Below are 250,587 nucleotides of genomic sequence, written 5' to 3'. Positions count from 1 at the left end.
AGGGCGTGTCTGATCCAGCACTCCGTGAATATCATGTGCAGAGCTTTTTTTTTTTTTTTTTTTTTTTTTTTTTAATTTAGTCATGCTGTCCTCCGAAGCGTGTGCCGTCAGCTGACCGCTTCCTTACACACTGCGGATTCACCATACAGCTGCCCAGGAGCTACATTGTAGGAGGACAATGCAGCTCCCGGGGCAGCTAACAGGCAAGCCCACAGGCGCCTGGCCAGACTACAGAGGTCGCTGGTGCGCAGTGAGCCAAGGACACTCTGGCCGACCTAGACCCCTCCCCCCCGGTGACGCTCAGCCAATTGAGCACCGCCTCCTGGGAACTCCCATCCACGGTCGGCTGTGAACTAGTCCAGACTTAAACCGGTGACATCTAGGCTATAGGGCGCATCCTGCACTCATGCAGAGCGCCTTTACTGGATGTGCCACTTGGGAGCCCCTACAGAGCTTTTTGAGATGTTATGGTAATCAAATAATAAATTGGAGTTTGGTGATAAAACGAGTGATCAGGAGAGGATACCTATAAAGAGGTATGTGACAAATACAGCTTGGCTGGAGATACAGTATTGAGTGTCCTTTTGCGATTCAGTGCCTTTTAAACCTGTTTTACTCTGGGGAAAAAAAAACTAATTAAACAGTGTGTGTAAAATAAACAGCGCGTGTGAAAATAAATTGGACCTGACACGCCCGACAATCACTGAATAAATGGACCGGAAAGAGTTAATCTCAATCTGTTCGTGAACACTGAAGAGAATTGTAAGAAAAGGATGGAGGCCCTCTCTTTAACAGCCCATAGCAACTATACATTCCTACCCAGAAGAAGCCCCTCAGGCCTACGTTCCTATCTAATTCCTCTTGTATTTGCAAAAGACAATATATTTCTTACAGTCTATAAAATCCTTCAGAATCAGTTATCATACTTTATGTCGTTGGGTATATTCCACAGCTAAATTATGTGTGAATAAACATAATTGTGATTGTTACAATATATAACTGCAGTACACACAACATTAGGCTTTAAATCATAACCCTGGTTCCCTGAAATACAAATATTATCAGTAATGGAATAACATTGCATACTTGAAAGGGAACACAAGGTTCATTAAATGCAAAGCAAGTTTGCTGCAAACACTGCAATGTTTTCTATAACCTTGCAATAAAACATGATGACTGTGGTTTTCAAAATATGAAATTACAATCAACCTTTTCCATTCCAAACCGTATATTTTTTTTTAAATTTATTTCTCAGTTATCTGCTTCTTCTATGATACTGTGAGAACATCACTTTAAAGATGTGTCCTACTCTTGAAACCTGCGACTGCTGTTCTTAAAAATGTTAGGTTATTATCAAAACCCTGGTTGCCTGAAATAGAAATGGCACGATGCCCAAAACAGACAGACAATCAAACCACAGCGAACACTAAACAAACAAGTATCATGCTGAGCTCTTTCAGACACATAGCAATTGTTGATAGCTTTTGAGTTCCTCTCCTCTCGCTCTCTTACTTCCTCACTGTACACCCAACCTTGAGTGTGTGATTTGTGCATATATATATATAGTGATGGAGTGTACATTCCAGAGCAATATTGGTCAGCTGTGAGGCCGTGGCTGTAAGGAATGCACACTCCATCACGGTAAAGGTTGTACTGAAGGTTTCAAAGGAAACAAATAATAAAATGTGAAGACAACATAAACTAACAAAGAAATTAAATAATATAATGTTCTTGTGGTTAAAACTAAAGATGGGATAATTGATTAACTACTGAATGATAATGGTGTGATAAATAAATGAGTTAAAATAATTAAATCTGTATCAGTAAGTAGGTCTTATTTAGTAGAGCCTATACATGGGGGGGTATTAGGACCCAGTAAAGGTTACTAGAGGTGGAACAAACTCCAGGTTGATTCAATAAACCAATTAATTATGTTTAAAGGGTGTGAGTGTGTGTGTTTCAGGGTGGGTGATAGTAGGAGTTGATTGGGAGAGTTGGAGAGCAAGAGAATGGATTATTATTACGGTGAAACTGGGCTGAACTATTGGAAAAGGTATTTGGATTACGATTTGGTTTTGGTGACGAGGCAACAGGCTTAGCCTGCCTTGTTATTAGTTAGGAAAATAATAAGTGTTTAGTTTAGGACCCGAGAACGGGGTAGGTTTTGTTCGTTTTGGTTTCAAATAAAACCACGCTCCGGCGTGTTTCATTTCAAGTACGGCTTTTGTTTGGATTTGTTCAACTATTTTACACAACACAATGTCTTTAACCTGGACACACACACACACACAGCTGTGCAGGGACTCAATTGCTAATTAATAATTCACTTGAATCCCGGAACAGTCTGCAAGTGAACTAATTTGTGCAATCCCCGTGCCTAAATACAAATATAAATTTTAAATCACCCGTGCTACATAACCCACACTCTGTGCACCAATACATACATATAAACAATAACACACCACATAAAAACACAAAATATGCAGAGGGGCAGGGGTACCCTGCCACAGTTCTCTTTCAAGTATTAAATGTAACCATTACCGAATGGTTCAGTATACCCAAGCCATCGCAAGAACAAGATTGCTGCACGACTGGAATTATACAAGGCTAAGCCAAGAGGCTGCCTTGTGAGTTACCATTCGGAACCCTAGTAATTAGCTAAGGTGAAAAAAATGAGGGAGAAACTTGCCTCTATGCCTGTGTTGTAAGGGTCGACTGGGAAGCCGCACTTAACACTAGTTCCAAAACCAGGGTTTTGAGGATTCACAATATTAAGCCTGTAAAACCTAGTGAAGGTATAAGGAATAGTCCACACCGCTGCATTGCATATGTCCTTGACAGTTACACCCTGGAATAAAGCCCACGAAGCTGCCACGACCCTGGTGGAATGGATAGTGAGCTTTTCTGGAGGAGCAAGTTGGCCAGCTCATAGGCAGTCATGACCCGAGTCCGCTAACCACTTGGACAGCCGTTACTTAGACAGAGATTGACCATGGGACTTCACTCCATCGCAGAAAAAAAAATTGTTCGGACTGCCTCTAACTTTTTGTCCTGTCACCACAGTACGCCAGGGTCCGAACTGGGCAGAGTGTATGGAGTTGTTGCTCTCTCAGACTGGAAAGGAGGTGGATGTAAAGCCGCCAATTCCACCGATTGGTTGACATAGAATGCCGAGATAGTCTTCGGCAAAAAGATATGATTGGTACGGCATGTGACCTTTGTCCTGGCCCTTGTAAAAAATTAAGCAGGCTTTCACGCTAGAAAATGCTTGCATCTCCCTCACCCACTTTGCGGAGGTGATAGCAAGCAAGAAAGCCACTTAGAGAGACAATATTTCAGCTCCGCTGAATGCAAGGGCTCAAATGGAGACTTTATGAGTGCATTAAGCACCACGTTTAGCCTCCAGCGAAGAACAATGTTCTTCATAGGTGGCCAAAGCAGCAGAGCCCCTTTCAAAAATTGCTGTGAACTTAACATGGCAAGATGAAATAGCTGCCAGGTTGACCTTTAATGTGGAGGGGGATTTCCCCTTCCTCAAATAGCTATTGCACAAATTGCACAATTACTGTAATGGGACAAGTTGTGGGGTCGAACCCTTGAGGCAGACACCATGTTTGAGACGCCCCACTTGTAGCCAAACTTGGAATGCGTGGTTGCTGCCCTGGCATTTTGTAGGGTGTCAATAACCCTGTTGGACAGACCCAGATGGCTCATATGCAGCCGTTCAGGGTCCAGGCTCAGCGCTGCAGGCTCGATGGGTTGGGCTGCCATAAAGTCCATGCCTGACTGAGCAGGTCACAGCACTTGGACAGTCTCAATACTCAGGTCTTTAGGAGGTAAATACCCATTCTGTAATTGTTACATTTTGTACTTGAACGGGAATTGTCTTTTTTTTTTTTTTTTTGGATGGTTTGGAGTTCTGTTCTAGCTCTGTTGAAGTGATCTTTCCTATTTTCCTTCTCATATCTAGTCTTTGATCTGAAGCATCAAAAGATATTTAAAAGCAATTTTTTTTTTTTTTTTTTAAACAAAACAAAGACTTTACTGAGGCCATAAATACAATGATAGTATTACCTACAGAAAAAGATTATTCTGTGTACACCAGGAAAAAAAAAAAAAAAAGTATTAATTTTTCCCTTGTTATGTACTTCCTCACTCATATATTCTGAGAGTGGGTGGATATCTCTGCAGGGACAACAACATTGTGGGCTGAAGATGAGACTGGGGGCAGGCCACAAGAAGGTACAATTAGGCATACTAATTTGGGCAGGGGGTGGTCTCTTTGAAACTACTGAACCATGGTGCCTATCTAGTCAATGTGGCAAGCTGTTTTCTGGTGTGAAGCAGCAGGTAATAACAGACGGGTGCAAGGCTAATGATGGACAGCAACGTCAGATGATTGCGAAGCAGAAACAGGCAATACAATAAAGCCAAAGAGCACTTCAGGGTGAAAAGCATGGCAATTAAAATCCAAGGGCTTAACCACTGCAGATCCATGCACATGCTCAGCTCTACCGTTCAGGTGCAATAGCAGCATTCTAGGAAGAGATTTGCTTATTCAACAGTGCCGGTAATTAGAAGTAATACGGTATTAGTAATACGGTCCTGATTTTCTCTTTTTTTTACCATACATTTATCATTTACATTCCAGAAACAGGCTTAGTAACAGTAATGAACTCTAAACAATGCAAGCACACAATATTTGTAAAAATTATGTTTAAAAAAAAAAACAAAAACAAAAAAAAAAAACTGGTGCAGGCTACAAACTGGAACAACTTGTGTGAAAAAAAAAAAAATCAAGGCATTAGTACAGGCAGGTTATACAGGCAACAATGGTTGAATAAATTTGATATTCTACCTGACTAACAAATTACTGCTCTGTCAATGTCTGTCAGGATGCTTCCCTGAGCAACAACTGAACTATAGAATTGGCAGCAAATTTTTTCACTGGGTCTTCTTCCCTTGCCCACTGGAAAATATTCTGTAAAGAACCCACCTGTGACCAATTATTAAAAAATTAAAAATGTTGTCTTAAGTTTAACAATGCCCCGATTCCACTTTATGTTAGTTACACAGTAGTGAACAATCTCTTGGTTAGAATGGAGGTGGACAGCATTATAAGTGCGTTGGAAATCAAGTATTATCAGCAGTGTTTCATGGTGGAATTCTCCTTCCTATCCCTTTAGCTTGAAAAGATTGACTTTAATGAGTCGAACAGAAAAAATACCATAACCTCTGCTACTGAGGAAGCTATCCATTCAAAGATGGTTAGTATTTTCTAAGCAAATAAACCCTAAATAAGCAAATTATGTTTTGTCATTGCAAAGACTTTACAAAGTAAAAAAAAAAAAGGACACAAAGAGTATATTGGAATGTTTATATGTATGGTTGTAATTAAAGTTGCTAGTGGAGATAGAACTATATAAATATTGAACACATTTTTGGATAGTATATGTTTTTAGAATAGTGTGTTTCTTAAAAGGTTCATTTAACAACAAAATGTATTTTTTTAGAACAATTTGCAGATTTTATTTTTCACTTTGACATTATGGACTTTTTTTGTGTTGATCAGTGGCAAAAACTCTTAATTAAATCAATTTTGATTCCACGTTGTAACACAATAAAATGTGGAAAAGTCCAAGGGGGGTGAATACATTTGAGAGCCACTGTATATTTTTTTTTTGCCTTGCTGGTGACTTCCTTTAATGCCCTCCCTATCTCCAGGATGTGCTTTGAAACAACTACAATTGTACCTAGTTTCAAAGTCTAGGGAATATTAGAACAATATTGATTTTACTGTTGGTTATTCATCAATCAGACATACCAGTTTCCTGTTCTTCTCTGTTAAATATTTAAACAGAACTGATAGACATTATTCAGACATTAAGAAAGGTAGCCTCCAAATTTACATGATCTAAGCCAACTAATACTCTGCTGACATTTCAAAAGAAAATGTTACAGTAAATTTGGCAATCAAGTGTATTTTCAGGTGTAACCTACTTACATTTGCTAGGCGTGATAACCCCATTACTGCAACATTTTGTCAGTCACACTCTTTTAACCTTTCTGTTTGCAATGGTGTAAACTGTTATAATATTGAGACATACTATATATAAAAGGTAGGTTTTCAAGGCACATTTGAAAATTATTGCACACTTACTCTACAGACAGCATTTTTTTCATTAAATTTAAGATTATTGGTCAGGACACTACTATTCATTCTCACCAAGTCTATTTAACTTAACTGTAAATACATGTAAACTAACACATGATGTCCTACTGCACTGATATTGAGTTAATTGACTCTTCATAAAGCTTCACATAAAAGTTAAACTAATGTTTAAAGATATATTTTTTAAGTTGGTCTGTGTGGATCTAAAAAGTTTAATATTCATAAAACTGTTTCATGCATAGAAAAAGACACAATTGAAGTTACATAACACTGTTTTATATAACTTATGTAACTCTTTATTAGAATAAGTGCAAAAAGACAACTGCTGCAAACAAACTAGTTTTCTTTACCACAGAATACAAAACATCTGCAGTTCATTTATAAGACCATGATATTCATGCTCACAATATGAAACATCTTACATCCTTTGTTTCATCTAAACTAATTGCAAAGCATAAATTTTAGACAACACATTATAATAAAGTAAATTAGTTAATTGTAACCTAAACATTTAAAAGAAACTTACAGTGCAAGTTGCAACTACATTACTATACCTGTCATATTTTATATATCAATTCAAGTTAATAGTCTTATTTGTAAATCAGCAGATAGCGAGGATTTAATGCTATCAGAAATCTAGTATAATATTTGTCAACAACAAAAGTATCTGTATTCTTGATTAAACAATACTGTAATTTACATAGTGAAGAAAAGCATAGTAAAAAGGAAAAACAAACCAAAAAACATCTAAACAAATATCACATTTTTAAATCTGTAATACACACCACACACAAGGACATATTTTCAGCAATTTGATTAATTTGATACCCCCCCCCCCCCCCCCCAAAAAAAATTTTCAATGTGGAAATGAAACTTGTAAGTACCATAAGTTTTCTATCATAAGGTTCTACACCTGCAAGAATTCATCATCACTCATGTCAGAGTCATCTTCTTCCACTTCTCCTTCAATTACAGATTTCTTTCCTTTGCAGCAAGACACAACTAATCCAATAAGGAAAAACTGTAACACACAAGAGAAATTATATACATATTGGTTTGCAAAACTGTCTCATTCAAAAAGACTTTAACAAAAAAATATTCTTAAGCTTAAAACAAGTATATCTGGGACATACTCCCCACTGCTGTTAATGCAAATTTAGAGACGATAAACTCAATATACAGCACCTCCAGATTATGATACTAATAATTCTGATTCAACCAGTTAGTGGTTCTTTAGGTTTATGTAAAACTTTAAAAAGGTGTGACATGCATACAGTATAGTTGGTTGTCTCCAATTTGTTTACGTAACTACTTAAACGGTTTACAGCATTAATTAACACTAAGAAATCAATTCAATCAATCATTAAATCTCAGGTCTTCCTGCATGTACACCTATTTCAAGTTCTACAATCTATGTATATATTTTTGGTTTGTTTTTCTTAATCTGTGTGCGTAGGTTCTCACATCGTCAGCCCCCATATGATGCTGTTGGCATCTGCTGTAGTAAAAAACAATTTTCTAGACAGAAAATGTCCAGAACATGCTTAGAACATTTCTTAACATGCTGTAAGTAAACAGACAAATGCACTTACCGCAATGAAAGCCCAGTTACCAAAGTAATAGATGCTGCTGAAGAACCAAAACTTATGAAGAAAGAGATATGTCCTTGTGATTGTGCACTGATCTGTAACATATGTCAGAGAAAATGGTATTAGTTGATTAAACATACATGTACAGATCAGTGCTTAGTTCAATAATAAAAAAAGAGAATTAAAAAAAGAAAGTGGATGATCTTTTAGTGTAAAAGCCAAGCAACATGAGTGGAAACTGGCTAATAGCTACTTGCATTTACAGTAATACAGGTAGGTGAAATTGAATTCCATTTTTGTTCATCAAGCTTAAATATTAAAAAAAAAATAATAATAATATGGATAACCAAATGTCTTAAGAATTGTAACCAAGTGTTCTCGCATGTCAATACATGCAAGGAGCTATCCGAAGAAGCGAAGAGGGTGGATTTTAGTAGTGCCTTTGTGAAATGCTCTCAGGTACTTATATAAAAGGACATTATATAAATGTAATTGGTATGGTATTGCTATTACTACAAAAGACTGTTTATTGTCTTGCAGCTCTGCTGCTTCCCACAAGATGAACATGGGTACTGTAGGAAATCAGCACATTCGGAAAGATGCTTTGAGCATAAATTAACATTTCTGAATCTGTGAGAGGCAGCGCCTGCATTGGAAAGAGTCTCAGACCTTTAAAATGAGGTCCTACTTGTGTATTTCTGGTAGACCACATTAGGAGATAGCCTTGAATGGCAGGGTTTTGGAATGCTGCTACTGCGCTGAAGACATACCTACCTTGGTGCAACAAACAAACCTTTTGACACAAAATCTTTACAAAATACAAGAAACGGCGACATCGAAGGCACAAGAACCTATTTTCCAACACACACACACACACACACACACACACATATATATATATATATATATATATATATATATATATATATATATATATATATATATATATATATATAATGTATGTGTGTGTGTGTGTGGATCAGATGCATGAGACCAGAGCTGTTTAGGGTTATGTTGCCCTGGTCGCCACTTTGCTGGCCATTCAAGCCTCAGTGAATAGCCCCATCTTGTGCCACATGATCAGGGTGCCTGGGACAAATAATTTGAATGTTTTTTTTTTTGCATATTCAATTATATAATTTATTTATTTATTGGTTGCTTTTGGTCCCTTGATATATATGGTCTTATAAATGAACTGCAGATGTTTTGTATTCTGTGGTAAAGAAAACTAGTTTGTTTGCAGTTGTCTTTTTGCACTTATTCTAATAAAGAGTTACATAAGTTATATAAAACAGTGTTATGTAACTTCAATTGTGTCTTTTTCTATGCATGAAACAGTTTTATGAATATTAAACTTTTTAGATCCACACAGACCAACTTAAAAAATATATCTTTAAACATTAGTTTAACTTTTATTTATTAAACATTTATATATTAGTTTAAACGTTGTTTTCTGTTGCAACTGACAGATTGAGGGTGGCCAACATGACTAAAAAAAAAAAAAAAAAAAAAAAAAAAAAAAAAAAAAAAAAAAAAACAATTACTAAATGTGAAAATAGCTTGGACCCTAAAAGAGCTTGCACACGAAGCTTGTGAGACATGCCACTCTCTACAGAATATTATACAGAAAGTAAACTACTTCTACAACCTGATCCTTTGTGATGAAGCTGTAAAAATATGCTGATTTTCAAACAAAATGAAATAAAACTAGCAACACAGAACAGAAGGCTAGTATGGCACAACACTAACATTGCTTTAAAAAAATAAATAAATAAAAAATGTTGAAAAGAAAAAAGTTAATTTGATTATATGAAGATGTTTTATGCTACATATCAATCATGTGTGCATGGACTAAATGATTATCTGGTAAAGCAATAAAAAAAACAAAACCAAAAAAAAAAAAAACACATACAACAGGATTAAAAACTAGGGCTATCAGAGGGGCTCACCGAGAGTCAATCTAGTTAAAGACGCTGAGAAGGAAGCGCAGTCGACTGAGTCATGAACACAGTCTGTGGTTTCGTGTAGCAGGCATCGACCTATTTTTCCGGTAAATGAAACAAACCCTGAGAGACTTCCTCCTTGAAGAGGGACTCGGCATTAACTCCGTATTCTCAGTTGGTGGGAAACCAGCAGGGATTCCTTCTCCTCTTTGCACAACAGCAAACCCTACTGGCCAGACACCAAGCACATTCAGAGTGGATAAAAAGCGAGGCTGATCTGTTCTGTGGGATCGGTAGCCTGTCCGTCTCTGTGCCGGATTGCACTGCATAAGAGAGATTCTGGCTTTAGGTCACTAAAAATAAACAATAAAATAAAAACTAGGACAGTCAAGCGATAAAAAAGAAAATAATCCTGATTAATCCTGTTTTTAAATCGCATATTTAATTGATACAATTACTGCAGCCATCTCATTTAAGTTTGTTTTATTCCTGATGCTATCATCATCCAAAAAACAACCCAGCATAAAAATCTATTCTTTACTATTTCTGGATTCTCTTTATAGTTTTATATTTATTTACAATTCAGTATTGTTGTTACATAGTATAAACCAACTGCTAAATCACAATGGAATCAGTTTATTACTCCCCTTACTAGGAATGTCACGGTATCAAATTGACGATATGGTAACCGTCAAAAAATATACGGTTATAGCTGTACCGCGTATAATGTCATTTTTTTTGTAATCCATTTTTTAAATGGCTATTTAAAGAAATACACCCAAGTCAAGTCATTTTTTTTAGCTCCAGCTCACACAGGCTCAACAAAATAATGCTGCTTTTTTATTTCAAATTACTGTGGAGAAACTCCAAAATATTAACATTTTTTGGGCTCAGTCTGGAACGATAGGGGGTAAGGATGTGACCACTGCAACTGAATACCCTCTTTATCTTTATCAGCTTGGACAGCATACTATTAGTTAAGAGAAGTAAAGTTTTACCTAGCAATAGCCAATCAAGTGTGTTTTAAGACATGCAGTGCCTGCCCACTGATCTCTCTGCAGAGTACAAAACTTAATGATAAGACGGCGCCTGCAAATAGTATTTTTTTTTGGACTGCATGTTAACAGCAACAAACACAAAGGAAAAAGAAAAGTTAAGGTGGGTATGACACCGTTGCAAAGTTAAGCGGCATCTAGGGGGCTTTTTTTTTTTAAATGGGAATAAAACTGTATTCATTTTTTAATACATAAAACCAAAATCCCTACGACACTATCAACATGAGGAGACAGCAACATCTTGACAATACCATTTAAAATAAAAATATAATAAGCTGGATTCATGGGTTTGCAGCGATCCTGAATTTCTAAACGAGTACTCTGTCGAAATTGACAGGTTTCATTTGCTGTTGTATTGTAAACTACTAGAGTGTATTCTGAGAATTGAAAGCATGTTTAGCACACAGGTGGTACAGCAGACTAGATGTACGTCTGTGATACTGGAACTCACTTTGACAGTAGATGCAAGTAACCCTCTTTCTATCCAATGAACTGTCAGAATGTTTTTAAAAAAATGTCCCATTCACGTCCTTCAGTTTGAGTGCTCTGCTACACAATGCAGTTCCGTGACCAGATTTATATTCACTCGATGACTACAAGCATTCAATCCCGGCATGCACTAAAATGGTGCCGCCGAAAATGAATTACAGTTTGCTAAGAGGGTCTGTTCAATTGCAATTAAAGACTTGCATCTAAGCAAAAGTGTAATCATTGCATAAAATACAGATTTCAAATGGAAGAATGCATACTTTTATAATAAAATGGTCAATGTCAGAGCACTTAATCATTTTAAAAACAGGATCACGCAAATCCGATAGATAATGTCATCTGATATACATTTGATAATTACTGTGAGAGTTAGGCATTTGAAACTTAAAGCAGAGGATTTAGGTCAGTATGTGGCTGAAGCTCCATCCATTAAAACAGAATTTATGTTCAATGTGCACATTTTTACATTTAGTATAATATTTAATAAGTAGCAAGAAAATAACATTAGAATTAAAGACCATGTTTTAGAGGAGAACAATATATTGTGTGTGCAAGCACACTATTGCACAGACTTGGTATGCAATCTTTGCTTGATGCCAGGCTTGCGTGCGAAGGGAATAGAGCAGAAGGGAATACTATGGTGGCAGGAAATTGTAAGTGATCAGGACGTAAAAATAAATAAATAAATAAACAAAGGAAAATAGTGATGAAGTAGTCAGAGAGGACAGGGAATGCAATCACTTTTTAGACCCAACAAATGAAATATGAATGAAATATTTTTTTTACCTAAGCATGTGTTAAAAGTAATTTATTAAAAAAAAAAAAAAAAAAAAAAAAAAAAAAACCACCAAAAACCAACAACAAACAAACAAACAAACAAAAAAAACACACACATGAATAGAGCGAGAAATTCAGGAAGCTGAATACTGGATGCGACTTGGAGTTGTCATCCATAAAACAAACAGATCTTGGCTTCCTGAAATTGGCAATAAAGTCGAAAGGGTTGCTCTGATTGGTATGGTGGCATAGTCTGAGTTAGGGTCCTAACATATAGAGTATATATTATAATGCTTTTGGCAGCCAGCAATAAGGAAGCCACATTTAGGTAGGAGATCAACGTAAAGGTCACTGGGGCATTTATCCTGAGGAATTAAAAGTATAGTACAGTACTGTAGCTTTGGTGCTTTTACTAAAACATCATAATGGTACAGGAATGCTCAAATAAATACATACAACATACAGATTTGTTTTAATGTTTAAAAATCGCCGGTCCAATCAAAAGTGAGTGCAGGCAGGACATAAATATGCTAGGGTAAGCAGTGAAGAAATAGCTGAATTTTGAATTTTGATATTGCTTATTATAGACCGTAGAGTTATATTTAGAACTTCGAAGTAATGCAGTAATCAGTAATGTATCTGCCCGTCACAAATCTGCCCTAACCGTTTATGCATCACAAGTAATCTCTTTAGCAATGTTAGTTTATAATTGAACAGAGAAGATTAGTTCAGAGAGATTGTAGATCCTACCAAAATTTTCATACACTGTTTTGTTACGTGCTCAACCATTGTTGGTAGTGTCACGTGAGCTGTTCAGTGTGTTGGTAGTGTCACGTGAGCTATATATATATATATATATATATATATATATATATATATATATATATATATATATATATATATATACACACACACACACACACACACACACAAAAATATACACAAGTCAAATACGTATTAAATTGTACTACAAGCAAAGTGTTTCATTTCAATGAATACTAAATCAATTTGCCAAGCAGTTTGTAAAAAAATAAACAAAAAAAAGAAAAAGTATATGAAGGGTTAACCTGCTGTAGAGCCAACCTTTAGCCACCAGACTGATACAGAACAAATGGGGATGATGCGCAGACTCCCCCACCATCTGCAGCTCTCCAGCTGCTCATCTGAATTACAGAGAATCTAAATGAGATTCACAGATGGTTCTCAACAGTGGTCTGCCTAAACTAATTATTGCATACACTACTGACCTGTTTCACCTTCAAACAACAACTCTTAATCAAACAACTTATGTAGTTTCCAGTTACAATTAGCCATAGCATTAGCAGTTACTTCCAAATGTAAGGCGTTATCTATGATGGATTGACTTTCTTCATATACTATTAAAGAAAAAAAAAAAACAGTGCAGATGAGTAGAATTGATGTTTAGAGTAGAATTGATGTTTTCCCCCCCTCTAAAAGAAGAGGTAATTTTAGAATCCTAAACTTCTCAGTCTTTTGGTATACAGAGGAGAGAAAAGGTACGTATGGATGGGTTAGTATATTACTGAATGTATGTTTTAGGATATTGGTAGAAAAATAGAAACAAAACAATCAAAGCATGTAATGTTAGGTTATTACCATAACCCTGGTTCCCTGAAATAGAAATGTCTTATGTCTGAATCATAACCATCTGAACCATCTAGGTGATGTAAAAGTTTTGGCCATAGCTGAACTTTCACACTGAATGTGCAGCATCATTTGTGAAAGTAAGCAAAAGTTGTGAAATTAGGCAGGCTGTATCAATTGGTACCATACCAATGATAGAATCTGATCTAAAAAAAAATCAGGTCATTTTAGGTCACAAGCAAAATCTAACAGGAACCTTCACTTTGATCCAAGTAAACTGTTTAGGAGAGATTACCAGTTGAAATAGTGGTGGCTGGTTTCTGGCAAAATAAAGAAGAAATACATTGATACTGTAGGAATGTTACTTTTGATTATGAAATACATTTGAACAACTTGCATAGCAAGACCATACACCTCTGTATAATATAAAAGTAGTTTGGCATGTTAAGTGTCTTATTAATGTCATACTTCTACTTTTGCATGAAGTGGGTTTATACTTAGTTGATGTTGACATCTACGCTAAAGCATCCTTTCCTAAGGAACATAATCAGCTACCTGCCTATTTTATAATATGGCACCTCTGATGAAAACTGAATTTCACTGCTTCAATGCATTTCTAAAAATAAAAGCTACATAATCCTGCAAAGTCAGTAGTCCATTGATGTTGTTCTGGTATCATTTCAGTACAGTTTTTTGTTTTTTATTTGTTAAAACTGCATTGCTATTTGGGACAAACAAGGCTGTGGGTAATACATGGGTGACATTACTGTAAAAAATTATCTGGCGGTATAATAATTCCAACAACATAATTTAATGATTTGTTTAACTCTGCTAAAAGAGCATTCAGAATTGCAGTTTTTTTCTTCTACCTTACAAAATAAATAAATACATAAATAATAATAATAATAATAATAAATAATAATAACACCAAATCCATACTTAAAAGTTTATACATTTATTTTAACCTGTAAAGTCTTATCTGCTACAACTGAGGGCACGGGAAAGCAGACTTGATATTCTTTACTTTAATAGATCGATATGGTAACAAACATTATCCTGAGCAAATGCATCATTCAAGTCAAACTAATCAGTTTGCATCAAGCATAGTTAGAAGTCAACAAAGTAACATCCAAGCAAATAGGCAGAAGCCAACAATGATTAGTGACTTGATCAGTGACATATTCAATTCAATAAAATCACAGATAACCCAAGTTACATAGAGCACTTGAAAGTCCAATAGTAAAAGTACCAGTAATCTGTATTTTAACATGGCCAGGACAGGCATTCTCTCTTCATTTCAATAGCCAATCTGATGTTACTAACATGATGAAAAGATCATGAAGGCCTCTAGCCTGCTTGTTGTCCCCAAGCATAATTGCACCACACTTGGAGAACGCTCATTTAGCTTCATGCTCCGACTCTTTGGAACTCTCACCAAGCTTTCATGCGTGATGCCCCCACCATCACTCACTTTAAATCAACTCAAGACCCACTTGTTCTCTCTTGCTTTTGCATTTTAAGCCCGATATCTGCTACTAGCTGCCATGTTGCTGCTACTATCTCATGTATTATGTTACTATCATATATTATGCACTTTTCACTGTAATTAATGTACCATTTCATGTATTATGCTACAATCATGTATTATGCACTTTCCACTATATTTAATGTATTACACTTTTTTAGTTTTTTTTTTTTTTTTTTTTTTTTTTTTTTTTTTTTTTTAATGTATATCATGAATTCTGTATTTAAAGTATTACGGATTTTCTTCTTGTTACTGCATCTTGTAAAGTGCTTTGTGATGGTTGTCCACTATGAAAAGCATACATAAAAATAAAAACTGATTGATTTAAAAAACGCTGCTAGGTGAAGTAAGAACCACTGATTATGTTTTTAATCCTAAATGTATCCCGTCATTGGCTTCTAAGTGGCTTATCTAGAAAAAGCACTACTGTGTGGAGTGCAGGTTAAGTCGTGTGATTGGGAGCTTGCTGGTTTGAATCCTGGTTGTGGCAAGCTTTAATTTCTCACTGGGGGCCCCAGAGAAAAAGTTCAAATTAGCCTTGGTGCTCCTTGGGGTTAGGGAATCTAAGTAGAAACTAGCTAGACTGGGCCTCATCTGCAGGGTTCAGTAGTTTGGCAACATCTGCTGCATACATTTGGCTGGACGAAAGAAGCAACAGAGGTTGTGCTTTGATCTTCTTAATTGGCAAGTGTGTTGCAGTTGTGAGGTGACAAGCAAACTGGGTGAAAATATTGGACAATCTAAATGTATTCTTACATTCACCACTTTTATTGTCTTCTCAAGAGTTTTAGTGCAGTGATTGCGTTCATCAATTAGCTATTAAATCACTGAAGGCAATTAATTATAGTAAAAAAAAAAAAATCATATTGTGCACGTCTCAAGTTCTCAAACAAACAAATAAATAATAATAAAAAAATTAAAACTGATCCACATACCTGAATTACTAATTAAACTAAGTAACTCAACTGAAGATGCTTATTCAGATCATATTTAGATACTTCTAATCTGACCATGTTTTTTACTGCAAGGTTTGGGGTCATGCATACAGTAAACTGAGTACAAGGAACTTCCTAAGTTCCTAATGTTTAAGATTCATATAGAACTAGGGTCATTGAGCAGAAGTACAGAAGTTTCCACTTCAATGGTTTCTAAATTAGAAGGCTAAGAAGATTAGGGTATTTGGATCATGGTCTGAAATTAGAAGCTTGCCTCCTGTGCAAGCCATTATGGGGTTGATGTTGCATACAGTAACACAGGTACATAAAAAGTTGGTGTGTGTAATGAATCACACAGCCTATTAAAATTGTTCATTATATGATAGTAATTATCCTTCAAATACACCATCAGCCAATACATTTTAAAAAGCAATGGACTACAGAATTAGGTGTGTTGAATGCAGCAAAAGCTTTCGATTCTAACATTCCTGTACTGTATACCATCTTTACTATACAGACTAGGGCAACTGCATAGGTGTTATAGTATGATGTATGATGTCCAAATTCTAATCTGGCATTTGTATCATAATACATTTATGATTTTTAGGTAATGGATTACTTATTTTATTTAGACATTTACACACACACACATAAAATATACACACACACATAGATAGTAAATTGAACATGGTACAATTATGCAAGGGGATATAGACTGTAGCAACCATCACTAAAACTATACCACCACCCTCTATAAAAAAAGGGTAAAATAAAAACATAAAATAAACTTCACACCACCTTATTTAATGTACAAAGATTCAGACTAACACAGTACCACATTTGTCTTGCTATCCTTTTAAGATCCTAAAGGATAAACTTTTGTCCCCAGTCGTACACGAAATTTCTTCGTCTAAAAAAAAACCCAAAAAACAAAACCACACACACTCGTGGGGATGTTGTGTTTTTTTTGAGTGAGAGCGCGGGGGAGGGGTTGGTTTTTCTTTGATTCTCTCTTCTTTTTTTTCTTTGATTTTTGAGCGGGGGGCGGGGGCTGACGTTGGGGGGGTGTGTTTTTGGCGTGTGTGAATAAAAAAAACAACCCCCCCCCCCCCCCATTGTGCTTGGTGGGCGCTTGGGGGTTTTTTTGTTTTTTGGGTTGTTTTTAGGTCCTGGTGGGTTTTGGTTTTGCGGCGGTCGTTTTGGTGGGTGGGGGTGGGGGTTGTGGTTTGCGCAGTTTGTACGGTTGGGAATTTGGATTTTGGGGGGTGGTGGGTCTGAGGGACTTTGCGTGAGTGGTTTTGTGGCGATTGTGGGGGGCTGGTTGGTGTTGGTGTTGGAGGTGGGGTTTTTTGGTGTGGGGGGCTTTGGGCTTTTTTGGGGTGTTGTGTCTTTTGTATTGGATTTTTTTGAGAATCATTATTTGTGGGGGGGGGGTGGTTCGATTTTTATTTTGATTTGGGTTTTGGGGGTCTGGCCTGGGTTGTTGTCGGGGGTGCGGGTGTGGGGGTGGGGGGGCGGTGATGGGGGTGTTGTGGGACGGGTGGTGTGGTTGCATGTGGTGTGCTTTTTGCTTGGGTTTTTGTTTTTTGTGGTTTGGTTTGATATCGGCGGTTTTTTTTTTGTTTGTGCGCGGGTGGGCCAGCTTTAAAGACTAAACTCTTCAATTCTTCTTCCACTCTGACAAGAAAGGATTTTATCTCTTTAATTTGAGAAGCCCTGTCAGGTGTTATTTTTCTTCTAATAACCTCCCTTTCACATTATCTGTCCTGAGCGTACCAATAACGATAATGTTTGACATCAGACGAGTTATTCTAAAGACATGAAAGTTTAATGTTAAGAGGAGTTTAACCCATTTGAGGTCTTGACAAGAGCAGATGGCATTAATGTACATACCATAGAAATCAAATAGCTGGTACATTCTTTCGACTTCTATTTTGTCTAGTTTTGAATGAAATCATTTGTCAAGAGTCACTTTTTTGTAAGATGATTAGCGTTATAAAACATCAGCCAATACATACTACAAAAGTAAAAGAACTACAGAATTAGATTAACAAAATGCAGAAAAACTATTCAGAAAGTTGTCTAAAAACCGCATAAAAAGGGCAACATATAATCCAGTGAGATTGTTAATATACAACAGGTATACCAGGATTTGGGTTTTAAATCACAAAAATAGTGATCAGAGTCACTATTATAAAAATAATGAGGGGCATAAAATACGCAGAAACATGACCTCAACATAGAATCCATATTGGGTCAGAGGTCAAGGTCACCGACATATTTAGCATGCATGGTTTATAACACTGCAAATATGAAGTCAGGACTAGTTAAAACAGTTTTGGAGATATGAGTAAAAGGCATCTTGATGTAACAGATTACAGATTGTGAGGTGAACTGTAATGATTTTTACAAATCTGCAATTAACTGTTATGTAGTACAATTGATACACACAACACAGTGTACTTCCCCCTAAAGGATTTAGGCCAGGGAAGTTTGCCAGGGTGTTTCTAGCTCTTAATACATAATTAAATGAGATAACTGATGTTATTTTCGCAACCTGTAAGTTAAACAGGTACATGCACAATTTTTTTATTTTATTTCTCTCAACAGTAAAAAAAATACCTGATCACCCAGTAAAGAGTATTTCAATATTAAGCTGCAACTAATATGAAACCTTTACTTTGTAATCCAACAAAAGGCATTTCTGTCTTCCAAATATACTTATGAAATCAATCAATGCATAGATTTTCATGACTCCCAGCACAATGAATAAATTCCTAGGACACAAAAACATGATAAACACTTATTCACAAGATCATTACCTTAAACACACAAGCCTGCTTTGTAGATGCAAGCTGTGTAAACACCAACCAGCAGTCCTTGTTGGCCAATGTCCAAAACGTCAGATCCATAACAGATAACATTGAAAACCCTTCATCAGGTAAAAGTAGGTTTAAGAAGAAATAGATAAGGTTTCTATTCCAGGTTTCAGATTTAAAAAAAAATTAAAAAAAGGATTGTGTATATCCCCACGTACGTCTTTATAACAATGTATAACTGTCAGGTTTTCGTAACAAAATAGCAAAAACTATATTATTTCCATGTTGCCACCCCCTACATTTATCATCCATAACACTCAATTATACAAACCTTCGGTGAAACAAAGGGCTAGATTCTCAAAATAATATAGTCAGTGCAGACAAATCAGGCTATTGCTGGATGTAATATATACTGTTTAAAAAAAAGTTTCGAGAAATTAAATGTAGCACATGCTGTCAAGTTAGACATTAAATTGTTCTAGGAATAGAATATAATTTTGTGTTTTGCAGTATGCAAGAAATTAATTTTGTTTGTTGAAATGTGCAATTCAAAAGGAGTTGATCATTGCCCCATTCCTGAGTAGAATCAATTGAGGTTGATAAAATATTGTCAATTTTGTAGATCACGTCTAAACTAAATGAATATGGTAAAACTAATCCGATAAATTAGTTGTTGGAATGTTGGATTCCGTTATGAATGGGAACTTGAATGAATTCTCTTGCATTTTGATACGAAATGTGAATGCTTGCAATGAGAAACGACTATTGAAAACACTAATGCAAAATATAACTAAGAACATAAGAACATAAGAAAGTTTACAAACGAGAGGAGGCCATTCAGACCATCTTGCTCGTTTGGTTGTTAGTAGCTTATTGATCCCAAAATCTCATCAAGCAGCTTCTTGAAGGATCCCAGGGTGTCAGCTTCAACAACATTACTGGGGAGTTGATTCCAGACCCTCACAATTCTCTGTGTAAAAAAGTGTCTCCTATTTTCTGTTCTGAATGCCCCTTTTTCTAAACTCCATTTGTGACCCCTGGTCCTTGTTTCTTTTTTCAGGCTGAAAAAAGTCCCTTGGGTCGACACTGTCAATACCTTTTAGAATTTTGAATGCTTGAATTAGATCGCCACGTAGTCTTCTTTGTTCAAGACTGAACAGATTCAATTCTTTTAGCCTGTCTGCATATGACATGCCTTTTAAGCCCGGAATAATTCTGGTCGCTCTTCTTTGCACTCTTTCTAGAGCAGCAATATCTTTTTTATAGCGAGGTGACCAGAACTGAACACAATATTCAAGATGAGATCTTACTAGTGCATTGTACAGTTTTAACATTACTTCCCTTGATTTAAATTCAACACTTTTCACAATGTATCCGAGCATCTTGTTAGCCTTTTTTATAGCTTTCCCACATTGTCTAGATGAAGACATTTCTGAGTCAACAAAAACTCCTAGGTCTTTTTCATAGATTCCTTCTCCAATTTCAATATCTCCCATATGATATTTATAATGTACATTTTTATTTCCTGCGTGCAGTACCTTACACTTTTCTCTATTAAATGTCATTTGCCATGTGTCTGCCCAGTTCTGAATCTTGTCTAGATCATTTTGAATGACCTTTGCTGCTGCAACAGTGTTTGCCACTCCTCCTACTTTTGTGTCGTCTGCAAATTTAACAAGTTTGCTTACTATACCAGAATCTAAATCATTAATGTAGATTAGGAATAGCAGAGGACCTAATACTGATCCCTGTGGTACACCGCTGGTTACCACACTCCATTCTGAGGTTTTTCCTCTAATCAGTACTTTCTGTTTTCTACATGTTAACCACTCCCTAATCCATGTACATGTGTTTCCTTGAATCCCTACTGCGTTCAGTTTGAGAATTAATCTTTTGTGCGGGACTTTGTCAAAAGCTTTCTGGAAATCTAAATAAACCATGTCATATGCTTTGCAATTATCCATTATCGATGTTGCATCCTCAAAAAAAATCAAGCAAGTTAGTTAGGCACGATCTCCCTTTCCTAAAACCATGTTGACTGTCTCCCAGGACCCTGTTACCATATAGGTAATTTTCCATTTTGGATCTTATTATAGTTTCCATAAGTTTGCATATAATAGAAGTCAGGCTTACTGGTCTGTAGTTACCTGGTTCAGTTTTGTTTCCCTTTTTGTGGATCGGTATTACGTTTGCAATTTTCCAGTCTGTCGGTACCACCCCTGTGTCAAGAGACTGCTGCATGATCTTGGTTAGCGGTTTGTAAATTACTTCTTTCATTTCTTTGAGTACTACTGGGAGGATCTCATCAGGCCCAGGGGATTTGTTTATTTAACACTTCTGCCTCAGTTATGCTAAAGTTATTTAAAACTGGATAGGAACTGGATGACATGTGGGGCATGTTGTCAGTATCTTCCTTTGTAAAAACTTGTGAAAAGTAATCATTTAACATATTTGCTATTTTTTTTTCTTCATCTACGATTTTGCCATTTGTATCTCTTAAACATTTAATCTCCTCTTTGAATGTTCTCTTGCTGTTGTAATATTGGAAAAACATTTTGGAATTGGTTTTAGCTCCCTTAGCAATGTTTATTTCTATTTCTCTCTTGGCCTTTCTAACTTCCTTTTTGACTTGCGTTTGCAGTTCTGTGTACTCTTTCTGCGTACTTTCTTTTTGGTCCTTTTTTAATGCTCTGTAAAGTGCCTTTTTTCGCTGAATATTTTTTTTAATTGATTTAATTTTTAACTGTGTGATCAACCAGAATTAACATTAGGATATTAGCCATTTACACTAATAATGTTGTGGTCGTTGTAATCGTTTGACTAAGAAATCAATGCACTATATACTATTCATGCACATCTAACCAATCGCCTTTCCTTTCTGTAATATTAGGTTAGTTGTGCACCGTTTTTATTCTTAAATAAAATCTTGTTTAAAATTTTTGATACATCGTGTGACTCGATTATTGTCAAGGGAATTCGGGTTCTACATGTCACAGAACTTATTTATTTTTAAATAAATTCTATACCTAATTCACTACACTCCAGATCATTACTAGCAAAATGTTGTCAGAAAGACCCAAATAAAGTTACTAAGCAAGAAATAAACAACACAAACATTTAATTAATGGTCCTCATTAGTTATTTATTAAATGTTAGAATTGTAATAGGTGTTTTTTAAATAAGTAGCTTTAACAAGCAGCTGGAGGGAAAGCTTGGAAAATCTAGCCCAAAGTCTGTTATACCCGATGCAGAGCTACGAATAATGTCCCCTACACCCTGGTAAGAGTTAATGAGGATGAACCGCAGAGCTTCAGACACCTGCTCACCAAGACATTTCTTTCCTTAAAAATGGCCAAATCAGTCATCTCCTATTAACTATCATAACCTGCATGTGAGAATATATTCTGGGGCAGAGACAAGGGAAAATGTGTTGGAAGAAATATGTTGTTCTTGGGGAAATACACTACATACTGTACATGGGTGGAGTTCAGTAAAAACTGGTCTTGCCACAAAATACTATTTAAATTGTAGGCCTATATTACTTACTGCGGATATATGAAAATGCTTTTGAGTAATATATATATATATATATATTTATATATAACAAAAAACAAACATTAAAGTGGACAGACAATTAGTTGTCATCAGGCTAAATCAAATATTCATTTTAATTTGTTTCCTTAACAGTGTACTATTCAAAATACACAAAGCATAGGGCAAATAAGAGATATCTTGATGTCTTGTAGTCATGGAAACAAAACAGATTCTGCAGAAACACAAAAAGCAAACACAGTGAATGTATTGCTAATGAACAGGGACGCATCTGTATTCCTCTGTATACTGCAAATATATTCCTTTGAAAGCAAAACAGGACTTTTCTGTTTTACTTATTTTAAACCTTTATTTAATTGTGATGCATCCGACACATCTGAAAATCTAACTGCAAACATGGCTAACTTCTCATGAGCAAAAGACCGCTGTAATTTTAATTAAGTAACTATATAACATCTTGAGTACCTTTGCATTAGTCCCTTCATCTCTGGCTGACATGCATTGAAACTGCTTTTTCCTCCTAATTTATAAGCCAGGTCCTGGCCACAAGTGGTTGGAGGTTATTCTGTCAAATCTATTCAACTTTACATGACAATTACCGGTGAAGCCTCCTTCTTTCAAAATATCTTTCTGTAAACATGAAGTATTCAGTGAGCTTGACCTTTTTTTCAGGATGATACAAATTATTCCGAGAAACAAACAGTACGATGTTCTCCTGACCAAAAAGGAAAAGTGAAGTGCAAAAAAACCTAAGAAATCATGCAGTGAGATTCAGAAATACAAAAGGCAACAAGGAATCAAAGTAGCTACAGATGACTGGAAGATCAATTTTCTTTAAAAAGAAGGATGGAACACCCATCAAGAAAGAATACAAAAAACATGAACCACAGGAGAAAAAGTTCTCAAAATGTTTGTCAAAAACATCCTGCAAGTTTCTATAATTGTACTACATATACTACTACCACTGTGTATTTCACGGGTCATCAGTTCCAGGCCTTAACTGCACCTTTCTCCTTTATTCATTTTAAAACAATTCAAAATTCTCTGAACAGGACTTCTAGGAATACAAAATGACACACAAGGGAACAAGCTGCATTTCAAACAGCCTTTTTAAAACAACGACCCACCGCCACATTGACTACCATTTCAGCAAAAAGACAAATGCACTCCAAACCTTTATAAAATGTATTTGTCACCTGGAAGTAATTGTTTGAACCAAATAAAGTCACTGAAGCTTTGAAGATCCAAGACAAAGGAAACCGTAAATATTCAAACCTTGAAGCAACTCTACAACAATGACTTGGAGACAGTGAAATAATCAAGACAAGGAGCTGAATGGTGGGACACAGTCTAAAGTCAACTCTTCAGCTAAGGTTAACAGTGAGGAAAATGATATTGCAATTGCATCAACACAGTAGTGTACAGGTGGAGCATTATTTCTGGGATTTAAAAACTTCAAGAATGATATATTCATTGAAATATTGATTTTAAATAAAACTTGGAGGAACTTCCATCTACATTTTACGAATATTTCCAATTATCTGGATCTGTATGATTCTCTACTGTTGTTTCGACTTCGATCACTAGTGGCCATTCATACTAACTCAGAAACAGAGAATCACACAGAACACGCATATTAAGAGAAGTTTAGCATGTAAGAAATACAATATTATGACATATATGTTAACCGAGAAGAATGACAGAAGCATTTAACCAAAAACTATTCGTATTTTGAATTCAGGTGCTTCAGAGCATTTAGGACCAAGTGGTCAGTACAATAAGGATCCGATATGCAGACCGGGAAACAAATTTCACTGTCTGTCTATAAACACATGTCATTTCATTTATTTATATCCAAATCATTTTGTCAGGTGGGTATTTTTCTAAAGGTATGAAATATATTTACAACCCCAATCTCTGTGTCATTTATATATTTACTGCAGGAGGATTTATTACAAAATATTTAGTAAACAAGTTAATTGGAAGGTTTTAATTTGATAACACAGATGAACTGATGTGCAGACACATTTATAAATTGTACCACAGGTTAGTCAAGAAATGCAAATTAATTTTGGATGTGTGCATTTTACACTTTGGTTATTTTAATTTAATCTCAACTGACCTATAGCTAAAAAATAATTCATTTTTGAATATTCCTGTCACGTTATTTTTTTTTCTTCTTAACACAAGCCTACTATGAATTAATTTATAGAAAATATACATGACTATAATCTTATTAAATTTCCACTTTCCCTGCATTTATTTAGGTCTGCAGTGAACGTCGTCTTGAACTGTGCAACATATGCTGGGACGTCATCCAAGTGCTGACTCGGGAGCAGAGAAAACAAACACACACTGTCCTCACAAGCATGTGTTGTCAGCCAACCACTTCTTTTCACACTGCAGACTCACCGTGCAGCCACCTCAGAGCTACTGCGTTATCTTCTGACACTGCTCTGCGCAGATTACAGGCAAGCCCACAGGCGCCCAGCCAGATCAGGCTGTTTCGCTAGTGTGCGGTGAGCAGAGGACACCCTGGCCAACCTAAGCAACCTCTCGCCGGGCAGTGCTCGGACAATTCTGCACCGCCCCCTGGGAGCTCCCGACCATGGTCAGCAAAGCAACAGAACACTACTTAGTCAGCTGACTTCTCCCTAATCACCTCCTGCTTTAGTGCAGGAATATCAGTTTACCTTTTAACGCGTTATTTGGAAAAGGGTTACAGAAAAGTACGCTATAACGGACAGAAAACCCCAAAATTAAATTTTTTTGACCCTCACACAAACCGCAAAAAAGATCACATTCCAAACTGCTCTCGCGTGTACTCAAGCAGATGCAGGACTCTACCCCCAGGTGAGTTACGGAGTGAGAAAGATGGACAGAAAGCATCATTTTAGTATTCTTTGCCCTGCTTTACGGACTGCAGATAATGAAACTTGTTCACTAGCTCAAAAGGTGCAATTGTTAAAACAAAACAAAAAAAAAAAAAAAAAAAAACTGTTTAAATATGTAATAATAATAATAATAATAATAATAATAATAATAATAATAATATTTACTACTGGTGCAAAATTATAGTAATTATGTTGAAGTAAGAGATTTTTGTTTTTTATTTTTACAGTAGATAAACCAATGAGAAAATCAGTTCTAAAATATTGTTTTACTCCACCCTCATGTAACTAATCTAACTGTGACCGCCGCAAACCAAATATGTCAGATTTTGCATTCATGTAAAACTCAAGATTCCAAGCTGCCAGCAGATGGAAGGGTGTGGGGCACGATGAAGTCAATAGGGGGGCACGGAGAACCAGACTGGAGTCTTGAGTTACAGAGCCAATCCTGTGGTGTAATGACAGCCATTCAGTGGGCACAGGACAAGGGACAGCATAATTGTATAAAATAAAGCTCTTCTCTTTCTTAATAAACAAATAAAATTACATTAGAGTATTGTAGAATTTCCTATTTATACCTGCCCCTCAAACAGACTTACTGATAAAAAGAATTAGTAGTTTTAAAGGATAATCAACTTATTTTTCTCAATACAGATTTAACAAACTAAATCTAATATAATCTGTCATCTGAATTCTCTCCTATTTTAAAGTGCATCAAAAGGGTAGAGAACAATGGATTCCATTACTAGTCAACAGAGTGAAAGACTATAAAATCAATTTTCCTAAACTTAAGGGATTCCTCTATTATCAGGCAGATGATTTACGTTTGTAGGTTATTCCCTTTTCACTTTAGTGGCAAGATTTAATGGAGATTGATAAGCCTTCAAAAATACTGGAACCAGTTACAACATATTTTTCTTATATAGCAGTAGAATAGTTAAGGGAACACTTGGTGTTTAGCACAGAAGACATGCAACTGTAAATTTACATTATTGATTAACCATCTTGAAAAATACGCCATATAGTACTTTTCTGGTGTACTGTATATTGTGTTTTAATATAACTTTGATACATGCCAAAACATGTAATTGGAAAGATAAAATATGGAGAGTAGTGCTGAGGGGGGAGAGTGTGGGCACTAAAATGGTGGATTCTGGCACATTTTTGCCTGGTTTAAGCATGTGCTAGAATAGTAGTGTGCTTGAAGTGTCTGACAAAGTACTCCATTAGTGCAATGAAGGAGCTTTACTTCAGCACTGCTCACAACAAGGCAAGATCAAGAAGAAAAATAATTTTGGAGCATCAAGGCCTCTGTAATACAAGACCAGCTAAAAATGTTTGTGGAATTGGTGACCACACCTTTAACTGTGTAGTAATATGGGAAACAGCATGCTGCAGCTCCCATGCTCAGCATTAGTCAAGTTCTGATCTGACAGCATGTAAACACATTATTTGTCAGTAAAAACTACAGTAATTTTCATTTTGAATTCCCTAAATATTTCCTTTTTTTTCTCTGCAGTACACTTCCTAATTTCAGGTCGCAAGTATGTACATGCATTCTGTTTTCACCTTTCTGGTCAGTTTGAGAAATATACTTTGTTACATATTATTTAACAGTTGGCTAGGGAAGAAAATCATATGGACACAGGGCAAACAGAGTTATAGAGGGAAGGAGAGTGTTGATAGTTTTAAATGTCATTATCTTGGCACAACAGGGTCACACGTCTACAAGCAGAGACATGCTAGATATACAGCTATCATATAAAATGAGAGAGAAACCAATACAAATGACTTGCTTTTACAGATAACAGTAACAAGAGACTGGCTGGTAAGTGGCTTTTGTATGACACAGTGAATATGTGACCACAGACTGGGGGGGAGACAGGACAGAACAGACTGTAACACAGTGAGGTTGGCAAGCCCACCTCAAAACACTATGACAAGGTTTAAACTTGAAATCCCCAGGAGGGAGAGGACCCACAGAGCACATTCTGTATAGCAGATTCGTTTTGGCAAATAATGTTTGTTAAGAATTTGGGCTTATAAAATACAGTAATGAATATGCAAAAAATACATATATGGCAACACATATATACATACACACATATACACACACAGTAGTGTGCAAAAGTTTTAGGCAGGTGTGAAAAAATTTCAAAAATGCTTTCAAAAATAGACATGTTAATAGTTTATATTTATCAATTAACAAAATGCAAAGTGAGTGAACAGAAGAAAAATCTACATCAAATCAATATTTAATGTGACCACCCTTTGCCTTCAAAACTGCATCAATTCTTCTAGGTACACTTGCACACAGTTTTTGAAGGAACTCTGCAGGTAGGTTGGCCCAAACATCTTGGAGAACTAACCACAGTTTTCTGTGGATTTAGGCAGCCTCAGTTGCTTTTCTCTCCATGTAATCCCAGACAGACTCGATGATGTTGAGATCAGGGCTCTGTGGGGGCCATACCATCACTTCCAGGACTCCTTGTTCTTCTTTACGCTGAAGATAGTTCTTAATGACTTTTGCTGTATGTTTGGGGTCATTGTCAGGCTGCAGAATAAATTTGGGGCCAATCAGATGCCTCCCTGATGGTACTGCATGATGGATAAGTATCTGCCTGTACTTCTCAGCACTGAGGAGACCATTAATTCTGACCAAATCCCCAACTCCATTTGCAGAAATGCAGCGCAAAACTTGCAAGGAACCTCCACCACGCTTCACTGTTGCCTGCAGACACTCATTTGTGTACCACTCTCCAGCCCTTCGGCAAACAAACTGCCTTCCGCTACAGCCAAACATTTCAAATTTTGACATCAGTCCAGACCACCTGCTGCCATTTTTCTGCACCCCAGTTCCTGTGTTTTCGTGCATAGTTGAGTTTTTGGCCGCAAGTCTTTCGTGAAGGCCACTTCTGACCAGACAGTACATGGGTGTACCAGGGTGCCACTGTTTTCTGCCAATTCTGAGCTGATGGCATTGCTGGACATCTTCCGATTGTGAAGGGAAGTAAGCATGATGTGTCTTTCATCTGCTGCAGTAAGTTTCCTTGGCCGACCACTGTGTCTACGGTCCTCAACGTTGCCCGTTTCTTTGTGCTTCTTCAAAAGAGCTTGGACAGCACATCTGGAAACCCCTGTCTGCCTTGAAATTTCTGCCTGGGAGAGACCTTGCTGATGCAGTATAACTACCTTGTGTCTTGTTGCTGTGGTCAGTCTTGCCATGGTGTATGACTTTTGACAGTAAACTGTCTTCAGCAACCTCTCCTTGTTAGCTGAGTTTGGCTGTTCCTCACCCAGTTTTAATCCTCCTACACAGCTGTTTCTGTTTCAGTTAATGATTGTGTTTCAACCTACATATTGAATTGTTTGGTATAATTGTTTAACCATACACATGACTATATGCCTACAAAATCCCAGACTCTGTGCAAGTGTACCTAGAAGAACTCAGACTCGAGTCACAATTTTTGATTCTCATCAAACAACTCGACTTGACGCGATGCTCAAAAGACGTGACTCGACTCTTGCACAAAAGTTTCCATCTGATTCGAGTCATTGTCTTTCTTTTAAAATACATTTTAAAAATAAAAACACGCAGAGTGGCATTCCCTCTCGACAAGCAGTCATCTCGTAGCATAAACAGAACAGGCTTGTGCAGTGAACGTCAAGACCGTTGCTAAGGAAACACTTATGATCAAAATGTCATAAGCTACAAGCTGGAATCAAGTATAACATGAGGCGGGAAGATGACATCGGTTTAAGTTAACTGTATATTTGACAATATGGAAAGCGGCACACTGAAAGTACCTGCGGTGGTAGAGATCTCTTTTAAAGATTGCACTATTGACCGGGAGAACAACAAGCAGGCTGTATCTTGTCTACACTTTAAAGCAAAAAATATGCGAAAAACTTGGAAAATCGTCTAACTTCACCCAACATTTGAAGACTAAGCACACTGACCAGTAAGTAATTTTTACTGAAGTTAATATTAACATAACAGTATAAAAAATGTGTCTGTATAATGCATACCTGCGCCAAGTCTCCCGTTTTGACCAGTTTTTTGGACCAGTCAGGGACAGAACATTTAGGACCGAGGTACAGTAATTATTAATACTAGTACATAGATTCAGAGTACAATGGAACCCCCCGCATTTTAATAAATGAATTACGCTTCCCATCGTCTGGGTGACGTGCGTTTCATTTCCCCCACTCACGTGACACTGGCAAGTCAACAATGCAGCTCATCCAGGATGGGCTGTGTTCATTCCGAAATGAGAGCACCTGAACCCACTGTGCACATGCGCAGTAGCAACCAGCTGTCAGCCAGGACTGGTTACTATTATTTAAAAAAGGTCTGGATGGTGCGCAGCCTGGTAGCGAACACAGCTATCAGTGTGTGTGTGTCAAGATAACCAAGGTTAAGTATGAACTACTCAAAATTTTGTCTCTGTCTTGCAGTGTTGCTTTGCAAAACGACAGAACATTTAAGCCGTTTCCATATTGCTATTCTAATTATTTTAAAAGTATCTAAAGTTGATTGATCTATCTTCATCTATCTTTATTTTTACATTTGATTTCACATTCCACATATATTGTTGTTTTCATATTTTTATGCAGAACTGCTTCAACTCAGTGACATGTGTGGGTTTTCGAGCATAGACTACTCGTTTCAGGTCCTGCCTCAAAGGGGTTTAGGTCTGGACTTTGACTAGGCAATTCCAAAACTTCAAATTTTTGTTCAACCATTCTGATGTAGACTTGCTTGTTTGTTTCGGATCATTGTCTTGCTGCATGACCCAGCTGCGCTTCAGCTTCAGCTCACGGACGGATGGCTCAACATTCTCCTGTAGAATTCTCTGATACAGAGCAGAATTCATGGTTCCTTCAGTGATGGCAAGTTGAAGTCCTGATGCAGAAAAGCATCCCCAAATCATGACATGATCTAACCAATTTACTGAACCCTGGAAACAAAGGCCCACCCTGGGAAGTCTAGGTCAATCATCTGACCAGTTGGAATTGCTGAAGCATGATGAAGTGAACCATACCAAGCCAACATAACCTACAGGAGAACAAAAGCACAGCAACGCTCAGCATGAATAGCCTCTCTGCACTCCAAACTTTGGTGTTTACAAGGTGAGCCACAGAGGACCCCAGTTGTGTAGACTTCTGTAAATATACTCTGTTGTTATGTATCAGATACTACAAAGAGTAGCCTCTTTAAAATGATTTATTCCTATAAAATGTTTTTATTCTTTACAAATTTAATACCTGAAAATGTATTCTGTCTAACTTTATTTTAACCTCTTGCATGAGGATAAGCACACCGTATAATTTGATCTTTTTTTTTTTTAAAATTTTCCTAGGGATAAAATAATCCTAATGAGGCATGTTAGCCTCTTGTTCCTTTTTTTTCTGTCCACGTGTGTGTCAATCAAAAAGTGGCAAACTTATATACAGTCGGTAGAAACTCTCCGGTTCCAGGAGGAGCTTTAATTGCCAAGCTACATTTAACTCATAGCTCTTGGAGATGTACTGTTTTAAGATGTAGAACTAGAAATTACAAATAAAGTGCACATTTTCAAAGCATTTATGTAGTCTTTAATGAGCATATTCAAAAAGGCTTAAGATTAGAATCCTGCAATATTTAGATGGGCGTCTTTAAATATTATCAGAATCCTGACTGTGGACGCTCAAAATTCTGAAGAATGCAGTTCTAAATGGATGTAAGACTGAAGTTTATGCTGACAGAAGCAAAGGAATGTGTAAATAAAACTTTAAGATTGAAGTTCCATTGTTAGCGACAGGTTTTGTTTCATATACTGTATTTGCCCTTATTTCACAATAAAAAATAATAATAAAAAAAAAGATATTAAATGCGTTACACTGAAATGTGTGGTATGGTGAGGTCATTTATGGTGGACTTTATTTTTTCCCCCAGATACTTTATATACATATACAAAAAGCATTTTTTTGCAAGTTATTGTAAGTAGAATACCAAGAAGTTTTTGTTAAGGCATGTGAGATTTACTTGAGATTCTATATATATCGGTTATTATAAACATTTTCCCAGGAACCAGTCCTGTCCAATAGGCTAATACTAATGGAATTCTGATATTAGCAACTCCACGCTGCTGATTGACAACTTTATTATTAGTTGCTAGTGCTACAGAGCGCACTTGCATGATTTATGTTCATACTTCATGCAGCTTTTATAAACACACTAACTTCGCAATTGCGTATTTCTGCCGGACTGAATCGTGGCTTTGAAACTAGCTTTGAAGCGGCACGCAAAATTGAGATGGATTTACAGCGGGATGTGGTACATTATAAAAAGCAGACAATGTTGGACAATTTCTTATTTTACAAATGGTGTTCTTTAGAACTGATTGTAAGTACAACACATTTTTTTATATTTGCTTTACTCATTGTAAGGACAATTGTAGCACATCATTGTGTAGTTCTATCTAAGCCTACTCCTTTTTTTTGTTTGTTTTACACATGCGTGAAGTAAACAGTTCTATGTTTGGGCATTTCGTGTTTCTCATGTACATTTAACACTAAACATTTAAAGCACATGTATTTCAGTGTCATTTGAACAATACAGTATATCCTTCCATATAATTACATTTTAAAAACAGGGGCTTTTCGCTTATTGGCAACTTTTTGCTAGGAAGCGAGAGTTTGTTAATAAACAGCATCTACTGTGTAATACACACACACATACACACAAAAGTCTTGGGTGTGTTGCATTTATCTACTCTGATGCATTATGAGCATCAACAATTTACTGAAAGCCTTCACTAGTGTTTTCTACTATTAGAACAACCTTGACTTGCATAAAGAAGGAAAAACAGAGTGAAATATAGCTTGCATCACTTGATTTTCAAGGTGTGGTATCAGAAGCATAATCAACAAGTACAGAGAAACATCATCTGTAAATGACAAACTCAGGACTGGAAGACCCAAAAAGCTGTCTAACAAGAATAAGCAATACCTGAACATAACATCCTTAAGGAATAGAAAGACGATAAACTTTAAATTGACAACAGAACTGGAAGGCGGCACAGGTGTCGTTGTCCATCTATTAACAGTCCAAAGCACTTTTGACCATTGTTCCATAGTCCAATTTCTGTGTTCTTGTGCATATTTTAGCCTTTTAGTCTTGTTCCCCTTTCTTAACAGAGGTATTCTTAACGCAACACATCCTTTAAGTCCTGATTTTAAGAGTGACCTTCGTACCAGTAATGTTGATCTGATGGACAACGACACCCATGCCTTCTGCCATTTCTGCTGTCTATATATTTTAAAAGGCTAATAAAAATAAACACGCATACATATGTGAAATTCGTGGATACTATCCTAACAATGAGAACACATGTATCTTTGACATGTATATGAATTAAGCTTTTACTCACCTTCAGGGGCATCTGCATCACAATTCTTGATCACTCTGGCTGTTGAATTTCCTTGCATTGCTTCAATAGATGGAACTTTGCTCTGGTCAAAAAGATCATTCACTTAACTTAATGCATTATTACAATTAATATATGCTTAATTTTTATCTATCTATCTATCTAGATAGATAGACTGGAGAGGAAGGCTATAGTAGAAAATGACTGACCAGACAAGATTATTGTTACCGACAGGGAGCTATAATGCCCGTGGCCGCAGACCTCGAGCACTATAGCCCCTATTCGGTAACAATACCGTCTGTGTCTGGTTTGCCGACTGCTGCATAATCCAGTTTATATCCCACCCATATAATCCAGTTTATATCCCACCCATATTTGTTTTCGTCAAGTTGAAAGAAAACAATGATATTTTAATCATTTTCTGTTAAAATCACAGAATTGGTGTTCGGACATTTTCTCTTGCAGAGTACAGGGGACAGCAAGGCGTTCCTTTAAAAAGGGGTGGGACTGACCGTGACGTGAACCAATCATGACAGGTCGACACTATTGACCGATAGTGCAAGGATGTCATGGCAATAGTTCAATCTATTTTTCCTCCTATGATGAGGTTTTAACCAATCACATACATATATATATATATATATATATATATATATATATATATATATATATATATATATATATATATATATATATATATATATATATATATACACACACACACACACATACAGTACTCCCCCTTTATAACACTGTAGTTGGGAGCCAAAGTTAAGAGGCCATGTTATTTATGTTCTGCTTTATAACGAGAATATTGGTGTTAGTGTAATGGCATTATGGGCCACATGGGAGCCATGACCGTACCGCCTTATAACATGTTCCACAGTATAAAGGGGGCGCACTAAGTATAATAAATAAATAAATACACTTGATAATAGGCTGGGATAAATCCAAACACACTTTATCTAGCTGATGTAGAATGTTAATATTTTGTTTTAAGAGGAGTATAACATTCCTTTAACTTTATGTTATACCCTTCTTAAATTCCATCTAGAAAACGGAATACACAATCTAGCACTACCCGTCTTTACTGCATGAAACATATTGAAACAAAGAAAAAAAAAATTGCAACAGCTGTGTCAGTGTGATCTGTACCTCTTTTAAGTACTTCTGACTTCCATACATGACGTATTGAGGTGCAAGGCTGTACATCATGTAGCTGGTGTGAAGAACAATGAGCAGGAGGATCATGCACAGGAAGAGGAGAGCCTGGGGTCGGGTTCTTCCTGGTCTAATCTTGTACAACTGTCATAAAAACAAAAAGAAAATATAACAGAGTTAATAGAGCCACATAACATTAACTTTAAAATTCCCCAATCCATCAACATGCCATCATTTCAATTAGAATACACCTCCACCTTAATATAGAGAGATTCATATATATAAAGAGATTTTTTAATCTTAGAATATTAAAATATAATATTATACGTTTGCAAAAAAAAAAAAAATACCTGGTGTTCAAAACTAGGTAACAAACAACAAATAATAATAAATATGGTACCCTTATCCAGAAGAACCATATGCCCATATTCCGTATCCCTGCCACAGATGTGAAGACAAAATACATCGTAATGACTGTAATCATGATGTAATCCAAAGGAAAAACCTGAAAGCAAATCAAAGAAACACAAATCACTTCTACAGCATGCTATATAAAAACAAAAGAAAATGAGGAATAGATTATAGGGATCTACTAATAATAGTTGTACAGAAATACACTAGGTTTGGAAGGCTGGTTAGGAGTTCAATACATAGTTAAGCAAATCTACAATCTGCATAGAGCAGAATTCTGTTTAATCCCACAGTATCCTATTTGTCAGTTTGATGGTAATCATAAGTATTATCGCAATATATAAAAATGTCCAACGGTCAATAAATGGGCTCCACAAGCCTTGTAGATTTAGCCTTGTAACCACACAGCACTAAGAGTATCTTGTTTAAGTTCACAGTGCTTTGTCGTCTGTTAGAAAATTAGGACAGAGCAACTAAGGTTGTTCACAGGGTAAGTCACCCTACTAGAGAGAATAATAATAATAATAATAATAATAATAATAATAATAATAATAATAATAATAATAATAATAATATGGAGAGCAACAATCTAATAGTCGCCACCACTTACACCGTATGGGGTTATTTCAGGCAGCCGTTTATTATAGGATGAACAGCATTTGCCATTCCCACCAATTTCAATAACGGTTTATATCGTTTCGAGCTATATTTCAGGCAAACTCAGCTGTTCAGATCTCGTTACGTGCCATTGACAGATATAAATAGCAAACACACTACTCTACAGCAGCTGGCTGGCTGTGTGGGTAGAGTGTGGGGCTCTGATTCCTAGGGGTGTGGGTTCAAACCCCATATTAGGATCCTGGGCTTTCCTTTCCTTTATGTTGTTGAAGCTGACAATGTTGTTGAAGCTGACACCCTGGGATCCTTCAAGAAGCTGCTTGATGAGATTTTGGGATCAATAAGCTACTAACAACCAAACGAGCAAGATGGGCCGAATGGCCTCCTCTCGTTTGTAAACTTTCTTATGTTCTTATGTTCTTATGTACTATATATTGTAGTAATCGCTCTTACTAATCCAGAAATCAGCTGTTTTTACCTCGTTAATTTACCATTCACATTGATTTCAATAAAAAGGTAACATTTTACTGTAGTAGAAAAAGCCTGGCAGATCAATCAATCAGCTGTTTGCACCTCGTTACCAAGCGATTACCCCTGTACTGTACCTTGGCTATTTAATCCATGTATACAATGTCAGGTTTATTTATAGTTTGAAAAAATAAATAAATAACACACTGACTGCAACAGTAAGGAAGCATAGCTGGAAAGAGAAAAGTGATTAGCTCAGCAAGAAAATTCTGTGTAAATAAAATGTCTCTGTTAGATGCTGTGTGCTTGGTAAAGCATGCTTGGAACTCTGTCAGTTAGCAAACAATGCAATGTTGCTTCAAAAAAGCTAGGCAGTGTGGGAATGGACCCGATTATGGACTGGGGAAGGGGATGAGAGTACTAATAATGTGTGTTTGTAAACTGCGCTATTCTTGTTCAGATCTGTTAGCATTCTCTGTGTGTTTTAATGCTTGTGTGACTAGAGCTGAAAGACAGCCTGGGTGCGAGTGCATCACTGAGGGGGGGTGGGAGCAGGTCTGACATGAACAGTCAGAGATAGGGAGTGTTGGACCAATGAGTGAGGAAGGGGGAGGGACTGTGTGTGTGTGTGTGTGTGTGTGTGGAGATGACAGTTTGAAAGAGAGAAGCTGGATCTGGCGGCAGGAGAGCCATCGTTCACTACAAGCTAAAAAAAATTATAAAAAGGATAGTGGTTTCCTACTGCTTTGAACCACAACTGTTATCTGTCTCATTATATATGTATATATATATATATATATATATATATATATATATATATAGTTTAATTTTTATAAAATTACTTTTGTTTAAATGGTATATTTAAAGTTAACGTCCGTCATACTAATCAAAAAATAAATAATCTACTAAATTATTAATATTATTATTATTATTATTATTATTATTATGGTTTGGTTCTGTCCATGTCATTTACAAATCACTGCAATTTCAATTATATTATTACCATAACAATTATGGAACATACAGAATAAAAAATTATTTGCAATATCACTGTCAAACTAATAAGAGTTGATTTGGCTCTCTTCCTTGTTTCTGGAATGTTTATCCTCATTTGTCGTATGCTACTGCTTAGAGGTGCCATAATTTGGTTTTCCTCTTTGAAATCAGTATAATAAACGTTGCCCTTTAGAACCACATGACATGCAAGCTGATTTAAGCAATGTTAAGAAAACTGTAATGCAAAGTAAGTTAGAAATGAACTAATTTTCCCAAGTTCTGCAAGCATAAAGTAAAATTGCATTTAAAACTTCATCACTACCAAAGCAATAAAAATTAAGATTATTTTATGTGAAAAATATAGAAAGTACTTGCATACTTACAGGCTGTAATGCTAACAACAACTCATTTAGTGGGTTGGTAAAATTAGTCCCAAAGATTATGAATCCAGTGTTGATTCCAGCAGAATGCATGGCTTTATCCAAGCTGTAAACAACATGTAATATTAATGAACTCTTCATCATCAGTAGAAATGCAGACTTATCAAACAGCTGAGTAAAAATTACATTAGTGACAGTGACACAAACCCCACCCCCCCACAATTCAAATTAACAAGTTTGGATTTTGTTGTTAACTTTAAAGTTAAAATATGTACCTAATCCACAAGGTCAACTGAAGATTAATTGATCAAGTGAACTGTACAGTATATAGACATTGCAATCAAACTAGGGAAGTTCCTTTCATTTAGATATGGGTACTACATGCATTTTAAGTGGACGAGAGAAATGGGTTCTCCAAAAAAAATAAAACCACACACAAAAAATCAAATTTTTGTTTTTTATTTATACAGCATAACCTCGGCATACTCACTTTGATATGAAAAGTGCAATGACAAACAACACAGCCACCAGGATTAAAAACACTCCAATAGCAATCTGAAAAAGAAAAAAAAAAAAAAATAGGGTTTTACGACAATTTAGAATTTGCTGGGCTTTGATAATAATGCTGGTACTTTACCCACAAATTGAGAAGCATTCTCTAAAAAAGTAAAGCATGTCATATGCATGTATGGTAGGCACCGCTTCTGTATATATTTGATGCCAGAGATATCCACAGACCTGCTGGGGGTTACTAAGCTGCTTAACTAGACATTAGTGCAAATAATTCTGGACCCATGTACTGCAGTAAAGCTGTGCATAAGAACAGCCAAGTATACTTGTAAAGCCTTTGCTTGGCTATGAATCCAAAAGATCCATTTTAGGTGCGCATAATCTACATCTCCCCAATAACCTGACAGACCATGTTTAGCATTAACTTGCTGCAACAAATTCCACACAAAGTTTCATCAGAATAAGGAAAGTAGTTCCCAAGGTATAGTCTCTAATAATTTCGCCAATTACCTGTCAGTAGCATAAAAGGTCCTTGATCTTCAAATATTGTTTGCTTAAACTGGTCTGCTTGAAGGTGTGATGCCAACAATTACCATAACACGTATAAAATAAATATATTTGCAAGCACATCCCTGGACTAGATAATAACTTATTTTAATTAATTAAGTAAATGCTTTTTAAGGTGTCCATATGTTTTTTGTTTATGCTCTTGTAAAATAATAACAAATGGTCTCACTGTAAATACATATTTAAATTTTTAAACCCTAGGGATATTTTCCTCAGGCCATAGATTTACTTCATACTACAAACCAAGCACAGCCGATCTGCCGAAGACATTCTTAATTTACAGGATAATGTAGCACTCATCATAGTAGAGCAATTTCAAGTTAATTGTCTTGGAGTCCCGAATGTGATGCTAGTCAACAGAACACCGTCAGGGTACTAATCGCTGAAGTATAATGTTATGAAAAAACACAAAAAAGTCCCTTTCCTTCTGTCAAAAGTGATTATATCAGAAGAGAATAGCTTTCCCTCTGTGTGTAACCAATAATAAAAAATAAAAAAACACAATATTAACACACTAGTGTTTTGTAACACATTAGCTATGGATTTGCATATGGATTTTTTTTTTTTTTTTTTTTTTTTTTTTTTTTTTTTTTTTAAAACAGATCAAACAGTATTAACACTATCCAGTGTTAAATCACATTGACCAGTGTAGGTTAGTGCCAGTGCTATTTGTTGTAGTAGAAATGCCTGCTGTGTTAGACATTAATGCTTTTCGCTGCCATAACATATGTACAGTACCTACATAACATGGAGGAATTCATTAGCGAGACAGAATTAACTAAATCACCTTCAGGATATCATAAGAGAAAACAACATTGCACTCTTGGTACAAATGAGAACAACCATATGGGCGAATACGACCAGAATATGCTGCTGCAGCATAGATTTATATTTAACATATACATATTTTTTTTCTTCTTGTACCATGCAGTAAAATAAAATAGCTACAGTACAGTACGTACAAGTAACAGAACACATTTTCATGCCAAGCAAGCACAACCACATTTACCACTGGATAGCTTTGATAAAACCTTATTTGACCAAGCCAAAGAATGTACATTTACAACAGTAAGAATAGAATGTAAACTATTATTATTATTATTATTATTATTATTATTATTATTATTATATAAAAAACACCCCAAATTGCACTAGTGTGTGTATATATTAAAATATATTAACACAATTTGAGTCTGCACTGACTTAGAAACTATTTAGTGGCAATATTAAACTAACAGGAAAACAAAATGGTAAAAATTGTACTTGGAGTCTGAATTTGTACTGTCAATATAGTGTATTGGTTGCCAAACATAAAATGAATTATATATTCTAAACTCCTCTGAATGATCATAGTTCCCTACTTTAGAAAAAATATTTGTTCTCTTAATGGAGTTCACCTTTAAAGGTTGAAGGGCACTGCAGAATTTTGTGCAGTAGTTCTTTTCAGCAGTTTCCAGGTGCCTGTGTCTTCTTCGAAGCATCTGCAATTTTTCTTCCAGCTGCTGCAGGGACCGTCTGTCCCTTGTGGATAAGGGACGGCCATCACTGCACTATTAGAAAATTAAGAATCAACATGTCATTAAAAATAAATTTAAAAAAATAACCAATTGTAAAAAAAACAAAAAAACAACCACACAACACTTGCTACATGTCATAGTATTTGATCATTCCTGATATCAGGTGACCTCATCAGGTAGCAAAAACATTAACCATTACATTTAATTAAAACATAGATGTTCAAGCTAACAGTAAAGGATATGATATCAGATACACTAGTACAAAATATTTGATAGAAGACACAACAAAATAAAAATAAATACTAAAATTACAGCAAACCTTAGATTTGATGTTATCTATCTGTTGCTCTACTTCTTCAATGTCTTCCATGTTCTCCAAGCGCTCGTAGACAACACTTCTGGTGCCTTTTATCAGATTTAGTGGTAGGACGGACATACCATAAGCCTAGGAACATTTAAAAGTAGTAGTGAAAAATGTACAGTTCAATCAAAAATGTAACAGTACTGTGATGGAAAAAAAAGTGTTGTATCTGAAGTAAAAGCAGCCAATTCATGTGTATAAAGTGTCTTTTCATGCAGTCTTTTGCTATTTTGTACAAATATTTTCTAAACTGCAAACATTTTCCTAGTGTAATCTGTATTCTATTTGTATGTTCCAAACAAATAGAATCCTGGTCTGAAACAAAAAGTGTATATATATATATATATATATATATATATATATATATATATATATATATATATATATATACACACACACACACACACACACACACACACACATATACACACACACACACACACACTGGATTTTAGTTTCCTTATTGCAATTAGTTGCCAAATAGTGCCCCCTTGTGACAGTTGGATATATTTATTTCTGCTTGCTAGAAAATTATTTTATCACAAATATTACCACATACATAGCACAATATTGCGAAAAACTATTATGGAATTTAACAGGTTTACACCAAACTTTATGTTGGTTATAATTTAGTATGAAGCCCTGGGTGTTTTATCCACAGATAATGTAAAAGGTTTAAATAGATTGGGATGAAGATGTGAAAAGTGATGCAATTGCTTTAGACAAGGAAGTCATAAGACAACAATTTGCTGCGAAGAGCAAGTGATTGGTAAGAGCTTCCTTGCTGACCACAAGGTGGAACAGACTTGGCACTCTGGAGGCAATCTGAGCTCCATAACTATCAGAATAGCTGCCTGTCTCAAATAAAATGTGAAAATGCCAAAGAGCATGCTAGTTGGAGTAGAAGCTAATAACAACCTTAAATCATCTCAGAAGGATTACCAAGCTCTTGAAAAAATAATACATTTCAGATGCTGAAGGGTATGAGAACGCTAGGGTGTGCTTCGAGTCAATTCACTAGATTCTCATTTCCAGGGGCTTGTATTTGTATTATAATTATTCCACAAATCAAATTAGTTTGGTAGTTTTCTTTCTCATGTGGAGATTGGCCCAAACGATACAACCAAAACCACATTTAATCACAATTGAAAGGCTGCTCGGATTTCATTGTACAACAGCTTCTGCTGTCTTGACTTAGGGCTGATTACACAGGTCAACAACATCCCAAAATACTGACTAACATAATGATGGTCATCTCAAATGAGTTTACTTGTAGCAGTCAGTGTACAATACAATAGATCCATGGGTTTGTCAATCATGGTGCGTATAATATTATGGTGTCTTCCAACTTAATACCAAAGCAGAAAAATGGCCAATTGCATTTGGGTGCTTGAGGTTGGATAGTATTTCCACTGGAATTGAAGGATCTCTCTCTGGCAAATAGCAAAACCTTGCACATGATGTGATACAGTACAGGCAATAACAAGACAATTACAGAGGTCCACCCCAATAACAGGAAGTCAATATGACAGCTACCTCATGTTATCTATCTATAAAAGTCAGTTAAGTAAAATGCAATACTTATTAAAATGCTACTAATTATTCATAACATTCATATTATGTAATACTCAACAACAAATTAAAAAGAAAAAAATGAATGCAAAAAACCAATTCACACACTAGGGGAAAAAAAGCATATTACAAAAATGCTTTGAAATCTGTTACAGGAAAAGAGCCAAGATTACTTTAAAATCAACAATATCGTAAGCATGGAATGTAGAAGTCATTACCCTACTTGCTGCATTTAAAAAATTTCAAATCCCAGGTTGTACAGTTAAATTAAGTCATACGGATTGGTACATCTGTAATAATGCAAATTTTTAAATATAAATTAAGTTAAAGAATAGCCAATGGCTACAGCTAATTGAGCATGGCGGTTTCTAAGCAGACACAACATTCATGGATAATGAGATGCACCCTGCTCATGTAAAGGAATTAATCAATAAATAAGCAGATTCTGTAAGAAATACCAAATCTGGTGAAGAATGCATTGAAATTCCCACTGTTAGCAGCCTTAAAGCTGTCATATTATTTCAATCTCAGTAATGTCAGTGGAACCAATGAGGCATGCTCTAATTACACCTCAGACATCAAAGGTCCCTCAACAGAAGCAGCTGAGCATTTTACAAGGAATATCTCCTTCTTTCCATTAAATGGCAAGATATGAGCTTAATTTGTGTGTGTGTGTATATATATATATATATATATATATATATATATATATATATATATATACACACACACACACACACACACACACACTGTGAGAGCACATTAAATATGTCTTATATCAGGAAGTCTGCTGATGCTTTTATAAATTTCCAACACTGAGTAAACAGATACCAGCTTAGACTTTATATTCCAAAACTGTCTTGTTTTTGTTAATTGTTGTGCTGCAGAAATGCATAAATACATACTCCTAATGCATCAATGGGGTACCAGAAGATTAACAATATCAAGAATAACTCATGCAATCATTTCCATATCTCAGATTTCATGAAAGCCCTGTGTTTGTTTTTAACTTGGTCCCCATATGAAGAGGCTGTTTTAAAATATCCTGAAAAAATAAATGTAAAAAAAAAAAAAAATAGTATCTTAATCGAAATAATAGCTACTTCTGTCACCAATATGTTCTTCCTTACACCTTGAGCCGTTTATTTTACAGCCACACACACACATCAAAAGATGGGCTTCTAAAAATAAAACACATGCTGAAAAAACAGGTATCGAGACGGACAAAGCCCCAACCCCCCCATGTCCACAGGTCTCATTTTTTCAGTTTTTATGATGTTATTAACTTAAGGGTTGGTTTATACTTCCCACTGCGACCCAATTTTTGGTCTCAGTCAGTGGTCTCTGACTGTCGCACTGCATCAAGCTGTATCCTTTTTTTAAAAAGTTGTACGCCCTTTTCTTGTGTGTCTGCGACAGCAAAACGTACAGGATCAGATAATGTAGAAAAAAAATCCAACATTTGTTGCATGGTCACAAGCAAGTGAAGCGTGATAGAGCAAGTTTTTGAGGATCTCTTAATAGAAGAGGTTCATAAACATGAATAGGATTTTAAACTTGCCCCTAAACTGAATGAAACTGAAGCATAAATGAACCTTTGCTAAAATGAATAGTGCTATATTGTGTGTGTGTGTGTGTGTGTGTGTGTGTGTGTGTGTGTGTGTGTGTGTGTGTGTGTGTGTGTGTGTGTGTGTGTGTGTGTGTGTGTGTGTGTGTGTGTGTGTGTGTGTGTGTGTGTGTGTGTGTGTGTGTGTGTGTACACACACACACAGTGGCTTGCGAAAGTACTGACCCCCCTTGGCATTTTTCCTATTTTGTTGCCTTACAACCTGGAATTAAAATGGATTTTTATTTGGATTTCATGTAATGGACATACACAAAATAGTCCAAATTGGTGAAGTGAAATGAAAAAAATAACTTGTTTAAAAAAATTCTAAAAAATAAATAACGGAAAAGTGGTGCGTGCATATGTATTCACCCCCTTTGCTATTAAGCCTCTAAATAAGATCTGGTGCAACCAATTACCTTCAGAAGTCACATAATTAGTTAAATAAAGTCCACCTGTGTGCAATCTAAGTGTCACATGATCTCAGTATATATACACACCTGTTCTGAAAGGCCCCAGAGTCTGCAACACCACTAAGCAAGGGGCACCACCAAGCAAGCAGCACCATGAAGACCAAGGAGCTCTCCAAACAGGTCAGGGACAAAGTTGTGGAGAAGTACAGATCAGGGTTGGGTTATAAAAAAATATCCGAAACTTTGAACATCCCACGGAGCACCATTAAAGCCATTATTAAAAAATGGAAAGAATATGGCACCACAACAAACCTGGCAAGAGAGGGCCGCCCACCAAAACTCACAGACCAGGCAAGGAGGGCATTAATCAGAGAGGCAACAAAGAGACCAAAGATAACCCTGAAGGAGCTGCAAAGTTCCACAGCGGAGATTGGAGTATCTGTCCATAGGACCACTTTAAGCCGTACACTCCACAGAGCTGGGCTTTACGGAAGAGTGGCCAGAAAAAAGCCATTGCTTAAAGAAAAAAATAAGCAAACACGTTTGGTGTTTGCCAAAAGGCATGTGGGAGACTCCCCAAACATATGGAAGAAGGTACTCTGGTCAGATGAGACTAAAATTGAGCTTTTTGGCCATCAAGGAAAACGCTATGTCTGGCGCAAACCCAACACCTCTCATCACCCCGAGAACACCATCCCCACAGTGAAGCATGGTGGTGGCAGCATCATGCTGTGGGGATGTTTTTCATCGGCAGGGACTGGGAAACTGGTCAGAATTGAAGGAATGATGGATGGCGCTAAATACAGGGAAATTCTTGAGGGAAACCTGTTTCAGTCTTCCAGAGATTTGAGACTGGGACGGAGGTTCACCTTCCAGCAGGACAATGACCCTAAGCATACTGCTAAAGCAACACTCGAGTGGTTTAAGGGGAAACATTTAAATGTCTTGGAATGGCCTAGTCAAAGCCCAGACCTCAATCCAATTGAGAATCTGTGGTATGACTTAAAGATTGCTGTACACCAGCAGAAACCATCCAACTTGAAGGAGCTGGAGCAGTTTTGCCTTGAAGAATGGACAAAAATCCCAGTGGCTAGATGTGCCAAGCTTATAGATACATACCCCAAGAGACTTGCAGCTGTAATTGCTGCAAAAGGTGGCTCTACAAAGTATTGACTTTGGGGGGGTGAATACTTATGCACGCTCAAGTTTTCTGTTTTTTTGTCTTATTTCTTGTTTGTTTCACAATAAAAAATATTTTGCATCTTCAAAGTGGTAGGCATGTTGTGTAAATCAAATGATACAAACCCCCAGAAAATCCATTTTAATTCCAGGTTGTAAGGCAACAAAATAGGAAAAATGCCAAGGGGGGTCAATACTTTCGCAAGCCACTGTATGTATATGTGTGTGTGTGTGTGTGTGTGTGTGTGTGTGTGTGTATATATATATATATATATATATATATATATATATATATATATATATATATATATATATATATATATATATATTCAATATATATATATAAAATTGAGTCACTAATAAGTTAACATCAATACTAATAAGTTAACATCAATATTTATTTTCTGTTCATTACTATTAAACCTCCCATAACATGCAATTACTCTCCCAATCAAATCAGTATTGTTGCTCAGCTGTTCAGTATGTCTGATGGGGGGCAGTATGAAGAACAGCTGATCAGTTTTAATTGTTTGCTGCTCATAGTAATTCAGCAACAGTATTCATTTTAGCAAATATATAGGAGCCAATTTACACATCCACTTAATTCAGTGTAAAGGCAATTTTAAAATCCTGTTCTGTCTCAGAGTGTCCCAGGATTGTGGAGCCTGTTGGCAACCCTGGTCAAAAGTTGACACTCTGCAGTAAAGCAGACTGGCTGAAAGTATGACCAAAAGCTACGATAACTTTGCACAGTCAAAAAGTCTGCGAACTCAGAGGTGTTTCAATCCACCTGGTGCACCCGTAGACGTGTCTGCAGCTAACGTACAGCTCTGGTCTGCAAGAGAAGTATAAACCAACCTTAACAGAGCTGTATAAAACAAAACACATTTAGGAAAACTTCAACATTATTACAATAATGATGCCAGAACTTGCCACTTACCTGCACTTCTTACTTCCTTGTTAAAATGTAGATAAGCCTACATTTTGTTTGAAATAGAAATGCAAGTAGCAGCAGGTGGCATCTGCCATCCAAGACATTTCATTTAATGTATAATTATAGATTAAATACTGGCAACTGCAGAAAAACATGAAGAAAACAAAATTTAAAAAAGAGAAATCCAATAAAACATGTTCAGCTTTGGGAACAAGTACAGTGTGACTGTATAGCAGAATTGAAAAAAAAGCTTCAACTCATAATGGATCTGGAGCTTGCAGATTGAACACACAAAAAAAGTAACTACTGTTTATATGTTAAATACGCATTTCGTTTAAGTATTCAAAAAGAAAGTGTCAAATTATTAAAGTAATGCTGACATGCATATTTATTCAGTACAGATCATAAACCAATGGGTGCAATAGGGCATGTGTGACTTACAGCCTTTCTCGTTACTAGGATTAATGGTGAACCACTTCAATAATTTCAAACTATTTTTAGACGACAATTATTACATCATTCTTTTTTCAGATGCTTGCTGCTTTTTTTGTAGCTGAATTTCTGGAATTATATCTCAAAAGAACTTCTGCTAGCTTTCAGATCCTAAACACCTGTTTCGATTAAGGACATATATTAAGGACAATATGTAGTTTGCTACACAATTTAGAATACATACTGTATTGGAGATCTGGTAAAACCAATATGGTTAAAGTCCAGTGGTTAAAGTAGTGGGCTTGTAACCAGGAAGTATCCGGTTCAAATCCCAGCTCAGCCACTGATCCCAGCAAGTCACTTAACCTCCTTGTGCTCTGTCTTTTGGGTGAGACGTTCTTGTAAGTGACTCTGCAGCTGTTGCACAGTTCACACACCCTAGTCTTGTAGCTTGTAAAGCGCTTTGTGATATAAAAATAAAGATTATTATTATTATTATCATTGAATAAACATCCGAACAAATATTTGACATTTATTTGGATACAAAAATCTGATGTTTGTATTCGCTAGGAATAACAAAAACACCTTGCACTTATTTTCTGCCTCACCAGAAGTTGCGTGATAGTTTAAAAAAAACAAAACTTTGTGTAACACATACACTATATATATATATATATATATATATATATATATATATATATATATATATATATATATATATATACATAGTCGAAGGCCATCTAGGTCAAAAAAGCGTTGTGCTGCTTTACAGCAAGTCATAATCTCATGGGACAGAAAAAGGCAATCTTGTCTTTCTGAAATGCTTCACTTAAATAGTGCCCAACTTGCTGGAAATGTTGTGAAGTGATTTTTTATTTCCTTCGTTTCACAACATCATTTCCATGTTTGTTTTATTTGAAGTGTTTAAAGTAAAATTTCAGGCACAAGGCACAAGTAAACCTCATGTTATTACTTTATGAAAATGTGTCGATGGCCACTGTTTACTGGGAAGAAACGGCAATGGCAAGGAATGAAAAAAAATAGTATCAAATAAATAAAATGCACTATTTATTTCGGGAATAAACAAAACAATGTTTAATGTGAACTGCTATTTAACATCCTTTGTTTTGTAGTTAATTCAATGGGGTAAAGTAAGGCCTACACAACATATTTTTTACTCCTGGGATATTTTTCTGCTTTAACGTGTTACATATTGTAATGTCTTGCAGTAAAATAAAGGCACTCGCATAGGGTCCACACCCCCCTGCTGCTGCTAAGCAGTCTCTGACTGCTTTCAGAGCAATACAATGGCTTTTACAGTACACCCTCGCTATAACAAAACTGTTGGGGTCTAAGCCTTTTGTTCATTATAAAATTGAGGGGTTCATTATAGTGAAAGGACAATCAAAATGAACAATAGGCTGTTGGGAGTAAGTTAATGAGATGATATTGTGAATAAAAGTAGAATTACATGTACCTGTTCATTTCATGAACGCAGTATTCTGCCTTCGTTAAAGAATTAAAACACAGTACAAAAAGCAAAAATCCTGAATCTAAGCTAAACTTATTTTTTAAATAAATAAATAAATAAATAAATAAATCTGACATGAATCATTTCAAAGTGTACCAAATGCAAATCCAACATGCAAGAATCCCAAACCAAGCTTTTATTCCCAATCAACCCAACATGAAAAAATGTACATGAAAAGTTAATCAGATCCTGAAGTTTTTTTCTTTAATCAATTTCACTTTTTTGACAACCCATATTCATGACAAAGATAAGTCTGCCTCACTCCTTTTTTCAAAACGATCAATATAGTTTCCAGCTTTGTTGCAACTTAAAATTATTTTTTGTTTCGAAGGCAGTTACACAGCACACACTTTTTATTAAGACAAAAGAGTTTACTTAACTACGAGGTGGCATCCTGTGCCTACAGACTGGGATGTTGACAGCGTGTGTTTATTTTATCTTTTTTTATTTGGGGTCCAGGGACCAGGTTCGTTATATTGAAGGGAGTTATAGCGAGGGTGTACTGTGTTACTTTTTGAAAACAAGCGGATACCCAAACGAATATTTAAAATTATGAGCAAATATCAGAACATGAAAATTCAGTGTTCATCCTGGCACCAATTAAAATTTTACACATTTTTCTTATTCCACTAAACCTTAAGGTGTTAGTAGAACATTGGGGAAGTAATGAGAATCGCTATGATTTATAGTGAGAGGTTCACATAACTGCTGCAACAGTATGCACTACAAGCACACCGATTAAAAGGAGATGTGTGCTGCTTTTTGAACAAATGTGTACTTCTGTTCTGGGTTCAAAGAAGCAAAAAAGCACATTTATTAATAAGCAAGACTAAAAGGAAAGATCAAGTGTTTATGTGGCTGCCTAAAAATCAATTAATCTTATTTATCATAAGTTGAGTCATTGGGCTAGATTTATCAAAGTCTTTATACCATTTTACTGTACGTAAAAGAAAAATAAAACTGTAAATGTCTGTGAAGCAGGTGTAATTCACATGAATCCTTAAAATTAACATTACAGGTCCAATTCTGATCACAGGTAAGGCACTAAATGCCAAGACAAAAGTAATTTGTGCCAAATTATGGGGCACTGTTTGGGTGCCAACTAGCACAAATCAAACTTTGCCCTGTGAAGCGATTTTGGCAAACATTTTACCAAAGCGATTTTGAAGATGGGGCTAACGTTGACCTTTACGATCCGGACAAACATCCTGGGAATTTTGGAATATTTAGTTAATTCAATTTGTACATACATTAGTGCAGTTAGCCCTGCAACTTAACAGGCTTTTTTAGTTTTTGGTACTTCATGTGCTTTATTTGGCTTTTCAAACTTACCACTGTTACAGTGCGACATTACACTTCAACGTTTTACACCTGATAAAAAACAGTTCTATTTACCTCTAGACAGCACGTGAGGTTTATTTTAATTCAGTTCATCAATAACTTACCTTTTCTCGAGCTTTGTAATAGCCCATAGACTACTTGTTACCACTTTCATATTCTAAAAAGGACACGTCACTCAAACAAATATGAATACAAAATAAGTTTGCATAGAATAAAAATTACAAGCATGCAAAACGTTTTAAAAACATTTACAGGTTTCTTTTCATATGAATGACCAAATGTTTATGTCTCCTCATTCCTTACTCTTGTGTTACTCACTAGAACCATCATATATCCTATATTCTTTATTTTTTTTGCGTTATGGCCACTGTTTTCTAAAAAACACTGCAAGAGATAATAGCAACAAATATCAGTATTTGTTTGTTGACAAGGGTGGGCCTGCAAGGTTAGTGGACAAGGTGGGATATGTGCGTGAGTGAGAGAGTGGGTGAATGTTTGGGTTTGAAAGTGAGGCTTCAGTTCCGTGTTAGGTGTGGGTTCTGAGGCTATAAAGAGAGCGAAAGAAAGTGCAAATGCAGTTACTCGTAAAAGTTGATATGTTACAGGGCAATAGGGCGATTGTTCAGCCTGTTTTGTTATTTTGCTCCCAGGTTTCCCTTCCCTTGCTTTTATTTCTTTGTAAAATAAAATTGGCTTGAGCCTTAAAGAATTACACCTGCTTCACCTCCATCCATGGAAACCCTAAAAACGCTACAATATTTATAAAAATAATAAAACTGGAGTTGAGAAAAGTCTAACAAATTAACTCCCAACTGTAGTTTTAATTTCCTAAGAATTTAATAAATTCTTCAAACTACTACTTTACACAATGGTCCATGATTAAAATATGACACAGACACAGAACTTGAATGTACAGCATTTACTGCCATCCTAATTTCTTAAGACAGGAGGGTGACACTAGATAAGTGACTTTTTTTCTTAATTTTGAAATTGCCAATATATATATAATTTTTTTACCCCATTTTCTCCCCAATTTTAAATGCACAATTTTAAGCCTGGCTTACCACTGCAACCCCCATGCTGACTCAGGTGCCCTCCCAAACCCAGGAGGCGCTCAGACAATTGTGTGCTACCCCCTGCGAACTCCCATCCACCGCCGGCAGTGAAATAGCCAGGACCTGAACCAGCAACCTCCAGGCTCCATGCGGAGCACCTTTACTGGATACACCATTCAGGATCCCCACAAATAGCGATTCTTGAACGTGGAAAGTTGTTCTTTAAAATGCATGCAGGCTTGTAGAGCACATACTGTTTTATGCATTTTTTGTATGTTTGTTTGTGTCTATGAAAGCTAACTAAACTAAACAGACACAGATTTCTCCAAGAACTGATGTGTGGATATCAACTGCTAAATAATAACAGGTTTGTCAGTAGCACACATGCCAAAAAGTTGATGATCATGATCTATATCAACAGAATATTGTGGAAGAAGAAATGGCAATAGTTGGATACGTGGTACCAAGGCAAGGTATAGGCCATTATAATGAACTATTTATAATACAAATGTAAGTGTGAATTATACATTTAAGAATGTCTTTCCATACTGGTTTCCAGACTCCCCAAATCTTCACTACTGTAAACAACTGCATCTATTTATAACCTTTATTCCACCTAACTGGATTAGTTACAGAATCACACAAGATTAGTTACAAATGAAATGAAACAGGCAGTGTTACTGTCATGTTCTTCCATTTTATTACACATTCTGCTGCAGTCTTTTTTTTTTTTTTTTTTGTGTCACACCACTGGCACATCGGAAGACACTGAACAGGTTAAACATGTATTAGAATACTTAAGATTATCTTTCATTCCAACATACAGGTCACATTGTACTGATAAAGTCCTTTTCACCAGTACATGGAAATCAACATTAATGAAGTGGCAGCAACCACTGGCCCTTTTTCCTACTTACTGTGTAAGTGATCGCTGCCAGCATTCCAATCAAGGTCATGGAGCTAATGGAGAATGACAGGGCAGCCAAGCAATCTGCAAAGCAACAGAGAAATGCAACCGAGACTTATCTTTAAACTGCAAAACAGAGAACCTCCAAAAAACTGCTACAGTGCTTTTTGTTGCTATTCATATAATAAGAGTATTCAAATAATATTAATAACAATAAAAGTGATCAGTAACTAAAAACTTTCCAAGAAGGTTACTTTAAGGACTCAAAAGTTCTTTGTTAATGGCTTTGGATTATTACCAGTTCACAAAAATGTAGGAGATCTAGAAGCTAGAAGCTAGTACAACAAAACAAAAGTAAAGTAAATTCACTTTGAGCACCTATCAGACTGGAGTTTGCAATATTTTCTGGAAGCATGACATAAAAAAAGGACCCAAATTATAAATGATTTTGTCCACTCAATGTTAAAAATGTGAAATGTAATATGCAGCACAGTCTCCACAGAGGAGTTATCTCCACCTGGTGATGTGGAGATAAAATTGACTGTGAGTCACAAAGTTAATTGGTGAAGTTTAGCCTCAAGTGAGCAGCTTCCAATAAACTGAAATAAAAATATGACCGGTCTTAACTGTCTTTGAAAGATGATTACTGCACATTGAGGATTTGTATGAGAGGGCATGGCTTCAGTTAAAGGCATCTAGAAGCATGTCCATCTGGGAAGAACAAGTCAATAAAAATATCCACTTCCACATCAGGGACCAGTCCATTCCCACAGTGACTGACAAGGCAGTGAAGAGCCCAGGGAAGTGGCATCAGCTGAGCCCAAGAGGATTGCGGCAGATGGACTCGCATGGATCAACTGTGACATGCCTGAGCAGTTGAGGGTCTGGCGATTAATTTTGGCCTCCTGCCCAGATTGCTATGGCCACTGGGTATGACAGACTGGAATAAAATGCACAGCAGCATCATCAGAGACTTAAACACACCACTAGGTGTTCAGTCAGGTCTGAATGACATTCACCTCCATGGAAGGGCAAATCAAAACTTTTAACAGCTCTGGAGTTCAGTTTCCAGAAGATGCTGTGTTATCTGAACCAATTAGTAGCAAAATAACCTGTAGGACATAAGGATAAAACAAGGTTGTAGGGCTGTGCAGAAAACTTGAATTCTTTGCCTCTCTTTAAGGGTCAAAGCATGTCACCGGCTGCAAAGTATGGCAATGGGGGAAGCAGTCGGCTGGATAACAGGAAAGAAGGCATTGAAGGGAGGGTAAAATTTCACTCCAGGGTGAACTGACCAAGAACGTACAAGACAGAGATTGCAAGCTGTGATTTCTTGAACCTAGTGTATCACTAGGTATCATGGATTTTAGAAATGCAAATACAACTGTTTGTTTCTTTCAAAACTGCAAAATGTAGATATGTAGGAAATACAAGTGAATGACAGATAAGAATTCAGGAATTAGTTTCTTAGCTACAACTACCAAATAAAAGATTTGTTTGGAACATAAACATATTTTTTTGCTCCAGAAAACACTGCATGTAAATCTGAAAGGAGATAAGTCTTGTGTTTTGATATACTGGTGCAATATGCATATAAAACATTTCAACTTTCAGACGGGGGCTTCATAAAATATAAACACACATACTGCAGGCAAAACATGGACTTATTCTATTTATTATTTATGTTACTTACGGCTACTCCCAAGTTCCTCAAACAAATACTGAACTTTTTCCCACTGAGTGGAGTTTTGATTGGTTGGTGCTTCCAGTGGCACAAATGCTCTGCAAAAAAAATAAATATATAGATTAGTGTAATTGTTCTACACAAGTAGAATACAGTATTTAAGGGTAGCTTTTTCAAATTTTGTTTATTTCCACACTCAGTCACCTTAACTATAACATATAAACCGTTCCCAAAAGGGTCAAACTGACCTAAAATAAACACTTTTTTTAGCCTTCTTTTCAATGCCACTTTTAAACACACCAAATCAATAACACCTGCCACCATTATTTTTCAGTCTAACAAATAATTTAATAAAGGAATAAGGCCTGAAAAACAACACATTGTAAATTGTAGATGGGAAGTCAGATTTGAAAAACTAGGTACAAATATAAATGTCATTTTTAGCAGTAATTATAGTAAATAATAATAATAATAATAATAATAATAATAATGTAGATACATCTTAATCCCAGAATGTATGCTCTATTCAAACATTGGGCATATTGTGCTGGAAATTTTATTTTGTAAGCATATTCATTTACACTTGACGTTCTTTGCAACAGTGTTTTAGAATTCCAATCATATGCAATATGTTTGTTTATTCCAAAACAACAATACCACAAAAAAAGACCTATATACTGACCACATTTACATGTATATTTAACTATTGATCTACAGACAGAAAAGTTAATTAAGATCTCAGCTCCAGTATTATAACTAGTACCGGTACTACAACCTGTAACTGATTTAAGGCTGTGGACATTAGTGTCGTGCATAACAATTATAAACTCTTAAGGCTGCAATGCAAATTGATAGGATTTTAACTTCTATGCAAGGTCAAATATGAAGGCTGAGAGACTTTTCATTTATGTATACAAGTACGTGCTGCTGTATGACTCATGTACAGTACATACAAATAAAGCCCTCAGCAAGGCTTCTGGCCCGTGGTAAGGCTCCCTTCTTTTGTTTTTTTACCAGGAGGTGTTGTTATATAACCAAGCAAGGCCAGTAAGTGTATTCTGCTGTTCTGAAAATTCAAACTGGCCTTGAATGAACACCATATTTTGTATATAAACATCTGTCTTCCCCCCACTGAGTTTTGCCAAGATGTTAATTCTGATCACATTACAAGTCAAAGGGCTACTGCATCATCGCTGAGCACCTGCTGTGCTCCATCCAGGGATGCGAAATGGAGCACTACTAAGGCTGCGACCATCCTTTCACCTTACAAATAATAGATGATCTGACAAAATTGCATGGTTAAATTAACTTCTATTCAGGGCCTATCCTTCCCATAATATAATTGATTTATTGTACATTTGAGGCTTTGGGCAGCAATGATTTTCATAATGCACGCAAGTAGTATGTTTGCAAAATTCAGACTTAACTCAGAGAAGATGCAGGAGTCCAAGGACAGAACAAAATACTAATTATTTTATACTAGAACTCTGGCAACAAAAAAGTATATAATTGACAGTTCTTCATAAATGACTTTAATTAAGGCTGTACTGACACATAGCAAAGGACAGCACTTTATTCAGCTAAAACGGTTATTACAGCACCTACTTTTGCTACAGTGTGATGGGGACACCCTGAATAAAAAATCAAGGGCACCTATGAAAATAGGATGTTAAACACTATTATTGTGAATAAAAAAAAAAAAAAAAAAAACACAAGCACAAAACAGGTTTCCCAAAAATCACCAATTAGAAAGTAACTGCAGTTGTAAAATGATCTGTTATAAGACATCATAATGTGCAGTTATAACATTCATAATACCCTCTTCTCTTTAATAAAAGAATGCATCTCCAACTGATTGATGATTCTCAAAGCATAGAACCCAGGTAAGATCAATAAATAACAAGGGCAGTAGAGTAATATATTCAACACTGTTTCTAGGTTGAAATAGGGGATACAATGTAAGCACAAGTCCTTAACTTTAAATTCAAACCAAGTCATACAACAGGAGAAGAAAGCAAAATAAAAAAATCCTAGCTTATAAGTGATCAAACCATGCTACAGAAGAGATACCGTATGCATCCAAGAACAGAACACTGCAATATCAAATAAGTACTGTAGCATACCAGGTAAAGTCTACTTCATTCATGATGCAACAGTACCAAGGGTTTACTGGAATCCTGCAGTTACCACTGTAAACCAAATACAACCATTTCATTGTCTCCACAAAATTGTTATTTATTTAATTGCAATCATTTAATAAGCCCAGAACAATGAGAGGCAACAAATCACATAATCTTAATTTATGGTTAGGCCATACAGGATGAATCGAGACACTGAGAATGAAGCTGACTTAATGTACACTAGGTGATAAGGGACCCTGTTTTAAATCTGTAGTATTATTCAAAATCACAAATGAAACTTAAAAAAAAAAATTCATAACATAATCGATTTCATAACATAAAATATTGGCAGAATTCCTCTGGCCTAAAATGTATAAATTTGATTTTTTGCAGACCTCGTTTCACTGTAGATAGTAATTGTAATTAAAAAAAAAATCGCCTCTAAGCCAGTCAAGAGTATTTAGATCCACTGCTCTTTAGATCCCAATGATTTTAAGCTTTGTGAATATGGGGCAATATTGGGTAAACACAATTAAATTAAATTAAAGAAGAAATCCTAACAACCCTTTAGGCCAGTGGTAGGCAGCCTTGGCTCTTCGAATCAATTCCACTGCAGGACTTTGTTCCAAAGAGATCTTTAATTATTCAATTAACCCCCAATTAAATAAATTAAAAGGTCTGGTTGGAACAAAATAGATTGAAAGAACCAGGGTGGCCTACCCTGCTTTAGGCCACCCTGGAGCTCAAGTGGAAGGGCTTGCTCGGAGAGCTGGATAAAAATTCCCCACAGGGCTCAATTTGTCTCCAAGGCTTGTGTTTGTCATCCCTGGTCTAAAGTATAGCCTGTTCAAAAGGTAAATAAAAAAAGAGTAAATTATTTCTGGCACAGTAAGGAAGCCCTTTTTCAAAATTAGTCCACACAATCAGACGACTTATTTTTCTGATTAAACACAATGCTTCAACTTGTGTTTTATTTAATGGTCCAGTGCACATTAAAATTATATGACTTCAAATTGTAAGCATGCTACTATTGCTTAGCTACAAACAGGGCTAGACACAAACTGTTTGCTTTAGGAGCCAATGGTTCCTGGGCCAAAACAATGGTCGCCAAATCCAACTGTTGGGTGCCGCTTTAGGAGCAAGTTGGTTGCTACCATATTCAACTGCTTAAAATACAACAGCAGCTTGTTATGATATTAAAACAGTAACTTACTATTGTACTCGTTTGTTGGCTCACTGTGCCGAAGGGCTGCAAAGATTAACTAATGACTGCAATCAACTCAGCACATGTTTATATTTGAGATAAGTTTTAAGTTTCCAAACTATTTTCTTTACTGTTTTTTATTATGGTGACCTCTTCAATTGTCACGCCTACTTTTTTGGCGAAAGAGAAATCATCTTACCATTTCAACTAGGGAAGTGCAATTATATCGTCAAACTCCCGACGGTAATACAGCCCCTCTGGACTTCCAGCCATCTGCATTCGATCAGATCGTTACTCTACTTCTCACACTTTAGTTTGATATATGTGCTATGGCATCTCCTAGGGCATTTATAAATACCAACTTATATTTTTATGGGGAGAGGCAGCATTTCTTGTGTTGGAGGCGCTAATGGTACCTAACCCCAAAAAAACATTTTTTTAGGAGCATTAGCAACCAATATAGTCGCAGTCCACTGCCCTGTAAGATCATTATGCATATACCATACAGCCCTGCTGAACACAAACACTGTAAATCAGAGGTTATATAGAACACTATAGCAAAAGTTCAAAACATATAACTCCATGGACCTTGACATGCACCACTATGGATTTTATCAAGTTGTCTTTGTAGCACTTAATTAAACAGACCTGTGACACAGCAAAAAAAAAAAAAGCTTGCTCCAAGCAGTTACAAAATGCCTGCAGCTTATATGTAGCCTATTTAACACAAACGCAACTCAAACCCATGATGGTGAGTGAGCAATGAAAGATTATGGTGGGGGTGTGGGCAGAGATTTCATGTAGCATGTCTAAAATAGGCTTTTATTAAAATTAAAGATTCAGTGAAGCGCCACGAGAGTCCACTTTGACTGATGCCAATTTGAAGCCGTGTCATAATGAGACGCATCATCTAAACCTTTATCATGAACCTGAATAGACAGCAAAAAATAAAACAATCAATCTTGACACTACTGTTGCACAGAAATAAAAAATAAAAAAAAACATGTTTTGACCTTGCAAAACAAAATGTAATCTATCCAAATTGCACCTCAATGCCGCTTGAATATTTAACATAGCATTTATTTACCATACATAGTCACATTAACAATAGGGCAGTATACAAAGGGTTGAATGTTCTAGCTGAACACTGTCAATGCTATAAAAACAACAAACTGAACATCAGTTGCATGAAAATGGAATCTCTATTACTACAACAACTTAAAAGTTGTTACACTTAAATCCATTTTGAAATTGCTATACAAAACTGAAAATGAAAATAAAATCTATGTTACAGAACAGGCTACTACTGGTCAACAGTGTTAAGGGGGGGGGGGGGGGGGGGGGCACTGGTTAATTAGGAACTTCTCTCAACTGCTGGGCAGAGAAGCTTACCTCTTTAGTACTGTGTCCTTCGTGAATGCAAAGTATGTGTTACTACATATACAGAAAATGTGTGCAAAATCCTTCCAAAAACACTTACCCGATTAGGAGAAGAGCAGTGCAAACTATCATAAATCCAAGGGTATACTTCAGGGCATTTTTAACTTGCTGTGAAGAAAACATATCAATTTGTATTTACCAAGTGAAGAGGGTGTACTAATTAGTGTTTTACATATCATCCATAAATTCAAAACAACCAATCACAAACACTGAAGCCTAAAGGTTAGTCCGTTTTATATTGCTACACATGTTTACAATAGTTAAACAAGTTGCACAAGCCACATTTATAGTTGCTGTTATAGTTGCACAAACTACAGAAAAAATAGACAATGCATATTTATACATTTATACTTATGCTATTTTCTATACGTTTTACAGAAGTTTAAACTAGGAGCACAGCCAAGCCAGTTCAGTAAATTATGCATATAGTTCATTGTCCGTAGCTATGAAGAGAGACATACTGTGCTGGACTGTACTAGTCATTTATCAAAAGTAGATTATTCTGCTCTTGTATGAAGGTTGTTCCACCTTGTATACACAAATGAACATATTTCCATGGCAGGATACTACACCTCTCGTTATTATTAACAGATTTAGCTGCCAACACATTCTGCAGGTTAGAGAATCTGAATTTTCACCGCTGTAGGTCAATGTGTGTGTACTTAGACAAAGACACAGAAACCTTCACACAGGTGCCATGTCAGAAGCATTTACAAAATTACTGTATGCACAGGTTAAAATCACTGTGGGGATTGACTTGATCAATATTGGGTTGCAATGCTGATTAAAAGCGATTAACCCCCCCCCCCCCCCCCACACACACACACACTTACCGAGCACCTGTTGATGTTATCATCGTCCTTTTCTTCATAATAGAAGTAAACAAAGGGGATCCACAGGAAAATGCAGAACAGAATAATGGAGTACAATGCTAGAAAGAAAAGGAACAATAAAGTTATAGTCTTACATTCAACTGACCTTCTAAAAAGACCACTGACAAGTTCCTTGGTTCCAAGAATTCAACCCAAAGAACCTGTTGGAGTTTTTTTTTTTTTTTTTTTTTTTTATGACCAGGTCCATTTTCCTTCCCTTGGTGTTGATGGGTCTTTAGGTTTTTGATACATCAGGTATCTTGTGTATCTAAAACGTATCTTTTAAACGCACAAAACACAGCAGTAATATTCGGACAGAGGTCAAGGTTAAGGGGGCAATAACAAAGGCTTAGTAAACAAATTTTAGAAGCTGACATACAACTCAAACGCTTTATGATTGTTCTTCAAATGTGAATTTTTGCATTTCATTCTAGTGATGTTCGAATACATCCAGACATTTTTTAGACTACTGCAGTTCCTTTTCACAAACTACAGAAATCAAAAACTGTAGTATATGGTGACAATCTACTACAACACAGCAATCTGACTGTTAAAGGATGCAAGGTGTATAATATACAAGGCTTGGTACCAATTGTTCACCATCTCTATTGACACTGTATCTACTTACATTTACAAACTAACACTGCAGGACCGAGTTAAGAAAATGTGACTATTCACCAATTTCAATTTTACAGATTTCTTGCCATATCTTCAGCTCTTTACATAAATTATCGGGGGTTTTTTTGTTTTTTTTTCTTCAATTAAAAACTTTGGGCTACAAAGAAACAAAAATAGACCTAATCTTCCATGACTTAAATATGGCAAAGGAAACCACATTATTGCAGAGAAAATATGTTGAGAAGTTTCTAAAGGACTCATCTATTTGTGTACACATTCACACAGTAATATTCTTTTAGACACAAGTTAACAAAATTACAACCATATGGATCTAAAAATGACTACCCCCTGTACATCTCACCAATAATACTCTGCCAGTAAAGAAACCTGCTATGGTACAATTAATGCAAGCCAAACTGTCTGGCTTGCCTGGTACAGTTGTTATTCCTTGCAGAAGACAGAGTCTTACAGTCCTTTTCATCTGTCTTATCAGAAAGCCATCAAGGCAACACACAGGATTAAATAAACCAGCGTTCATCGTTCTTCTAAGAAGTACGTCAAGTGCTGCTTACAACCTTTTCAATCCCAGCTGACCCATGAGAGGAAACAAACACGATATAGAAACTATACAACACACCACAAGCATATGGCGAGGGTTATTTCAATGGACAATATTAATCATAAATGTATGAATATTTACAAACCAAGGGAATAGTCCAAAAGGCATTACAGCACCATCCTTCAAGCTATTACCAGAGCTATAGTAATGCTTAGAAAAGCACCTCTGACCACAGACACATTGTATCTAATGAATCCCCTTGGCAACATTTTTAAAACATAAAAAAAATAGTTAAATAAAATGCTAAACTGTGAAGTTGTATTAAATTCATCATTTAAAAGCACCAGGTGTGGCCACCTTTGATCACAGTACTGCATTCTGTTCATTGGAAAACATAACCTTTGTCTTCTTAAATAAACTGTTTGTAAGAGAACGGGGGAGGAGGCACACAAAACTGAATATTGATCTCGCTCTTTTTTTTTTCTTGAAAAGAAACAAAAGCATAATGTAAGGCAGAGGTTTGCAAACTTTTTTGTTGGTGGACCACCTGATTTTTTTTTTTGGATCTTGGCAAACCACACAATAACAGTATTGGTGACTGAAAAATAAGCACTTTTTTTTAAATCACTACAATACTAAAAAGTAACCGTAGACTTACATTTCTTTGTTTCAATTCAATGGATGGGTTTGTTTCTGTGAGCAAATGTAGTTTTAAAATTGGAGTTTTAAAGAATGGTTCTACTTTACTTTTCATGAACATAAATTTACCAAAAGGGGAACACATTTAAAAAAAAAAATACAGCAGAAATTGATTTATGTGAATAAAATATCTGTGAAGTTACAACACACCCATGAGGTAGCACCACAGTCTGAGCTACGAATGTCCAGCTATAATCTTCATTTATAAAACGGAATGATTGGATGGTGCACACCGATTGGCTGTTGAGGATTTGTTATCATGCAAAATAGTATAATGCATGGCAGAATTAATTTTTGCCCTACCACAGTTCAATTAATAAATTATCAATACACAATATATAAAACTCGCAATAAATATAGGTTTACACTGATATTAAAAATGAGTGCCATTCACTCAATAAGAGGAATGACAATGCACAAATGCATAGAATTACAAGCAGCAAAATCTCAATTTGGGTGAAAAAAAAACTTAAAAAAAATAGAGACAGATTGGCATGATCAAATGCTTGGTCACTAACAAGGCTAACATTGCAGGTTATATCAGCTCTGTTTATTGAGCGAACATGTTATACACAAAAATTCCCTAACAAATACATTTTAGACACTGCAAAACTACATACGACAGAGAATTTAGACTTCCATAATTATGTAACCTTCCACGGACCACTTAAAAGGAGCTGGCGGACCACAGATTGAGAACCACCAACGTAAGGGAACTTGCAACTGCATTCACACAGTTTGTAAACATGAAGTAAAATGGATATGTGAAACTGTGTGATCTCTATTATTGATGTGGTAAAAACAATGTGGCAGTGTAACGGCTGAAAATGTGCACTGTAATACAACATTCACATTAGGTTAGTGTTTAGAAAACCCTGACAATGGATGTATGCAAGCTTCAATTGGTAATTTTTTTTTTTTTTTTTACACTCATTGCTGACTTGAAACTGCACTACAGTAATCCATCACATAGCCGACTGTGGTGGAACCAGAGTAAGGGCGGGTATGTAAAAAGTTGGATGAATTAATCCTATTTTAAATACCATTATACGCAGCTGTAACAATTAAAATATTCACACAATTATTTTTTTGTGATTCAGCTTTTAGTAGGGAACTCCACTAAATTCCTGGTTTAGAAAGATACAGGGTATTAATGCTTGTGCTAGAGTAGCCGTCTACCGTGTGCACTTGCTGCTGAATGACAGGCAGGAGATCGAGATGGAGTTTGAAGTTGATACACCCAACAGTCGAACAGGATTTATTTACATATCAACACACTTAACATCTCACGTGACACTACCAAAAACAGCTACGCACGGAGCACATACAACGCAGCGCACAAAAACCTTGGTAGGATCTACAATATCTGAACTAATCTTCTCTGTTCAATAATAAAATAAGTGGCTTAAGAGGTTGACCATGGTGGATAAACGGTTTAGAGCAGCTATGTGACGGGTGGATACGCGACGGATTACTATATTTGGTTAATAACATGTGTTAAATAAAATAAAACTGCTAATGTTGCAAAAACTAGTAGCCTTTTCTCTTTGATGTAAAGACCTTGATCCCTCTGGCAGATAGACTTTTTTTTTTCTTTATGCGAGATATAACATGCCCAACTGACAATCAACTGTGACCTGTCCTCTGCAAATTGAAATGAATAGACGCAGTCTGGCACAGTCCCCTACAATATTACTAACAACTGAACTACTGTTACCCACTCTCTCCCTCCCCATTTTTACATACAACCACAAATTTACCAGCAACATTTTAATAATGTACCAAATTGCTTAGAATTCATACTCACTCTACATTACAATTTAGCAAGATTCCAAGAGCAAACCATGCAAGGAAATATTAAAAGAGCTCTGCAGATATGTGCAAGCAATATCACATGTTGTTGTTTTAAGCTTCAGGGATTTCGTTTTACAGCACCCACTTTGCCGCCCACTTAAACAAATTACTAAGCACTACTTGCTTGAAAATATAGGACTATTAGTCTCATGCAACACAATGTCAAAAGGAATATAAAATGGAAGTTCCAGGTAGTCCTGAATATTTTAAATGAGCCGCCTACAGTCGTGCACCACACTGATAAGAAACACACATTCAACGCATGAGCTCTATCAGTTTTTATTTTATGTAAATTATTTTTCAATAGCAATACTACACTGCGTGCGGACTCTATGAGGTCTTTGGAACTGTGAATCTGACAGTAGCATGAAACTTTTGATTTTGAGTCACTGAAAACCAAATTGCATAAAACCTTGGCCTCACCTTAGTGTGGAAGTCGTGGATCTGTTAAAATGAAATGCTATTTATAGGATTGATCGCACAGCTGCTTTTTAAAAAATGTTATATGTAGTTTTGTTTAAGCAACAAGTTAAATATTAGGTTGCAAGAAGAATTAGAGCTCAATACGCTCTTTTATACACATGTTCAGCTTATTTAGATGCCTGTGAGGGGCTATTCACGAGTCAAACAACACGGGTCTGTTTCTCATTTTGCTCCAGTGTTTTAACATTGCCAAGTACTTTACATATAGTGAAATGGGGTTGCATGGTAACCATATACTGGACATAAATTTTTTATCATCTGGGAGGTGGTTTTAAATATAAATAGATAACGTACTGTACTGTTTTTAAATGGCGGAAAGCAAAAGATCTTGTTGATCACTGAACTTTTTTTTTTTATCTATAGGATAGATTTATATTCAATTCTTCAATTTTACAAAAGACAAGCCTATATTTCACTTTAATAGGAGGTTCTGGCCAATTTATCATTTTCCTTAGAAGAACCAAGCACAGTGAATAGTACTGTAATTGACTGCCAGAAATTTGTAAATCTGTGCAGTCTACCAGTCTATTAGTTGTTTGCCCTGTGCAAGGTGTGCTAGAGTAGAAATCAAAAGATGATTCTAGTTTACAACTTGCAGCTGTAACAAATTCTCACACACAAACCACAGGTCACACAGTGGTTAAGAAAGCATTTGGTAAAAATCGAAGACAGGGTTGTACTACTTCTAGTAACCATTTAATTACAGGCGCTAGAGAATCAAGGTATCTCTACAAACAAATTGCCATGAAGGCATCTTTTTTTTTTTTTTTTTTTTTTTTTTTTAATTGTTAGTGTTATTGGAGCCTTCAGGAGTACAACAAGATCAATATTAGCTTTGCAGAAACTGATTCAACCAATTCAAATTCTAAACAGTATTGTATTTAAGAAAAAAAAGGTTCTCTCTGCTTTGCTTATTTGTTCTCTTGGAATAGCTTTTGATACTGCATGGTTAAGACAATTTAGACTTTTTTTTTCAAACAAGAAAACTATTCTGCTGAAACACCAGCGACTGGTATTGGTTAGAGAGACTGATTAATTCACTAGCCTTTACATAATTCATAAACCACTATGTTATGTATTGTAAAAACTAATTCAGATAAGTAATTTGTTATTAGTATCAATATCGTCTATTTTGGTTATATGGTTCTTATTTAAGAAATCTGCTTCCCAGGCTATTTTAAAAAGTATATCAGAGTAATCTGAGGAGTGATAAACTACAAACAATGCAGTAAACTTAACTGATAACATAAATAAGTTATAACATACTAATAGGGAGAAACGGTTTAAAAAAAATAAAATCATTTTACATAATACATTCGGTTGTCAACATCAAATCAATCTTTATTTTATATAGTACCTTTCATTGTGGACCACCATCACAAAGCTCTTTACAAGAAGCAGTAACAACAAGAAAATAATATATTACTCTCTCATTTTCTCTGTCCAGACTTAAGGAGATTATGCTTGTAATAATCCTAAACAGCACATTTCTTCAAAAGGAGACACCAGTCTGTAATGTACAAATACACACAAAAAATACAATGCTGCAATAAAAAAAAAAAAAAAAAAAAAAATGCAAATGTCACCTTCAACTGTCAATTTTCATGGTTGGAACACAAAGCTAATTATTAAAGTTAGAAAGTACTTGGCCGCCACCTACTGGTGAGTTGATGCAAAACTAGCTGTAGAAAGCATTTAAAAAAAAACACATAGATAAATAAAACTGTGAATGTTAATAAAATGCTTTAAAAGAGAAATATGAATTGATGTAAAACCAACCAATGTAAAATAAATGCTTTATACAACAACATTTTCATCTTGTTGCCAAGATTCTCTCTCAGCAGCTCTGCAACCTTTCCTGTTCATCTGAAGCAATCACATTTAACTGGACATCCTCCCCCCACCCAGAAGCATCCATGCACAACTAACATCTGCATAAGCTTTGTGTCTTGGGCATGGCTTACTATTATTTGTACTTGTGCAAATCAATTCATTAAGTGCTTGGACTCAAAGAAAAGCGCACGATTGCCCTTTGGTGTTTCCACTACATAATGTGCATATTATGTTAGTTTTGTGTGCATTTTATATATTAACTTTTATCATGTGTTTTGCTGTGCTACCAAGTACTGTGCTGACTGACTGCGACAGTGTTAAAGATCCCGCAGGGACATGCAGTACATTTTTGCTCAACTTTTGCATTATATACTTTATTGCTCTTTTCAAACTGTGATCAATACCTAATTGTGTATTCCCACTGCAAAAAAAAAAATGGTTCTCAGTGAAATGCACACACCATGTTTCACACATCAATTAAAATAGATTCAATTTTCTTTCTTAGCACTATTCCCCTTTTTAATCTGTTGAAGATTACTTGACTTGTATGCTATATTTCAAGTTGGAATGTGCAGATATCAAACAACATGCTAAATTTTTACCTAAATAAGACTATTACGTTTTGTTTGTACTCCTTTAAAATAGTGTGTTATATAGGGGTGAAACAATTAATCAATACTTTGATTACTGATCATCTATACTTAAATTTCCAGAGCTTCGATTACATATTGGTGAATCAATGCATCAAATTAGAACCCAGTTTGAAGTCTCCTGTTACCGGTTTGCATTAAAACCTTGAGTGTGTGAGAGTGCACTTCTTTTAGTGCTAGTACAGTAGATTAGCACGTTGCTAGGATACACACTTTAGGCCTCTACATTCGCCTTGGACAAGCCAAATCATAAGTAGGGCTATTCACGTTTTCTTGATTTAAAAATTAAGGCAATACACGTTTATTTATTTCAAATTTATTAAAATCTACTGATTACCTTCTTTTGTTTCAAAGCATGTTGCGTATGGATTACATGGCAATATTATAGAACAACAAGCTGAATTTAGTACGACAGTTAAATTAGTAAGGATTTGTGAGATTAATTAAAATGTTTTGCTTTGCTTTTGGACATAAAATGTTAACAGTAATGAACAACCATAATTCAGATAGAAATTAGTTCTGTTAATATAGTATCTATTATTACAATGTTAAAAGGGACATATCTGATGCGAAGTATGCATATTCTTTTCAGTTGTTAAACAAGTCTTGTGTGTGTATATGTATATATATATATATATATATATATATATATATATATATATATATATATATATATATATATATATATAAAAAAAAAAAGGAAAAAAAAAAATAATTAGAATATAAGTTGTGCCTTATTGTTTAACTGTTTTTAGTTACTGGCTCTTCTGTTAAAAAATGATTATCATTGATAAATGTCTATACGATAATAGAATATGAAATAAGGGTGTCAATAGTATAACACTGGTACTTTATTACTATGACTGCTATTATAATACTAACCTTAACAATTTATATAAATAAAAAGCTCCTGTAGGCCTTGAGGGGAACAATACTTCAGCTTTTCAGTATGTAGGCACCTGCTAGGTACATTCAGAAAAAAGTGTAGGTCGAGGTATTTCTATTGAACATTAAAATAAAACACCTTACTACAGTTTCTTGCACCTTTTTCTGTGCCTCGACTCCTAGCTTCATTAAATCTTGAGCACATACACAATATAATTTTGAAAACAAGTCATCTGAATGCTTGCCAGCCACTGCAGAGCTCACAGTATAGTTTATGACTTCAGATTGATCCATGTCCAATTTTGTTAAGGACAGTGGAGGTTAAATGGAAAAGGGAAAGCTAAGGTAGTACATCAACATTTTAAAACATGGTTGGAGATGACATTCAGTGCTGTAGTAGTTCCAAACTCTTTGGTTTCTGTTGGCCCCAAGCAGTATGTTATTTATCAATGTCTAATTCATCTGTAAGCATTTATTTATTTATTTACAAAAAGTTTTACTGCAGGAAAAGCACCCACTTTCACCATTTACCTTAATCACAATTGATTTAAAATTTAAAGGTAAAACAATATAATAGATCAGCCCTCATCTCCATGTAATTCAGCAAATATTAAGAGTTTCCAACAGGGAAAGCTGGTTGGCACAACATCTGCTAAATAAGCAATAACATGAGTAGTAATATAATCCACGCCTCAGTTATGCTAAGATGCAGGGTTACATCACTGGAGAAGTGGGTAGAACAGCTCTGCGGACATTCAAAGCAGAATTAAATTTCAGGATTTTCCAGTCTTGGTAAAGCAAGGAAGTATTTTCTTAAGTGTGTTAATATCTGGACCACTAATGGGGACATTGTAAATTCAAGTACAAAACCACTGTTATCTGTCAGGAAAACAAGAACAGACGTGGCAGTAAAGCCACTTATACAGTATGTCTGGTGCATCTTATAAAATGGGTATTTTAAATATTCGATCCTGATTGGTCAAAACGGGTCACATGTGGGTATGAATATTACAGCATTTTCCCATGGGTTGAAAATTTTTCAAAAAGGGGTGAATCACTTGTAGATAGCCATACACCACTAGAAAAAACAAAACGGTAGCCATATTCAAATTTATAATGAACATGATTAACCACATTTAATATATAATTTTGAAAAAACATCTAGCCATATTTAAATTTGCAATAAAGATGACTGACTCAAATTTTGAACTTTTAGGAAACCAAACTCTACATGAGATTTTGAATGAGTCTGACTAAATATAGCCAGATGTGGCAAAGAAGGTCTGTGTGATTGTCCTGCTACACTTCCTCAGACAACGACAAGGACAACAATCAAGCAAACACCATGTTGCTTGAAATCGCTTGCTACAGCTCCACCTACTGTTCAGAATGAACATCTAAGAAAAGGGCCTGTAAATCTTCAAAGCTGCAATCGATAAATAGTGCTTCTTGTTTTTAATCAGTTCAATGTTTATTAAAATAATAATAATAAATTTAATGCTTTTTTTTTTTTTTTTTAAACAATTAGACATACAAAATATATTTTGATAGTTTTAAAATGGTCCCATTTTCAAATGGCCATTGAAACAAAATTGCAGAAATCTTGCCTGTTGTGCACTCCCATTTGACATATTCTTACTGAAAATATGCAGTTTTGAAAGAAACATGTCCTTAATATGCACGCTTTGACCTCATTCATTGTAATACATTTCCTGTGAGTAAGATGTGTATTAAATTGAAATGCATGTTTGCTATAACACGTTTCTTTCAAAACTGCACATTTGAGACCCAAGTAGCAAAACATGCAAGATTTATGAAATTATTTATGAAATTGTTGTTACTTTTGTTAGCAATAATCTCTATAAGGGTATTGCAGGTCCACCAATCTAAATTCTATGCTGCATGGCAACAGACAACCATTTCTGCCTTACAATACAGTTATTTCAGCCAGTTAGAATCTCTTTCATGATCTCACTAGCTAATGCATGACCAGTTGTGTCGACTTTGTTTTTGTTTTCTAAACGATAAATTCTGCACAACTGGCAATAGGCACCTTGCAGTCAGCCTTAAAATAGATGACAAGGAATGAATGGGTATAAAGACTGAACTGCTCCATCAAAAACATTGCTTGTCCTATGCCTGTTCCGTAGACTTCAGTTTGAAGTGCCAGTCCAGCACATTACAGAAGTACAAATGTTTAAAAGCTGCAAATAAATAAATAAATAAATACTTACTATAATATCCATATAATACTGTGTCCTCAACTTGCTCTCTTGTGAGATTGCTTGCAGCCCACTCCTTTATGGGAGAAAAGATGATGTTTAAAATTATACATTAAAAGTTTGAACATAGCAGATCAGGGAATGTACAGTTGTTTGAGCATTAAACAAAACCAAACTGGTGTTTACAGAAGCCATAACATTGAAGGGGACACTAGTTTGCAAGTTGGTTGTTATGTGGTCACTACATGTTGTTTATTTAAACTAGCATCCCTGGACACGAGTCTGTCTGAAGCGGGCAGCCCCATCGCTGATTTATTTATTTTTTTCAATTTGTTGAAATCATGCAAGGAATACAGCTGCTTTGTTCGAGGTGCATGCTTCGGAATGTTCGTAAGCTCATGCTCTGCGTTGTACTTCCTGCTGTTGAGTACTGGAAAACATGGACACAGGAAAGTCTTGGATCTGACTGGGGATTGATAAAAGGGGTCATCAGGAAAATGGCAATACTAAAAATGTTAAAAAAAAAAAAAAAAAAAAAATAATAATACTTTTTGTAGATTTCCAGTTCATCGCATAAGTAACATTGATGTATAAATAACCTTTTTTTATTATTTATTTACAGTGGTTTGCAGACGTACTCACCCCCCTGCAAAGTTTTCAAATTTTGTTGGCACCCAAGCGTACTCCACAACGCTTTTAAAATTAGACTTTTCATATAGAATCTACACAAACTACTCCACACTAAAAGTAAAAAAATGCTTATAGAATATAAGTAAGATCTACAGAGAAAAACAGACTAATTTCAGATGCATAAGTATTCACCCCCTTTGCTACTGCAGCCCTAAATCAGCTCTGGTGCAAACGATTTGTTTGAAAGGTCACAAAATTAGTGGAATTGTTTCAGCCTGTGTGTACTCAAAGTGGTTTAACTTGGCGATAATTTCCCTTGGGTATATAAAGGCTTTCAAGCTCCAGCTCACATAGTGATCCAGCAAAGCAACCATGAAGACCAAGGAGCTTTTGATACAAGTCAGGGATAAAGTGGTAGAGAGGCACAGAGCAGAAGGGTACAATAAAATTTCTATGCCGCTGTGAAAGGGTGAGGAATTCATTGACACGAGACACAAAGTTGTATTACTAAACACAACTCGGGTGCACGAGGTGGCATTAAAGGTCCTCCAATCCCAGATACCAGCAATAGTAAACCCCCCCCCCCCCCCCCCCCCCCCCCCCCCCGACCTGGCTCTCAGCCACTCAAGAGGGGGGAAAAGCCCACTCACCCTCCCTCACACCTCTCTGTGTCACTGCCATAACTGACAGGCAGATATTGTAAGGTTGCTGCCTTCTTCCTGCAGCACTATGAATACACCAAAAAAGAGTCAGCACAGATCTCGCCACTGCTACAGGCGCCGGTTATCCCTGTCAGCACAGTGAAGTCCATCATTAAGAAGTGGAAGATGCATCATACCACCCAGACACTACCAAGATCAGGTCACCCTCCCAAACTGAGCAGCCAGGGAAGCAGAAAACTGGTTTGGGATGTCACTCTGAAGCCAACAACTACCTTGAGAGATCTGCAAAGTTCTGTGTCTGAGATGGGAGTCAGCGTTCACACATCAACAATAAGCCGGCCCCTACACAAAGCTGGCCTGTATGGACGTGTGGCAAGAAAGAAGCCATTACTCAAAAAGCCTAATCCTAAAGCATGTATGTAGTTTGTGAAAAAGCATGTAGATGATACTGCAGACATGTGAAAAAGGTTTTGTGCTCAGACGAGACAAAAATTTTAAGCATTATGTAAGACGCAAGCCCAACACTGCACATCACCCAGTCAACACCCAACTGTCAAGCATGGTGATAGCAGCATCATGTTATGGGGATGCTATTCTTCAGCAGGGACTGGGAAAAGGGGAGAATGGATGATGCAAAGTACAGGCGAATCCTTGAGGAAAACCTGTTTCAAGTTAGTCAAGACTCTGAAACTGGGGAGGAAATTCACATTTCAGCAGGACAATCACCCAAAGCACAAAGCCAAAGCCACACTGGAGTGATTGAACAAGAAGAGAATTAATGTTCTTGAGTGGCCCAGTCAAAGCCTTGACTTGAAGACAATCGAAAATTTATGGCGAGACTTGAAGATTGCAGTCCATCGACAATCTTATCAGAGCTGGAGCAATTTTCCAATAAAGAATGGGCAAACATTTCACCATCCTACTGTGCAAAGCTAGTACAGACCTATCCAAAAAGACTCATAGCAGTAATTGCTGCAAAAAGTGTTTCTACCAAGTACTGACTTAAGGGGCTGAATACTTATGCAACCACTAAATTTCATTTTGTACATTTTCTTTCCAAGTTTCGCTGACATTTAACCTCCTCCTCATATAACAGTGTTCAGTTTAACCACGACAACTTTTAATAAAAAAGAAAGTTTGTTTGAAGAACTGTGCATAAAGTATTTGTAATTCAACAAAATGTGACATTGGTAGGGGGTGAATACTTCTGCATGCAACTATTTATTTATTTTTACAGGGTATGATCATATAGCTTTTGAAAAGTGTCTTTCAGTAAACAAAAAAATAAATAAATAGTATGATATGGCTAGGAGAACACTGTTTGTAGGGCAAATCTCAGATGAATTAGTGTTATTCATTTTCAAATAAACAGACAAAGTATCAAAAGACAATGACATGATTTTAAAAAGGGCTTCATATATTTAGTAAGTATCAGTTAACCTTCATTAATCTCCATTTGTTCTCTTTGTCTTTCTTTGTAAAGTAGTCAGTATGTTGATTAAGAAAGACACTACGTCCAAACAGTATTATGAACAAGTCCAGTTTGTTTAACATATTCATCATTTAATAGATATTTAACTTTCATATCAGGATTTTCATACTATTTAAACAATCACAATCCAGTTGCAGAAACCACAGTTTCTCTCTCTTTCTCGCTAGCCAGGAATTCAAAGACAGTTTTAAAACCTTCAAAGGTTCGTCAGACACCATTCACGCACTGTGTGAATGGCATTTTCGAACCTGGCATCGTTAAGCGGTACTGTGATCGATCGCTGTATACTGTGAGCTATACATGGCACGTGTCAAATGGCAAAAGATAGGTTGTGGCTATCATATTGTGTGCATTGTCGGTACCAATTGTAGTTAACTTGCCTTATATATCCCACACTTTTGCAACATCCAAGAAAAATGTGGGAATGCATTCTCAGCAGAATAGTCATCAATTTGCACCCGACATGGGATCGTAGAAATTTCAAAATGCACATCTACATCTGTCGAAGGTCAGATTGGCTAAACTCTACCCAGATATGGACCCCCACCTGGGACAGGTGCAAACAAGAACCTGCCTCACATCTGTACTCGACTCAAGTACTTAAAGTACCAATCAATCCTTCCCCACTTACAGCTCTCTGGCGTTATACCCCGTGATTCCTTAACAAAGTTACAATATGACACCCCAGTCTTTGCCAGCTTGTTGGTAAGGAGCCTGATTTTAATGGTCTGAAAAACAAGCTGCCCCATCCCCTCACGTACATTTGGATAGGGATCATCTATATTTTCTGAAATTGGAAAAAAATCAAAATACACTGAGGGGGATCCGGGGAAGTACTGTTCCAGGCATGGCAACTTTTTCCGCTGTATCTTGACCAACTCAGGCTGACTCCAATCCCATCACTGAAAGCTTGATTTTTCTCCCTTCTCCCTTCTTTCTCTGTTGTTTTGGGGTTTGTTTCTTGAGCAGCTTGTCTTTCATCTGTTCGACTCATTGTTATATTAATGAAAATACAATCAATATTTTAATAAAATGCACTTGAAGGTTCAGTAAATCTGGCCTTGAAAAACCATCTTTTAATAAATCAATTATTTGTTCCCATTTTTTGTATGATGCATTGATGATTTTGTAAATGTATATACAGATGTTTTAAAGATTTTGTGATTGTTTTTTTCTGAAAACTGGAAAAACAGTAAACAGTCAGAAAAAAGTGTCTATTTTCACTTTCACTCTGCTGAGTAATTACATTTTGCAAAATCTTGAATCTGTTCAGATGTACACAATATATATATATATATAATCTCGTGTTATTTTGTTGTTTTTGACATTACTTCCCTTTTTTGCATTATTTTAAGCATGCATCTCAGGGGAACTGAAAGGTGCTACAATAGCAGCTGAAGGAGTTTAAAATGACATACTACATGTAAAAAAAAAAATCAACAGAGGGGCTCTCATGTAATTGTGTCTAATTTAATTTATGTTGGAAAAGTACAGTATAAGGATCAGTTTAATGAAAATAAATTGACAGGGAAGACAATAACATATTTGACAGAGGCTAGGTCAAGAGATTCAGTTAGAGGAATGACTCCCAGCAATGTAAATGAGACACCGTAGGAGAAGGCAACACTGTACATCAGGTCTATAACTACACATCTGAACCAACATGATACAGTTATGTGCTTTGTGTAATTTTGTCCAGTCAATCTCCATGCCACAGCTACACAAGTCTCAAATCTGCAGATTTTAAATAAACACATTACTCAATAATAAATCTGTATTTTCATTTTAAAAACATGATATCTGATACCGTATTAGGTAAAAGTTCTCAGCTTCCATGTCTTGTCCTCAGAAAATCTATTCCATCTTCTGGGTCAAAACATGTTACTGTCTGAAAGCATGCCAGTTAACAGGGGAAGCAGCTGGACAGTTAATAACAGGAAAGAAGCCACTGAAGGGAAGCCGTCTAGGTGAAACAACCATGTGCAAGACTATTTGAATACAAGGCTTGCAAACAGAGATTTCTTTAACTAAAAGCTTCTTTTAAAACTGCAAAATTAAATTATACAACAAATAGAAGTGAACAGGTAAGATTTATGGAATTATGTTAGCTACAACCATTTACAATATTTTATTTTGAAAGAAGAAAGTATGACTTACAATTTAAAATTAATTCTTTACCTGTTTAATAGCCATTAAAGTGTGTTCTATATAATTTTTGGCTTCTGTTTATATAACTATTTACTATGCTGAATTTCCGTGGCGAGGCGTTTAAAAATGACCACTAGAGGTTTGCAACTTTGAAACAATTTTATATTGCTGTATTTCTCCCCAAATTCCCGTGGTTCCCAACCTTTTTCATTGTAGGGACCACCCTGGTGTTTGGATTTTTCCCACTTGACCACTTGCAGATGCATTTTTCACAGTAACATTTTGAAACACATTTTTGTGTGTAAATGTACATGTAGAAAGTAAAGCATTTATATAACGTACCTAATTTAAGGGCTTGAATCTCGGCTACCAGGTCAGCAAGGAACGATGTTGTTTTGCGCATTGAAAGTTACTGATAGTTAAATTCCTGTTTCTTTTGTTTACATTTTTTTTTTCATTGTGAATGCTTTGTAGATAAATGGCGTCTCAATTTTGCAAGTTTAAGAGTTATGTTTGACAAAACCTTCTGTCAAATAATTAGAGTTCCACGTTTCCGGTTAAATCCGAATCTTACCAAAAGATTACAGGATTGATTTATTTTTATCTGGATGTTGGTTTTTACTGATTTATAAATTGATTTTTGTCTATTCAATATTTTCCAGGTACTATTTTCTGGGAAATGCACAATATTTTGATTAAAATGCTGTTGTATTTTGACTCTGACATTGTAATAAGCAGCCCTACACTGTATTCTAGGACACAGCAGACATTTAGACGTCAGAGGACCAAATAACATTCAAATGTGATTCTCTGTCACTTCAAACACATTATCACCTGATTATGTTGGCCAATCAAACTCTGATTATTGTAGCAATTGCTGGGCTTAGTAACTAGTAGCTTGATCCAAAACTAACTTGAAATACTTACACGAAAATATAATGGGTTTAGTGGATGAGGAATGGCGAGAAAACATAAATCAGTTTATGAACATTCAAAAGAATAATGTTTCAAAACATACAAAAAGCAAAAATAGCAGAAGTGGGTCAGGTGAGGCAGAGGGTGCATAGCACTGCAAATACTGCTGCATTGAGGACAAGTTCATGCTGACAATAAAAGAACATACCGATAAACAACACCTTAAACTAAAACAATAAAGTGAACTGTGAGACGAGCAATCCGTTCATGCTGCTTTTACACATGCTTTAACAAAGAGAAATGTTACGTGTTAATGAGTTTGTCACAGCGCTGTGCTTTGCTGGACAGCCACTGTTTATTACAGAGTATGTATTGGTGACTTAGTGCGACAGTAAATACTGTCTAACACCGACACTCTTAATCGTAAATATCTGACAGAAAATGGTGATGATTTAGTTGGTAAACTTATGGAAGGCAACGATTGAAACGTCCAGTGTGATTTTTAACGCATCTCCCGATGGCTTGCAGCATCCAGTTCTGTCAATTTTCTTTTCTTTTTATGATTTCAAGGCGAATAAACCTGGCTTGTTTTGTGCTGATGTCATGTTCGTACCTTCTGTAGATCCTATTTCCATCAGCACATCGAATGGCTAAGACACTTGGGCTTTGGTCATCCTTGGATCCAGTAAATGTAAATGTGCTGGCTCCTGCAACCGTTACCTTGTAACACCGGAATACGGAGACGAGGTGGGTGGGAAGCAATTCGAAAAATTTAAAAATGAGTGTGCAACATGTTTCTTTCCACTTCGTGGTGTCATTTGTAAAAAAAATATTTCTACAGCCCGTAAATCATTAGCCCACAGAAATCCACTGGGAAGACAATGAGCAGGTTTTAAATAAATAAATAAATAAATAAACAAACTGCGACTACTCGCAGTCAACCATTTTGTTTTTTCGTACCATGAGCAATTAAAAAGGCAATTTGGTTTTGGTCCTCCCTGCTGAAGATCCAATTTAGGCTTTGGATGACCTTTATTCTTATTTTTTTCCGCAATTGAAAGCGAGGAAAATGGCATGTGAATTAAAAATTGACAATGTACTGTATGGAAATCGAAACTTTAAGTGTAGCCACACGTGACCCATAACCTGCCTGGGAACAGATACGTCAATATTAAATCTAATTATGAGTGGTAGAGGCTAGCCGCAATCTTGCGTCATGTAGCCAATACAAATACATTAAAACTTGACAGAAAGAGGGTGATTGTATGTTGAAGACTCACAGAATCCCACCTATTTCGAGGCTACATTAGCCAATACAGCAGACATTTATTCTGTTAACCCCTTTTCAAGTAAGATTTTTCATATTGGAATTTTCCCTCCATATATACGTATGTCTGCAGAAATCACTCAGATGTCTCATAAGTAACTGTCTCAAAAGTGACAGTCTGAAGAACAGACTCTCCAACAAATTTCCACAATTTAAATCGTTAATCATGTCAAAAATAAGCATGATCCAGGTTGCATATTATTTGCATTACAGTGAGTGGTCAAATGGTGAGAAGAAAATTAATTTTTTTTTTTTAAAAAGTGTTTAAAATAACATACCTTGTAAGTGCCATTTGACTCTTTCATATAGGATACCAAGAATATGTCCACTGGAAGAAGTGCTGAAGTTATCAATGCAATGGCAAGCGCACATATTGCTGTTATAGTAGAGATCACTTCACTTTCCTGTCGACTTTGGTACTTTCGTATGTAAATCCAACAAAATGCCAAAATTGCCTGCAAAATAATAAAAATAACATTAGCAGCATAAATAAATCTATGGATTACATGGTTGATCATTGTTGCCCATGACCCCTTAAGTGTGATAACAAACGAATTAGCACCAGCTGCCCCCTCTGTTTTTTGTTTTGTTTTTTTGATATTCATATTTAAATTCAGGACATACAGATAAAATGATGTATACTGTTGCCAAAAAAAATAAATAAATACATGAAAATGTATCTTTCTGGTGCTGTATCAAATCATTTTTTGTGTAGTAGGTAACGTGGACTGAATGGGAGTCGCATTAACTTCTACGCTATAGGATTTTCTTTAAAATATCTGCATATTCAAAATTCCAAAAGTATAACACCAAAAATATTTCAATAGAAGAAAATGGGGGCCTGTGAAAATATTGGAAATGCTAATAAAAGTTGATTCGGTTTGTACCCACACCTTGAACAAAATATGCAATGTAAAGTAAGAGTTCTGCTCTCTAAACAGTACACCGATTTGATTATGAAGCTTTTCCAAATTTTCTGAAAGAAAAAACAGCATCAATTTATATTTTACATTATAAAATTTGTATGGAAAACACAGCTCAGTTATTTCTTGACTTTTGTATAAAAACTGGAACACTCAGAAAAAGGGCCCAAAAGTGGTCCATGATATTATTTTTTATCACTACTTATTATTGTTGTTGTTTTGTTATACATAGCGATATATATATATATATATATATATATATATATATATATATATATATATATATATATATATATATATATATGTGAATTTTGCAAAACAAGTGTAATCCTAGAAATGTAGTGTTAGAATATCATTTAGGCAATATAAAATTGTTAGACATACTGTGCGGAACAGAGAGTCTCTTACTTTGCATAAATATTAATGTATCTATAATTGGGTACAACATGTACTAGAACAATTAGAATATGCATTATATGGTGGTATCAAATATTGTTTCAGAACAGATAATAAACTAAATGCAGCATGTTGCTGGTCATCTAAAGTTCACCATGGGCAATTTTGGTGATTGAATCACATTTTTATTCTGGGCCAAACTGTATGAACACAAGTAGGTACACATTTAAATGCAACACTTACAATAGCAGCTACAGTGCCCTGACCAATGGTGGTGGTCCTAGAATATTTTTGCCCAGCACTTGATGCCATCACCCAAAAAACTTTACACTACAGAATTGCAGTGGCTTTAAAACAACCCATACTAGTTCATTAATTGGCTGTTAGTAACCCTGATTACAGTTTGTATTTATGTATTTTTCATATGCATATATGTTGTCTTTTTTTCTTGCTTCTTCTAAACTCAGCATGAATAATACAGACATGTTTTACTTAGGTTTATTGTAGCATGGTATATTGTAGCTAATTCTGTAACTGAAGAATGCTCTGCACTACAGTATAGTCTACAACCAACAACAATATAGTGAAGGCACAGAACACGTGTGAACTCAGTCTATACTGTGCAGTTTAGCCTTTATTTCCTTTTTTGGTGGCTTTTTCACTAGTAAAAAACACAGCTTAAAAGGTCATTATTGTTATATAAGTTGATATATCGGGCTTCTGTATAGTTTGTTTACCGATTAATACTAAGGGAAGTTGTGTTTGAAAACAGTGGCGGTACTTGGAGGCTTTTGATGCCATGGTAACTCCACACGTATTTCTATTTAAATTTACTTTTGTGATATAATTTCATACATAAAGATGTAACTATATACTATTGCTTTATATTTAAAACTTCAGGCATCAGGGTATTGAGTCTATTTGTCAATTTATTTCACTGTATCTTGCTGTATTTCTTCTAAAACCATAAACCGTAGGTCATTCATTCCTTTATATTATAATGTACCTTTAGCTGATCGTATGCGACTTACTTAATTTTGTTACGATTTTGGCAAAATATAGCATAAACAATAAAATATAGCATACAGCTAGTTTTGCATGACGGGTTTCTAAAGACTGAAGATTTGTTTCTTTATTTCCGATTCAACGTTTATCTTTATCAAATACATTGGCATCATATATAGTAGATTGTTGTCAAACTTTTTTTTCTGATAACACAAAATAATGCCGAGAATGGAACTGCAATTTAGGACACACATTATTCCATAGTGTACGTTTTAGTTTATCTTCTGTAAAAGTACAAAAGCAGCATTCTTCAGTTTTGTTTTGTTTTGTTTTTTTTCGATTTCTGCCAAGTTGTACGTTTATGCGTCGGCCTCTGAGCTCTAATGGCCCTGCTTATTTAAGAACGAAAAGTCTACCTGGGAAGAACATTTCAAAGCATATTCAAATTTAAGACGGGTGGTTAATCTATTATCAAACTCGTTTTACAAAGAATTTCACTACTGTATTGTCTGCAGGTGTGTGGGCTTACCAGAAGCACAAGTCCAAAAATGGACCAGCCGAGCACAGACTCTGACAGCAACGCAACGTCCGCCATCTTCACTTCCTGCAACAAACACGCAGCCCACGTGTGTTGCCTGACGTCATTGCAGCAAAGCGGAGGCAGGGCAAGTTTTCAAACTGTGTGACTGACCTTTGACCGTCATATTAATTCCCGAAGTCAACACTGACTGCAGAGCACCTTTCCCCGGTGACCCGAACGTGATTCGCCTAATCTATTTGTACAAGTACGTCTGCTATACAAAGCCTGTTTCAATGCGTTTAGTGAAAAAAACACACATTCAGATTTGTATCTTTCTGTCCAAAAGCGTTAGGGAGCATTGGAGTGAAAAATATTGTGTGTATGTGTTTATTCGCCGACTTGACTGAAGCCCAATGATTCCACTAAATTGCAAAAAAAATAAAATAAAATAAAAAATCCTACCCTAACCTATATATATATATATATATATATATATATATATATATATATATATATATATATATATATATATATATATACTGTTTGGCACTGTATCCTTGTTATGTCTATTATGTACTTTAATGACTACCGTTCCCGTGTATTGGACGTGTAGTTGTCGTCGTCAAGTAAATTCATTTAACTGTACCTTGAATTGGATGTCTTATAGTACAGACACCGAGGGGCCAAACCTTAGTGTTTGGAAATCACCGTCAGATGGCGATTGCAGTTTACCAGTGTTAGTCCACTTGATGCGTCTAACTAGTGGATTAAGCAGGTTTAGTTCACTTGATTGGATTAAAGTTAGTCCACATATTAACCCCCATTGCAGCGTACCAGACGATAATCACCACAGGTGGATCATCCACTAAATTGGACTAAACAATAGCATGGATACAGTTTGCCAGTAAGTGGTAGATTTACAGATAGAATGACACTTTAAAAGCAATTGATTCTCTTCCAGATTAATATTTTTTTCTTCTGCTTAATATTTCAAGATCAATGGCCCTAGATGAGAGATGTTTTATTAAATGATTTTCACATTCATATTCAATTATCTTAAGCTTTGGGAGAATCATTGTGTTCCAGCACTTCATTAATCTAAGTTTGGTAATGAGGGGAATTAGGGCACTGCTTTAAGATGATAAAATAACTTTAAAAAAATATTTTGCTCCCCAGTTATTTAATTACAAGATATTTACACTCCCCATTGTTGCATTGTTATTAAAACAGAATGACTTGAGTTCTTTTTTATATTAAATATGCATTCCTACAGTTGTATATGAATCTAATCTGGGCTTGGCCTTTCACCCAATCTACTTTATATAACCCCAGTCATTTTCATTTTTTTATTGTTACTCCCCATATAATTTTATACCACATGCAGACAGAAAACATTGCTATTTTATATATATATATAAAATGCAACAACGATAACAATTTTAAAAATGCACACAGCACTTGCTAAGGATCAAATGAGCATTTGTATTGATTAAGTCTGTACATTTAGATGTGGGTCTCTTTCCATCAGGATTGAGGATCATTTGTGAAGAAAGCTGAGAAATCCTGTTTTCTATAACAATAATGTGTTCTTTTTTAAAGGTTGACACTCAAGAATATTTGCAAATATAGATTGAAGTCATTTTAAACCATAAAAAATCATATTTTACTCTAGATAGTAGTGACTGCTAGGTGGTCAGTTTTTAGACCTTCAGAAAATGCTTTTCTCAGCCCTTGTACAACCCTATTGCAAAGGTAAAAGGGATTGAAGCCTATTCCATCTGATATAGGTACACATCAGTAGCCTTTAAACACGCATTTCAACCTGTGGTACATGTACCAGTTCTGGTGCATGACAGACTTGCAACTGGTATGCAGCAGCAGTTGTCTTTATGATGATATGATTTCTCAACCAAAATATTCCCTTACTTAATCATAATGTATCACCCTGTCTGTATCACTGAATCATAGAGAAATGAGACATTATGATGAGAGGTATTTGCTGTGGGCTTTCAAAGTTACTGATGAGAGACAAAAGCAGCCACTCTGTGTTGTTGATTGTGGTGAATGCTTGTAAAATGACTAGATGATGCCGTCACATTTTCAGTGATACCTTGCATACCAAAACAAAAAGAAAACTGGTTGTAATGGGGTAGGTCTCTGTTTTACAACAGTTTAAGATTGCACAGTTACTGGTACACCTGGTGGGCCCTGCTGGAAACATTGGTACTTGAGATGAAAAGGTTGAAATCCACTGATCTAGTGTGTACATCACTGACAGGATGTGAACCTACCTTTTGGAGACTGCTGTAGCTCTTTTGAGACCACATCTTCTGCAGCAACCCTGTAATCTTCAGGTCAGTTGTATTAGTGATGTTAATAGCACAGTAGGGATCTAATCCTGCTTGCCCTTTTCAAAGTAGCTGAGGAGTGTGTCCAAATTGAAAAATGTTCAGTGCAATTTCTTTTTTCATCAGTGCACATGCAGCTGCAGCATTCTTTGCTCAAAAGAACAAGAACAAACCTACTTACTATGTACAGTGAGTATTGCTCATTTCAAAATTAAAAACAGATTTTTATATTTCTTGACTGCCTTTCTAAGGAACTTTAAATTAAACTTTTACTCATGTGTGGCCTTAATTTGGTTTTTATCTTGGTTCCTTAGAGACGATAGCTGCTATAAATTCCTTATAGGTAGCATGCTACTGAATTATTCTCAGAAGGGAATTCTACAGAATTCAGGAATTCCTTATGTTTTTGCGTGGAGGTTGCAGTCCAAATAACCAACGGATTACAACAGATTAAAGTGTCATGACAGAGAGTGGAAGTGGTTAATTCCAAACCCACAAAAATAACATTAATCCCAAAAGGGCATTACGACAGGTGATGGGATTATTTTCCCATTCCATTGTAACATTTATGCCACCTGACAAGGATCTGTTCTCTTGTATCTAGCACCTGTCAATTTTCTATTTTGTAATGTCCTATTTGCTCTATATGAATGCCACCTGACTACCACAAACCGCAGACTGATTTAGAATTTATAATGGAGCTGGAGATCCTACTGTAAAACCAAAGCCTTATCAAACCTAAGAAATTGATTTTACCAAGCTATTGATCCCTGGAAGTGTGGTGCAGCCTGGCTAGCTACCTGGGCCCGACCCTTTTTTGGCCTTCCTGTTTTCCCAAATATCCAGTTACAACTACTTAGAATACAGACCACAACCGACTGGCATTGGGGTTTGCTGTTGTCACTTATCTGTCTTTTTTGCAAATAAAGGTTCCCATTTAATTAGCATAAGGATCTTATTTTAGTGTCATTTTTGTTTTTATTGTAAGGGGAACACTTTCAATTGAGTATTATTTATAATTACAATCAGACTTTCAGTAACCTTATTCCAGCCTAAGTGGTAGGAGATGTTCTTTACAGATGCAGGTAGCTTTAAATGTAAACTTTACTAATGTCTGGTAACCTTGTGTTTGACAACATTTTGTTGCACATAAAACATTACCCTTGTAATTTACCCATTAAGGGGTCTAAAATCTTGTAGTGTCAATGTTCATTTGGACAGGGTGCCATGTTAAAAAAAAATGGAACCTCCAACCTGGACTTATCAGCATAATTAATTATGTGAAACATGAGCTACATGCTACTAAACTCTTACCTTTTTTTTTAATCTTTTTCAAAATGTGTACAAAATTTAAAAGTCATATTTTATAAGGGAAACAAATGTATACTGCACCTTGTAGGTCCTATAAATATTTATAATTCTAGATCCCACACTATCTATGTTAAACATTAACTTTCTATTGGCACTTTTTTTTTTTTTGCAGTTCTATTCTCAAGACAATAAAGACTGATGTTATAAAGGATCAATCACAATATTATTATAAAATAATAAATTTAGGTGTTCCTCAAATACCATTACTATTTTTGCAAGGATATTCAGAATAAGAAAGTTCTTTAAACTTTTACAATCCAGTAATGACCCAAGGGGTACAATGGTTATATAGGCAGGATGGGAGACTGCTATTTTTTTATTTATTTTTTATTTAGATTGTCTGGGTAGTTGGTCATTTGAATCTTTTTAAAGATACAGGTTGTGTTGTATTATTTTAGTCACTTTCATGCATGTTTATAGGATTCCACCTGCATTAAGTGTTGCATGGAAATACAAAACTAATGCTTTATGTAAATGGATAGATTCAAATAACGGAAATGCCACTGAAACCTTGCGCTTGGTCTTGTTCAATCTATAATTAGCATTAACTTACCTCGCTGCCAGCAATGGTGATCACTTCACAAGCAGTGGTTAAGCAGTTGCTATAGCAATGAAACAACCCAATGACAGGCAATGGAAAATATCAGTATATTATGTTTTGTGGTTATTATCTTCTATACCAGAGTAATTAATAAGACAGACTCCACATAAAGGGATCACTGCTCAAATGGGAAGTAACCCACAGTTTTAGAATTCCACCCACAGGAACATTGTTTTACTGATACCAAACTATTCGTTTTGGCCTGCACTGCTATTGAATTTACATTTCTTAAACAGCTTGTCATCACAAAGGTGAATTATACTGGCTTATACTGCCAATATTTTATTGTAGTAATACTATCTGCCTACTAGGTGGAGCTGTTCTGTTGTATCGGCAGGCTTTTTCTAAGCTAATAGCAAGTGTAACCACCCTCGGGGCCAGCTTTAATATTTCCGTGCAAGATGAATATACAGTAATACCTAGGCAAGTTGTGGAAAGGCTATTTGTTTTCATGTCTTGACTATGTTAATACTAGTTTAACTATTGGTTTTATTTTTCTTCTTATTCTAACAAAATTGATCAGCAAGCTATTGGTTGTGTAATTGGAATATCCTGTAGCTGGCAATGGGAAGTCCTAAATTGATTTTATTAAAAACGACACTAAATTGCAATGTTGTTGGTTACTCAATAGGGGTTTCATTTTGTAGATGAGGTATTAAAACAAAAATAATTTTAGAGTAAACGTTTGCTATTAAAAAACAAAAAACAAAAACCTTTAAGTATTTGAAAATCTGGCACCATTGAATGTTCATTGTTATGGATAGGATACCTTTATACATTCTGTAACCAAACTCTTGATAGATAAAGGCAAGTTTTTGGCAGACAAAGTCCCTGTCTGCTTGTGTCTCAGTTTTTACCTAGAGTACTGCCAGAAACTTTGCCACTGAAAGCATGCTTCATAACCCTTCTGTATAATTTGGTATTAATAAGTTATTGTTAGTTGTTTTTTCTGTTTTCGCTGCATTATGTCTACAGCTATGGTCAAACGTTTTGCATCGCCTAGTATTTCAGGATTGAGACATAACTGAAAAAAGCTATATGAACATAAATGAGATCTTTTATTTAGCATCATGTACTTAAAGAAACTACAAAATGAGATCGCAAAAGTCTACCAGAAGCCATAATAGTAGTACAGTATTTCATGTTAGATTTTGAAATGTCCCAATTTAAATTTTTGTCAGTGTTTCGCTAAAGATATGGAAAAGATGTTAACATGACATTATTCAGCAGGTTTCATTCGACTTTATAAAGCTAATTCTATAGCGTGACTCAAAACATTTGGCCATAGCTGTGTATTCATTGACCTGTAACAACTGAAATTGTTGAATGGCATTTTGTGCAGTTACTGTTGGTAATTCATTATTTTGACATAATAGTGATGCAAGAACAACAATGTTTAACAATGTTATTTTTTTAATGACTGTGAAGTGAGACGATAACAAAATATAATTAATAATTGAAAACTCTATGATTTATATTTACTTTCCTTTCATTATTTTGCATTCCTCTGGGCCATGACTCAAAATCTAAATGGAATATTAAATAGACCATCAGCCATCTGCAATGCAGACTAATAGATAATAATGTCACCCTGCTGTAACAATAGTCCAAACCAAGTTTGTTTTTCTATTAGTTGACGAACAATTCTTGTACATAAAATTTTGTAATAAACATCTAACCGGTCCAGCACTAAAACTAGCACACACATTACAGAATGACAGGATGTGCAACAATAAAATGTAATAACCCTCACTTTGAATAATGAAAATAGAGAAGATTCTGGACTGGGAAGGGATAAAGAAGCCACAACTATACTCTTTCACCTTTCCCGATGAACGGCCTTGACTGCTGTATTTATCTTCTAGTAAAACGGTAACAATAAAGGGAAAATTACAGTTATGAGGGGCTGAAATGGTAATAACTGACACCCAGACAGAATTATATACTGTAGGACCCTTGACTATGTTCTAAGAACATAACATGTCGACAAATGAGCTATAGAAGCCTTGTGTGCCAAGCTTCAGGATGCTCAAGTTGCCTTGCAAAAATAATTGCATGAAGCATTGTACAATCACATCACCTTTGTGGGCCATTTAAATAGACCTTGACTGTTGTTGAAATGACATAATGTTTTCTACCATTGTCAGGAATTCTGCAGTTTGGTCTGGTGCAAATCAGCCTTAAAAATGAATCACTGATCATTGCATTCTTTCTCTAGAACAGTGGTCATTCCAGACCAGTTCAGGACTGTGTTCCAGCAAGATTCTATATTACTTAAATGATCCTTAGCAGGTTCAGAGAAAACTAAATAGGATGGATAGGCCATTGGGGACCAAAAGTGAGAATCACTGCTCTACAAAAAAATGTCAAGGTTCCAGGACAAAGAGACTTGATTGCCGTGTTCTACAAGAGTTGCGGCTGTCCACCCTTTTCTAGAAATGCTCATACGCACACACTATGACAAAAGAAACACGTGCACAACAAAAAAACAAAAAACACTTATAACATACACCGTTAAGTTGTGGTTATACTCTGCGTACTATTACTTGGCGAGATGTTCAAAATAAAGGTCTACACCCTCACACTTACCCTCAGCCCACACAGCAGACCCTTACCCCTGGACCTTGGTCCCCCCACTTTTAGAAAGGCTCTGGCACCATTGATCAGGTTAATCTACTGAACATGCACAATGCATTAACATCATGCGTCCCTGAAAAAATCCTCCCTGTAGAGGTGTCATTTAGGAAGAGAGTCCAGATTGCTTTGAATTGCAGCCTACAGTCATTTTTCAGCAACTTCATTAAAAAATTGAACAGTTGTTCGTATCTTGGGCTAGTGCTTAATAGTATTAACGAATTACCTTATTTAACTGTATTTCAATTTAAGAAGCACCAAACCAATGGTTGAGGAACAGGAACTGGCACACAGTACAGCTCCGAAAGCAGGCAGCACTTCAATTGAAACATTGTATAAATCTATACCTTGTTTCCATGGACAGCCAACTCAAGTTGACGCGAATATGCTCAAATTGGTCTGAATTCTCCCAAAAGTCAAGTTGACCGACAACTCGAATTGGTGAAAAAATGTGGTGTTTCCAAGCTTTTCTGAGTTACCCAAGTTATCGCGTGAGTTGGGCAGGAAATACTAACGATTTTCCCCAGAATACTTACGATTTAAATGTCAAGATGTGAATTTGCTGCAGACGGTATTGTAGTCAAATTGTCCTCCTGGTTATAAGCCTTTTTCTTTCTTTCTTTCTCTTTCTCTCATTGCATGTGACAAAGAAAAGCCATACTTGTATTCACGAACGCCGGTGTGTAATTAGGAGAATTTATTTTGGCTTTATTGGTGATCAGACGCTTGCATACCGTGCTCGTAGCGATCAGGCCTTTTGGCAGACTGGTATGCAGAACGGATTAAAGGAGCACTGCACAAGGGAAATAATGTGTCAGATGTCAAAGTGGATATGAGAAAGGCAGAGATGAAGCCAATTTTATTGAAAGCATTAAAAATAAACTGGACATTTCCATCAAAGGATTTAAAAACTCGAATCGATCTGATGAGATCAGAAACCCAGATTCACTATAAACTGTGCCTGTTTATAGAAGGACTGTTCTTTTTTATGTTAAGCATTTTTTGTGTTCTTTTTTTTACAAGGGTTTAATTAAGTAACAGCCACAATTGTTTATGTTAGAAAGTCTGTAACAAAATGGTTGATTGTTATTGTCGATATGTTACAGATACTACTTTAGGCTGTACACACACAGCCTAAATATGGTTGCGAGTTCACCTTTTGCTCTTAATAAGGTTTAAGTACACACATAGTTCGGTGGCAAAAGGCAGTGAAAACTGCACTAATCCTGTTCGGAACAAGTAGCAACATCGATTATTAATTCAGTTTGGTTAGTTAATGTGCAGCAACTGTGTGTGTATGAAAACTGAACTAAAACAACCAAATGCATGTTGTGTAATGGTGGGCCGAGTTCAGCTGTTAGTTTAAACAGGGAGTGCACTCACTTCAGTAATGAAAGGTGTGCGTGTACAACAAACAACCACAGCGACTGTCGTTTGTTAATACGGTTGTCACGCTAACCGAAGTGTGTGCATGAGGCCTTTCTGAAGACACCCAGTTTGCAGGTATTACAAAGTCCATAAACAAAACAAAACGTTAAATAAATTAGTTCTGCACCGTATAAAACTGAGCTGATTTTACCAGTGCTTGCTAGTCTATTAACCAGTCTGAAATGATTTTGAAGCAAACTGAAGCATTTTCGTTTCAGCTTTATAATGTAAAGTTTTCGCACGTGGCAATGCTGTCACATGCTAAGTTTTAAAATTGAGAGATAGGAAATGGTAAAAGTTTACCAGAACCTTAAAATGAAGTGCCATATAACTTAAGAACTATAAATAATGTAACTGATTAGAAGACCATCTTTGTTGTGCAAGCTGCTGCAGTGACATTGTAGATATTATAACGATCTGTAAACGTGATATGTTTTAGCAGGCAGATTTCATTAAGTAAACTTTTTTTTTTAATGTTTTTGGAATTAATAGTATAAAAGCAAAACTGCGTTGCATTTTTCTTTGTGAAAGTTTTAAGTTAAAAACGCCAATTCAAAAACAGTCAATCCTCCAAGATAACAAATCCACCGAATTTAACAACAGCCAAAATGTCCCCTTGTTTTAACACGGTATGTTCCCGCCCCTTAGATTGACATTTGGAATTCAAACTACAATTCAGGCCAGCCCAAGCAGTGAAATAAGACCAGAGAATTCGGGCTCCCATAATAATTGGGAGCCAACTCGAAATTTACAGTTTGATATTTAAAGTGTTACACATTTCATTAGGTTGTTACATTGTGGAAATCATGTTGGTTTCTATCGAATCTGTTAAATAATGGTTAAAATAACAATTAAAAAACGATTGAGTGCGAACAGCCAATCAGCTGCCAGATCTAGCAGGCTGCTATTTTGGATAGATGCCCGCTCGAACGTTGACGTGAATAGCTGTTAATTATATTTTAAAATCAATCCGTAGCAATACCAGCTTTTTTCCCTTGACATTCTAATCTACAACTAATCTGATAACATTAAAAGCCCGTATTAATTCAATTTGGCGTTGCCCTCGTATTGACGCCGCTGTCATATATCAGCTTTGTAATAGAGGCCGCCCTCGAATAAACGCCGCTATCAATAAAGCAACATTTAAGGTTTTTTTTTTTTCTCCCCCTACTAAAAAAACACACACAGTAAACAAACAAATGCGCAACACTGACTATGTACATGTATCTCCCCCGAAGAGACGGGAGCCTAAATCTAGCACGTAAATTACAAACTAATGTACACACACATAGTAAGCTCATTTTATTTTATGGTAGTGCAGTTATGAAAGAAAATCCAAGATAAACTGCAAACGGAACAGCAGTTCTGAAGTTCTTATAGGTGCTTTTGTTTTCAGTTCAATTGAAATTCTCGTACTCAATCCTCTTCAAATAAAAACAACTGGTTTACTATCTATGAGAAGATTTAGTTTCGGTTTCTCTTGCAGAGAAATTACAAACAAGCAAGTTACAGTGAGAAAAAAATAACCGAGTAGGATTTATGAGTTTTTACAGAAATCAGGTTGATATTCTGAGATAATCTTTGGTGCAGAAAAACATTACGTCACACTCTTGGATTTAACTGCCACACCAACATTGCCCCGCCCCTTAACAACCAATACACACTCCTGATTCGCTAGTACAGTACTCCCCTGACCTTCCAACTCCCACCTAATAGGCTCTCGTTAACTGTCAGTAAATGTACTGTATTCAAGCCCCCAAAACACACAGGAGTGTAGCGCTGCAGATCGGAGCCGCTCACGGCGTCGCTTCTAAAATGCCTTACAGCATGTAATAAAACATTGCAGCGTTTGTAAAGCATAGTATTAGTAAAGGGCCGCAGTCATTTTGATCAATTTAAAATAAACGCCGCGGCACCAAACTGAAGTAATACGGTGCTTAAACATACTTTCTGACGCTGCTCTAGAGACAAGGGAACTCATGCCTGTAACAGGACACTATAATGAAGGCTCAATTCGCAGCTACTGGGCAGCAAACCAACAGAGGAGACACGACTGGTCCACAATTCTGTCATCGGCAAGATCCAAACAACACCCTCCATAGCCAGTCAAACTCCCAACCCTGTTTCAGTTCTTTCAGCACCACTTGCTGCCTGCTTGAGTGACGTCCGCCTCCAACAACAAGTTTCGAGTCACACTCAATACTACACGGCCTATTCAACAATTGTACATGTCCAGATAAATTATAATAAAAAAATGGGTAGGCCCCAATAAATAAATATGTTAGCAATAATAATAATAATAATAACGTTTTCTCTACGTGTATGTCGTTTTTCTATTCTCATTATGTTAGGGACTATTTTCCTCAGCGGAATGTTAACTGGCAAAATATCAGTAAATATAGGTTTTAACGGGTTTTTGTTTTTGTTTTTTTAAAGAGAAAATAAATCGTTTTCTAATAGCGACAAAATACTAATACGAATTATGCGATAGAGGCTCTGGATGCGGGCTCTACCGTGTGGTAGATGACATAGACTTCCGTTAGCGCCTCGCCTTCGGCTCGGGACGCATAACTCCAGTCGCGGTCATCTACCACAAGGTAGAGCCTGCACCGATAGGCGCTATCGCATAATTCCTATTAGTATTTTGTTCCAGCCTTTTTATCTGATAACAATCAATAACATTGTAAAATATGCATATTTATTTATACAGTTCCTCCAATGAGACTAACGTGTCTCGTTGTGCCACTGCGCATGTTTCCAATGTTGTTTAATTTAAGAAATACACATTTAAACAAAACATTAAGTCGCCATTGGCTGGTTCTACTAGTCGGAAGAGAGGAGTTGACCGTTATTTTTGTGACGTAGGTCACGCATCAGATGGATTCCTCCTGAGACCGAAGCAAAAAATTGGTTGTTTCTGGTATAAGCGCATACTGTATCTTATTTTCCAATATTTTATCCACTTCTATCTAACACAGTAAACTTTGAGGTCGTGAGTCGCATTAATAGCGTCCAACAGTTGAAAAGACTGGAATGGTAATTTGTAGCATCTGAAATTGTATTTCGTTCCACAATTGTGAATGAAGACATTATAAACTTTTTTTTTTTTTTTTTTTTAATCAATCAAGAAGCGTTCACAAATGCTGCAAGCTTTCATAGAAACAAATATGCATTTACACATAGCTTTCAAAAAAGCGTAGCAAATGCTCTCTACATGCTCGTGTACACCAAATGTATCTGAGGAGTAAACGCCACACGCCCTGTTAAAAATGAAGAAATTGTTTGTTTGCAGAATTATTAGTTAGTCCTATTTTTAGAATTGATACACTGAAGCACGCATAACTTTACAATGATAACTAACGTAAGACACACACACACACACACACACACACACACACACACACACACACATATATATATATATATATATATATATATATATATATATATATATATATATATATATTATTATAAAATTGTTCTTATAAATTGTGTTTATGAAATAAACATGCCCCTTTTTATTGAACTGTATTTCACACAAACATGTATATTATAAATAACTTGTTAGTACCATATTTCCTTATTGCCCTGTGTTTCACATAAACATGTATGTTATAAATAACTTGTTTGTACCAAATATCCGCTATATTTATTTTTCAGATTGCAAGAAGATACTTGCAAACGATAGTGTTCACGTGCATATTGAATAGGCGTGTGTGTATAAATGTTATGTGCATGCTGTTGTATTTAATTGTTTTGTTTTTCTCTGAAACAAAGGTTAAAAGTACATCTTTAATTCCACAGTGCCAATGCTGGTGGCGGTCCTAACTAAGGTATTTTAGTAATGAGTGAGTGGGAGGGTCAGGCTGTGTGTGACTATAAGGACTTGGATCCAAGAAGGAGATCCCATTCTTACTTTTTAGTTGCAGTCTACTTCAGAATCACAGCTGACTGCTAAACACGTGTGTATGCTTCTTACAGGATTTTTGCTGTGGGGAAACTTGGTACATGTAAGTGTGTAGCTATCTATCTCTCTCTCTCTCTCTCTCTCTCTCTCTCTCTCTCTCTCTCTCTCTCTCTCTCTCTCTATCTATCTATCTATCTATCTATCTCTATATATATATATATATATATATATATATATATATATATATATATATATATATATGTGTGTGTGTGTGTGTGTGTGTGTGTGTGTGTGTGTTTGTTTGTATTATTGTAGCAGTTTTTGTTATATAGTGTATTAGCTTGCCTTCTGTAATAGTGGTTGATATGTACAGTAGGCTGTTGTGCTATTGTGATGTTATTGGCAATTTACAGGTAAATAAGTCATCTATGAAAAGGCTGTACTTAGTATATTGTTTGCAATACAGCTGTACATTTTGTTTTTAAATCTATGATCTACTTTATGTTGTGAAGTTATTTTAAAATGCCCTCTACAGTCCAGCAGTGTTATAGGCGGTTAATGTCTTCATATGAGACCAGGGTTGTTGATGCTCTTGATTTATGAGCGTTTTGTTTAAAAGCTAACATTATCTCTGAGGTTATTATTATTACAGCCAAGTAGTATAGGGTTTTTTTGTTTTTTTGTTTTGTTTTGTTTTTTGTAATTTACTGTGCTTTTAAGGTAGTATAGGCAAATTCCTTACTATAGTGAAAAAAAAAAACATTTACTGTGAGTGTTTTATGTGATGGGCAGATTATGGCATTCATAATTGTATTGCAAGTAGGTTTTGCATGCAGCTATGAAACAGTATAAATTGTAAAAAAAAAAGTTTTAAAGTTGTATCAGACTTGGGATATAATGGGATAACTTGTCAAAATATAATCTAATCACTTTATATATTGTAACTGTGGAACTGTTTAGTGCGGTAGAAAAATAAAAGAAGTACGGTACCAAAGAGCAGGAGCTGCGGTTTTATCAGTATATCGATGCAGTTGTTAAGCTATATGGAAAATGTAAACAATATATCTGTTATGTGCACAGTTTAAGCCTCAATAAAATGTTTTAGTATGTGAAGGATTAGTGTCAAAATATGGTGCATCTTTCGGATGTATTGCAGCACGGAATAATTAGCTGAAAGGAAAAGTTATCCTTGGCTTTGACAGGGTGAGAGACACGTTTTTGGGATTGTTGGCTGTTTTCCATGTGCAATGCCTTTTTAGTTACGTGACATCCCAAATCACTTACTAATGGATCGAGTTTACACTGCGGACCCGAGACAGAGTAGATCATAAGGTTTAAGTTCAGCGAGCAGGTCAACAATTTTCCTTAACAAGGTGAACAGATACAGTCACCAGGGAATATGACATTAAATTAGACAGCTCACCTGTTTTGAACCATGCAGCAATAAAGTGCCCATACAAACAAACAAACAAACAAACAAACAAACAAAAAACTCTTGATCATCATTTAAATCTTTTGGAACTTTACAAAACGTACTCAGAACCCCCAAAACACTGTCAAAAAAACGTCGTTTTCGTATTTTTAACACCCGTACTTTAATATAAAAGCAGGGATACGGATTCACCTTTCTGCATGTGATTAAATTGAAAATATAAGCCATTTCGAAAGCTTACATTTGTGATTTCTTATAACGCAGAGATAATAACAGCGTTTGTGGTTTTCTTACAAGTGGCAATTAAATGGTTAGAAACTCATTTAAATTCTGTTTTGTTTTTCTTAGAGTTAATTTAAAGTGTTTTTAGGAATGAAAATGTTCTGTGTAACAAGTTATACAGTTATTTACTTGTTATACAGTTGCTTAGTAAACAAAACGTACAAGAATGACAAAAACTGAATACGGCTTGGTTAGCCTACTTTTCATATATTCTATTGTAAACTTCGAATGCAATAACCTTTAAAAATGGTCATTACACTACACGTTTTGTTTTACTACGATGATTCAAGCACACGAGAAATGCCAAGACAACTACTTAAACGTGTCAGATTTTGGCTCACATGACACAACTGCCATTCGTCCTTCAAAAAGAAGATCGTTGTGTACTGCAAGTCAGTTTCTTTTTTATCTGTGTATCTAAATCACAGTGGACCATTGTCCACAAAACATTACTCATCCTTCAGTGAAGCAAACCGTTAAATAGCTGTAGTCACTGGCGTTACTGGATATTCAAGAAGCAAAGTCTTTTAAAAAATATTATTATTATTATTCTCTGTGGAAATAAATTACCATTTCCATTCCGTTGAGATCCAGTTTTATAATAATAATAATAATAATTCACGACATTTCCTCCCACAGATTTATGAGAAGACTATTCACATGACCCAAAGAAGAAATGAAGCACGTTGTAACCTGGACTGTTTTGCTTTGGCTAGCAAGTGTCAGTCCTTTCACCATTGGAATGGTTGTTACTGACAGGACAGGTATGTCATCGCTCTTGTCAGAACTCAGATCATTTAAAGAGACATCCTCACTTTTCTCATTCAGTTTACAGTAGGCCTGTTAGAGTACATGGCCACACTTGTTTTGTTAATGTCATGTTTTTGGAGAATGTGCCAAAGTATTAAGTATCTTTAAAAATAGCTTTAATGAAATGTTTACTTCCTTTACCACTTAAAGTTAAAAATGATGAGTTGGCCTTTTCCGTTATATAATTTCACTGAATCTGTCAGTTCCCTTTTTCCTGTAACTTGATTGCCAAGCGATCAAAGCTACAACACCTATTTGGTCTCCCAAGTATTTCAGCAATCTGCTCTTGCCAAGTTTAGACTAGACATTCCATGTGGAGGGTCAGAGTTTTGCATGGTACCTCTTCAAAGTTTTGTAACATATGCTTTAACGCTTCCAGTTAGCTCTGTATTGCCATTCTTGTTGAGAATCCCAGCAGAATCAGTTAATTAGAGATAATGATTGACAATTAGCATTCCGCTGATGGGTGCAGCTGTATGCTCTTCAAGTAACATAAAAAAGCACATGTCATACAATAATTCCTACAGGACACACACGACACATTCATGGATATCACAGAACACTCATAAGCAGTACACTGAAAGACAAGCAGCTAAATAGGGTCAGAAATATGTACACATGTTACTGCAATGGAAATAAACCTTTGGTAATCACACTATTGAAATAATTTGCCAACACATTATCCAAAGGATTAGGTTTTAATTATGATACTGCTCTCCTACAGTGAACTGTAAGTGTCTCTTGTCAGTGAATGGTTGTGGTGACCTTTTTGTCACCTTGAGTGTTAGGTCTGAATCAGAACTAATTATATTATTGTTAAAGAACATCATCGATTGGTTATCGATCCAAAGATGTTGATCAGGGATGCATGCCTTTGACCTGAGAAGTCAGTGGTGTTACAGACTAGGGCCAGAATTAAATCAAAGTTCATGGTGCTGCCATAGCTATTCTTTATAATTAATATGGCAGTGCCATCATTTTGATTAAATATAGGCCTAGGTAACAGCTAGTCTAGTTTAAGTAAACTTCAGCACATTGTTTTCTTAACTATGGTGGAATTAGGCTCAGTTACATTTAATAATTTTTTTTTTGGATTTGCAATTCAATGCACTCTATTCTTTAAAAACAAGCAGAAGTAGCTTTCCTTTAGTTTAAGAAGGGTATATACTGTATCACCCTTTTTAACTATCAATAGATATTCTCTCGTGGGTTTTTTTTTTGCTTCAACGTAACTATCAGTGCATTATTTTTTCTTTAGAATTAGACTGCACAGAAACAGAATTTGCTGTGTTAGATTTTATTAAGATTGATTAAAACACGATTCATTTGCCTTTCTAGAATACAGTAAGTTGCAAAATCTATACAAATTAATTCCTATATCTAAGTTAAATTAAGTTTAAACGGAGAGCTTTTTACTTGATAGACAGTGTAACAAATACAAATATTTTCAGAAAAGCAACATTGTTGTAGCCACATAGAAACTAGTAAGCAATGTTTCAAAAGTTACATTTACTGCTTGTTTTTTGTTGTTGTTTGTGGTTTCCTTTTCTATCTGATAAATACATGATCTGTATTTACCTTGTTGTTTTGTTTCCTACTTAAATAGATAAGTCATGCCCTATATTAAGGATTAAAGAAAATAATCTTAAACCAAACCAATGGCACAATATTGACGTGACAGGTAAGCCTAAGGTATATTTCAAGGTTCATTGTAAGATGCTGGTACTGTACTGTACATTGGATTTCTTATTGTTATTTGTCACATGTTCCTTGTATGCTTAGAGTTCATTTTGATTTAAATGAAACAATATCCTAGTTGGGATTATTTGCTTAATTGTCCAAAAGCATCAAAATAAGCAGTTAAAATTTTATGCCTTGAGTAATGAGTTTGCAGTTTGTAAAACATACATTGATCTTTAGGGACCACTATAGTATAAGTTTGTATTGGCAATACAATGTGCCTTCCAGCTCCTCATAAAAAATGTCTGGTATTTTTGAAGACTCTGAATAATTAAGTCTTAAAATATATGCATTTTTTTTTGTTTTGTTAATCAACAACAGAATGCCTTTTCCAGATTTTTCAGGTGGTGATGTAAAAATGCATAGTCACTTGTCTTGCCATAAGTTGTAATGTTTACTAATAGTAGGGTCTTGGAAAACATTAAAGAGTAAGTAGAGGGCTTCTGAAAAATATTGCATTACACGTCCCCACGTGTTGCTAAAAATGTTTAAATAACATACCTGTAATTTTTCTTTTCATTGTTACAGCCTGACAACTTTTTACACTAACTTTAAAGTGTGTTTCAAAGCTAATTTTAAAATTTTAAATGCCTTGTCAAACAGGTAACAACAATAATGATCCAAGATGTGGAATGGAACAGAAAAGTCAGAGCACTTGTTATGTTTATATATATATATATATATATATATATATATATATATATATATATATATATATATATATATATATCGCTCTCCTTGCAGTGATTTAGAGCCTTGGTGTGCGAAGTGGGAGGCGTGCCGCGGAGAGTCAGTAAGGCAGCTCTGCACCAATGCCAAATTAACACGTGAATGGGTGTGGGCTTGCATGTTAGCTTCAGATATACTGGTAGCTGGCAAAATAAATATAGTTTTTTGTGAAAACCCAGATTTATTTTTTCTGATTTATTTTCTTAGATTTAATTGCTGAACAGTAATGTTTTTCATATGTATCTGTTATGTAGATGTTGAATCACCAAGTTAAAAAAAAAAAAAAAAAAAAAAATGAAGTTACATGTGTTTTTTCACAGATTTATTTGTTACAAATGTTAGCTAAATGTTGACTTGCCAGGTGTAAAAAAAATATAGAAATTCACAGATTTATTTGTTAGAAACCCAGATTTAACATGTCAGCTAAACGTTCACTCGCTAAGTTAAAAAAAAAAAAATTATAGACTGATTTTAAATGTTGAATTTGTGATACGCTTATGTATTTAGTTAAATCTTGACTTTTTATTGATTAATCTAGAAAAAATATGCGATTTACATTAAATCTGGAAAAAAAAAAAAAAAAAAAAAACACACCTAGTAAAATATAAAGTTACGTTCTAACGTTTTAATATCTATGTATTTGGGGGGTTTTGTGCACCAGTGATTTAGAGGACAGATCTCAAACCCCAGTGCACTAGAGCGGACATTTTGAAAAGAGCTTTGAAACAGACTTTAAAGTTATAAGTGTAAAAAGTCAGGATGTTAACAATGAAAAGAAAAATTACAGGTATGTTATTTAAAGAGTTGTAACAACACTTGGGGACCCATAAGGCTGTTGTACTGTAAAATCATTGCAGCATTTAAGATGAAAGGCCATTAGTTAAGAGATATATATATATATATATATATAATATATATATATATATATATATATATATATATAGATAGAGAGAGAGAGAGAGAGAGAGAGAGAGAGAGAGAGAGAGAGATAGATTTTTTTTTTTTTTTGCAGGATTTGATCTAACAGAAAGGTTTTTACTAAGGAAGGGGATTGAAGGAGAAGAAAGGCCATCTTTTAGACTGGGAAACACACACCTTATAAAACAAACTGAGTAAGTACATGGATTGTTAAAGATTGTAAGTGCCTTGAGTGCTGGTCCATGGAAGCAGCTTACATATGGTGTCTGATTTCTTCAAAACATTATTCATATTAATGCTAAATAATAATTAACTATTGCTTTTGCTGCAATTAAATACTTGCATAAAGTTATAAGCTGGGCCATATTATTGGTGCAAAGTTGTGCATTGAGAAAATTGTAATAACTCAGCAGCCCATAGAGAATTCAATGGATAAAGCATGATGTTTGCAATATAGTATTGTTAGGTTAAATACAACTTTACAGTTATCACTTTAAAAGAAAAACGCAAAGTAAACGTTGACAATTTGCCAGCATAATATCAGTTTTCCATGGTGCAAAGCAATATTTTCTCAGGGTATAAGTTTTCACACAGTGATATCCGGAAGAAAACGAGAGACCCTAATTTAGGTTCCAAGCACATTGGAATGCAATGACCCAGATATTGTAAGCATCTAAAGCTAATCTCGTTTGCATAGCCTATACTGTATATGAAGCATCTTAAAAAATAATGTGCCATCAAATTCCTGTTTTAAAGGGTTATTATAATTTTTGGAAGTTTCCATGTTGTTGTCTCCTAGTTTGGATCCCAGTTCACTAATAACACATTTCCACCAGTTAAATAACGCTCAATAAACCCTGTGTAGTGTGAACAGGGTCAAATACGTGTTTAAATGTTGATTTTAATCCAGAGTAAATCGGACTACATAGTTTCTATTCAACCAATTTTGTGGATGTCAAAAAGGGCATTGGTGATTATTAGCAGACAGCGGAAATTGTGTGGCATTTACTGTAGTTAACTTTCAATGAAATCCTGTTTAATTCATCCTAGACCAGATGCTTGTTAATAACTATTATATGTTGTTAGAATTTTAATGAAATGTAAGTCCATTACGTGTCAGATATTTTAATTAGAATATTTACTGTAGGGCCCAGAACAATGAATGATGCAACATTTTATTTACAGTGACTCCGAGCTTATAGCCTGCCATGGGTGTGTTTGCAGAATTCCAAGTTTTAGTTTTTTAGTTTTATTTTTCAAGTAGATTGCTGTGTGCTGTCCTATTTTAGCTTTTCTCAAGCAAATTACTGTACTTACAGAGTAGGTGGAGAATGATATGACTTATGTTTTTATTAAGTTTAAAAAGTATTTATATTTTGTATGAAAGAAAAACATCTACTCATTTTCTCCTCCCATTTTATATATGTGACTGTGCATTAAATTTAGAATTCATTTGTAAACACAGAGCTCTGTCAGACATCAGGTAATTTGGGATATATTTTCTACAAGTCCCAATCGTGTATCATCTTCACTGATTTCAAATTGGCTTACATAGCGGTACTTACTAGCTCTAGTGTTACATGCAAAATCACCTGCCAAGGGGTTGGTGTCTGAAGACAAACCAACTTCTCATCTCCAACCGAGGAATTATTTGTGAGCCTTTGACAGATGATGGTGCATGTCAGCTGGAAAAAGAGCTCTGCCACAAACTCTAAACATCTCTCACTTTACTCGCAGGAAATGCAGCTAATATCATCTTTCTTTGCCTGGATAATGTTCAGCAATCCAGGGGCCCATTGATACTTACACTTAGATATGGATCTCTACGCTAACTTTGAGCACACTTTTTTATGAGATGAAGCATTAGCTCAGTTCCTGGGATTTAAAATAGATCTTCAATTTATTTTCCACCCATAAATTTTGTTTCATTTTGTCATCTGTTGACATAAAAGGGGTTGTGCTCAGAGCAGTTTTTTTATGTTTCATGGCTGCATTCATGACTTTCAGGACATGAAACTGGGTGTTTAGTGAAACTCAAGCAGTCCCAATTCAGATTTTTTTTTTTTTTTTTTTTTTTGTCAAGTGCTGCGATAAAATTGTGTGACATTATAATCCAAACTAGTGTCTATCAGTACTGTACTACACTTGATTTTACACAGTTCTTAGAATTTCTTAGAATTGTTTTGTTTTGATTAAGTTTAAAAACATAATCAAAGTACAGTGGAACATCGCACATCCAGCCATCACATAACAGCCCTGATTAATTAATTACCTTGCTAAATACTGTACTGTATACTTGGTTAATTGCCCTTTTCCTGCATCTAAGCAACTCTTTAAAACATAATCCAGCAAACAGTTCAACTAATAAAATTAGCCTGGTGGTTAAACAGAATCCATAATAAGTCTCGGTGATCAACCACACTCCTGAGACCTGTACATCTAATTGCGGCTCTGTTGCTCAAACTTAAAAAGTTTGGAAACAACCAAATATTTACAGCAAAACTAGGGCTGCGGATTGTTTGGCCCATTTTTACTCATTCATACCCTATACTTATTAAATATCCTGGTATCCCTGAATTGATAATCAGCTCGTCATTAAAAATATGCTAAATATTTTAATGAACAAGTCATCTAACAAGTAGAATGGTTCCCTGAAATGCTGTCCTTTTTCTAGGGTTAGTATAAATCTAACATGCAGTACTATTATGGCTTCTGGTAGACTTTTGCGATACAATTCTGTAGTTTCTTTGATTACATGATTTTAAATGAAAAATCTAAATTATCACTTATTTTGAGAACAATTTTTATGAGATGAAAGATTAGTTCAGTTTCTGGGATTTAAAATAGATCTTCAATTTATTTTTCATCCATATATTTAAAGGGGTTGCGCTCAGAGCAGTTTTGAAGTTTAAAAACTTTGGCAATATCATTTTGTAGTTTCTTTGATTATATGATTTTAAATAAACGATCTAAATTATGTTCCTATAGTTTTGTTTTTTTATCTCAAGCCTAAAATTCTACGTGATGCAAAACATCTGGCCATAGCTGTATGTATAGAAGTTAATTTAATGCAATAGTCTAATGAGCCAGTTACTTTATTATTCATCAGATGATGGATTTGTATTACAATTCTTGCTATTTTTCTGACAGAAAGAATGAGAAAAAGTATTTAAAACTGTTAGCCATGAATGTGCTACAATAATACATTTCAGTTGCTGAACATATGAACCCAGTGCTATAGTAAAACCACAAACAAAAGGGACCAAGTCATACAAAAGGCACAATTAAAGTCTCCATTGGAATTGTTTTTTTTAATGACATGTTGTAATGTGAAACTCACATTTGCACTATGGCGGAAAGATAATGATTAATACTGCAGGCAAGCCTTCAAAATGTTGACACTAAAGCAGGGCTAAAGTGAGGTAAAATTGCATGGAGTTCCAGGCTGAAGGCCCACAGTGTGGTATATGATAAATGAGATATATAATGAGGTATGTTTTTTTTTACTAAACTGCAGGTCCTGACCTGTTTAACCCCGACCTCAAACAGTAATTTCAGATGCCCTCAATGGACTTATACGCCATAAACAAACTAAAGCAATGGCCATAGGTCTCTGAATTAGTATGTAGCCTTGTCTGACCGGCAGTACTTTCTCTTGCATTTTACTGTATGGGTTTTTACCCCTTGTCTGTTTCTATCATAATTGTGCAAAGCTACCATAAAATGCTTACTGGCTGCCGAAGGGATTTTGTCTTGAACATTTTACTTTCTGTAGAACTCACAAATTGCTATGTACAGAATCAAATATTTATATTGAACCATAAGTTAGCACAACTAAATAATTTATGATTTATTTTTTGTAATGTAATTACATTTCAGGCATGTCTGAGCAACTGCAGTTGTTAAAAAAGCAGAATGATAATAATATATCAAATTTGTAAGTATTTATGCTGCTTTTTAGTAATGCACTGGCTTCCTGGGTGTAATGGGTTAAAGGGTCACACAGAATGGGGAATAAAGCTTTGAGGTGATGATGGGAAGTACTAATTTCTAGCCTGTCTGAAGTAAACCTGCCACCATGCAGCTTGTGTTGAAACTGGCATTGGGTAGATGCGAGGAGGGGTGTTTGGTACATGTGTTTTACTGTTTGTTCTCAGTGGGGAGGTTGTTATAGTGAATTAATTTTGTTTGGCTGAATATGCTAAGCCTAGAAACCTGGCAGAATTTCTGTCAAATACACATCAGTAGTGATTTCAATGTACACACTGATTTTATCTTGTTTTTTTTTTCTGTATTTATGTAATTTTAATTGAGACCCAAGTGGGATACTTTTACAGTGAAAACCAAAGGCAATTACTTTCTTTAAAAAAATAAAGTAAAATGTTCAAGGTCAATGGCATGCAATCAATATTGCCATAATTTCAGGGTTGTAATAACTGAAAAACTTACGCATGTAGAAAACACAAAGCATTCAGCCACCAATACATCTGCCTACTCTACTGTTTTGTAAGAATTCCTTGGTTCTGTTTCCCAATCAATTTAGAAAATAAATATCCTTTATCAAGGCTTATTGCGACATTCCATGGTAACAGAATAGCAAAAGTATAGTAAGTTAATCTGAAGTATTTAGATCTGCCATGGTTAAAAATAATGAAATAGAACTTAAGGTCTAGTGCATTAACAGACAGTTAATGCACTTATCATATAAATGCCAGTTTGTTGTTGTTGTGAGATACAAAATAAACTATTTTTATTTTTTTAGGTTGGTTTTTCCTAATGGACTTCCAAATGAATATTCTTTCGTAGCAACATTCCGACTGAGAAGAACCACTAAAAAAGAACGTTGGTACCTCTGGCAAATTGCTGATAAGAATGGCAGCCCACAGGTGGGAAGTACACTTTTTTTTTCTATTTTAAGAAACCATATTAAATTATGGGAATACCACACGGTAATTTTTTTAAAGTTATAATATAGACTAGACTGTGAATGTTGAGGTGGTCAAAAATCATCCGTCAGCCGTAAAAAAAAAAATATATATATATATATATATATATATATATATAGTTCAATCAATTTTCTGAGATGTCAACGACTGTTACCAAAAGAATGTTATTAACTAGTTTGCTCCAGGATACTGTCGCTTCATACTCAGTTGCTTCTTGCTCATGTGACTACTATTCTTTAATTTCAGTACTTTTCCCATAGGTCTCTATTATTGTAGATGGAAGTAAAAAGATGTTAGAATTTACAGCAATGGGTCTCCTGAAGAACACTCTCCGTTACACCTTCAAGAGTCGAGATCTTCACTCTCTGTTCGACCGGCAGTGGCACAAGCTGGGACTCCGCGTCCAGTCCAAAATAGTTTCCCTTTACATGGACTGTAATCTTATTGAAAGCAGGCTGACTGATGAGAAGGACTCAATTGATGCTGGAGGCAGAACTCTAATTACGACTCGGATTGAAGATGGTAGGCCAGTTGATGTGAGTATTGACCAAACTTTTTTTTTTTAACAGTTAGTATGTGTAAAAGCAAGACTGAATCTAATAGAAAAACATGTGGAAATGTGTTCTTAAATACAATATTTTCATTAGCTTTCATACTTAATAAAGTGTCATTTGAATATTTGAATTTGGGCTTTGTCTTCCAGATTGAACTTCAGCAAATAACAATTTACTGTGATTCGGAAATGGCTGAACTGGAAAACTGCTGTGAAATGCAAGGTGCTGCGGTAAGAGTTTTTAGTGATGAGTGTGTCATGCCGATACTGGGAATTTGTGTTTAAAAGGCATGACTGATGACAAGGACATTGATTTCAGTCAAGGAAAAGACATTCCTGGTGTCAAAGGTCAATCACAAAGATGCAGTTGAAAACAGGTGTGAATGTCGTGCGTGTGTTCAGAGATGACTTTGACAACTAACCATGAAAACACCCTTGAAGGAATTCCGTACAGGAGAAACGCTTGTAATGGTGTTATTGCTACATACGTAATTATTTACATTTGTTGGCACCATAGTTGGTACAACAGATTTAAAATAAAAAGATCAGTACATTTGGTAGCTGTCACTGGTTATTTTTTTACCACGATATTGTGGATGTTTTAACAGTGGCTTGGTTTTGAACATTACACAAGTTTGTCTAGTTATCATATATTATTACACTGTACAATATTTGACAGTCTAGTTGGATTCTAAGTTAGGTCTAAGGTGGTATAAATTAATTAACAAAGAGGAAAATGTGTGCTCATTGAGTAATCCACATTAATTAAGTTAAAAAAGCAGGACTGGTGCAACCCAACTGTTTGAGAAAATGTGTTATTGTACAGCTGGACCTGGGCAATGTGCCCCTCTCCCCCCTCATTTTATTAACATTTTTACAGTTTGGCATCAAATCTCATCTGCTACAGATTTCAACACGTCGGTGATGATATGGCCGGACAGATGTCATTTTTCTTTTTCAAAAAATAGATTTTTAGGGAATGAAATGTTGTCTTTTAGTCATAGCTGTAAGTTTTCAGCAGTATAGTAGTGTGTTATTGTATTCGGCTTTACAGCTATTGTAATAGTTGGATTGAAACATGTTTTTCAGTGCCCATCAAAGAAAGTGCTCACTGCCACAATTCCTTCCCTGGTTTCCAGTCACCTCCCTAGAATGCTTTCACAGCCTGCCCAGCAAACAACTGACAGATGCCAATGTTCTGCAGACAAGGTACAAGGGACTGAGGGTTCTACTGCAACATTGTGTGCATGCATGTCCTCACTTGTTCTAGTTAGATAATGTAATAAAAATAAAGTACAGTTTGTTCTGAGTGTATCGTGTGCTCTGTATTCAAATTCAAGATTTTAAATCCCTGAAGTAATACTGCATGCAAAAGAATGCATCCATTATATTTCTGCATTTTTTAATACAAATGACATTTTAATACACGTGTAACAGTGAACAGAAATGCATATTTGTATTTTTTCACTAATTAAAATCAAAATGAAAGGAGTCTTATTTGTGTAATGAAATAAAAGTTTAAATTCTTTAGAAATACTACTAAATATTATTACTACCAGTAACAAGACACCAAAAAGCAACTTGTTTTATTGTTCATGGCTGATGAACAAAACTAAATGTTGCCAATTCTCTTTGTTTTCACCAGTCTGCTAAAAAAAGTCAGAGATTCATAACCTCCCTCAGACCTGTAATATTGCATTTGGGTTTAATCCCATAAACTGTTTATTTCAGATCAAGTTTATGGGGTTGTAGCAGAGCTGGCACCATGCATAAAAGGAGGGGGCTTCTACAATTGGTTATTTTAAATACAAGTGTTGTGATTGTGTAAATAAGAACAGGGCTGGGTTTAATGGGTAACCTGATCTGTGTGTAGCAGCCTGCCTGCTATGTTTAGTTGTGAGAACAACCAGAGTGTGTATGCATACCAGCTGCGCGCTCCTAATCAGCAGGTGGGCATGGTGCAGCAGAGCGCCAGGAATAAAAGGGTCCCGATTATACAGATCAAGGCTGCTGTTGCTGAAGCATCGGTCTGCATACTGCTGAACGACTGGGTTCAGGAAATGAAGCGATCACCTCTAACGGCGATCGTATGTATATTCTGAGGTTGGGAGGTGGTCTGGGTTTGTTTCCGGAAGAAGAAAGCTGCAACGCACCAATGATCATGTGTATATCCAAGGTTGGAGTTGGGTGAACTCCCTGAGGGACAGGGAGTTAATTTTGGGATAGTAGATCCTACCCAGTATAGCAGACAGGTGTTGAAGCGGAACCTCCGTTTGTTAGTGGAGTAGCGCAAGCCGTGTTTATGGCACTTTTTATGTGATAGTTTTTTGTATAGTGTTTATTTTGCCTTTTGTATGCTCGGACATATGTTAGAGTCCTCCGTAGGTCTGATTTTTACAACCCGCTTTCAACTCGGACCCGCTACTACAGAACCCAACCTGAACCCTTAACCTGCTGCAACTCCGTCTTCTTACCCCCGACCCGACCCGCTTTAGATCTGCAACCCGACCCAAACCCACGAGTGTTTGTCATTTACCTACTGCCTGCGTCAGCTGACTCTCTCACGCTCTCACATTCACAGAGATAACTACCATTCTCCACAGATTTTGTTTATACAATAGGCTATAAAGCGTGGTAGCTTTCTCTAGCGGTCTGGATATAGTTTAACATTTGTAACATTAACTATTTCTACTAAATTTACTATTAAAAAAAACTTTCCTTTTCCTTTTTTTCCTTTCATGCCACCAGTTGAAAGGGAGCTACACCTGTGCTTTCACAGAGATGTACCAGTTTTGTGGCTGTCGTTCACAAAAACATAATGACAGGTTTTACAAGAAACAAATCCAGTCACATGTTAATTATTTTCATTCGCTATGATTCCAAAAGAATTCCACACTTCTGATTTACCTTTCACACTATTATCCACTACATGATATAAACCCTGCGCTATGTTTTGTTTCACCTCGTTTACAAACAAGGTTTTAATATCACCAAGCAGATGTGATAAATGGATCTTGCCACATATCAAACAAGCGAGAACATGAGAGGGGTATTTCTGCATAACTCAGACTCGCAATAGCTCTCACAGGCAGCTCATACAGGGTAGTGCTGCATGCACAACTCGTAATAGACGTCATCATTATATGCTATAGCCCGATCACTTGATAAGGGTGATGAATTTAGGTACTAAAACTAAGTTTATTTCAAGAGAATAACCTAACCCTAAACCTAAGGTTTGTGGGGTATTGGCTGTGGATCTCCAAATAATTCTCACACGGTAATCACTATGTTCACTGTTCTCCCTGTTTTTGGTCAAGTGGTGGGGGTGTTCAGGGTGAATGAAGCACAATGTAAATTCCGAGTTGCGCATGCAGAACTACCCTATGTGAGCTCCCTGCGAGAGCTACGCTGTGCGAGCCTTCGTTCTGCAGCTAGATACTTTTGGAGAACACTGCTTAGTCAGCTGACTCCTCCCTAATCTCCTCATGCTTTAGTGCAGGAAATTCCAGTACATTTACCTTCTAATACGTTATTTGGGAAAGGGTTACAGACGAGTACGCTGAAATGAAAATTCAGACCCAAATATTTCTTTTTTTTTTTTTTTTTTACCCTAACCGCAAACCGCGAAAAAGTTCACATTCCAACCCGAACCCAACCCGCGGGTAACCGACCCGATGCAGGACCCTACCATATGTCCCCCGTGAGCTATCATTGCTGGTAGCGTCACGTGGGGTTCATGTCTATACTATGTATATAAACCTGCGCTCCTGCAGGTAGTCAATCCCAACCTTCTAGTCTCTGTCTCCTGTCAATCAAGCCGCAAACACGCCTCCACATCATCCAGATCATTCAATCATCATCTAATCATTCAAATCAAGTACTTCCATCACGTGCAGCGAGTCCCCTGTTACAGGGATCAATAAAACTTGTTGCTGGATTGTTACTACCTGACTTGTTAAAACAACAATACTAATTTGATTCCCTTTTAGTCACACACTTTTACTGAAAAATATGTGTTTAAATACTAAAACTGAATTCGAAATAGGTTTGCTATATGTGTTGATAATTGCAAGCTTCTAAAAATAACCCCCTTTTTTTTTTCTTTTTCTTCTAGGGTGAGCAAGGCTTACCAGGGGTATCAGGACTGCCTGGTCAGAAAGGGGACAAGGGGGACACGGTAGGGAAAACAACTGAAGCGGATGACATTTGAATTTTGAAAGCGATTGAATCACAGTAAAAAGCCATTGCAGTTCAGCCTCAGCTCAATGCTCTGACATAAGAGTTCGTGCATTGTTCAGGAATGATGGCGTACTCTATCACTACACGAACACAATTGTAAAAAAAAACCCAAAAAACATAGTTGATCTAAATACCGCTACCATTGAAGTACTACATTAAATTAGGACCAAACTAAGTTGTCTAATTTACTTTTAAACTCAAATATACCCACATTACATAATGTTTGAATATCATGCGTGTGAGCCTGGAGACAGGAATACCAGGACTGGAATGACTGGAACCCATTAGGGTGAACAGGTGTTGGCACATGCGATTACCACCAGATGGTCAATTAGGTCAGTTTTGTGTTTAGTTATGTGTGGTCCTGCAATAAAGACATTTGTCAAAAGTACTGTAACTGCAGGCCTTTTTCACTTTCAGTGTTTGGGAATTACGCCAGATTAAATGTTATTCTATCATTAAGTGTTTTCTATCATTCAAGTCCTACAGTTTTACAATAAAGAAAACAATATGTCAAGTAAAATGGAATTACAGTTTAAAATGAGTTTTGATATGTGGTCTACCTATGAAATAAAATAATTACAAAGAATGACCCAGTAAAGAAAAAATAAAACATTTTGTGCTGACAGCACTCCACATCTGCTCTATGCCATAACTGTAATATATGGATGAGCAATTTATAAATAACCACGTTACCTGTCTGATAATCAGCCTAATTTCCTGGTAGCTAACTTCTAAATGGTACATTGTTCAGTTTCTAAGCAATGTACCCTATAATTAGGGCTCTGTTGTTCAAACAGTAACATTAAGGCAGGTTGCCCAGCCTTCTGAATAGTGTCTATATAAGGAAGACTCTTGCGGGAGATAAATTCTAAATTAAATATGATCTGCAAAGTCATCAATCTCTAGAGCTACAGTAATACATTTCAGTAGCCCTACAACTGCCTCTATCCATGTATTGAAACCCGATTTTGGAGGTCTAGATCTTAGTTTTTGAACAGACATAAAAATAACCCATGGCATTCCTTTCATTTCTTTGATTAGCACTGCATACATTTTATGAAGACCAAAATAAGCTTAACTGAAAAGTAGAGAGGGTATAAAATCCATGCTGCTTGTAATACCAGAACCAATTAATTGGCCAATATTGTCAGACTAGGGTTGTGGTTATTCAATTACCTTCCCTCTCTTTACTTAATAAACCAAAGCAGTATGACAATTTATTGTGAGGGCAAGTTACCCTATTGCATGTATGTTTTAATTAAATGCTTGTGGAATTTGGCTTCCAGCTGTAATTAGACACATTTCAAGTAAAGCATGAATACATCTGAGAGCAGGAGTCTTACTGTATTCTGCCTGAGAGGTGACAGAAGCGTTTCATCTCCATTTTAATCAACTTAGATTCAATTCTACCAATTTATTACTTGAAAACAGTGATGCTGTCCGACTTGTGTTGGGACATATTTAACATTTCCTAGCAGACTTTATTGATTAAGTGTTCCATACAATAATTGGATTGGCCCATATAAATTCTGAACACTGGTGTGTTACCAACAGTGTACAGTATTGATTTGCAGTCAAGCTAAAATTAGATTTATACTTTCAAACAATCTGAAAGTGGAGGAAAACAATACCAGGGTGTTATAAAATGATATATCTGAAATACGTGTTTTGACATTTACTGACACAAAGCCTTTTAATTAAATTGAGTGTACCACTTACACTTATAGAGAGCCTTTGTAGGAGTCAGTTTAACACAGCCTTGCTTCTGAATGCAGCATCTTCATGAAAGTTAACATATCAAAATGAGCGGTCATGGCAGTTATTTGTCTAGAGTACAGGCCAAAAGTGGCCAAAAGCTTTGCATCATCCATTAGAATTAACTTATTTTGCTTCATAAAGTTGAGTGAAACCAGCTGAATAATGCTACGTTAACATATTGAATTACATACTGCTTTGTCGTTTTCCCTATACCGAACTAAATAATTGGAAAATGAAACATTTACAAGTCTAACATGAAAGTCTACTGTAACGTTTGAGGGTATCAGACAGGACAGAAAATGACAATCAGGTCGGCCAGGGTGTCCTCGGCTCACCCCTCGCCAGCGACCCCTGTGGTCTGGCCGGGAGCCCGCGGGCTTGCCTGTAAGCTGCCCAGTGCTGCATTGTCCTCCGATGCTGTACTCTGAGGTGGCTGCATGGTGAGTCTGCAGTGTGAAAAAAAAGGGGTCGTTGGATATGTCAAATTGGGAGAACATCATAAAATAATTGGCAATTACTAAATAAAAAAAAAAAAAAATATGTGGCATCAAAGAATTAACATTGCAGCCTCCTCTGTGCATTGTGTTTGAGGCAAAATGTCTGTATTGAATTAATGGCAAACACAGCTACTGTATATTGGGGAAAACACTGCATAGCACTTGAGCAATAGCGATTAACACAGGTGTGAAATCTCATGGACTGACTGTAAAAAAAAAAAGTTTTTTAAAAAAGAGTCGGCTCACAGACGTTTAATACAAAGAAATATTAACAATAAATTGGAAAATAAAATCGAGGTTTGAAAATATAAACATATAGCATGTTACCATTAGCATAATCAATGTGATTAGAAATGCATCTTGGGACAATACTATATTATTCAGCACTGAGCTATATTAATTAAACAGGCCAGTGTTTTAAAGTACAGTATTGCCAATTACAAGTGAATACACTTCAAACATACAGGAGAGACCTTGGCTAACCAAACATGTTTTACAGGCTGATATGTATTAATAAAACAACAACTTGCATGCAAGTAGTGTCTTCTGCAGTGAGCTAACGATTCATCACACATTCTAGAAATGATGTATAGGAATACAATATTTAAAATACATCCAGTCTAATAAAAGAATGAGAGTACATTCAATTATTAGTTAAACAGACAGACTTAAACTAGAGAGCGTTACATTTTAAATTTATTAAAAAGAAATGTAAAATGTGATGAAACTTGGTGCTAACATTGTTGGGCATAATATTAACTGCGTAAGCAATACAGCAAATCAGTCATTTAATGTTTATTACTTCAATACTAACACCATATTTGCTACCTAATGACATCTAGGCCTTAAATACCACTGATCCAACCTTCATTAAACTATTTGTTACCAGCTTTCAAAGTGTGGAATACAATATAGTATAGTACTGAATTATACTAGTACTATAAAAGAGGACTAACTCAGGTAATGACTGATTCTATTCAAATCAATATTATACTGTGCTTTGTTTTTAATCTCCAAAGGGAATCATATCTTTCCATACTGTACTGTGGACCTCAGACAGCGTGCTGCTTTGTGGTGTATTAGTATTTCCGTTTACTGTATTTCAGTTTATATGACCAATACAGTGGTTTCTGACTCTGCTGGTAATGTACAGCTGTGGAGGGGTCAAAAAATGTTTAGAGCATATTACTGTATAATATATAAATTATTGAAAAATTGTATATTGCCTGAAAAGAGATTTTGTCAATACAGGATTAGAGCTACTGAACCTCTTATGATTTAATATTTTGATGAACAATTCAATAAAACATAAGTGTAAACTGTCTGTCTAAAAAAAATAATGGCAAATTGGTGTTTAATAGCCAGGAAGATACAATGTAACATTATTATTATTATAAATCCTAGCAGCATCATATTTCTTCACTCCTGCAAAGATCTCCACAAGTAAAATATATAAAAGCAGTTCAGAAGGTGATCAAAAAAGGGATTAGACAGAGAAGATATGTCTGTAACACACCAGGTTACTTGGACAACAGAGAGCTCATAAAAAACTGGAGGCTATTTTTGTTCATGCAGATTAAGGGGTAGATGTACTGTGTCTGTTGCAATCGTTGCAAACCACATGCAAACCAGTCAGAAGTGTAGCGTGCAATGTAATAAACAAACGCAACGCTGCTAGCATCATTTTAATGAATGCTTTGCAGGCGCAGTTCTTATTTGCCTTTTAGCCTTAAATGAATATGTAATTCTGGGCTTTCCTGCAGAAATTCGCAAAAACAGGGTGGAGACAGTGCAAATGAGGGATCAAATATATTGTGTGTTAATTGTCTAGGCTACTAAGTAGACCAGGTTAAAAATAATAATAATTAAAATTAAATAAAAACCCCTAATGTCATTTCGTTTCAATTTAAAATACTCTTTTATTCGCATTGTACGCCAATGTGTACGGTGCAGCAGCGTGGGTTACTCTGTGTTACCAGTAGGGTAAAGTACAAAAAAGTGTGCTAAGTATTCATTGGATTTTACTACTATAATGTATGGACCGACTGAACAGATTGATATTTTTACATAAGTCAATGTGTAGCCTACCAAAAACACACGTGTGTGATCTTATTGTATTGTTTGTAAACCTGACACCTCCTTATGTTGGAGAAACTTGTCCAGTTTAGCAAGGGTCTACTGTATGATTCTGAAAAGCTTTTTGGGGGTGAAGGTTGGGGCCCCACTATAGAATCTGATGGGATTAAACTGCCTTTCATAAAAACAGTATTAAAATAGGTAAAATGAAGACGTAACAGAATGCATTGTACAGATGACGTTTACATTTAACAAAAGCAATGTTATTTTGATTCTTGCACCCTTGCATGTATAGACGTTATCCTTCGGGCACCCTCTGCTGCAGCAAACCACAACTCAACTGCTGCTATTTTATTTGAAAAAATGACGCACAACTCTCACTAGAGATCTCGCTAAGACGATGCAAATAATATTTAAATTAGTATATTGAGGCTGTCTTCATTAACACATTTTTTCTTAGTACATACGACAAAATGTGCACTCTGTGAATTGTCGGAACGAAAATACAAACTGCGGTATATCTGTACTGAGACTGGTCCATCTTAGTACATATACCCCTAATTGGCACATCTACCTGTACTTTTACAACAGAGGCAATCATTTTTTTAAAATTTTATTTTAATATGTAGTACATCTATCAAATTTTTGTTTTTGTTAGAAAATGTCAAGTGATGAATACAATAAAAACCCAATGAAGTGATCAGTATCGGTGTTCTCTATTAGCTGCATTAAAATGTACTAGCAGTATTTATTTCTATAGAAATCTTAATATTAACACACAAAGATGCAAGCATCTTGGTGTTCCGGCTTCTGTAAAAGTTGTATCTAGTATAACAAGTCAAGTACAGAATGCGTTTTATATTTTCAGATGACCATGTAATTGTACCCAGAGCTCCAGCTGTTAGGTCCTGTTATACAGTGACCTAGTAACAGCTGTAGTGTGATGATGCAGGGCTGCTCCAGCCTCGCAAATCTGTTTGGTTTTATTCTTGTTTTCATTGTTTTGGTTTAATTACAGGGAGAAACAGGTGAAGATGGACATCCAGGAAACCCTGGTATGAAGGTAAATACAAATTTGTTATATTTATTAATTTTGGCTAAAAATAATATGGAAAGGGCTTAAACAATGGATTGTCATTCATGTCACTTGGTTTCCAATGTGTGCCTTGTTTCTGACAAAGCTAATAGCCACAAGCCAACATTTCAACTAGCACAGGTTCCAAAGCCCACAAGGGCTTTTTGCATCATAAAATGTGAGACTAAAAGTCAGAGAGTGGTTGTTACTCTCAACTTCTACACCTGTGCAGGCTTCCCTGCTGAAAATTACATTGTGATGTGCTAGTTGTTGCTGCTGTTAACAAAACAAGTCTGCATGCATTAAGCTACAACATTTCCCTTTTCCCTAAGTAATACAAAAATAAAAACAGACTCCTTGCATCTCCTTGAAACGTGTCCTGCTGCAGGCTATGAGTGTCATTTTATTGTTATGATAGATAAAGTATAGGTAGATAGGTACATATTTTGCATAGTACTGCACTGAAACCTTTGTCAGCGTTCATTATAATAATATCAACTGTAGAAGATTAATTCAAAATTGAATTTTAGGCAAATGTGGATGAACCTTTTTATACTGTCTTGCAAAGAACAAGTTTGACCATAAGGTTCATATATCTTAATGAGGTAGAAAAGTTGAAGAGGCAAGCAATGAATTATGAAAAGACATGTGCACACGTCTTAAAAACTGAAATTCAAACTGTCTAGTTTCCTTTCAATTAGAAGATGACCAACAACAGTACTTTTGGGATATGCCTAAGGCCCCGTTTGAGCCTATACGTTCCATAGAGTTGAACTACCTCTCTATAAAGACAGCCTTTTTTTTAGCCATCACCCCCGCTAAGTGGGTTAGTTTGCTACAGGCTCTGTCAGTGCACAGCTCCTTTATGCATGTATGGGATGATGGGGATGGTCGTTACGCATGAACCCCGTTTTCCTCCATAAGGTGGTTACGGCTTTCCACTTAAACCAATTGGTGGAATTAGAGGCTTTCATCCCCCTTCTTTTTCTTCGGAGGAGGATCGGAGATTCGGGCATTGAGAGGTTATTTGGATAGGACGAGAGTGCTGCGTCAGTCTGACCAGCTCTTCTTCTGTCATGGTGAAAGGACTCTGGGGATTCCATTAGGCACAAGGCTCCTTGAGGTTGCACGCTCACACCACAGACATTAATTTGGTGGTGGCGAGACGTCTCTCGACTGCTGTCTCCGCTCATGCTCCCTTCCAACGTCTTTGAGATATGTGATATGATATTCATCTTCGAATTAAAAGGGAATGATAGGTAACAGATCTAGCCCCAGTTTTCTGAAAGAGAAGATGACCAACAGACCTAGTGAGGTCGTATCACTCCCATTCAAGGGTTCAATACAAAAGAGAACGTGATCTCTGCGGAGTGACTACTTATGGGCGGGACCTATCGGCAACTCTGGCATTTATGCTCAGTAAATACCTGGCCTGCGGCAAGCATATCCCAAAAGTATTGTTGTTGGTCGTCAAGGAACTGGAGTTACATCCGTTATGAGCCATAATATTGATACAGTTATTTAAAAAAAAAAAAAAAGTTAGAAGGGTAGAACTATGTTAAATAGGAGTTAATAATACATACACTGTACTTGTTTCATTATATCAGTTGAATTTTATTAATATGGGGTTAGAATGAGGTCCTGCCTGCCTGGATGTCACATTTATAGAGAAACGCTTGTAAATCTGTGATGAAACTTGCTAATGTAAGGCTTGTGTGTTAATTGTTGATACACAATAAGTTGGTTAGGTGTACAGAGCAAACATTTTTACTTGCTTGCAAGCTTTGCTTACTTTTCTCAGTTCCTATATCCCCAGTATATAGGTCAACCCCAAAGCATATAGGGGAATACTAATAGTCTAATGCAAATGTGCATACATTTAAAACTGTAATTTTAAAGGTGTAGACACCACATAACATAGTGGAAACATAGTGTAACTAATACAAATTAGAAGCCCATCAACTGGCTTCAGTTAATTTGGATATCCTGGCTTGACACTGTTCGTTAATTCTCTACCAGTAATTGCGACTGGCTGTGTTTCAAAATCCCAGAAGAACTGCATGTTTACACAGGGTTTCATTCTGCAAATTCACGTTGAATATCAAAGAGACTAATTGAAGGAGAACTTTCTGAAGCTTAAAAAAATGACAACCCTTTCAAAGAGTGAAATTCTCCTTTATAATGATTCATTCCAGTGTTCAAATAACAGATTAATAAAAAAAAAAAAAAACTGATTCAATTATGATTCAAAATAATTGTGAGACGACTTTATTTCTAACTGTTAGGGAATAAAGTAGCACATTGCAGGGCCGGTGCCAGGATTCACTGGGCCCTGGTGCAAGTAGACCCCCCCCCCCCCCCCCCCCCCAAAAAAAAAACCTCAACCTAAAATAAAACTCATTTAAGTTTTGTTCCAAAAATGAGTACAAATTAGGAAATTTCTAGCCATCTTTTCTGCTCTTTTCACTTTGAACAACCTGACTTGTGTTTTGATGGCATAGTCGATATACCGTACGTTATGTACTTATTACCACAGCTGTGGAAAAGTTAGCTTTTTATTTTATTTTAATTTTTTTTTTACAGGCAAGCCTATTATGGAAAATTGGGGTGTGATGAAGCAGTTTGCACAGAGAATTAAAGTTGGCTGATAGGCCTATGTGTTTTTTTTTTTTTCACAAGTATTTGTGATTATATACCTTGTTAGTAAACTGTTTGTTATAATCTTTATAAACAGCAGCTGTGAAAGAAATGCACCCCACCCCCCACCCCCCGCCCCGTAAATGGAACAGTCTGTTGTTTTTTAATCGACACTGACCTATTATAAAGTTTCATACTGAGTCCCGCCTACATAGCTCTGATTTGAATGTGTGTTTTGACTGACAGTAAACTTTGCCACGGTTTATTTTTGAACCACGGGGAGAACAGTTTTTTTCTTTGTTTTTTGATAATGGACTTTGAAAAAAAAAAAAAAAGAAATTGTTATCGGCAAAGATATTATAGAATATCTTTGGTAAGAGCCCCAGAGGCTGGGCCCGGGTGCAGTCGCATCCCTCGCGCCCCCCCTGACACTGGCCCTGGCACATTGCCTAACAGTGCCATGAGAAAGAGCTAAACTATGAACAGCTAGCAAGGTACATGAGCTTTTATTACAGTATGGTAGCAGTGGCTTAGAGACCGGCAGGCTGTCTGCTTTGTCAAAAGGGCCAGGCATGTTAACAATTGTCTAACAAGAAAAAGCAACAGTGTCTGAGACTTCTACTGTAATCAGGAAAACAAGGATCACTGTGTCACAGACTACAGCTATGGCTAAAGGTTTTGTATCATCCAGAATTGTAGGATTGAGAAATATAGGATTATATATATATATATATATATTATATATATATATATATATATATATATATATATATATATATATATATATATATATATATATATTATTATATAGCTATATATACAAAGTTTTTCGGCCCGGCAAAATGATATTGCAAAAGTCTACTGGAATACAGTATTTCATTTTAGAGTTCAAAATTTCACATTTTTCAGTTTTTGTCAGTTTTCCTTTAAGTATATGGAAAACTGCAAAGCGGTATGTAATTCAATATGTTAACGTAAGATTATTGAGCAGGTTTCATTGAACTTTATGAAGCAAAACTGGTTAATTTTATATGATGATGCAAAATATTTGGTTATAGCTGTACTATTATGTCACAATCATGGTGTAATTCTAATAATAATTACCAGAGTCAATTATGTCAGTGTTGCTAAGGATTCATCAATCTATTTCATTAAGTTCCTTATCTTATATAAATGACCTAAGTAGCTAGATTAAATGTAATTATCTTAAATGCATCTATGTCTTATAAGCACACTGTGGTTTAGAGCAGCATAATTTAAAATTGTATAGATATATATTTAGCTCGATAGGCTCAAAAAATCTGGAAGTAAAAATTGTTTAGAAGCCCTTATTTTGGCTTCATAACCTTTGATTTAACACCATGATAAAGAGGAGAGGCAGTGAAGTGTTGCTTCATCTCTGATGTTGCTGCCTACCAATTGTAAAATAACTATCTTTCTTTTCAGGGTGACAAAGGGTCTCCTGGTACTCCTGGCGTAATAGGTCTGGCAGGGCCACAGGTAAGACAGGGCTTGGCTTGGGGCGGGGGCGGGGGTAGTGGCAGTCTGTTTTCATAATGGACCCTATATCCTTTTATTTCAACTCTGAAACTGCTAAATTAAGCTATTCACAATTAGACCTGGCAAAATATGTCACTAAAGGACCATTCCAGTCTAGATTTTGTTTTAACTTGGTATTGTTCTGCATCGATTTTCAGTGGACTTAAGGACTTAATAATCACTTACTGTGATTATTATCCAAAGCACATCAGACACCAAAACAATTTAAACGTGACGACTGCACCAGGTGTTCTTTGATTTTCCATAGATATGTCATGACTGTGGGCATGTTACAGTGGCTGGAAAGAGACACAACTTCTAATAAAATGCAGTAAACACACAACCCTCAGCCTGAAATAGATCAGGATGTATGGCCTTTATCAGCCTGTCAGGGTATTGAAACATAAGACCAATACCAGTGCAGTGCCTCCCGCTGACTTCTGGAAACTCCACTAACAGTAAAGTTTAGAAATACATGGATTTATTAGAACTATTAATAACTGCTTTTTGTTTTGGATTAAAAAATTATTAAATAAATAAATAAAATAAACATGCATGCAAATGTATTTTGTGTATGTTTTTTTTTTTTCTCTTGACATTTTATTATGTTTTTTAATTGCCATTTTTATGAATGGCTATGACAGGATTTTTATTTATTAAAATTTTTTTTTTTTTACCAGAAGTTATCTTTAGTGCACTGTACATAAAGGATTTTAATGTTATTTTTCAAAGCTTTATAAAATCATAAAATAATGACATGCTACCTCTACTGTTAAGTTCTACTGGTGTGTTCATTTATCAGCACTTGTGTCAAGACACCTGTTCTAGGGACCACAGTTTAGTCCATGTAAATAAATTACTTTTATGATCTAATTCTGTCATTTTTTTATTATGCAATTTCTGTATGTATTGTAAAAGGAAGGCTGTATTCAACTGTACAAACATACACAAACAGTACTGGTGTATATATCTATTTAAACAAACAACAAAAACTAGGCAGTAAAAAAATGTATATCAGTATTTAAAGGTATTTTAGTTACATGGTTTTTTTTTTCTAATATTATTCTAGGGAGAGCTGGGACCTGTGGGTAATGATGGGATCGATGGCAAAAAAGTGAGTTCTTCTTTTGCTGCCCAACAGTGCATTAATATCGCATTATAGATTCAGCATGTACTTGAATCCTGTAAAAGCTGATGTTTTCTGTTGGCTTTGAGTGCATTGATTGATGTAGGGGGTTTATGGTTTTATGGTTTTTTTATCCCTGGGTTATTGAAAATTGGTGGAGCAGGGAGCTCTGATTTGCTTTGGAAATTGCATTGCAGAGGAAATGCTTTTGTAATCATAGGTCACGTAGCTACAAATGCAGGTGCTGTGCTGCAATAATATATAATGCACAATATATTTTACAGTGCCTATCTACCAGGCTGTATTATATTATTTGGCATGAAACTTTGCATGTTATTCGATTACAAGACATATCTGTAAATGCCACCTTTGGGACATGGTAAAAGAGTCTACTTTCCAGTTTTGATATAATTTAGAACATGTGCAATGTATGATATGCTGAATGATGTCATGAAGTACATTAATAAATCAGTATTATCAGATTCTTGGAATTAACAACCACATTCAAAGAAAAAGACACAATGGCTTTGTTTACAATGACCTTTGGCACCCAAAATGAAACATTCCTTTTCTAGATTTGTTTTCTAGATTTTGAAAATGCACATGGAGGCAGTAGGCCAGTGCCAGTTTGGCTCGATATAATATCGTACCTTGGGTCGAAATTGTTGTAAACCCAAGTCGAAATAAAAAGGACAGGGTCAAGTGAGGGTGTACTGTGTACCTACAATATTTAATTTTTTATTGCAAAGACATGTCTCCACCAGCACAATTAACTACCAGTCAGCGCACAACACAGGCACATGTTATACTGTAATATCCATTATTTAGGTAATATTATCAATTTATTATTAAGTACAGTGGTTTCTTTGGTGGGCCTGATACAAATTTAGACTGTGCTTTGGAACTGATGCCACTTGAGCTGGTAAAAATAGACAAATGAACTCAAGTTCAACTTAGATATACAGCATGGGTACTCAAGGTGGAGGCTATTGGAAACACACTGAATTAGATAAGTAACTTAAAAGCAATAGTCAAGTTTTACAAGGCTTTATCATAACTAGGTACTCACTGTTAAACCGTGGAGCCAAGACAATACCGTTTGTGTTTTTCTTGAAGGCCTTTCTCCTGCCAATTTTAAAATCTATAAAACCTGGAAGTTTGTTTGATCAGGCAATACAGGAATTTAACTACAGTATAGCAGCCATGGTGCAATAATGGCACTTGTTTCTTTAAGGTAGATATTACATTGCCAATATGTTGCATATGAAAGGTTGTTCAGCTTGGCATGGGAATGTAGCCACAAGTAGTAAACTGGCTTGTTTCTAGAATTTACATGACAACTGTTGGGTCGTGATATGCTGTGCTTGGAAACGGGTAATCTGCTAGTTTTACAGAGCAGCATGACCAAGCCAAACCTGCACTGCAAGTCTGGAAACATACTGTACCTTTCAACTTCCTAAGCTTTCAATTTAGGAAACTATATAAGAATGTGTAGGAAACTATAGTGAACATACACATAAGGGAATCACTGGGAATTAGGGAATTTCTCTCTAGTACTATGTAATATATAATGGCTGGTATGCAGAATGTATGAGAAATGTGGTACTTGTGATGGGCACAGAATGAAAGTAGATGCATGAGGCATGTGAAATGCTGTACAGCATAAACTTTAATTTGTTTACCTTACTTTGCACTAGGGTTGGAACAATAATCGATAATATCGATAATCACGATAAAAAAATGTTCAGTGATAATTTAATCGCTTTGAAAAATGATTAGCGATAATCATAGTTATCGTCCGTGGGCCAATGAAGCAGGAAGCGGCACTGAACTGCCAGGCTTAAAACATGACCTGTGTGAGCATTGCGTACACTGGGAAGTTAAGTATTGATTTTAAACAATATTCTTTTAACTTTACTTCATTGTTTCATTTTGATAATAAGTTGTACAGTGGCAAGGCATGACTGGTTTTCTAACAGTCATAGTCACCTGAGAGCAACGGACCACAGAAATCAATACTGACCTTATGCCAAGATCTTTGAGGCCATTCAGACATCTGTAGTGGTACAGATGTGGACTGGATTTGAAGACTGACAGGGTGTACATAAAGCAATCAGATTTTCTATTTGTTTGTCTATGCCTGTGTGGCAAAGTGGCTGGTGATTGTGAACAGGTGTAGAGGTGATGCAGTGCAGGAGTAATCACAGACAATTGTATTCCGGTTTGGAATGTTTTTTTTTTTTTTTATCCAGTTCTGGTGAACAAAAGAAAATGTCCCGGCAATACACAACAATGTGTACTGCGCAGAGCCAAAGACCAACGGGGTTACAGTCCCAAACAATAATCCTTATCCGCCCCACAATACTAAAACACGGTCACCAGTCCAGGATGTGTATATTAGTGCTTGTGGTGGGTGATAACAGGTAATTTTAGTGACTGTTATGAAGTGCAGTTCCGGCTTGTGCTGGCCCAAAAGCAACAGCTCCAGAAGCGTGTTTAGCTGTCTGGTGATTTAACAAACAAGACAATTACTAACAACACGTAAAACAAACAAACAATCACGAATATTCTTTTCACAAAACAAATTCACAGGCAGTAACCACAGTGGCTGTCGCAGTCCTTCCAGGTCAATGAACAAAACCCAAGCAAAGCAAAAGATTAATGATTCTCCTGCCCCGTTATGCTATCACACATGACCCCTTGGTAAACGATAGCAGCTGTCTTTATTGCTTGCAGCTGCTACCTCGTTTACCTTCCAGGTCAATATGTTCCTGCAAAGGAGTCTCGCCTTCATCCAGGCTGACCGACTTCCCGACCCTGGAAATGAACTGACAGGCCAGCCCATCCAAAGACTTCCCCTTTCGCTACTTACCGCCATCACAGGTCGGGAGGGAGATTTCCAACCAGAACTAATTATATTTCCTTCACAGCCTGTTAACCATACTTTCTCACGGAGGAGCTGTTTGGTCTTAATGATGCCTTGATGTCCTTTGTGGCCAAGGCTAGTGCTTATGGTTGTAGTGAGGAGGGAATAACAAGTCTGTTCGCTTTCCGGATGAGGTTGTCATCGATCAGTCAATCAGCCTTTATTTTACACAGCGCCTTTCATAGTGGACCACCATCACAAAGTGCTTTACAAGACAGTGAGGAACAATGCATAATACAGTAAATACAGTAAAATACAAGGCAGAATACATTAAATATAAACAGTAAAAAAACAATGCAAATACATTAATTACAGGCATATTACATTAAATAAAAGGCTACGATGTGAATTCTAAACATTGTGGATGCGTGTGTCAAGCAGAATCATACAGATAAGATGGAGTGAAAAACCTGAAATAGCAATTTAGACAACAGCTAATAACAGATATCAGGCTTTAAAAGCATTGAAAGCAAGAGAGAACAAGTGGGTCTTGAGAGTTGATTTGAAGCGAACGACTGTGGGAGCTGTAAGCGCTAAAGTTGGGAGAGAGTTCCAGAGAGTCGGGGCCATGAAGCTAAAAGAGCGATGTCCGAGTGTGGCGCACTTTTGCTTGGGTATAACAAGCAGGCCAGAGTCAGAGGACCTCAGCTTGCGTGCAGGAACATAGCAGGTCTACAGCTAGACTACAGCTCTCTTATTCTCTGGCCAAGGGGTTAACTAGCAATTATCTTACTAGTTAATGCTAGCTAATTAAATGCTCATTAGCTGATCAGCCATGCATCCTCATGAGCATTTCTTAAAATAATAAACAATAACAAATAATGGCGGACAGCTTTTCATCCGCCCTGTAAATCAAAATACATTATAATACCGGCTTTTCACCGGTCATATAATCACCATAACTCATAATATACAAAAGTAAATAATAACAGCGCACATGTACAATATACATAGGGGACGGGCACTTTGCCACACTAATGTATTGCAATGATAAATTGTTCATCATCCTTCAGATCACCTGCCAACAGCTAGTCGATCAATAATAATAATAATAATAATAATGTATGCCTAACTGTATAATAAGGCTGTACATTTATCAAGGGTTTTCTGTGACATATAAATCATGAGAAACCTGAAATAGAATTATAGCCTTATATGTACAGTTTTACTGTATATTATTTGGTATAATAAATGGTGACATCACAGACAGAAATTGTAGAAGTATCACAGTATGTTTTATGACAATGACAATCTTACTGAGAGTCTCTTATAGTGCAGAACTTATACAGAGTTAATTAGAAAGCGTTAAGACACAGGGTGAAGACAAGTCAGTCTTAAAATATGAAAAGTTTAGAAAATGTGATTGATTGGCGGCATAGAAGAGGGAAATAATGCTGGTGTTGTATCTATGAGCCATCAAGTTTGTTAATTTATTGTACAAACATATTATGTCGCTAGTTCTGGATTATGGTAGGCAGAATGCTTTATTATTCAATACTGTTTATTCAGTAAATGTCAGAAAGGCAAAAAAGGGTGTAACTGCACAATTTGTTAATGTAAGAATTATGTTTTTATGCTTTTTTTTTTTCATCAGGGTGAAAAGGGAGAGAAAGGAGAATATGGTCCTGAAGGGAAACCAGGAAAAGAAGTAAGCTAACAGTTGCTTTTGCAATGAAACTTTTATAATGTACATTACAATGTACTTCCTCTATGAAAGTAATATGAAATATGGCCGTCCAAAAAGCTTATTCTATTTTTGTTGTATTGGAGGAAATTATGATGTCAAGCTGTGCAATCCCTTAGTGTAATATTGCTTTAGGTTAACTTAGGAACCTAAATAAATAAATAAATAAATAAATAGTAATAATAATAATAATAATAATTACAACCTTTTGCTCATAACATCTGTAAAGGTAAATTCTAATCATTCTTAACACTGACAGCATGGAACATGATGAGTGCATTTCCTTCCGTAACCCCTAAAGCAATTTAAAACCGCCCTTTAGATATCTCTGTTACTTAGTGGGATCTTGTTCCACAGATCTTTGAAGGATAAGGGATAATGTTCAGCACATCTCATGTGAATTTCACTATCAGTGTTGATCTAGAAAAAAAAAAAAAAACACATGACCTTGAAAGGTTTTAATTTAAATGATTCAAATCTGAACTGAGTGTTAAAAATTCATGTTTTTATTTCCGATTTTGTAGCAGTTTTCCAAAAAGTGGACATAAGAAAATAGCTGCTGGACAGATGCATTCCAAGTGGAGCAGGTTTTCAGATATGAAAGCTGACACAGTATTTGAGTAAAGTTTTCTATCAGATACACTGGATGTGTATAATTAGAAGTCAACCAGCCTTGCTATACCAGTGGCTGAGCACACTTGTGCCCTGGTGTGCTGACCTTCTGTCTCAGAAAATCAGAACTCCAAATCCCCATTCTCCTATTCATGCTGAAATCTGAACAGAGGCTAACAATGGAACATTGTCTCCAGACAATGACTGTGCGTGCAGGGCAACCTTGGGGTGTAATCACACACCAGTCACTGCTGCACATGAGTGTTCAAGATGAGGCTGATTGTAGAAAAGCATCAGCAATTGAAGCTTCCCAATAGGGGTCATTACGGTGCAAAGCAGAGAGGGGATCAGGGACCTTTGGAAAAATACTTTCCCATATATGATTTATGTTCTAAGTTTTTTTTGCTCTATGATTGCTTGAATGTATGCTGTCATTATTTTAATGTAATATACTGAGCTACCTTGGGTTGCATAATGTTTTTTGTATAATGTGCACTTCTTCTATAATGCATACCTCATATATTTCACATCGTATACTGTATATATTATATTATATATATATATATTATATATATATATATATATATATATATATATATATCTGGTTTCTCAAAGGGTGAAATTCTACGGCAACCGGTTGAAAACTTTTGCTGGGAAACTACGGATGCCAGTACCGGGATGAACCTTGGTACCGGGACTTATTTAATATACTTTTCATCTAAAGCAGATGCATTCCATCCACTCACACAGTTCACTTTGGCAAAAGTCACAAATCTCTGCCCATTTAGCTTAAATAGAAACTCATTCTGTTGACAATCAGAAAAAGACTTATGCAACGTGAAAACCGTCGAGTCGTAACGCGAAAACAGCGGTACGGAGTAATTATCATTATTATGAGGTAATAATTATTTTCTTTAGTGTGGAGGAGAAACTATCAGAAATATTACGAACATTGCTGCACATGCCAGCGTTCACCATAAATGACATAGTTGATAACTATTAGAAATATAAAATGACAAGTGATGTGTGGGACAGTAGGGATTAACAATAACATAAAAAACCAGGATCAACAAAGTGCAGCTTCAGATTTGAGAAGCGAGTCAGGATCGGGATACAGATGCAGGCGTGCTTCACACTTTTCACTGGCCCAACTTGCAAGGTACTTGTCAAGCATAGTGATCAACGTTTTGTTTTCTTTTGATCCTAATATTTTCTGTTATGAATAAACAAAAATCAGAAAGGTGAGGTATTTTTTCATTGTACAATGCCCCCTTTTCTGAAACATTTTGAAGAGTTTATTAAAGTTAAATGTGAGTTTTCACTTGCATGCACATCAAAAAAGAGGCAGATATAAACCATGGTAATGATATTACTTTATGAAAATGTGCCTTTTGCCACTTTGTTCATGCAGAAACCACAATACCAGGGATAAAATTAAAACAGTCCACTTTTATACTGTTTCTGCCTGAAAAATCTTTTTTTTCTGGAATAGATTGGTAATTAATGTACACAGAAACACAATAGAGAAGCACACAGAACATATTATTGTAAGATAAGTAATAAATACAAAATAATGTACATCAAAGAAACAGGGATATATGTTCTAATCCAAGGCTATTATTGTAGGGTCTGGAAAGTATGGGGATGATTTCAGAGAATACTATGGAGATTAAAATGGCCAAGTACATCATTAGTAGTAGTAGTGTCTGTTACATAATACATTTCAGGGGTATTTTAGCCCCTATTGTGCATTGTTTGACTCAGTCCTTTTTGTAGCATTTTTTCATAGTACAGTTGTTTGTTTTTGGTTTTTTAATAACATTATCCCTTTTTTTTAGGATATCTTGAAACAAAAATCCCTCTCTACAGCAGTTACTGGATAGTGTAATAGTTATTAATGCTTGTCATTTAAGGTATAACTTAACTGTTATATTACAGTACATGACTGAGTGATACAAGCAGAGGGTAGAAAGCTTTCTGTATTTTCAGCTTCTTTGTTTATGGTGAATTGGTTATAATTAATCAAGTATTTTTTAAGGCTTATTTTGTATTTATCGTGTACCAATTTGTATACATTTTTTCAATATTTATTCATTGGCACTCAGATTGTCTCAATTTTTTAAATGTTTACACCCAACTGTGCATATGAGTACCTGCACTTTTTTGTTGAGAATTTCACCCCTGTGTGTGTGTATATATATATATATATATATATATATATATATATATATATATATATATATATATATATATATATATATATATTAGATATATATATATATATATTATATATAATTTCTTAAACTATGCTGTTAATATATTTCCACACTTGTTGAATCAACGCAAAACTGTCCTTTTTTAAGGTAAAACCTGTATTTAATTATAATAGTATAAATTATAACTATAAAAAATGAAAATCCTGTATCTACATATCTACAGTATTTGCAGGGTCAATGTTTATGCCTAACTAACTGACAGTTTCTCACCTTCTTCCTGGTATTCATCAAAGATATACTAAAACTCCTTAGAGTGTTCAGGAAAACAATACCGCCATGCCTGCAGGAAGTTTAGTATAGGGTTATGAATCAATTTTATATACATTAGCTCAAAGAGCCAGCATCCAAATGTTTCGATATGTTGTACATATCTTTCTCAAGGGAGCCTCAAAAATTGATGTCCCAGATTGGTGAGTTAGGGTAGCAAAGGTCCATCTGGGTGGTCCTGGAGATAAACTGTCAGATAGAGGTCTCTACATGGGTTATTAATTATGACATAAATATTGACTTGCTGCAGAGGAAGCAAATATAATAGAGGACAGTAAATTAAGTAAATATATCGGGGACACTGAAAACAAACAACTTCTGTAAGAAATGTCATTGTATTTTATATTAAATGCTGCAGCTTAAGCAGTGCTGTAGCTTGCAGTATGTATTTGCAGGAGTTTTCAATGATTGGTACATAAAAATGCAATTAGACTGTCTCAGATGAGCATAAATATGCTTAACAGCGATCCATTTTATATTTATTAAATTGCATCTAAAGTGAATCAGGGAAGGATGTCAGATCAATATCAGTTATGATTCTGCGTTTGTAATTTAAATCGGTTCACCGAGGAAAGCACGTCCCTGGATGAGTAGTTCCAAGTGGAAGAGTAAATTAATAAAGTAGTTCCACAATACAGCTGATAAATTCTGAACCTTTCTGGGAGACACAACAGATACACTGGCTTAGTAGAGCATGCAGCTGTATCAAATATTTAGGCAAAAATACCTATCGCAGTATACTGTTCCTGGAATGGCATTGTTTGTAGAAAACCACCATTGGAACTTAGGTTGCACATGGGTCGATCGAGACTGCAGATATATATAGCCTATTGTGACAAGCAACTGAAATGCTATTGTGGCCTGAATCAGATAAATGCAGTCAAAGGGGATGGGGCATACCCCAGGGTTTAGATAGGGGAGCTGATTAGTAACAAGGATATAGCCATTGCTTCTCCTCCTAAAGCTCACTAAGGCTACAACTGAAGTACCTTGTTAAGTTAGTTTAAAATTTTAAATGGTGAACGACACTATATATATATATATATTGCTGTATATATAGATATATATATACATATATATATATATATATATATATATATATATATATATAATAGATCCTTGCAACTCACACGGTTCGTTGCCCCTTTAATTCAGGACCCAGGACACAAGAAATGGAGTTTAAGCGCTTATGCGCTATTTTTAATACACAAAATAAAACACAAACAAAAATAACAAAACAAAACAAACACCTAGCTCTTTCTTGAGCACTAACTACTACACGCAGGAACCTAATTAACTCTCAGGACGGCTAAGCCGTTTACCTGTCACACAAACAAAAATCACCGTACTTTACTTTTGACTGCTTGGAAACAGAGCACACCTTCTGTCTTCCTCTACTCTGCAGTCCAGAGCAGTTTAGCAGCCTCTCTTAAATACCCTGCACCTGGGTTTAATTTAACAATAGCTACCAAGTGCAGGGGGTAATTAATAATAAAACAATTAACAAAATGTGTTTTCTGCAGGGAGGATATTAACCCCCTCCCTGCTGTATGCTATATATATATATATATATATATATATATATATATATATATATATATATATATATATATATATATATATATATATATGTATATGTGCACCTGTTCAGTTGTCCTTTTGTTTCAAACTTTAAGACAACCTTGTTACAAAGCAGCTCTTTGTAAAAGGCTGTATTTAAAAATGATTTATGTATGAACTAGTTAAATATATATATACACACACACACACACACACACACACACACACAGACACACAGGCACACAGACACACACAATGTATGTGTGTGTCTGTGTGTGTGTGTATTATACATCTACTCTTGATATAATCCTACACTTACTCAAATTAAATCCCTGTATGAATTTCTCTTGACAAGATTTATTTAATGTGTGACTGTTCCCTGTCGTAGGACGCTGACATTGGTGGCAGTAAAATCAGACACAGCTTGTGGTTAAGCACTTGTCCATGAGTAATTACTTCAAGCGTTTTATTCACAGTATTTATTTCAGCAGTTACTTTCCCACACCATAGTGCTAAGACCAGCCTTTCCGATATTGGCCACAAAGTGGCAGGGAACCAAACTCCACGCCCCCTTACAGAGTGTGTACTGAAATTCTGTACTTGGTAGTACTGGAACTGCAAAGATTGAATCGGACATCTCCATGAAATGAATACCACAACTGTTTGGCATAAAACGTGTTTACTGTTTTGGAAGAGGATATAAATATGCTTCCTCTCAACGGGTTTATGTTCCAAGTCTAAGTCATTAAGACTTGAGAAATAAAAGTGTACCACATGATTGATAATGACAACAACAGCATGGCTGAATGCACAATATAGCAACTTAAAAATGTTCTGTTTGAATGTTTTAAACAGGGTTTAAAAGGTGATCCTGGCCCCTCTGGTCTTGCCGGCCCCAAGGGTGATAAAGTAAGTACGAGTTAGATCTCTCTGGAAGTACTTTTACAGTGCTATAGTTAATGACATATTTAACAGAATATATATATATATATATATATATATATATATATATATATATATATATATATATATATATAGAATAAGTAATCAAAAGCCATCACTGCTGAGAAGGTCATAAATCATAAAATCAGGCTGAAAGAAAATAAACTGTACATGAGGTCTTCTTAATTGTGGAACTGCAATTCCAAAGTTGTTTAAAATAAATAAATAAATAAATACTACAGCATGAGTGTCAGTTTTTTTAGCTGCCTCCCTGAACCTTCATAGCTGTTATTTTTAACTTAAAACCATTTTAAAAATCCACATCTCAGTTCAGCTGTTTCCATGTGATTTATATGTTTATCATGCAATGCATAATTTTGTAACGTAAGAGCTTGCATACTGCTTATATTTGTCAGGATACACTAAAATAGCATCATTTTGCAACAGAGGTCAATTCACATGTGGCTTGTGTTTAAATCTCCGGTAGCAAAGTTTGTAGCATAGTAACTTACCTGGTTTATTGAAAGAAATTGCATTATACAAAAAAAAAAAATCTAAAAAACTATATCTAAAAACATATTTAGGTGAAAAAAGTAGAGACAATTTACCATATGATACTAAGATCTTGCTGCAGTAGCTTGACTATACATAAAAATGGCATGCACAGTATTTCAATAGGGTATTATGATTTGGTGAATTCATTAGTCTGTAAACGTGAAATTCTTCAACTGTGCCAAATCTAATGTGTAATTTACATATATGTGTAATTTAGTGATTTTTCTCCAAGAAAAAAAAAAGAAATGCTTCATCGTCTTTGCTTCAAATCCAATTCATTTTCAATGCATATTTTTTCATATCATGTTTTAAATGCTGTTGCAACCGGGTAAGTCTTGGTATGATTTAACACGTCATATTGGGACCATATTGACACCCTTGCTTAGTATGTTAAATGGATCTTACAAACCAATGTGTTTTGCTCTGCGTGACTGAAGGACATGTCTGAACTTCTACTAGTGATTTGAATATCTGAATCATTTAAAACCTCCCTCCTAGTTCATTTCATTTTTGAAATGGTAATTGTCAGTGGAGGAGGCCCAGATTATGCATGTTGGAATAACCACAGGATCTTAAATTTTAATAAACATTTGTTATACATTGCAGCATGTTTCTGTCAGGGCCTCAGAGGGTAAGTAAACGTACCCCAGAGCGATAATCTCCCTCGCAATTATTGCTGTGAGGATAGTCATAGGTTCTCCTTTTCACAGCAGAAATGTTTCTGTGAAAGATTGTGCCGAAGGGGATACACCACAAAAGCTGGCATTTAATGTCAGGGTCAAAGGTTCTGAAAACATTTCAAGGGATGGTAAAGGGACCCGTTGCTGAATTAGTTTCTCCAAGTCATTCTGGTCAAAGTTTGTGTTTTCCAAATATGAACACAAAAAGAATGTAGATGTCAATACCATCAAGTTTCGCTGCACATTGTGTTTCTGGCATGTGTACATTGCAGAGTTCATCAGAATTGTCTGTATGTAGGCAGCAGCTGCCAATCCTTCTGATTTTTTGGTAGAAGCTTATTGAAGTTATGATTGTGTTACACTGGAAATAATCAGCAGTATTTAACACGTTGTTTGTTCAAATTCCATTTTTAGTATGGAACAGGAAGTGCGAAGGTGTTTCTTCCAAATAGTTTATGGTTATACAGTAATTGCTTTTGGTACTCAAATATGAGTTTGGTAGAAGAATGGGAAAAGGATGATTTAGCTGCAAAATTATTGTGGGCATATACCAGGGTAAACTTTTATTATGGCAAAGTAGGAGAGTTACATTTTGTGTGAGTTAATTGATTTTCTGCAGATTAAAAATCCTGGCGAGGCTACTTTATTTCTGCTCTCGCTTCAGTAAAATCTCTATGCACAGTTTTAAATTACCTTTTTGCAACTAAACGGCAGGACATATAGACTGTCTATTTCAATTTATTTCACACATTGTGCTTTTACTGCTTTATTGATCAATGATATACAACAAAGTCTCAGCTGGTTTGTTGTTGTTTTTATAGGGGGATACAGGTCTTCCAGGTCCACCAGGTCTATCTGTAAGTGCATTCAACAATTATTTTTTTGTACATGCATTTTTATGTTAATAGCACAATTGAAATAGGAATTGTGGGCATTTTATATGGTAAAGCATATACATAAGCTATAATAATACATATTAGTGCTGAATAATGTTACGTTAACTTATAAAATGGGTATTTTAAATGCTCTATCCTGATTGGTCAAAACAGGTCACGTGGGGGTGTTGATATTACAACATATCACCATGGGTCGGCACATCTTTTGAAAAACGGGCAAATCACTGGCAGATACCCATGCTACTAGAATTTAAAAACAAAAAATGGCAGACATTGGAATTTATCGCAGTAAACATGATCAACGAGATTTATGTAAATGTTGAACTTCTGGGAAACCGAAGTGTGTATGGGATATTGAATGAGTCTGAATCGGACACCAATGATTCATTAAAGTAGTGAAAAAAAGCAAAGTATTCAAATAAATTAAAAAATCGCCATTCTGATCGCTCTGTTCCTTCTCCCTGAACTACAGCGTTTCTCTATCCCATTTTGAAAATAAATAGTTTAAAAAATATCTCTTAAACTTTCAGCTTTTTAGAAAAGATTTGGGTCCCTCTTAAAAGAGACTTGTGGTTAAAAGATGTTTTGTTGCCGTTGCTCCCGCTGTCCGTTCTTTGGTCTGCCTGCTGCCACTGGACCCACCCCCCGCGCAGCTGTATGATCTGATGCTGAACATTTATAAATTCGTCTCGACAATTCCTGCCATACCTTTTTAATGTGTCCAGGTACAATGATATCATCTCTTCTGCTGTGCCCAGCATTGTTTTAAATTGTTTCTTAACACTGGCCCAGTAGTTCTCCACGTTGTCCAGCCGTAAACTAAGTCAGTTTGATAAGTAACTGGGTATTCCATGCAAATAACGTTGTTCTCACTATTGTGAAGCTGCAACACAAATCTGGTATAGATACCTGCTGCTAATACCCTGGATAACAAAGGATAATTAAAAAAATCAGGTCTTGTGAGTAAGGATCGTGATTTAAAGGCAGTCTTATTTGTGCTGTGTGATTTAAAGGCAGACTCATTTGTGCTGTATCATGATGAAAATAGGCAGTAATATTTTACTTTAAAATGGAATGAATAAACCAAGAATTACAAGGACTATAACGAATCAAATATAGAAAAACTGCACTTTCAATGGCCATGTTCAATTCAACATCTCTAAATCGCTTTTTTTATTGTTATATGAACAGTTTTTTCATAGCTCAGTTTTAAGCAAAAGGATATTTAATAAAAATGACTTTTTTGTTTATTAAAAAACATTTAATTATTTGTTTATTTTTCCAATTTAGTTAGTTAATCCATTTTATAAGTGCAATAAGGCATTTCTTGGTGTGTGATCTACTCTATCATCACCACCCAATAGGCAGTTTAAGCCACTCGGCTTCGCCTCGTGTCTTGCAACGCACCTGGGGCGTGGTGATATTAGAATAGATCACACACCCTGTCTTGCCTTATTGCTTACATATTGAATTACATAAAGCTTTGTAGTTTTCCATATACTTAACGAAAAACTGACAATTAAAAAAATGTGACATTTCACAATCTAACATGAAATACTGTACAAGCATTATGGCTTCTAGTAGAATTAGTTTCCTTGATTACATGATCTAAATTATGCTCATATCAGGGTTTTTTTTTTTAATTCAAGGTGATGCAAAACTTTCGCCATAGCTGTAAACCTTGATGAACTGACACACTAGACTACAGCTGTTCTTCCTGTCAAAGGAAGAACAGGTAAAAGGTAGAGAGCCCAGGCTGCTTCTACAATATATGACTGTAGTTTTCAGACATTTGATCCCCTGCTTCTGGTTCCCAGGAAAATGTCCACCCGTCTCTACGTTCCTTCGGACCAATCCCTTTCGGCAGTTACAAAATACTCGCCCAGATGGCACCAAGTGTTTATACAGAAGCCAGGGGTTAAATTGGTTGCAGCAGGCAAAAGTACCCAGTAGCTGCTTACTAAACAGATAACTGGAATGCCTTTTTTTTCTTGTTAAAAGAAGCTTGAAGGAAAAGGCAATACAGGACACAGTCCTAAGAGAGATACAAGCACATGTCAATTCACAAGCCTAAATTGCCCTTCTTTAAGAGGTTAATTATTTGTGCAACATGGTAAAGATCTTAACGCGTTAAGTCTGTGGCGGCTAAATGAAAATATAAATGAATTGTGTTTTTACAAATTACATATGATATAGAGGAATATAAAAACGATGACGTATCACATTATTTTGTCATGTCATGCCAATAGCATCATATGTATGGGAGGAACATGCAGTTTTTTTGGCACTTGGAAATTGAAACCTATAAGGCTTTGATATGGTCTTGTCTTATCACAAATGACTATACCATGCTGTTGTTTAGCCTCTGGTAGCAGAAGCATGTATTGTGGACTGATGCAGATACCGACAGGCAGAGGTAGATGCTTGTTGCAGTTTTATTTTGCAACTCAGAACTGGACAGGATAAGATAAAACCTCACACAGACTTCAAGCAGGATTGTCATTTTGGTTGTCATTCAGTTATCACACACAGAAGAGCGAGGTCGGTGTGTGCTCGGTCCATATAAGGATCATGTATGATGGAGCCGGTAACAGGACCACCCGCCTCCCCTGGTATTGGTGACCTGCGGCCCGAGAAAACAAAATGCACATTTCAACACTTTTTTGCTCGGATTTACTTGTTTGCTTTTATATTACATTACATTCACTTTTGTTCATGTTTTTTGCAACAGTGTACATTTGCTATTAGTTTTTGCAAAAGAGCAAGTCTTTTTTATCATTAAGACAGAATGTTTAGAAGTAGTGTTTACTTTTACAACAGTTATTTGATGTAAGTATTACATTGCAGACAACAGAGGTCATTTTTGTGTCTATTTATTTTCTCTACATATGATTATATTCTAAGAGGAATGTCTGAACAGGGATATATCCATTTCATCAGACACTACAAGGACTAGTATATATTATAAATCATTTTTTAACATCTTAACGGAAGCACTGCAGATAGTTACTGGGTATTTATATCCATTTCCCAGAAAAGTCAGCAGGTTTTGAAACAGTACACTGTGTAATTGGGTGCTGTCTGAAACATGATATTGTTTAAGTTTGATGGACAAGTACAGTATTTAACACTGTCCGGTCATGGGTTTATTAACTAATGTGATCTTTGCCCTCTATTGAGTCAGATACTTAACCTTAGACATGTCACCAGAAAGTGAGTTCTTTGAAATTGTTTTCAAGTTAGATGTCTTCATAATTAATTTTTTTTAAAATGTATTTATGATTGCTGAATCCATTACCAAGCAACAGAAATACAAAAAAGGAACTTTTTTTGTTTGCCTTTGAAAGGATAACATCAATAATCATTGTAATGTATTCATATTTATATTTGAATGTTTAATCTTTAACAATTATTATTCTAGAACAATTGAAGTACAAAAGACAGGACAAAAATGTATAGATTTTATGGAGATTTCTAAAACTATTTTAGGTGCATATCTCTTCCTTAGGTATATTAACTAACGTCACTTTCAATTTGAATTCAGTCAAAATATATCTAAATAGCTATCATTTGTTATGAAATAAAAATGGACCTAAGGAAAATTCACCAAACATCGAACACTAACATGCAACCTTGATTGTCTTGTAGGGTCAAACTGAAGGACTGAAGGGAGAACCAGTAAGTATTCATATTACATCTAAGCAATCAAATCAAAATTCAGTCATCTGAAAAATGACTTCCAAAGATTGAACTTAATTTTCTCACCAACTGCAATGCACTCATTGTACCTGTAAGTTAATGCTGTATGGTTATAGCCTATGTACATTCCTGATCCTGGAATTTCTTTATAAGCAGCTATTGTATGATATAGAACATCCTAAGCTAAAAGTGCTATTTTGTTATAGTTATATTTAAAGTAGGACTGTCAAGTGATTAAAAAGATTAATCACGATTAATCTCGCAATTACAATGTTTAATCTTGGTTTTAATCGTATATTTGATTGATATAAATACTGCATCCATCTCATTCAAGTTTGTTTTATTACTGATGCTATTATTATTATTATTATTATTATTATTATTATTATTATTATTATTATTATTATTATTATTACCTATAAGACCTTTCATGGTCTTGGACCTTCTTCACAATCTGCTGACCCTATATGCCCCTGGTCATTCCCTGTCGAAGCCAAGGCATTTAGTTATAATGCCACTCTTTGGAACTTGCTCCTGATTCATATCAGGAATGCTAGCACATTTGAATCTTTTAAATCCTGTTTGAACACATATTTGTTTGGGTCTGTTTATTTGTAGCTGGATTATATATTAGACACTGGATTTTTTATATTTCTTTTATAAAGCGCCCTGGAATGCTTGCATGAAGAGTGCAATTTAAGTAAAATGTGTATATTATTATTATTATTATTGTTATTATTATTATTATTATTATTATTATATATTATTATTATTATTATTATTATTATTATTATTATTATTATTATCCAAACAACCCAACATAAAAAAAAAAACTGTTGTCCTATTTCTGGATTAATTTTGTTGCCCCTTCTTATAGTGTTATATTTATTTACAGAGTTATGCAGAAAAACTCCAGCATTTGCTGTTAAATTGTTTGAACCAATTGCTAAATCACAATGGAGTCAGTTTATTACTCACCTTAATGCATTTCAAATTGTACTGTATATTTTCTTATCAGTTTCCTTTAAAATGGTATCCTTTACTAATGTTTTTCAGTGCTGTTTTTTTTTTTTAAGTATTCTCTTTTATTAATAACTTAAATGTGTCTAAATGAAACAAAGCATTAATTGAGTAATGGTTATAGTCTCCTTTATGGTAAATATAAATGTGCTACTGAAACTCAGTTTGACAGATAAAAGTCAGCAGTTTTAAATAAACGCCCCATTCACATGTTCTTCACTTTTAGTCTTTACTCCATAATGCAGTTTTCTATGCAAACACGGACTGCACTCATTGCGTTACAATGAGTACAGGGAATGAATTACAGTGTACTAAGAGGGTAAAGACAGAGAAGTGTGATTAACGCGTGTTAAAAATAATAATCTCCAAAGAAATTAAACAGTTACGCAGATTTTAACTGTGATTAATTGACAGCTCTAATCTTAATGTATTCATTTTTTTATTTTTCAAATTTAATTTAAATCTTTGTTTTTTCTTTAATAGGGTTTACCTGGCCCAATGGGAGAAAAGGTAATTATATTGGCTTCTAGATGTATTATATTGGCTTCTAGATGTATTATATTGGCTTCTAGATGTATTAAGTTAGAGGAAAGCCTGTGACTCATGAGTTGTTGTCAGAGTCACAAGATCCACGTTCGGAATGAACATCTGGCCTAAACATCTGCCTCTGTGACTCACAAACAAAGATCCTAGCTATAGGCTTTATCTTAAAGAATGCCATACCGACCAATGAATCTGATATGTTATGTTTGCTAATATTTATATTTGCAGGGTCCACGAGGGCCAGACGGTCATCCAGGTTCACCAGGCAAGGAAGGTCAAAGGGTGAGTAAACTTTGTGAACATTTGCTCAGTGTGTTCACCGTCTTAACTGAGATATTCCTGACACTTGCACCAACAATCAGGGTATGTTATTAATCTGGCAGCTGAGGGAGATAAGGAGCATACTTGAGACTAGAGAACGATCTGGGGATTCTAATTTAATGACATTTAATAATTGATCCATTCCTGAGTGCACTTTCTTCTGTGACTGACAGCACAGATGGTGGACTTGGTAGGTTATATAGATAATGAATCACATTAGCCAAACAAAGTCTCAATATACCATGCCAGAAATATGATCTTGAGGAGTTTACACACCACTCACGTTTGACTCTTATGAAAACAGTCAGGTTGTATAGATTTTACATAAACGTGTGTGATGGTCAGCTTCATATACATTCAAATGAACCGTGCCAGCTTACTGAACAAACAGACAAAGGTCCTTGAGGTGGCTTTTTTTTTTTTTTTTCTCCTGACGTAAATGTTTTCAAGGACCTTTGGCGGTTGAGGACCCTTTGTCTCGACAGATGTTGCATCTGTCATATATGACTACCCTTTCAATTAGTGCTGTTTTTATAGGTTTCAAAATAAAATGTGGTTCCCCTGTCATATGAACAAATTAATTAAAAGCATTCTCATGCTGCCCTTAGGGAAAAAAATGTGCGGCCACATGTAACGGGATAGAAAACTGTTACGACCATAAAAATGTATGCGTTTTGCCAGGATAAAGTCAAAGTCAAAATTGCATTGATGTTTTGCTTGATGTGCTTTAGTGTTTTTTTTTTTTTTTTTTTTTTTTAGTTTTTTGTTAAATGTTAAAACCCTAGATTGTACACCACATCTAATCTTCTGAGTCTGTTATAAAAAAAACAAACATTGTATCTGTATCTGCTGTCCTGTCTGTTTTCGGACATTTACAAAAGCACACATAAAGTATTATTAAACAAGGTACATTTTTGTAAATATTCTACAAGTTTCCATACGAAAATTGTAATTCAGAAAAAGTAACAAAAAGCAGGCTATAATCAAAAAGTGAGAGATCATGTTTAAACTCAGCAACTACAGCTAAAGTGTTAAACACCATGGTAAGGAGAATAAGAAGCTTGACTTTTTATACAAATTCATGACAACATCTTGCTCAGTTCCAATAATTATTTTCTTAATTGGTTAAGGTTCATGTGTTTCTGTATGATGTGGTTACAAATTGACATCAGGTTTTCAATCCGAAAGAACAGTAAACACTTCTGGGAATACAAAATGTGACAGATAGTTTTGCTTAATTAACAATAATAAGGATCTAATACAGAAGTGCTAATCTTAGTTAGAGAGCAGGGAGGCGGGAGGAATTGATAAGTTGCCAGCAAAGTTGTTTGACTTGTATCTGTGGAGACTGCACACCCTCTGCTATTTATAACTATTCATTGATGGCTGGACAGCTTCCTAATGACTGCAAATGTGCTAAAGTTTCTGCTATTTTTAAATATTGTGATCACATGCGAACTTCTAACTTGTCGGTCAGCCTATGTTTCAATGGTGTTCAAAACATTTTTGGAAAGTCTATCAATAGCTTTTAAAACATATAGTGCTCCAGGCTGTAAAACCTACATGTGGTGTGTGTAGGAACAGAGAATCTGGCCTCATTTCATTATTACTTTTTAAATTTAAATTTCCTCGTAGTGATAAAAAGTTGTTATAAGGAGGTAGTGGAATGGTCAGAAATTGTGCTTTGCGGGATTTGAATCTAGTTCTGTTTAGTCAAGTCCAAGTGGGGCCCCAAGTTCTTAACAATGAGGAGTCAGTCATAGCATTAGTGTCTACAGATCAAACCAATCAGCGTCCAATATAAAGCTCTAAACGCTACAAGCCTGAATAAAGAATTGGCACACAAGTAAATGTACCCATAGATAACTAGCACGCATGTAAATGTATTCACAAAGAACTAGCATACAAGTGCATTTATTTGTAAAGAACTAGCATGCACGTAAATTCATATAACTTAAATTTACTTGCATGTTATATGATGATTTCCATTAGCGGCCCAATACTCACAGCTAGAAATCTTGCTTTCCTAAGGGCTGCATCTTGGGGCCGTTATGATATCATCTTTCAAAGTTTTAACAACTAAATAATTTACCAATTATGTTTCTTTTATGCATTCCCTGGAGCTTAGTGTTTATTTATTAAAACCATTTAAAGTGTGGTTTAAATAGAAAGAAACATTATTTTTTGTTTTAGTCTGACCCTATGCTAACCCAAGATCATTTTCTTGACTAGTAATTTGTTTATTTAACAAAGCCAGTTAAAAGACAACGTGGAGGCTTGGCACACAAGGAGACTGCTACATTTATATTTGATTCAGTTCCTCAAATCAAAAGGAAAGGAAATATCCATGCACAACTTGAGGCTGTAAGAACATTTCTGTCATAGCAACTGTATAAATAATATTCATATTCAAGTATAACATAAAGTACATACGGTGCAAATCTAAGCTGACAGTTACGTAACACATACTGTATAACCACTGGAGGATTCAGGACAAAAACAGTTAAATATTTTCATCAGTTGACAGCTGCTATCCCACCCACCAGCTTTATGTGAGAGCTTCATGTCACAAATCAACTGTTCAGTGTGTTAATCATTTTCAAACAAAGTAAACATAGCCTTGAACACGGTTAGCAAATGTATAAAATTATTTTTTATATGTCAAACGTTATGGATTCAAGTCTGCCTGTTATGTGCAAGCAGAACTTTACCATTAAAAAGTTATAAGCACCAGGCCATCATATGAACGAAATGATGTCAATATAAACAGACATCTTTGGATAAAAAAAAAGAAAGACAAATCAGTATAAAAAACATTTTATTTAAAGGTAAAACTTTAAACTGTAAGTGTAAATTTGTTCTGGGAAATAGTTCTCTCATGTAAAGCGGCTTCTATCAGCTGCTTTAGAAAGTTGTCGGTCAGTAAAGCTTTACTACCATGTTACATAAGCAGGCTTAGCAAACGTTGCGTCCATTCAGGCCTGTTAATTATTGTTATATATATACATCTAATGTAATGAAATGACAAACCGAACCAGTTCATTTTAGTTGATTTACAGTGTATTACTTTTAGTTCTGTATAATGTCTGGCTCAGATGCCAACCATTTATCATCACAGCAGCCTTTGAGAGTGACGGATGAGAAGAACCTACACAAGCTTTATGTAAAATTCTGATTTATTTTCTTATTTGTAACATTCTTTTGAAAACATTTTGCATTTGAATGTGATTACATGATTTGAGTCAAATATTCCTGGTCTTAACCAAACCACCTCCCATATTGGTAACAAGCAGAACTCGATTGAATATGCTTATCAATAGAAAAACACTTCAACTTGTGTGCTGTAAGCAAGACATTTTCAAAATATGTAATTTATGTGATTAACTAAGTATCTACACAGTTAAGAGATCCAAGGAAGTATGAGTTTTTTCTGTGCGGTTGCATATTGTAATAATAATACATGTTTTGTTGTTACATGTGTTTGAGTAAGAGTCCATGAAGTCTTGCAAAGTAAAAGAAAGGGCATTAGAAATGTCTGATATATGATCTGCATCATACCAAATGTGTTTATTGCTTTTCATTTGTATTTTAACTTGGTATTATCAGAATACATTTGAAAGCTGTTCTTAGTCTAGTGTTAAAACACAGTTGTAATGATATAGTGCTGAAATTCCCAGGTCTTTGCAGTTGTCTCTTATCCATTAGGAAAGGCATGCTGGATCTGTGGCAGGTGTCAATAAACTGTGACTTGTAATTTGTCCATGTGCCACTGTATCAACAAATGGAAAAGGCACACAAAGGTTATCTATATATTAAAACAACTGACAGCTCGGGGGGCTAGGTGTTGTTTTATCAAATGTACAATTTATGATTAGAGCTTGCTTTAACTAATCTGTTTTGCAAGCTCAGTACTAGTTGTTTGTTTTCCTTCAGATGAATCTGCTACACAATGATATCTTTTGATTTCACATATTATAAGCACCATGATTCTCAAAGCTAGTTACTCCAAAACATACTTTTAAAATTAAATAAGAAATAGCTATTTAGAAGCGCCTAAATTAAATAAATTATTTCTGGATTTTTAACATTATGGGTGAATTTTTCCTGTCTGAAAAAAAAATGGGATACAGCAAATACAGTAGATGTTGCTTGCAAGAAATAAGTCTTTTACCATACGTACACATGAAACTAGGTATTAAGAAAATTATATTCAACAACACTGAATATATTCAATGATATAAAGGATATAACAATACTATTTCACTGTTAAATGTAAGTTATTTCAAAACTACAGATTGACTGGAGGCAATGTAAAGTTGAAGATTTAGATGGCTTGTAAGTTACCAGTTTATTATGGCAACCTAGGTACGCCATATGAGATCTTCCAAAAAACCCTGTACGGCCCTAGACATTTGTATTACTTAATAGCATTTAAAGGTGGCTCTTTACATCTTTAAATTCCAATATGGAAAGAAATAAAATAAAAGTAGTAACTCAGTGTTTGTTTTTGTGGCATCTATTATAATGACTTACAGCATCTATGACAGTGGATTGTTTATCAGTACTAACAGTGACTGTTCCAGCGAACCCAGCTATGCAGATAAGGTAGAAAATGCAAAGAGGCTAAAAACACAAAGATCTATGTACTGTTCAGTAAGAGAAGTTCGTCATATGCGCCTAATAATGAATAGCCAAAGCCACAGCGGAGGTTTTACTGCTAGATTTACACACACTTGAATGACGATCTATGCTTGCCGAAAAGGGTGAATTTAGCTGTCTTTCATACCAGGGATATGGCAGGCTTTATTGCCATTTTTATTCCAGCAGATGAAAGAGTGGTAATTGTACTTCTAGAATAATTGCCGTGGATTTGTGTATTTGATAGTTATATAGGACATGTACACCAGCTGTATTAATTAGTTGTAAGTGATGTAGAAAAGAAAGACCTTGAACAAAGGAGGGTGTTTAATTACACATTGTTCAGGAACTGGATACACAACAGGGAAAGAGGGATTATGAGAAATAATCTGTTGGCTGACACAGGGTACATATCACAGGAGCTGATAGCAAGTAATTTATGTAGCTGTTCCATCACAAGGTGGATTCTTTTTAGTGATGCACTGTTAACAATTGACACATTCCTAAATACCACGCATCATGAGGTGGGAAAACAAATTCCCGAAGTTTATTGGTATATCTGACAGCAGCCGCCCATTCTAGGAGTGAAGCAAGGCAAAGAGGTGACACTGACTTAGAGATTCAGCAGTAAATAATTCAGAGCTCAGGGGGCCTAATGATTTATGCTGTGTTTAGAATATTGACTGTGTACCCTAAAGCAGTTTGTAACCAGTGTGGGACAGGAAAAAATGAAACAATATATAATAGACATAGCTTAACAAAGTTGAGATGTTTTATTTGGATCCACTGAACTGGCAATCCAGCCTTTCATACGTGTGGCACCTTGGCTGTTCCAAATGTTATTTGAAAAGGTTTAAATCCCTATTTATTAAATGCATATACAATTATAGTTACAGGCAGATACTTTGTCTGATACTATTTTTTGGAAAACATACAACTTTAGTGTTGTTGTGAATATTGGCTAGTGCTGGTATGGACCTCAACCTGCAGGTCCCTTAAACTCTCCCCAAGTTTTTATAAACGTTAGGATATGAAGTGAATATTGCATGACGATAACATTCTGCTAAGCTGCCTTTGATATTGCCAAGCAGCTGTCAGCTTTGCAGCTCCTTTTCTGGCCTGGCTGCTGCTCTTAACTCCCTAGTAAACAACTGGAACAAATCTGATTTTATTTCGGCTCTCAGAGTATGAGAGATCAAGGAGACTTTAAGACCTGGCATTTTAAAACAAACATATGGATACCACAAGAACCATTGTGAGGATTCTGAACTGATTTATGTCAACACATGCCTATGGATACATACACATTTAATTTTATACATTAAGTGCACATATACAGTGTGTATATATATATATATATATATATATATATATATATATATATATATATATAGTGAACGATCCTTTGCACTCACATTGTTCGTTGCCCCTTTAAAAACAGACCCAGGACACAAAAATTGAGTTTGCTATTATGCACTTTTTAATAAACACCAAATGAACACAAACAAAAGTTAAACAAACAGAAATAAACACCTAGCTCTCCTTTAGAGCTCTGACTAAACACCACCGGCAACCAAACTAACCTGAAAACCTGACACACTACCTTTCCTTGGATGACTGCTCTCACTCACATAGTCAGGCTCCTCTTCAGCAGCCCTGAGCAAACTGGCTGTCTCTCTTAAATACCCTCCACCTGGCTGTAATTTGCAATTACCATCAGGTGCAGGGGATTAACTAAACAATAAAACAATTAACACAATTAACACCCATTAGGCCGTTCACCCAAAAGTGCATATTTTTATCTTATAATTAATGTGTCTTTATCTTACAAACATTTTCTTCTATGATGAGAAATTCAATATACAATATTTAATGAAGAGACATTGTGCCGCTGTAATATTTTTGTATGCTGGTGTACATTGTATCCAGTTTCCTAGTCTACGAAAACCGTTCAATTTACCTTCTGTTGTGCGCACACTTGGTCAATTACATTCACAGCTGTTGGTACCTTCCAAGTATTTTTGTTATTCTTTTTTTTCTTGAATCAGAGAAACTGTATCACTGTTACTACCAAATGTAAAATTGTAATTTCATTAAATTAAATGTACCTTTTTTTCCAGTACTATAATTTGTGACAAATCCTATAACATAATATAACATACTTAGTTATTCAGCTGTTACTTATATTCATGATAGTAACTTTCATCACTAGGCCTACAGTACTCTAAGATGCATTTATTTTTATATAACTGCATATAAATAAGCACTCTACCAGTTTATTGTGTCTACTCATACCAATGTAGCTATATTATAATTAGGCTTAGATGAGAATGGTGTTTTACAGATGGGAATTAATAACATTGAAAAATATATGCTTTAAAGAAACAAGACTCAAGACACTGTCACTCGTAGCACACTGGGCCATGCATGGACTAAGTAGGGTTTGAACTAAAACAATTATTGAAATTAAGTAATATTGCCATTACTTTATATAGAAGAATGTCAGGATTGGTCTGTTCTTATAGCAGTGCACAGAACTTTTTCACTGCTGTTAAGTCTATTCAGTTCAGGTGCGCTGTTCTGTAAATGTCTTTGACACAACCATTACTCATTCTCATCTGGGCATATTCACCATTTTTATTTGTGTTGCTTAAGTGATTTCAGTGCTTAAAATACAAGGCCAGTGGGTACAGTATAAAGGGTGTGTGTGTGTATGTAGGTATATGTAGGGATAAGTGGGCGTGGTTACACCAGAAACCAAAGACTTGTGTAAAATGCATGTCAGACAAATGGCACGCCCCTTGTTTGTGTATGAAATGTGATTGGTGGTCTCTTCAGGTCCCATTGATTTCCTTTGTTTACTGAGTGCAAGCAGAGAGACACTGGTTTCAGTTTTCAGTATTCAAATCACCCTTCAGATTTAAAAGGGGGGGGGGGGGGCACTCTTTACATTCATTTGGAGGATTTAAAATGCCATATGAAACATTGCTATAGCTATTAAGTGTTCTGGAGATTAATTGGTTTGTAACATTTGAAGAAAAAAATTATTTCTGATGTTATTAATAGCTCCTGTGTGGGAGGTTAATTGTCCAGGATTACTTTAGACTTCGGTGACATTATGCTTTTGAAAGGGTCATTCTCTGCTTATCCATTTAAATCGTCTAAATGAGCGGAAAGAGTCTCATTTGTAAAAGTAGTAAGCAGCTGCGCCTCACCTCGTTCCAGGCCTTGATGAAATGAAGAGTGGCTACGAGAATGCTTAAGCAGAAGAACATTTTGTTGAGCATGCATAAGAATATGGGGGCAGAATGTAGAAATACTTCTTCTGTGTAACGTTCAACTCACTTTGTCAGTATAATTTGCATATTAATTTGTGCTTTGTTAAAAATCATTTTCAAAATATAGATTGGTTCTGCTTTATCAATCACGTAATAATAATAATAATAATAATAATAATAATAAAGCTGATGGTAATTTTGGAAACAGACTGTCTGAAAGTAAGGCATGCAAGGTTTGAGTTTTAGGTAACCCTTTATGGTACCAGATATATATTTTAATATTTATGTTTGCTATAACTACACATGTGAGATCTACATATAGAGTAATTTTTAAATGATTTCTTTAACTATAACCCCTTTAAGTGCAGTACATAGAACATGTATTGTCTTTCTGCTGATTCGTGTGTGTTGAAGAGATTAGTTCAACCTTAAAGCCACATATTGATGACAGGCCCTTGTGACTTATTATCTGACCTTTTGGCTTAGGTCTCAGTAGCGGTGGATTAGTGGCAGCTTTTGAAATAGCTTCTCTGGCCTAATGCCAGTAATATACCTCTTACTTTCCTAAATCCTCATCCTTTTCATCTGTGTGAATTACAGTCTGAAATATCTATACCCTCTCTTGGCATTAAACATCCTGTTTTGTCTTGTTATTGAACAGGTGTATTATTTCAATTCCTTTTTATAGGTTAGATTTCACTGATAAGGTTGTGAAAAATCTTAAGGAAAGTAAAGTGTATGTAATGATATTTACTAGCATTTCCTAGTGTAACATTAAATTACTCAAACAACATATATTTTCTGATAAAACCAATTAAATTTCAAGTATGTAATTAGTAGCCTTTAACATAACAGAATACATGCTAGCAGTGGTATATGAAAATATTTATCGCGTATTGGTGATTAGTGGATGTGATCGTACGTTCTGGGGATATACAGTGGTCATGAAACTTTGTTTTAACATTAATTAGTTTTGAACGGTTTACTGAACATTCCACAGACATTACAAATACGAAACTCCCAGCACGAAGCCATGAGAAAGTACTGTAATTTTGGTTAATGACGGGCAAACAGAGGGAGGGACGCTGTTAGATTGCGCACAATATGACCGCGCTTCCAGGAATTTTCAGTTACACGTGTTCATTGGCTGTGTCACTGTGTGATTTTTCTGTCTGTGAGCTCTAATGCCAACACAAAAACATTTAAAAAGAAAGAAGGCTTGATTAAAGTGGCAGTGAAGTGTTGTTTCATTTACCTAATGTTCAGGTGATAAATGGGTACACAACAATTCGTCCCCGACAACAATAATATAAATGTGAACTTGCATCAAGAACTGCAGAAATTGGTTGTGCCTTCATATGTTGAGCCACTTGTACAGTTTGCATTCAACTTTGTTTGGATCATTTAGGCATTTCACAAGCAAATATCAAGAAGCAGAGGATTTTCAGGTCATTTCCTTAGCAGCTGCAATTTTATTTGTTTTTCGATGTTTCGCTGTCCGCTATTTCACATACTCGTGAATATCCTTCAGATAATGTAGACTTATATTTAAAAAAAAAAAAAAAAAAAAATTTATAGCTTAGTAAAAAAAAAAAAAAAAACAAACAAAAAAAAAAAAACATAACGTATACCACATTACACATAATCACAACGTTTATTTGTGCCGTTGTATCACTAAGGCTGTATTTTTTTTCACGGTGCCCATTAATTTCACGATTTCAATTAATCAGAACCAGTGCCGTGTAATAATACTATCCAATTCTCCGTGAAAATTTCAGTTTCTGAAAAAATGCTATTTTTTGCCTTTAAAAATGCACTGTGGACAACATGTGATATGAAATCCAGTTGAACTTGCTTACCCTAAATCATGAAACGCATGGCATAGAGGGTTTCAAAAAAGCTTTACAGACAAGCGCTATATTGAGCTCTTGTTGACAGGGTGACAGGCTTTAGTAAAAAAAAAAAAAAGTAAATACCCTGAATATTTATTTTTTGCCAATTTACCCTTTGTATTGTTTCATTCTGAAAGTTTGTTTTTAAATTGGATATTTTTATACAATTTTATTTTTACAATGCAAAACTCACCTATATTTTATTATTTTAACAATTAGTATGTGAATCACCCAGAAAACATTGATTTGTGTTTGTTTGAATTAACATTTCATAAACATAATAGGCTCTCTGTATTCATTTTTTGTTGTTTTATGAATGAGTATGAAATTGCCTTGGTGCCCTTGAATCTTAACGCCCATTGAATGCAACATTGCCTTGCCCTTCATGGCCTTAGCTTCATGGCCTGGTTATGTGTTATGGTCATGAACTTTTTCATCATACTGATAATCGAGTTTAAATTTGGGGGGGGGGGGGGGGGGGGGGGGGGGGGGGGGGGTTACTAATTGTTAATTAACATAATTGTTTACAGAACAGAGCAGTAATTGAGTGCTATCACTGACAGTAGTTTTAAACTATACACCTTGTCACCCCTTAATCTACTTCAGTGTTTTCAAGTGCATTGTTTATTTTAAATAGTAATCAAGAAGTGGTGCTTTCAACCAGCAGTGCCATGGGAAATGCGAAAGAATAAAAATTCTTCTAATCTGAATTTTTTAAAGATTTAATTGCAACATTAATTATGACACAGATCATTAGGCCTAAACTGTGCCTAGCACGGAATGAAATCACATACTTTGAAAGTCGGCCTGTAGCTAGAACAAGTAATTGTAACAAAGTCTAAATGAAGCTTGTGCTGTTGTGAAAACAAGTTCAACTGACTGTTTTACTAGCTGCAGTGTAAAAGCTAAAATCTCAAAAAACAATACCTACTAGATACTCATACATGTATTAATTCCATAGCCTCCTAAACTCAACTGAACTGTGTATTGTGACTAGTACATGCCACCACCATTCACATACCAGTACAGCTTACCATGTAATGTGTCACACAATGGACAGTGCCCTGTATAAGTACCCGATCAGTTAGCTGTTAGGAAGCTAAGCCTGACTGGCTGTAATGTCTGCTGCATCTGTAAGATAATGAACCTTATTGCACGTTTTCAGGAAATGACAAACAACTGATAAGTTTTGTGCTGTTGAAAGCTGTTAGAGGCATACAACAGCTTTAGAGGCTCGTGACATGAAAGTCAATAGCCTGAACACTGAGGGCTGTATTGATTAGAGCAGAGCACCTGTTAGGCAATAAGATTTTTTATAATCCAAATAAATAAATAAATGAATAAATAAAGCAATTATATATATATATATATATATATATATATATATATATATATATATAGTAATAGATCCTCCAACTGTCAAGGTTTGTTGCCCCTTTAACTCAGGACCCAGGACACAGAAATTGATTTTTTTAGCGCTTACGTGCACTTTTAATAAACACAAACAGAAATAAACAAAACAAACACCTAGCTCTTTCTTGAGCACTAACTACAACACACAGGAACCTAACAAACACAGGACAGCTAAGCTGTTTACCTGTATACACATTGACAAAACACAACACACAAAAAAAGGCTTTCTCACACTACCTTTTTTTTTTTTTTTTTTTTTTTTTAACTACAATTGAACACACCTTCAATCAGGCTCCTCACACACCAGCAGCCCTGAACAAACTGACTGCTTTCTTTAAATACCCTGCACCTGGCTGTAATTTACAATACACAGCAGGTGCAGGGGATAACTAATAATTTAACAATAAACCCATTAAACGCCCAAATGTGCATTCTCACATGTTTTAGGCAGGGAAGGATTTTAAGCCCCTCCCTGCCATATTCCAATATTTATTTTGTTAATCTTATGGCAATACAATGTGTCAGTTTCATTTTCTATTCAGTATACAGTATTTTCTAGTTTTGTAATGCAGCAACTCTTAAAGCGTGTGTTGCTTGTCAGAAGTTATAAAGAATATGGAACATACCTCTTTGCAGGCTGCAACTCACAGCACCTATTTTTGTTCGCACCTTGGGGTGTGGGCTCTGCTTCAAAGTACTGTAAGCAATGACATATAGTCTTCATCAATAAGCCCCTGCCAAAATGCACATTGAAATGCCCTGTGGATGCCTTTATCTGTGTATAAAAAGTGTTTAAATATTTATTACTAACATTATAAATCTTTCAGAAATGTTTCTACATTATAGCTTTACTAAGCTTAGAAAAGAAAAAGTTCAATAATTTGAAGGAAGTTTCAGCACCAAATGAAATACTAATGAAGTATTCTTGTTAGTCTGGCAGCTGGGAAAACAAGGTATCTAGAGGTATTTAATTGTCTCATGCATGCCTGTTTTAAACCAGTCTTGTTTTGCAAACCAAAAACATTTTAGAAATGTCTATCCCCAATGTGAACATTTCATCCCCTGTTACTGTATGTCTCATTTGGTATTAAGTTGATTTGACTGTGTGTTCATATTGTCTGTATCTTGTTAATATTTAAATACACAGGTGTAAGGTCTCACTATACCTTTAAGCCATTTAACATGTTTTAAACACATGATAATAGTGCAGGTTCCAGTTTTCAGTATTAATTCATGCATTTTATAGCGCAATACACAAAGAAAGTTGAGTAATAAAATCCTTTGATCGCCTCACTACTGCAGCCCACTCCCCAACCTGAAGGACTAAAGATCAACTGGCAAGCTTTATTCCCGTTGTCAGGCTAATCTCCACTTTTCACCTACCTAAGAAACAGATGTTACTGGACACTGGAGGTGATTGCCAAGTCTGGGAATTCACTGCCTGAAATTGCACCTGAGCACTAGGGGTCGCTGAAACGTGATGAGGTGAACTAAGCCAAACCAATCTTAGCCTCCACCCCACAACCCATAGGAGTGCAAAGACTAATGCATCGCTCTATGTGATCCCCAAGCCAAGATATAGATATTGTATACCGCACATGCAATTTTTCCAGACTGCTGTTACAGAAACCGATAACAGTCAAGATTAATGAATAGGAATAACTTTAATATTCCAGTAAAATAGACTTTCAGTAACTAAACCTTTGTAAATAAGGCACTCTGTTTATCCTTCAGAAGCTAAAGATCTAGGCTCACCAGATTGCTTAAGGAAGTACGAAATTTCTTGCATATCAGACCTGCTGAATATCTCCCCTCTGTCTAAGACAGTGCACCCTAGCTGTGTGGGATTGTCACACATTTCAGTCGAATTGGAAAAGCCTGTGACCAGCACACTGAATTGTGGCGCCTCTTGTTTTCTTTTAGGGACGACGAGGAAGACCAGGTGTTGCTGGGAGCCCTGGACCCCCAGGACCTCCTGTAAGTAAACTTTAAAATAACATTTTTCCTAACTGAAAACACCTTATGCAATGTAGCTTCAAGAAACCGCAGCTGTCAAGCAGACGATTTTGCTTTGGACTTGCATACACATTGCTCTCGCTTGAATGTTGTCTTTCCCATTTGCATTTTTTGTTAGTCTCAAGGGATTTGTAAATCCTCAATGTGTTGATGTCTAGCAATAATAATTTACAGGGAGTTATAAAATGTTCCTCATTCATTAAATTAGCATAATAGTTCACTTTATTATAGAAACTTCAAATTGCAAATGTAAATATCACATAATCATAAAAAACCTAAATGTGTTGTCTGGTTTAATGGTGTTCTTATTTTAAATTTATTGGAGATTTTTTTTTTCTCTGTGAATATCAGTTTCAAGGGATTGCTGAACTGTCTTGCTTTGAACACAACAAAACCCTCCTGTTGATATTTGTAATGTGACAGGATCCTATTGCACGTGTGATATGTGTAATTTTCAACTCTTGATGTAAAAGTAATATCATTGATAGTAGAGGTTACAATATATACATTGCAGATATGTTAGTTGGCTTTGAAGTGTACAAATAATTTAAAATGTGTTAAAACTGCTGGTTTCAGATGTTAACATGTCTCATTGTGGAACAATGCACATATTTAAATGGCTTTCAGGATAAAAAACTAATCCTTAGACTAAGTAGAGGTAGAGTATCAGCAGGGCTTTCAAATGAGGCTCTCTGTTATAATGGTTAAGAGACAGTGAAGTTTCTACAGAATTTTATTTTAATTATTTATTATTATAAAAACAGTTATTCAAAAAAATATATACAGTCACAGACTAAAGTATTTGGGCAGTTTAACAAAATGAGAAAAATCACAAGGAAAGATTTCTTTAATTTTGAATTGTTCTTTTGAAAGGTATACATTCAACAATTGATTCAGCTTTATAATAAAACAACTGAGTTTTACATAACATGCATAAAATGAAAAGTAACATGCAAAATCTTATTACATACTTTGACAAAAGTATTTGGGCAATCAACATTTTGGAAAAAATCCATTCGTTGCTAATTATCATGGTTGAAAACCAACACCTGATGGTAATTATAGAATAAATAAATACATACTCAAGTACTGAAAAATAAATTTGAAATTTGTGATTCATAAAAGTAACAAAAATTGTTAAAACTAAAGAGTACAGCAATGATCTCAAAATGGCAGTGATACAACTAAATGAAAAAGTACCAGAAAATAGCAGGAAGACACAGTTTACTGAAAAGCACTGTGTGGGCTATTACTGACAAACACAGAAGAATAGGAACTACTGCAACTAGCTCTAGGTGTGGAAGACTGTCACAAAGACGGCTGCAGTGGGTGACGTCAGACCAGAAACAGGAACCAACACAGAAGAGATACAGAGACGTGGAGTTTTGGTGAAGCTGAGTGCTTGCGCTCAGCATTTAATAATTAAACAGAGCAGAAAATAAAAATAAAAAAATTGCAAGACTAACAAAACACAGGACACGACACTTTAGCCAAAATAAATATACAAACAAAACGTACTAACACTAAACAGACAAACAAACGAGTGGACAAACAGACAAACACGGTGAGTTAAATTAATTTACTTTACGCTTTTACTTTTCTCCTGTCCACTCACCAAACACACAACCCCGAGTGAGTGAAAACATGCTGCTTTTATGCAGCTGTACCGAGACTTGATTGCTAATCAATCATTCAATTGGAGTCGCGGTACAACTGCATGTGAATTTACTTGGTGCAATTCCCCGTGCTTACATATTACATTTTACCTGCACGTGAAGTGCGGTGCAATCCTCGTGCCTAAATACAAATATACATTTTAAATCACTTGTGTTCATAACCCATATTATCCTGTGTACCAATTACAATACACCAACATTAACACACTACACGCAACATACAACACAAATAAATAGCCCAGGGGCGGGGCACTTTGCCACAAAGACCAAGAAAAACGTCTGCAAAATATGGAAGAATCGTTCAAAGAGCTGGTTAAATCCTTGGATTAGTGCAAAGGATTTGACACAATTCAACGTTACCTTAACAAGATGAATGTCCATGGGCGAAAATCAAGTGTAAACCAAAAGAAAGTGATTGGAGTTCATTCAATACCTGATTTCTTCAACCAGATTTTATGGTCAGGTGAATCCAAACTATAACTTTTTTTCACCAAGAAAGAAAAAGGCCTTGCTCTGCTCATGGCACCAGAGAAAATGTCAAAGATTATTGACAACATAACTGCCAGGAAAATGTCTGTATTTTAGTTATTATTATTTATTAGGAGATGCTCTTATACAGGATGACTTATAATTGTTATAATTTGAAATCACATTATTTTTACATACAATTACCCATTTATGCAGTTGTTTTTTACTGGAGCAATCAAGGTAAAGTACCTTTGCTCAGGGGTACAGCAGCGTCCCCCACCTAGGATTCCCCCACGCCCCTCCGGTCAAGCAGCGTCCCCCACGCCCCTCCGGTCAAGAGTTCAAACCCCTAACCACTACTCCACACTGCAATCTGTGCAACAGCTAGTCAATATCTGTCCCATGCCTATGTTACCTTATCATGTTGTAGTTGGTGCCTGTCAATACTAATGAAATTATGTTTTACTGCATTTAATATAATTACATAGCTGATTAATATATATGGTCTGTGGGGATATCCTGCTTTAAAGGCCACAAAAGCGCTTTGTGAACTAAATTGCATGCTGTAAGCTTTGTTTTAAAGAATCAGTCTCCATTCAAAAGACACCAAGAAGGGAATGTACAGTTTCAGTAGAAAGGGTTTTGAAGAACAAAGCAGTGGGGCTCACTGCATTGCCATAGCTTTTTAAAATGTGGTCAGCTTACCTAGACTCTACAGGAAGAGCAAAGGAAAACCAAAAGGCTTTTTGCCCAACACAAATCACACCAATGTGATCTTGCAAAGTATTATGCTCATTGATCCATTAACAGACCGTGGCAAGGAGGAGTGCTTTATTGTAACAATCTGCAATTGTGTGTTTCGTGTGTGTGTGCCCCCCCCCCATTTCATAGAAACAATCTAAACATAAAAACAAGCCAGCACACCTAAGAACACAAAACAAACCAAAGTGAACAGTGTGTTACAGAGATATTGGATTTATGATACTCATACCCACCCACCCAGTATGCATCTTGAAACAGCTCTTATTATCAGTGTCACCATTTTGACACTATAAACCACTTTAAATTGATGACCTTGTTGTAGATCTATATATAGTGTACCATGTACAATGTAAAATATATTTGATCTATAGCGTGTTCACTTTTTTGGTGTTTAAAGTTTTTCATCTTCCAAATGAATCACATAATTTCAAGTCTGCAGATGACTTTTTCTTTTTTTTTCCTCAAATACCTAAACCAGTTCTCAGTAGAAACCAGATTAACAGCAGGAAAATTTACAAGAGCAATGGTGCTCTTTCACTGTGTTGTTAATACAGGATTGTAATACAGTATATGAAAATTATCTCTCCCATTGATTTGGCTGAGCAACTCATCATTTGTCTTGATGCCCCCCAGTTTAATGGTTATTCATGAGTGGAGATGGAACCATATCTTAGAACTAATGCAAGCCACTCTGATTTATTCTTTGGCCTAAAATTATATTATCTAAAGTGCATGTTAAAAGCTCATACAGGAGCTAAATGGTTCATTAAAATGAAGTTTTAATAGCCATATTGTAGTTTTATACAAAATATTAGTTAGGCTAAAAAACGTTTGGAGATTTTCTCTGTGATATTCTGGAGGTATACAAGACTGCACTTCAGTGGTTACTGTGGTTGATTCATGAAAGTTGGGTTGGATATGCACAGCTTTGTGTGTTCTTCAGAATGGCCAATAACATTGTCACATTTGAAGTGTTTCCTTGTGAAACATCAGTGTAGAAGAAACATCTGTCATTGAGAACTTACACTCTCTTACCCTTCATGACTGAAACTGACTTTCAACAAGGATGCATGTTCCAGAATGCATCAAGTCATCTTTTGATAAATAAACTCTATGAACCTCTTCAATCAGGCTGCTACATAGTACTGAAACTTGTCAAGGTTGTAAATGATCTTTCAACGGCTTCTGACTCAGGTGCTCTTCATATATTAGTTTTACTGGACCTTAGTGCTGCTTTTGATTAGACTTGTAATGAAAGGCACTTTATAAAATTATTATTATTATTATTATTATTATTATTATTATTATTATTATTATTATTATTACTTTGTTACTCGCACACGGAATACATACCAATAAATAAATTCTGAGAATGAATAACGAGTAACTGCAAACCCATAATGCTTGCACATAAATACATGCTGCATATTGCATGTGTCCTTCTTTACAGTTTCAACCACTGTCTAACCGACATTATAACTATTCCCTGTAGTTTGTGTTTTTTCTGAGAGGTGTTCTTTCTCCTTTTATAAAATGTTACATACGTTTTCATTTGGATTGCTTGAACATCATGCCCTTCGAATTTCTGGTATGGTATACATCTGGTGTGGTTTCAGAATCGAAGGTCTAGTGTGGCAAGCTTCTGCTTTTGAGCATGTTCTACACTACATAGTACAGTATAGAGAGCAGATGCTCATTAAGAACAGAGAAAAAACCTGAGCTTGAACCAAGCTGATAACATAAAGTACTTGGCAGACTGTAGCATAAGAAGAGCACACACCTCCTGCATCCTGTGAAACTACTAATCATTTTGTCTTTCTTTGATTTTAGGGACCTCCGGCTGCAGTAACAGGATCAGGAAGCAAAGTACGTTTTTAAGAGACAGCCTGGTAAAAGAACTGCAATTAACAAGGTTTCATATACTGCAAGGTTTCATATAGTGATTAAGTACCTGAATGAGGATAAAAACATTAACCCCATAGCAACATTTTAATTGCAGGAGTATCTTGTTGGCAGCAGTAAATGCCTGCCAGCTGGACCTGGTATTTTAAAACCACAATAAAGCATTCTTTATTTTTAAAACCATGATGCATTTTGCAGTAAGCTGACCAAAATAGGGTAATAATAATATTTTAAAACAGTCGGCCATATGAAGATGTGATATGTACAAATTGACTCTAAAGATGGCATACACAATTATCACGTTGAACAAGACACAACTTGTCTGTAAAGTTCTGCACTCTTCCAATTGAGCCATAGGGGGCAGTATCTCATTCTGCAGAAAGAAAGAACCGAGTTCTGGCTGTCATTTACTGTAAGTGCACCGAATAGAAATCCCAAATGAGGACATATTGCACTCACATTGCATATATCACAGAACCAAATAGTGTGTCAGGATATAAGAGTTAAAACATGTATAGTGCTGTGCTTAAATAAATGTAGATTGCTAAATGTACCAGTCTCCTGGGATGAACTGTGCAGCTTGTTTTGAATGCTGTGAATGCTCATGTTGAGGACCTGTTGGGTATTGTGTGAGTAATTAAAGATGTACCTTTTAAAACCTTGAAAAATCTAGGTAAGTTTAAGAGATGTATTCCCTTGTGGACAATCGTGAACTAGGTAAACCAATCAAGAACAGATTTGTGAAGCAGTTACAAAGGTGTGAAGCAATTAACGTCCTTTAACACACAGATACTCCACCATGGCACATTGTCAGCAACCTCTTTCAGTGCCACAAACCTCACATGGAAGATCAACCTCCTGTAATGCAGGGATTGGTAATGCGTAGCTCAAACTACATCATGCTTTTGTCCACAGGTTTTTTGTTTTTTTGTGGGGTTTTTTGAGTCAAGAGTAACAGAGATACATTTTTGAAACAGCCAAGTTATATGATCATTTGAATGTTGCAGGTCTGTTGATTTGTAATTTAATATTGCATCATATTAAAGGGACCTATAAAATGGCTAGAAAATTGTGTCAATATAATAGGATAGTAAGGATGTCAAATGTATCAAGCCGTTACTGATTGCTGTCTCCCACTGAGACATTCTACAGTGTGTGTTCCAGAATTAATGGTGGGTTAAGCTTCCAAGCTACCCTCCTGTGGGAATCTGATAGGCATCTGTTCTCGTTTTCTTGGGGTGATATAAATTAAGACATTTCAGAAACAAGACACAATGATTTGTGTTGTAGCCCTTTTCAATAATGATATTAATAAGATAATGACCAAAACTCCACATTTGTACGGTACAGTAAAATCTGACTTTATCCCAATTCTTCACAGAAAGATACACCATAAGCCGACAGCCTAATAACCCCCTCCCCTTTTAACATCTAAGATGCATTACTACTGTCCTGTTTCCTTGATATCTACTAGAGTCATAATTCACTTCTTGCATCAACCTCATTCTTCTTTGCAGGTACCAAGGCAGCAATATATACAGTAGGACCGGAATTCAGACACTATATATATATACATGGATGAAGGCTATATTTGCATCCTGAGCCAATCTAAAAATAAAGGCAAATACCACAGTGGTGACATTAAAAAGTGATAATTCCTCTAGAGGAAAATATACTTGAACTTTGACCCATTCGACTCCTTGAGACCGTCACTTTCAATTCAAACACAAAATGTTTCATTTTCATTTAATGGATAACACCCACAGTACAGAAATGTTCATTAATGATCAAGAAAATGAGAATATATTTTAAAAAGTTAATTAAAAAGTTGTAAAGCTGGTACATTCATATCTCAGAGAAACAGATAACGACATAGAACATCTGTACAGCACTGAAACACTAAGTTTAGAAAAAACGAACTGTACTGCTGAACCTCGTCTCCTTTAATATTAGCATCACAAGGGTATCCATGTGTTAGAAAAAATAATAGATGGGCCTCTTCAGTGAGCTACAGGAAAACAATTGATGTCAGAAACCCTAGATGAAGTTATTTCCCTGTAACTCACTGAAGCTTGTATATTTTATATATATATATATATATATATATATATATATATATATATATATATATATATATATATATATATATATATATATATTAGTCAACACATTACCTTTAGATGTATAGAACAGTCTGTCATTCAATGGGAAATGGGAGGATTATCTTGGAAGTTATGAAATGCATTTTCTAGCAATGTGCATGTTACTTTATATTAATTGACAAAGTCTTAAAACTAACTAAATACAATATTTTACATTTTGATTTAAAGTTGTTTTTGTTTTTTTCTCAAAGCAAGGTACATTTTTATGGGTTTAGTCAGAGACAGAGACGTGATTATTCAAAAGGTTTTCAGATGTCAATTATTTTGATGTCCCACAGTTTCAGAACAGCAGAAACACATTTGAACATATAGCAAGCCCCGGAAATACTTGATAATTTAAAACTGTTTTCACAGCGACTATGTATATAGTCATGCTGTGTTTGGAGTATGAAAAATCTGTTAGCATGATGAAAAGACCCATCATATTTATTAGACCTTTATTTCATAAAAATATTTCCAGCTCAAAAGCATTATTTTGTGGTATTCATTAATGTATGTATGTTTTCAAGTACATTTACACAAACTGGCATGATCTTATGTCTAAAGTAAGAGGTGTTTCTTTAAAAAGCAGCAAAGTAAATTTAACTGTAGGGATCAAGTGCCATCTATTGGTGAAAAGGTATATTTCTTTGTGCCAAATCCAGACTCTAATAAAGTACACTGACCATTCCAATTTCAGAAGCTAAAGGGTATATGCAGTAGCCAGAATGTGGAAACATTCGCATTTAATACAAGTAACTGAATTATATTTCTGTGTGTATATTTCTGGTGTAATTTTTAAAAATGAATTATAAGGACGTACAATTCACCATTTGAGTGATTGCATGCTTGTAAATTTAATGAAAATGTTGAATTTACTGTATGTTAGGGAATACATTTATTTCCCTGTTCTGAAATCTTAATAAAAAATTATCCCCATGTACTGTATTTCACTTTCTTACAGGGAGAAAAGGGAGACCATGGAAAGGATGGGATGAAAGGAGAGAGAGGAGATCCTGTAAGAGTTTATTCATTTTCTCATAGATTGTCTCTAACAGACGATATATATATATATATATATATGATATATATATAAGATATATATATATATATCTATATTATATATATATATATAGTAAATCATTTAAAAATATTTTGTTAATAAATAGGGTCATCCCAGGGGTCGCCCAGCGGGCACCACAGGAGAAAAGGGAGAAAAGGTAATTTTATACATAACATTTTTTTGTTAAAAGACAAGGTGGTTGTTAACATTTTAGTTGACCATGCTTAAGAGGCGATGAGAAGGGCAGTGAAAAAGTATGTAGTTGATAACTGTTAATGATTAAACTTATTTGGGTATTAAAAACAAAACCAGTATATTTAAAATCTTAATATAGTACATGTTTTGTTTCATTAGGGTGAAGTTGGACCTAGAGGCCTACCAGGCCCTGTAAGTATTTCTACCATGAGTCACACTTACTTGTTGACATGGTGGCTGTAGGTCATAGTGATCTGTTATGTTGTGATACTATATAACACCACAGTAGGAAGTTTATGGTTCGTGCGGGAGCCATAATGTTTTGAGTTCAGATCCTGCTATATTTGAAAACTGGCTAATGCTTCATTTTGTGTGTCATCAATAAGAATTACAATTATATTAAATTACCCATTTAATGAAAAGTTTAAATAAAGTGTTTGGTAAAATGTCCTTTGTTACTAGGAATACTAAGATAATTTAATCTCCATCATAATGGTGTTTGTTATTGTGCATTCTGGTCCACAGCATGAATTGAAGCTGATGTTGAAATGATGCAATGTTGTGCTTTAATCATCTTGTACTTCAGATACAAATATAGATGGTCCAAGGACCTAGCAAAATGTAAATGTTAACATGTACCAGCTTTTAAGAATTAAAATTCTGTCGACGCACTCCAAGACTAAATTTCATTAGACTAAATGTACCATCTTTACCCCCGGCTGATTATTTATTATTGGAATATCTAGCTGAGCTCTTCAAATACAAAAAATAACTACATAGGAATTATGACTGAATCTTGTTCTAAAATTACTGTACTGGTGTAAGCCTAAATCTACCCTAGTGAGAGTGAGACATTATGATTTGCATTCGTACCAGACAAGATCAATAAAAACTAAAACATCCTTACACTCGTTGTACAGTATTACACACCAATTTGACGTAAGGCTCAGTTGTATTTCAATATTGTCCATACTGACTGAACTATCGTTTCAGATCTTCATTTTTCTTCCTAAAGTCATGGTAATAGATTCTGGTAGAAAACAAGGTCAGTAATGTATGTCATTTAAATTGGATGTAAAGTAAAGGCCCTGGGATAAAAGCTTTACATTCCTCGCTGCAAAAAAAACAGTGCAAACTGCTTCTCACTGAATAAACCTTGTCTGGTTTGTTTATTTGCTGGGGGTTGTGCAAAATTGCTGTTGTGCATAATGGATGAAGAGACTGACAGCTGTCCTATGTTTAAGATACTTGGGAAGGAGAAGGGAGTTTTACATTTCTAATTCCTTCAAAGTCTTGATGGTTTGACTTTTTTTTTTTTTTTTTTTTTTTTTTAAATAAATGTAGTCGTCTCCAATTTTTTACCCTGGTTTTCTCCCCAATTTAGTGTGCCCAATTATTATCTGTATCCTTGGCTCACCGCTTGCAGCTCCCTGCTGACTTGGGGAACGGAGGCTGGAGCACGTGTCCTCCAAAATGTGCTCCTGCCAATCCATCATTTTTTACACTGTGGCTCCACAGTGAGGCCACCAGACCTATAGTACCGGAGGACAACACAGATCTAGCAGCTCCACTGCAGAACCACAGGTGCCCTGTTGGCCACAGGGGTTGCTGATGCATGGTGAGCTGTGGATTCCCCTGCTGACCTAGGCCCTCCCTACCCGGGCAGTGCTCGGCCAATTGTACGCCACCCCCTAGGAACCCCCGATCACAGTTGGCTGTGACATAGCCTGGACTCGAACCTGCGATCCCCAGACTATAGGGCACATCCTGCACTCCATGTGGAGAACTTTTACTGGATGCACCACTCGGGTGCCCCCTCAATTTGACTTTTTGGCCATTCCACGTGTGATCCATTTCTTTATACAAATTTAATATGCAACAAATTTTAATTTAACAAGCGTATGCATTTATTTGTGTCCGGTGCACAACAAGCCTGCAACTGTTGTAGTCAATCATGGAATTTAATCAAATTCAGCAAAATAAGAACCATGAAACAATTCCTTTTATAGTAATTTATGGTAATGTGGCTAATAGCAAATGCCTAATGAAGTTTTAGAATTGAACATTTTTCTTTTTACATACACCCATATACAGTGGCTTGCGAAAGTATTGACCCCCCTTGGCATTTTTCCTATTTTGTTGCCTTACAGCTTGGAATTAAAATTGATTTTTATTTGGATTTCATGTAATGGACATACACAAAATAGTCCAAATTGGTGAAGTGAAATGAAAAAAATAACTTGTTTAAAAAAATTCTAAAAAATAAATAACGGAAAAGTGGTGCGTGCATATGTATTCACCCCCTTTGCTATTAAGCCTCTAAATAAGATCTGGTGCAACCAATTACCTTCAGAAGTCAAATAATTAGTTAAATAAAGTCCACCTGTGTGCAATCTAAGTGCCACATGATCTGAGTATATAAACACCTGTTCTGAAAGGCCCCAGAGTCTGCAACACCACTAAGCAAGGGGCACCACCAAGCAAGCAGCACCATGAAGACCAAAGAGCTCTCCAGACAGGTCAGGGACAAAGTTGTGGAGAAGTACAGATCAGAATTGGGTTATAAAAAAATATCCAAAACTTTGAACATCCCACGGAGCACCATTAAAGCCATTATTAAAAAATGGAAAGAATATGGCACCACAACAAACCTGGCAAGAGAGGGCCGCCCACCAAAACTCATGGACCAGGCAAGGAGGGCATTAATCAGAGAGGCAACAAAGAGACCAAAGATAACTCTGAAGGAGCTGCAAAGCTCCACAGCGGAGATTGGAGTATCTGTCTATAGGACCACTTTAAGCCGTACACTCCACAGAGCTGGGCTTTACGGAAGACTGGCCAGAAAAAAGCCAGTGCTTAAAGAAAAAAATAAGCAAACACGTTTGGTGTTTGCCAAAAGGCATGTGGGAGACTCCCCAAACATATGGAAGAAGGTACTCTGGTCAGATGAGACTAAAATTGAGCTTTTTGGCCATCAAGGAAAACGCTATGTCTGGCGCAAACCCAACACCTCTCATCACCCCGAGAACACCATCCCCACAGTGAAGCACTGTGGTGGCAGCATCATGCTATGGGGATGTTTTTCATCGGCAGGGACTGGGAAACTGGTCAAAATTGAAGGAATGATGGATGGCGCTAAATATAGGGAAATTCTTGAGGGAAACCTGTTTCAGTCTTCCAGAGATTTGAGACTGGGACGGAGGTTCACCTTCCAGCAGGACAATGACCCTAAGCATACTGCTAAAGCAACACTCGAGTGGTTTAAGGGGAAACATTTAAATGTCTTGGAATGGCCTAGTCAAAGCCCAGACCTCAATCCAATTGAGAATCTGTGGTATGACTTAAAGATTGCTGTACACCAGCAGAACCCATCCAACTTGAAGGAGCTGGAGCAGTTTTGCCTTGAAGAATGGACAAAAATCCCAGTGGCTAGATGTGCCAAGCTTAAAGATACATACCCCAAGAGACTTGCAGCTGTAATTGCTGCAAAAGGTGGCTCTACAAAGTATTGACTTTGGGGGGGTGAATAGTTATGCACGCTCAAGTTTTCTGTTTTTTTGTCTTATTTCTTGTTTGTTTCACAATAAAAAATATTTTGCATCTTCAAAGTGGTAGGCATGTTGTGTAAATCAAATGATACAAACCCCCAAAAAATCCATTTTAATTCCAGGTTGTAAGGCAACAAAATAGGAAAAATGCCAAGGGGGGTCAATACTTTCGGAAGCCACTGTAAATGTATCATAAGTTTGCCGTTTTTTTTTTTTTTTTTTTTTTTTTTTTTTTTTACCAAATTTGAAATTGAAGATGGATTGAAAATCAATATACAACTTCAGTAGCTGCTGTCAAGCTTTTCACCCACCAGCCAAAAGCAACAGATATTAGCAAGCGTGTCATGTGCCTAAACAGTAAGGATAAGGATTTCAGAAGCGATGAGGTAAACTGTCCCCAGTGTAAAAGCCAACACAGTACTGTCATGAATGGAAATCCAACAGCCCTGCACTCTGGAGCCACTGGTGACTCATTTGCACATAGATAGTGTGGCGTTTTCAATAGGAGGTTATTGGTATGTTTAAAGGGTTACATACTGTAGCAGACAATTGATTTGTGTGGAAGTAAGCTAGCTTCAGTTTGCGTGGGTGAGCAGGTATTTCTGAAGAAACGGTTATTTGAACAGTTTGTAGTTTTCCTTAGGAGATTGTGGGGCAATTTCATTGTTCAGGCTGGTATTGGGATTCGCTCTGGGGCTTGTTGAGGCCCAGGATCTTGATTGTTCACAGCAGGCAGGTCAATCTCTTTGGGGAGAGCAGTACGGTCGATGCCAGCCAAGGGTAAACTCGGATAATTACCAGTCTCAGAGCTCTGCACTGCTGCCAAAGGGATAGCAGGCTATCACTGCAGCACACGCGTAGCAGCCCTGAGGGTAGAGACTTGGCCAAATGTACTGCAGCTACTGATTGCTCTCTGCTTGGAATTGTCACAGTAGTATGGAACATTTCAGTTAGAGTTCGGGGAGCTGGCTACATCTTAATCCTGTTTCATTCCTTCATTTCATTCTGAGTTTTGCTGAATTTCACATTGAAAGCTCATAAAATTTGATTGTAGTAAACAGAATGAAGTGCACATGCTCAAAAGATTTTTTTTTTTTTTTTACTGTATGTTTTGTTTTTCCTAGGCAATGACATACCATGATATCAGACATCTAACTGGATCTGTAAGTTTAACTTAATCAGCAAATTTTCAAAAAACATATTACTGTTTAAAAGTGGTGTCAGTACTTTTTGATAGTCTTTTGAACAGCCCATACATGTACTGCATCCTGAATATGACTCTTAGTGATATGCTGTATAATCCATAAGGATTGACAAATCCCCATTCTTCCCATACCTTCTGGCAAGTCTTACCAAAGTTACTGCTGGCGTACAGTATGGTTATAAAACAAAATCATTCTGAACTGGTATAACGGATCTTTATGACGCAAGACCATAGGTAAATAAACTGGGAATTGATTTTTCTAAACTTATACTTGGGAACATTCCAGTGTGTCCAGTTTGTGCTCCCTTCTGCAACAATGCTGTGCTCTGATTGAAATGAGTATTGTGTGTGTGGGGGGGGGGGGGGTATTAAAAAAAAAAAAAAAACTGTATTGGCTTGAAAAATATATTACTATTTATATAACATTTTGATCTCAAGCTAAGCTTTCGATAATACCACTCTGCAGCTGGTTAGCAATAAGGAAATGTCACAATATGGTAAAACTGACCAGAGGAATGGCTGATATATAGAACTATGTTGCCAACCTAATTCTTGTTGTTTCAAAAGGGAGAGTCGGGGGAGAGAGGACCGAAGGGAGAAAAAGGAGCTGCTGTAAGTAGCAAAATACAGCTGAACTAATACTCTAGTTGGTAACGTAGTAAAAGGTAGCATACATTATTTATAAATGTTTAGTTGGCTGCAAGCAGACCTTTCACACATTTTTATCAGTGCTGTGTATCACAATTCCAAGATTAAGATTTTAATATCATATGGGCTTATTTCCAAAAATCAGTGCCTCTGTGATAATGGTTTAAAGACTGAGTCTGTGGAAGGTATCACAAGGGTTGTCTGTTCACAAAACAGCTGGTCTTGACCTTTTATATTTTTTGTTAAACTGAAACCATAAAGTTTAAATTCTTCTTTTTTTTTCCCCCTCCTCCTCCGGATATCCAGGGAGAAGGACTGAAGGTGAAACGCTTGCTTTTTCATTCTGATCTTTTCAAAACATGTTGTATTGTGTCTTTCTCTTCATCTGTGTTCTTCTTTTCACCACAGGGTGAAAAGGGGGAAACAGGCCCACCAGGCCCTATTGGGAGTTCAGGACCAGAGGTAGGGTATTGTTTAATACAGAAATTCAGAAAAGTGGTAAAGGACAGGCAGAGCCATTTTCTATGGACTTTCCTGCCTCATTTGCAGTAGTCAGCATTATTTCTATCAGAAGAGTAGGACTTATTACAGCCTTTTATACACCTACAAGTCCTCATTATTAATTCTTTGTTATCGATTTTTCAGGGTAAAGAAGGGCCACCTGGCCCTGTTGGACCCAGAGGTATCCCAGGGGAAGCGGTAAGAGTTTTTACTCTCACATGCATGTTGAGTTTGGCAAGACTGTTTTGCTACTTGTCGTGGATTCTTACTTTATGTTGCTATCACCGGTAGCCAAACTGGAGCCTGAATTGTTACAGCGATGTAATCAAACTGGAGATTAAATTGGTGGACACATTCAGATTTCAACTTTTTATACACAATAATGTAGGCATCAGCCAAATCTGTTCTCCACACCTGTTCAGAATGCGCGTCTGTTTTCCGAAAGAGGAGACAGCATGCACAAGTCATTCCAATATGACATTGTTATAAGGAGTAAAGGATGTTAAAAAAAGACAAAGATACGAATGCATTATTATTGTGTCAAACTTATTTTACAGGGATTACCAGGAGACCCAGGGGTACCAGGAAGCAACGGCATGAAGGGTGAAAAGGTAACAGTTCTGTTCATTATTTAGCAATAATTTAAGCTCTACATCACTTAAGAACATTCCACCCCATCTGCCAACAAAATATTGCGTCTATAAATCTATCATAACTTATCCTGGCTTATTGGAGCCATATTTGTAACTTTTGTTGTTCACCCAGTCCTTACCAGATTATATTTTATTTGTTTTCATTGGTACTGACTATGAAACAAAACAAATTAATCTGATAGTAATTATCTTTATATACCATTAACAAAGTGGTGTATGCAGCTGAATCCATTAGACTGCATGAAAAATGAATCCAGAGAGAACTTTACCATTCTGCATATTTATCAAAAACTAAGAATGTGCAACATTATTTCTGATTGGCCCTCTTGTATCACTGTTGCATTCCCCACTAATGGCTAAATCAAAGTACTATATTTATCAGTTCTGTTCTGTAGGAAATGTCAACCTTAGGTTGTAATCACCATAGTCCTAAATGCTGCTTCAGTCAGTAGTGATTTTGTAAATCTGCAATTTTTTTTAAAAAACTGTTTGGGTACTTCTGATTATAGGGAGACTCTGGTGGGGTGGCAGGGCCTCCAGGACTCCCTGGTCCCAAAGGAGAGCCTGGAATTTCAGGGCTGGGAATTCCTGGAAAATTGGTGGGTGACTGGATCCTAATTGCTTGCACGCAAAACATAATGCTATAATGTTTGAACATTTCTGTTCAGTGGTTCTGCTGTTAACACCATTGCATATTTGGAATGTCTTTATTTAAAATCGAGGATTCAAATCTGTTATGAGCTGCCTTATAAAAGTTTACCACAGTAATTTTTTTCTTCACTTTTCCCATGGTTATACTATGCATTTACCATAGTTTAACATGGTTTGCCATGTTTACTATACAGAACTTCTCAGGGCTTATAAAACTATTGTGCTTTCTCTATGCTTTATTACACTTTGTTTTGGTTTTACTGTGGTATATATTTAAAAGGGCTGCAAAAGGGTAATTTATTGACACAAACATACAGGAACTGTAAATTAACAGTATTAAAAGGCCATATGTCATAAAAGTTGTTATGATATAATGTTATGAACCTGTTTTGTGCATACAGCAATCCATATTGCAAACCTATGACATGATATATTCTGACCAGCCTGTGACAACCATTGGTTGTATGATGTGTTTATTAGTTTCAGGGTCAATATTTTAGGTTTCAGTTTTTAAATGGAATGTTACCACTGTGGAGGACACAAGTCGAGAAACAGTTCAACACAGAATATATTCTTATTGATATTTTGTGTAGAAGGAAAAACACATTAGCAAGGTGAGTGTAGGTGGAACAGGACTGATGGACAGTCGGCCAGCGGTGCTAAATGCTTGTTTTTGGACCTTTTGGGCATTGCATTGAAATTCAAAAACAGTGGAAAAGCAGCAGGATATCCAAGCCATCACGATGGATAGATATTTCTGTTCACCTACAACTGTGGAGTATACAGAACTAAAAAAAAAAAAAAAAACTTCTGGAGGGCAAGCACAGCAGGCTGGGAAACAACACACATGCATCTCACTGGGCACAACATGATTACTTTTATAAATGACTTAACTGAGAAATCATTCTACTTGTGCAGGATCCGTAGAAATTCCTATTAATTGTCTTAAGTAGAAATAGTGTGCCTAAACTTTTGAAAAATGCTGTATTTCTATTGACCTTGCTATGCATTAGAGGAGTCATGTGGCAGGCTGATTTGTCAAGACTGTTTGAAATGTCTAATGAATGTATTACAATTGAAATGATGTTGTTTGTTTAATGACTGATACATATATAACTGTAAAAAATACACCGTGTAATGCTTTTGCCAGTCATTACCTACATTCCCTTGACGTCTGTGTTTTTCAATTGGAACTCTTTGTATTCGTGCACCCTTAGAAAATGGAGTTCTATATTTGATCGGTTAATTTATGGGCATTAGTTGATTAATCCGTGCACATTTTTAATAAAGGTAACAATCTTACAGCGGCTGTCCTGCATAGTAATACTAAAAAATCAACAGAATCTAAAAATAAACAAATAAATAAAAATAAGCCAATGGGAGTTTTGTCTTTTTAAAGTCATTTTTATTATTATTTTTATTTTAGTAAATGTAACGTATTTTCACAGAACAGCTGTTGTTTCGGTTCTTTCACACACCTGAAAGCACAAGTCAGCTGAGCAGCGTTTCCAGCATCGCTTGTTTAATCTACCATTACAGCTTTGTACTTGGCTTCCTTCTTAAACTTCTGAATCTAGCAGAACCTGAGGCACCGAAGAGATTACGCCATTCTGAATCTGTCAAGTGGTTGCTTAACATGCTGTCGTAGTCAGAAATCAGATAAAGTAATTCCACATAATTATCTCTATTTCAAGAATTGGTGCCTTCATCAGTTCAAGTATTTCTGGTGTATACCTCCATTGTTTTCTAAGAAAATTCTTGAAAATTGATTTGTAACTAAATCAACTACAATGTCTCTGTTGTTTTATGACATTACAACTTAATTGTAAAAAACTATTTGAAATATTTGAAGTTCTCAATATAATTGTCAATAACTGTCTCCATAATAAGCAACAACGCGCACAATTTAGCTATGCTTACACCCTACTCAGACATATTTATGTCCGTGTCTGTTCACTAATGATTGGACAGCTGTAAAACCAGGGCAGAGCTTTGACTTTCCCACTGGTTAAACTCCCAATTATGTATCTCCTTTGCCAACTCTTGATTGGACACCTTTATAACAAGGGTCAGGTCTTTGACTCTCCCATTGGTTAAACCTGCTAAAGACCTTCAACTGTTTATGTCCCGCCTCCACTAACTTATGACTGGACTGCGGCGGAGAAAATGCAGATCTTCTATTGGTTGATTTTATTTTATATACAAAAATAGAACTGCATGGTTACATTAAATTTTTTTTTTAAAAATCTGAGATCAACTCGGTCTGATTCATCAATTAATCAAAACAGCCCTATATATATATATATATATATATATATATATATATATATATATATATATATATATATATATATATATATATATATATATTATCATCGTAAAAATAATGGTTATTTTTCTTTCTATAACGTTATCAAATAAGAGTTTTAAGAAAGACCAAAGTCATCTTATGGTTCTATAAAGACACCCCTTTTTTTTTAAATAGTGCCCTATTTTTAATGGAGTTATGTTTTGTGTGGAGTTGCAATCAGAAGTATAATTCCACAATAATGAAAGTGTTTGAACTGTGTAATACTTGACAGTAACCTGGTGCATAAAAGTGTAACACTATTATTAACATGTTGTGCAATGTACGTTGAAAAAAATGAAGTTACCATGGGGAATGGTTTGTCTTTTAATCCTTTAGAAAAGACCACAGCTTGGCTACTAGCAGCAAACATATATTACTGTATGATCCTATTGTAGTTTGATAGGATTATTATTATTATTATTATTATTATTATTATTATTATTATTATTATTATTATTAATAATAATAATAATAATAATAATAATAATAATAATATAATGCTATTGCTGAAGTATGGCAAAAAGATTATTTCAAAGTGCATGCTTTCCTCTTTTTAAAATCTTTCTTTATTTTTATGTAGGGAGAAGGAGCACAAGGACCTAGGGGATCTCGAGGACCTAAGGTATACTTTGACAAGACAGATGATGAATAGCGCAGCCATGGGGCGTGTGGGAACGACTCAGTGAACCTCAATAGCTGTGGAAAAATGATACTGCGTATGCATAAACCGAGCAAATGTTTGGTTTGATTAACACAGCATCCATGAGGAAACTAAAAAAAAGGTCCATATACTCTCTGTTTATTGTTTGCATTTATATTTTCTGAAAGTGTTTTTTTTTCACCCAGTTAAAAGTAAATTGGGCCATGTTATCCCCTTCTTGTTTTGAGAATATGACAGCACAACCAGACTACTGTAGCTGCCAGCCACTTAACTATGTATCGCAACCACTCTCTGCTGTGGATAGAGAGTTTTGGGGTTTGGCCCCTTCTTTAGGCATAAAATACAATTTTGTAGGGTTGTGCTATTTTGTAGAGGCTATGCTAAGTAAACACCTACAGCAAGGTCTGTACTCAGGGTCCTTTGATCAGAAAGGTCTAGAAGGGAAGAACATGTCATTGGCTACCCAAAACACTCTACTCTTGTCTTGTTACAACAGTAAAGCAATTACATGCCAATAGGGGTTGATAAGAAAACTGTCACTTGAAAGAGTCAACTTACTTCGCTCCCTGCAGAGTCGCTGACGTCAACTACCTGCCAGCAGCCCTTAGTATAAAGATGGGGCTTTATTCACACAGAATAAATCAGACACTTTCAAAACACCAAGATGGGTAAATATCAAATAATGTGTTTATTTCAATGTGTGTGTATTGGACAGGGTGAGAGAGGTGTTCCTGGTGTCCCAGGAGATCCTGGAGAGAGAGGACTCCCTGGAATAGGGCATCAAGGACCTCCAGTGAGTATGCATTGCACTTCTACCATTGCTGGACTAAGAAATGTCCAAAATAGAAATCAATTTTACATATAGTACAAGGAAAACAAAATAAAGTGAAAATAAATCTAATTTGCTTTTTTATTAACACACACACACACACACACACACACACACACACACACACATATATATATATATATATATATATATATATATATATATATATATATATATATATATATATATTTTTTTTTTTTTTTTTTTTTATTTCAGGGTCCTGTCGGTCCAGCTGGGGAACCAGGTATTCAGGTAATAACATTGGCTTTGCCTTACTTCTAACTTGTATTTTTATTCACCATTATAAATGGAGAGTCCTATTGACCAGCTGTAGAAGATTAAGATTGCCCGAAGATTAACAAATTGCACAAAGACATCTAAAACGTTGTTTTCCAGGGGTCTCGAGGACCACCAGGCTTGCCAGGGCCGGCAGGAGTGCCTGGAGTTGATGTAAGTAGGATTTATTGTAGTCTTGTTGTACAGATTTACTGTGGCATATCATGTTAAAACATTGAAATGTGCAGTGAAACACAACACAAGCGTGATAAAGTACATAGAAGGCTGGTAAAAAACTAAATACAGTCAAAGATGGGAGAAAAGTATTTATGATGGTTTACTGATGTTCAGAAAACTGACATTATCAGCTAGTCATCATGAATCCAGATCAGACCAGATACTGCAAGAAATTATATTTGCAACTAACAGTACTGTTCAATTTGTGTTTCATGCAAATAACCCATTTCAGCAATGATTGCATTTTTCAGTCTGCTAGAGGGAGGTGCCATTTCCCCCGTCTTCAATACATTTGAGATGTTGTTTCCTTCTAATAAGCAATTCATTTCTGATCTAGGGAACACCAGGGAGGGATGGAAAAGCAGGTCCCCCAGGTCCACCGGGAGAGCCAGTAAGTGCCTGTCTAATACCCTTGCTAGTAATCTTTGAGGCAATACAGGGACATTGTAATGCAATGGAGTGTCAGTGGTAGTACTAGAAAAACTACAGTGCTATAAGCCATTGATTCAATACAACCTCTGTGAAATATGTGTTCCTAGTAATGCTACTGGTTACACTGGCATTATAGTGATATCCCAATGGTATTCAGCAAACAAGGGAATTAAGTTTTGGATATATAGGGCCAAAATTACAAAGTTTTTGCTCCAGTGCAAAGTTTGTACCATTTTGCTTTCAGAAGCATTGGCAGTAAACTTACAGTACCAACATGCTTATGCCTCATGAAGCTCACAGTGCTCTTGTTTAACATGTGGTCATTTCAATATACAATGCAAGAACTGATTTACTTTTGCATGTTGCAGACTGCACTGCCAATGGTTCGAGACACGGGTGCTCTTTTAAAGGTACGTTTCCCTATTTATTTATTTACTTTTGTAGATTAGTTCTTCCAGAAAGGGTTTTTATTTTTAATCTAGTTTGAAAACCATCAGTAACACTGAAATAAACTCATTTTAAGTTTTAACAAAATGGTCTTCACCCCTTCACCTGAGTACGGGTAACCGTGTAGTAAACCTTATAGACATATACTGCAAAACAGTCAATGTGTAGTAAAGTGCACTAAAATATATTAACAGCCCAGTAAAGACTTGTTAAAGAACACTCAAGCATGGCAAACTCTAGATACCAGAGATGTATAGTAAACTAATGTGAAATCCATAGAAAATACTTAGTAAGAATAGAAAAAGCATTGCGTGTTGCAAAATGTGCCATGGCAATATAATGTGTGGGTGGTCGTCTATGAATTTTTATGCATCTTTTAAGTTTCTCCCATGTCTCTTCCTAATTGATGGTATTTAAACCCACACTATGAAAGATTTAGATCCTTACAAGGCAGTTCCGGCATTGAAATAGAGGTGGTGTAATAACGTGGGTGAAGCTATTCTTCACAGTGGTAGATCAGAGTGTTAATAGAGGGTTTTAATTTGCACTTTCGCAGGGAAAAATGTTTTTTTTTTTTTTTTATCCTTATTTTGAAAAATCGCCATGGGGAGTAAGATCTTATTGAGTCGTAGAAGACTACTACCCAGCATTCCTTGCAAGGGGGGATTTATGAACTACAGAACCAATGTAATATTTTTAGCAGCCTGATGAATAGAGCTGTGGCTAAAGAACTGAACAAATGTATTCACTGCTGTGTGATATTTGGAGGCTCTTTTAAAAAGTTTTTTAATCATACTTTGTATCATATTTCAAAGTGTAGAATTTCATGTCGGAGGCTCCTGTCTGTATGTACAGCTCAACACTGCCATCTAGAGTCTCATCCAATCCTACAGCATCAAAGAGGGTGCATGGCAGAATATATGACAGAAAAATAGCTTCTTCAGCTTAACTTGTAGTCTGCTTGTCTAGAACTAGAAGTTATTTGTACATGTAGTGTGACTTTGACTGCTGCATACTGTGAATAACGATGAGTTGTCACAACAGGATTGCGTTTGTGGTTAATACACATAAGACAGATCCAGACATTGAAACTGTTACCTTAAAAAAAAGTTTGAAATGGGTACCTATATTAATAGATTGTGTGACATCTTCAAGTGACAGCCATATCATTTTTTATATTCCCTAAGAGAAGAAAGCAAGCATGTAATGGGCTTTGAGTTTAACAAAGACAATGTAGCTGACAAGTGATAGCTTTTTTTCAGTTTAGTTTTTTAGTTTTTCAGCTTATCTTTTTAAAGTAACACTATGCATCTTTGTGAAAAGCACAACTCCATGATCACTCATGTGTGATTTGATCTCAAATAAAAGTATGTTCAATTAATGGGAAGGATGTCGTATAATAAAAGGGGGGATCTAATTGCATTGTACTGCTTCTGGAGTGTGCAGCCTGGCATGCTAAATCAAAGCAATTTATTATTAAGAAACTTGAAATGGATTAGAAATCCATGTGAAAGGCGGAAAGAGATAAAAGAAAAGAAAAAGACACTTGCTGCCTTACAATGCTCCTAATAGACCGTTTTCTCTACCTTGTAATGGAATTCAAATCCCTTGCCGAGGAGGACATGGTAAATGACTTCTTGAGCAACTTTGGAGATTATAAAGCATCTGTTTCTGTGGCCTCTTAAATTTGCTCATGCTTTTATAGTTTTGCAACCTATTCATGTTACCTTAATTTTGAACCATTTGTTTAAATTAGCATCTTTTAAGCTAAATGACTGATGCTTTTTCATGCTCACTTAATTTGTCATGTACTCACCCAGTATTTTACTAAACAACTACCAGTCTGGTTTTACACCCTGTAAATCAGTGTCAAACATCAGTGTTGATTGTATCTGTTTTCTGAAATTATTTCCTAGGTCTTTGATAGAGCTAGGATTTACTATATACAATTAAATGAACACCTACACCATATCAAATATATCATTACTTATTTTAAAGACCTTTTTAGTTCTAGGAATGACACATTTATAATTTACAAATAAGTAGCATTACTTGTTACAACATGTTTTAAAGGCCATTGATTCCCAGGTACAGTATTACAAGATAGTGAGGTAAATGTCTCTCTTTGACATTAAGGCTTTACAGGAATTGGTTAATCGCACATAGTAGTAATGAACATGTTTAATTTTGATTGCTTCAAACAGAATGCATGCCATGTGTGCCAGTTGAGAGCATCGGGGTTGCCTGGACAGAAAGGAGACAAAGGGATGCCTGGAATGCCGGGTGCTGAAGGACTGGAAGGTGAGAAGGTAAGTACTTCAGCGCCAGCATTGCTGTTTATACCACAGACTCACATTTCCATTGCCACTCATGGTAGCAGTATTCTCTGTTTACTTTTGGTGATCTAAACATCTGCAGATCTAAGTACTGCAGTCCTGCAAATTAAAAAAAAAAGTACTGTTTATAGTGAACTGTTCAGATGATTAACATTTTCTCACAATAGCTTTTCACCTGTAGAAGAGAGTCAAATAAATCCCTCATTCTCTGTTTCTTTTCAAAGGGTGATCCAGGACTGAGAGGGCCTCCAGGGAATCCTGGCAGAGAGGGCCCCAAGGTAGGATATATACAGTTCAGCTTTCTAAACAAGTGTGTACATGTATAGAAAATAAAGAAAGACTAAGTACATGCAGGGCTGTACCAAAGAAGCATCCTTTCTCTGCCTCATCCTTGTATTTGTTGATAATCTGTATTTATGATTTGTCTAAAATGTGTAAATACCTTTATTTGCATCTGTCCAAGTTGTTATTCTTTAGTCATTTTGAACAATGTGTTTCTGCATGTGTTCCCCCTCCCAGGGTGTTAAAGGGGAACGCGGATTTCCGGGTCCTACTGGAGAAAAGGGAGATGAGGTATGTAAAAAAAAAAATCAGTCTGCCCTTTATATAGAAATATATATATATATATATATATATATATATATATCTATATATATATATATATATATGTAGATCATATGTATTTTTTCCATTGTAAAATCTGTATAACACAATGCTATTGTATGTATCAATTAGGTGGTAGATATGAAATACAGAATGTATTAAGGAATCCATATTGTCACTAGTTGCTAATCTCTCGCCTAGGTATAAATCCATACATAATCTGCATAGGTATGTATCAACATAGAGTTGTGATAATAATACTTATTATTATTATATTTATTATTATTATTATTATTATTATTATTATTATTATTATTATTATTATTATTAATTCTCCTGAATGTGTCTTGATTGAGTGTTTGAAGTTCTGTATGCACTTAAAATACCTCCATTGAATGGGAATAAATGACATCTCACATTGCAGGGCACTCCAGGTGTGCCAGGGTTCCCAGGCCCCGCAGGTCGCACTGGAGCTCCTGTAAGTGTTAACCGCAATGTCATTGAAAGTACATCTGTTTTAAATCACACGCCCAGAGATGAAATATGTGGCCATTGTTTTTTTTTTTTTTTTTCCAGGGCCTTATGGGAAGACCTGGACCCCATGGCCAACAAGGGACTAAGGGTGAAAGAGTACGACCTTTATTTAGCACACTGTATTTCACAACAAATTGTCTTGTTGGTTAAATAACAAACAGAAAGAAGACATTCTGCTTCACCAGACATTGTTATCCCCTCGTCTTTTTAGGGAAGTGAAGGAGCACCCGGCAGACCAGGACTTCCTGGACCTCCTGTGAGTTTTTCATATTTTCTTTTCTCAGTGTTGAAGTCATGACTAATTGCTACCTGTATGGGTTCTAGGATTTACCTAAAATAGAAGATAACCCGATATTGTTACAGACCTAGTTGGGAATAACTTTCAATAGATTCCCCACCATGCGTTGCTTTTGATCTGGTGGATATCATGTCTGTGATCAAAGAAGCCTGAGTAAATATGGCTGTGGGTTTTGTATGTGACTGCTGGTACTGAAGTGGTGACATCATGTATGTAGAGTGCTGCGATACTTTTAAGTGGCTGATGCTTTGAATTCTGATGCTTGTATTTTTCAGGGCCATCCATATCTTGAGGGAAACGGCATGAGCAGCCTCTACAAATTGCAGGTAGAGTGTTCTTTCCAGAGAAATGTTTCTTTTTCTTTATCATTGGTGGATTTTTGTTTTTCTAAAACAAACTGTGTTTCATTTTCCAGGGAGGTGGAGGTGCTGTTGGCTATCCTCCCCAGGTCCTCCAGTAAGTAAAACTAAGTAAAACTTAAATTGGGGGAGGGGAGGGGGGGGGGGGGGAGGGGGGGGGGGGGTTGGGTTGTAGCTTTTAGATGAACTAGTATACAAATGTTTTTTGGTCATGTTAATATTTTACCAGTGTCCTTTTTTTGTTTACTTACAGGGTCCAAAAGGCAATGAAGGATCAGCGGTAGGTTTTATTATATAAAGAATATTTTAGAGTATAGTCCATGGGGTGCTGCTTATTTGCCCTAAATTCCTATGGTGTAATAACATAGATACAATATAGATCAATCATACTGTACAGCAGTTCTTACAGCTATCAGCATAATTACTGTATGTAATGCCTACAAGCATGGCAGGAAGTCTAATAGAAAGGAGATACAAAACACCCTTTTGCTCTGTTATTAATACATTTCTTGTATATATAAGTCAAATCTAGTTTTAGATTTTCAAATATTTTTTCAATAGAGTAGTTGCATTGGATCAAAGTCAATTTAAAGTGTGACCCTGCTATATAATGTTTAGTAGCCACTGCTGTGCAGTATATGTGGCACAGTGTTATGCCTAATACAATACAGTGCTTCAGTACACTAAAAAGCATCATCTAATTTGCTTGTTGTAAATGTGAGATTGTTTTTGCTGTAGGGAGAACCAGGTTCAATGGGATTGCCAGGACTGGAAGGATTACCAGGAGCAAAGGTAGGGAGAAGAAGAGGATTTATATTATTATAGGAAATAACATATATATATACAGTATATATATATATATATATATATAATGTGCCCTGATGGCTTCAATGTTTCATTTAAAGGGAGATCCAGGGGTTCCAGGTACACCAGGTGAACCAGCCTCACCGGTACGTGCCAGTCTATTCCAGCTTGCTTTTTGCAGAACCATTTACTATGTTATAAATACAAGGAAGCCAGGTGGTTTATGTGTTAAAGAATCCCTTCTCCTTACACTTCTCTCCTCTGTCCAATAGGGGAAACCTGGATCTCCAGGTACACCAGGACCCCCAGGGGAACCTGTAAGTCTCTTTCTTCAAAGTCCATGTTCCACATTCTGTGCTCATGATCACTGTCACAAAATACTAATAACAGGGCGCCATTTGATCTGACAGGGTGAGAGAGGACCTGTGGGGGAAATTGGCTTTCCTGGACCTGAAGGACCTGAAGGACCACCAGTAAGTTCTGAACATCATCTATCGATCTATCTATCTATCTATCTATCTATCTATCTATCTATCTATCTATCTATATATATATATATATATATATATATATATATATATATATATATATATATATATATATATATATATATATATATATACGTGTGTGTGTGTTTTACAAATTAGATCTGTTTTAATACATAATGCAATAAGTGTTACATTTACACTGGCATCTATAGTTCCTCAACGAGTACGTCTCTCAGAACCAGCACTTAAGCTCCCAAGTTGTTTTAATGAATACCAATGTAAATAGCCCACCCAAACCACACATGAAGTGAACCACTGTAAATCTACAGGAAGTGTAGGCTACTTGTTACAATAATACATTATCTGTATTGTATCGTAATCTTTTATTAATGTACGTCCTTGTCTGTCCGTCACCTGCACAGCTAGAATGTGAAATACAGTATAATCAATAAGCAAGTAAATCCACAACAGAAATATAAAGCTAAGGAATAATCTAGGCAGTATATTGCTTTGGTGGTTTGTTAAATGTTAAAGATGGACACACTGTCAGGGTTTTACCAGAGCTTACCTGAATTAGGGTTTGGACTTAACCAAGCTTATCGGAATTGAATGTCGACTTCAGACCATACTTGGATCAAGTAAAAGGACAAGTGATTATAACAGAGCTTTACCTGCACCCATGATTTTAAATACAACCATAACCTCAAGCACTTCAATGCATAAAACTAAGAACATCTAGAAAGGTCTAGTGAATATGTTTCTTATTGTTGCATCTCGTATCCTGAAAAACATTACAGTATATCTTTAATACATAACCACTGTAGCATTGAAAACATGTATGTAGTTGAAAGCAATTGTATGGTTAAAATCCACCTTTTCCCTTGTATCATATTCAGTTATATTCTATCATCTCCTAGTAATGCATTTCTTTATTTTTGTTTTGTTAGGGAAGACCGGGGAAGGATGGGATACCTGGATATGAGGCATGCATATATTTTATTTACATTATTACTTACAGACTTCAAACACACATGTTTATTTTCCAAAAGGTATTCAAGCATGTTTTATATATTGCACTGTATCCTTTTGCTTTTACTGTGTTTTAAGTGGGGTACCTTGTAAAAGAGATATTGCATTACAAGAACTCCCCTTGTATAAGTAAATAAATGTCAGAACTGCTCTTGTGATGCAGCACCATGTTACCTGCTGCAGCACCATTTGAAAATATTCTAAATCTGTCTTACTTGGTAAAAGCAGAACATACAGCCTCAGGGACCTGTTTCAAAAATACCAAACCCATGCTGAAACGACTTTGAGAAAAAGAAAGAAAGAACAGGAAAAGGGTTTAAAGCTGAAACACTATAACAGGCGTTAGAGAATATAATTATTAAAAAATCTGTTTTGACCAAGATGTACATTTCTTTAAGGAAGATGTCCTGGAGCAAGCACAAACAGGGCAGCAGCCACAACATCCATGCACTGATTACATTAACCTTGCACAATCGCATCATTTAAATACAGCAGAGGAATTAAAATACAGGCTTCCAGCAAAATTGAAAACATTTTAATAATTCCTTTTTAAGTGGATTTCTGAAATGTTGGGGGGAAGTGTCTGACCAAAGCTGGCAACCGGTTTTAGTTATGAGTGATGTGCTCCAGGGTCAGTTTTAATTCTAGATGCCCAGCAACAAGCTGCTTATCTGAGCTGATGGCTTCTGTGATTGATGTTGGCATGGTTACCACATATTCAAGAGTTTTGAATGAAAATGTGTACTTGTGTTTCCCTTTTACAGGGAGCAACTGGTAGAACCGGAGACAGAGGAGCCAAAGGAGAGCGTGTAAGTTATATTGTTTTATCAACTAAACTAGTTCTGCCAGGGGTTTGAGTGTCTTGGTTGATTGGCTTTGGGTCATCAATTCAAATTCAGCCAAGATTTGTAGTGATCAAATGTCATTTTCATATGGTCTCATTCCTTGTAGACATAAAACAAAACACCAAAAAAAAATTGTATTACATAATATTAAATATTAATGTTGTGCAGCACAATTGCAATAAGCCGGGGATCTTGGACACAGATCTGGGACAGTGTCACATGCATACCCTCACTTTGTGATGTCCCCTTGGTTTGTTTCTGTATGTAATTGCTGGAAATGTTTATTGCTGGTGAACTATCGATTACCTATACTGTACCTTAAAAATACACTGTGATGCAAATCGCAAGTCATCAGTTTGCCCCTTTTCTTCACAGGGGGATCCAGGCATACCTGGAGAAAGAGGTCTTCAGGGGGTACGAGGACGAGTGGGAGACAAAGGGGATGTGGGACCCATAGGACCCAAAGGCCCGCCAGGAGACACAGGGAATCCAGGGCCCTTGGGCTCACCTGGTCCTCCAGGCCCGATGGTAAGATAGCTTGATAATTGTTCCGATTTTTTTTTATGGGGCAATCACATTCTAAGCCACCTGTTGTTATTTCATATGGGATTGCCTTATGATTTTCAAACCACTTTCAACGCTGTCAGTAATTTGAGCTCTGGTAATTTAACTGGTATTAATTAGCACCTGGTGCATTTCCTATATTGGTTTGTTCTAATAGCAATACTCTGCATAACTATTGAAAGTTACAATAGCACACTGAGCCAGGTTGTGGTACTATTTTTCTAACATTATTATTATTATTATTATTATTATTATTATTATTATTATTATTATATTATTATTATTATTATTATTATTAGTAGTAGTATTATTATTATTATTATGTTGAAAATTTTCTGGGCTAATATGTATGCTTAAATCATCGAGACTGGAGACCCACACGAAACAGTAGAGGGACATAAACAACCATAAACTTGCTCAATGCCTAGATTTTGATAGCATTATATTTAAAAAGATATTTGAGAAAAGAGTGTGATTTTGTTCATAACCCAAGTTTGTTATTTAAAAACAGTGATATCTAACCATAACTGTCTTTTATCACATTAGGCTGATGCTGCTTCATTTGAGGAATTAAAAAGATTTATTCGAGAAGAGGTTTTAAGGGTATTTGAAGGTAAGTTGGAGTTTTTTTTTTTGTTTGTTTATTTACATTTATGTTTTACTTTTTGATTATTTGTTTTATTTTTATTTAATCTGCCTAAGTGAGCAAACAAAGTGCCTAATAAAACATGGTTCATCATCAGCCTTCATTCTTCTACATGTGCACAGGAATCCAGAAATCATTGTTTAGATACAGGCCAGCCTTGATGTTACGTCTTGACATTCCATTGCAGAGAAGATGTCTGGCTTTGCCCCACACATGAAGTTCCCTGCTGCAATACTAGCTGCTCATGGAAGACCGGGCCCTCCAGGCAATGATGGGTTACCTGGGCAACCAGGGGAGCCTGGGTCACCAGGACCTCAAGGTAAGAGCTTGAGCTGCTGACTCTCAACTTTTGCTCCTTGGTAGATCATGCGAGATAGTTTTGATTAATAAGCACTTTTAAAGAGTAATCAGTGCCTGGATTCTATGAGAATTATAGCACTCAATAACAATCGATACAGAGTACTGCTTAATGCATGCCCCTACACATAACTGATGTTTAGAATTAACTCAATCAATAATGTCCAGACGATCATATTCTATATGTGCTAACCATGTAATGTGTATATCTGGCACGAGAACAGAGACAAAATTGTTTTTGTACCTTACAGAGAAGGGATAATCAGTTAAAATCTTGAAGACATTCAAAGGTAGTTCATGCTAAAAAAGCCAAACGGTAAGGCAATAAAAAAAATTGTACAATAGCGAAATGAGAAAGGAATGATACAAAAGTATAGTGCAATCAAGAAGGGTGAAAAAAAGGCCAATAAAAACTGCCAACGAGAGTAATGAAATTAGATTACACTTTCTTTGTAAGGATTCACAGCTATTGTATTTTGCTAGCTGAATATCTTGGTTTGATCTGAGACCTGAGCAGCATGTGGAATGAAGACCAGGAAAGAATTGTCAACTGAGACTGATTCATGTGAATATAAGATAAAAGAGAAATGATCTGCGAGTAAGAGAATCTAATAGCAATGTGGACAGGCTTGTGAAAGAAACCCACCCTGCCAATCTGAATGTGCAATATGCTCAGAATAAGCTAAGGCAAATGTTGTTTTGGGGCATTGCCAAGGAGATAATTAATTTAAGCTCTGTCTGTCTCCTCTGTTCCTAGTTAATATCCCTCAATCAGTGACAAATTGCTGTTTGAATTTCTATACCTGATTGGATTTGAAAGGGGTGTGCAGATATGTTTTAAAAGGCTATTTTACCTTGAAGTTTAGTATTATTAGGAAAAAATCTGTGTTGTATTTAATTACCAGTATATCAGTATAAGGTCTGAAACACCTGTGCTTTGTCTTAATTTCTAAGTACTGTCTATATTGTAGCAGCGTGATTATTACAAATCAATGCTATGATGATCTTGTGTCTTTTTTTTAATCTATAGATTGTATAGGTATTGTTACTGTTACTGTGGTTCTGGAACCTCTGGCAGTGCTGTTGAGTGTGCGTCAAAGTAAAAGTTTATGAGAATATTTTGGTTTTTTGTTAAATGCCCTACCGATTTCACACATACAGTATTATTGTATTTTCCTGCTGGCTATAGGCAGTGCATCTATTTATATGAAATTCCTTTGCTGGCCTAGGTTAAATCACATAACTCCAAGCTACCTGTGTAATATGTATTATAGTGCAAAACTACAGTATAAAATGGCTAAAATGCCAGAGATATAAACTACGGAACAGAACATACCAACACAAAGTGATCTGAGCCATTTGGTCTCAATGTAAAATCATTACGAATGGAACTTTGTGTACCAAGATTATTCTGGTTTGAATATTTTCATTGTAAATCAATGCTGGAATGCTTTTCAGTGGAAACATACATAACACATTCTAGATCCCTATCCCCCTGTTGCTAGAAAAACACTATGGGTATATTTATAGAGAGCCACTCAAGTTTCTGAAAACTGAATTGTGGAAGTCTAGCACCTACACACAGACAATTTAAAAAGTGTTAGGTCTCACCCGTATCACTTCTGATTGGCTAGATGATCTACTATCATTACAAAGAAACCTGGAAATGGCTGCTACGAGTGCCTCTGGCAAGGCACAGACTAATCTTTTAAACTTTTAAAGGTATTATTTAGGTTTTTTGTAAATGAGCAAACAAGTGATACTGCTTTCTTAATATACAAACCTCACATTTAAATGCAGTAATCTAGTAAAGTGAAAAAAAATAAAAAATTAAATTAAATTAAATAACACTATAGTTGCTAAGGTATTATCAGATTAGAAACTTTGGTCAAGCGTGTACTGGAATGCTTAATAAAATGTGATGCTTACTGATTATCTGTACAGTGCAGCAGTGTTCCAGTTAGCCATCATCGGGCAAGATGGTAGATTTTAATTGCAGTAAAATGTTGTACACTGTTAAAAATGAAAAAGTATATAATAGAAATAAGCCTCTTTTTTTTGCAGAATTTTATGGAGCCTACAGTAAATATTGTGTGCATTTTGGTAGAAAAACAGTAAAAGAATGCAGAGAAACTTATGCACCAGTCCTTTAAAAATCTGGGGTTCAGCAGTTACAAAACTGAAAGAACATCATGAAAAATCTGAATTCCACAGAGCAGCAGTAATAGTTGGCAATGATGTACATCAGGAGTTGAATTAGCTTATAGAGAGAGAGAGGGGGAAAAACAGGCAAAAGCTATTTTTATATTTGAATAACTCCAAATATTGCTTGTTATAGTTGTACTCTTAGTATGTTACTTAAATTTACTAGCAAATGCGTTCCAAGCTGCACTGAAATGAACATTTCCTTAAAGTATGTTATAAATTTGTTGAGGTGAGGTGGGGTCACAGGGAACCCTTTGTGTATCTTGAAGAATTTAGCGAACCTGATTAACTACAAGGCTTGATATGCCCCTGTTAATCAGTAATTGATTGATTGTGTTCTCTAAACAAAACCAAGGGGGCAGGTCGATTTTTAAGAAGGAGAAGTAGATTTTTCTAGTGTTTTGTCCCTTGGACAAGAAATTTTTTTTTTTTTTTCAAAAATTGCACACCTCTGAGTGGTAAACCTCTGTGTCTCATCTGCAACAAATCGCTAACACATTGTAGTCTGTAGGCAAACAACCTCAAACGTCATTATGATACAAATCACAACACATATTCATCTGAATATCCTCCCAGATCAGACAAGGAGAAACGAGCTAGCCTCTTTAAAAGGACACCTCATCAGTCAGTAGATGCTCCTTTTGGCGTTCAGTAAAGAAGGTGATGCAACGACAAGCGAGTTTTGTATGGCGTGGAGAGGGCTCTTGGTTTTCAAGTTTTATTTTTGGTTGCGTGATTCCCCTTTTAAAGTTATTTTTAAAATAAAAATAGCGAGTTCAGTTAAATTGCTTTTCCCGGATTTAAAATTTTAATGACCTTTTGCAAAAATGTTATAACCTGTTTTGTAAATAATATTTTCCTCTTAATTATGATTGAATTTAATTTCACTCACTGTTTATGTAATTCAGTATGTGTTCATTCTATAGTGTGATGCAAAACTTTTGGCCATAGCTGATCAGAGTGGGAAAGCAAAATACACTGACAAAAAAGGGTTATCAGTATCGTACATTTTTGAGTAGTAGAAAAACCTACAACTCAATATAAATTCACGGACAACTTTGTTTTTTGTGTAGGCTACCGCGGCCAGAAAGGAGAAAGAGGTCAACCTGGCATAGGACTTCTAGGAAAACCAGGTCCTGCTGGGCCTCCAGGTAAGCAGAAAGTGATGATTGATTCCAGCAATTACTGCCACACACTGTTCCCAGTGTCTTGTGGCAATGTGAAACTAATGTGAACAGTGGACATTGAATAATATCTCTGTATATGACCTGATATTCAAAACTGGTTACAATACACACGTAAAATGCAGAGAGAGAGAGAGAGGGAGAGAGAGAAAAGAGAGACAGAGAGAGAGAGAGAGAGACCCCACCTCGCTCACATCACACACCCAGTCTCCAATGCACCAGTGGTCTTTAAAACTGTACAAATCCTGCCCTGCACCATTTGATAACAACAAAATTCAATCGTAAAGGCTGCAGCCGAGGGCAGTCTGAAAACAAGTGGAAACCTGTCTTCACAGAGGGGCAGAATGGGCACTGATCACTGACCCTCTGCTCCACATGAGTCAAGTACCACTTTGTAGCTATAATTCCATGCAGCAGTCTCCACTGCAGGTCTCCGGAGCGCTTGGGCAGGGGTAGTTTATATAAAACTCTCTAGACAGGGGATTCATCGTCAGGATCACAGAGGTAAGCTCTCCACTTAGTGTCCCCCAGGACCTTCTGCTGATTATAGTGATGCTTTTTAATGCACATTTCATACAGCTGCTTTTTCTCTGCCATATGGAAAGCCACTTCTTCCACTTTCTTCAACAGCAGTATTTTGCCAGGTGATTTCCTCCTCTTCTGGCACTGAGGGGGAAACCAGCACTGTGGGGAACAGGAGCTCCTGCTCTGGAACCAAGCACCCTGACAAAAAACTAGTCAGGAACTGGGACAAAGCTCAAATAAAAGAGGCCTGTCTCTCTGGATCTTTTCTACAGATCACACTGATTTGAACTTAAGTGCTGTGGCTAACTCCTTGCTGGCTTTCCATTTAAACAGAATGAAATCAATCAGCTGGCCAAGCTTAGTAAAACCTGCTTTAAAAAACACTGAAGACATATGTGCAGGATTAAAACTGTCACATTTAAAAGTGGGGTTAAAAACAGGGGCAGTGGAAACATTTACATAGTGGAATACAGCTTGTTTTGTGTTTAATAAAGTTAAATACAAAATAAAAATAATTCCTATTTACAGAATTCTGTACTTTTCTACTGCCCTTTGTAGGTACTCATAATGAACAGGACTAAAACAGCTGAGTGATGAAATCAATTACCTGCCTAAAAATCTCTCTCATCAATTAGAGGGAGACTAGAAATAGGATCAATAGGGAGGATGCCTTGAAATGAAAAAAAGAGAATGATTAATAGCCATGATATATCTATTCTAAAAAAGAATAATAATAATACCTCATAATGCTACTAATGAGCATTGAATCTTTAGAGCAACTAATCCATAAAGACAAGCAATTTAGCTTGTCAGTGTAGAAAATCTGCCGAGATTAAAGACCTTGAAATGTTTTTTTTTTTTTTGCTTAATGAATGGTGGTTAATTAACGATCTTGCTTGATTGATTACTTCATCATACTGTAGTGGCAGAAAACAAAACAAGGTAGAAAAAGATTACTATGAGGTTTCTTTTTCTTTTCTACTTTATCTCTTTTGTTATCCTCAGTCTGTATTGCCTTTTCAAAGGACATGTTATATATAATGCTGTGTTTTCTTTTCACGTTATCACGGTCTTCACAATGTCCATGAAATGTACCCATTGTCATGTAATATGTAGTTCCCTATGAAAATTCCCATTTTTGAATGGATAGTGTAAATATACATATTTTTACACTTAGAAATAAATACAGCAAACTTTTTCCTTATTGCTGTGTCGTGTAGAAGAAAGGGAGATTTCCTGTGTCTGTTGTTACATTTATGTTTTTATTTTGTTTGATAATTCACTGATGGTGAAAATAAAATCCCTTTTAAAAGGGGGACATAAAAAACTAAATAGTCTACAATTTAGCATTTACTGTGTTTGTAGGGAAATATTTCAATATTTAGGAATATTCGTTGTATAACTAGAGAAAAAAATACATTTTGAATGTGACAATGCAATTTTTTTCTGTTTTAATAATTATTTTGTTTATTCGTGAAATATCTTGAAATACCTGTTTTTAAACACTAAAATGCAGCCCTAATTATACAGCTTGTAAAACTCAATCATATATCAAGAGGTCATTTCATTTAAAAAGGGAGCAAGCTTAAAATACACAAAATTAGAACATGTTTGTAAACCCTAGGAGTAGGAAGTACACTGTTCCATCAATTGTTATATACCAGCTCAGCATTTGCCACCTCTTATTATTGGCGTAGGGGTACTTTTTGATTCTGTGCACTCTGTTTACAGGTTGATTTAATCTAGGGTGATTCTCCTTTTTGTAAAAAAAAAATAAAACAAACAGATGTGGCTTATTTTAAAACTATCTGTTTCCTCCTAGGCCTGCCTGGGACCGGTCATTCAGGCCCAACTGGTTCCCCTGGACCTGCAGGCCCACCAGGGCCCCAAGGACTGAATGGAAGATGTAACCCAGATGACTGTTACTATCCTGTATCCAACCCGCGACGGAACGGATAGGAAATGCACACAAGTCTCGTATTTATTTTTTGTAAAACAGCAGTGCTTTAAGGATTAGTATAAAGTACATTATTGCTGTCTGCATACACTCGTAAGAGAATAATTTCTGAACATTTTACAGTTTAAATTGTTTATTCAGTTTCTTTAGAAATCTGTATCTCTTTTTGTTTTTTCTAGAACCCTCCCAGACTGCATTCCATGCATGCGTGTGTATGTAAAGTTCCATACACGGAAATATTTGATTGTACTTTTTTTATTGTTATCTTCCATTTGCAATGTGAACAGGTGTGCCAATCTGCCCCATGTTCTTTTTTGCCCCATTTTTTTTTTCTTCCCCAAATTAGAGGGGGGGACAGCCTGAATAAGCCATGAAGCATAAACACATGCTTCTTCGTACTTAGGCTTTCATGTGATTTTGAAAAGGGTGATTCCTGGTAAACAGGCCCCCCAAAATAAGCTGCTTTTTGTTACTGCTGGAAGAATGAAGTTGCTGGAGTTTTTTTTTTGTTTGTTTTTTGTTTTCATTTAAGAAATCATGGCAAACTCCAATTGTAAATAGTTTGATAAGTGTTTATCAATATCAGTGTAGCTGGTTTCTATCCACACCTGTGGTTGTTTATTTTACATACTCTGTTTCATTTATAACTTGTTATTCTGAATCATGTTTGTGATAGACACTATGGTATCTGTGTTGTAGTTATCCATTTTCTTTTCTCGCTATGAGCACAATGGACACAGCCTCTATCCGTTGTGCTGGGGAGATACCACTCTTAATACATTGCACAGGTAATTCACATTTTTATAGTTTACAGTACATGTTGGACATTTGTATAAGAACTGTATATACTGCTGTCTTGAATGGTGTTATGTGTATATTTTGGGCTTTATCGGAGTAAGATATTTCAACATTGAGAGCTTACAATTTCTGCTTTCAGATTATTTTTTCACAATTATTGATTTACTTGAATTTTTTCTTGGGACAGGTATTTTAAAATGATTTTTTTTTTTTTTTTTTTTTTTTTTTTTTTTCCTAAATAACTCAGAAAGGTGCATATTGTGCATGTTCTGTTTGCATTGGAAGTAATACTCAGCGCTGTCAAACCTTTATTTTCCAAACTCGTACATTTCTTTTATGACCACACCTCAGTGTCAGCTGTTCATGTCTTAAGGGTAGAAGATTTCTACAGGATGTAAACCCTTATTTTCTTTTTTATTGATTTTACATACTATTGCAAAAACAAGACAAAGGAGGATTATTCTGTGAAACAGTCTATTATAGCAATCAATTATTTAATCAAACAAAACAAGTTTCTGATGGTTTGTAAGTCTAGAAGTTTACCACTGTATTTCTGCAGTTTTGTCATGCTTTTTCCATGGTTATGCTTGCATTTACCATTGTTTACCCTGGTTTACCATAATATGCTTTAGAAGACCTTGATATTCTTCACAATGCTTAGCTATGCTTTACCAAACTTTACCTATGTTGTATTACACCACGATGTGCTTTTACTATGGAAAGTGTTTATAACGGGTGCTGCAAGAGAGTTTGATGTGCTGACACATGACACTTCAGAAATAGGCCTACCACTCCAGACTCCAACTGTACTTGCAAGAATCTGATATACTCATGTTGACATCTACTTTACTGAAGGCTTCAGTTATGGACATTGTTAATGAAACAGTCTGTAAAACAGTCTGCAGTGTAACTAAGTAGAAAGATGATAAAATAGAGTAGGAAGCCACTAGGATTACAATCTGTTTTCTTAATTGAAGCTCTAATTAGAGGAGGTATTTGATTTTGATTAGTAGCATTTCAGGGTTCTATTTTTCTTGGCATCCACTAGCTCCCAGGTGTGCCATAAATTACATTACAATGTAAATATTTTCTGTCTAGCTTTAGAGAAGGCTTGCTGGTAGAAAAATGTAAAGGGTTATTTTTACTGTCTATTATTCAGTAACATTTTATTAATTCTGTGGAACCCAGGAACATTTACAGTGATGTTTCTATAAAGTTTAATTCATACATGTTAATTATTACAGTATAAGGTGCCTGCGGTTTTTACTTTTCCTATAGTTAGTTTTGACACTTTAGAAAGTTTATGCTGATACTTTCATAAAGCTCTATGCTTTTTTAAGGTTTCATTTTAATTAGCTTATTTTTTAGCTAGGGTATGTTTATTGAAAGATCATTTATGATGTATAAATATATACAGTGCCGAGAAAGTTTGTGAACCAATTAGGATTTTCACATATTTCACCTATTTCAAACCTAAGATGTTATTAGATCTTAATCTAAGATCTAATAATAGATAAAGATAACCTGATTAAACAAATGACACAAAAACATGATACTTTTTCAACATTTATTTATCCACAAATTATTCAACATTCAATATCCATGTGTGAAAAAGTATGTGAACCTTTAGACTCAGTAATTGGTGGCACCCCCATGAACAGCAATGACTTCAATGATTGGTCAATCTCTCACATTGGTTTTGAGGAATTCTGGCCCATTCCTCCTTACAGAACTGCTTCAACTTGGTGATATTTGAGGGCTTCCTTACATGGACAGCTCGCTTCAGGTCCTGCCACAACATTTTGATGGGGTTTAGGTCCGGACTTTGACTAGGCCATTCTGAAACGCAGAATTTCTTCTTCTGCAGCCATTCTTTTGTAGATCTGCTTTTATGTTTAGGATCATTGTCTTGCTGCATGACCCACTTTCCGTTCAGCTTCAGCTCACAGATGGATGGCCTGACATTCTCCTCTAGAATCTTCTGATACAAAATGCAGAATTCATGGTTGTGTCAATGATGGCAAGCTATCCAAGTCCTGTGGCAGTAAAGCCATCACGCTCCCACCACCATGCTTGATGGTTGGGATGAGGTTCTTCTGTTGTAATACAGTGTTTGGTTTTCATCCAGCATAACATTAAGGCCAAAAAGTTCTACCTTTGACTCGTCTGTCCAGAGAACATTGTTCCAGAATTCTTGTGGATCATCTATGTGCTCTTTGGCGAATTTCAGACGGGCAGCAATGTTCTTTTTATAGAGCAGTGGTTTCCTCCTGGCTATCCTTCCATGGTCACAAACTCTTTCTCTGCACTGTATTGTTACACATCCTCACTGGTAACTGGCATAGTTTACAAAATGTTTTCATTTATTCAGTTAAGAAATGTCATTTGGATCAACTGAAATAACACATTGAATAGTGTACTTTTAAACAAAGCAGTTTTCAAAATCATCAAAACGCTTTGGGGGTTTTAAGTTACAGGTTCATTCATAAAAAGAACCAAATTCTGTTTGTTAAGTTACTAATTATAATATTGATGAGTCCGTTTTAAGACGTACCATATCCAAGTACTTATTAGTACTTCAAAGCTCTCTAGCATTTTTTTAAATAAAGACTTTTTGAAAACATTGTATATGCTTTACCAGACAAAATGTACTTTTTTGCGGCAAAGGTGTGTTAAGGCCGCCACACACCAGTCGTGATGTGATTTTTCATTGGATGATAAGATACTTTCGCAGTGATATGACCATACACCCCAAAAGCAACACAGAGGCGATGCGACAGGTTGAAAACTGCCAGATCTGTACAACTATTAAAAATTGCTATTGTCAAAACTATGATCAAGATTGGCACATATTTAATATATTTTATATATTCAAATCTGTATCTTTATAATTATGATGACCTTTGTCATAAAGCTCTGGGCATTTTTTCAACTGCAAGTATTTTTCCCTGCATCATTCTGGATACTACTTCACCCTGCTTGACCATGTGCATTGAAGCTGTTCTTTGATTGGTTAATTCCCTAGTTCAACCCTATTTATTTGGCGTCACTCCAGTGTCGCCCTGGTGTCGCTCTCACGTCGCCTGAAGATTATAGGTTCTATTCCTTTTGTTGCATTGCATCTGATGGGTAGCTGCCTTATTTCCTGAAGTTTTATAATGAGTTCATTTTGAATGCAGTTCAATTTGTGTCTGTCAAATTCAACTGCGTGATCATCTGATAATGTGATGGCATTGTTGTTTTTGCATGGAATAGAGAGATCATTAGGAGTTCTAATCAAAACGTGAGTTTAATGTTTGTTTCATTCCTTGGATAGTGTGGATAACATGAAGGGGTTGAGGCACTATAGTGATAACCAGCACAAATGTTTTCACAAAGTCATATATCTGCTTGATTAAAGGGATTGACGCTTTAATTAACCTTAATGAATCCAAAATTTTAATTTAGCTGAAAATGAGTTTTTTCACATGTTTGTTTGTACTTTCATTGACATAGTACATACTACTTTCTTAGTTGCTGTAGAAGAAACAAGGATAAAGGCTTCATTTTCGGGCAATAAAATGCAAACTCATAGTCATTAATATAAAAAAAATAAATGAGGGACATTCATTTTTGTGTGGGATATTTTTTGTCATATTCATAACCTCTAGTGTAGTTTTGCAGTTGGCCCAAGATTGATGCAAGTGCCCCCTCCCCTCACGATTTTGACAAATGAAACGGGGGGGGGGGGGGGGGGGGGGGGGGGGGGGGGGGGGTGGCTTGTCTACAATGTTTTTAGTTGAGGTTATGCTTTGTGTCTATTTTTACTTGTGCATTCTCAACATAATAATTAAATTTTCATCACTATCTTATCCCAAGCCGTTCGCTGGTTATCTGCCAGTGCCAGAGATTTAGATTTCAACACTGCTTTATTCTGCAACATAAAGGTAGGGTATACAGGGTATACAAAATTAAATAAGTCCCCCACACATATACTGTAGCATTCATGTTATTTGGATTCCAATTCTTGTTTTGCGCCAACCTTAAATTTTAGTTTTTAAGTTTGACCTCTGCATGCTTCTAGTTTGCGTTATCAATACTTGCGCAGATGTAGTAGAAGAGACATCATTAAATTAGTCTCAATTTCTTACTTTTAATGGGAGGAATACCTACAAGCAAGTTTGAATGGTCTTTATAGAGAAAATATTAGTATGAACCATGCTTACTTCAAACTAACAACACACACACACACAAAAAAAAGTTTCAAGGATGTTATGAATTGAATACTAAATGAATGCTACATGGGTAAGAATTATTTAATTTTGTAATTTTTCTTGTATCCAATGAATGTAATTTAATGAACACTTGGAGAGATCTTTAATCATGTAAGTGCTCTCCAATGTATCAAGTAATTCTAATGATTTCCTTTTTTTCTCACAGAACATGACGTCACGCAATTTAAGATATCTTTTAGTGTAAATTCAAATGCATTAATTAATTATTCTAACTAATGTAGAATAGGATATTATTTCACAATTTAAATTCTACAAATATTTTGCACAGGGAACAGAAATATCTTGTCAGATTGCATGTTTATATCGCAATCCTTAGCATGTTGATGGAGGGACATAGTAGACAGCCGTGCATCTCTAATAGGAGGACCCTCTTCATATCACTGTTGTGCAATTCTTATTAGCGGCTGTGGTAGCTGTACCACCTCCTTCCGTTCCTGGCACATATTGTGCAGGATACTGCAGGCTGTAATAATTTAGGGAACAAACTTGTGGTTCACTTCAGTAGTATCTGCCCCCTCCCTTGCAACAGCCCAAACGCCTGTTTAACGACCACACAGATTTGCACAGTTTATTATTACTAAAGATCTAACAACCTGAAGTGCATAACAACATTCTTACAGCTTCCATATTTTTTATTTTTTTTGATTTCCTAGATATTATTTTCTCTCTAGTGTTGGCTAGTTTTCCTGCCACTGGGCTATTAAGTCGTTCAGTTCCTATGTAACGGGTATAGAATCCCAGCCACACTGCCTAAACACTTCTAAACACTTTCTGTGCTGCACAAACTGCACATAGAAATCTATTTAGGTCCTGATAGCCTGTAACATTGGAACAGGAAGTGATTGACTCGGGTGATAACATTGATTTCACTACGACAGTTTGGGAAAGTTTATCTCTTTTTTTTTTTTTTTTTTTGGCCTGTATTGCAATGCATTCTTATTCATGCATCTCTTCAAGAAAAGAGACAGGCAAAATACATGTAACTGCATTGTAATGTGAGTTAAGTAAATACATTAATGAGCTGCCCCAAATAGACCTGTGAAACGTGAGCCGTATTGACACCCAGCACTGGAGTCAAAGTGAAATTAAATTCAAACAAATGGCAAACAAATCATTTAGGGTCTTGTGAAAACGTAGTTCTGCTTATACGAGTAGCTCTTTTAATATGTTTTTTTTTTTTTTTTTTCTGGTGTCAAAATTGATATCTTTTGTATAATGTTATATTAATGGCAGTTGCCAAATATTGTAACCTTTTTTTGTGTATGCAAGCAACATTTAAAGCCTATGGGTGTATGAAATGTTTTTGCTTTATTTATGCCATTGTATTTATATCAGTTATCATTTATTACAAATGGCTGTATATATATATATATATATATATATATATATATATATATATATATATATATATATATATATATATATATATATATATATTAAAAATCAATAGCAATGTTTTTATTGTTCTACCTCAATGGAGGATTAGTAATATTGCTTGTAATATTCAAGAGTTTATATTAGTTTTATAATGATGTTTGATTCATTAATATGTTAAGTATTGTTTTGTATCACTCTTATATCAAGCTGTTATCTGAACTGACAAATATTTTGACTTAGAACATACATGTAAAATCTGAAACTGGACGAACTGGATTTTGCTAAACAAGATGATGTGGATGGAGATTCATGTAGAAATTACGAAAATGTATTTAAGTTTATTTAATTAGTTTGTCATTGTTATGATTATTGAATTTAATGTACTTAAATGTGTATTTTTTATACTCATGGTTATCTTTGTCCTTATTCTCTTACATAACTTGCAATTAAAAATAGTCATAAAAATAAAGCATGCTTCTGTGTTAATCCGTGCCCTTGATGTCCTTAAATGTCTGATACTGTAGGAAAGGTTAGGTTGGAAGTATCTCCTTGATGCTGAGGAAAGCATTGTTCTCCCCCTCCACTGAGAAATACAGAACAATGAAGTGGGCATGGGAATATTGTGGATATAAAAATATTTCCCTGTCATTTGAGATCTTGTGGATTTTTTTAATCTAGCACATAGTGCCACCTGGGGGCCAAATAGTGTCACTGTATGTATTTTGAATGGGATTTTAAATGGAACATGTTTTCTGGTAGCAAAACAGTGCTGTCCTGACTGTCTCTAATCATATACTGTACAGACCAAATTTAGTCTAAGTGTGAAGAACTGCAAAACTGGTACAATGTGCATGCACCCCTAAAAATATCAGTATTTATAACACACTTAATGTATCTTGCAATACTCATACAATTATTTTGTAATGTACATATTTGTACAGGGTCTTATATTACTATGATCAAAATGTGCACAGTAATAAACAAACAGTTATTTTATTTAAACGTTGCTTTAAGATACAGGAGTGCACATCCTAAGATCAATGTTGTTTTCTTTCCTCACTTGCTGTATTACCCACACACGGACATGCTTTTCATTACTCACACGCGGACATGCTTTTTGCTGTTGATGTATTACCTACATGAGGACAAGCTACAGGAAAAAGCAAAAACACACATTCTGTATCCACTGTCACCTAGCCATATTATGAAAGAACAATTCATACAAAAACATGTAAAATTCATATTTATTTTCTCTGTTTTTGTACAACCTTCCAACGTCACTTTAGACCTTCATAATAAATAATATCATTATAAAACTTCTGGATATTATTAAAATGACCAATAACAGTGGCTTACTGCCTTCTCGTCAATGTTGAAATCAGAGAAGGATGCTGAATAGAGGTTTGTTACACACTAGCCGTTGCTGAGTAAAAGTAGCTGGAAGTAAACAAAAAATCACTAATTTATAAAACTCTTTTCCCATGAATAACCAGAAATGACACATTTACAGAGATTTACAGCATACATTGTACTCAGTATAGCATGTTCTCATATGAACAGGCAAGGCAGTCGTTCCTGCACACAATGATATTGCTGTTTTCCTTTAGTTTTTTACAAAATATAGTATTGTACATACAGGTGGTAAAATTTAAATGCAGTTTGCCTGAAAATAATTCAATTTATTTCGAGGGGGGGGTATTTTACCGAACACAAAAGACAGACACTACAATGGAGGTATGAAATGCATTCCTTCTGTGGTATTTCACTAATTAACAGATGTGCCTTAATACACAAGATCTAATATAACTCTAACGGCATTTTCTTTATTACAATTATAGGCCACATATGGATAACTGTATTTTGTTGCATGTAGAATCATTTAACATTCAGCACCATGGTAGTATATATATATATATATTATCTATATCTTATATATATATATATATATATATATATATATATATATATATATATAAATCTTACAGTATTAAATGCTTGCTTGTCTTTATAAAGTCTGTTTTTTGACTGCTCTCCCATGTCTTGTTTTCAGTTCTCTTGAACCTGCAGCATGTTTGCAGTTACTGCTGACACAGGGACCAGCTCAAGGTCCTTTTACATTGGAGTCCTTCAGAGACTGAGGTGCAGCGATCGCTTGCAAGTTGCATGCTGACGGATCACAGTAACCAGAAGGTCCAGCTGGACCAGGAGGACCAGGGATACCAGGCTGTCCAGGCACTCCAGGGGGCCCTCTTTCACCATCACGTCCCTCCCTGCCATATCCAGGTCTGCCAGGCTCACCTGTAAATACAGCATGGTGATTAAATCCAATCTGACTTTCCTTGAAGGGGGTTTTATTCTTTTTATTGTTATTCTCCATTGTTCCCTTTAGTGACCAAATGTTACACTATGCAAGTGTAGGTTAATTGTTTACATTTTATTTCTTTAAAAAAAAAATCTTGCAAATTGAGGATATTTCAATGTGCTCGGAAGATTATTATGCAAGTATTTAATCACATGGGCTTTCTTTCCATACATTATTGTAGTGCCCAACCCCATTTATTTATTTATTTTACCCTATAGACGGAATACAATTACTGTAACATGTACATGCAATCTGAATAAAAAAGAGAAAACTTAAAATCGAAATAAATCAAAACCGAAATAGAATTAATTCTATTGATACTTTAAAATGGGAATTAATTTTAGTACAGCGGTCTCCACCTATAGAAACACCTCCTAAGAGAACACTTTGCCTAAGAGAACACCCTTGTGGTGAAACAGTTTTTTTTCCATTGTAAATGCTTCGCCTAAAGCAACTTAAAAGAACACCTTATTGGCACCGCTAGAGATTCGTTCACAACTGATACAGTACTGTTTTGTAACCTGACAACTCATCATCATCATGGTTTATTCAATCTTTTCAAATGTGACTTGTCATCACGAGTGTGTCTTGAGGCACACTGATTGGTTTATTCAATCTTTGCAGAACCACCATCATAATATTGCCTCGTTTTGTATTCTGATTTTCACAGGTGCACCTCAGCTACAAAAAGGCATGTAAACAAAGTGTTTCTTTTGCTACAAAACGTTGGAAATTAGTTTGAGCTCCCTAACAAAAAAAAACCTAAATCAGAGCAATTTGGTGTTTTCCGTTCTGGTGAGTTGCTTCACCATTCTGTTAAATAATTGTGTGTGTATCTTGATATACACTGTACCTGGCAGACCGGGTGCTCCAGGCAAGCCTTTTGATCCTCGTACTGTGATGCCTCTATCGCCCCTTTCACCCATTTCACCTGTACAAACACAGAAGCACATTTTTCTTTCCTTTATCTGTCTGATCTAAAAAGGTACGCCTCTCACAGCCACATTGTTCATAGCAATAACATTACACTTACTTATATTTTACTGTGTATACAACCCGGTACTCTTTGCTCAATACTTCACATAGCTTTGTTATCATCCTACACTGTGCATTAGTTAATGGCTTCCAAATCTTCAAAAGGTATTTTCAGTGGGTGTTCTTTGACAAGACCATGGCTACTCCGGCAGTTTGGTCCCAGATCTGAGGTGTGTTAACACCTACTGGAAATCAGATGGAAAGCCTCACCTTTAGGCCCCTTGAGGCCGAGCAGCCCGGGAGGTCCTTTCAGACCCGGTAATCCTCGTGGGCCGGCCTGTCCAGGGAAGCCACTGTCGCCAGCAGGGCCAGGAGGCCCAGGAGACCCAGGGCGCCCAGGCAGACCAGCAGCACCTGATTCTGGTCTCCGGAGGCTGGCTGCCAGCTGGGCTAACTGTTCTGTAACACATGAGGTGGAAAAAAAAATGTATTTATGTTTTACCAGGATGAGAACCAATTGTGTACACATCCAACTAAAGGTTTGCATCTAGAATTTTAGGTTTGAGACTTCCCCCTGTTACAGCGACAAAAATATTAAATTAAGCAGTTGCATGGCCGAAATTTTCTCATCGATAACTTACCCTTTCTCAGTCAAAATGGCAAGATTCTAAGTCTCTAAAATGTTTAGAGGGCACGCTAATTGCAATGTTAATTTGTCTAATAGAAAAGTGAAAGGTCTATTTTACTTGACAAGATATAAAGTATAAAGAGTTATTTTCATTAGAGTGGCACCCGCTTAGCACGCTATATTAAAAAAAAATCATTTGGTGCTTGAATGAATGGCTTGAGTTTATCTGCAATTCATCATAAACATATTTATAAACAAATAAATACCAAATAACAAAGAGTCATGTCTATTCTTGAAAAAATATTAAGCTTAATTTACACTAGGCAATTATATTGATATTAGGGTTTGCAATTATGATTTATTTTTACAAGACAAATCTGGCAGCACTATCATAATCTATTATAATGATGTTCTAGCTTAGTTAAGAGTAATAAGTGATAAGTGTTCTTAAAGACAAAGTCTGCATAATCAGATACAGGGAGAATATTACAAATAAATTCACCGTGAGGGAAAATAAATTGAATTCATTCATCAATATAACTATCATCAATATAACTATCTCACTAAGTAGCGAAGATCATAAACCAAATATGTGCTGATTTTTCACAAAATATTTTTTTCCACAATATATATTGCCTAGAAGTGCATATGTTATGAGAAAAAAAATGAATATGTATAAAAAGTCTGAAAAGAATAATAATAATAATACCGTGTAACAATTTTTTTTTTTTTTTGGTTCCTGGGTAGTAAGTGTTATTTCCTAATTGCGTATGCAAGATAGAGTATAGAAAATGGCTATTATTCCCCACAAACTTTGCTTTTGTGACCAGGACAGTGATATTTTGAAATGTACCTATTTTCCAGAACATTCCAGATAGATTCAGTGCTGAGTAAACTTGGAGTAACTTCTAGAACTTTCTAGAACTTTCCAGTAATATAACTAGTAGTATAAATACAGGGGCCTTAAGCCCACCAGTTCAGTTTAGTTCCAGCTTGGAGGAGCAAGGCGAGCGCTTCCACCAAGATATACTGGACTTTGAACGCCGCTACCAAGGACAGTATAACAAGAACATGATGGGAGACTACATTTGGGGGCTGGTTCGTGAAAGTGATTTACAGTATAATCGTAAATCCCGAAAAACTACTCACTTCTAAATCTTTTGTAGTCATTTTTCTATTACTTTAGTATAAATACATGTTAATTTGGATTCATATGTTGTTTTTTTCTGACTTTATGTGAACGAAAAGACTGTTTTCTCATTGGAAATAGGTAAATTTCAAAATATCACTGTCCTGGTCACAAAAGCAAAGTTTGTGGGGAATAATAGCCATTTTCTATACTTTTGAGGCATAAGCAATTAGGAAATAACACTTACTACCCAGGAACAAAAATTGTGTTACATAGTGTAATAATAATAATAATAATAATAATAATAATAATAATAATAATAATAATACATCAAGGTATTTCATAGTTTCATGACTTACCCTGCATAACTCGCATACAAACTTGTCTTATATGCTGATCACTGGGCTCTTTACCCTACAGAATAAAGAACTGTATTAAGCATAAACAGATGGACAAGTACATTTCCAGTGGCGATTGTAGCTTTTTGAGTCTGATACTGATGTACTGACTTTGACCTTTATATCTGAAGGTGGTTTTGATGGAATCCCAAGGACTAAGATTAGGCAGGGTCAACCGGCTACCCTGCATAATGCACAAGCTGTGTGACCTTAACACTAGTGTTACATTTGCTGGATTTTAATGATCCAAAGGCTTAGGGGTACACCCTACTATCTTAGATAACATAGTAACCTTCCTCTAGGCTATCTTTACTTCCCCCATCCCACCACAGGGATAGACACGAATAAGAAATAACCTTCCTGGCCCACAACTCTACAATCACATTTAAAAACTATGTATGTATGTATTCAAACACAACCTTTTTAAAAAATGCTTCACCATATGTCTCTGTGCATTATGATGCTCATACTACGCTTTGCTGCACTTTGCTGTACCGGAAGTTTAGTAACCTTTTAGAAGAGCTATAAGAATACCCTCTGATCAATCAATACTTACAGCCGGCCCCTGTGACCCAGGCAGGCCAGGCACACCCCGATCTCCCTGCATCCCGCGAGGTCCAGGGGAGCCAGAGGGTCCTTCAATGCCAGACTGGCCACGGCTGCCCTCAGGGCCTCGACTGCCAGGCTCACCAGGGTGACCAGTCTAAACAAGATGAAATAAAAAATGGAAAAAAAAAATAGTTACATACTGGAATATATTGCAAGTGCTTTAGAAACCAGGTCAAGACAGGGCACCGTGAAGCGATTACAACAAGGACATTTTTTTCATGATATACTTGCACTGATGGCTTCAATTGTTCTTTAAGTATCCAGAGTTTGGGGGGAATTGTATGTATATTTAACTAGAGTTTTCTTAATAAATTCAAATAAAACTGTTTTTGTTTTGTGTGTGTGTGTGTGTGTGTGTGTGTGTATGAAGAATAATTTAAAATGGGTTTTTAGGTTAAATTTTGGACATGGCTGCTGGAAATTGATGTTTTTTTAAAGCAAGTTTCAACAGTCCTGTTAGCCTTAGAGGGTATCCACCTGTGGGATCCTCTATTTACAGTCTGTTTGGCTGAGACAATCTTTGCAATTTAGAATGTATCTTTTACTCTCATGTTTATTAAGGGTATTTTGGTGCTGGGACCTAGAACACACTTCAGTCATGCACTTTAGGACCTTTTCAACTAATGCCTGTGATTAAAAATGCAAATACCAACATCCATTTACATTGACAGAGGAGACTGTTCAAATATTTATTTATAAATTCCAGATCAGACTTTCAAGAGTTAACAGCAATAGCTCATAGCAATGCCATTAGAGAAAGCTAAACCTGTGATTTAAAAGTTAACTTGGGATATACAAATATTTCAGAAGAAGCTATTGCTGGTGTAAATTAGGGTATGAAAATAGATTTTAAAAATTGGGTTAGCACTAATACTGTAGTTATAAAGATGATCCTAATTTATTTTGATCTATAAGGCTTTATTTATGTTGCCCGAAGAAGGAAAAGTACAACTGTAGAGTTGAAATAAAAAAGGGATAAAGTTGTTTTTGTTTTGTCATTACCATTTCCTTTTTGCTAAGCTATCAAGTGTGTTTATTACTTTTTTTACCAGTAGTCGGCAGTGTTGAGTCAAGAAAAACTAAAAGTTGAATTATTATATTATTATTATTATTCCTTCAGACGGGAGAACAAAAAACATTATTTATGAAATATTTAAAATACTACATTTGTCAGATACTGCTTTTAAATATATTTCCCACCCCTGGAGCTAGACTGGTGCATTTATAAACATATCTGTCTGTGTGAAGATGCAGTAACAGACCTGGGACTGCAATAAAGTCCTTGGTAATGAATTTATCAGACTGTTATACCTGTGGTTTCTATCCCAATTTATTTAATGAGAAACCGCTTTGTGATTAAATGTCCCTCTTAAGATTGCATTTTAATTTTACCATAACATTGCTTTATCAGCTGTGCTCAAATAATTTCTTAATTTCGTAACCTACCAGCCAAGATTAAAGTCAGCCCAGGCAAATAAAAACAGGAGGGCATACACTAATGAAATCTTAGAAATGCATTTAATAGGTAATGGTGAACAAGAATGTGTTTAACTTTTGCCACGAGGGGGCAGGATCTGCACTCTCTGGTGCTGATTTTTGTTGTTGGGTAGCACACCTTTTCCATGGAGATAAGTCAGGGCTGAAGCCAGCCATAAAAAAATCACTGAGGCACTTATGTATAGCAAGTTACAGTATCTATCGTGGGCAAGCCCCCAGAACGCTAACTAAAATGATGTAATAATATTCAGAACCTGGGTCCTCTAATCTAAGCTACTGTTAGAATTATTAGAATTTGGGCCTTATGAAACAATTTGTCAGAGCTCTAGATAAGGAGTCGGCAGCCTTCAAGTACCTTCAAGACTTCTTCCCTAAGCTGTCTGAGGCAAAGGTCAAAGCCGGTGTCTTCGTCGGACCACAGATAAAGAAGATCCTGGAGTGCAATGAATTCCCCAAGAAGCTCACTAGTAAGGAGAAAGCAGCTTGGAACAGCTTTGTCGCAGTGGTTTGGGGCTTCCTGGGCAATCACAAGGCCGCAAACTATGTGGAGCTGGTTGAGACTCTGGTGAAGAACTACGGCACAATGGGCTGTAGGATGTCCCTCAAAGTCCATATCCTTGATGCTCATCTTGATAAATTCAAGGAGAACATGGCAGCGTACTCGGAGGAGCAAGGCGAGCGCTTCCACCAGGATATACTGGACTTTGAACGCCGCTACCAAGGACAGTATAACAAGAACATGATGGGAGACTACATTTGGGGGCTGGTTCGTGAAAGTGATTTACAGTATAATCGTAAATCCCGAAAAACTACTCACTTCTAAATCTTTTGTAGTCATTATTGTATTACTTTAGTATAAATACATGTTAATTTGGATTAGGATGAATAGGGTCAGCTAAATTGCAGTTTGCAAGACACTTCTACTTGTGGTTTAGAATTGGAATACTAATACCGGTGAAGAGTTAGAAAGTGGTACATCATCAGAATGTGGTATGACTATCAAAACATCACCCGCGTAATGTCAGAAAGCATACATTGTCACATTGAAAGTTGTACGCTGTCATATTTTGGTACAGGTGCAATTAATTGCGATCTGATGGGAGTTTTCCTATTCTCAAAAAGAGGTACATTTACCAGTAATTACACATCATTTTTTTTTGTAAACTTAACTGGAAACAGACAATAAATTTCAATAAAAAGAAAAAACAATTCACGACGAAGACAAAATGTGAAGTCCACCGCAAAGTTGCACAAGTAAAACATTTTACAAGACCCAATGTATTGCATATGACAAATATTTCATACTATTTTCTTAACGGTGGACAAATATTTATAAATTACATTAACAACGATGTAAAAGACTGGAATATGATAAATTTAATTTTAAAAAGGTATAAAAGGCTGAAAACAGCATAATGTACCAGATTTGAATGGGAGCTTCCCTGTTTTCCTAGCAGAAGCTGAGGCATTGTTTAGGCATGGGCGAGCAAGCACAGTGAAAACAAGACTAGACCGGAAACTGGTTTGCTAAACTGCAGACTACCAAGGAAATGCACTATTCCTTATAACTAGGCTGATTTCTACTTCTTTCTAATCAACATTATTACTTTGCCTCCCCTTGTAAGTCGCTAATAAGCCCATAAGTTGTTTTGAAGTATTTGAAACACGTTTAACTAACAGCTATGATGGTGTGAACTAAGCGTGTCGCTGTAGTCTGCAATGACAGTAAAAGATTATGAACAGCACAGAGGCTATAGATATCACTAGGACTTGAGAATTAATGTATACACACAACAAGGGATGATATGCATTTTATTTTGCAACACAAGCAACGTGTAAGACAACCTAAATACAAAATTATTAGTATCATTTTAACCGATGCCCGTGCCTCATAGCTGGCTACAGCCTTGTAAGACAAGCCACATTTGCATAGTTTGTATAAAATGGGTAGACAGAGCCTTGTGTATATTAAATGCATCTGGAAACAGGCTTTAAATATATATAAGTATGTACATTTGACTTGTAATTATGGTATTAATCTCATATCTAGACAGAAGTGCACCTTGCATTATTTACTTGATCAAGCATTAAGTTAAGGTCTGTTGAGATTAAGTGATCTGAGGACAATTAAAAAACTGAAACAGTCTGAGAAAATCTTTTGGAAGTTGTTTTTTTAATCTACAAAAATACCGAAGAGCTTGTATAAAATGAAGGTTGTGAGACAGTAGCAAAAAGCTTGTCATTGTGGGATTAGCGTACATTATGCTGATGATTCTTGGAATGGAGCATTGTGTATGAAAGAGACTATTAAAACGGGTTACAGGTTTTTTAACACTATCTATATGCAACTCAGTACTCATGATGGTTAATGCAATGGGCATAAAGTGCTGGCTAATTTAGCTATATACATCATTGAATATTGTACATTAAAAAAATAAAAAACTGAAATCATAGCATTATAATTAAGCTTTTATCTCTGATACTTACAGATCCTTTGGGTCCTGGTTCTCCTTGATTACCCTGTAAAAATGCAGACAAAATGAAAATGTATTTCTATAGCAATGTCTTTTTTCACACTCTTAATGTGTACCTGCTGCCCCTATCATTAGCAAAATAAAACAAGTATTGTTGCTTTAGACTCACCTGATCACCTTTATCACCAGATGTGCCCTCTGATCCAGCATCACCCTAAAAGAAATGATAAAATAACAGTAAAAACAAAATATTCATTTAAAAATAAAAACTAGGAAAAGAGAATCTTAAAAATATTTATAAACTCTCTAAAATCACTTACTTGTTCTCCTTTAGGACCATCCAAACCAACAGCACCCTAAATAAAATGAAAAATAAATTGCTGTGTTGAACTTTAATTCACAACCTTAACTAAAACAATTTGTACTTTTAACTGCAGTTTTTTGGGACTGGAAGCTGAACTTTTTTTTTCTAGGAATTTGGCTCCAGAAATACATTCTCATGATCAGCAATAAGTAACTCTTCCCCTATGGGCAATTAAGACGGACACCACCAAGGAGATATTGCACCAGCAAGGCTGGATACTACCTTGAAGGGTACAAATAAAATTCCACAGGATACACTTAATCAACAATCCTGGCTACACTGACCTCAACCTTTTATTTTGGTAGCATGTACAGCATATATTGTTACTTATGCTACTGCACAAAGTATACTGTGCCCAGATTGTTGGCATTGCAAAAACAAAATAAGAACGAGGATTTTACAACCTGAACACAGTGGAACTGGGTGGCTTTAGGAATAAAGCACAGAGCTCTCTTACAAGCATACTATACATGTTTAACCACATCTTACAGCTGGCAAAACTGAAATGTTTTTTAAATATGCTTTATCAACTCAGAATCACAGTTTTCATCAATTGTCTGCTGGATACAGAACACGTGGACAGCTTTGTTGATGACAATTATTATGTGAAGTCACCATAAAGCCCAACAGAAATGTAACAGCCAACCACATACAGAACTACAGAAACCGAAAGCATGAACACAGATTCATGAACACTGATGATTTTACAATGGCATTTGGCTTGTCCTAAAGCTAATTAGTCCAAACTTTTGATGACTATAAATGTATAGAAACATCACGAGCCTTAGCAACACTTATCCTTACCCTGTCTCCTTTAACTCCGGGCAGGCCTGGGGGACCAGGAAGACCTGGCAGACCAGGATCACCTTTTGAGCCCTACAAGAATAAAAAAAAAAAAAAAAGATGGTAAAAACATTTTTGCAGTCATCCTGCCTTTTATTTCCTGCGCTCTCTACTCAGTGGTGTTCAAATTCCTCTTCAACAGAGGGCTCTTTCAGCCCAGGCATTCAAGCTGGGATTCTGCTATTACTGTGTAAATACTGAGTGGTGAGGGGCAACAAGGAGCCATTCATGCTGCTGCTCACTGCGAGTAGCGCTGCCACAACTCTCTGTGACTCTGACTCTGTCACTATCTGCAGACTGCAACTCTGCTTAAATGTTTCAAGACTGCAATTTCATTTGTTAAAACACTTTTTTTTATCATTATTTAGTTGCGTAGTGTTAAATACTTGGAAACTGGAAATGATACCCTACTTACACTCACAAATTAGACAGTTTGTCAATTCTGCGTAATAGGCATGATCTGGTTAAAGCATAATTGATAACGACAATTTGATTCCCATGTTGAAATTACAGGTCATAATACACTTCAGTGTTTTCTGAAGCAATGTGCACATTGTGTGATGTAAAGCTGATGTGTGGTATACATGGTTGTTGAATGTGCCAAATTAAAATGTGTAAAATGTATTTTACAAACTCAAAGACACTGTATCATAAACTTAAAATTAGACATTCTTACTGCTATCTAAATGCTATGTGAAATATGGGTATGACTTACTAGTTCAACATGGTATTATACAATAATGTATTATAAAATATATTGCTTTAAATTACTAAATAAGTTCAATTACAGATGTTACAATAGATGCACATAAAGTTCCATACCCGGAGTCCTGGTGTACCTGTGGGACCAGATGGACCCGGCACACCTCTTTCACCCTGGAAAGAAAAACAGAAGGATGTTAGTAAGGATTCACTGATATTCAACACAGCAAGTTTCTTCAGAGCCGCCTTCTTACCTGCAAGGAGTACTCCCTTTGTCCCCACAATACTATATATACATTTCATCAGCAGCCTTGTGAACCCGATTGTCCATCAAGTCAAAAGAACAATGTTTATATCTTCAATAAAAGCAATCTGTTAATAACAATTCATCAATTGAGTACTGAACTACTTTAAAAAACAAACACATGTGGTTGTATTTGAAATACATTTAGGTCCCAGGCACTGTATCTATGGATGCATTTGCAGCATGTTTACCTTTGCAGCAGTGCTTCTTCTAGAAATGAAGGGATCCCTCTTTATCAAAACTCCCCATTGAGGGTTATTACCGGATGGCCTTGCAACACAAGAACATTTTGTGTGTCAGTGTAGTTCACTTCTTTTAATATGACCATTACTGTCAATGCTGACCAAAAATATTTATTGTAGGAATGATTAGCCACAAAGGCAAAACACATGGTAAATCAATTCGGGATGACCTCTGTTCTTTTTTTAGGGTTAAATATTTACTTTAAAAACGTGTTATGGCATTAGATGTTTCGCTAGACATACCTTTTCAATTCTGCCTAAATAATTACATGTGAAATAACTGTGCTACACAAAAAACAAAACAAACAAAAAAAGAGGTCGGAACTGGCCAGGGGAAACATTTTCTCAACATGCACAAAGATCTCTTTATTGCCAGGTCGGGTGGATTTGTCAGTGAGTTCCCCAGAAGGTCTATTAAAAATATTCTGAGGGAAAAAGCGTGAGGGAGAGGTAATTTCTAAATGGGGCATCTTATCTCTTAAAATAATCTACAATATATTAAAATAAATACTCAGTGGTGCCAGATGCTGAGAAATAGGTGGTATTTCTAGTTTACGTTGAGTGGGTATAAAGTAGTTTTCGAAGTTGACTTTTAAGTTAGTCTTACCCTAACTAAACAATGCATTATCAACATGCATTGAAATCACGTGATTGTCATTAATCAGGATGATCTGGCATTTTTAGGTTGTATGAATAAGGTGTGTGTGCATTGAAATCACGTGATTGTCATTGAAATCACGTGATTGTCATTAATCAGGATGATCTGGCATTTTTAGGTTGTATGAATAAGGTGTGTGTGCATTGAAATCACGTGATTGTCATTAATCAGGATGATCTGGCATTTTTAGGTTGTATGAATAAGGTGTGTGTGCTTTGTTCCACCAACTACTTTCATGCTTAAGCTTTTAACGAATATTTAGGTATTTCTCTTTTTGTCATTACATATAACATACATATTTCCAGTCTACTATTACTTAATCAACCATTTTACTTCATTCATTTTGTAGAAAATGTGATATAATTCCAACTATATAAAAAAATGCACTTCAAGATTATTTATATTCTATTAGTCATTTATTTGTTATTTTAGGATAGTTTGTATTTAATAACATTTTGAACTTCACTCTCACAAGAGAAAGAAACGACTGTGTTCAGTGGAGTTATGCTTTAAACACTAAATGGTGCCCTAGATGATTTTCATGCAGAAAAAAATGAAGCTATTACTTTTAACTTGTCCAAGACTTGCAGTTTGATGGCAGAGGTAATAATTAATTAAAAAAAACAAGTCACATCACAGCAGTAAAGCTGTCGGATTATAAACATTCTTTCATGGCTTATCTGAAGAAACTATTACATTTGATAAGACAGCATCCTAGACAGTCATTAAGTGACGTGATTTTGTCTTTAAAGCTTACAATTCTCAACAGGCATGCAAATTGAGAGAGTAAAAAATTACAGGATGAAAATGGATTTAGTCCATATAATATAAAACATTGGACAAATAAGAGAATAGCAGGAGGCCCTGTGGAGCATCACTCGAAACAGCCGCATAGCCTATTGATTCCTGTTTCATTGCAAAGATGGTCCCAGCTGTGTATATTTAAATGAATGAAATAACTCCACAGAAAATTTTCATTAGATCATTTTACAGCCCTATGGATTGCATCATAAACATCATAAATTACCCCTAGAAATATGTGGCTGATGCAATCCAAGGCAATTCTGCTGTGCTGTAAAATGATACAATAGAAACCAGGGGTGTCTTATCCTGATGGGGTATAAGTTGGTCAAATCAACACCTTAGACAAATATGTACATATTACAGTTTTAACAACTAAGATGTTTTTAGCTTTGCAATGCTCACTGGCCAGATACAGAGTATAAAATATAAGAGAATATGATTTAGCGTATTTGCAATTACTCATATGGTTATCAGGGGGGGGTGGCTATATTGTAACAAAGTTATTTAGCTATTTTCAGCAATTACAGCATTGGTCGCTGGGTGGCAGTGTATGCAATGAATAACTAGAACAATACGCCTTCCAGGGGCATAATGTACTGATGCCACCTTTGATGGAATAGTTTAAAAACATGAAGGAAAATGGGTGTATAAAAACATGTGTATCAATGATGTGGTCAATGGTTAAAACAGGCACTGTGCCAATAAAACAGGTAATGTTTACTGGCCAACACCAGTAATGGAACTAAGCTGAATCACAGAAAACAGCAGTGTACCAGCTGTAAAGCCAGTATCTCTACGACTGTGGTCAGCATCATTGATATGGCCTAGGGTAAAAACAATGTGGCAGGGATATGGTTCAACTGTACACTTGGAGTGGAGTGAAGAAATCAAGAGACAAGATGACTGATCCTTTCTTTCAGTGGTTTAATTTTCTGCAATGTTGGGTTTTTTTGTTGTTTTTTTTTTTTTTTTTTAGAATAGTTCACTTGACACAAAACCAATCATTAGGACTGCATACAGTTCATAGCCCATTCTTTCATAGAGTGGTTCACGTCTGGAAACAAGATTAATGCCTCAAAATACGTCAGTAGCGCAAGCATAACAATTGTAAATGTAAACATGTAATACTCACTGGTCCACCTATTGGTCCAAGTGGGCCTACTTCCCCTTGTTCTCCTCGTTCACCCTATTAAGACAGTAATAAATCTGATTATATATCTTAATATATAAAGAAGAAAGTTTGTCTGTCTGTCTGTTCCTTTATGCATTCGGATCCCGCAGGAGTCAGTGCAACCAAACTTTGCATGCCTCCTCTTTCATCCAAGGGAAGGTCGAGGGCTCTGTTTGGATCCAAAATTTTGATCCCTGGCGTACTTTATTTAGTAACCCCATTGCTGGATTACTTCAGTAGCCACGTATCGCACATTAAAGAAACCCACAAAACCAAAAAACATAAATAAAAAGAACACTAATTTAAATGAGAAAAAAAAGGCAAAAAAAGGGAAAGGGGTCTGAGCGCATTGTGTGACACCCAGGATCAGTAACTTATAGGAAACCATAAGGCTACCGTTCCTCAATTTGTCATGCATGAAATATTGAATTTCCCCTTGCAACGCCAGGTACTTCAGCTAACTAACTAATAATATATATATATATATATATATATATATATATATATATATATATATATATATATATATATATATATATATATATATATCATTGTTATTAAGTAGTTATTAATTTTTGTTTTCGTACAATAATCATCCTCAATAATTAAAAACAAAAGCATGTCATTTTAACTTACCCCAGCATTCCCATTGTTCCAAGTAAACCAGAGGCTCCGGAATCACCCTGTAATGCAAATTGCATTAACGTTTCTGGCTTTCAAATTACTCCAATAAATACAAAAAGTTTGTGTGTTATTAAAATAATCAAAGAGCTCCAGTTAAGTCCATAATTAATCTAAGCTGTCTTTGAGATATTGTGACAAGTTGCAGGGGTAAATGTGTACAGTAGCACATTAAGCTGTGAGAATTGTAATGAGAGCAGCTTAGCTCCTCCATCAAAGGGAATATACATTTAACATACCAAGTCAGACTTAAATAGATATTATCTACAGTGTAAATGTGTACCCCGCTTGCCTTGTGAAAAGGGCTGCCAGATGAACTATTTGTGAGACAATGTGATATAAAATCAAAGGCTGAGGTAAATATCTGCTTACTATGAGAGGCTCACTAAAGCAAAGGCTGAATGTCCTGGATTGTAACAGAAGCACACAGCTGACAAGGTATCTATTGTTTTTGTGTGCACCGATTTTGAACAAAAAATGTGAGCAGGTGGGTCTTTTGCATGTGAGGTTGGCTACATTTATCTGGGGTATTTAAAACCTCTCATAGCTTTTGGACAGGGACACAGAAGTGCTGTATCAGGGCCCTAACTCTCAAGCCAAAGAGCTGGCAGCTGTGGCCCTACTATTAGAATTCTTAATTACACGATAGACAAAAAGGTGTGTATTGACTTTGTATTTATTTATTGATTTAGCAGTAAATCTAAAGAAATACAAACCTTATCACCAGCACCACCCTTTGCACCATAAGAACCAGGTAAGCCCTTAGAAAGTAATAAGAAACCAAGTTAAAGTGAAATATTTTCCTATCACAATGTTGCAATACTTAAATTGTAAAAAATCATATTTCAGAGGGAAGACCTGTACTGTATATTTGTTTATGGTGACAACAGTAGTAATAACCACAGTTTATTTGTATAACATTTTGCCAGGCTGGACTAGTGACTGCAGTATGGTGTGATTGTGTTTAGGGGCTTGCCTCGGAGGGGTCCCCTATATCCCATGCCTTCGAGGGCATGAGGGTCAGCCCAGCCAGTCTTCTAAGCTGGGGTGAAGAGTATTAATAGATATTTATCAGATGAACATGGTTTTAGCTTTATTACAAACATACAATGAATATGTACAGCAATCCCTTGCTCGCCAAGTTACAGTACAGAGTTTAGAAATTCATGGAATACTGAGGGCAGTGAATTATATCATATAACATTAAACAATATTGTATCATTATAGAATATAGTTTAGTTTACGGTCAACATGGCCAAACCAAATGAGTTATCAAACTCACAAACGAGCATAACATAATATAGAAAATTGTATATATTTAATAGTATACAAAAGAACAAGCTTGTCATTAAAGACCATTTATACAACAGATGTTGCCATAAAATCAAATCTGTCTGGCTACAAATAAAAATGAAAACAAATATGAAACAAATATGAAGCCACTGTCGTAAGCAATACAATAGTCTTTGGTTTATTAACTGAATTAAAAAAATAAATAAAAAAAACTATCAGAGGAAGACTTTAATACATACAAGAAGCTTGGATAGCATTTGTTTAAAACAGAATTTAGTAATTTGCTGCATTTAGATCTACTTCATATCAACCAATATTTAAGGTGGCTATGTAGCTGTGAGTAAAGGCACGGCCTTTTATCCTTATATAGTTTTACTATATCAGTAGCAATGTTTTAATTAATCATTTATTTCAAGCTCTGGAGACAAGACGATGACAATGAATCAGCTTTTTTATTTAAAAATTATTTTAAGATGCACTTACTGGAAGACCCTGAAGTCCAGATTCACCTGGAGCACCTGGTTTGCCAGAGTCACCCTAGAAAAGAATAAAAATTGAATCAGTATGTCAGGCCCACACTATTATGTTCTTAACAAGTAGTACAAATATAATATTTAAAAAGAATATCAACCGTACCTTTGTACCTGGCATCCCAGGGATCCCATCACGTCCATCCACGCCAGGTAATCCCTGAGAAAAACAGATCCCAGGGATTGGAATGCTATAATAAACTACAGTACTACAGCTATGGTCAAATGTTTAGCATTGCACGATACAAATGAACACATTTTGCTTCATAAAGTCGAATGAAACCTGCTGAATAATGTCACATTAACATTGCATACCGCTTTGTAGTTTTCCACATACTTAATGAAAAACTGACAACAACTGAAAAATGTGACATTTTAAAAACTGTACTACTATTATGGCTTCCGGTAGACTTTTGCAAAATCATTTTGTAGTTTCTTTGATTACACAATGTTAAATAAAAGATCCAAACTATGACATACTGTAGTTGTGTCTCAATCCAAAAATTCTAGGCAATGCAAAACCTTTGGCTCTAACTGTGTGCTTGAATGCTTTGTTCCCTGACCCAGATCACAGTGTGCCTTTCATGAACACCCCTTTCTGTACTCTTTGGAATTAATTTTGTATTGGACAGTAGATATACACCTTTCAGAATGAGTTTGGTGAAATTGAATATACTTTGAACTGCACAGGAGGTGCATGGAAAATCCATTTTAATTGAATTAAAGCTTTTTTGTTATGGTATAAAAAAGTGCATCTGCTGACTTTGTAGATTAATTTATATATATATATATAAATATCTATTATCTGTAGGTTCAGAAGCATTTAAACTAGAAAGACAGCATCAAAACAAGAACAACAGCTCAGGTAAGACAACCATTAAATGTATTTATCTAAATGCTAGAACTATCAGAAACAAAATTCTAGAACTTGAAGCTACTGCACTAACAGGTAACTATGATGTGATAGGTGTTACTGAAACGTGGTTGTCTGAGAGTGATGGGGACGAATATAATATTTGTGGGTATACACTGTATAGGAAAGACAGGCAGGACAGAAGAGGAGGAGGGGTAGCGCTATACATAAGAAACTGTCTTGAAGCCCAGGTGTTAAACCTGGACAAAGAAAATAAAACCGAATCAATATGGGTCAGAATAACGGACAAAAATTCAAAGGGCATAATAATAGGAGCATGCTATAGACCGCCAGATTCAGACGGTGAGCACAAAAATCTGTTATACAATGACATTAGAAATGCGTGTAGCAAAGGAGAAGCCATACTAATGGGGGATTTCAACTTCCCCCAAATAAAATGGGAAAACCCGGTGGGTAGCACGAAGGATGAAATAGAAATGGTGGAAATGACAAATGACTGCTTCCTAACACAATTTGTCAAGGCACAGACTAGAGGGGAGGCATGCCTTGATTTAGTCTTTTCAAATAACGAAGATAGAATAAGCAAAACAGAGGTCAGAGAACCACTGGCAAACTCAGATCACAACATGGTCTCATTTGAAATGTTTTTTAAAACTCCAAAAGTAATGACTAAAGCTAAGGTTTACAATTTTAGAAAAGCAAACTATGAAGGTATGAAACAGAGACTAACAGAAGTAGATTGGAGTAAAATAGAGAAAACACCCACAGAAGAAGGATGGTTGTTCTTCAAAAATGTAGTACTAGAGGCGCAAAACAATTACATCCCTAAAGTAGACAAATCTAAATGTAAAACTAAATTGCCAAAATGGTTTAATAGATCAATTAAAAAAAATATTCAGCGAAAAAAGGCACTTTACAGAGCATTAAAAAAGGACCAAAAAGAAAGTACGCAGAAAGAGTACACAGAACTGCAAACGCAAGTCAAAAAGGAAGTTAGAAAGGCCAAGAGAGAAATAGAAATGAACATTGCTAAGGGAGCTAAAACCAATTCCAAAATGTTTTTCCAATACTACAACAGCAAGCGAACATTCAAAGAGATTAAATGTTTAAGAGATACAAATGGCAAAATCGTAGATGAAGAAAAAAAAATAGCAAATATATTAAACGATTACTTTTCACAAGTTTTTACAAAGGAAGATACTGACAACATGCCCCACATGTCATCCAGTTCCTATCCAGTTTTAAATAACTTTAGCATAACTGAGGCAGAAGTGTTAAAGGGACTAGGAGCTCTTAAAATAAACAAATCCCCTGGGCCGGATGAGATCCTCCCAGTAGTACTCAAAGAAATGAAAGAAGTAATTTACAAACCGCTAACCAAGATCATGCAGCAGTCTCTTGACACAGGGGTGGTACCGACAGACTGGAAAATTGCAAACGTAATACCGATCCACAAAAAGGGAAACAAAAGTGAACCAGGTAACTACAGACCAGTAAGCCTGACTTCTATGGAAACTATAATAAGATCCAAAATTGAAAATTACCTATATGGTAACAGGGTCCTGGGAGACAGTCAACATGGTTTTAGGAAAGGGAGATCGTGTCTAACTAACTTGTTTGATTTGTTTGAGGATGCAACATCGATAATGGATAATTGCAAAGCATATGACATGGTTTATTTAGATTTCCAGAAAGCTTTTGACAAAGTCCCGCACAAAAGATTAATTCTCAAACTGAACGCAGTTGGGATTCAAGGAAACACATATACATGGATTAGGGAGTGGTTAACATGTAGTATGGAGTGTGGTAACCAGCGGTGTACCACAGGGATCAGTATTAGGTCCTCTGCTATTGCTAATCTACATTAATGATTTAGATTCTGGTATAGTAAGCAAACTTGTTAAATTTGCAGACGACACAAAAGTAGGAGGAGTGGCAAACACTGTTGCAGCAGCAAAGGTCATTCAAAATGATCTAGACAAGATTCAGAACTGGGCAGACACATGGCAAATGACATTTAATAGAGAAAAGTATAAGGTACTGCACGCAGGAAATAAAAATGTACATTATAAATTTCATATGGGAGATACTGAAATTGGAGAAGGAATCTATGAAAAAGACCTAGGAGTTTTTGTTGACTCAGAAATGTCTTCATCTAGACAATGTGGGGAAGCTATAAAAAAGGCTAACAAGATGCTCAGATACATTGTGAAAAGTGTTGAATTTAAATCAAGGGAAGTAATGTTAAAACTGTACAATGCACTAGTAAGACTTCATCTTGAATATTGTGTGCAGTTCTGGTCATCTCGCTATAAAAAAGATATTGCTGCTCTAGAAAGAGTGCAAAGAAGAGCGACCAGAATTATTCTGGGCTTAAAAGGCATGTCATATGCAGACAGGCTAAAATAATTTAATCTGTTCAGTCTTGAACAAAGAAGACTACGTGGCGACCTAATTCAAGCATTCAAAATTCTAAAAGGTATTGACAGTGTCGACCCAAGGGACTTTTTCAGCCTGAAAAAAGAAACAAGGATCAGGGGTCACAAATGGAGATTAGACAAAGGGGTTCAGAACAGAAAATAGGAGGCACTTTTTTACACAGAGAATTGTGAGGGTCTGGAATCAACTCCCCAGTAATGTTGTTGAAGCTGACACCCTGGGATCCTTCAAGAAGCTGCTTGATGAGATTCATTGATCAATAAGCTACTAACAACCAAACGAGCAAGATGGGCCGAATGGCTTCCTCTCGTTTGTAAACTTTCTTTTGTTCTTATGTTCTTATATGCCATGTCTTTCTTACTGCATGCACATTTATAAAGCTTGGAATCTATGACTTTCGTTTCTTCAAAAAGAGCAAGATTTCTTGTTAAATTACTATGATGAGTTAATAAGACCAATAAATGACAACAGTGAGTAGTACTAACGCAAAACAATAAATGAAACAATATATACGTACGGATTCTCCTTTTGAACCTGGGAGCCCTGAAATTCCTCTTGGACCTTGCGACCCCTAGAGAATGAAAAGCTGTGATTGGTACAAGCATAAAACAGAACACAACTAAACATTTCACAGATCATATCAAAAATATACAAATACCATACATATTGAAATAGAGAATAACAGACAGCAGGGAGTGCATATTTCAATACAGTATAATTCCACCAAGGCAGTTCAGGCTAATTTCTTTGTGAATATTCATCAGATCCACAAGATGGAAATACAGTTTAATCTGTCATTTATTAATATAAACTGTTAAATCTTAAAACATTGGCTCTATGTATTTAAAAATGAAATACAATACACATGTTACAATGTTTGTTCCTTACCTAGTAGAGATACTAGTTTCAATGTGATTTAGGTAGTAGAGAACTAAAATAAAACATGCATTCTAGTCAAATGCATACAGTAATAAGGCTTTAGTATATATTAGTAAATTCTAATTAAAATAAAACCATCACAATGTGAATTGGATTCTAAACTTGAGTCTCTAGAAACCGTAAGGTGCAGATCAGCCACCAAAGAGTGTCTGATTTATTGTGACCCTGTGGTGGTGGATTTAACTACAAAAAGAGGGTTTTGGAGATTAAACCAAACATTTTCCCTGGTTAAGATCAACACGCACAATGAACAAAAACAACTGGAGCTGTCATGCCAGTACCCTACATTTACCACAGTGTGGCTGTTCATTGATGGTCAATAAAGGTTTGCTTTGCAATGGTGGGATCTAGAGACATGGTAATGACTCTACAGGCTAAATAAAGTGAAAAATGACTATGCCACTAAGTTCCACCATTGCAAAGAAAAAAATAGCTCACCACTAATGAACCGTCATTTTAATTACTTTATCAGAAAGATACAGTAGTGTCATCTAACACATAGGAACTCAAAGTGAATAATTGTAGCAATAGCAGAATAGTTTCCTATTCTGGTTTTACAGGTATCTTGTCACTTACAACGTCACCTTTTGGCCCAGTCTCACCCACAACGCCTCTCTGACCTTGATCGCCCTAAGCAAGAAAGTCATTAAAACAGGTTATACAAGTTCTAAATGTGTATAAAATCAGAATATTAAATATTCAATATGTAAAATAAATGTTTTAGACACACGAACAATCGGGGGAATACAATGAACAAAAAATACAAAATTATATTCAGGATGACTACACTTCAGTCTGCACAAAGAACTCAAGTTTCATTTTTTTTGTTCAAAACAGAGAATTTAAATTCCATTTAAAAAAAAAAGATAAGGGAGGGCTTGTCCATAAAAACATTCCAACAATTACAAAATGTAGTTTCTTATTTTCCTAAATTTGTGTTTGATGTTTATTTTATTAAATCCACATTTTGCATTGACCCTTGTACCTTTGATACTTTTTACAAGCCTTTGTTTTAACCCTTTTAATGTAAAATTGTACAGAGTCTGTAATGGGCACTGCTTTGGGGGAATGTGTGATGCTATCGATTTAGCTGCTCGCTGAAGAAGCTTATGAAACAGGATGTGATCTAACAAAGCCAAAGTCAGTGGGGACTATGCAAAAGCCCCATAATTCCCCATTAAAAGAACAAGCAAGATTGTGTCAGCAACAACCATGTGACTTGAACTGTCCATAAATGTCAGCTTATTTTAAGGTATTTTGTTGTTGTTGTTGTTAATGGCGTGCTTTTAGATGCATCTTTACAGGATTAGACTTTAGGTTTTCATATGTTTTTTTTTGGTTTTTTTCTAATTTATCACAGTAAGGATGACCTGAAGCTGTAATTATGCAGATCTGTTTTTGTCATCTGCACTGATCAGATTGCCCTTTTCGTTCTTTCAGCTTAATTATTAATATTCCATTATAAACATGTGGTGCTGAAAAAAATCTGTGTTCTACAGGAATTTTCTTAATAAGGTTCCCAAAAAATGGCAAAGGATTGCTGAGAAGTAGGAATGGAAAACATTGGGAGGGTTTATAATGGATTAAAGACCCAGCACAGTCTGTTGCCAATAGTATTATGGCAGTGTAGGTCACCATTACCAAAAAGCATTGTACTAAATAAAACAGAGATGGTTCTGTTCAAGGGGAACATAGCTGTGCTAACCACACTCTGTAGGCCTACTTTTGATTTAATATGGCTTGCTGAGAGTGCCTCAAGTTTTGGTATCAAAATCTCGTATCTGTCTTACTTAGACCAAGTCTGGCAAACTGGGGCAAACTGTATGACATGTACTATAATTACATCACCCACAGGAGGACAACAGGTTAATGTGGATAGAAGATGGGATCCAGCAGTGGTGTATGTTCATAGGATGTTGATGAACCCCTGTGATGCAGAGTTATATAAAATCAAACATTTGGCAATCTACTCACAGTTGCGCCTTGCAGACCCTGAGGACCTGGTTCACCATCATGTCCACCAGCACCCTAGAAAGAGAAGTCATTGAGCGCTTACTTTAAATATGCTTTCAGCTCAAATATGCAATAACACTACTTTGGCAAAGGTTTTATATAATTATTAAGATTGGTTTGCAATTGGTGTTGTGTTTATTTTTAAATGGAAATTAATATTGTAAAGCATTAGATTTAGGTTTCGGATAGGAATCCCTTTTATTTCTTCAGAAATACCATTTTCGAAAGGCTGGATTGTAAACTGCACTCACTGGGGACCATTAGCAATGTATGTCATTTACTTTGACTGGACCCTGAATTGAAGACATGCCTCAGCGACACAGTGGGTTGCATTTGGCTGCAATAGTACTCATTGTTGCACTGGATCCAGAAGGTTCTGTAAAATAATCAGCAGGTATGGCTGGACGATCTTCCGTATGCATGATGGCAATGATCATCTGTGACATACACAGCATTTACATGCATATTAGCTGTTCCATTAAAAGGTATTTCCTGTACTGCTCTGATTAAAAAAAAGTTATAAAGCTTAAATATGAGGTTTTAACATGTGTAAACAAAAGTGCAGTAAGTCTAAAAATATACCTACCCTTTCACCTTTAGGTCCCATCATGCCTGTGATTCCTCTTATACCCTGAGGACCCTAAACATTGGATAGAAAAGATGATTAGGAAAGACAGGGACCTAGCTGGTCTCTTTGGGTTTTCCCCATTTAAACAAAAGAATAAATACACTGTGTTGATTAAATATATAAACATACAATAATAAAATACAATCAGCATCTTATCTTACTTATGTTTTTATTGACTTATCATATTAAGAGTGTATGCTATAGAAATGTAGAGAGGGTTGTATTTAAATCAGCTATTAGAACATTTTGACAATGAGAGGATTACATTTAAATACTTACTGTAGGGCCTTGAGCACCGACCTCCCCAGAGGCCCCCTGGTCACCCTCTTCACCCTATGAAACAAGAGGCGGTTAACTTTCACCTGCACTGTACCAATATTACCAAATAATGTATGATACATAATACAATGCATGGGTAAAAAGTGTTCACAAAATTACTATAATTCCACCTAGCAAGCAATGTGGCTACTTCTCTAAACTTCAGAAAAAATAGCCCATTTGTTCTTTTTCTTCCTAGTGGTGTATGGGCATATTGCAGGTCTCAGGAAGGTTACACAGAATATATTGTATTTCACAAACCTTTCCTCCAGCTTTAAGCCTGACTGGACATTATGTTGTTTGGCCACTTGCCCCTTATTGACCCCATTGTTTCATTTTTTAAAATTTTTTTATTACCTTTATTGAATAGAAAATAAAGACTTACAGAAGTGCAGTCTTACCTTGTGTCCCTGCTTTCCTGGTTCACCTGATTCTCCTTTTACTCCTTTATGTCCCTAAAGAATACAAAAACATTCAGTATTTACAGATACAGGCTTGTTAATTGACATAAAACATTCTGACCTGGACACAGTTCTGTGATGACTAACTCTAAAACATGTCTTTCATTACCTCTATGTCTAAAATGTCATTATTATCATTATTATCTTGAAAAACAACTCACCTTCATTCCCGGAAGACCAGGATGGCCTGGCGAGCCAGGAGGGCAGGCATTGGGACACTAGAAAAAACAAAGCTAGGTGTGAGTAATCTGTTTCAGCAGAAGCACGTGTTTTGCTTTGTTTAAATGCAAATATTAAGACCATATTTACCAACTCCCCACTGCCATCATGAAATCCGGCAGCACCCTAAAACAAAGCAGGTCAAATAGGAGTTAAATCTCTGATTGCATGTACTAAACAATCAGCCTGATTCAGTGGTTTATTTGTTTATTATGTGTGGCTGCTTTAGACATTTGAAGAGAGTATAATTTGTATCCAAGATGTTTTGGAGTAGCCTATTTTTTTTTTTTTCCGGACTCAGCAATCAGCAACAATTTTGTTTCTTCTCTGAAAGCATTTAAAACAGGGTCTATTTAAAAATATTTTTTCCTTTTTGTTCTTTTTATTTATGTTTTTTTTTTTGTCTTTATTGTTCTATATTTTTTTCTAAGTACAAGTCTTCTATTTGAATTCAGACTTAGTGGGATTTCTGCTTTTAAAAAAAAGGGATTTAAGAAGATGACTTGAGTACCGTCCCCCTTGTTTACTTTTTTCTAAATTGATTTGTCCTATTATTGAACCTGCAGCATTGCCGAACATGTGTTATATCATGCAACTTACCCAGGAAGTGAAGCAGCAACCACACTCATCTGATAATTACTGAAACGTGGTAAACTTACTCGAGGCCCAGGGGGACCAGGTGGACCAGGAGGCCCTTGAACTCCAGCATCACCCTAGATATTGTCAGAAAAATAAGACAGTTTACATGATTGAATAACAGGCTATCCAATAGGAGTACAAATGCTCTTACAGACTGGAACACTATTCACTAAAGCAGACGTATTTTGTTCCTAATGTTAAACTGCAGTTACAGTGGAGTGCAACTAAATTAAAATGTGTTACAATTGAGCTTCTACTGTATGTCACGTATAAGACTACCATCTTTGACTACAGTATTTAACTGTATGAACTGGGTGCAATTTTAGTAATGTTTCTACTTGCCAGTGATTTGGTAGTAAGCCTATTAAAATGACTTTTCCCTGTTGGGCTTAAATCAACATACTGGGTCAATTGAAGGGTAATTGAAAAGAGTGATAAAAATGTGTTATGACTTAATTAAACAGGGATCAGCACTACTCCCTGTGCCTGCACAGATCTGAAAGCGCGGCTTTACACTTTTAACTACACTGTTAGGAAATCCAAACCACTTGAATACAGTCAAAGCTTTCTGGAAACTTTACTCACCAGGGGCCCTAAACGTCCAAGTCCTCCTGGAATTCCTCCTGCACCTGGTGGACCCTGGAAGGGAAATCTATTTAAAACGTCCCATCTATAGGAGTATTTAATGTTACAGAGAGCAATGAAGACACGGAGTGGTACAGCTCCCAGTAGCATGGATCACTGGTTATCCATGCTATTGTGGCTGAGTCATCCTGTTATTGTATCTAGGCTGTGTACAAAGCCATGTCGTTTACCACAACAATTCAACAATATCTACTATTAAAATCCTACTGAAATATACAAACATGTGTATTAAGTAAATACTGTAGCCTTTCAGTAATGTAGATTCCTTTTGTTCAAATTGACCTACAATCCAGACGAAGCTATCGTAATTTTTATTTTATTAGGAGAAATGTGCCTCTGTACTGTATTATACTTACAGGAGGTCCATCTGGGCCTGAACCCTGAAATAAAAAATAAATAAATAAATAAATATATATATATATATATATATATATATATATATATATATATATATATATATATATATATATATATATATATATGAATGTATATGCATGTTTAAAAAGTGACATGCTGTATGCAGTTTATACATTAGCAAGAAGTAGATGTTTTCACCATTAGGGCCTGAATTAAATCAAAGTGTACTTCGGTTACAAATAGTCGCCAATTTCCTCTCAAAATTCCACTTTATGCTTGCACAGATGGTGGTTTTATTGACCTACCAGTAGTAAAAACTGACTTAAAGCACAGATCTGCAACAAATCTTGGGCATTGCAGCTCTTTATCCATAGCAGTGCTGCAGTGTCATTGAGGAACTTTTTGTTTGTTTGTTTGTTTTACAGTGGCACAAAGAACAATAAGCCAGGGCAATTTCAGAGTAATAATCGTGGATAATGTGTGTGACCTGGGCAGGAATATCATAGGAAGAACCTCTGAATTGCTTTTACATCCTATGTAAATATCTTGGTTCTCCTAGCAACAAGTCCACCATGAATTCCAGTGGTAAATTATCTGACACGTGGGATTCATATGGATTCACAGATTCACTGCTCTCACATTAATATATAATGTACAACTATTCTAGATAACTTTGTTTTTGTTCTTGTTTTATCAAGGGAGCATTCTACTTACTGCTGATCCACGGGGTCCTGTCGCACCAGGCTCACCCTAGAAAACAAAACATAAGGTCATCACATCTTGACTTTCTAATCCAAAGCACGCAACGAGAAGGCAGACATTTTATGCTGTTCCTTGTTCTGTAACTGAATTATATTACCATGTTATATGCTATATGTCATTGGAATCATTTCAATCTGGTATAAATATTGAGCAGCATATAAAATATCTTCCTAACCTAGAGGGTATTATCCACCAGACACAGTCCTCATGAGTACCAAAAGCCCGGTCAACAGGCTGTGAAACAGCAATCAGCAGCTCAAGCAGCAGGCGGAATCTCAAGCACGGCTGGATTTCAATGTACCTGCTGGCACCTTTCCAGCTTCACTTTGACATGGTGTGGAGTTTGTAAAGTGACGGTAGAGGTAACATGACTTGTCAACAACCTTGGAACAGCAGAGGAGTAGAACTGCGAGAATAGTCACTTTACAATGCAAAACAATATGGACTTTTATTATAGTAGTGCCTTTAGTGAAAATATTGAAAAATATTACTTCAGGCAGGTAATTCCTATATATATATATATATATATATATATCTTTATTTTTATAAAGGGCCTTTCATAGTGGACCACCATCACAAAGGTAGACTGTGAACTGTGCATTATATACAGAGTCACTTACAATAGGACACTGATTTAATATCTCATCCACAGGAAGGAGCACAAGGAGGTTAAGTAACTTGTGGTCAGTGGCACAGGTGGGATTTGAACCACAACCATCTGGTTACAAGGCCTGCAATTTAACCACTGGACCACACAGCCTACAATACAAGGGTAGAGGGTATAACAATATCCCACTGTTTGAATTGTTAAATATGTGTCGTGCTGTTAGTCAAGACCAAACACTGATGTAGTGAAAGTAATGAGGTAGCAGTAAAAATCAACCAAGACAGGGGAAATATACTTAGTTAAGTACAGATAGTTGCAATTTATGTAGATTTCATGTGTTAAGAATTAACAACATTAAGCAATGCAGGCATAACAAAAACAACTAGGGTCTTAGCGGAATTAAGAACTACAAAGCTTTACAATATATCTAAGCTGGAAATAAGATGTCCTTCATGTTGCTTTTATATTTTGATCAAAGGTAACTGCAGGCTTCAAAGAAATGTAATTGTCATCAAGCATGGCTGATTTTAAAGAAAGACTGGATAGGCAGACAACACTGTCTTATTAAAATTCACCTGGAGAAAAGTGAGTGGCAGTCAATCTTTTATATCCTCATTGCAACTGGTATATGTAGGCTCAGAGAAAAAGCTCTCTGGAGAGGTGCAACATGGAGTCATCTGCATCACCATGTACATGCTCAGAAAAAGCTCTCTGAAGAGGTACAACGTGGATCACCACGTACTGTACATGTTCAGTATATTTCATGTATTACCTGTGTAATTTCCAGGTATCTGTAACTGTGACAACCCACTGGTTGAAAATGTACATTTTTGCTAGAATAGCTGCTAGAAAATAATGATCTAAACAGAAGCAACACATAACATGATTAAAAAAAGAGTAGACTATGAAAATGTAGTGATGTAATGTTGTGGTCTTTTTAACAACTTGAACCAAAGGGAGAAAGCAGACAATATTGGCCTTGGCCTTAATTTAGCAGACATTTAATTGTATAAATCTGTTACTGTACATAATATTTTCTATGAGAAAGAGACACACATGATCTGAAATAGTGATGTGTTATCACATGTATCTTATGGGGCAAGGCATTTTGTAACTTTATACAACTGGAAAGGAACAACTTAGTTACAGGAAGGAACATTTAAATTATTCAAGGTAGTTTCTTCCTTAGTTTTATATGTTTAAATTATTGTATATACTTTGAAAAACTGACTTTTCCTTTGTGCTGCTTGTTTCAGTAGAAGAGTCTCATATTTATAGAAATCTCTTAAAAGGCAACAGAGCACACACAGTAGGAACCAGCAGGATTAAGATTTAACTGTCATGAGAAATTACTTTAGAAAAGTAGTACCCACTGGAATGCAGTGATTCAGATGTGTGACTTGCTCAATTTACTCTTATGTATGTAAAGCAGAGAAAGGCTTATTTTTCAAGCACTTGCCTTTTGCCCAATAGGGCCATCTGGGCCAGGATCTCCGTCGGGGCCTGTTAATCCCTGCAGTGGGAAAAAAAGGCATTAAAGTTGTGTGTTCCTTGCTGACACTTATTAAAGTTGTCATGTATTTTGCAAACTATTGTTCATTTTGCAAAGTGTTTAAAAAGGGTGCCTGTACTTAATGGTTTAATTAACGCATTAAACTCTAACAAGTTTATATTGAAAACTGTACTTGAGTTTGAAACTGTATACATTAACTATTTATCTTTTTGGATAAAGTATTGTTTTCAACAGCACAAACAAATTCTAAAAAAAGAGAGAGAAATTCAAACCACGTAGGTGTTTATATGTCACAGTCATTTCAGTTGATATCTATGTCCGTTTTGGGCATCGAGGTCGGGGTGGGGAAGTGGGTGGAGTCAACAAAAGTCAAGTGACACAGCATCATCAAACCATCAACTATAAAGCATCCATGAAATACATGATGTTCAATCTAAATGTATCCAGCTAAATTTAACTAAATATTTCCAGCCCATTGGTAAAAAATAAATAAACAACAAATAAAACATGGCATACCGCTGCGACCGCTGTACATGAAGTAGAAATGAAACAAGTCACTCTGACCTCCCATTTTCTAAGTGTTGCACTTTTTTTTTACTTTCATCTCTAAAGTGAATGCATTTTGTTTGCAAATGTAGAAAACAAGTCAACTGCAGACCGCACACAAAGGGTTACAATGTGCATGGTTACAAACATGTCTGAGATTACCATAACCTGTTTAGAACTACACCCACACTGAACAGACTTCCTTATGATAGTCACATCATGTAACACTGTGACCTTTCAACTCTGCTGGTAAAACAGATCTAGAGAAAAGGGACAGCAGAACCCAGAACCATGAGGAATGATTGTATTATGTATGCACATTTAAAAATAATTAGTACCCAGTTATCAAATATTACGTTCTATATCCTTTTTAAAGCCAAACTGGTTTCCACATGCCTTACTGCTTGGATTCAAAGTAGATAATTAATCAGGACTGGGCCTGCTATAACTAAAAAGTTGTATTGCATGGGGTGATTCCAAATTCAGCCCCTAATGTAAGTGGCATTGTGAGGGAGGTTCCATAAACCAAGCTCTTGTATGTGCCAGGGTACTCTGGGTAATGTCCTTGAAGCTATACAACTCATAGGTCTACTGTAATTAAGTTATATAACTAGAAATGTTGGGCAACTTTATCATTCATTCCAGAGATTTTTTGGAATAAGTGAGATACAGTAGTCACAATATTGAAGCTTTCACCCAGATTTAGGTGATTCTTTTTTCATAATAGGCTTTTTTTCTTTATGTTTTATTTGAAGCTGTATTGTTTATGTTTGAATGTATCTTTACTTTTTTTTTATATAGTTTTGCCTTGTATAAATCCATTTACATGTCAGTGTCTTCACATATTTATTCTGTCAGTCAGATTTAATTTTTATAATAATATGTACCGTTTTTTATAACAATAATGTACCGTTCCGTGTTTTACTGTTTTGCCGTTCAGTTATTAACAGCGAAGTTGTCCTTGTTGTATATTATCTTGAGTATCTTGCTGTGCTATAATCAAATGCCGTCCTCGTTCTGAACAATGCTGCTTTGAGCTTGAGTTCCATTGAGTGTCCAGTACAGACTGCGCAGTTGTCGGGCTGTTATCCATTCAGCACCATTGTGCAAAATGCAAACTCCGTATTGGTTTATTTTCCATCTTTTTGAGTCGAATCCCATTGGGAGACCCCGTTAATTAATTGGCAACTCCACAGTCTCAAACAAAAGGGACGCTGTTTAAACCTTCAACAGGAAGTTATTGGAGTCTCCATGCGAAGTTAAGTTCTGAAAACATTCCTCACAAAACCCTCGAGGGTGGCAGAAGCAAAACCCAGTACAAACACAGTGCATTGATTTTTCAGGCGACAGTTAAAAACCAGAGAATTAGCGCAGTTCTGCCATCTCTTTCTGTACAACTCATTATTGAAAGACATGCTGTAAGTCATGATGTCAAGTACAAAACGGTACCATATAATAATAATAATAATAATAATAATAATAATAATAATAATAATAATTACGTCAGCTCCTGGCTCGCCTGGCAATCCTGCTGATCCGGGTTTACCTAGGTCGCCGTCTAGGCCCTGAAAATTGTATTTTATTTGATTAATAACAGCAATATTAAAAATAGTATTAATAATTTAATAATTGAATTTTTTTTTGTTTGTTTGTTTGTTTGTTTTTTTTGCTCGTAGATTTATATACTTACGGGGGGACCTGTTGGGCCATCCTCACCTCTCTCACCCTAAAAAATAAGCAAATAAATAAATAAATAAATAAAGTTGCATCCAGATTTTTTTAGCTCTTAAACTGACATGCATACCCCTACTTGTATTCAATATACAGCAGGTTATTAGATTTACTTTAAAGGCTATTCAATTCGGGGGTAATAAATTGAATTCAGCAAATGAAAAAACACCATGGCAATACATTACTACAATTCTGTGTCATTTTAGTTTCAACTTTCAAAAGAAAACTGTTTACATGGACAAACATCAACATGGTGACAAATACTTCAGCTGCGAGGAGGAACTCACGTCTATGCCGTCGATTCCAGGGACGCCTGCAGGGCCAGCGAGGCCAGGTGTACCTCGGGGACCAACTGGGCCTCTCTGTTTATATTATAAAAAATAATAATTGTTGCAGGTAAAATAATTATATGTATTCATAAGTCGTGGTAGTATATATATATATATATATATATATCTATATTATATATATCTCTATTATATAGCTATATATATTATATATTAATGTCAGAATTAAAAACTTCTTTTAGTAATAGCAAAGTATTCTTTGATGGACACTAATCGTAAAAGGTAGGCATTTACCATACAGTATGTCATACGTTGATCAAGAGGTTGATATGTCAATTTAAAATCATTTTTAAGTAATTTCTTTCTTTCTTTCTTTCTTTCTTTTTCTTCTTTCTTTCTTTCTTTCTAAATCTAAATGAAAATATAATGACACTTTATTAAAATATAAAGTGTTGTTCAACTGTATAGCTAACCAGATATACAGGTCTAGTAACCCTAAACTTTAGGTTGGGTGTGTTACCCATATTAAAAACAGAAATGCGTTACGCAAAAATACGTTGTGTCAATCTACAGGTATGCCCACTTTTGTGCTGTCGTTGTAATAGAGCTTGCTATGCTCATGAGATAATATCTGACCCTCTTATATTGCCGACCTTTCGGGGCTGCAGTGTAAACTTATAATGTGCCACATTTGTACCGTTAAATAAATTGCCATTTGAAGACTTATTAATTTTCCAAATAATTTAAATCTTTAGAAACAAACATTATTCTTCAATAAAACATCAACTGTCTGAATACCCCTTATAAAAGTTCCCCACAGTAAAAGCACCCACAAGTCCTTAACTCACTGGTAAAGAAAGTGCTTCATTGTACAAGCTTTTTGAACTCACCTCAAATTCTCTCTGGGTAATCTAAAAAGGGGGAAAAAAAGACACTTACTTGAGCTGAACAAATGAAGGCAATCTGAAGTAAAATGACTATAAAGAGAGGTCCACGATTGCTGGTGGCGCTGGCCATGGTTACCCTATGGCTAGCAAGAAAGCAAATATGTCTTTTTTCTGGGCTTAGTTGGACTCTTGGACCCCCGAGACAAAACCCCCAACTGAATCCCCTACCAGTAACAGAAAGGTAAGCTGTGGTATAGCTTCCAAAAGCTCATGTTTATTCATTACGTGTTTGGTATGAAGAAGTGATTGGAAGGAACTTGAAGGGTGGGAAGGAAAATCAGTGACAGGGCGTGCTTAACCATTTATACAAAAGATTTTATTGGTGGATTAATTTAAATCCCTGCGTCTGAAATAACAATACAAATCCCGGTAGGCGCCGTCAAGTCAGCAGGCATTTTGAAATTCATTAGAAACTCATTTCTAGCACTAACCTTTCAAAGTGGTTCAATATAGAAATACCGTAGTGTATATTCCCTCAGAGGCAGCGTGCGCGCCTGGGCTATGCGGAGTATTAGAAATTGAATATCGCACTTGTGTTGTTATTGTTGTCATTAGAGATTGTGTCTTACCGATCTTCTCGCTGGAAGTTCATTGCAGGTTTCTCTTTGCGGTCGTTTTGGATCGCAATGAATTAACATCCACTGAAGTTCAAACTGCAAACCAAAACAAAAACTGAGTCAGTTGTTTATATATCGCATTTTACCGATTTTATTGGCATTGTATCACTTTCATAATCACGTTATTGGTAAATATTCTGCTGTCTGAATGGAGCATAGTATTTTAAATGCAGTTTTTTTTAAACGAGACTTAATTGATATGTGTAATCATTTAGATCATTTTATGTAGATAACAACATATTCCTCGTTTGACTATTTTGATCAATATTGCAACATTAATTGTGTTTTTAACCACATTTCTTATTACTAAATTTGGTGTATTTGAAGCTTTTCTTAAGATTTGTTTTTTTGTTATGATGTTACAACAAATCCATTAGTATATATTTTTTTTTTCCTCTGGAATTTCAGAGGCTCTCAGCAAGTGTACAGTAGCTAACTTTTCTAACTGTATAATACCTTCTCGTGATATTTCACATCTTCTTGTAGAAATCGTCATCCACATTTCAATGAAGAAACTCCTTAGCTTGGTTTCTGAAGGCCTACAAAGTCACTTCGTTTACTTATCTTTAAACGCAATGAAGTGACATTCATTCAACTTCATGAATTAAAAGTGGGTTAAAAATCGTGTATATGTATTGATGCAATAACAGTTAAGAATAATTCAAGATTTAAATTTGGGTCCTAGCACCCGCCCCCCCCCCCCCCCCCCCCCACACACACACCACACACACACAATTAAATGTATATATATATATATATATATATATATATATATATATATATATATATATATATATATATATATATATATATCACATATATAGTATATCACATTTCGCCATCTAGTGGAGGGAAAGCATGTAGGCCTGTTTAGCATTTTGTGAATTGAAAAAATTACAATTAGCTCGTTATCTTCTAGTAAATGTAGTGCTTGTTTTAAGCTTTAGCATAAAAGCCTATTATTATTATGCGCCGGGAAATGTTGTGTAACTTAATATATGAAAGCAATGCACTCTTGTCTAAACAATGCTGTACGGAACTTTTCTATTCTGTAGAGGTTTATACATGAAGGAGGAGTCTGTGCAGCCGATTGGTGCTTAACAAATTCAAGGTGTAATCAGTCATACAGTAACCAGTATTAGGCGACTGTTACCTATAATTTTATACATGGTTGGGCAGGCATGTATAAGAACAAGAGAGAGAGAGAGAGAGAGAGAGAGATGAGAGAGAGAGAGAGAGAGAGAGAGAGAGAGAGAGAGAGAGAGAGAGAGAGAGAGAGAGAGAGAGAGAGAGAGAGAGAGAGAGAGAGAGAGAGAGAGAGAGAGAGCAATACATAACATTTAGCAGTATATAGTTACTGGGTAACTTCGTACTTATACTGTGGAGCAATAAAATGTGGCAAATGGAACTTCCAACCACCGTAAAACACATCCAGCACGTGGAAAACACAAACCTAAATTGTTCTTGTGTAAGTGTTTTGAGTGCTTCCTGATTTCAGTGTGTGATGCGATGACTTTTCATCCCTGCTGGCCCCACCTGGTCCATGTTCCTGGTAATAGTAAAAGGAATACAAATACTCACTGGTACAGCAATCGCAGGGGTGTCCTTTAGTTTTCCTATCAGGGTAAAGCCATCGAGATTTACTGTGCCTCTTGGGAGAAGAGTGTGCGAGTCTATCATGATGCAGTCAATGAAAAGAGTCAGAGCGCCCCTTTCAATGCTTATTAAAATCTTGTGCCACTGGGAATCGAATAGGAACGGTAGAAATGAGAAGACAATCGTCTGAGGTCGGTTATCCCTTGTGGTGCACGAGAATTCCAGGGACTGTGTCCCGCCGTTAACTCTTACTGCAAGTTGTTCGTTGCCTAAGGAATCTTGAATCTGCCAAATATTCCAATCCTTAGTAATGGTGCTGCCACTCATGCGAAAAGTTGTGAGAAAGGAAAACTCTTCCGGTAGCCCCAGAGGGTACGCCGACCTGCACACGACCAGAGCATAGTTTATTATACAATTTGAATATTTTGCAATGTCTCATAAATAATTTAAACTAGCAGACATTGCAAACAGTAATTTTGTAGACACAGCTTGTAGACAAAATTTGACATGCTCAGTGTTGTTGGTGTTGATGTTTTTAGATGATATTCAAGCAATCAAAACAAAAACATAATATTTTAGTGTCTCCATAAAAAATGTGATATGATTGCTCACAAAGGGACAAGTTAGGAGGAAATTTAGTTTCAGCACCATGGCCAGGGAACGACGCTGCTTTCTGTTGTCATTAGATGTCGCTGTTTGCCTTTTTATGCTTTAAAACGGTGTCTCTTGACTGTACCTCGTTTTTATCCTATAGTTTGCTTCTGGTCCCATTCTATAGGCAATCTGCATAGGTGTAGATCCAGCCACAGTCTGGACACCTCCTAACGCAGAAGCTGTGCCTAAGTGAAACTGAGAAAGTATATCAAATCCTGTAACAAAAAATAGAAAAATAATGACTAGAAAACAGTGCTTGTCAATCAAACCATGGGTTAATTAAAGATACATTTTATTTTTGTATTTATTATTTTGTTTACTTCACCTGGCAAATCGTCCTCTCCGATGTTTATTCGAGGACACAACGCTCCTTCATTTCGGTTCACGTCCACGGTGTGAGGAAACCCTACAGCAAAATATTTTAAATTATTGTTTTGCACACTGACAAAATAAAACCAAACAAAAAACCAAGACAGGAGAACAGAGATTAACGTGATCATAAAATAAAACTAGGTTGAAAAGATTCTATTGTCGCGTGGCTGAACAATTTCCTAATTACATATTCTTGAAACGGACATCATAATCATAATCATAACCATAAATCATTACAACTTTTAGTCCAAGAAATATACCCATTAAACCAAATGAGAATTCCTAAAGTGCTGGAGCCATTCTGGAATGTCTTCGAGTCTTCTGCAGAACTGGAATGGGTAGAATATACCCGAACCATTCCAGAATGAGTAATATAGTAATCGGTTCCGAATCATGAAGTTATTGGAGCTTCAGGAATTGACACAATGTAACATCATTAGCTCTTTATTATTACATTCCATTTAAAAAATACGTGACTCTAACTTTAGATTGTATGTTTATCGTGGAATTCAAACTTAATAATACGCGTTTAGTATAAAAGGAGAGCGTGTCAGAGATCAATAACTGTTTCCTAACATTACACTGATATGATTGTTTTTTTTCTTTGATACGAAACGGTCTGGTTGACATGTAAATCCATAAAGCTGATTTGTGTTTGAAAAGCTGGCAACTGTTAAGACCTCCAATGGGAAGTCAAATAAACATCTAGCCTTTCCATGTGTTTTCTTTGTCAGTCACCTTCATGGGTACGAAAACCCCTCCTACACAGCTACTGGTGTAAAACAGTAGTTACATTGACAGCCCAGCCCGGTTTGAAATTTCTGTAAAATTCAAAGTTCCTCATATATATATATATATATATATATATATATATATATATATATATATATATATATATATATATATATATATATATATATATATATATATATATATAAATGACGAGGGGTTAATGCATCAGCCTTTCCTATTGAAAAATCACGTTCTTCCTTTCAGGACAGCATCTAATACATATTATCTAATTCTTAAAGCTATGTCTAAAATCGACCGTACACTGTAAACCATATGGTTAAGAATTAAACATTATTCTCATGCGAAGGAGTGAATTGAGATTTGTACGCATCAACCGTTTCAAGTGTCTTTGGTAGTTCATAGTTCAGCTTCTGTACATAGTACCAGTCTTTTTCTTTTATAGCAAATTGAAGTTAAAGCTTTTTCCTACCGACTGTGTCCATCGATGATTTATTGTAATATTTTAGGTAGTTCTAAGGTTTGCAAAAGATCAATTATTTTAATAAACACAATTACTGTTTCCTTTCCAAAAACTGAAATGGCTAATTCTTTGTAGTCTTTTATTCATTAAACCCTTCGAAAAATGATGCTGTGAAAAAAAAAAAAAAAAAAAAAAAAAAAAACTTCTATTAACCACACCCGGAGGCTGACTTCTTCTATTCTGAACAGATAGATTGCAAACAATTCTGTAATTATCAATGTAAAAATAACGTACTTACTTTGTGAGTGCTCCCCAGTAGCAGAGCCTAATGTAACCACAGAAGCGAGTAAGCAGAATACAATTGGTAGTTGCCTAAAAATACAAATGTTACTCTCAAAACAAGACAATAAGTACAATTACACGATTAGAAACAAAAACATCAGCACAACATCTGCAATCAAAACACGGAAAGATAATCACACATTTTCTCAAGAAACATGCATTTAGTATTTATATTTGTATTATTTTTTTTAATACTGGACTTTATCTAACTAGGGTATTTTTTAAAGCAATTACCAATGAAAAGTCCCCATCGTTTCCTCTTATCAGCAGATACGCTGACTCGGGACAGTAACTTTAGCGGGTTCACTTGTCTTGAATTGTCAGTACCGCAGGTCCCAGCTTCAACTAGAATCTGCTGGCAGCAAGATTTGTCCTGTTTATTCCAGGGCAAACAAAAACGAAGGGAGCTGGTTTAAATTTAAGTTAGCGGCTTGACACCAGGAAGGTTATAAGCTGGCAAACAGTCTAGGGGGGGTCGGTGGGCGTTATTTCTCCACGTATGGTACATTTCGAACATATGCGCTACTGCGAGTGATGTTCATTTCTGAAGGTGCATGCTTGTTTGTTTTTTATGAGACAAACTTCAGTTTAGCGCTCTGCCGTTGAACAATATCTTGATCCAGACCATACCTCAACATTCCAGGAATGTATAACAAAAGTGAACCCTTCGGATAAGGTTTCCATCATTGTATCTGCAGATCGCAAAGTCCTTAATTCGTTGAATCATTCGATAATGTGCCTTAAAAGAATCAGTAGAAACACATTTTAAACTCAAGTGTGTAACTGAAACCTGAATGCAAAATAGATACATTGAAGCGATTCCATTTGGATAGCAAACGATTCAGCCATATGATGAACTGTTTCGTCCTTTTAGACAAAATATAAAAGCAAATCTAACGAATCTTTTAGAAATCTGTTTCCCATGGGACTTCCCCCATGTTTATTCTATATTACAAAAATGGGGGGTGGCCTTTTCTTTTCTCAATATTTCATTTAATTTGATTGTTTTTTTTATTTTACATTATCTTAAAGCTGGAAAGGGTTGGCAGTTCCTCACCTCGGACTAAACCCACGTGTAGAATAAATTTCCATAACAAATGCCCATTGATAAATTAATGAAAACCAGACAAGCAATAAATTAGAACAACCCAGCCAAAGCAGATGCTAGGGGTCATATAAGTATAGGCGCAGTGCAAATAATTGAATTGCGGCCATGCAATTATTTTGCACTGCGACCTATCTAAGCTTAAGAGCAATGCAAATTACTCAACACGCACAAATAATGATCCACAATTATGATAAAGAGGATATCGATGTGCGCATCGATCTATTTAGCGGCCGCACTTGCAGAGTTAGGAGTACAGAGGGCAGTAGTCAATGTATGACATTTGTGGAGCACGAAACGTTTTCTGAGGATCTGAGAGTTCTTACGGCTGAGGTCACTCAGCATGAAACGGAGTTGTTTGGAAAAGCCTCCGCCAACATCAGTTAAGCGAGTATCCTTTGCAAATGATGTGTATTGGTCTGCCCTTTTCAGCATGACATCCAGAAATGCCTAGCACTGGAAAAGGTGGATTGGGCTATACCTTCAGAGATTCCAACTGTGGTCTGAAAGGAACCAGAGGCTAAGTAGTGCAGAGAACACATCACTTCCACGTGTGCAGGGATAGCGGTCCCTAGATTGACGGTGGTGTCAAGCTCATCCCTCAACTGAGCTATCAGGTCTAGGATGACCTGTGGAGTGAGACAATAACGCTTTAGCACCGCATCCTCCGGCATCCCAAACAAAGTGACCCTGGGATTGAATATGCAGGGTCTTCTTCGTCTTGTCCTTCTCCGAACCTGCTCCTGCCTCGCCTCAACAAGAGCCAAGTGTCACTACATCAGGAAGTGAACCACAGCAGCCACCCTGAAGCCAATGACAGGTCTCTGCAGGTGTGTGCTTTTATACAGCTCTTAGTTACTCGCTAAAATGGTTTGCACCTTGTAAGAAAAGGTGTAAAGTTTTTGGAAGGTCAGCAATTGTCTAAGTGCAAGACAAAATCCTTACATGACATTATAATGTTTGCGCCCACTTAGTATCTAAATCCCATGCTCTTTTCTTCATTTGAATGCATTCCAATATAATTTTAATGGATTAATAGTGCCAAAGTGCAAATTTGATAACGGATGCAGAACGTCAGATGAACACCATTCTTTGCATACGCCACATTTTTAGCGGCCGGTAAAATCAAACTTTACGGCTGCTAAACACGATTTACGGCAGCATTATGGGGGCTTTACACCCGCAAATCACTTTGCGCTTATCCTGACATCACCCTCTTATTTTTATTTTTATATTTTATTTATTTATTTATTTTGCAGATCCTAATCGTATTTCTGGCAAAGTAAGTTGCCCCCTAATGGCCATAAAGATAATTCATTAAAAAAAAAACAAATAAAAAAAAAAACCCAAAAAAACAAAAACACTCACATTCCCTAGTTAATATCAATCCTTGTATGTATACAAAATAAAAGCGCATAGTCCGCATTTACTGTAAGGGGGATAACACGAAGAAGGTGAGGAAGACCTAAAAATGAAGACACTGTTGTCTGTGAGGTTGCATTGGAGATTAATAGAGGTGTATTTGCCTCAGTGTAATATAACAGTGACAGTACAATTAAAAAAAAAAAAAAAAAAAAAATTGAATTGCTTTGAGCTATAGCCATAAAGTGCAATTGTTGCACCTTTTTGCCTGTAGTTCTGACTTTGTTTGAAAAACAGTGCTTACTGCAGAATTGTTTTGCTGCTGATTTACTGTGTTGTCTGACAAGAAGAAAGTAACATAAATGTATTGTAAACCACAAGATTGTGCAGCTACTTTATTAGCAACTATTAGGAGTCGGCACAAGATTCACCCCTGCAGTGTACATGAGACAGTGCATACAAAGAAAAATATACTAGGTCTGTAACAGCTCTCGCAAGGGAGACAGGCTATTCTGTTCAGTGTACTGTGAAGTACTTAGTTCCCCAGCCTCCTCATGTGCATTGCCTTGCCCTGTCAATCTCTTCAGAATCCATGGAACCACTAGTGCCCTCTGAAAAACCATGCTACATTATGCAAAGGGCACTAGGGTTTCTGGGCCAGCTGCTCTACATTAGCACAATGCAAATAAGTCATTATGTACACTTTAGGAACTTCAATTATTTATTAAAAGTACTAATCGATAATTCTCACTGCTTGTGGAAATGGATTCTAGTCTTATACTGCAATAAGCCTCACAACGTCATTAATAACCAACATCTGAACACAGGAAATAGCCCTTCATTTAGTTTAGCACTGAAGTGAGAGCCACAGGCTGGTTTTAAACATTTTCTCGTGTTTTATAAATGTTTCCGTGGTCTCTGTGGTGTGGGGGTGGGATCAATAGATTACTTTAGGGCCCAAATGCAGCAATGACAGTTGAAACAATAACTTCACACACTCAAACATTTCTTTCAGTTTCATACCTGTACATTCCAAGGTAATTACCAGAAATAGAGAAGCAAGTCAGTTAATGACTTCATGGTTACAGTAAACCTGAGGTTACCTTTTACTCATTGGTTGAGCACACAAAATATTAGCAGAAATTATTTGCAGGAGTTTTACAGCAAGTACCCAAAATAACCTTTTCTCAACCTTTGAAACAACAATATTTGCCAAGAGCAATGACCATATTCACAGTGCTCTGAACTCAGGAATTATTATCTGTTTGGTTCCTTTACCTTTCTGTGATATTTGAAAGAACACAGAGTGGTTAATATTGCAACCAGACTCTGAGTTGTCATTGTTTTTTTTGTTTTTTTGTTTTTTTTAATTAAGTTAAGGTGCTTTCATTTGAATTCTAGAACTGCTCACCAGTTCTAGTTGTATACAAAAGATTATGTAAAATTGGCTAGATCAGTCTTTATAGAAGTAAGAGTCAGGAGTGTCTAGTGATCTGCCAGGTTGGATCTTTCTTTTGTGTTCTTCGCAATACGCTGCTTAGTCAAAGCAGCTAAAAACAGATCATACAAAAACACAATATGATTAATTACCATGACAACCATTCATAATGATTGCAAACATCATGAAATATTTAAAAAATAAGAACATGAAAAGTAGCTGCTCATTAAAAAAAATACTTTTTAATGGTTTAATGCTACTTTTCAAAACTTTTGTTAAAAAAAAAAACAGCAACAGCTGAGAATATCAAACTGTATTTAACACATGAAAGCATTTAAATAATTAGCTAAAGCTTTGTGAATAGGACCCTCATTAATAGCAAGAATATCAACATGCAGTAAGGTGTAGTAAATGTATGGTAAAATAATGGCAAAGCTAGTAAATCACATGTAAAGCACAGTAGTTTCAAATTTAACTTTGTAATTTAAATTTAACCATTTTTTAAATGAGAACAGCTACTTTGTGTGTGTAACTAGATGCTGTCTCTTGTACAAAACACACTTTTGTTGTCCATGTCTGGCAACACATATGAAAGATTGTGGCTTATGAGGCTGGATTTAAAAAAATAATAATACAGAGAGGTGGTTAAGCATTGTAGCATTTGTAATACAGAAATGGGCATATCTGAACCCCGAATTCAAAGGTACCTAAAGAAAAAAGTGTATTGTAGGTTGAAAGGGAGCCCTTCACTCCATTCCATTGACTGTGTCAGCATTTCCTTTGAGCTGTTCTGTTTTTTAATTTTATTTAATAGGACAACATCCATAATTTAGTGCACCCAGTTGAAATCTGTGGTACGTGTTATTTTGAGGCTTAAAACAAGTTTTTAAAAAAGAAGACAACTTCAAACTTCCATCTCTTGAGCAATAAAAAATAGATGAAATGCTTTAGCTGTCAAGTGCCTGTCATAATGCTAGCACCTTTGATTACCAGTAGTTGTAAAGACAGCAGTGGCAGCTCAGCTTTTTTTTTACAGCATGTGAAGGTTGAGTAAATTGCAAAGGCAGGCACACCTTTCAAGGTCCATCAGAAGGTGACTGGAACCCCTTTGAATTCCATGCAGCCCTTCATGGACACTAGAAAAAGGTCTGACTTATGGATGTGCAACTTAACTCTGTTCTACTCTGTATTCAACGTACAAATTAAAATTGAACCTTTTGGTATATACAGCATGAGATTGTGCTCCCCAGCACCAGATCTTGAATATTTTATGTGTTTTCTATAATAAAACTCATCTAACTCTGAATAAATGTTGAACTGATTAGCACAGTATATACTACAATACCATCCACCAAGCTTGCACACCCTGTTTAATAGTGAATGTCCTTAAAGTGATACTGTACATTTATCCTGTCTGCGGACTGCATTCTGAAGATATCTAGGTATGAATTTATGTTTCTGTTTCTGTATTTATTAACCTTTATTTTAACCAGGGAAATTAATATTTTAGACATAACTTTCTTTGAACAAAATGGTCCACACATTGAACAAAAACTTTACACATGCAATAAAGTGGACCAGTTTAAAACAAGCACACTTAAAATTCCACAATGACTCTTTAGTGCATTCCCCAATAACAGTAGAATCTAGCATTGACTTAAAAGTATTGGGGTGGTTGGGTAGTGTTCCTACCATAGACATGGGGACAGACTATCCAGCACAGCAATCCTATTTGAGACACAGGATATGTGAGACTGTGTAGGACACTATGGTCCCCCACAGGGTAATTACTATAGACTACTGTCTACTATACTATAGACTGAGACAGAACAAAGTTACCTCAGAGTTATTTGCTTGTTTATTTGACTTTAATGCATACACATTAATCCACTGTCAAACAGCCCTTGCAAAAACTGGCTAGCTAATCTATCATAATGAAATATGAACTCTTAAGTCTCTTAAGTAACTGGGGAAACTCAGTGTTGAAGTTATGTGGGTTTAAAACCTTTTATGAAAACAAATTGAAATATGTGTTTGGGAGGAGAACAAACTTTATTCAACTGGCCAGCTCTAAGATCTGAAATCAGTTACCATTAGTACAATCGATATCAGCTTCAGAATATCCTGGAGTGAGTTTATTTGAGTGGTTACTGTAGGTGCTGCACAGCAGGAGTGATTTTAATAGGCAGGCGGGCATTCACCCCCAGATGCTTGTTTGGAAACTGCGAAGCATATGATCTTTGTTGCAGCATAAACACGGCAGGATGTCAGAAGGCTAGGCAGGCAAAAGCAGGAGTCACAATAAGTGCAGCTCATACTTAATTATTCTTTTTTTAATTGCACATAATTACCAACAAAATATAAATCAAAATATAAATCAAAGGGTGCTGGCCCCATTATGCAGGGTCAGGAGTTTCATAAGCCATTAGCTAGCTCAGTGACCAGGACATCAGACAGCCAAATACACAGACACACACACAGGCACCCTCCTTCAATCCTAAGCTGAACTGTGGAGTACCTTCTCAGCGCCTTTGTTATACATGTGACCAGGCTATGTCAATCACTTATCCAATTAGCCTGGCCACATTCTCACATGTGTTAACCCTATCCCTTCCAAACAAAACCAAAACCAAAATATTGACATTTATCATGTGACAAGGGACATGTCACACTGAAGCAGTGCCCAAAAACAAAGAGTATCAAAATTTAGAATGGTTATCTTCTGCTCTGTGTTCTTTTTGAACAATAAATTATTACATTTTTAAAAAAATTAAACAAAGAAATTAAATAAAAAATTAATATACTTATATTCCATAAAGTTAAAATGAATAGAATAGTGTATTGTGAAAAACAGACCCAAGTAAATGGCTAGTTTCTTACATATTAATAATATATTGATATGTTAAAAATCCTAATGTGTTTGTAATTTCTAAAGCCTATACCCAAGATAAAAATCAGGTCATGTTTAGTAAAGTAAATATTACCCAATGAAAGAGTTAAATAATTAGATATAAATATCTTTTCCAAAAAGAAAAATAATTGCAAACCTGTCCAAATTTTAGGAACAGGAATTCGGTTTTATGTTCTGGAATGTGCTCCATTTCCTTTGGTAGGCCTAAGAAAACCTTACAGCAGCAGAAAATGTATTGTGCATTGTCACATTTTCACAGCAAAATAACTGAGTTGGTCTCAGTTATGTTTGCAGGCTGGGACAAATCAGCATCCAAATCCAGATTCATGGAAGAAGTGTCCTAAACAAAGTGTCTGTACTCATAGAACATGTTAAGCCTTGGAGTGAATAGTTATGTCTATTGGAAGCCATTTTATGTGTGCTTGCAGAGCGAAATGAAGACAGCAGAACCCGTCAGTACTGGAAAGGAATTTCAGTGGCAACTTGGATATACGCAAAACAGAACATGCATTTTTAGGTTCAAAGTAAACATATTTCTGAAAATAATAAAAAAATGATAGTTGAACTCCCTTAATCAGTGCATTACTATACGAATACAAACCTATACTTTCATGCTGAAATTCCACATAGCTTCAAAGCATTTGTTTAATTGCCCTGTAAGCAAATAATAAAGTGTTTACTGTTCACTGCTGTGTTGTCATTTCTATTATGTGAACAAAGCTTTCGGTGGGAAAAATACAGTTTCACTGCTGCTTAGAGGAGAATCTGCATTTGACCACCAAACAAACTTTATATAGAAATCACAAAAAGGCAAAAACATTTTTAAAAAAGGAGGTATCCACTTGCTTTTAATTTTCACATAACAAATTTAAACAAAATATTTGAAAAAGATGTATGTGGCAATAACAACACAAGTATTAAAGTGCTAGAGTAATAACTTTTGCACAATAAGGGACCCCTGCTTTTCAGTGAATGGAGTAACCCACATCATCACAAAGTTATGTTAAAGCTGCAGTATCTAACACTCATGTTTGTTTAGGCGTGTTCCTATCTGGTCCCAGAAGGCCCTTCTGTTACAGTTTTAAAAGGTACAGTATAATGAAACAATGTACTGCTTTTTGTACCCGAATAGAAGTTTAATTGGTTCAATTAAGCAATTAAGAACATGATTTTGAAGACCTGGAATGGAAGGTTCCTGTATCTTGTAACGAATAACAGACATGGTCATTTTTTGGGGTTTTTTTTTGCTTGTTTGTTTGTTAGTTGGGTGGCCACAAACTATTAAAAGTTAGTACATTATGGGTTTTATTTATATAATTTGTAAGTGAATGCGTACTGTATCTGTTATTTACGATTTATTATAGCTCTATTTGTTTTTAGCACAGCTTTTATGATATATTGTGGCCTTAATCGGTGAATTATTGTCCGTGATGAATTGTCACTGGTGATGAACTGTTGGTGATGAAAAGTTTGTGATGAGAAGTTTCTGATGAATTGTCGCTGGTGATGAATTGTTGGTGATGTAAAGTTTGTGATGAAAGTTTCCCGTGATGAATTGTCGCTGGTGATGAATTGTTGGTGATGTAAAGTTTGTGATGAGAAGTTTCTGATGAATTGTCGCTGGTGATGAATTGTTGGTGATGTAAAGTTTGTGATGAGAAGTTTCTGATGAATTGTCGCTGGTGATGAATTGTTGGTGATGTAAAGTTTGTGACAAATTGACGGGATACCGTTAAGGGTACACCACTCCAAGCACAACTTTTTGCATCCATTGTTCTGTGTGCCACCATCTTGTGCTGAAGTGAAAGAAAGCAGATGTTTAAACTGGCCAGCACATGGTAACATTTGAGATAAGGTCATACAATGAGCACAGATGTAGCAAGTTTTGTAAACAGGATCATATTTTAAAAGGAGCTACACAGCTAACAAATGTGGTATATTTATACAAATGTTGGTTTATCTGAATATCTGTGGAGAATGACTATTTCAAAATAATACATTAAAACAACTTGGGCCAGTTTCACAAAGCAGCAGGCTGCTAGCTAGCAAGCTATCCTATTTGTACCTGTTTAAAAAAAAATAATAAATTCACTCGCCAAGTCTATATGATTAAAAGATAAATGTGTTTTTTTCTTTTTCTTTTTTTTTTTTATGAAAATGAATTGGATTTAGCAGTCTGCTACCTAGAACCGCTTTGTGAAACTAGCCCTAGGTTACAAGATGACAATCAAACTAAAGAAATCCTTACATCTGACATTCCTAAAACTTTACAGTAAGTATCTGAGATGTGGGTAAGTTATCATACAGTATACTGCAAAATCAATTGCTTCTTTGATCAGTTACTAGATGAAAGTTTAATAATACATTTACTTGAGACAAACATTCATATGTTGGACTTTATAATGAACAGAACTGACTTAATTTAATTGAACCTTTACTGTACCAGAAACAAACACTGTAAGGCTTTACTGATGTTCACCAATAAAAAGAGATCAAAATAAACTGTCATGTAAATGCCCAGTACTAAGGTTACATATATGAAACTAAATTGTATGTGCTAGTACACCTTAAATTTATAGAGGATATAGGATTTGGCTCCTGCTCCAGTGACTTTGTCTAATGCTGGGGCCTCTACAACTTTTTATTGGGAGAACAATACTTAATTACAACTGGTGAGTGGTTGAAAAACCTTTCTTTTGGATTTATCCAAGACCTGAACTTATGGTATTTTTTAAAACATTTTTTGAATGCTGTACCAACACAAAACAGATCTTTCATCACAGAAAAATGCCAATCAAACAGAAAATCGACCTAGTGCTATAAAAACGAGATATTTCTACTCGACTATTTAATAAGTTATTTTACAAAAAATATTTTCACCTGCTGTATAAATTTTTGCTTGTGCTTTTGGTCATTGTCTAAATAGCATAAATATTGATAACAATAAATTATGTTTCTGCCACTGAGAAAAAAGGCAGGAAAAGGTTTTGCTCATCAGACAGGTAATGTTGATTTAAATAACCCAGAGGGGACAGACTGATGTTTTGGTTTTCATAGACCTTGTGTGTAAACCCAGGTTAGTTCCCCATCTCCCCTATATCAGTTGAATCACCACTGTCCAACTGAGACAAAATATAGAGCTAACACAGTCAGCACTGCTATGTTATTTCTAGATCATTACACAATGGTACATGTATGCCTCCTAAAACACTGGACCTATACTCTATATGGTTTTAGAAATCAAATATAACTACTTTGCCTGTAAATCCAGAAACTAGGACTACTATGTCTCATGACTCATTTTGGAAAGTTTGGCCTCTCAATTTTAAGCATTCACACCCAAGAGACGACAAGGATTCATATTGCATTTAAATAACATTTTTAAAATCTCAATGTTTTTCATGCTCTGACCTTGCCATCCAGTTATGTTCTCCCTAACACAAAAAAATGTCAGTAAATTGTGTTTTTAAAGTAGCAACTGGACAACTTGTACCAATTAGTGCAGATCAGTTTTAAAAAGTACATTTTTGTTGATATGTTTGCCCGTTTTGTGTCTGTTGATGTAATGAAGAAATGGTGCTGTGTACTTACACCGTGTATACATCATAATTGTTGCTTGATGCTTGTATTCCATTGCTAAGCTCCTCCCCCCCCGTCAATGCAATGAGGTGCAGAAAGAGTAACCACTCTGCCTACTGTAATACAGTAAGACTGCGGCTTGAATCTATCTTCGGATATTCATGTTTTTCACAAAGGAAACTGGTTGCTATTACTGTGCAAGGGTAGATCTCTGTAAACAAACGCGTTTTTAATTCACTGCCTGAAAACCGGAATTTGGAAGAAAGGTATTATCCATTTTCCTGACAGTGAGTCTGTGTAAACTGAAAAGCCGGAGAGAGAGACTCTGGCATCAGCCACCGGATAAAATTTAGCTCGGTGCCTCGGCTGCGGCCAATGGACGGCTTCTTAGTAATACTGGTAAGCGCTTTCTTTGTAGGGTTGCTAAGACAGGTATGTTGATCTAGACGGGTTTTTTTTAATTGTTGTATTTAACTTCATGTCCACATAATTGTTGTTTTGCGAAGACAGTGTCTTTTGTGGTTCTCCTGTTTTTGGTTGACAGCGACTGGTTTATAGTGATTTGAAACCGAAATACCTCACGTCTAAATTAGAGTTTTTAAATATAAAAATAAATACCTAGAAACTGGACACTTTTTTTACGCTACTGTATATTGCGAGCGCCTGTGCACACACTGCTACATGCTAAGCAAAACAGTATTAACGTGAAGCGTTATGTTAAAATAATGTGCCTGTGCAATTTTGTTACCCACCTATCTTTCTGAATTGAATTAGCTGTAGAATCGACAACACTGACTTTGTTTATGTTATGTTGCAGCCATTTCTAATGCATGTTTTTAACATTACAGTCTGAATGTACCATGCTTGATCTCGCAGATACGACTGCTTTTTTCTGTGTTTCTGTCAGTTGTATTTTCACAACTTTTATTTGCGAGAGGTTCCTTTTGGAAATTCCATGGTGAGCTATTCCTAGATATATATATATATATAATATAGATATATATATATATATATATATATATATATATATATATATATATATATATATTATTTATTTGTTTATTAAATGATTAAATAATACCCGAATGGATTCGCGTGTTTGAAGACTATTCGCATGTAGCCTACACCCTATAGTACCACATTAATTTAAACTGAAAACGTTTTCAATCAAAGCCTTAATATCACAACGGCAATGCCACTACAGGATAGACAGGTGTAGTGTTATTTTCAGGTATGCGGTAAAGTGGTATGCAGTCGCGTATACCTAAGCAACTTCAGCTATGAAAGCAAGGAAGCACCCATTCAAATCTGGTACGTTATGGTGTTTTTCGGTCTTTTACATCTTTTTAAATTGAATGTACAGTATCATTATTTCCAGTCTTTTACATCGTTGTTAATGTAATGTGTCATTTTTTCCACCATTAAGAAAATAGTATGGTCTTTTAAATCTTTTTCTTTTTTTTTAAATTTATCATATTTCCAGTCTTTTACATATTTGTTCATGTAATCATATTTATACATATTTATCATATTTTTCCACCATTAAGAAAATAGATATGCAAATATTTATCATATGCAATACATTTGTCTTGTACATATTTTTTTACTTGTGTAACTTTGCGGTAGACTTCTCATTTTGTCTTGTCAGTTGTGTGTGTGTGTGTGTGTATATATATATATATATATATATATATATATATATATATATATATATATATATATATATATATATATATATATATATATATATGTTCATAGGCATTAATTATATAATGGTAAATGTACCTCTGTTTGACAGTAGGAAAACAGCCATCAGATTGCAATTGATTGCACCTGTACCCAAATCTGACAGCATACCGCTTTCAGTGTGACAAAGTACTGCTTTCTGACATTACATGAGTCAACTTTTGGTACGTGCCACATTCTGATGATGTACCACTTCTGTTCCTCACATGTACCTGTAAAAAACTGCTCGCATTTAGAGTAAGCAAATTATATTTATTAAGTTACCGATGTCCAAGGTGTTTTCGGGCAAAGTAAAATGTACTTCTAATCTGTTTTTTTTTTTGTTTTTTTTTTTATTAATTTAATACTTTTTAATTGATTATAAATTACATCATCAAATGATAAATGTGTCGCTTAATACAATAAAGTCAGGAAAATACTGTGTTGACTTGGGTTCAATACACATTTTGGGTAAAGGGAGATAGTGGTATTTGGCTAATAGCATGATTGTGGGAATCATTTACTATATACCATGTGATAAACTACTACAAACCCATAAAAGAAAACAAAAATCAAGGCATTCTTAGTTTAGCTTGGCCAAGGTCACATTTGTGGGCTTTGAATACTGATGACGCCTACTTCATTTGGAGGTCCTGGTTATAATAATTTGTTTACCCACACATACTGTAAAAAACATTTCCCTAGTTACGATAGTGAAAGAAAATTAAGTAATCTGATCCTTGGACCACAAAGAAACCTGTTCTAACAAGTGCTACAGGATGGGATTTTTCCTAAGTGTTGCATGACATAATGCTCAAATATACCTGTGATAGTAAATAAGGCTGATATTTGCATGCTGTAACAGCTTGAACTATTCGTTCATGGGACCTTACTGTAATTCGACATACCTGAGCTGGTTATCACTAAACATTTTCTAAATTAGGCTAAAAAAAAAAAAACAAAAACAAAAAAAACTTAGGATTGGGTGAAACTTTCTTACAGTCTTGTTTTTCGTTACATTCCTTTACATTCATTACCTTCTTTCAAAAAAAGAAAAGACTTCAGGTAAAACACGGACAATTAAAACGAATTCTTAAAATAGGGTGTGCCTTTATCAGAAATCGTCACTGGGAGAAAAGTGTTCCCTCTAGACCCCTGAAACCCACAGGGCTGCATTTCCTCTGTCGAGGCGCAGAGAAATAGGATGTTGGTTTGTCTGAAGAAACAAAAACTAAGACAATAAGAATGGCTTCTTCATCCAAAATACCAGCTTCCTTTTAAAGAAAAAAAAAAAAAAAAGCATATTTTAGAATGTTACTGTAGTAATCAAATTACTTGCTTTACTATTTTGTTCTTTATGTAAAGTCAAAATTAAATCTCTGTTGAATTGCAGGACTCTGGAGAAAATGTTCCTAACCCTAAACGCCAAGTCCTTAATAGCATTTGCACCTGCAGGATTATAATTTACTTTAAGTTTGCTTTTGCCCCAGCTGCAATGTGTGTATTTATGTTAAACAAATGTAAAAGAAAATATGCAGTGAAGTTCAGTTTAGATTTGGATGAACATCGATGATGTTTTGTTTTCTTCAGTTGTAAAGAATGTGCCTATGACCAGCGTTATGGATAACAGAAACAGGAAGAATTGTCATTCGTCATGATAAGATGTAACCATGTTTACAGGAGGTACAATAGGTAAGTGGAACAATTTAGGTTACTATACAAAATGCATCTTAATAAAATGATCACACTCCCAATTAAAGTAAACAATTACATAGCAAAAATGTCTTCCACATAAAGCCAAGCCCCACCCCACCCCCCATCCTCCAAAACAGAGACCAGGACTAAAGGAACCATTTGGAAATTGAGTAGAGACAGACTTGGGACAGAATGGTGGAAGTATTGAATGGATTTGTTACATTGGATTAGCCAATCAATACCAAACTACTGACAAGCCAAATTACTTTTTCATTTGCAAATTTATTTTGTTAAACAGAAAAATCTTGAACATTGTTTGATATTGCTGACTAGCAATACAGCAAACTAGCCAGTTTCTGGAATGGCCCCCAAGTGTGATGGATGCAAGTCCTTCAGTAGATAGGAACAAATTGGGACACATTTTAGGCTTTCTGTTTTATTTGTTAAATGTTTGAACTCTTCAATGGAAACTCAACACTGCAGCTTCCAGGGCCTACATTTTTAATATCTAGAAAACATTTACATTTCATACTATTTTTTGTTTTAGTCTTGTCTTATTTGTTTTAATATGTTTTTTTCTTCTTCAAAATGTTAGTAGTTGATGCTTTTTTACTTCCATATCTATTGCTGCTCAAAAGGGTAAAAGCTGTTGGGTTGTGTTAAAGCACACTTCTGTTTGTATTTACAGTGAACAATAGGGATGTGAGATCTACTGTAGTGAGTTTCAGTTTAAACCATCATACAAAGTTGTTCCTGTGTTAGTTACCTCTTTTCTGTCTAAACATACCACAAAGCCTGTTTATGTATACTTACTAATGAACTGCAGTGTTTGCTGTGGGCTGCTGTCAATGGCGTGCATGTTGTATAGTATTCTGTTGATTTAGACCTTAAATTCCAAAATATCTGCTCTGGTAAATGTACAGTGTACACTCATGACACTGGAGTCGTCATGCTTTAATCATTGTGCATTGAAAACTCCAATCTGGGTTAGACTTGCAGGAGTTTGGAGTTACTGCCAGGGTTTCTTTAGTTTGTGTATGTTCGTGTATCACTATGTGGAACTTTTGCTACAAGAAGGTCATGACTATAAAAATGAACCGTGGAGACTTGGCCTTATTATACTTTTTGTGCCTTTCCTTAAACAATTCATTGAACTAATTTTATCTCTTAGCTGCAGTGTGCGATCTTCAGCTTTGTGAATGCTATTTTGTCTTTTTATTGTTTTCCTTCAAATGAAACTGAGTGTTATGAAAATTTATATTGTAATACTGCTTCTGTAGGGTTTTTTTTAGGCTGCAAGGAGACTACAGTATCTTGAGCAAGCCTTCTAAACAGCCATTCAGCTGCAGGCTGATTCCGAGCTTCTCCAGCTCCAGGTGGCTCCAGCAGCCCTGCTTCAGCTCCAGGTGGCTCCAGCAGCCCCTGCTGCAGCTCCAGACTAGCTCCAGCAGCCCCTGCTCCAGCTCCAGATTGGCTCCAGCAGCCCCTGCTCCTGCTCCAGGTGGCTCCAGAGCTGCTCTGGCTCCAGCAGCCCCTGCTCCAGCTCCAGGCTGGCTCCAGCAGCCCCTGCTCCAGCTCCAGGCTGGCTCCAGCAGCCCCTGCTCCAGGCTGGCTCCAGAGCTGCTCCAGCTCCAGGCAGCCCCTGCTGCTCCAGCTCCAGCTCCAGCAGCCCCTGCTCCAGCTCCAGGCTGGCTCCAGCAGCCCCTGCTCCAGCTCCAGGCTGGCTCCAGCAGCCCCTGCTCCAGCTCCAGGCTGGCTCCAGCAGCCCCTGCTCCAGCTCCAGGCTGGCTCCAGCAGCCCCTGCTCCAGCTCCAGGCTGGCTCCAGCAGCCCCTGCTCCAGCTCCAGGCTGGCTCCAGCAGCTCCAGGATGCTCCAGCAGCCCCTGCTCCAGCTCCAGCTCCAGCAGCCCCTGCTCCAGCTCCAGGCTGGCTCCAGCAGCCCCTGCTCCAGCTCCAGGCTGGCTCCAGCAGCCCCTGCTCCAGCTCCAGGCTGGCTCCAGCAGCCCCTGCTCCAGCTCCTGCTCCAGCTCCAGGCTGGCTCCAGCAGCCCCTGCTCCAGCTCCAGGCTGGCTCCAGCAGCCCCTGCTCCAGCTCCAGGCTGGCTCCAGCAGCCCCTGCTCCAGCTCCAGATGGCTCCGTCAGCCCCTGCTTCAGCTCCAGACTGGCTCCAGCAGCCCCTGCTCCAGCTCCAGGCTGGCTCCAGCAGCCCCTGCTTCAGCTCCAGGCTGGCTCCAGCAGCCCCTGCTTCTGCTCCAGATGGCTCCAGTAGCCCCTGCTCCAGCTCCAGGCAGGCTTCATGAGCCCTTGCTCCAGCTCTAGGTTGGCTCCAGAGCTGCTCTGGCTCCAGCAGCCCCTACTCCAGCTCCAGACTGGTTCCAGAGCTGCTCCAGCTCGAAGTTGCTCCAGCAACCCCTGCTCCAGCTCCAGAGCCACTCCAGAGCTGCTCCATCTCCAGCTGCCTTTAGCTGGCTCTGGCTCCAGAGCCACTAACACCTCAGCCCGCAAAGTGCGGAGCGGTTACTAGAATTATGATTTAATGTTTCACACGTCATACCTGTAAAACTAAGTAGGTTTTGGAGGTCATTGTAACACAGGTAGATTAAGGCTTTTGCAAGGTTTGTGGGAAACCTTTGACCTCCAGGTCAATCAAGCTCCTAGAATACCAAGCTGATTCTCTCTTTTTGACTTTTTCAAGACAGCAGTAGAACTGATTAATCGTATTAGGATACATTTTTTAGAATTAATCAGCTAATCTACTTTTGAAGTAAATCCGTTATTCACAAATAGGTCAAAATAGTGTCTGTTTTCGCCTCTCTCAAACTACCATAGACCAAGAACCAAAACCGCTGTTCCAACAATGACCTGCTAAGGATTCACATATATTGGACAGGAGTTCATTAAATATGACTAATTACTGTAGATTTGTAAGGCAATGTTACAAAAATGTGCATTGTCTACTTTATTTTTTTACCTGAAATGCACACAAGATTTTATTTTGCTTTTGAACTGTAACAACTGTATGGCATCCTTTGTCTTGTTATTAATTCACAGGGGTAAAGTCAGGCCTTTCTTACTTCTGGGATATTTTTCAACTTTAATAGTGTTACATATAATGATTTTGATAACGTTTTGCAAATTAACAGATATTCTAATACATTTCTGGCTTGTGATTGTTCAGGCTAATTCTGTCTTCATAACTGTTTATGTCAATTTAATCACACACTAACTACATGAACATTAGATGCAATAAGTATTTAATATTCTTCGTGTACTGTACATGTACTGTATGTTACATTTTCACATTTCACAAACCACAGTAATTTTCTGTTAAGGTAAATTACTTTATTTTTAACAGTATTTGTAAAGATTATTGACTTCCAGATGTAATTTTTTGGTAGAAAATATTAATCTCTTCGGTAAAAGTAAAACATGAATATCTTACAACTGCTGGTGATGCACAGGTACAGCAAAACAACGCAATATAATTTGTAGTAGAAGCAATGTCATAAACCAGACTGCATGTTAAATACAATACAATATTCAGGTGCAGTACGTTTTACAGACTGCGGTCACATATCCGCCTGTCACATATCCACTCTAGCCATTTATCCGCCATGATCAGTCTCTTCAGCAGCGTTAGTTTATTGTTGAACAGAGACTGTAGATCCTACCAAAGTTTCCGTATAGTGTTAGAACATTAGAACATAAGAAGTTTACAAACGAGAGGAGGCCATTTGGCCTATCTTGCTCGTTTGGTTGTTAGTAGCTTACTGATCCCAGAATCTCATCAAGCAGCTTCTTGAAGGATCCCAGGGTGTCAGCTTCAGCAGCATTACTAGGGAGTTGATTCCAGACCCTCACGATTCTCTGTGTAAAAAAGTGCCTCCTATTTTCTGTTCTGAATGCCCCTTTGTCTAATCTCCATTTGTGACCCCTGGTCCTTGTTTCTTTTTTCAGGTCGAAAAAGTCCCTTGGGTCGACATTGTCAATACCTTTTAGAATTTTGAATGCTTGAATTAGGTCGCTGCGTAGTCTTCTTTGTTCAAGACTGAATAAATTCAATTCTTTTAGCCTGTCTGCATATGACATGCCTTTTAAACCTGGAATAATTCTGGTTGCACTTCTTTGCACTCTTTCTAGCAGCAAATCCTTTTTGTAGCGAGGTGACCAGAACTGAACACAATATTCAAAATGAGGTTTTACTAATACATTGTACAGTTTTAACATTACTTCCCTTGATTTAAATTCAACACTTTTTACAATGTGATCCATGCGATGCTATTGCTGGTAGTGTAACGTGAGCTGTTCAGTATGTCGATATGTAAATAAATCCTATTCGCCTGTGGGGTGTATCAACTTCAACCTCTGTCTCCATCTCCTGTCCATCACTCAGCAGGAATGCACACACCCACACGGCAGACGGCTACCCTGTCACAAGCATTAGTACCCTGTATCTTTCTAAACAAGGGATTTGGTGGAGCTCCTTAATAAAAACGGACTCTCAAAACAGTAATTGTGTGACTAGCAGTTGTTACAGCTGTGTATAATGGTATTTAAAACAGGATCCATTCATCTGCCTTTTTGCATATCCGCCCTTACTCTGGTCCTACCTCAGTCGGATTTGTGACGGATTACTGTATTTATGTTGCTGTTGTGACACAATGCAAGTATCACCTCCCGTGTGCTAAGAAACTCCAGCTCTTAGTCACCAAAATGAAAATAATAATTTGCAAGACACTCCTTGAAAGACCTAGCCTTTATCCAAGGCAAAATCTTTACCAGATTTTTTTTTCTCTGTGAACTCTTTGATGATTTCTTTGCTATGATGCACATACAGTACCATCAATTGTGTGACCTGCACAATAGGATCATAATATAGCTTTGTTTGTTGCCTCACGGCCACCCTGAAATTAGGTGCATTTTTGTAATGCATATAGAGTTTTGGAATAAATATAAGATGATGTATTAAGAATCTTCTTAAATTCATGTTTTAGTGATGCTTATGATTTGATACAGGAATTTCTTCTCACAGGTATGAAGCCAGGGATGTAAACAGCACTTATCTTCTACTTCTCCATTAAACCATGAGTGAGGTGCAGGCAACAGTGGAGTTCTCTGTGGAGCTTCGCAAGTTCTACAATGTGGATCTGTTCCAGAGAGGGTAAGTGCAGAGCAAAAAATCAATAAATGCTGCACTGTTAATGTATCTTATTTATTTATTTATTTGTTTTTTTTTCCCAACCCACTACTTGTATACCTAGTGCTGGGATGAATGTTTATTCAGACGTAATCAGAACCCTTATATGTAACGCTGTATTAAAGTAAAAGGCCTTATTTTACCCCCACTGAATTAATTGCAGAACAAAGGATGTCATATAGTAATTTAAGTTAAACATTGTTTTCTTGTGTGGGGAGATTTGTCAGTTTGATTTGTTTTATTGCATTCCACATAACAGAATATAGGATCACAACAAAAAAAAAACTTTGATCATTATGCATAACATTCCTCTTACAAGCTGGGCCAGTGTTTGAAAACTGTGAGGCATTTGAGTCTCACACTGTAACTGCTGCTTTATCCCCTGATTATGTGACTTCCAAAATCTGAAGCAGCACCTGTGATTTTAGGTAGAGATCACTATTTGGCAGCTTGGGTTGTGTAACTGCTGCTTTATCCCCTGATTATGTGACTTCCAAAATCTGAAGCAGCACCTGTGATTTTAGGTAGAGATCACTGTTTGGCAGCTTGGGTTGTGTGCGTATCCTAATCTGGACTGTTTACTTCTTGCTGTCAAAAGCTGAGTTCCTCTGTTGTTTAAAAAAAAAAAAAAAAAAAAAAACACACACACACACACACACACACACACACAACACACACACACATATATATATATATATATATATATATATATATATATATATATATATATATATATATATATATATATATATAATATTATTATTATTATTAATAATGTGGAGCCCTTTTGTCACTTGCCATTTTAGAAACTGTCGCTCTAGTTGGCAAAATGTAATTTCTGGCAGACACGGACATGGATTTTTACCTTCGAATACGTCGAGCAACATTCATTGAAATATTCAGATACATATGTCTAGCCTTTTGCTTTCTGGTGGAATTTCTGCCATGAATCAGTGATATTCAGAGGGCTTTATTTAAATTATATATCAGTGTCACTAAAATGATTAAGTACTTCAGTATCTGCTTGCAGGTAATCCTCATTCAAGGCAAAGTTAGCAATTAGGCTAGCAGGTTAAAATTACTTGTATAACAAGAACTTTATCAATGCAGATAAATGTTCAGCAATTGGAAATGTAGTAGTAAACATTTTAGCAGGATACTGGAGAACAACAAAACCAACTGTTCAGGGAAAAGGAGGTGGCGTGACCAAAGCATCCTGTCCTTCCTCACACTGGGAGCAATGATGAATATAGCAGATGAAGCAGCTTCTGTTTGTCTACATTCACAATGGTTAAACTAGGCTGTATGGTCCAGTGCTTAAAGAAAGTGGTTTGTAACCAGGAGGTCCCCGGTTCAAATCCCACCTCAGCTACTGACTCACTGTGTGACCCTGAGCAAGTCACTTAAGCTCCCAGTTAATCTCTAATGATATAGATGGGTGGGTGCGTGAATGTGCTGATTTTCAGGTAAACACTAGTGTTAGATCCTTCCTGTGGCAATACGGAACTTAAATTGTAATTTATTTGGATAACAGCTTAAAACACTTCAAAACTTGACTGAAGACTTATTTGCAGTCCAAAAACAGGGACTCTGTCCAGCTATATTTTCCAGTCTGCCTGATGTTTTTTGTGGTTGATAATTTTAATAAACCAAACATGGTAACACAGTAACATTACCTTAATGTAAAAAAATATATGAATTAATAAATAACCTACGCAAAGTACCTGAATGGCAGTTTGGAATAACCAGGCTTCTGGTTAGTCATCTAGAACAGGAGATGAGATGACAGCCAAACACTGGTTCTGACCTTTGCTCACAACCAGAGTGGTCTTGGTAGTAAAGCTATTGTAATAAGCATTTTACGAAGAGACCAGATACCAGAATCTCATGGGACAGAAAAAAGGCAAGCACTTCTTTCTGAAATGACTCGCTTAAACAGTGCCCAACTTGCTGGAAATGTTGTGTAGTGATGATGATTGTTATATTGATTGTATATATTTTTAGTTGCGACTTTGTTATGTGGAATGTAATACCCAAAACAGTGAGTTTTTTCCCCATTTGTTTTACAATTCCATTTCCACATTTGTTTTATTTGAAGTGTTTTAAAGTTAAATTTCAGTTTTCATTTGCTTGTTCAGCTATAAAAAGGCACAAGTAAACCTCATGTTATTATGTTATGAAAACTGACAGAGTTTAGTAAAAATACTCTGAATATTTTTTGCCAAATTACCCTTTATTTTTTCATTATGAATTTAAATTGGATTTTTTTATACCATTTTATTTTTAATGGAAAATTGACCTGTATTTTATTTCTGTAATAAATAGTGTGTGAATCACTCAGAAAACATTGATTTCTGTTTGTTTTTAATTCAAGTTTCATCAACATAGTAAACTATCTGTATGAAATCGCCTTGGTACGCTTGGGTTGGATTTATGTTTTGCCTTTCTGCCCCCCTAGAACTGCCTTCGTGCCCCTGAAATTTCATGCCCAATGAAGGCAACATTACCTTGCCCTTCATGACCTGTAAAATAAAGGCACACACACAGAGGCAACAGCCACGCACGCTCCCTGCCCCTGCTAATATGCTGTCTCTGCCTGTGTTCAGAGCAATATAATGGATTTTATTACTTTTTGAAAAACAAACAAATTTACAAATGAATTTTTAAATTATGAACGAATACCTGAACATGAAAATGAAAATCCTCTGTGTTTGTCCCAGCGCTAGTTATAACCCTTTCTTGGCTTAAGCGGTGTTCAGTCGTTCTACCAATTCATAAGTGCATTACAACACAATCCTATTAATGTTGTGTTCTGAGGCAGTAGTGAATATTAGCTACAGTATAAGCATCAGCAGGTTGCATCAGTGTATTTCTTATATGTTTATTTAACAAGATTGTTTTGGAGCTGTATGTAAAGTATTCTCAGGTTGTTGAGTTTCTGCCCCACCCAGCTATAAGTCCCTTCAGGGTAACTTGGGAAAGCAAGTATCTGTTATATTTTAGCTGAGCTATCCAGCATTCCCAATATGCAAATAAATGTAACATAAGATTTTTAAGGGTTTAGTTTTGAATGTTGTATATGTATCTATCGGTGATAGGAATGCAATATTGTATCTTTTAAAATAAAAAAATAATGTATTGCAGCCCAGAAATTGTTCAGAGGAGTAAGGTTTGGTATCATACAATGGAAAGAAAGCAACATTTTAAGAGTCCATTAAAATATGTCATCATTATGTTAAGTTGTTAATTATTCCCCCTGTTTAGTTTGTCAGAACTAAAGGCTGTAGATATGTCATTGGCAGAACTATAACACAGCTGACAATCTGATTTGACATTTGACAATCTGTTTACTATATTTTGTCTGAGAACTGTGTGTGCATACTGCAAACCTTTGTATATACGATGTTGGACAAAATAATTGAAACGTCTAGAAAAAGTACCATGTAAGGAGACAGTGTGGTCCAGTGGTTAAAGTCCAGGGCTTGTAACCAGAAGGTCACCGGTTCAAATCCCACCTCTGCCACTGACTGACTCGCTGTGTGACCCTGAGCAAGTCATTTAACCTCCTTGTGCTCCATCCAGTGGATGAGATGTTAAATCAATGCCCTATTGTAAGTGACTCTGCATATAATGT

The 250,587-nt window shown here is 35.9% G+C and overlaps 4 protein-coding genes across 8 annotated transcripts in view; 2 read left to right on the top strand and 2 right to left on the bottom strand.

Annotated features, from left to right (window-relative positions):
- Positions 1-6,996: 6,996 nt before the first annotated feature.
- Positions 6,997-77,977, bottom strand: lmbrd1 (LMBR1 domain containing 1). Its single transcript, XM_041252080.1, has 16 exons — positions 77,874-77,977; positions 75,299-75,475; positions 67,859-67,922; positions 58,005-58,102; positions 57,212-57,279; positions 52,417-52,505; positions 50,734-50,807; positions 39,712-39,837; positions 39,273-39,425; positions 37,289-37,353; positions 36,802-36,904; positions 34,326-34,430; positions 33,920-34,069; positions 32,768-32,849; positions 7,765-7,856; positions 6,997-7,193 (listed from the first exon to the last, which is right to left on the bottom strand). Exons 1-16 carry the CDS (start codon positions 77,937-77,939, stop codon positions 7,080-7,082), a joined length of 1,626 nt encoding a protein of 541 aa, XP_041108014.1. The 5' UTR covers positions 77,940-77,977; the 3' UTR covers positions 6,997-7,079.
- A 14,363-nt stretch (positions 77,978-92,340) lies between these two features.
- On the top strand, positions 92,341-184,124 carry LOC121316638 (collagen alpha-1(XIX) chain-like). The gene is made up of 55 exons (XM_041251678.1): positions 92,341-92,631; positions 94,284-94,358; positions 96,159-96,258; positions 100,827-100,950; positions 101,271-101,546; positions 101,714-101,794; positions 102,653-102,772; positions 105,678-105,740; positions 111,155-111,199; positions 115,295-115,348; positions 116,457-116,501; positions 121,034-121,087; positions 126,694-126,747; positions 128,837-128,872; positions 132,560-132,589; positions 134,114-134,140; positions 134,402-134,455; positions 147,639-147,692; positions 152,468-152,503; positions 155,645-155,698; positions 155,850-155,900; positions 156,098-156,130; positions 160,611-160,649; positions 161,258-161,302; positions 161,645-161,659; positions 161,747-161,800; positions 161,984-162,037; positions 162,397-162,450; positions 163,002-163,091; positions 166,074-166,115; positions 166,870-166,947; positions 167,200-167,235; positions 167,380-167,433; positions 167,834-167,887; positions 168,297-168,338; positions 170,580-170,684; positions 170,936-170,989; positions 171,231-171,284; positions 171,739-171,792; positions 171,891-171,944; positions 172,060-172,104; positions 172,422-172,479; positions 172,562-172,602; positions 172,759-172,785; positions 173,244-173,297; positions 173,411-173,455; positions 173,582-173,626; positions 173,720-173,782; positions 174,745-174,780; positions 175,591-175,635; positions 176,047-176,199; positions 176,782-176,848; positions 177,069-177,200; positions 180,517-180,594; positions 182,975-184,124. Exons 1-55 carry the CDS (start codon positions 92,544-92,546, stop codon positions 183,109-183,111), a joined length of 3,558 nt encoding a protein of 1,185 aa, XP_041107612.1. The 5' UTR covers positions 92,341-92,543; the 3' UTR covers positions 183,112-184,124.
- A 7,375-nt stretch (positions 184,125-191,499) lies between these two features.
- LOC121316637 (collagen alpha-1(IX) chain-like) lies at positions 191,500-228,207 on the bottom strand. The gene is made up of 41 exons (XM_041251677.1): positions 228,176-228,207; positions 227,898-227,971; positions 226,340-226,420; positions 226,097-226,229; positions 225,346-225,742; positions 223,717-223,800; positions 223,509-223,578; positions 223,140-223,333; positions 222,201-222,275; positions 221,873-221,908; positions 221,685-221,747; positions 219,583-219,636; positions 217,469-217,504; positions 216,754-216,777; positions 216,338-216,391; positions 215,773-215,826; positions 215,204-215,239; positions 215,056-215,112; positions 214,835-214,888; positions 214,395-214,448; positions 214,074-214,127; positions 213,449-213,502; positions 212,051-212,104; positions 211,053-211,106; positions 207,329-207,382; positions 207,176-207,229; positions 206,116-206,160; positions 205,355-205,401; positions 204,842-204,887; positions 204,680-204,687; positions 202,035-202,113; positions 201,660-201,713; positions 200,799-200,870; positions 199,951-199,986; positions 199,800-199,844; positions 199,644-199,676; positions 195,607-195,753; positions 195,012-195,066; positions 193,166-193,354; positions 192,774-192,851; positions 191,500-191,856 (listed from the first exon to the last, which is right to left on the bottom strand). The coding sequence occupies exons 1-41, from the start codon at positions 228,190-228,192 to the stop codon at positions 191,660-191,662; spliced, it is 3,102 nt and encodes a 1,033-aa protein (XP_041107611.1). The 5' UTR covers positions 228,193-228,207; the 3' UTR covers positions 191,500-191,659.
- A 10,229-nt stretch (positions 228,208-238,436) lies between these two features.
- The window catches only part of LOC121316834 (protein FAM135A-like), a 51,372-nt gene continuing 39,221 nt past the window's right edge, over positions 238,437-250,587 (top strand). For 4 of the 5 annotated variants that reach the window (XM_041252077.1, XM_041252076.1, XM_041252075.1 and 1 more), the window contains exons 1-3: positions 238,437-238,735; positions 241,652-241,753; positions 246,789-246,917. In XM_041252077.1, the coding sequence (XP_041108011.1) occupies positions 246,841-246,917 (77 nt within the window). In that variant the 5' untranslated portion in view covers positions 238,437-238,735; positions 241,652-241,753; positions 246,789-246,840. The remainder of the gene's footprint in view (positions 238,736-241,651; positions 241,754-246,788; positions 246,918-250,587) is intronic. The other variant, XM_041252074.1, reaches the window with a different exon arrangement.

This window comes from Polyodon spathula, chromosome 6 (assembly GCF_017654505.1).
Source record: "Polyodon spathula isolate WHYD16114869_AA chromosome 6, ASM1765450v1, whole genome shotgun sequence".
Lineage (NCBI taxonomy): Eukaryota > Metazoa > Chordata > Actinopteri > Acipenseriformes > Polyodontidae > Polyodon > Polyodon spathula.
This window is presented reverse-complemented; position numbering and strand designations above follow the sequence as displayed.

Excerpts from the sequence above, each read along its gene's own strand:
- LOC121316637 (XM_041251677.1), bottom strand. Across the intron at positions 226,230-226,339 it reads CGGAGAGGACGATTTGCCAG|GATTTGATATACTTTCTCAG; the intron begins GTGAAGTAAACA and ends TTTTTGTTACAG. Across the intron at positions 213,503-214,073 it reads TGGGACCTAAAGGTGAAAGG|GGTGCTGGTGGACATGATGG; the intron begins GTAGGTATATTT and ends TTCTCTTTCTAG.
- lmbrd1 (XM_041252080.1), bottom strand. The coding sequence starts at position 77,939 with ATGGCGGACGTTGCGTTGCTGTCAGAGTCTGTGCTCGGCTGGTCCATT. Across the intron at positions 50,808-52,416 it reads TGAGGAACTTGGGAGTAGCC|ATTGCTTGGCTGCCCTGTCA; the intron begins GTAAGTAACATA and ends GTTGCTTTGCAG. Across the intron at positions 39,426-39,711 it reads TAGATAACATCAAATCTAAG|TGCAGTGATGGCCGTCCCTT; the intron begins GTTTGCTGTAAT and ends ATTTTCTAATAG.
- LOC121316638 (XM_041251678.1), top strand. The coding sequence starts at position 92,544 with ATGAAGCACGTTGTAACCTGGACTGTTTTGCTTTGGCTAGCAAGTGTC. Across the intron at positions 134,141-134,401 it reads CTGGCCCAATGGGAGAAAAG|GGTCCACGAGGGCCAGACGG; the intron begins GTAATTATATTG and ends TTATATTTGCAG. Across the intron at positions 168,339-170,579 it reads ACACGGGTGCTCTTTTAAAG|AATGCATGCCATGTGTGCCA; the intron begins GTACGTTTCCCT and ends TGCTTCAAACAG.